This window comes from Lissotriton helveticus, chromosome 10, assembly GCF_964261635.1.
Source record: "Lissotriton helveticus chromosome 10, aLisHel1.1, whole genome shotgun sequence".
NCBI lineage: Eukaryota > Metazoa > Chordata > Amphibia > Caudata > Salamandridae > Lissotriton > Lissotriton helveticus.
The window spans coordinates 1,214,065,857-1,214,354,214 of NC_136071.1; the positions used below are offsets into that span (position 1 = coordinate 1,214,065,857).

The 288,358-nt window shown below is 44.7% G+C and overlaps 1 protein-coding gene across 1 annotated transcript; it reads right to left on the reverse strand.

The window, feature by feature from the left end:
* Positions 1–72,247: 72,247 nt before the first annotated feature.
* Positions 72,248–179,818, reverse strand: LOC144784223 (vomeronasal type-2 receptor 26-like). Its single transcript, XM_078662874.1, has 4 exons — positions 179,510–179,818; positions 179,192–179,419; positions 147,123–147,249; positions 72,248–73,194 (listed from the first exon to the last, which is right to left on the reverse strand). The coding sequence occupies exons 1-4, from the start codon at positions 179,816–179,818 to the stop codon at positions 72,248–72,250; spliced, it is 1,611 nt and encodes a 536-aa protein (XP_078519000.1).
* Positions 179,819–288,358: the final 108,540 nt, after the last annotated feature.

Below are 288,358 nucleotides of genomic sequence, written 5' to 3' on the forward strand. Positions count from 1 at the left end.
CACTGATATTAGGGAAGAGCAGAGCTGGGATTGGTGACCGCACACGCGTTGCTCTTCCTGGAATTCACCGCAGCTCCTCTCTGGGACGAGCCCCTTGTGAGGGCACCAATCCCAGCACGGCTCTTCCCTTATGTCAGCGGTATAGTGCACAGGGTTCCCGAGGCTCTCTAGCTGGCAATGGGGATCCCAGGGGTGATTGGATTGGAATGTCCCTTTAGGGCAGGGCCGCGGCGGTGATCTCGGGGCAAGTTTAAGTGGCGTGAACACAAGCCAGCGGTGGTGATAACACATAGTGCCCTCACAGTTCCCACACAGTCAGAAGCAGAGGCGATCCCGTGGCGGTGATCTCACAATGGGATATGGGGGGAGAGAAGGCTCAGACAGCGGGAACAAAGTAGTGCTCAGCAAACATGCAGTAAAGGGGCCAATAGCCGTGGAAGGAGACATGGTCGTCATAAGGCGGGACTAGCAGACTCTAAACCAATCAGAAGGCAGCATTTAGAAAGCACAAAGCCACAAGCCAATGAAAAAGTGGGCAGGGCTTCCCTCACCTATAGTGTATATTGCATGCCTCGCAAAGCGAGCAACGCATGTGCTGCACCGCTAGGCGACACCGAAAATTTAGCATAGGTGAACTGTTTGTATTGATCACCAGTCTCATCTTTCTAAAAATCGCAATTCATGCACTTTTGTATCTTTCTTGTGTATACCTTGGACATGCAAAGGTAGCAAACAGTATCTATTACCTTGGTCAGCTTAGGGATTTTGGATGCAGTACCATGAGCTAGCCAAACAAATCATCAATTCTCAAAGCAAAACTTAGACCAAGAGTCTAAGTTTACGACTTTTGGTATTCACAATGGTAAGTTACCAGTAGTGTCACCTGGAGTGGAATCTCCACACTTGGGCGGAGAGTGCAGATGTAAAGATACTACTTGTAACTTACATTTGTGAATATCGAAAAATAATACCAAATATCCTGACTAAAACTTTGTGAATCAGGCCCGAGCCTCCAATATTGTGACTTTCTTGTTGACATTTACACAGTCCTAATAAGTTCATAGGAGCCTTCTAACAAGAATTTGGTGAATACATGGGGAGCAAGGATGCATGGTGGGTAAGGGCAGAGGTGCATGGTGACAAATCTATGGAAGGGGATATTGGAGGAAGCTGCGCTGCCCCTGTCGAAGCTTTCCCCTATCAAAAACCTCTGTAAAAAACCTTTCCAGGGTCAATCAATCAATCATTTGTAAAGCGCACTACATACCTGCGAGGATCTCAAGGCGCTGGGGAGGCTGCTACTGATCGAACAGCCAGGTCTTGAGTATCCTCCTGAAGTTCAGCAGGTCTTGGGTCTAATGTAGGCTCAGTGGGAGGGTGTTTCATGTCTTGGCGGCGAGGTGGGAGAAGGATCTCCCACCGGTGGTTGTTCTACGGTTGCGCGGGACGGTGGCGAGTGAGAGGTCGGCGGAGCGTAGCTGGCGGTTGGGGATGTAGAAGGAGAGCCGTCTGTTGAGGTAGGCTGGGCCAGTCTTGTGGAGTGCCTTGTGTGCGTGAGTGAGGAGCTTGAAGGATATCCTCTTGTTGACGGGTAGCCAGTGCAGGTTTCTCAGGTGGGGGGTGATATGGCCGTGGCTTAGTACGTCGAGGATCAGTCGTGGCGAGGCGTTTTGGATGCGTTGTAATCATTTGATGAGCTTGGTTGGGGCTCCCGCGTAGAGGGCGTTTCCGTAGTCGAGTCTGCTGCTGATGAGGGCCTGGGTGACTGTCTTTCTTCTATCTTCGGGATCCATCTGTAGATCTTGCGGAGCATGCAGAGGGTGTTGAAGCAGGAGGAGGAGACGGTGTTGACTTGCTTGGTCATTGAGAGCGTTGAGTTGAGGATGATTCCCAGGTTGTGTGAGTGGTCGGTGGGTGTCGGGGCTGCCCCAGTGCCGTCGGCCACCAGGAGTCGTCCCACGCTGAAGGGTTGGAGCCAAGAATGAGTACCTCCGTCTTGTCTGAGTTCAGCTTTAGACAGCTGGTCTTCATCCAGTCGGCGATGGCCTTCATTCCTTCGTGGAGGTTGGCTTTGGTGGTGATCGGGTCCTTGGTGAGGGAGAGGATCAACTGAGTGTCGTCGGCGTAGGAGATTATGTTGAGGTCATGCTGTCGGGCTACGTGTGTGAGTGGTGCCATGTAAATGTTGAACAGCGTCGGGCTGAGGGGGGATCCCTGGGGTACGCCGCAGATGATCTCAGAGTCTTTGGAACGGAATGGGGAAGGCAGACGCTCTGGGTTCTGCTGGAGAGGAAGGAGGTGGTTCAATCCAGAGCCTTGTCTCGGATACCTGCCGCGTGGGAGTGTGTGCGTAGTGTCCGGTGGCAGACGGTGTCAAAGGCGGCAGAGAGGTCTAGGAGGATGAGTGCTGTGGTCTCGCCGTTGTCCAGCAGGGTCCTGATGTCGTCGGTGGCGGCGATGAGGGCAGTCTCTGTGCTGTGGTTGCCGCTGAACCCTGACTTGGTAGGGTCCAGGATTCTGTTTTCTTTGCGGTATCGGGTTAGCTGTCTGTTGACATTTTTATCGATGACCTTGGCCGGGAAGGGGAGTAGAGAGATGGGCCGGAAGTTCTTGAGGTTTCTTGACTCTGCCTTAGGTTTTTTGAGTAGGGCGTTGATCTCAGCGTGTTTCCAGATCGCTGGGAAGGTCGCGGTCTCGAGGGAGAGATTAATGACATTGCGCAGTTGGGGTTGGATGGAGCTGCTTGCTCTGTTGAAGACGTGGTGCGGGAATGGGTCTGAGGGAGAGCCGGAGTGGATTGAGCGCATGAACTTCATGATGTCATTGATGCTCACGCTGGCCCAGGCTAGCAAGGGATCGTGGTCGATGGTGTACAGAGGGTCTGTTGTTTTGCTGTCAGTTGGGGCTACCTGGGTGTTGAAGCTGTCGTGGATGTCTGCTATCTTGCGGTAGAAGAAGGTGGCGAGGGAGTCGCACAGGGCTTGCGTTTGCGGGATGTCGTTGGTGTTGGAGCTGGGATTGGAGAGTTCCTTGTTTTCAAGGCGGTCTTTGAAGGAGGTCCTCTTGGCCGCCCTGATGAGGTGGTGGTGGTTGCGGATGGGGTCCTTGTGTGCTGCGTGGCTCTCCGGAGTTTGTTCACTGTGCCATTTCTTCTCTAGTTTCCGGCAGGCTGGCTTGGAGGCTAGGAGTTCTAGTGTGAACCAGCTGGCCCTCTTGCTGGTGTCTCTGTGGGGGGTTTTCTTCAGCGGGGAAAGCGTGTTGGCGCAGTCCTCGATCCAGCGTCTGAGGCTGTGGGCAGAATTGTCAGTGTTGGAGGATTCGGTGGGTGGGCTGAGAGCGAGGTTTGCGTGTAGTTGGTCTTTGGTGATTTTGCTCCAGCAGCGGCGGGGGATCTGTTGGGTGCGGTGGTGTGTGGTGGGTTTCTGGAAGGCGAAGTGGATGCAGCCTCGTCGGTCCAGAGGAGTTCGGTGGTGTGGCTGATGGATACATATAGGCTTGAGGAGAAGACGGGGTCGAGCATGTGGCCGGTGGAGTGGGTAAGCGTTGTGACGAGTTGCTTCAGTCTGAAGTTGGCGAGGTTATCGATCAGGGTTGTGGAGCTGTTGTCATTGTTGTTCTCAAGGTGAATGTTCAGGTCTCCGAGGGGGATGTAGTCAGTGGAGGTCAGGGCGTGCGTGTTGATCAAGTCGGCGATGGAGTCGCTGAACTGGGGGCGGGTCACGGGGGGTCGGTAGACGAGGGTGTAGACTGTCCACATATGAAGAATAGAACAGGAGAGGGTCTTGTGAATAAGGATAGCATCTCCACTCCTTATTGAGGGCATCAATGAAGTGCGAGGGCCAGAATGAGTGGGAGTAGGGACATAAGTGCAGCTGTTTCCACCCAGCTCAGCCTAAGTCTTTCGGTCTCTGAAGGAAAGAAGGGTTTCTTGATGGAGGACAATGTAGGTTATAGGGAAGCAAGGAAGGATAGTATCTTTTTGCGTTTTGTGTAATTGGTCATCCTGCTTGGAGTGGTAGAAATGATGTTAAAGGAGCGATACATCATGGTGATGGGGGGACGAGAGAAGAATATGGTGAAGCTGTGAGGTATCAAAGCAAATAGGGAGCGGAGAAATGGGCCCCTTCTGGATGGAAAATAGAAATACAAAGGAGCTGAAATGCAGTTCAATGCAGGAGGCCAAGGAGGGAAGGGAGCCAGGAGGAGATTGAGGGGAGCAGGGGGAGGAGGAGAGAGGAGGGAGGAGGGAAAGGAATTGCAGAGTCTTTAAAGAAAAAGAAGAGAGGGATACAAGGCCCACGCAAGGCAGTCAAGATGAAACCAGGATGAGCAGAGAGGTCTAAACTGTCAGCAGCGAGTCTAGCTTCCTCAAGCAGCTGACAAAGTAAGTGCCCTTGGAGGTCGAGGGTGGGGGTCGATTTGAAGAAATAAAGTCTTTAAGATTGCAGCTTTATCCAGACACCTTTTTCTGATTGTGACTTTTTCCACATTTTCCACTAACACGAGAATGTGCTGCACACACATGTATTCTTGGTAGGCATTGCCACCCTATAGTCTACACACTTGACCCAGGATCAGACAATCAGAATGCAATGCCCCTGTTTTCTCTTTCTGTGCTTGTTAGGAGAGAACTTGTTTATGCTGGACAAAGCAAAGTAACTGTTCTTCAGCTCGGTGACAAAGCTATAAGGACAGTGTTTTATTATATATAAGACATCCATGATACATTTGGTGAGAAGGGCACTCAATGCTGGGATGATCATGGAACCCCTGTGAACTGGGACTGGGAAGCAGCCTAGCTGACTCCTGCCTTCATCTTGCAATGGAAGATAGTCTGCACATTTAGACTGACTTCCTGACACATAAGGCAAAGGTATGGGGGTTAGACTCCCCCTTTGACCTGTCAGTGTAGCATTAGTATCAGATATGAGTGAGGTAACATTAGTAACAAGCATTTGCAATGCAATCGGTCTCACATTTGGGACCTTATATGTATTTAGCTAAGCAGCACATTAGACCGGGTGCTGAAACATCTACTGTTCTTTAACATGGAGGGAAAGTAAGCATCAAACTGCGTGACACGCCAGGTATGGGTACACATGGAGAAAAATGTTGCCTTTCCGCAGGGAATTGTATATTCCAAAGCTCTGTTTTTAATATAAGAGCAGGGCCTTTGATGGTCATATCACTGAAAATGCAAGATTTGAAAAATATATTATTGTCTACGGGTGCTCGTGGAAGACAATTTCTATGGACTGAAATCTAGAGAAGGCTAAAGTGATTCTGGTATTTTACTGACCTCTGCTGGTCGTTTTCTATCAATAAAGATAACTAGAGGCAGTTGGCAGAAAAATTTAAAAAATGAAGTCCCTCAGCATAAAGCAATGCTGGTATTTTATTGAACTCTGCTGGTTGTGTACTATGAAGACAGTCAAATAGATGCAAATGAACAGAAAAAAAGTCCCTCAGCGGAAGCAGACAAGTCTAATGGCTGATCTCCAGAGCCCGCAAAGTGCATACACATATAAGTATATACTAAAGCAGCTTGTGTGTATGTAATAGCATTGCTGACTGAAAGCATTATTTGAATTGGCTTTGTAACTTTTACCTTTCTCATAACTCCTTGCAACGATTTATTGGGCATTGCCCTTCCAGTCTGCAGGCAAGTGTGAAAAGTTTGAGTACAAACAGTGCAGCAAAATAATTGTATTTCCTTTGAAAGCAAGGGTATTTAAGTCTCTGAAATTTGTTAAAATATAAACACCAAGTGTAAGCTCTGCATATACACAAGCATCTTTGGAACAGCTATAGTAAATGTGCTGGTGAATTTAAAAATAAATGGGGTCTGTTGTGTGGTGGACTAGTAATGCCATCAGACCACAGCTATTCTTTTTCAAATAACACCTGAATCAATAATGTTCTATATTACTGATTGCTTAAATATAAATAGCAATAACCTACTCAACACAGTAAAGTGGATTTCATCCACTCCCATTCAACACAGTAATGGGAAAAAGTAAACTTGTAATACAGTTCATACAGTTTGTCTGCCCCAATTGTCACCACCTTACTTATCTCTCACAAGAAATATTATCTTAAGCGCAGTGCAGTGTTATGCCTAGAGGTGGAAAAGCAATGTACTGAGTCAGAGATCATTGGGGGTGGGGGGGGTGGGCATGGGGCAAGCAGGGGCTACCAGACCAAAGCCCTGGGGGTTGTGATTGTTTGTCTCTGGTGTCCCAGTGTCCTGCTATGCCTCTGCAAACTTTGTGAAGTAAAACACCTGTAGCACTTGACTTTGTGTGGTAGCAATGCTGAGCAGTCACAGGTTTTTGTGTGGAGGTTAGTGTGGGGGTCCAATAGGCTCACCACTCAATACACACACAGAGGGCTGGATCTTCCGATGCAGTAAACACATTGATTTTCCTCCTGCATCTAGAGGGAACTTCTATCCAGGGCACCCTCCATTTTAGAAGTTCTATTCTATGATTAAGACCAACGACTAGATAATGGCATCTAGCCTGCAGTGGATGGATGCTTCTTCGATATGCTATCCACAGCGAATTAATTACAGGCTCTAGCTTAGAACATCTGTAGCCATATGGATGTATTGGGGATGAGGCTGGGATTTTCTCTCATGCATACACAAACGCCCAAACCATCAATACAGAAGTATCGATATGTTAGTATGTTCCTGTTATGAGACACTAAGGTCAGTGCCCACAGGTTCATACATGAGATGCCAGGTGAGAGGGACAAATTAAGGGCTACAGATGGCAACAGTGAGCTAGCCAGTTCTCAATTGAGGTATAGTTCTCACTTCTCTCTCTCCTTCTTGTGCCCAGATTCTCTTTAATGGCAGGCCTTTGGTACAAAACTGTCAACTTCAGACAACCTAGACACCCAGAAAGAGTGTGTTTCACGTATTCTGAGCAGCACTGGACAACAGATGCAAGGATGCTCTTTACTTGGGGATGTTCACATTCTATAGACACAAACATCTAGCATAACTATTGTTCCGATAAAGGCCTGGCACCTGCAACTCCAGGCTCATGGAGTTCCTAGTGCCTGTGAAACCCTTCTGGTATTTAAACTATCCCCAAAGGCGACCCTTTTCTCCTGTCCATTTAAAGGCCACCCGTATTCGAGGCCATATAAGTGATCACTCTCTTGGGTCTTCAAGCTCTCACTCGAACTTAACTGAGGTATTTAAATAAATACATACCACTCAACTTTTTATTTTCTCGTGAAGTACTACCTATAAAGCAAAGTTCAGACATCAATGTGCCACTGGGAATGTAAAGAAAATTTGAATTTGAGATGCCAATTTATCTACAGATAAGTTCTCCCCCCAGGGCCATCCCTTACATACATGACAAAACTCCTTGACAAATTTAAATATGCTGTACCCCTTTTTTAAATTATACTAAAGTTCTGCAAACCGTTTTTGATTTTTTTTATATATTCGAATATTCACGACACACATTTCAGCAGACGCCGAACATATACATTCGATCCGCAGTGTGATCTTCACAAGAGCTCTGTAAATAACTGAAATGTTGCAAGGAGTCAATTGTAACTTAAGAATAAGTTACATTTGATTGAGTGACAGTACTCAAAATTGCTCTGACCGAGTGCAGAAGCCAGTCAGTCAGTCAAATACACTTTATTCGATTTGTTAAAAATCATAAAAGGCATTAAACATTTATATACAAAAATAAAACACATAATTCATAGATTACAAGCTCCATGCAAGAGCAATTAAGCAAGAAGCGATACAAATACAAATAGCCAATTTATGTACAGTGTAAATGAAACAGTTGATTGGGGGATTTAGATCCACTGGATGGCACATTTCTTGTTTTTATTCTACATGCTGCCACTAGAAAGCTAGCCACGCAAAATATGATGCGGGTGCTATTCAAGGACTGTAAATATGCTATGGCAGGCCTGACTTGAACAAAGCCGGCCTCTCTCAAGATTGGTACCAATTATTTTTGCCTTTTGTCCGAATATAGCCCGCAAAACATAATAAAATGCATGGTGTCCTGTGAGGAGAATTTATCACAGATACAACGTGGACCCCCTTCTAGTTTACACCATGATTGGTAGCTGCCTAAGGAAAAGTGAATCAAGTTAAATCTAAATTTGATTAATAAAAGTCTATGAAAAGGCTTGGTTACAATCCTAAGGTATGGCTCCAGTGAGGGAGAAATTTGTAATGTATAGTGCGATCTTACAGTAAGTTTTGACAATTCCTGCTCTTCCCGAGCCAGTCTAGCTCTATCCATAAAATGCTTTTTAATCCAATTGACGTCCTCCCCCCTGATACTGGATGGCAATAAGAAGAGGTCCGGACGACCTAGCTGTGCGAAGGTGTATCTCACATATTCCAGCCAGGGTATAATCTTCGCATTGTCCAGTGACATGACATCGGTCATAATAGCATGATTAAGGGTTAATTCACGATTAAGCCATGTCTTAACCCAGAATAGTAAAGGGGCCATTTTGAGCTTGTCGGTAACATAGTCCAGACCCACCTCACAGTGAATCGAGAAGGTGGGGGTGGACTGGGGAATGGACAAGAGGGGTCTCAAAAACCTGTTTTTTACTCTTTGTATCGTATCTTGAGACACATAACCCCATAGGGGTGCTCCATACATAGCAATTGTAATACATTTGGTATTGTAGACTTTTAAAATAGCCTCCATGGGCCTAGCCCCCAACCTTTTTGAGAACCCCATAAGGGCAGACGTGGCTCTAGCCACAGATATACTCTTGGCCTTAATTTGTGGGCCCCACGAGCCCTTGTCATCAAAAACAACCCCCAAATAGGGAAAAGCTGTAACCCTGGAGACCACCTCACCCTTGCACACAAAAGATTTAGACTTACACTTATTTCTATGGGAACCTACAACCATCGTGTGGGATTTTTTTGCGTTAATTTGTAGATCTAACCGTCCCATAAAGGCGCCGAATAGATCCAATAACCGCTGGAGACCCACCCCAGTACGGGCTCTCAGGACTGCATCGTCCGCGTATAGGAGGGCCGGTATCTTTGTCCCCCTCCACTGCCTCTAGGTGGTTTCCCAGGCCGTTAATATAGATGGTAAAAAGGAGGGGGCCAGGATGCAGCCCTGGCGCACTCCTCGCTCCGATTTAAAACGGCTCGTGCACCTTCCCTCCTTGGTGACCCTTACTGTTGCAAACAGCTCCTGGTGTAGGGACGCCATGAAATTCACCAGCGGCTTATCAATCCCGAACTCCAGTAAGATATCCCACAATTTGGCCCTGTTTACCAAATCGAAAGCCGAGGAGAGGTCCATGAAGGCCAGGAACAGAGACCCCTTCTTGGCTACCGTATACTTTGAGATTAACAAATGCAGATTAGAACACTGGTCCAAGGTGTCTCTCTTCGCTCTAAATCCAAACTGGATGTTTGATAGACCTCCCCTACTCTCGATGTTGTCCCTTAATTTAAACAATAAGACTCTGCCTAGTATCTTAATCGCAGAGTCTAGGAGAGAAATGGGTCTATAACATCCCCCGGGTCATCACGCCGCCCCTTTTTGAAAATTGGCACAATAATTGAAGTAAACCATGTTTTAGGAAAAACTTTACCATTTGCAGCAGAAAAAACATGCGTTAGGACCCTGGCCCATAGTTTTGGAGAGTGTCTATACAAATCAGCGGGGACGCCGTCCGGCCCCGGAGCCTTATTCTTGGAGGTCTCCAAAGTTGCTCTCTCCACCTCGACTTGATCAAAGAGTAGGGGAGCAGACTCTGGTGCCACCCAAGCGCCGCCTTGGACTCTGGGATTTGTGTCACCATACACCTCTCCGAAATGGCTGAGCCATTTGTCATCTGGGATGACGCAGTCCATGTCTGCGTTATCTAGCTCTGAAAAAAAGGGTTGATTAATTGTGGGCCAAAACTGGGTACTATCACGCAGAACGTCAATGGAGAGTAGTTTCTCCCAAGCTGCATTTTTTATTTCCTTTTTCCTCTCATTTATTATCTGCTTGTACTCCTTCCTTAAAAAGGCGACACCTGCCTTATCTCTCGGGGTAGTTTTTAGTGCTAACATTAGTGCCCTATGGGCTCTTGAACACTTGGAGTCAAACCATCTGTAGTGATTATTACCACCCTGAGCTGATTTGACCATCAGAGCGTCAGAGATTTGTACACAAATAGACTCGAAAGCCCCCATGATATCAGGGTTTGTAGCATTATGGTCCTGGTATGGTTGCAATCTTAGGGAGTAATTCTTCGATGAGTTGTCCAGGGACTACCTTTGCCCATTTCAACCTTCTTCCCTGGTCCACAGGGCGTAGAGCTGGCCCTGGTGGGGCCGGGGGAAACTTTGTGCCCATGGAATCACCCCAATACTCCTCAAGCAACACCGGGTTGTTATCACTATATATCGAGACAGATGCTTTATGGGACACAATCCTATGTAAAATACCCGGGGTCAAAAAGATGTAATCTATCACCGAGCCGGGGTCAGTACCCTTGTAGGTAATTGTTCTTACCCCCACCCCCCCCCCCTCGGTGTTACAGGGTTCAAAAAGATTAAAGTTTGACATCAACTCTTCAAGAGCCTCCCCTGACTTGGAATGCTCAAAATGGGGTGCCGCCGAACCTGACGGGCCCTCATGTTCACCAATGGTGCACAGGTCTCTACAAAGGTGTATATTAAAATCACCCAATAGAATAAACTCGAAATGAGTGTAATTATTTTGACTGAAGGTAGAAAGAAAATTTCCCAGGGCATCAATGTGATCGGTTCCATTGTCCCTAGTCCAAGAATTGTAAAAATTAATTAACATTATTTTATGAGTGGGGGAGACTGCCCATTCCACAATGAAGAGGTTCGGTGAGCTAGTTTTAATCATATTTAGGGTCCCCTTAAGTTTAAGTGAGAAAAGGGAGATGAGGCCACCCTTCGCTCTTCCAGCAGTACTTGGGACCGCCGGAACGGCAAAGCTAGTGAAGCCATCTAGCCAAAAATTGGAAATAATATCCCATGATTCTTGTAAAGCTATGATGTCGTGACCAATTACAAAATCCACCCATGTCACATCTGCCCTTTTAGCTCTAATTCCGGCTAATGATTTTGCAGACCGCTGGCTCGTCAGGGGCAGGGGCCCTGGGCGTGACAGGCTGCAATGGGACTGGCTGTCAATCGTTTTCCTCTAGTGCCAAGAGGGGGGCAAAACGATTGCTCAATAATGGCCCGCCACCCACCAGGGGTGTGTATACTGGCTGCGGATGTGAGACTGCCTGCGTTCCTCGCCCCCTACTTGGGTAGTGTATTTGTGTGAACCCATCTAGTCTTGCCCCTCTCACTACTGGGGTCATGCTCCTCCCTACCCGGGCTGGGCACCGGTCCATGGGTCGGAAGCCTGAGGAGGGATAGAAAAAGCCCAATGGCACCGGTCTCATGTGGCTTGCCTCTGATATATCTGAACCATCCCAGAACAAACAATCAGCCAGGTCGGAGCTGTCGGAGTTTAATATGACGCAGTCTCCCTGAACAATCTTATGGCGTCTCCCGATCCAACCCACCTTGCTAGCAAATATAATCCTATTTGAAATGTTAATCCCGCCACTGCTAGCTTCCACACACCACGTTCTAGCCTTATTGATTAGATCCTGTGCAGATTCACGCTAACCCTCGACTAATGGGGGTACGCCGATAAATACTGCAGTTAATGGGGCAGCCGCTGGGAGCAGATCTAGTCTTACTTTGCAGCCCCTTGCTCGCTGATTTAAAGCTGTGTTGGGCGGGTGAGCAAGGCTATCAGTGCAGACTTGAGTTGGATGAGCTACCTCTGAGGTGGTACAAGCTGTGCGGGAGTCCCGGGACCTAACTGTTTCTGAGGCCCGCTCATTATTAGGCGGCATAGAGCCAGCAACTCTAGTCATCTCATTAGGGCTTATACTATGCAAGTCCATGCCCCCTCTACGCGATGCAGGGACTAGGGTCAGATCGTTAACAATTTTATCAATTAAAGTACATTTTTTTAATAGTTCAGCCAGGCAGGTATTCAAGGTTTCCACGATGTCTTTAGCGATGGACACCAACAAAGGCTCAATACAGGCAGCAAACAAGGAAAGAAAAGTTAAGATCAGTCCCAGTGTCAATAGGTGGGGTGCCGGCCGCTTTTTTCTGTCTTTTTGGGTTCCGCTTTGGTACTTGACCAGTAACCTGTATGACCTGTGGCGAGGGCAGAGCTGGGGAGTTGCCAGGGGGGGACAAGCAGTTGGAACCATAATTGTGTTGGGGTTTAACACGACCACCTCAGGCTCTAGGGGAATGTGGGGCACATGGGCGGGGTCGTGTGAATGAATCAAAGGTGGGGGAGGGGACATGCCCAGCTCATGTTTGGCGTTAGCAATTTCTTTTGTAAGTGCCCCCACAGCTGAGGTAAGGTAGGAAATAATAGATTCGGAATTTCTCGGCACCTTGGCCTTTCCCCCCTCCGTAGTTACAATGTACTTGCGCTTACCCATGGTTAGATGTCAGAGGGTAGGCCCAGCCCTGCCTCGTCCTGCCCCGGACGGCCACAGACGGCCCGCCCTTTGCCCGGGCTTAGTCCGGCGCCGCCAGCGCGTGTCCCGCTATGTGTGGGGGTGAGAGCTCTATGAGGGCTGGCGCCAGCGTGCGTCTGACGTTGCTCCCCCGTGGGCCACTGGGAGTTGTAGGCGGTTGCTTGGAGTTACCACGAAGCCGTTTCCCTCACGGCGCAGTGATGACTAATGAGGCCGTTCCCCTCACGGCACGGTTAACAGGTGAGGAAGGCGTTCCCCTCTCACGGCAGGTCACAGAGCAAAGTGTAGACAGCCGTTCCCCTCACGGCAAGCTGGTGGTTTGATTAGCGCGTCCCGTATTCACGGCGGGGTCTGTCTTCTGCATGAATGAGCAGAGAAGACCAGTCCTTGTCACACGCCACACGAACTCGGACTCCGCTAATTTCAATGATGGCATTTGTGGTTGCCATATTAGAAGTAGAAATGCCCGATCTTCGTTGTAGGCTAGTATGCTAAACAAGCATTGACAAACACAGCTAATCAAGCGTGCACCTGCTAAAATATTAAGTATGGCGCCCCTGTTGCTAATGTTGACAGTTTAGCCTTGCCCCTACCTAGGCCATCACACACTGCCGCTCCCTGGATCACTGCCACTGCCTTGGGAACCGTGCGCTGCACCACTGATATTAGGGAGGAGCAGGGCTGGGATTGGTGCCCGCACAGGCGTTGCTCTTCCTGGAATTCACCGCAGCTCCTCTCCGGGACGAGCCCCTTGTGCGGGCACCAATCCCAGCACGGCTCTTCCCTTATGTCAGCGGTATAGTAGACAGGGTTCCCGAGGCTCCCTAGCTGGCAATGGGGATCCCAGGGGTGATTGGATTGGAATGTCCCTTTAGGGCAGGGCCGCGGCGGTGATCTCGGGCAAGTTTAAGTGGCGTGAACACAAGCCAGCGGTGGTGATAACACATAGTACCCTCACAGTTCCCACACAGTCAGAAGCAGAGGCGATCCCGTGGCGGTGATCCCACAATGGGATGTGGGGGGAGAGAAGGCTCAGACAGCGGGAACAAAGTAGTGCTCAGCAAACATGCAGTAAAGGGGCCAATAGCCGTGGAAGGAGACATGGTCGTCATTAGGCGGGACTAGCAGACTCTAAACCAATCAGAAGGCAGCATTTAGAAAGCACAAAGCCACAAGCCAATGAAAAAGTGGGCAGGGCTTCCCTCACCTATAGTGTATATTGCATGCCTCGCAAAGCGAGCAACGCATGTGCTGCACCGCTAGGCGAGACCGAAAATGTAGCATAGGTGAACTGTTTGTATTGATCACCAGTCTCATCTTTCTAAAAATCGCAGCTCATGCACTTTTGTATCTTTCTTGTGTATACCGTGGACATGCAAAGGTAGCAAACAGTATCTATTACCTTGGTCAGCTTAGGGATTTTGGATGCAGTACCATGAGCTAGCCAAACAAATCATCAATTCTCAAAGCAAAACTTAGACCAAGAGTCTAAGTTTACGACTTTTGGTATTCACAATGGTAAGTTACCAGTAGTGTCACCTGGAGTGGAATCTCCACACTTGGGCGGAGAGTGCAGATGCAAAGATACTACTTGTAACTTACATTTGTGAATATCGAAAAATAATACCAAATATCCTGACTCAAACTTTGTGAATCAGGCCCGAGCCTCCAATATTGTGACTTTCTTGTTGACATTTACACAGTCCTAATAAATTCATAGGAGCCTTCTAACAAGAATTTGGTGAATACATGGGGAGCAAGGATGCATGGTGGGTAAGGGCAGAGCTGCATGGTGACAAATCTATGGAAGGGGATATTGGAGGAAGCTGAGCTGCCCCTATCGCAGCTTTCCCCCTATCAAAAACCTCTGTAAAAAACCTTTCCAGGGTCAATCAATCAATCATTTGTAAAGCGCACTACATACCTGCGAGGGTCTCAAGGCGCTGGGGAGGCTGCTACTGATCGAACAGCCAGGTCTTGAGTATACTCCTGAAGGTCAGCAGGTCTTGGGTCTAATGTAGGCTCAGTGGGAGGGTGTTTCATGTCTTGGCGGCGAGGTGGGAGAAGGATCTCCCACCGGTGGTTGTTCTTCGGTTGCGCGGGACGGTGGCGAGTGAGAGGTCGGCGGAGCGTAGCTGGCGGTTGGGGATATAGAAGGAGAGCCGTCTGTTGAGGTAGGCTGGGCCAGTCTTATGGAGTGCCTTGTGTGCGTGAGTGAGGAGCTTGAAGGATATCCTCTTGTTGACGGGGAGCCAGTGCAGGTTTCTCAGGTGGGGGGTGATATGGCCGTGGCTTAGTACGTCGAGGATCAGTCGTGGCGAGGCGTTTTGGATGCGTTGTAGTCATTTGATGAGCTTGGTTGGGGCTCCCGCGTAGAGGGCATTTCCGTAGTCGAGTCTGCTGCTGATGAGGGCCTGGGTGACTGTCTTTCTTCAATCTTCGGGATCCATCTGTAGATCTTGCGGAGCATACAGAGGGTGTTGAAGCAGGAGGAGGAGACGGCGTTGACTTGCTTGGTCATTGAGAGCGTTGAGTCGAGGATGATTCCCAGGTTGCGTGCGTGGTCGGTGGGTGTCGGGGCTGCCCCAGTGCCGTCGGCCACCAGGAGTCGTCCCAGGCTGAAGGGTTGGAGCCGAGAATGAGTACCTCCGTCTTGTCTGAGTTCAGCTTTAGACAGCTGGTCTTCATCCGGTCGGCGATGGCCTTCATTGCTTCGTGGAGGTTGGCTTTGGTGGTGATGGGGTCCTTGGTGAGGGAGAGGATCAACTGAGTGTCGTCGGCGTAGGAGATTATGTTGAGGTCATGCTGTCGGGCTACGTGTGTGAGTGGGGCCATGTAAATGTTGAACAGCGTCGGGGTGAGGGGGGATCCCTGGGGTACGCCGCAGATGATCTCGGAGTCTTTGGAACGGAATGGGGAAGGCAGACACTCTGGGTTCTGCTGGAGAGGAAGGAGGTGGTTCAATCCAGAGCCTCGTCTCGGATACCTGCCGCGTGTGGGTGTGTGCGTAGTGTCCGGTGGCAGACGGTTTTTTGAGTAGGGCGTTGATCTCAGCGTGTTTCCAGATCTCTGGGAAGGTCGCGGTCTCGAGGGAGAGATTAATGACATTGTGCAGGTGGGGTTAGATGGAGCTGCTTGCTCTGTTGAAGACGTGGTGCGGGAATGGGTCTGAGGGAGAGCCGGAGTGGATTGAGCTCATGAACTTCATGGTGTCATTGATGCTCACGCTGGCCCAGGCTAGCAAGGGGTCGTGGTCGATGGTGTACAGAGGGTCTGTTGTTTTGCTGTCAGTTGGGGCTATCTGGGTGTTCAAGCTGTCGTGGATGTCTGCTATCTTGCGGTAGAAGAAGGTGGCGAGGGAGTCGCACAGGGCTTGCATTTGCGGGATGTCGTTGGTGTTGGAGCTGGGATTGGAGATTTCCTTGTTTTCAAGGCGGTCTTTGAAGGAGGTCCTCTTGGCCGCCCTGATGAGGTGGTGGTGGTTGCGGATGGGGTCCTTGTGTGCTGCGTGGCTCTCCGGAGTTTGTTCACTGTGCCATTTCTTCTCTAGTTTCCGGCAGGCTTGCTTGGAGGCTAGGAGTTCTGGTGTGAACCAGCTGGCTGGTGTCTCTGTGGGGGGGTTTCTTCAGCGGGGAAAGCGTATTGGCGCAGTCCTCGATCCAGCGTCTGAGGCTGTGGGCAGAATTGTCAGTGTTGGAGGATTCGGTGGGTGGGCTGAGAGCGAGGTTTGCCTGTAGTTGGTCTTCAGTGATTTTGCTCCAGCAGCGGCGGGGGATCTGTTGGGTGCGGTGGTGTGTGGTGGGTTTCTGGAAGGCAAAGTGGAGGCAGCCTCGGTCGGTCCAGAGGAGTTCGGTGGTGTGGCTGATGGATACATATAGGCTTGAGGAGAAGACGGGGTCGAGCATGTGGCCGGTGGAGTGGGTGGGCGTTGTGACGAGTTGCTTCAGTTTGAAGTTGGCGAGGTTATCGATCAGGGTTGTGGAGCTGTTGTCATTGTTGTTCTCAAGGTGAATGTTCAGGTCTCTGAGGGTGATGTAGTCAGTGGAGGTCAGGGCGTGCGTGTTGATCAAGTCGGCGATGGAGTCGCTGAACTGGGGGCGGGTCACGGGGGGTCGGTAGACGAAGGTGCCTCTGAGGGTGGAATTAGGGTCTATGTGGATCTGGAAATGCATGTGTTCAGGGGTGCTGAGCACGTCGTCGGTGCTAGTTAAGACCCTAATGCTGTTCTTGTGGACGATGGCGATTCCTCCTCTAACTCCGTCGGTGAGGTCTCTGCGGGTAATCTTGTAGTCGTCTGGGATGGCTATGGTGATGTTGGGTGCGGAGGAGTCATTAAACCAGGTCTCTGTCAGGAAGGCGACGTCCGGGGATGTTGTGTCGAGCAGGTCCCAGAGCTCGACGGCATGCTTGCGTGCGGAGTGGGTGTTCAGTAGTAGGCATCGGAAGTGGTTGGGGTCTTACTTGGCGGGTGGTTCGTCGGCTCTGAGGCTGGTGTAGCTGCAGTTCCAGCAGGTGAAGTGGCCGTGTGAGAATTTCGGGCGCCCTTGAAGCAGGTGTAGCTCCGTTCGGATTTGAGAGCATGCAGAGTGCTGGCGTTATAGTGGCGGCGGTCGTCGTGGCGGGTGCGGGGGCCAGGAGTTCTGGTGCTGTGTGTAGTCCAGGCACGGACGGGCGCAGACGGGCTTGCCTTAGGCGCGCCTTCGGCGTGCCAGCGGCGTGGCCATGCAGCGGCTGGCATATATAGGGAGGTGTGAGGGAGGAGCAGCTGGGAGGTGGGGGCAGCGAATGGGCAGTGGGCAGTCAGGGGGGCGGGGCCGCAGGGAACACAGTAGTGAGGGCGGTGAGGGACAACGAAGGTAACATAACTAAAAGGGGCACAAAATCGAGGGTAAAACAAGTGACACAGAAGGCAAAAGGGCACCAAAAATGAGTGGAACAGAAGGCAAGGGCACAGAAATACCAGAAAAATAAGTGGCACAGAGGCAAACTACAGAATACAAAAATACAGGGACAGCTAAGAACAGAAGGAAGAATGGGCAGAGAGGCACAGGGACAGCGAGGGGAACAGAAGGGAAAACTGGGCAGAGACACGGGGGCAGCGAGCGGTACAGAAGGAAGGACCAGGCATAGAGAGCACGGGGACAGTGAGGGGAACAGAGGGAAGAAAAAGAGGCATGGACCACGTACAGGCAGCGGGGCAAGACAGACAACAGCAATCACAGACACAACAATGAAAATACAGGCAATACAATAAAAAAAATATAGCGGAGGATGAACAAACCTACCTACGGCCTACCACTGTCCACCAGGGATGAGGCACAAGTGGTAGCCTGCGGGTGGTGGAGGGCCTCAAACTTCTTCAGCAGTGGCAGCTGGGGCAGGGAGGCACAGGCGGTGCCGTGCAGAGGGGCAGCGACCTACCTGGTGGGGTCAAGGGTCGCTCTTCTTTTCTTAGAGGGGGGTGTAGCCGACAAAGCAAAGGTACCAGAGAGGAGATAGGGCCATTGACCACAGTGAGTTAATTACAATCAAGAGAATTATCGGAAGACCACACAGGCACTGGTTAGCAGGGTTAGCCTTGGGCCCTACCTCTGTCAAACAGTGGCCGGCAAGCCTGGGCCAGTGGTTAGTATGCAGGCTGTGTGCTTTAAAGCTTCCAATAATGCCTAGCACAGGCCCAAGTACCTTGAGATCTCCAGTCCATGATCCCCTGTGGGCACCCACAGGATGCCCATGGGGAGCGTGGGCCACTCAGCCGGTTGTCAGCCGGGCATCCTCAAATCAATCGGCACAGCCCCAGGATTTGGTTAGGGCAGTGGAGGTAGCAGCAAGGCTCTTCACGTGGGAAGCAGTGGTCCTGGCAGGGAACAGAGATCTTTCAGTTCAGGCTGTTTGTAGCTGCAAAGTAACACAAAGCACAGGTTGGAAGGAAAAAAGTCAAAGTGGGGAGAGGAGTTGCCCTAACGGCTAAGGCGCTTGACCTCGGACCTGGGGATCTGGGTTTGAGTCTCGGTAACGACGCCAAAACCTCCTGTGATTCTGGGCAAATCACTTCATCTCCCCGTGCCCTAAAATGAAAGTGTGTGTCCTCATTTAAAAAAAACAAAAAAAAACGTAACTTGTGCTATGTAAAGCGCTCTGATACCTGATTCGGTTCGGGTCTAGTTTGTGCTATATAAAACTCCACAAAAAAAACCAAAAAAACTGGTGGTCTTGTTGCACTGGGATATCCCCAAATCGGTGGTGTTCGGTCATGAAGGCCACAGAGGGAAAAGAGGGGTGTTCTATAGTCCAGGCAGGTATAGAGGGCACAGTGTCTGTGTGCTGCCTCAAGGTCTCTGGTTCAGAAGGATGGGACAGCAGCCCTGGCCTAGCAAGATCCCAGGGACTGGTGGGTCCATCATGAACAGTGCAGGCCACTGGAATGAAATATCAGTGGTCACGCAGGAGATGTCAGCCCCACCTCTAGGTGGCAGCTCCCAGGAAGAGAGTTGGAGTTGACCTCTTGGGCAGGGAGGATGGAATGATGCCAGCAAGAGGGCCCTATAGCTCTGCACTGTCCGAGTGTTGTGCGGGCCCTGCATAGAGCCTATTGCATAGAGCCACTGAATGTTGAAAAGGAAGCCCCTAGCCAGGGGCATAGTGCACTCAGCGTGGGCCATCAACGGCAAGGCAGCGTTGAGACTCTATGGTACAGCAAGGGCGGGAGAGCAGGACCCCCAAACTGGGTCAGTGCATGCTCCAGGGGATGAAAATGGGGCTTCCATCCATCTGAAAGGGCAGAAACATCAGGTAAGGTAATTGAGGTTGTGAGGTATCCCCAGTGGCAGAGTAGCTATAGGGAGATGGACTCTCCAATGCAGTGGAGGCTCTCTACCCCACTGTATGCATCAACTTAAGCAATCATCCCCTCTCCTCTTTACTACAGGAAGCTTCCGCCACTGACAGCTGTCCACCTGTGTAAAGCCCTTCCAAACTCAGCATCAGTTTCCTTTCCCAAGATGCAAGGGGGGAGTTGGAATGGTGGTATTTCCAGAGCGAGCCATGGAATGGAACGTCCATTTATGGCCACATTTCAGACTTTACATTAGAGTCAGATACCAAAACTGTGACATGTGATGATATACTCAGCAAAAATGTGGCTCATACATGCTTAAAACCCTTTGCAGAGTCCAGTTCAAACCAGAGTCAGTGCTGTGTGGTGTTAGGCCAGGACTGTGTGTCTGTCACAGTGCAGTGTATTACCAAATTGTGAAGAGCCTTTTTCAAAGGTTTTACCATCCTATCAGGAGCCTGTGTTATTTCTGCATCAAAAACTTTTTTGTTCAGGTAGAATACATTCTAGGTTTGGCCAAAGAGATAGCAAGTTGGGGTTCGAGGTTTCCTTAAGACAGGTGCAATAGGGCATTCTGTCAGGTCTACGTGGATATTTTTGCATCACATCTGATTGGGAACCTTCCTTGGTCCTTCAGTTGGAGACCGGATCCAGAAGCAGAAACTGACCATTGCTCCATGCTTCAAGAGCACAAATATATCCTGTCCCCAATGATTCTCAGACCTTGAGTACATCTCAGGAGAGAGATGAACCTTACATTAATAAACACATTTCGGCCCATTGAAGTGCCGTATGGTCACTCGCTAGAGCTTACTGTATATTCACCAAACTCATTCCAACACAATAACTAAAATCCCATAATACTGACTCTGTTTGATGGGTGCGTTTGTGGGGGTGCTGCTGACTGGCGCTGGCAAGTGCCTAGCCACAGGTGGTACACATAGGAACACTTCCACAAAGTGGTCTAATAGAAACACTTGCTCCTTTCCTTGGAAAGAGACCGTGCACTCAGCAGGTAGGACATTTAGGCTTCATTTGGCACCATCAAGAGAACCATTTGGGCACTTGCTGCCTTTATCACTATTGCTCAGTTCTTAAAATCGCCATTTTAAATGCACCTTATATTCTCATCCCTTTCGATAAACATAGAAAAAATACTCGTAGTTCGTAGTAACAAACCATGTCCATCGTAATACACGTAATTCATCATTGAATACCCATGGTTCTACTGCAAGTATTTAATTGATTTTTTAAATATTAATTGAGCTGCAAATAACACAGATAGTTCCCAGTGAAAAAATATATTGTACTTCTGTTTTTTATACTGTCCTTTTCAGAACATAACTCTCTCAGGGCCATTGCAGAGCACGCTACAAGTGATGTCACTGACCATGTCACGAGTGATGTAATAAGTGACATCATAATCAGTGCATTGTGGGGGCGTAAGTTATAGCTATATAACTGCCAAATTTCACTGGTTTTGTACGAGTGAAATCTGACCATAACTATACGTTCCTTTAACCTTTGTTATTTTTTAAGTGAAATGCTAATGTTTTTTAAATTCTATATGTTAACTGTAATGTCCTGTGACCTTTTTTTCCAGTGATTTTCAGTGTTTTTTAACTAGTAGTCACATTTGCAGGGTCGAGGAGAAAGGGGGCTGGGCCTCCGACTGGCTTTCAGGAATCCTGCTGTGTAGGATTTACAGGAGGAAGCAAGAGGTCTTCTTGGCCCCCAAGGTCCCTCAGGAGTACGGTTGACTTCATACCCAAACACAGGACATGGCCCACCAGGGGTCGATTTCTAACGAAGCACAAGGCCACACTTAATTTTTTATTTCAAATTTTGGCAGAAGTCATGGATCCAGCGTGACCCACTGATTTTTTTTTAATGCTTGTTTGGCCATGGAGGTTTCTGTGGGACACCCCCTCCTCGCACCAAGAGGCCTAGATGGTCAGGGTGTTTCTACCCTGCCCCCTTTTTTATTGTTTTTTCTTCTGACTCCGTTCTACTAACTCACAAGATGGCTGCCAACACTTCCTGGTTCAAAGTGCTGGCAGCCAATCAGATCTCATCACAGGATCGTGAGTGGTCCCAGATCCACGGTGTCCCTGTATATACAAGCGGGATATTTTTTTTTATTTCTCAGCAATTACTGAACGGATTTACACCAATTCACAAAAAGGCACTTTCTTGAACCAACATCTACTTTCCGGCCAAATTTGCTGTAATTCCGTTCAGCAGTTTGGGTTGTAGCTGTGTCTAAAGGTTCTATGGGAATTAACATGGGAAAGCACACTTCTAAGCGCCCCCCTATTCTTGGCCCCACAAAACGTTTGAAAATCAGCAGAAGTGAGCGTTGTATTTGTTTGAAAAGTTTGTGAAATTTCATCAAATGTCGCCAAAGTTATTGGCAAAACAATATGCTGTTTTCCTGTGGAAACTAGGTCCTAAGTATACCTACAAACCTCTATGTGCACAAGAAGGTTTGACCTCAGTCGAAGGCGCACTCCCAAACAGAGTCCAGTCCTTTATTCTGGAATGCAGCAAAGCCAGCAACATACAGAGAATTCTTATTTTCAGAGGCCTAAGGTGTTTCAGACTTCCCCAGTCCTTGCTAACAGGCCACCTGCAGGACAGTTCAGGAGATTATTGCAGGCACCTGCTCACCAGGTTCCACCCTGAAGTGGGCCTCATGAGTATCACAACAAGTGGATGTCAGTATAAGTAGCCCTGTGTGACTTTATATTTTGTAACATTAGGAACAACAGGTGCAGGAGATTTCCAGCAAAAGGGGTAATGTTACTTTGAATTTGCCCACTGGAGGGTGACGAACTGTGTTTTAATTGCATGTTTGGCTTCAGCAAGCCCACTTGGCTTAAAATGAAATGTGTGGCACTACTTATATTGAAATTCTCTTGATGCCTTTAAATTGCCTGTATACACAAATTATAGATCATCTGCTTTCAGTCACCATGAGCTGTTACACTAATAGCACACACTGTGCCTGTTTTCGCTGAGGTTGTTTTTTAAAACTTTTAAAACTTGTGTGATACTTTGCTTTTTAAATACTTACCTGCCAATCGCCCAGTGCACTCCCCGCGCAGCGGACCTTAGCGCTGACGGGGGAAACTATCCATAGGTGCCGCCTGCCGCCATTAGAGTGGAACACTGCGGCCACGCCCACCACCCTCAGGCCACGCCCCTTCACATTATAAAAATGTGCATCCCCCGGAAGCGCAGCGGACGAGCGCAGCGGGTGCGCCGTTTGCACGCCGAAGGAGCGCCTAAGGCAAGCCCGTCTGACCCCGTCCGCGACCAGAGCACGCCCAGTGCCAGCTATGCTGCCGGTGAGTCGCCACCACAGGACAGTTCAGGTGATTGAGTGCGGGCACCTGCTCACCAAGTTCCACCCTGACGTGGGCCTCTTGAGCATCACAGCACCTGGATGTTGGTATAAGTAGTCCTGTGTGACTTTATATATTTTGTCACAGTAGGATCTACAGGTGCAGGAGATTTCCAGCAAAAGGGTTAATGTTACTTTGAATTTGCCCACTGGAGGGTGATGAGCTGTGTTTTAATTTCATGTTTCACTTCAGCAAACCCACCTGGGATCAAATGAAATGTGTGGCACTACTTACACTGACCTGCTCTTGTTGTCTCTGCCTCCTTCAAATTGCCTCTATACACAAATGATAGATAATCTGCTTTCAGTCACCATGAGCGTTACACCAATAGGACACTGACAGCCTGATTCATGTACGGGCCGTTTTGCGTGGCCCTAATAGCGAATCATAGCGACTTGCTATTGAGGATACGCAAAACGGTATTCATGTAGGAATTGCTAAATAAATAGCGATTCCTACATGTTCTCTATTTGCGAGTAGCAATTTGCTACTCGCAAAAAAGGGAATAACTCCCCATTCATTCCTATGGGCCAAAAGGCCCATAGGAATGAATGGGGAGTATTCCTTATTTGCGAGTAGCAATTTGCTACTCGCAAATCAGATAGCGATTTTAAGGGTGCCAGGGGTGTCCAAAGGACACCCTGTAGCACCCCTAAAATGCACATTTGAACAGGTGTTGCGCACACACATGTCCAAAAGGACATGTGTGTGTGCAACATGCAACTTAGAAAAATGCTTTTAAAAGCATTTTTCTATGTTTTTGCTATTTACCGAGAGGTCTGACCTCTCGGTAAATAGCGGCCCAATTTTGCTAAATCGCAATTTTTGCAAGTGTCATGAATAGCATTTAAGGAATCTCTAATAGAGATTCCTTAAATGCTAATCCTCGCATATTTGCTAATTCCTCATTAGCGATTTTTGCATTTGGGATTGTGAATCCCAAATGCCAAAATTGCACTCGCAAATGGCAAGATTCTGAGAATCTTGCCCTTTGCGAGTGCAATTTAGCTTCATGAATCAGGCTGTGAGTTCCTGTTTGCGCCTTGGTGCACCTGCAACTTGGCGCACAGGGTGCAAACAGGAACAGTGCCCTCTATGACTGATATCTCACTGCTCCCAGGGCAGGAGCAATCCACCTCTTGCCTGGGGGCAGGGATTGGTGATGTACCGGGTAATAGGAGCAGCCGGGCACCTCTCACAGTAGAAGCGGCACCTGCCTGAACTTCTAAGGGGGACAGAGATGTCCAAAGAAACAATTCTCTTGGGTTCGCTCAATGTCTCAATCGCATTCATTCATCCACATCCAATTATCAATAATCATACCATGCCCAGGAAAAATACAATGGTCATCCATGCAAGCACCCCTCCATCACAGAAGAACCTGAAATGTCTATTATCACAACCTATACATTTATTATTAGATCAAATATCCATTAAAAACATTAAAAACAATCCAATGTATACATGAACACATATGTTTGAAAATGATACACAGTATACAAAAAGGGGAAGAGACTAAAACCTGTGATGTTAAAGCTAACGCATCAGACTGTTCATTCATAGGATCTTTACACATAGGTCAGAGTCACGTGGACCAGTCCTGACACGTCGTTCCTTGAATGTAACTTGAAAGATTGGCGTTGAGGCGTTTCAGTGAATTGCTCTACGTGCACCACCTTTGTCAAGACTAGTATTGCTCTATGTCTCTTTCTCGCCCAATATTTGCCTTATATTGATCTAAGCAAAACACATGAAATACAAACAATATTACACATTGATTTCTATGCAATATTCAGGCTATTTTTCTTCATTATATTACATTACATTACGTCCCATCATCCATTCAGTGTCTTCTTTCTACCCCCAGGTTAGGAATGACACATAACAAGATGACAGAGTTAAAGCCAGCTCAATCTGTCTGCATTATGCACGGCGTTCTTTGCCCCTCATCCTGCGAGCCAAGGACCCCGTGGATCCACTCCAGCATCTCGTTATTCGTGGGATTCTGGTGGTTGTTTTTATAACCATTGTAAACCCAATCACCTATACGAACTCCACCCAGACATCAACCCACGCGCCATCAAACGTGGATAGAGCCGGGGGTTTCCAAATGCGTTCTTGCAGGACAGCAACCATCTATGAGACAATGATAGGTTTGCATTATATCCGATCCAATCAACTCTCGGGGTCTTCTTGGGTCCTAGTTCTGTGATCTGATGGGGTATTACCGCTCCTGGCGTCCTTTCACGGCGTCCCTACCATGAACCGGTCGCTTCTTGTGAGGGATACGCAAGTCTTCGATCCATACAGGGCTGGTCACAAATATATATATAAAGAATTACAATCTCAAACTTCTTGCAAGCTCGCTCTCTTCTTGCAGGGAAATGACGGTCATTCATATACCTGAAATAATTCCCAAAGGTGCGCGCGTGTGAATATGTCTGCAGAGGACATATAAAAGCAAGATGACTCCTTAAATAAGGAATGGGGGTGATTTATCTTGGGGTCTGGTTCAGGAAAGAGTGCTGACTGAAAAGAGCGGGGTCATGGCCGTGGTGGATCTGAAAGCAGGTTTGTGTTCTTCTCTGTTTACCTCATTTCAGATTGCATCAAAACACTGAATTGCTTTGCCGGTTCTGCATTTGGGGGGGTTGGGGGGGGGGGGGGGCTGGAAGTAGATGGAGAGGAATAGGCTTTTGCTGCTGTCGCTTTTAATGGTATTTTTGGTCACTAAAGCAAAATAATGATTTTAATTTTGCCCAGCAGCCATCTTAAACCTGCATACTGAACCTGGGGCCAGATGTATGACCGCAAGATTTAGCAACTTGCAATCGCAAATTACGAGTCGCTAAATTCCATGGGCCTCATTTATGAGAAATGACGCATCGCTGCGTGAAAGCAGCGATGTGTCACTTCTCAGTGCGCACTCCTTGCGACATTCCTGATGCGTCATATTTAATGTATGACGCATCATGTCGCAAGGAGTTACAGATACGTCAGTATTTCTGACGTATCTGTATGGCGCAAAAGTGACGCATTGCTGGAGTGTGTCACAAAAGGGACGCAACTCCAGCAATGGGTCATTACACATGGGGCAAGCCCCATGTGAAAGGGCCTGCGTCAGTCTTACGCCTGCTGTGAGGCAGGCGCAAGATTTTGACGCAACAGCGTCCTAAAAGTGACGCAGTGAAATCTCATAGATTTCACTGCGTCACTTCTACGACCCTTCCTTGCGTCAGTACGCCCCCCTTGCATACATTACACCTGGCGCAGGTATAATGTGACGCAGGGGTTAACAAATTGATGCATCTACCTAGATGCGTCACTTTGTAAATATGGTGCATCAGGGTGTATTTTTTACGCCACTGGTGCATCACAAAAAGTGACGCACCGGCGGCGTAAAAGTGACGCACGGCCTCATAAATGAGGCCCCATGTACAAACACAACCATTCCCCAAATAGCGATTCGCAAATGACTCACAACAATAAATTGCGATGATGCTAATTAGGACACGCTAAACCCTCGCAGGTAGCGTATGCGGCTGAAAGCATGCATTTTGTATGCACAATTAGTCTTCGTGGCTGAAAGCATGCATTGTGCATGCGCAAATAGCGAGTGTGAATAAAAATTGAAAGAAACACTTCTTGGTAGAGCAGAAGGACCCCAAACCAGGAAGTGGTGTCCCTGAAGATTCCTGAACAACATTGAAAGCACATGGCAAGGTTCAGCAGCTCATTACAACACTGATAGCCAATGAGAGAACAGCACAGCAAGATGGCCAGCCAGACAAGTGAGAAAGAAGGGAAAAAGAGGCTGCACATACCAAAGTCCTCTGAAGGAGAACTGGACATTATTATCTAAGAGTGCTGCAACAACCATCAGCAGCTTTTTGGTTGGAGTTTGCATACTGTCCCAGAATATGACAGAAGAAAATATGGCATGACATGCACCTGCATGTGGATGCCCCTGGTGTGGCTAACTGGTCACTTGAGGACATTAAGAAGAGGAGGAATGACCTGCGTTCGAGCGCAAAGGAGAGGTTGGCTGCACGGCTGTGTCATGCACACTGAATAGGAGGTGGCTCATCCAGCTTCCCGGAAGCCTCAGCAGCAGAGGCAATGGTGGACGCCACCCTTGAGACCGAGGCAGTAGTGGAAATTGGAAGCCTAGACACATCCCAACCTCCACCACCCCCAGGTAAGTGAGAAATTCATGCCATATTATGTCACACTCAAGCCAGCATTCCACATGCATGCACTACACACAAGCCCAACTGCATCTACATGCTCCGTCTACATGCTTAAACAATAAATCACAGTTGGTTCATCATGGGAAATGTAGTACGTGACACAGACCTTGCAGTTAGGGACTGACATGAGTTGTGAACATAGTACCACCACAGAAATAGTGACTTAGATCATTTGCAATATTTTCCCTTTTGCAACATAGAAAAACCTTTGGCAGGAGAGCCAAGGGGAGATCACACAGATTCTGAGCAGCAGCAGGGTCAGGTGGATGAAGGGTAGGATGATCCAAGTTGTTCCTTGTCATTGGGGAGTGCTCCAGCGCTTGACACAATAGCCACACAGCAGCAAGCAACATCCCATCACACTCTTGGCACAAGGGTCAGGGTATCCCGTCCAACCCAGTGATCAGGAAGCCGACTACAAGCTTGTAGGCAGGCTCCCACTTACACCAGAGCAGTCAATCAGTCTGCGTTTGCTGGCCTGGAAGATTCTATGTTAAAGGTTCAGCACCTGCAACAGAAACAGATCAGGATGATCAATATGAAGTGAAGCGGGGGATTTGCCAACATAACACAACAATTGGCTGACAATCTGGCACGTATTGGGTAACACTGGGCATAGTTTGCGTAGTAGCGCTACGCATAGCTACGCGAAGTGCACTTCGCACTACGCAAGCTACGTGTAGCTAGGTGAAATGCATAGTGCTGTAGGGAAAATGCTGTTCAATCATTTCAAACGTCATCTTGCACAGTGCAAGCGGTAGTTTTCTGCCGCTCAAGTACATTTGTACTCGAGCGGCAGCTTTCACAATGCAGACTTGTAGTTTCTCATCGTGAGCGGTCGCGAGAATATGCGACTACTCTCAATGAGAAACCTGACCTCCCCACATTGAGAATCTCGCCGGAAGGTTTATTTTCCACGCTCGCGATCGGCAACTAGATGTTGCTGATCGCGAATGAGGAAAAAGTCTCGCCGGGTTGTTGACTTTGCTCACTCGCGGTTGCCAACTTGACGTTGAGGACCGCGAGCAAGCAAAAAATGCCCGCTACGCTGCGCGTTTTTGCACTGTGCTATGTGCAATTTGTGTAGCGCTTTCTAGCACAAACTACCCATGCTCCACGAGCGTAGAATAGTCCTATGCCCAGGGTTAGTATTGAGGCCAAATTTGATGCCATGACTGGAGCAATTGTGCAGCTGTGCACAGAGCTGAATGAGGACAGAGTTCAGCACAGGAGGATAGAGCGCAGTAGGGCACATGAAATGCAGTCCATGACCAGGGCAATTGGTCGGCTGCCAAAGGCCACAACTCAACACAGTAAGCGCACCCTGGCCCTGCAGGTCAAAATGTGCCACTACTGTGGCGAAGTAGCACGGGGCCTGCAATAAATCACTGCTACAGTTGAGGCTGTACAGACCAACATGGTAGCTACCGGAGGAGCCACAGACACAACTGACAGCGAAGTTTCCAGCCGCAGCAGTGTTTCTCTTGCAGATGCACTGATGCAGCGGCGAAGCAGCAGTTGGCATTCTATGATCTAAAGTGCCAGATCCCCACATGCTGGATGTAGGGGCAAAAATTATTTGATTTTCTGGGACGTTCATTGACTTTTTTTGTGTGGTGAAGTAACCACATTACATTTACAGTTAGAGATGTTTATGTTATCTGAGATGGATAGGTTGTCCAATCATCTAAATTGATATGCCCCTCAAATAAAGGGTAATACAAATACACAGATTGACTGTTTCTTGTGTAGTTTCTTGTGCATATACTGTGAATTTTAATTACATACCTTGAAAAGTAAGGCCTGGCTATGTGGCCCTTGTGCCTTCTCCCCTCTGCTGCTGAACCTCCCTCGCATAGGGCAAACAAATGGTGCACGGAATGCTGACAATGCAAACATTCTCCCCAGTCAAAAGAACTGGGTTCAATCCATCCTTCTGTTTCCCACTAGCTTCCCTCGCTTGGCTGGTGGGCCAGGCTCTTCATCCCCGAGTCTGAATCTGACACCTCCATGGGCAAGCCACAGCTGCATAGATGTTGTGGAGCATGGCACAGCTTGCCTCAATTTTGCAGATTGTCTTAGGCATAAACAGGAAGGCCCGCGACTCTTGAGAAGACACCTGAATCTTGATTTTAATATGCCAAATGTGCGCTCGATGACTGACCTGGTGGGTCTATGTCCCCTGTTGTATCGCCTCTCAGGTGCATTGGAGGGAGACCGGTGAGGATCCATGTTCGCAGGGGATATGCACTGTCACCCGTGAGGAGATGTAAGAAGTTGAGACAACATGCAGACAGGCATTTATGTGCAAATACATCTCATTGTGGGTGTGGGGATTCAAAACCTAGCAGGTATCCTTCATCAAAATCACCTCTTTCTAATATCCGGTATATGCCACTGTTTCTGAAGATGTATGAGTCATGGGTGCTTACTGGAAATTTGTCAACAATGTCTGTGATGATGTGGTTTGTGTCACAGACAACTTGGATGTTGAGCGAATGTGTGCTTTTCCTATTACAGAATATATATTCTATGAGTAATGGTGGACAATGGGTTCCATCTATGCACCCTATGACCTGTGGTAACCTTGCTATTCTATACAAAACGAAATTTGGTATTTTCAAGTTTCTCATTATTCCTTGGCAGATAGACGTGTTAATGAATGTGGTGTTGCAAGGCATCTAGGAAATTGTGGATAAAACACAAAAGCACACTTTGTGACACTCCTCCAGCCATTGTAATTACATGTTGATATCTGCCAGTGGCCAATAGGTGGAGGGAGCACTACACCTGCACATGTGTTGGGATTGCATTGCTGCCCAGGGTTCTGCTTTCCAATTGTGGCTTCAGGGTGCCTATGAGGTCTAGGATGACATTGCTACTCAGCCTTTATTGTTCATATATCTCAGTCTCCGTCTTCTCGAACAATGTCAGCCTGACTCTTAAAATCCTCTCCTGTCGCTGCCTCCTCTGCAGAGCAGCAAGTATCTGCATCCTCCTCACTATTAGGACTGGGCGGTAAATTCTGTTCCGCTCACGGAATTTGCGGAATTTGGATAATTTCGCATTCTGCGGAAAACGGGAAATTGGCAAAAATTCCACGATCCACAGCTTCACGGAATTCTTTGCTTCTTTGCGCTTTCAAAATGAGTGTTCGCAAGGTATTTTCCCCCAAGCAAGCAAACAGCATTCGCGAACAGGAGAAAAAATCATGAACGGACGGAATAAGCAATTCTGCATGTTCACAGAGATTTTGCATGCTTGTGGGGATTTTTTACTGTTTTGTAGAGTTTTCCGAAGCGCAACTATGCAAGTACCACCCACCCCTACTCGCTATCACATACAGGGCAGCCATTTTGGAATGGTTATTGTGCATTCTGGGGCTGATTTTGTAGTTGGCGACTGGTTACCACCTGTTTCAGGTTAGTGGTAAATTGCTCGTTTTGTGCATAGTGGCAATTTCCGCATTTTATTTTGCGAGTCGCTATTTGTGAGTCGCAATTTGGTATATGCAAAAAGCGGTTGCATTTTCTATGACTCGGTATTCAGTTACAGCGCAAATTTACGTTTTGCAAATGCACTTTGCGTACAGCCATATTGGCATGCACAAATCAAATTGTGACTGATTTAGCACGTGCAAAAGGGTCCTACATCTGGCCTCTAATTTGCCTTGAGCCAAAATGTGTGTGCTTTCCCAGGCTAGCGTAGTGCATGATGCAATTGGGATGGAGGTGAAGGCTTGGTCTTTAGAATCGATAATATTAACCTCATGTAAAAACTTACGTGCAACCTAATTCGCTGCTAAATAAATGTAAAGCATTTACATTTTAATTTAAATCGTGAGGAAGCAAAAATGTTAAAGCATTGCTGGTCTTTCTTGAAGAGGTAGGCCGATGAGTTTGAAAAGCACATCCATTTATGGTTTGCTTATTTTTGTGCAATGTTTGATATCTTATAACATTGCACTACGAACAGATGCTGCAAAACGGGACAGGAACAGCAAGTTTACTAAGCAAACTAATTTCTACTAGTGGGCAGAGAGGTATCTGCTGTACATGGTCTGATGGTTTAAATATCTAAGATCCAATTTCACAGAATTTGCATCAAATGGAAACTCAAAACAGCCCCCACCCCACGCTGTTAAATGACAATTGCAAGCAATTGCTAAAAAGCTAAACAAAAGCAATACCACAATGTATAAATCTCTATAATATACGGTCAAGTCTCCAATCATAAGTCCATCAAAAAAATTGATGGTAAGCAAGATCTAAGGAATGAATGTGGTGTTTACCAACCAATTCATCAGAATCCCAAGACAACAGTGCCAGGAATGCAGCCTCTGAAGAGGACGCGGACACCAGGGAATCTGAACTAGAAGGATTACCTGGCATTGGTGATGCTGGCTCATAATTTAGTGTGGGTGAAGAATTCTGCTGTGCCGGGAGAGTTTTGCCCACTGTGCTCTCCATTCAGACTACTGAAAAACTCAGTGAATTGATGTGAAACTTAGTTTTTTCTCTCAAGCGGCGCACCATCAGTAAGTTGGCGGGCGCTCGTGAGAAAAAAATCACACAACACACTTCCTCCCAGCGATATTTCTCATTGTGGGTGGTCGTGCAAGGTCGCACCACTCACGTTGAGAAATCTGCCATTCGCATTGAGGAAGCTGCCTCTCAAGTAGAATGTCTACTTGAGCAGCAGGAAGCAGCAGCGTCCTCTGGCGCGATGCGCAATGATGCTTGCAACGGTTTTGTGATGTATTCCCGACACTAAATGAGCAGCGCAACTTAAAAGACTCCGCCACTGGTGGAACTCCGCAGAGTGCTGCATAGTTTTCTGGCACTTTGCAAAGTTCCATTAAGGCACACTCCACAAATTCTGCCAAGGTTTACTCATAGTAAGCATCTTGCAGCAACTGAAGCATCATCACAGAACAACACAAACGATGCAACCACAAAGGACGCACAAGCAGATTCATATTCATGGACTACGGAAATTGCAAAGCAAAGCAAAATTTGTAGAAACACTCAAAATATTATCATAGACAGCAAAATACAGGCTGTACTCTCTGAAACTACATAGGCTGGAAGGACAGAGACAAGTTGTTGTTCAGTTCCAAAACCAAAGACAAACCAAAATACTGTATCACAGAAGGGCGTGTGGTTGTTCCATCACAATTAGGCCTCGTTGTGGGGTATCCATTTGGGAGCAAGAAAAATAAAACCAAAATAGCAACAAGGAACAACAACTCAATCAGAATGCCTCAAAAAGTGCTTGAAAACAAGGATTGAAGAAAGGAAGTAAATGCTGGAAAATAAAGAGAGATGTGCATAATGATGGTAGGAAAACATTGCACCATATTTTCCAGAATTCAAATACGAATCCCCATTTTCAAATACTGAGTAGAATTCTAATACAAATAGTATATTGGAAACATTTCCAAGATCCTATTCATCAAATAATGTCATCCATAGATATTTTACCACATAGGAAATTTGTAATGTCTCCGTTGGATCAAAAATGTCATATGGGGACTTTATCCCAAATTATACCATCATAGGAAAGACATGAAGTAATGTTCATAAGGGACAAGTCTCTTTGCTCCATGTGAAGAAGAATGGGGCAAAAGCACTTCAGCTACTAGTTCTGGAGAAGATCGATCTGAGAAATTATGTCCATTCTATAGCAGGAAGAAAACTGTAATAAATTGAAAGTAAATGACAGAGTAACCAGAGCAGTATGAGTAAAAACAGGGATCTCCTCAGGCAAAGGAGAACAGGTAGGCACCTCTAAAGGCAGTAGATGGTGTATATCCTATATAAGCATCGGACGTCCCTAGCCATGGAGAAGAAAGGACAGGTCTACCTAGTGCATGTAGATGGATTTTCTGCAGGTTAGGAAGAGGAGATAAGGAACTACCCAAATACCCTTTTGGCGTACTGTGGAGAACTGGACACATGATGCAATGTGATTGAATCAATGAAAAGTTATTGTTTCTGTTTACTACCAGCAAGCGGTGGCAAAATCACAGTTTGAGTATCTTGGACTGCAAGGACAGGCACCTGCGCATGATAGAATGGGCCACATTTTTGTGTCTCCAATCGTCTCTTGGACTAGTTTACAACTTTAGGAATCCAGTCAGAAACCACTGGTTGCTCCTTCACTTTGTCAGTGGCAGAACGTTTAATAGTTAAATTTTAGTGCTCTTCTCGGAAGTCCTAGAATTTCTGTAGGGCCGCAAAACGGTCATTGATCCCAAAGGGTACATCTGCTGCCACTCTGCCAGAGTTATCAAGATATGTTGAAGACATTTGGATCCCAAATAACAGCTCCAAGGGAGTCCGACCACCCAATGACTGTCTAGACAGAATGTTTAATGTTTTGTGGATTCCATATATGTGATGGATCCAATTACGACTTTAATCTAAAACTCTAGCTGTTAAGGACTGCTTTAAGTCACGGTTCTTCTGTTTCACTATCAGATTTCCCTCAGGATGATAGTGGGTGGACTAATGCACGTCAACACCCAAGGTGTCCATAGTATGCCAGTAATCCTTAGAGGTGAAAGCCTGCCCCTAGTCTGATTGGAATGCTGCCACTGCATATATACTGATAACAACTTGAGAATCTTTAATAACAGTTTGAGCATCAGCTGAACTCTGTGGCCACACCCATAGAATTTGAGAACAAGAATCAACAGCCAAATATAAAGTCACCATTCATATGAAGTGGCCTGCAATAACCTAAATAGGTACAGTAAAATAGCGAATTTGAAAATAATAGTAGTGTCAGCGGTGTCTGTGCAATGAAGGAACTTTTAGTTTGTTGACAAACGTCATAGCAAAGGACATATTTCTTAGTCTCTTTTTAAAGGCTCTGCCACCGGTATTGTTTCTGTAACAAAGAAACTGCCACACCAGTATGGACAGACACCAATCCTTCATGAGAAGCTATTATTAAGTCTAACCTACAGTTTTAGTGGGGTTTGATCACCCTCCCTAGTAATGCAGTACAAAGAGAATATTTTGAGCACTCAATAAATAGATGTGATTTGCTGTATACCCTTTAGGTAGAGGTTTGCCACTAGCCAAAGCTGTGAACCCAGCCATTATGTCAACATCTGTATTTGTTTGTGAAAGAGTAAACAAAGGTACTAACACAGTCTGAGCAGCTGCCTTGGCAGCATCATGAGTCAACAAATTAGCTGTAACATGTACACCAACACGCTGATGCCTAAATATGTGAATCGTGTGAGCCTGTGGCAAAGCATATTTTAGTGCTGCCACTTCCCCTCAGAGAAGCTGATGATAATAGATTTCCTTTGGAATCTCTAAAACCCTTTAGAAAAAAATGGTGATTCCCACATAAGCACTACCTCTGCTTCCCGACAAGTATCATAACATATCCCCAACCTTAACTACAACACACTTTAAAACAAACTCAAATTAATTTCTGTGCATACCTGTTTTGAAATCCTAATCTGCAGGATGTCAAAACAGGTATGCACAGGAAGGAATTTGAGCTTGTTTTAAAGTGTATTGTAGTTAAGGTTGGGGATATGTTAGGATACTTGTCGGGAAGCAGAGGTAGTGTTTATGTGGGATTCACTAGTTTTTTCAAAAGGGTTTCAGCGCGATGTTTACCAGGAGGGTGCATTGAGCTATGCATCGTGAGAACTGGGGCACTTACAGCAGGGAGTTTAAAACTGAAGGATGGGGTAGTGAATATCGTGTTTAAAGGCCTTAAGCACAATATGTTTATATTATCGGCAGGGATACAAGGGAGAAGGGATGAAATGTTACGTTGTAAATTGAATTGGTACATGAACTGTGAGTTGCAATATATATTGATTTATATGTTTTCTGAATATTATAGATGCCCCTGAAGAAGGTTGTAAATACCGAAATGCATTGGGCAAAAGTACACACTTGAGAATCATGAAGTTTCGGCTCTTGCCTGTTAAGATGCACAAAGCATAAAAACTTTTTTGCCTTTGACGTGATGGTTAAAAATTAAAGAAACCTAGGAAAAAATTGGATGAACTTGGACTAACTACGGAGTACGTGTTAATATTGCCGATTGATGTGTACATTGCTATGCAACTCTTTTGTTCAAATCTTCTTTTAACATTCGACACAACCCATTCAGTGACCACAATCCCCTGATTCTGGTGCTCAAAGGGGTGGGTAACCAGACAGCTCCCCGTTGTACAAATGTGGGCACATTATCCTTAACCGATCAGGGGAAGCGTTTACAGTGGTCACAGTTAGATACCAAGGTTTTAATCATTCTCTGTTTAAAACCCAACCAGTAGAGATTTTAAGGTGCTTAGGTCCTTTAGCCCCTGGAGAAGAAACCATACAGTCCCAACAGTTCCTATAGTCAGTTCCCCCTCTGAAAACGCAAAATGGTTTGAGCGAGAGTGTTCCTGGGCTCTACTGCTCCTTAAGCAGGCCCTGAATCAGACCCCATGTGATAGAACTTGGGTGGCAAGTTGTTGTGGTAATTATAATGGGGCCCTTAAGGAATGGAGGCGCTTGCTATAAAAACAAGCATAGGGGAGGTATTAGATGCAAGTGAACAGAGGGACTGTTCTCTTTTCTGGCATGTCATAAACAGCCCCTGCTTCTCAGAGCCTTGAAGACCAACCGTACGTCACCATATTACCCCGAACAATGGAATGCCCATTTTGAGGGAGATTACAACTTCGGACAAAGTGAGGGATCTACGAACGACTTAGAGCCCTGCCCTAGTTATGCTCCTATTACCTTTCTTCTGGATGAAGTGAGGCCGGGCATTGAGGGATTGTCCTGGAACAATGCCCCAGGAGCCGATGGGATTCCACCTGACCTTTTCTTGGACAACATTGATGTATGGGCTCCGTTTATGACACGGGAGCTAAACACTGCAGTAAAGAATGTGATGCCAACCTCATGTTCTACCGCTGCCATTGTCCTGAATTTTAGGATGGGTGACAGGGACAACCCTCACTGTTACCGCTCTATAGGCCAGGTGCACAACTCTATTTTGCATGCTCAAATGGGTTCGCGACCTGTTTGCGCATGCAACATGTGAAAGGGATACGTACAATTCCTAAATAGAGAGTTGCAATTTATTTGTGACTTACTATTTAGAAATTGCGAGTTGCTATTAGGAAGTGGTGTTCCCTTCCTAATAGTGACGGCAACCCCATGTGTGAATATTTTGCAACCGCAATTGCGCTTGCAAAACACTCGCAAATTACCACCCTCATCAAGAGGGTGGTAATGCAGTCGCAAACTTTTGACTGTCTTTAAAAATATTTTTTAAGGGCAGGTAGTGGTCCCAGGCACCATTACTGCCCTTAAAAAATGAAACAAAAATGTTTCATTTTTATTTTTTAAATGCATCCCATTCTCCATTAAGGAAAACGGGCTGCATTTAAAAAAAAATACTGTATTGAAAGGCAATCCCAGACATGGAGGTCTGCTGAGCCCAGCAGGCCACCATCCCTGGGAGGGCCAGCCATTTCCAATGGAGTCACAAATTGCAACAGGCTTATTAATATTCATGAGCCTTGCAATTTGCGACCCCATTGGGAATCGTAAGCAGTGTTAAATGGCAATGGCAAATAGCAACTCGCAAATTGCGAATCTCAAATGCGACTCAATTTGCGAGGCATTATTTGTCAGGTGGTACATCTGGCCCAAAATCTCTTATTGACTCCACAGTCAAGGTTCTGGGCCGGGTTTTATTAAATAGGCTCTCCGCCTGGGCTGACTCCATTCAAATTATCTCGGAGAGGTGCAATATAGATTTCGAACAGGAAAATCAACTATAGAACAGTGCTTACATCTTCATCTTTTAAATTCTAAATATACGTTCATTTTGGGCTTCATGGATCTCACATCCGCATTCGACCGGGTAACCAGTAAGAGATTGTGGATTTTACTTGGTGAATTAGGGGTTGTGCAGTCGATTATAAATGCATCAATGACTCCTTATGCCCATACCACTGCTGCAGTCAGTCACACTCAAGAAGGGATCTTGCTGATCATTTTAATTGTACCAGGGGGGTTCGTCAAGGGTGCATATTAGTCCCTTTTTTATTGATGTTAATAATTAATTTTTTAGAATCCTCCTTGATATCATCACAGACTGCCACCCCTAGGATAGGCAGGAGAGCGGTGCCAGTCCTACTGTACACAGGTGACATGGTATCGATGGTATGCACACCAATGGCCTAGAGGCCCTAATAGATGGGTTTGTTTCTTTTATGAATGGATTGGACGCGTCTCCTAAGTTAAAAAAGTATGTCATGGAAATAGTAACTCAAGCAATTAGATCAAAAAACTTTGAGGCAGGAACTCACAGTTTAGCCGAGGTCCCGGCATTTTCATACCTGGAAATCCTCTTTGATGCAAAACTAAACTGGAAACTCATGCAGGAGGGGAAGCTAATGGACATTTAAAAATCAATGGGAGTTATTGCAAACTACACCCACAGATTAGGCACTTGGCCAGTCACCGGGGGTGATTTTAAAATTATATCAGTCTTTCTGCATCTTTAAGGTCTTGTATGGCAGTGAGGTCTGGGGGTACATTGTGGACAACAAACTACAGACTGCACAAAACAAATATATGAGACACATTTTGAAAGTCCCCCAGGGAACCCCCTCATTTTCCATACACAAAAATTAGGTATTGAGGGGCAGATTTACAAGCCCCTTGCGCCACTTTTGCGCCACTCTTAACATGTTAAAAATGACGCAAAAGTGGCGCACGTGGCTTGTAAGTCTGCCCCTGAGTATATAAATGACCTGGTGACAGTTAAGCCTTTGTTGTGTTGAGTAAAGATCTGGTCTAGTGATGAGACAGCTTTCAATCAATCAGTTATTCGGGTCTGCCTCTCACTAGACCATGCATTAAAAATCCCATGGTTACATTATGTCAAGGAGACCCTCAGGGCCTTAGGAAGAGCAGCCCTTTTCTTGAAAGCAATACAGTGTAGCCCTGGGACATGAAAATACTAAAAGAGTTGTTTTATAAAAATGGCATGGCCTTCTGTGAGGAGAACGTGTTTAGCAAACCCATGGTAGTAGGGCATGTTTTAGTTAAATCTGTTCAGAGTATGGATCAATATCTCTCTATTTTAAGTGCTACCTCTGATAGATTTTTAATAACTCGTTTTAGATCAAATTTGCTCCACCATCTATTGGCATCTCCGGCTGCTTTTGTTTTACATGCAGAGGATAGAGGATGATAGGTCTCCACAGGATACTTTACACTTTTATGCAAATATTTTACTCATCCTAGGAGACTGTTTCTCAAACCTGCTTTTGAAAGACTTGAGATTTAGGACAGCTTGTGTTGCTTTACTCTTTCTGCAGCTTCTGCCTAATGTTTACACATTTGTTTATAGTAATGAACTTTCTAAGACCAGCATTAGGCCCCAGAAACTCCAGAAGTGACTGATGGTTACTAGGACTTCTGTGATTTTGCTCAAATATTGACATGCTTTTTTTGAATGATTTTTTATTTTTATTTTGTATTTCTGTGTTTTATCTTGTATGGCTGATACTACTGCCAAATAAAGAATATTTAAATCACAATTCAGCCAGCTGAGTGGTACAGTTTCGCAAAGTTTCTGTAAGTAATTTCCGTGTCTGAAATACACCATTCTTTCATGACACCTTTTACTGGTTTGCATGCAGCTGATTACTTATACTTAGTACCAACCGCAGTTTGGGCTGAATGACCAATATATTCTATGTAAGCATAGTGACATAGAGGTAAAATTTCACCAGGCTTAGAGTATTATTGTTCATACTAAAGGTGTTTTAAATGTTCTCAAAATAGGGTAAAAAAAACCTAATATACATCAGTAGCTGTTAAGGAAGTGGTCCATTGGATCCATCTTGTCTATAGCTTTCATGTTAGGACCACTGTCCTTGGTTACAGTTTCTAAGACTACAATTATGTGTTTCCTCTGAGCCAATTGATGTTCCTTCGGAACAGTTGTTTGAACTGCAGTCTTAAAACCTGTCGTTGTTGCAAAACGCATTTACGCACCGGAATATAAATGCAATTTTTAAGCAATCAGCACTGTTTCACCTTCATTGACTGAAACATATGTGTAACTACTGGAATCACAAATATGATGATCATTAAATTAGTAGTGTTAATACAAGTTTGCAAGTATTTAGACTCAAACGTGTCTGTTTGTGATTTGCTGAGAATAGCAGAATGTTCAGTTGTCCAATTTAGAAAAATCAGGATGCATTAAATTGTACAACTGTTTTACCCATTGATGCTTAATGTAGTATGTATCGTCTGTAACAATTTGGAAAGCCCAAAAGTGATTGTAGCATTTTCAAGGTATTTGGTGATAGCAAAAGAGATTGTTCTATGTTCAAAGAAATGTGGTGTTAGGCTTCTGCCTTCATTTGATAATTCATATCTCAAAAAAAGACACTGTGAAAAGCAATTTTAGATTTTGAAAAATTAGATTTATATCCATGATCAACGAATCGCAGAGTTATGGGATCTCCTCTGGCCAAACGTGAGTTTAAATCATTGCGAGGTAAATGTCATCAGCATAAGACAATGCGTCTGAGTCAATTTCTTGTAAAATGGACGTCACTTGGGTTGCGAACAGGCCTGGACTGTTGTTATATCCTTGTGGAAGCCTTTATAATCTTTTTTGGGTTCCTAGTGTTGTGAACACCATTGAATTGATGGAAAAACCATTGGAATCATCCAATATAGTTTTGTATTTTTTATAAACAATATTATTTATTAAGGCTGTGCAAATGATATACAACAAAAGCCAGTGTGTGACTGTTTAAAGGTTTATAGTTTAAGATAATATGATAGGAATGATCAAGTTTAATCACAGGAAATATTGGATTATTCCTAGGTACGACACAAGACTCAATCACACATTGTTATTCTAATAGTGACAGAATCTCCCTTGCAGGGTATTTAGCTTCATGTTTAATAAGATATTCTGGTTTCACCTGCTGGCTGGACCTTAAAGGTATAACATGATAAGGTGAGTCTTTATCCCAACCTGCCTAATTGTGATGTAATTCTCGGGCCTGCTCAAGAGCCCATTCTGCAGCATATGTTTCTTTAACTTCCTCTGAAACAAGAACAGAAAAGGAAGGTAGTATCACATCTTCCCTTGTGGGACTTTTCAAGCAAGCTCAGGGAGCCAATCTATCTCAACAAAGAGAATGTCATATTCCTTAGCTAATTTCAGCCAGACTAGGACTTTAATTGTCTGTGGAACTTCACCCTCAATGTGTATGTCTGATTCATATCAGGAGGGCGTAAATCTCTTGAAGAGTCTGGCTATGTATTGCTGCTTCTGCTGCGCTGTTGAGAAGAGTGCACGTCTATGTCTTGTTCGGAAAAATAGTTCTGAGTATTTGTGGAATATTTAGTGAAAAATAGGCCTGGGCAGAACTCGCAGAGTTCTGCCATGCAGAACCCATGGAGCGACTAAAAAATGCCACAAGAACTCCGCCTTACACCGTGAATGGGCTGGGGTGTGCTTGGCTGCTCATGCGTGCTGATTGATGCAAGTATCATGCTGTGTTACAAAGTGAGAACAAACAACATCACACAGTCACCTGCATACACAGCCATTTTGTTTTACCTGTCCTATGCATGGTACTGGGCTTAATTTTTCATCTACCCTTAATGTCTGTAATCCTCACCCCATCGCACTTATCCACCACTGTTTTACCTTTACTATATTAGTGTGTGTATTTGTGTTTGTGTATTTTACATTTTTCCCTTTTCTTCCCTCTATTTCCTATTTCTTTTGTACTCCCACCTAGTGCCATGACAGAGCATGGGAAAGGGGAAGCCAGTTCAGGTGCTACCAGTGCCACCTTGCAGTTGTCGGTGCTGACAAGGTGTGCAGTCCTGTGCCATTTTTTCTCAGTTGGAGGGGGCTGCACTAGTTTGTTTTGTGCAGCACCATGCTCCCCTCAATGTTGAAAGCAGGCAGCAGGCAGCAGGTCTGAGAGCGAGTACAACAAGGAGGAGTGTTGGCTGCTGTGGCGGAGGGTGCACCCATGTGTGTGGAGGTGATCTGGAGTTCTGCACACCCAGCTGCTTTTGGCGTACCACTGGGCCGACATCCTTGACCGGGATTAAAATCTGCTGTGTCTGTTGGGCATCCAGGTTGTGGGGCATGGTGAGTAATTATGTATGTGTTTTGTCCTATAATGCTAATTTTCTGTTTTAAAAAAAGCATGCTGCTCACACTCAGAGGTAAGTTAAGTCCACGTAACATTACAACATTTATGTGATCCAATTTGAGCGAGCCAGGTGCTTAGTGTGCCTCGCTGTACTCAAAGTTGTAGGCGCTCGCTTGGAAAGATTGTTTAAGAAGTCATGCAGACCTTCTGTCCTGTTAATAAGATAGTGGTACTGTGGTAGTAGTAATATCAGTTAGCGTGCTCAGTGTCTTTCTTTTTACATAGCTCGTACAGTCCCAAGCAATATCCCAATTATGAGTAGTTTGCATCTGTGCATTGAAAAGGGAAACTGCCTGAGTTGGCCCATCAACGTGGGATGCGGTGCAAAGACCAATTGTTGCAATGCACTACAGCTCCAAATTTGGAGGAGGGCTGGGGAAGGTTTAGGAAATTACGAATAGGTCAACTCGATACTAATAACATAGGCGATCTGATTTTGAAAAGTGCAATGTCAATAAATTACTGTGTTTGTCTTTGCCTGTTAAACAATTTTCCAGGAGATTAACTACTAATCTATTTTTGTTATCTTCTTTATTTCTTACATCAGTACCGAAGGACAAGAAGAAGAGGGCATCGGAGGGTCAGACGGAGGCTACCACCAGCACCACAGCTGATGGCTCTGCTGGTCCCAGAAATGTCTTAATATTATTTATTTCCCAACTTTTACCTTTCCCCATTAGAATCATTTGTCCTTGTTTCTCTTATTCTGTGAATTAAAAAAAAAAATCCTCTTCATTCTATTTAATGTTTGTAATTCTTGTTATCCCTTCTTGCATTATCTTTTTTCCATATTTCCTGTTTCTGTAGTTGACTTTCTCCTGTCTGTACTCCTCAGTATCTTTCTACTGCTTGGTTGTTAAGTTTTATCCATCCCCTACCTTATATACCATAGGGATTGGTGCTTTAAGACTGAGCGAATATATTAGTTACTCTACTATGAAGATTGCAGAGTTGCAGAACCAAGCAAGCAATTCTATGCTTGTTTGTTGAGAAAGCTTTCTTTTCCTTGCTCTTCCTCAAACAATAAAAGTACGAGAGTGGCCATTGTTATGGCGACAGCCCCAATGTTGTATGTATTATTCAGTATCCCAGCAGTTTCAGTGACAGTGCGGCATGGCTGGAAAGTAGTAATATGATGGTCTCATTACATATGCCAACCAAAACTCTATGTTGTTCATTGACCAATTTTTCATACCCCTTCATTGCGTTTCAAATGACTCTCAGTCATAATCAAATCTCTGCCCCTTCCTTATGAAAAAGTTTTGGATGGCTTGACTACCTGGCTTTTCTAACATTGTCAACCAACAAAATGCCCAAAGTAATATTTTAGATATAGTAGAAGATACTGAGGACTGTACTGTAGTGATGAATTGTGGTTGTATTTTACTAATAAAAATCAAAAGGGTAGAAATATCTGCTATCTAAAATGTGTAATGCTTTTTTTATAGCTGTATAGACTACCAGTGCTGGGGTCAGCACCATTGCGCAAGATGATGTAGTGGTTAAGGGGGTGTTCCTGTGGCAGCAGGGACAGGCATTGGTAAGTCATATTGCTTGTTTATTGATAATTACTAGTATACCACTCTATTTGTTAAGCAGGGCAGATCCCACCCATCATTATTTATGACCTCCATACCCATAGCATTTTGTGACCCATGGGCCATAACCTAACAGCTGCATGATTCAATTTGGCACTGCAGTGTTGGCTATGAGATGTCTGCTTCAGTTAATGCAACATTTGCAAAGTTTTATATGGATTGCAAATTGAAACAAAAACAAGGTGCCTTTCGTTTCCCTCATAGTCACCTCCTAGTACTTCACTCCTTTATTTGTTCCTAAGTTCCTAAGTTCTGTACCAGCTTACTAAAAACAAAATGTAAGTACACTATTGGCATATGCCACATTTTAGGGGCCTAGTGGTTCATTTCATTATTTAATAACTTACATAATGGATTTACATCTGCTCAAATTTTTCCTTTTTGACACTTGTTAACTTTCAGTTTCAACTACAGTGACTGACTAAGCCAAAGCTTATGCACAACCTCTACCTTCCAGGCCTATTCCCTCTAAATAATCCTGCAGAAGAGTTAGTCAAGTTTCCTTTCCTTTTATCCAAGCAAATGTGTTTGTCTGAAATAATTTGTGTTTGAGGGTGAGACAATGAATTAAATTGTGATTAATTGCCTGTGATTTCGTGTTTTCAGGATGGGGTACTCTGTGATGAACGTGTCCAATAAAATCTACATATCCTGTTCCTTTTCCTGTACTGCAGTGTATTGGTTTTCCCACCGTCTACTCATGGCAGACAGAATATCTGTCATCCGCATGTTATACATGATGTGTGCGACATATATTATTAATGTGCCTCTTTGCAGTCAAAGTAGTATTGAAGGGCATTTAGAGAAGAGCAGGGCCATTAGAGTTACATTACAGCTTCCCCAGCTGCAGACTGTAGAGAGTAGCAAATTAGTAGCCAATGCGCTGGCTAGCATGCCTCCATCCTTAATTTACCACAAGAATAGAATAATTGAACTCCATTGTAGATGATGCCTTACTCATCAATGAGAGTTGTTGTTCTTTTTCCATACAAAGTTTTTTTGTGGTTTTTATCAAATCACTCAGAAAAAAATGTACTTTTTTTTAAATCTGGGGTTACGCTGTCTTAATTCCTTTTAGCTGGTCAGTGAATTTATGTGAGGTATGTGTAGGTCAAATCATTCCCCTAGGACTCTCCTAATCATATCAAAAATTCGGATAGTCTAAAGGGATCAGCAATGTACTGCTACTGGGCTTCTACATGGTTTCGCAGTATTGATTAAAATGATTTTATCTTTTTTTTTCCTTCCTTGATATAGCTATTCCTGCTGGTTCACCACCGGCCTGGCAAGAGATTGCAGCCAGGCTCTGGGGGCAGAGGTTGGAGGCCACTGGGGGGGGGGTATCAATGGCTAGTGGAGGAGGAGGGTGAGACACATGCCCCTGCCCTGGTCACCAGTTGTGCCAGCCAGCCAGCTGCACCTCCAGCCCCCAGACCACATCAATGCCAGCCCTGCCGGCAGCTGCCCATACAACCATTGCTGCCCACACTTCGGACTGCTTACTACATCGCTGCATGCTGTGTGAGCTGGCACACTTGGGTCATTGAAGGGCACGCCTCCCAGGCCAGGCTCGAAGACCTGCAGACCCTCCTGAGAAATGCCCTCTTTTTAGCCCTTTTTAATTTTTGGTTTGGTGGGAGAAAGTTATGTTGTGGATGGTGAGGGAGGGAATTTGGCAGGACAATTTCTTTTGGACTTTGTTTTAGACCTTTATTGACATTTACATTTCAGATATAGGTTGGGGAGATATTGTTTAGGGAGAGGGGTGAACCTCTTTCGGGTGGATAGGGTGGGTTTACTTTGGACATTTTTTAGTAAAGGAAAACATTTCTATTATACTTTATGCCAGAAAAAGTGTTTCTGAATAGATGATGGCTGCTACCTCTCTCATTCTTCCAACACCTTACTGAAAGTTTTCCCAAAGTGCCTTCCTAATGGGAGTGGTAGTGTGTTAACAGGGAAGAAATCACAAGAGAGGTCCCACTCCCAACTTTGTGAGCTCCAACTGTAATGTTAATCAATAGGATTGTCCATCACAGGCAACTAAATGAAAAGAAAAACACAGTTAATAGATGATACATTTAGTTAATAAACTTCGAAGTCTGAAACCAGACTACTACCACCATGACACAGCAAGGATTATCAGATATTAAACAAACTAGCAACAGTACATTTTTTCTGAGCAATTGGGAGCATGGAATTTACTGAAAACAAAGTTATGAAATTCTCAAGTTAGTAAAAGTATACTCAAAGTCTGGAGTGGACAAGATTCAGAATTTACACACGATAAAGGTCTAAATGATGATGTTGAAGTTGACAAATTATGTTTTTTATGTATGGTTGGGAAAGTGATGCTGGTGTGAGTTATTACTCAGGTAAAAAAGATCTCTCAGTAGTTGGTGTCGCATTTGACAACGTCCCTCCACCAAGTGTGTGATGCATTTGGTGTAAGTTAAATCATGCCTCAATAAATCACACAGGCTGGGGGAGAGAGTTAGGGGTTCAATGAATGGATGGGAAAGGGGATTTGGGTAAAGGTATGATAAAGACAAACACTACACAACACAGCACTAATATTCATCACGGCAATGAGCAGCACATCCTCATGAATCTGTTGTGGAAGGAAATGAATGAATGGGTTTGACACAGTTCAGTTAAATGCATCACAAACTGTCCTTCTGCCTCAGAGACCCAGGTTATTATTAGACATGTTCTATCATCTAGGTTTGAAAATGTATTACAGATTATGGGGGAGTGGAGTGAACTCGCCAAGTTCTGAAAAATATGATTGTTAAAATGAAAATGATAATGTTTCGCAAAATTAGGCGGTGCACCAGCATTTTTCTCAGAATGTACGTCACTCTTGGGTGCCTCACTGGACTGTCCCGTAGGTAAGCAGGAGTGTTAAACTCAACTTTCGCCTTTCATTCATGCAGGAGAGGAAAATGCCTGAGTATCGTAAAACAGAACCTAATTGTAGAGTTAAGGAGAAGGACAAAAGGAAGGTGCGCTTTATGAGTAGTGTACCAAAAAGACTTCAAGGCAGAGCAAAAACAAGAGGAGTTTCATGTTTGCCAGCTCTTTTTCCAAATCAAAGCACGTTTTTCCATTCCACAGAGCTAAGTACTAGGTGTCATCATGGTTTCCCTTTGAAGTTGATCATTTCATTTTTCTAGCTGTTGAGGTAGTCCTGCCCTGAGCCCTTCCAACCTCCTCCTGACTTCAAGTAACTCCATACCAGACACGACCAAGCGAGATAGACCTGCAATACTCTGCTGTTGAAGAACAAGTAGAGAAGCAGAATTGTGGTATTTTGTATAGATTTGTGTTTGTTAACTAAATGACTGGATTGGTCTCTGAAGAACAAGAAAAAAGGAGTGGACCCTGCAGGTACATTTTTGCTAGGTTTTAAAAGGCCAATCACCGTCAGGAAAATGATCACCCTTCAGGCCTTAAACATTGCAAATCATCTAAATCAAGTTTACTAATTAGTTGAACACACTCTCTCACTGTCTGCCACCACATAAATCATCAATATTAACTCCCAATCACTCAATAATATATCAACACTTATTGACGAAATAGTTAGTAGTTACTTTTTTCAATCCAAGCATGGTTGTAGGCATGAAATTGTATCTCATCTTTGATGTAAGCAACACATTGGAATGAGTGGAGAAGTGTGGCTCACTGATTAGAAGCGGCAGACCCTGAAGCAGAGGTCAGGCCCGGGACCAGGGTTCAATTCCCGACGCGGCAGGGTCTCGGGCTCAATGTCCGCGGACTCGATAATTCTCGCCTCGGTGCCTACTCTAATCATGGGTCCCACTCTGCAACTCTGGGCAATTGCTTGCTTAATCTCCACAACGGCCCCAACAGCGCTGGGATGCCTGGCTTCACCTTGGGGATGCCCTGGAGGGGGCATCTCAGAGGGAAAGCCAGGAAGGGTTACACAGCGGTATACAGCGCCAGGATGTCCTGAGAGGGGGCGGCAGTGCGCTTTACAAGTATACACACATTTACACATTGACATTTACATTTGGCAGTTTTGTAAATCAATGATCCTCTGGGGGAGCCCTGTTCGGTGATGCAAATAACGGATAGGCATGTGAGGGAGGCAGGCATTGTCTCCAATGGCCTGAAGGTAATGGGGAGGCGTCTTCACTGCACACCGGTCCAACTCTAATCCAGCCATACATGTGACTAAAAATTGTGGGCAGCATAAATCCTGGCACAAAGTACTATGGTGCAATACTCAGTCAAAGAAGTAAAGTTTGTCCTCAGATTCAGGTGGTTCAACCAGAAGTTGGTCAGCTAACACACCGAGTCTGACCAATCATATACCTCCTTTTGAGCTGTTTCTGGAGCATTGCAAGTGTGTGGTATAAAAAATATTGGATCATTTTGATAAAGGCCAGTCACTCCGTGTTTTGAGGCGAGAAACTCGTCCTTCTCTTTGTGACAACTGTGTCAGCTGCACTATGTAAGCATCACTGAAAACATCCTCAGCAGATATACTGGCTACCAGACAAGCCAGATACTATATTGCCAGCCTACTGAGCACTGGCCATTGGTGCATCTTCACATTCCAATACACCAATGGGCTTTGATCCACATGGACGTCTTTTGGGTTATACCGAAACCCTGGATCATCCTCTCAGTGGTCATTAGTGCTGTAACTTGCTCAAACTCATTTGCCTTTGTCTCTGCACTGGACGTAAGACCTGCCACGTATTACTGGTGGTTGAAGACGGCAGCCCAGAACGTATGCCTAGCAGTGGGACTTTAGTAATTTCCAGCCATTCTTCTTCCAAGTCTCAGGGTTGCTCAACAAACCATCTTTTGTTTTTTGACACATTCCCTTCAGAAAAAGGAATGAAAGTTGCCAGAATATGTTTTTGAAGCATGGATCAAGTAGTGTGGCACAAATGTACTCTTTAGTCGAGGGATGTCATTTTGCAGTCTTGCATTAACAGCCAGAGAAAGGATTAAGTTGTCAACCAAAGTATGCACATATGTGTTTTCATTCACACCTGCAAGTGCAAACCTTTCAGACACCTTCTTTACTTGGTCCTGTAGCAGATGCAACAACTGGTAGCTTGGCCCATAATACTGTCCTCCTTGATAACTTCCTGTGTGAAAACCTCAAAAGGGAGTAGTATCTTTGACAGGCATTTGACTAGGCCCCATGTGTCCACATCCTTGATCATACTTTTCCCAATGGAGCCCTCTCCTCTTTGAATGACATAATCATTGATCTGTCTGGACTGCTCAAACAGACATTGAAACATGTGATAGGTTGAGTTCCAATGTGGTAGCACCTCCTGTATGAGGACTTTAACTGGTACTCAATGAATAACACGCAACTGCTTCCAGGTTATAAAAGAATGGCTGAAATTAGTGCAGGTTCTTCTGCAGGGGGTCAGTATGTTGCTGATTATGGGCAAGATTTAGATTTTGGTGGAATTGGTCCAACCATTGTTTTTTCATCAGACAATCTATCTGCCGACTAGGCGATCTACCCACTCTATTTAGATGCTAGTGGGTCATTAGACAAAAAGCTGCCCAAGTTCAGCCTTCTCCACCAGCACTTTACATATGCGTCAAAGGCTCCATAGGAAAAAGTGGCTGCGGCAGGAACGCAGCATGTTTTTCAGCCAGGCCAATAATGATGTGCCTTCCTGCCAAGGCAATTGTAGCTGGGTAACCTCCACAGCCGAGTTGGCAGATTTGAAGGCATATAAGGTAAAAAACTATCTTTTTCCCTTCTACACTTCCGTTTCCTTTGTTAACCTGATCGTACAAGTCCTGCCTTTGTTGCTGCAACTTGATCACCAGAATCGAAGGTGAGCATTCCGTATTACTTGTGTACATTGAATGGTAACTTAACATATGATCCTGACCCATGCGTTGAGTTAAATGTCCTATTAATGTGGATGGAACCCACCCGTCTCTTCACCTAATTTTAAATAAAAACAAAAGTATTTTTATTCATTTCCAAAATTAATGCAAGTACAACATTTTCAAAATCCGTCACAATTGGAAGCACTGACAATCTTTGAACTTTACAATGGGACATGTCAGAGAAATTTTGTATTTCCAGTTATGTATGTGAGTCAGAATATGCACCATAATATTACATGAATTCAGTTCTATTAACTCATTGGATTATACAGAATGGATCAATGCAAGACAACATTTGTGGAAGTTAAGCTCAAGAAATCAATCATGTAATATATCTCTCATGTACATTATTTTGGCAATGTAACACATACGTGGCCGTGACTGATGTTTGGAAAATCCAATTTCTCCTGGCTTTTGTTGCTGTTAACTTGTCTCCTGCATATAGTCCAGGGGTAATCTCCTCTGGAAGGGGCATCTATTGGACACATAGAAGGCACTTCAAGGCTTTTTCTTTGGAGTGGTGGGAGTAGGTGTGGCAGGGGTCTATTCAAGGTAGTTTAAGAATTGGGAAGGAGGAGAAAGGATAGGAGACGTGGGAGAGGATTGGCTGGTTGAGGTGGAAGGAGCTGGAGTAGCTGATGTGGTTGTGTCTGTATGTTTGGCAGTTGCATGTGGGTATGGTATTTGTTGCAAATTTTTGGTTGTGTGTTTTTGTGCTGGTATGTGATATTCAGGTGAGTGTGGTTGTTTGGTTCTGCTTGGTGCTGTCATGTGTGCAGGTGTGCTTTTGAGCCAGTGTGTTGTTTTAGATGATTGTGTTATTGTGGTGGTTGCTGTGGCTGTGGTGTATGTAGGTAAATTGTTATTAGTGTGTGTATAATGTGTGTTTCATTGTGTTACTATGAGTGTTTTCTGCAGGAAAATGTTTTGTGGTGGAATAGCAAAGGATCATGGTATAAATGGACTGTGTTGTATGGTGTGGTATGCAGGTGGACAAATGTAGCCACCGTTCATCGGGTAGGTGCTGCTAGAATTCATTCCATGGCCACAGGCACATTGTTGAACGCCTCCAGGGACAGATTTCCTCCATTAGGAATCTGTAGCTTGAACAGCACCAGCACAGCTGTGAAATCTCAAAATGCAAGGCAGTAACCTGCAACCTGGAGGTGATGGATTAATGTTAGCCAGCATAGGAATCCACAGCGCAGTCAGCAGTGTACCTCTTATTCAACGGAAAACACTCTGTCACTGCGGATGGAGGATCAGCCACAATACATTTAAATATGACGGGCGGTAATCCACCAGCTTGTCTCAGTACTTGAAACCTCTACCACAGAGGGATGACAGAAGTCATATCAGGCCCTGTCTTCATTTTACAAAAATCCTACACAACCAGGTTGATGCAATGTGCTATATACAGGACCCTAAAATAGCCACTATCTGACATGCCCTTAACTAGATTACTGCCATTGTCTGTGGCAACAAGTCCAGTCCTGAGACTTCTGGGTCTCAGTCATTCAAACACCTTGCTGTTAAAATGATCCAAGATATTTGCAGCTATACAGGATTTTTCCATGGCGAACATGGTTACTGTTGCATGACATTGAATGCTCTTAAAAGATCCTGTGTGCAGAGATAATCATATTATCAGTTGCTTGACAACTGGTCCTCAAAGCTGTCATCAGGTGGACAGTGTGAACATCAGTTTGCTGCAAAGGTGCAACCAATTGCAGCACATCATGATGAAGCGCTGGAACAGCAACTCTGGCAAAAATAGGTTTCGCTTGAAACCTTCCATTTGAGGCAGATGGCTGCCACAAATTCTTAAAATCCCGCGCCTTCCACAAGTAAAGAGAGGAGATACAACACTGACATTTGTGCAGTTTCCCATTGTAGAAACGCATGGTTGTGGTCATAGGGACCTTCCTGACTAAACAATCCCATAATAGTAGCCTGGATTTTCTTCTTTTGTGGGGCCTCTGATGCAGATGACTTCAGAGAAGTAGGAAGTGTAAGACTCAATGTCTGTCTTGGTGTAGTCAGTGCACGCCATCTTGTCTCCGTCAGAGTCTTGTGCCATTTTGCAGTCACTGAGGCGGGTGATGCTGTCGCACTGCTGGGGACAGGGCTGATTTGTGTAAAATTGTCATCCTCTTCTTCTTCATGACATCCCACAAATATTTGAATTTGCTCCTCTGACTGGATTTTGTGATGTTTATTCATATGGGTAGTTTGCCCTCCAGTACTATGTTATGTAGCAGGCTTACCTCGATGAACACTCACATAGCAAATGTAGCATGTTGCAAAGTACTCCTGCTTGCTAAGTGAACAAAAAGTCACTAACTGGGGAGGAGTACATTCTTAGTTTGCCAGCGCCAATCCCTGAAGAACTGGAGGTAGGTGGGCATGTCCTCAATTGCCTCTCTGCTGTGCATGCTTCTACTAAGGTAGGGGTTGGTGCAGGTCTCAGCAGGTGCTATAGAAATATGGGATCTGTCTGTGGTACCTGTGCCACATCCATTGGAGCACGATGAATAGGAGGGGTAGTGTCGGATTCCTTTGTGCGAGCTTCCATAACAATGACTGGCTTGTCATCAACCTCCTCCTCATCCCCTCCATAATTCTAGGGCTTTTAGAAACTTTTATTTTCCGTAGCTTCTCCTGGTGTCTCTCGGACTCTGCCATACCCATGCCCAGATCATCATCATCAAAAGGGGTGCTTGGAGAAGATGGTGGTGTACCCTTCCTTTTTCTTGCTGGACAACTGGGAGCCAATGATTCTAGAAGAGGAGGTTCTTGCTTGGCCGGAAGCTCAATCTCGTGTTCTGCTCCAACTTCAGGAAGATCTACTATTGCTGGCGGCGGCTGCTGCCCACTTTGCTCTGTTTCCTGCAATGATTGGGTACTACCTTGCTAAAGGGATAAATCCAATTCAACGTCACTGTTCATTGGCATTTCCATAGCTTCCCTGGAGAATGGTGCAGCAAGAATACTTCTCCTAAAAAATGTGTGGTTGCCACACTAGTGGTTGAATGCTGCTTCTTCTCACTTGCCACTTTCTTGGCATTACCTTTCTTTGGGGCCATCTTAAAGCTGCCGGCTGGTAGTGGCACTGACTGCACAGGTTGAAGAGAATGGAGGACTGATGTCACGTGTTGTGAGGTCACATGTTTTGGACAGGCGTTCTGTTTAGCAGTACTGTGGGTGATGTTTCTTCTCTTGTGCACCTAAAAGCATACATGCAAGAAAAACATTTGGAGAAGCATGGTGTTGTTGCATTTTGAATTAGTATACATGAAGACAATGTCATTTAGTGTGGTTGGTTACTTAGATAATAATTAACAATAATATATCCAACCATTTTAAAGTCAAACCACACACCCATAACATAAAATTTAATTTTCAATCAGGATAGCACAGAATATATAGATATAGTTCTTTGCTTTATGTGCATCTATTGTAAAGGAGAAATCCGTGGCAGTCAGGGAGGTACATGGGTAATGAAAGAATCCTTAAACAATAAAGGGTAGTGTGTGAATAGCAAGCCATGTGGTCTGGGGAAAAAGAATAATCATTAAAAAATGAATGATGCTAATGTCTGTGTAGTACACCGTCCCTATGGCAGGTAGGGGGTAATGGGTGCAACAGGGGAAATGGAATAATACCTAAAAATATGAAGGCTGTTATGTGGCTGGATGCCTATGGCAGCCAACAGGTGGCTGGATGATGAATGGAACCAAAATGCAAAAAAAATAAAAACCTGTGAAAAAATTACAAAAATTGAAATGAAATTCAAAAATCCCATAAAAAAACAAAAATAAAAAGTAAGTAAAAATTAAAATACAAAGAATGAAAAATTAATTAGTAATGTTTGTACTAGGGAGTAAGAGAAACGTATTGGGAGGAAACAAGGTGCAGGTGAAAAATGTTAAAAACTGCATATAATATAACGCCCTTCATCATAATCAAATTCATAACATTCATATACTACAATGATCTCAGGCATGCTATTAAACTTATACCACATGCAAGCCAATGTAAAAAAGACACTGGCTACCTGCACAAAATGGCTGCTGGCCACATGATTAAACAACAACAGTGAGCATGGATGCAAGGAGAACAAAGAACACATGCAAGCTTATTGCAAAAGCACAACTGGCTGGGTATACAAAATGGCCTGCGGCCATGTATTCAAACCAACAACAGCAAATAAAGAGGCATGGAGACCAAAAAAAACATGGAAGCCAATGAAAAAATCAAACTGGCTGGCTGCACAAAATGGCCACCAGCCACATGGTCAAAAAACAACAGCAAGTAAGGAGGCATGGAGAACAAAGAACACATGTAGGCTTATCAGAAACACACTGGCTGATTACACAAATTGGCCCCCAGCCACATGGTCAAACAAAAGGGACCAATGAGGCATGGAGAACAAAGAACACCTGCAAGCCTATGAAATAAAGCACACTGGATAGATGTACAAAATGGCTGCCGGCCACTTGGTCAAACAACAACATTGAGCAAAGGGGCATGGAGAAAAGAGAATATATGTAAGCCTATGACAAAAGCACACTGACTGGCTGTAAAAAATGGCTTCAGGCCACATCTTCAAACAAAAACAGTGACCAATGAGTGTCACGTCGCCCATTGGGTCATTGTAGTCTTCACTAAGTTAGAATGAGCACATTTCAGCCTGCCTGCTGCTTTGCACATGTTACTACATGTCTTTATTTTTTGCAATATTTTCTGTGGTTGCTTTCACATGAGAACTTATCGATGTGTTTGCTCTCTGCATGTTACTGGGATTTTGACTGAATATTATGTGCAAGGTCGAACTACAATGCCCCTTGTTATTTTAGTCCAGCCAGACCTAAGCCCTTAGACAAAACATACTGATGCAGCTGTTGTTTGAACAACATACTTTGGTTTATTAGTGGGATGCACTAATAGGCAGCACATGCATGGAGAGGGACCTTTCCAGCGAGAAGAGTGAGACAGCACCTATGATGTGGATATACAATGTATAGGCTGAGGTATGGGGTCTGCTGACAAATCCCAGAGATCTTCTAACATATAATAATATTGTTCCGTGGTAAGGCGAGGGAGGTTGGGCCCTATTGTCTTTCCATGATGACATCTCCCTTCAAGATTAATGGACTACCTGCTATGCTGACTATATTTGTACTACGCATTTTCCTGTTTGTTGTGGCACATGTACTGCATGTTATCGCACGTCAGTTAAAATAAATATTTTAACAGTTTCGTGTCTCTGTCAGATTTTATTGTGGACAAGTACAAGAGTGCGAGCGAAAGGTTGTGTCTTGTTACCACGATTCCTGAGTGATCTGGGAGTGTTGTGTTCCCGGGGTGTCTAATCATTTGTTTCTCTGTGTGTGAGCAGGAGAGCAGAGCAAGTGAGACACTATAGCTAGTTGGTCCTGGGCACTTGGGTAATAAGGTGACAGGAAGACCCAGTCCCTATACACCAATGTCCTATAATCCTGCACATAGTTCTTTATTTGTGCAGAATCCCTGCAACATGAGGCATGGAGAGGAATGAACACATGCAAGCCTATGGAAAAAAACACACTGGCTGGCTGCTCAAAATGGCTGCCTGCCACATTGTCAAACAACAACAGTGAACAAGAGTCTACAGCAAAACCACACTGGCTAGCTACACTCAATGGCCACCAGCCACATGGTCAAACAACAACAGCAAGTAAAAAGGCATAGAGAACATAAAACACATGGAAGCATATGGTAAAATCACAAGTTCTGAAGGGGGCTCCACCCCAATAAACCAGAGGCTTTTACTATATCTATAAAAATAGAAAACAGGGAGGTTGCCAGCAGCCAGGCCCATAGAATGTCACTATTGCCACAGAATATGCAACATGGCCAAAAGATGCAGGCTAAGGGCACATCACAAGCAGCAGTTGATAATCCGGGGTCTGTCCCAGCAGAATTTCCATCCACAAAACCGAGTCCAGGAAAAACCTGAATGCACCTTACATTTAGCTGCATAGAATTCAGTCCCAGTCCACTGCCTCACCACCACAACAAGGATCACTTAATTGGACTAACACATGGCATCAACAGCCACAGACAGGGACACCAGTCCAACAAGGACCCGGACCGCAACTGCAGGAGGGAGGGGTAACTGCTTGGGGAAGCAATGCTTTCTAACTGATGTAGAACCCAAATGTGAAGTAGTTTAATACCCCCATGCAAACATCCATTTTGCATACCCTATAACATTTACTGTACTAAAACTCAAAAGAAATACAAATGAGACAACATTAGAGATTCAAGCCTTTACTTGCATTCAGGAAATTCAGGGCTGCTGTATGTGTTCTGCCGATCGAGTATCCTCACAAAACTTTACCATTCAGGGTGCTTTCTTGAGCCTAGGCCCCACTCTGCTGCTGATCACCCAGGGCAGGGCTAGTTGGCCACACTCCAAGGAGAGGGAAGTCTGATGAGGGGGCAGGACGGCTCCCTGACTACTGTTTAAAAGCAGGCACCAAGATCCCCACATCCACAAGTCAAATGGGATGGCTTCCAATGACCTAGTCAAAAGGTCCCCATTCTCAGATACCTGGCCAGGACTGGAATGCCTTTGTTGTGCAGTCCCAAGAGTAATACTGACCCCAAATGTTAGCGGCCTCCAGCCTAATGGATGCCCCTTTTTATTTCCAAAACAAAGTTGTCCACCAGTGTTAGGAGTCAGGCTTCCCGTACGCTTGTTATAGTGAGGACCCCATAGCCTCCACAGCACATGCTTGAGGTCCGACAGATGGCAAAGCAGAGAATGGCGCGGAGTCAGTAGAGAGGGTTCACTAGAGCATCCAGCCGTCCCAGTTCATACCCATAGTACGGGCAAACTTTGACAAGCTTTTGGCCGTGCTCCAGACTCTCCATGTGGTGATATTTTGACTTCTCCTTTCCCTCAAAGCTTTCCAAGTAACAGCCAGGAACCACAGGTCCAAATAAGAAATGGTCCAACGGAGAGGGGAGTGCCAGGTAAAAATGGAGTCTGACAGATCCATCATAGCTTTAAACAGAATAGAACACAGATGTATGCTCACCCCATCATCATGCCTAGCAATCAGCTAACACTCAAGTCCTCACACACACTGTATGAAGGGAGCAGTAATAACAATTTTGAACACTGCAAAGTAGAGGCACGGGGCTGCAGATCAACTCTCTAACCCGTTCTGGTTCACAAAAATTAGGATAACAGATCATGCAAAGGTCTACGAAAGTGACAAATTAAAAACGCACAAACCTAACCTAAAGGAAGCCTCTATAAACGGGGTTGATCAAGACCCCTGGCACCACCTGGAAGGTTTAGTTGCATGCCAGATGCAGGACCTGAGGGTACACACGTGATCTCAGGGCATGTTGTGATCGCCGATCAACATTCAGTCCAACACGCCCTTCTGTATCCATCCCTGTGCACGTGCAGGTCAAAAACACCACTCAGACCAATGGACCCCTATGCACACACTAGGTAACTGGAGGGCTGGCAACACCAACAGAGCACCAGTTGAAAATGTAAAATCACCCACATGTTCCAAATAATTAAAGTCAGGCATTGAGATGAGGGAGGCCCAGCAACTCATGAAATTAAGTAGGTTCATAAACATTAACCCATGGTAATGTTACATCTGTTCTCTGCTACCAAATACAGTTGGCGCAGATAGGCTTTACTTATCCCTAGAGGTAACCCCTGAAATAGAAAAATGCCTTCTCCATCTTTACCTATGTCAAATTAGGGCCATATTACAGCCTAAGAGATTAGAGCCCAATAGTAGTAAATCTGACCCACTGAAACACCATGCCCAACAACACTTACTGAGCCTAGCGATATCCAAACTGTGCCGGACAGGATGCACAGAAAGGAAGCTATAGGAGAAAATACTGTTTGGCCGGACATTCTCAAGAGAAGAGATTCTTGGAGATAACTATACCACCACCCAGTGCAGAAACATGTCTACTCCCATTTCCATCTGTGGTCCCAAGCTGGCCCTTAGCATATTTAGGCGTGTCTTTGTTAACAGCAAGTGGACTCTGGCCATGGAGTTTCAGTGCAGCACCATCCACCTCGATGATCTCAAGGGAAATGTGTCTCATAGGGGAGGGTTGAATAACAGCATAGATACCCTGTGCCAGGACACTGAGATAGATTGGTACACTTTCAGAGAAGGGGAGGGACAACCCATAATTGAACGGAAACTCGCACTGTTATGCTTATGTTTCAGAGGCAAAGGAATAATTCCACTGGGTACGATCAAAAACAGCACAATCCTGCACATTCCAGACATGCAATGGGGCACTTCAATGCTGATTGAAACTTACTGGCAATGCAGCGTGTTTGCATACACTCAGCTCCTCCCAGGATGGCATGGCCTCTGCTTCTATGTCAGCATCCACTCCCCAATCCTGGTCACCCCTCGAGAAAATGTGTCAGAACTGTACCAACAACTGCTAAGGAAGAAGACAACTCTGTTGCATCAGGCCCTATAAAAATAGCATGCTGATTGTTTTGGCTAGGCACAATACAAGGAGATTGCAGAGGAGTTCAGACTGCTCACTTGTGCACTAGTATCAGTGGTAGGATCCATATCTGTCTTCACCATGCACACAAAATGGAATGACTGCTGGTTGCAAACAACCTGGTCGGAAATGCTCTAAATGATGAACAAAAATGTGCTCGGCCTTGATGCAATCAATTAAACAAGAACTGGGAGCCATTGGACTTGATGCCCGAAATGGAGGGTGGAGTATGTATGAAGATCGGAGCCTCTTCCGTACATTCATACCTGATATAAACAAACAATGGTCCAATTGTGGGAGGCAAACATCACAAAGAGAGGTGATTGTATAATGAACACTTTCACAATGTATGAAAAAAAAATTGTTGGGAAAGGCAGCAAAAACTATTGAATTCAGAAAAGAGATGCACACATATATATGCACATCAACAGTTTTTAGTTGAAATTTCTGGAAAACATTCTCATTTATGCATGGACATTTGAATCAATCACATAAGTGCTCAGGATTATAAGGAATTAGAAATAGGAAGGTGCTCTGGGAAGGTGTACGTGAAAGAAGATCGGAATTGGAGGAATCCTGATCCTTTTATTAATTATATTTCTGCATCTACAAGCCTGTCAAATGCATAGGTAAGGCATTATGTCCATCATATAGGGTGCACAGTTGATTCATTACTTTTGTCAACATGCTGATAGTAAATGTTCAAAAAATCACTTCTGTGGCCAATGGGTTTTTTGGTAACTTCTTGGTGATGCGTGTCCACCTTGTAGGTAAACATGGGTTAGAGCCATTCTCAAGCGTTCCATATGCGGTCTTTATATGATAATTCAATTATCTTATCCAGCATCTTCGCCTCATTTTGCTTTGGCCACAGAAATGATTTGTGTTAGACAGTCTTGGATGATTTTGTTATCCAGGTGGATTGTTAACACCTGACGATATGGAGCCTGGTGGCCTGTTTCAACTCGTGTTTTCGGCATTAGTTACCAAACTTGGTTGACGCCTATAACCAGGTCGCTATATTCTCATCACCCACTTCTCCAGCCCTGATGAAGGCTTGTGTTTGAGGCATTCAGTGGCCCCCTTCATTGTGTCGGGTTAAAACGTCGACGCCTCTTAGAACTAAGGCTGGATGGCAATTTACTGTAAACATGTGACAAAGTAACCCATCCACCACAATCTAAATTAGGCCATTAATCTGTAATATTCCAGACTAACGCTGCTAAGGAAGTATTGTAATTCCAATGTTACAAGAAACAGGGTGATTATCGAAGGGAAACCTCACCCTTGGGTAACCAAACAGCTAATCTCAGAAAGGAAGTCACTTAACAGAGAAAACCCTAAACTAAAAAAGAATACCATTAATACAATGCAGCAGGAGAAATTAAGAACTAGGTACCAGAATTATACAAGTGTGCAGTGTAGAGAGCCAAAAAAGATGTCCCAGGTCCAGCATCCACGCAAGTAGGAAAAAAAAAAGCATTTTGGGAAATCATAAATGATATCAATAAATCATTATCCTGCAACTTTAACGTCACTGAGAAGTTATGGGATCAGTACCTGAGGAACCGCAACCCGATCAGTGAATTATTACAAGACAACAATAAGGCACTGTAAAAATGTAAAACGACATACATGAACATTACCGGTGCCATCTTGCTTGACGAGTGCCTCTGCGTGCGCGTAAGCGGCAACCATTTTAGACACCGCGGCCATTTCATACTCTGCTGGTCACCTGTGTTTCACCCTGACCCCGCTGTCATCCCCAGCGCCCTGTCCACGCCCTGACAAATGAACTGGGATTGTAAAACCTTGTCATCATGACAAGGCCCCGGAGTCACTTTCCGCCCTACACCTATTCGTCTTTTCATCCTCTGTACACGGGCAAGCCCTTCTGATAACCCCCCTCATCCCACCTGGCTGCTCGATCCGGTCTCAGTCACTAACCGACCCTTGCAGACATAGTTTATTGCCCACACACAACAGTGACAAAGAGGCCTGATTTAATCAATGGCGCAAACCCTTAAACCTGACCGATCCCACATGCATTTCCAGATCCAGCTGCGAAATAGCGATCATCTGATTAAATCTGGGTGGGGGACAATTGCTGCTGGGTTTGAGTGGGAGCCTGCTTGGGGCGGCGGGAATTCCGAGGATGTTTTACCTACCAATAAACTGATGTAAATGTGTATAAAAGACGGAGCCACGGAGGGGCAGTTAGAACACCTCCCGAAGACATTCCAGTGTCCGAGTTGAAGTGTTCTCCTCTGGAGAAATAAACCTGTTCCTTGCCTTTCAAGTACCAGCGCCTGCCTTGTTATTTGGATAGAAAAAGATAGTGAATCAAAGGTGTTTTGCGCCGAGCAACATTGGCGGCCTTAGGAGAGTTGTTGCTTTTCACAGCACTAGATTTAAATTGATACAGCACTACAGGAAAAGCAAAGGACTCAAACTTGCAGCTTACCATGAGTTTAAAGAATAAGCATGTAATCAAACAAACATGTTGCCAGCATTGGCCAATGTTGACTCTGGGCCCACAAAACCAACTGAACAAAATGTAAAAGCCGTTGAGGATATAATTAGGAGGAACAAGGAAGACGAGGCTCCTGACCTCAATGGTTTGACCACTGCACTCTTTAAATCCAACATAGAATACTGGGTAAAAACTCTTCATATTTTATATTTTATATAACTCAGTGCTGGTGAACCAGTTGACACCAGAGTCATGGCATGGCATGGACCAATAATGAATCCAATTTATTAGGGTGGAGGGATGAGCAATCTTGATCTTGATCTTATATCTTGAAGCCAAATACTTTGCAAGTCTAGTTTTTCAGGACCTAGCAGTGTGGGCCAACTTCCTCGACTTTATTCTGTGGAATCAAACTGGGTTCCAAACATGGCAGGGCACGTTGTCAAATCTAACTGCCCTCAATATTTATATGAGATCCACCCTTACCACCAAAGCCAAGTTTTTTCAATTGTTTTGTGGACTCAGGTGACTTATTATGGCAGTAATTAGTGCAAGCTGGAATCCCAACCAATATTCTGTAAGCAGTTCAACTTTTGTAAATTGAACCTGGCTCCAGGCCAAGTTGGGAGATGGTACCAAACTTTCACAGAAGATACAGACAACTAAGGACTTGAAGCAGGGTGTGTTCTTACCTCAGTGTTATTCAACATATACATTTCAGACCTACCACATTCTCTAAACACCTTAAAAGCTCACCCCTCCAAAACTTGCTTTTTCACCCTCGATGCACATCCTGCTCACGGACGACTTGCTACTAATGAGTCCAACCCCAGTAGACTTACAGCGCCTTTTAAACATCCTTTTCTCTTACACACAGCAGAAGAAATTAGAAGTGAGCGTCTCAGCAGTTGCGCGAGCGTGCAGATCAAGACGGCCACCTCCCGCTGAGCTGCAGCGTAGGTGCCCGGTATTGATGATTTGATGTGGAAGGTAATGACTGCAGGTTATATTGAGGAAAACCTATTACCTGGTCTTTTACATATACAATTTCCTGAAAAATGTTAGATTGATAAGGTACATAGAATTCTTTCTCATCGTAATGCAAAACAAGATAAGCCTTGTCAAATGATTTTCAAAGTTTTGCATCATCACCATTTAGTTTTGAAATGAAAGACTGCCAGAGAGATTACTTCTTTAAAGGGGGGATAACATTTTTATTCATCAAGATTTTGCTAAGGAAACTGCCACCATTCTCAGGGATTTCATGATCTTCAACTGAGAAATTCTGGTTATAAACATGGTTTATTTGATCTGCCACTATGCAAATATGGAAAGATGGGACTTCTATGTCTTTTCAGCAACCAGATGATCTTCGTTGCTTCTTGGATCAACATTCACAGTCCTCCAGGGAAACAAATGAGATGGATACCTGACCTTAGTGATATTTGAATTTCTGTTTTGCTAGCCTTTTGATTAGAGTATTTTATAAGGGCATGTAAAGTAAGGTTATTCTTGGCATGCGTGTGTGCTATTTATGTTACTATGTTATCTAATGTTTATTTTTTTGTGGCAGTTTGTGTCCTTCTTTTCTTCTCTTTATTGGCGTTAGAGCTACATGTTTCAATCAATCTAACTCATCAATATTTTTATCTATCTTTGTTCTTTTTTCATAATGTCTAGCGTTAACGGTATTAATATTGTTTCATTTAATGTTAAAGGTTTACTGCACCCTGTCAAACACACTAAGGTTTTAGATTATTTAGCTAGGCATAAACCAGTTACATGTTTACTTCAAGAGACTCATGTAGATGATACAGTTTTATCTTACATGAATAAAAAATGGGTGGGTTCTATTATTTACTCTCTGGCTCTCAATAGGAAAAATGAGGTTGTGATTCTTTTTGTAAAAAAATAACATGTTCAGATTTTGCACAAACATTGTGATTCTGATGGTTGTTTCATTACAGCCAATATTAAAATTGACACTAAGGATTTACACCTAATTAATGTATATGGTTCTACAAATGATGATTCTGATTTTTGGTCCAGAATTACTTCAGAAGTTCTAAAATTGGGTAATGATCCTCTGATTATTGGAGGGGATTTTAATCTTATTTCTGAACCATTACTGGATGTAAGCTCCCAAAACAAATTCCATCCTCCAAAAACTGTTTTAAATTTCAAATCCTTCTTTAAAACTACTTAAATGGTAGATGTTTACTTTTTTTCTAATCTACATAATTCCTATTCTCGACTTGAATATTTTTAAATTTTTTGTAGTCTAATATCCTTAAATTTTAATCCCACTGTTCAGAATATAGATATTTCTGACCATGTACTAATATCATCCATTTTATCCATCAACATGTTCAAGGTTGTTGGTGCATGAATACCAATATTGTTCTTATTGGCAAAAATAAGCCAAAATCTGCAATTGATGAGTATTTTTCATTCAACCCTGAACGTTCTACATCTATCACTAATCAATAGGATTCTTTTAAACACATTTCAGAGGAGAAACTACTTCCATTATGGCACATGAAAATAAATTATTTAATACTAAAATTAAAGACTTGGATAAACAAATTAGCCAAATATGAACGTCTATATATTACCTCTAAAAACATCAAATATAAGGTACAATTGCAGAAATGTCGTTATGAATTGAACTCTGTTTTAAGCAATAGAGCAGGCATACAAATCTCTAATAACAAAGGTAAATTTTGCTTTAGTGCCAATAGATCTGATAGAGCTCTTGCAAACTATGACTGTATAAAAAAAAGAAATAAGGCTATTCACCCTCCAAATGGTTCATTTTATTTATCTCACAATTAAATAATTAAGGAATTTATGCAATATTATTCAAATGTATATAAAAAACCATCTTTTAATGATATAGTGCATATTGATAATTTTTTGAAAGTTTGTGGTTTACCTAAGATTTCTCAAGCAAATGTAACTAAATTGGATCTTCATATTACTTTAGATGAAATATTTTCAGCAATTACATTTCTGAAGACAAACAAATCTCCAGGTCCAGATGGTATTTCCTGCGAATTTTATAAGGAATTTTCACCTCAGCTTTCATCGCATCTGCTTTCTTTGTTTTCTTAGTTTAGTAATACCGGGTCTACTTTGAGGTTGTTCACTGATGCGATAATTAAAGTCTTCTCCAAACCGGATAAAGACCCTTCTCTGGTTACAAATTATTGCTCTATTTATTTAATAAATCAAGATTGTAAACTCTATGCAAAAATGATTGTGACTAGATTAGCTATTGTACTTCCTCATCTGGCTTTATGAAAAATAGACATTCAACAAATAATGCTAAATTATTACCGTATGCAATTGATGGTGGATCATTATTGCCGTTTACAGCAGGAGCTTTAAATAAATAAATAAATAAAGGTTTGTTAAGACATATGTTATATGAGTGTCATAGTGTTAAGAAGCTCTGAGATGAAGTTTGGCAGATAATTACTCATAATATTGCATGTTATAGATACTTTATCATATAGAATAGTTATTTGTAAACCCTTTTCTCTCTGCACTCAAATGTCTCTGCTGAACAATAAACTTTTTGATTTCCTCATTTCCACAGCTTTAAAGTAAACTACTACTAACTGGAAGGATACCTTATTAATATCAGTTCATAGGTGGTGGGATTGGATAATTTTTACTAGAAGTGGTGCTAATTTGACATTATCTGATATCTTTCATAATACTCTGAATTATCAAAATGTTCAATCAATCAGGGAGGAAATTGTAAGTGCGCTACTCACCCATGAGTACTGTGAAAATCTATTGATGATTATTTGAATTTGAATTGTTAGTAAGTGTTAGTATAGTATAAATTTCTATGGTTAGGCTTAACACTTAACTTAGTAGCTCTAATAAGCTGCAGATACAGAATTATAATGTTGTCCTTTTCATTTCTTTTACAGTGATATGATTTTTGTGTTATAGGTACTTTTTAAAAATATTCCTGATGTTTACTTATAAATTATAATGTTTATCTACTTACATATTGTTTTATTGGATTAACGTGTGTACTTTTTCACAATTCTTTTTGGTATGTTTTCTGTTATCAAAAACTGAATAAAAAATATTTTGAACACAGAAGTGACCTTCTCTAAAGCTAAAGTAGTAAATTTCACGATGAAATGTCGACCTCCAGAGCCTAGTCCAAGGCTGATCTCTCCTTGAGTGCCCCTCACAATATAAAAATCTTGGAGGGATTTGATTCTGGAGGGTCCTCCATCCCACACAGGGAGAGCATGGAGCTAAAGTCTGCCTCTTTAACATCAGGATTTTGGCAGCTCGCAAATCCTTGCATGATCCCATCCTTGGTCCTCTGCAGAAGGTGATGGTAGCCAAACTTCTGTATACCTTAGCTATATGGATTCAAAATTGTGGGAGAACTTTTTTTGTTTTTTTTTTGGATTTACTAACAGTTAAGACCTGCTGCTCAGTTGTTAAATTGCCTAACCACACATCACAGGCCCAGGTGTTCCTTGAATGTGGCCTCACAAAGCATTGCTCGTCTTTTTAAAAAAAGCCTTCTTGAAAATCTGTCACTCCTTCCACCAGGCTGATAACAACACTGTGACATCTCGGGTGATGCAAGCAGAAAATACATTCAGGCATCTCAAAAGAGGTGCTCTAAATGATAGAATATAATTTTGCCTTGAAAATATCATTTGAAACTTGAAAAGCTTGTCTAAATAATTTAAGTTAAGTATCAATTTTAACACCAATGCACTTTCCTTGTAGGACAACACAGCACTCTGGCCATGAAGCAGCACACCTGACAAGTTTTTAACTCCTACAAACTTGTAAAACCTTAGTCTTAAAACAGCCAAGGATACCCTTTTCATTTGAAGTTGGGGGAGTACAGAGCTGATTGTTCACCTGTTAACAGTTTGCCTGGCATTACCTGCCTAAAGGAAAAAAAAATATTAAGATGTTCTTTAACCAAGTCGGAGGTAGAACAAGACAAGCACTCATACAGGCCCTCAACCCAGAAATTATCGCTTTGAACATAAGGGTTGTTAAGTTTGCATATTTGTCTCTGGTGACGGCAAAGGAACAGTTGGTGAGTGTAAAACAATTACAGGTAAAAGAGACACAGGAAATTAAGCAGCTACCCCATTGGAAACACTTTCCTTACTGATATAATATGAAAAATTGTTGTTCTGAAAGCATTTATCCTTTTTTGCATGGACATATCTTACTGTGATGTTTTTAAAATACATTTTGGTGTTATGGTTTTAATTAACTATGCACTTTACCGATACATCTAAATCTGGGTAGAGAGGGTTCCTTTGCAAGGGATAATTTCACTTGTTTATGATCCATTCAATGCCAGGAGAGAGGTGGAGAGATAGAGCGGGAAAGAGAGAGGGAGAGAAAGAGAGTTAGAGATAGGGAGAGAAAAAAAAGAGAGAGATGAAGAGAGACAGAAAAGAAAAATGGAGAGAGAGAATAAAAAGATATATGGAGAGAGAGAATGAAAAGAGGGATGGAGACAGAGGGGGGCTGAAAGTGCTAATCTCTTTTTTGTGTGGCTCTTGACACGAGCAGTGCCACTGTGTCAATTACCGCTGGTGGTCGCCAGGCTGGGAGTCTGCTGGTCCAACCATTGTAAGTCCAAAACTCAGTGACTTCTCATGTATAGTGCGTATAATCTGCGCTGTGAGTATGCACTGCAGGATATGTCGCTTACAGGTCTTGGTTGAGTGTGGCATGTGGACAGCATTGTGCAGTGCTTACCAGGTTGCTCTTTGGATAGACCATGAGCTGCAGTACAGTTAGCAGGTGCTGTGACAGTGAAGCACAAGAATACACAATACCTGGACAATAGTTGTCACACTCTGCAGCCACAATGAGTTGACTTGTCATCAGTTTTGATGTTCACCCTAATGTCATCAGGAAAGAGCAGAGGAGGCAGGTATTTCAATGTCCTCGTGGGTCTACAGTATCATCACCCAGTAACCGTGCTTCCCTAAGGCTGGCCAACTCAGCACCTCACTAAGGGGGTCATTACGATGGCGGAAGGACCACCACTACCGGGCCAGCAGTGGCGGTCCTTCCGCCATCGCACAGGACTTTCTCACCATCCAATTAGGATGGCTGTGGGTGCCGCGGCAGACTCAAAGTCTGTCGGCCACTTCACTGCCAAAGGCAATCGGTCCGATTGCCTCCCGGAAGGTGGAGGATGGCTAAAATGGTGACGGTGCCTAGCAGGCACCGTCCACCAAATTAGTATGCGTGTTTAAAAATGCCTTTCCATGGCGGCTGTGTCAACGTGGAAAGGCTGGCGGGGATTGTGTTTGGGGGTCCATTGCTGGCCCCTCTGTGTGGGAGGAGGGTGGTTGTGCACTGACCCCCTGCATTTCCCTGCACAGAGTGGTAGGCACCGCAGGGAAATGCACTACGTGGCACTTTCTCACTGCAAACGGTGCTGCAGCCAGCAACACTGTCTGCAATGTTCAGGGCCCAGGATGTTCCCCCGTAATGGGGGGCACATCGTAATTCACTTAGCGGGACCACTGCCTTACCGGCACCTGCTCCCCAGCATGCACTGATGGCGGGCTGGCTGATGTCTGCCCGCCATCCTAATGAGTCCCTAAGACAGTCTCAGATGAAGGTGCTTCTATTGGGTTTATAAAACTCAACTTCCAGATACAACCCATGCAATCAGCCTTCAACAATATGCAGTTCAGGTGGCCTCTAATGGACCTCACGTTTGAGAAAGTGCTGACGCCATCTTATCAGATAATCTAAGACTCAGCACCTGTGCAGGATTGGAGATGGTGTTAACCCCAAGAACATATGAGTCAATGTCCCCAACAGATGACAGTGTGGCAGTAAATAAATCAGCATTGTTGATTGAATAAACCTGCAACAAGCCTTTGAACCCATGAAGGTTTATCTAATAATAAAGTGTGATACAGAAGCCACATGTAATAGTTAGACCAAATGCATGATACATCAATACAGGCAATTTGTATGAGTCAAATGCAGCAAAGAGAAGGACATGAAGTCAAATCTCAGAGTAAACTACTCTACATCATAATCAGTGCAAATCAAGTTCCACTGCAGGAGTACAGGCAGTAGGAGCCTTGAAATGAAGTAAATTCTTCTTTCAACATTCTTAAATAACAGCATGTCAACGCATGATGCACATTTTGTCACATGTGATGAGAGAAGAAATGAAAACACACGTCATGGCTGCTTTAGAATTCAAGATGGAGTTTAGGCCTAGTTTGCACCTAGTTCTGACAAGTACAGCAAAATATAGTTTTGCCAAGTGCAGTGTATTTCTTTTAGCACAGAAATATAATGTTAGGCACACATTTACTTAAATCAAAATCATTGCTCTCAACAGTAAAGCTTTGATCACTAGAACAACAAGCTGATAACGTATTCAATAAGGATCACATGTTCGAGACCGTAAAACTTTGCTGTGTACAATACAAAGCTAATTGTGTGTAAATTATCAACTGTGACAATACACCAGAACAACATGACACCTATTTGCTTTTTATACGTTGGGCTCTGGTGGATTTTCTACCACAAAACTGAGTGCAGAATATTGGCCTGCAAAAATATCAAGTCAGGACAGCGTCTGCAGCTGTAATGTCAAGGTAAGTATATTGGTAATTCAAGATATCAGTGCTGCACTGTGTGATGGAGTAAGGGCATGAATGTGGCACACTTAACAATATATGGTAATAGTGTATGTCTTACCCCTGAGGCGGAAGCCGGTGGCTTAGCTTGGCAATAGAAAATTTTAAAAAGTGTGCATTTTATTGTGTTGTGGGAATCATTTAGCGTTTTTGACTACATTTTAAATAAGATAACCCATACCTCTTGCTTCACGTCGCATTACTACCTTGCTCCCAGTGCAGCCGATCAGGTTGCTGACGCTTGAGGAGAGAGGGTTCTCAGCCGCCATATTGGAGGGAGAAAAGGGCTGCGGTCCAGCTGCTGGCCACATCCCGCCCTCCTCTACACCGGATATAATGATGATGACATCCCGTCCGCGAAGCGGGCGCACCGAAGGCGCGCCAAAGGCGTGCCCGTCTGCGCCTGTCCGTGCCATGTCCGGGCCCAGGGCCATACCCCCTGTGCAAATTGTAGAAAACAAGATGAAATATACATACTCTAGCTCTGAACTTCATTTATTGAGACCTAGAGCTGGTTGCCCTGTTATTATGCCACATCAAGAACCTACAAACTGTCCGGTATGTATGCAGGACTTTGCATTCTCACATATTGACATGGTGACTGAACCTAACGTCAAGACCAAGGACCAGGACTGTAAAATTACACTCATTAAGGCTGGTCTAATAAACGCGAGGTTGTTGGTTAAACACAACACTCATACGGCTGAACTTATTGAAAGCCAAGACTTGGATCTACTATTTATTACGGAGACTTGGGCGGATGTAGCTTCAGACTCTGATCTGGCTTTAGCCATTCCAGAGGGGTTTGCTATGTATAGAGCGGATAGAGAGAGGAAACGCGGGGGCGTTTAGCAATTATAACCAAGCACAGTTTAGGGTAAAGAGCTCGGAGAATGGCAGCAATTCAAACTGTGAAACGCTTTTGTTTCAAATTATGCTCACAAATAATTTCACTTTCAATGGTCTACTAATCTATAGGCCCCCCAGTGCAAAGAGCCCACTGATTGACTCACTCAGTCCTTTCCTAGAATCAAGTCTAGCTGGCACTGACTACACTATTATGGGTGACTTCAATTTGCACTTGGAGAAAGATGGTGACCCTAAGGTAGCATCTCTTAAGGATGCGCTAGCCAATTTCTCCTTGGAACAAAAGGTTTTTGTAGACACTCACTGTGCTGGCCACTCATTGGATGGTATTTTCTCCTCCTGTCAGTGGTTAAGTAATATTGACACTCTTTTGGTCCCCTGGTCTGACCACAAGGTAATTATGTTCTCATTAGAAATCAAGGAAAGCACGGGAAGGCCGGTGGAAATGCTTAGGCAGGCCACGTACCCTGACTGGGCAAAGACGAACTTTCAGGTTCTTATAGACAATCTACAGGGATCCTATCCCGACCTTGGTGTAGAGAGCAATATAGCCTGTGAGCAATTTAATGATTGGATAAAGGCAGCAGTGCAGGTGGATGTCTCACTAGGGAAAGTGACCTTCAAAAGGAAAACTCCATCACAGCCTTGGTTCTCGGAAGCACTTAAGGCTCAAAGACAGAGTTGTAGAAGGGGAGAGAAAAAATGGAGTTCAAACTACAATGTCACGCATAAAGAAGATTATAAAGTGGCTTTAGGCACGTACAAAAAATTGATTATAATTGAAAAAAGCAACTACTTTGTGCAAAAAAATAATGACTCAAAAGGATCTAGCAAAGCCCTTTTTTCTACTGTCAAGAAACTAGCAAAAATTGATAACATCAGCTCAGAGACAATTACATAGGACTTTTGTAACACATTGGGTGAATTCTTTGTGAATAAGGTTTCCTTGGTTTTTAACTCTTTTAAGACTCACCTTTTAAACAATGTAGATCTGGTTATCTCCGGCCCAACAAAAGCTGCGGAGGAGTTGCCGCAGACTCCAATGTTTCAATTTTCCCCACCTACTTTAGAGCAAATTATAAAGGAAGTGAACTCTACCAGCTCAGGCAGTCCAATGGACCCCTGTCCGCCTAAAGTAATGCAGCTCTTCCCAGAACTACTCAGCTCCCTTCTGGTGAAACTCTTCACACAAATTATAACGTCTGGGATTTCCCCTGATGTTTGGAAAAATATATCAATAAGACCGCTCCTGAAAAAATTGAATTTGGATAATGAGGAGCCCAGCAGCTACAGACCCACAGCCAGGATCCCATTTGTGGCGAAAATCCTAGAGAAATTATTAAACAAACAGTTGTCCTGGTATTTAGCAGAGGGTAGCTGGCTAGATCATTCTCAATATGGATTCTGGGAGGGACATGGCACGGAAACAGCTCTGCTGACGGCAGTTGAAGAACTCAGGAGGCTGCTAGATGATGGAGGGAAGGCCGCCTTAGTGTTATTAGACCTATCGGTGGCCTTCGGCACAGTCAGCCATGAGACACTCCTGGCCCGCCTAGCAGAAGTAAGGGTCCATGACTCTGCAATATCTTTCTTTGCCTCATACCTTCGGAATAGAACCGTCTCAGTTGAGTTGGCAGAGGCAAAGTCCAAATCATTTAGTTCACCTTGTGGGGTACCCCAGGGGACTGCCTTAAGCCATACCCTTTTTAATCTATATGTAGCACCTCTGGCAAAAATCATAAGGGAATGTGGCTTCACCCCAGTGTCTCATGCCGACGACACCCAGATAGTGGTGTCTATCAGTAAGGAGGTGAATGAGACAGCAGCCAAATTCAAACATTGTATGTCACAGGTCAGTCAGTGGATGACGGACAACTGTTTGAAGTTGAACGGGGACAAGAGTGAAGTGCTGGTGCTGGGAGGAAATGCTAATATTTGGTCTCCAGCCTGGTGGCTGGACAAACTGGGGAGTTGCCCGGACCCGGTAGACAAAGTAAGGAATCTGGGCATGACCCTTGACATTAAGCTTTCTTTTGATGCTCAAGCAGGTAAACTTGTATCCTCAGTTTGGTTTATCTTAAAGATGATAAAGAAACTACTGCCTTATATACCAGACGATACCCGAGAAACAGTGGTGACGGCATTGGCAGTGTCTAGGTTAGATTATGGAAATGCTTTATACGCTGGGGCCAGAAAACAAATTTTATCCAAGTTGCAACGCCTGCAGAATGCAGCTGCGAGGTTAGTGCTTGGTATCCCCAAACATGAGTCAATTACATCTAAATTAAAACTCTTGCATTGGCTTCTAGTGGAAAAAAGAGTATGTTTCAAATCACTTTGCCTGGCATACAAGGCTGTTCAGGGCTCAGGCTCACAGTTTCTGCGAACTAACTTGAAATTGTATGAACCAGTCAGGATGCTTAGATCAAGGCAACTGAAATTAATTAGTATCCCGAAATTCAGACGAACCAACTGAGGCGGGAGAAGTTTCCTGGTACATACAGCTCAGGCATGGAAACGGCTGCCACTTAGCATAAAAGAAAGTCCATCACTGGCCATGTTTAGAAAGGCAGTGAAAACTTGGCGTTTCATGGCTGACTGTTAAGGGAGTTTTTCCATCTTTGAGGCTTGCTATCTGTCTTAGCGCCAAGACGCCTTCGGGCAATCGCGCGCTTTATAAGTGGATAAATCAAATCAAATCAAATCAAATCATATGGTGTATTCCTGTCATTTCTCTGCATTGGCGCACAATGTCCTGGCTGGCACCAATGAAGTCGCCCTTGCCCCATGGTGCAAGGGTGCCTGTGTGTAGAGCAGGGACTCTCCCTGCACAAAAACATTCCCCTGAGGATTTCCCCTCTTTTTGTGTGTGCTGCCGAGTACAGCACACATTAAAGTTGAAGCCACGGGGGGATACACAGATATTTCTCCTTTTTTCGCCTCACCTGGGAAGGCGTGGCAGTTCTGGTGTATTACCAGGTCTACTAGTATTGGTAAATCTGGGAATGCTTCAGAATCCATGGGTGGATACTTGGAAACAACTACACATCCACCCACGGAACCCCTCACATGGGCTCAGTAATGCAACGCATCGATTTGAGTTGCATCGCTTTGGATTTATCGTGCCACTCGGGGCCACGTAAGGTGGCCTGGCATGGCTTGATGAATCCCTCCTATAATTTACATGGCCATTGCTCCAACTTGAGTGGCGCAAGGGTGATTTAAAACCCATATAAATCTCCCCTTAGTATTTTTACCTCCACACTGATGTGCCCTGATGATATAAATGTCGTCAAGATACTTAGGGGCTGATTAGGATGGTGGAGACATTGCCACTGACAGGCTGTTGGTGGCAGTCTCCCCGCCATCCAGTGCAGCTTTTCCGCCCGCCATATTTTGATGGCGGGTGGGGTGCAGGCGGGTGGAAATCCCAACTACCATGCATCCGACGGTCTCCTTGAGCCCACAGATGCGGTGGAGGCCTCCCAATCCCTAAAATGGTGGCGTTGTACACCAGGCACAGCCGTTTGGATTAGGATGGTCCCACCCTGCCAGCCTTTCCATGGCGGTTCACTAACCTGTAACAAGCCCCCATACACCCCAGGCCCCTTTCATTTGGTGTGGGGGGCACCTAGGGTGCCCCCAAATAGATCCCTGTACCAAATGACTGTCACTGCATGGTGCCTGTCACGTAGTACAGGGATGCGTTGCACATGAGTCTGTCCACCATCCAAATAAGGTCCATATATGTATAGTTAAGAATAGTAAATCTAAATACACACTTATATATGCCTAACTTGACGATACAGTGCTATCCAATATTCTGCACTTGATATTGTTGCAGAACGATAATTTGTCACTCAGTATTGTGAGATACAACTATCCCAGTCCTGTAAGTCTCGGAGGGTCCCTTGTCTCCCCATTAGATATTCCTTGGTGTTGAGCTCACGCCTAAGGAGGATGATGTAGACTTTGGGGATGAAGATACAGCCCAGTAATCCAGCACTGGAAGTCAGGATGGCAAAGATCTCCACGGCCACCATGTACCTGCCCTTGGTGCTCAGGTATGCTGGGATGAAGGAGACCCAGACGCTGCAGAACACCAGCATGCTGAAGGTAATAAACTGGGCCTCATTGAAAGTAGCTGGTAACTTTCTTGCTATGGAGGCGACAACAAAACTCAGGAGAGCCAAGAAACCCATATAACCAACCGCAGCGTAGAAGGCAACAGCAGAGCCCTCGTTGCACTGTAAGATCAGCTTCCCAGTTTCTGATGTGGTGTCAATGTCTGGGAATGGGGCAGAGCTGAGGAGCCACACAACACAGATCACCACCTCTCCAAGTGAGCAGAAGAGCACCAAAAGTCTGGACACTCGTGGGTCCACCCACTTTCTGAGCTTGCTGCCCGGCTTTGTGGCGTTGAAGGCAATGATCACTGTGATAGTTTTTGCTAAAACTGAAGAAACAGCAATAGTGAAAATGATCCCAAAGGCAGTTTGCCGGAGGAGACACGAAGTCTTTGAAGGGCGTCCAATGAACAGAAGACAGCAGAGGAAGGACAGCAGGAGGGAGAGGAGGAGGATGTAGCTGAGATCCCTGTTATTGGCTTTAACCAGAGGTGTGTTCCTGTATTTAATAAAGACTCCCAGCACTCCAGCAGTGAGGAGGGAGAAGAAACTTGTAACGGAGGATAAGGCAACTCCCAGCTGATCCTCATAGGCTAAGAACTCTATCACACGTGGAATACAGGCATCTCTCTTCTGATTGGACCACTGATCTTCAGGGCATGCTAAGCAGTTTGCCATATCTGCAGGAAAAGAAAATTGTTCAGTATTACAGAATATACTTTATAGTAGGGAGAGATGAGTGGAATGTGACACATTATAGTTATTCAGACCTTTCCTATGGCTAGATGTGTACCTGTGTGCGGGTGTACTGTCTGTGGAACATGCACACTGGGCCTTGCAAGTCATTACTAAAAACGTATATTGACCCGGCATCTCCATTGAGGTGTCCAGAAGGACAGACATGGGCACAACTGACAGCTTGCAGGAGTCACCATACTGCGCTTGACTGCCATCACAAACTTAAGAGTAGTACCAACATATTTTTGAAGTGACTTGCTGTAGGGTGTGGATACACTCATCCTGTCTACATACATGTATGTATTAGTCTGCAATGGGTCCTGCACATAGGCAACAGGAAGATGCTCCTATTCACAGAAGCATGTCCTCAGCTAATAAAAGTGTATCCTTAGAGAAGGGCTCATCTAGCAGCACCTGTAATGTAAGGGGCTGGCCCCTGCTTGGAAAGAGTTTCTAATTGTATTTACCCTGGTGCTGCTGGGTTGGAAATGCAGCCCCTTATGCTACATGATGTGAATTTATCAATGTTTTAATCTAATCACCTGAAGTTACATAAGCTCCATTAACTTCAAGACCCCTCCTCTGCAGTATAGACACAATCTTGAAATGTCTCCTCTCTCTGTGCTTGCATCCCAATACCTCCAAGCACAGCTCTTTGTTCTCTAATTAAGGTTTCCAAAGTCAAATAAATAGATAAATATCATACTGTAAACAACAAAACAGTATTTAGACTGTGAGGAAATGTACACATGCAATCCATAGATTTTTTGCCAGAATGTTGTCTTCTCAAACACAAGTTGCCTTTCTAAACCATATCAGCATTGTAATTTGACTGACTTGTGCTATTCTTATTGTTCTTCTGTTGCTGTCAGACCTCCTCAGGTCGGGGGACGCCTTCGGTGAGTGTTACAGAGAGGAAGGAATCTTGCTCAGCTGGGCTGCTTTGACCTCAGATTCGAGAGTCCACGACTCTCATTTAGAGTCTGATTGCATGTGTAGGTCTGAACTCCAATCCCTGTGCAAGCACATTGTGGTATATAAATAAATAATACCGGATCTATTTTTGTCTAGGCATAGCAATAACAGATAGCTCAATAAATAAGAGTCAAGATTCGAGGTAGTAGGAGTTTGCAGGTTTATTATAGCATAAGGACAGGAACAGGACAACCTGCACAGGATTAGGATGGCAGGGCCCGGCAGCTGCCGGGGCTGGATCTGGGATGAGCGCGCTCTGGGGAAAGGACTGGCGTAACATTTAATAACAATACACAGGCATATATATAGTAAAACAGTTGCATTACAGTACATAAGATAGGCGGAGCAGTGGGTGGAGCAAAGGGTGTGACGCGTAGTAGTCGCGAAAGATAAGGGTGAAAGTAGGTGTAACAGGGCGTATACATAGACATGTGATGCAAACGTAACAGAATATGTCATGAATGGGGCGGAAACATAGAGGGGGCTACCTAAGGAGCCGGGACCTCTAACCTAATGGTGCGGGCAAACTGGCAATGACGTGTTACTAGGAGAAGCTGGGGGCTATGAACTCTGTGCTAGGAGCAGAGACTGAAGTCTGGAGAGTCAGGGCGACATGTACCTAAACAGTATCTAGTATCCGATGTTTAGAGAACATGTTGATATAAACTAGAAGTCAGGAGGGGAAAGGCTAACAGACTCTAAGACTGGTGCATGCATTATTCTACATGTAGTGCGTGATGAAGAATATTAAATGACCATTAATACAGTATTTCTCTTACATGGAGACGTAAAGGCTAGACTATGACGGTAACTATTGATGCGATTCAGTAGCTTTAGGAATGCAGAGAAGGGGGGCTGGACTGATAACTAGAATCATAACATACTCTTGGCAGGCTCAGAGGCAGAGCCAGGCTGAACCGGGCACTGTGAGGCAGGAAGTAAGTGAAGGGTCAGGGATACAGGTGGGGGCTGTATCGCTCCTCAGCGAGGGCTTCAGGAGACAGGAGCTGAATCTGGTGTCCGGGCCCTTTTGAGGCCTAGGAACGGGGACTTTACAATGAAATAACGTGCACACTGAGAAACGTGGCAACGTAACTTCACATAGGCCTGATATTCGTATCATTCACGAGAACTGGAAACTGGCATACTAATGATGGACACAACTGTAATTGCGTCATTAATCGAACATGGGGAATACATATGCATATTAATCATGCACACATAACATATGATGGAGGACGCGTAGGGACACAGAACATGGCAGAATTTACTTTTCCACATTCCCTCCTTGTCACTACGTTTCCATCAGGAAACATCAATATTCATGATACCATCTATCATTTCATACAGTATCATTTGCTCGTCTCGAATTTTCTGGGAACGGGTTTTAGAACGGGACTTGGGACTAGGAATACAAGAGGTAGCACAAATGCCGCAAATCGCAGGGCCACATTGTATACAGAGGCAGCAACTGAATATGATCGCTACTGCAATACCTAGAAAGGACAATACTTTCCATCCCCAGGCGGAAATTATATTCCAGAACCAACCGGACCATGTCCAGGTGCCTGGGTCTTGGTGTAACAGATGGGCAATCTTATGGAGTCTAGTTATAGCTGAATAAACAGACGGTGTGTTATTTGGAATGAAAATGCAGCAACTAGATCCGATGACTCTACAGGCCCCGCCCCTATCGGCCAGTATGACGTCAAGGACGAGACGATTTTGCAAAACGACAAATCTCATAGCAGATTGCTCTTCGGTTAAGTTACCTAGAGCAGAGGCAGTCTCATTTACTACAGCTTCAAGGGTTCTGGTTAACCTACGGATTAGCTTACTATTCTGAACAGGTCCTATAAAGAAGAAGAAACCTCTATTGAAATCTGTATACTGTTCTAGAGCAGTTTCAGTATAATCGACAATTGGGGACTCGATCTCCCTTTTATGTCTAATGTGTACTAGATGTGTATTTCTATGATAATCGGATGGGGCTAGGAAAACAGGTGGCAGTAGGAAGGCAATGTAACAGGTTCCCTCCCAATCGAGGGGCAGACGAACATATGCAGTTTGACCACAAATAAAATAAGAATGACGTGAGGCTTTGAAAATAGATTTCCCACTGTCACTATACTTGACAATAGTAGTACAATCACTATGTCCTACATGTACGGAACCATTATTTCGGACACATAATTCGCCTTTGACTGGTAATACTGAAATAGCAGGTAAGTCTGGAGTAGTATCAGACTGAACATTCAGGACCATGAAATTCGAAGAATAATTACCTAAATTGTAAACTTCATTTTCTAGATCTAACCCTGTTCTGTGGGGAAGACCTTGCTTGTCCGGAAAACATGTACTGTTAAGAAAAGACATATCTGTTAAGGATGACGTTAACGTGGACCATGCTCCACACGAACCATTATGTGAAAATGGATAAGGAAAGAGTGGCAGAACTCCCTTCGGTGTCTGGAAAGGGGGGAGTCGACCACACACCCAACAATTAGTGGCATTGCTGGTCTGGTGTGAATAATGTAACATGCGGATAAAAGAATTGTTACGCATAGCGAGGCGGTAAGAGAGTTCATGAGGAGGCAGATCACTAAACGTGTGCTCTACTGTAACATTAGAAGACTTATTTACATGAGAAACTGGAAAATACAGGTAATATGCATAACTGGTGCAGGAAATCATAATGCTGAGAAATAATATGAAACTTAGAAAAACGATACATCGGATTGAGTTTTGACTAACTCTCTCACTATGGGGGTCTATTTTATACATGTCAGAAACCGGTCTAACCGTTTCACCTAGGGGAGGACTTAGACAATCAAACTGGCTGACTTATTTTACTAGACCTTAACTTTTTCTTATACTCCTGTTGCGGAGTTGTCTCTAACAGGGAGGGTGCGGTATCATTGTCTTTTGCGGGACAGTCCTTAAGAATAGTACTTTGGCAGTCCTTGAAATGCTCGGAAATGTTCTTTGAAGCTGGTTTCAATCCATAAAATTTCTTGATGTGCGAAAGATGCACCCAGCCTTTGCGTCCCTCCAACTTCACGGCTGTACGGGTGGCCAGGAGGACCTGTCGGGGCTCCTTCCAGCGAGGCTCCAGCGGACTTGAACGATCGAAATTTCGCACTAGGACCATGGATCCGGGAACGATTTCATGCGGTGCCACCTCGGTATTGTCTGGAAATGCGGCGGCAACCTGTGAACGACAAGAGTTGAGGGCAGACATCAAGGAAGCTAGGTAATCTGTCAGCATATTACTTGAAACATCGGTAATACTTCGAGGTCTAGGTGTACCCCACATGTTAGGGGGGCGGCCGAATACGACCTCATACGGGGACAGACCTGATCTGGAATGTGCGACCATGCGCATATAGAACAGGGCAACTGGCAGAGCTACTAGCCAGTCTACACCTTTCTCTTGACAAACTTTTGCAATTCGAATTTTCAGGGTCTGATTATGTCTCTCTACGAGACCAGCTGCTTCAGGATGGCGTACACAATGGAACTTCCACTGGTACCCTAACAAAAGGGACACGTGTTTCATTAGCTCGGATGAGAATGGCTGGCCGTTATCAGAATACACGACTCTAGGGAGTCCATAACGGGGGAAGAATTCACGAACCAACTGCTTGGCAGTGGTCGTGGCTGTGTAATCAGGGACTGGATATGCCTCCGTCCACCTGGACAAAGCGCATACAACTACGAGGACATACTTGAAACCTCGACATCGCTCCATCTGAATGTAATCCATCTGGAGGACTTCAAAAGGGTGGTCAGGAGGTTGGAATCCCCCTTGTTCCACCGGGACACTTTTACCTGGATTAAACTGACAACATATCATACAGGTACGGACTTTCTGCTTGGCTGCAGCTCGTAAATGCTTGTTGAACCAAATGTTCTGGATACTGTCTAACATTGCTTTTTCTCCTAAATGTGCTGGACTATGTGCGGTATTAACAATGACTTGAACCATAGAGTCGGGGAGAAACCATGTGGCTCTACCCTTCGTCAACCATCCTTGATCTGTCTGGACCCCTCCTTGTTCGGACCATTTCTTGATTTCATCGGGAGTAGCATGTAACTGGATATCTATGACATCTTGAGTAGGGTCCTTAACTGTCATACATGTAGTCGGATCTGGAGTGTGTGTCGGTGTCTTATTAACTGAAATGTCTGGAGTCTGTGCTGTAAGTTTGGCTGTGCGATCTGCCAGATCATTACCCTGAGAAATAATGTCAGTAACTTTCGTATGTGCTTTGCACTTCATGATAGCAATGGATGTCGGTAAGTGTATGGCATCTAACAGAGCTTGAATAAGGAGACCATGCTGAATCTTGGTTCCATGAGAAGTCATGAAACCTCTCTCCTGCCAGAGCACTCCAAAGTCGTGTACAACTCCAAATGCGTAACGTGAATCGGTGTAAACATTAACTTTCAGGTTCTTGGCGTGTATGCAGGCTTGTGTCAGAGCAACTAGCTCTGCTGCTTGAGCAGACAGGGTGTCAATACGATGTGTTTCTATAACTTCGGTGTCAGTAGTCACTGCATACGCGGCTACTAGTTCACCTGTACTTGTTCTCATGCATGAACCATCCACATAAAGTGTCAGGTCGGGATCTGGTAATGGAATATCTGTCAGATCTTGTCTTGGCTTTGTCGTAATGTTAACTACTTCCACACAGTCGTGTGTGGCAGGATTTGGATTAACTGATGGTAACAGTGTAGCAGGATTTAGAACGTTGCAGCGTCTGATTTCTATGTGTGGCTGGAACAGTGTCAATTCATAACCTGTTAAACGTGCAATTGTCAAATGCTGAGTTTGTGTTCGGTTTAAAAGAACTTCCACGGAGTGTGGGACTTGTACTGTCAAGGAATGTCCTAAGACTATGGAATCACTTTGTCTGATAGCTAGTGCTGTGGCTGCAACTGACTTGAGGCACGCAGGCAGAGCCTGGGCTACAGGATCTAATGTGCTCGAAAAATAAGCACAGGGCTTGTATTGTCCGGCTTGATCTTGTGTGAGAACAGATAATGCTGTACCTTCACGTTCAGTGACAAAAAGTGTAAAAGGCTTACTGTAGTTCGGTGTAGCTAGGACTGGAGCTTGGCATAAAGCTTTCTTTAACTCATTGAAACTAAGTGTATGTTCAGATGTCCAAGGGGGGACAGTCGATACGGCTGCCTCCTGTGTCGTTAACTGTATCAGTGGTTTAGCTAGAAATGCATACTGAGGAATCCATTGTCTGCAATAAGAAGTGAGGCCAATAAAAGCACGTACCTCCTTCTGGGTCTTGGGCTGAGGAAGACTCGCTATTAACTGGATACGGTCTGGTGTCAACTGCCTACCCCACTTGGACAGCAAGTGGCCTAAATAGATCACTTGCTGGACACAGAATTGAAGCTTAGAAGGGGACACCTTGTGCCCCATCTCGGCAAGGAAATACAAGACTGTAAGTGATGCTTGCTCGCAAGCACGTTCAGAACGGGCTGTGATCAGTAGATCATCGACATACTGGAGCAGGGCAGTGTCAGTTGGCATGTGAATGTTGTCTAGTTGTCTCTTGAGTGCTTGACTGTAAATACTAGGACTTTCTGTGAAACCTTGAGGAGCTCGTGTGAACATATAGCTCCTTCCATTTAAACAAAATCCGAAAAGAAACTGGCTGTCTGGATGAATGGGGACACTGAAAAATGCGTTCTTGAGGTCTATGACAGTGAAAAATGAGGCTTCGGAATCAATGGCTGTCAATAGGGAAGAGATATCTGGGACAACTGGGTACTGGGGAATAATGCATTTATTAAGTTCTCGAAGGTCAATCACTAATCGATATATTGGAGGTGCATTTGGATCAGTACGTTTCATGACTGGAATGATCGGAGAATTACATATGTTGGAGTCAGTTTCTACCACTACTCCTTGAGCCATGAGCTCGTCAATAATTTTGGATAAGGCTGCTACAGCCTCAGGTGGCAATCTGTACTGCCTGATTCGTGGTAACACTACACCTAGCTTGAGAGTCACACGATGGGGTGTGATTTGCATATAACCAACATCAGTTGGACCTCGCGCCCATAGATGCTGCGGAACATTAGACAATCTCGGATCAAAATCTCGTAATACATAGTGACCCTTGAAGTCACGTAGGAACAATCGTATTCCCTCTGGGGAACAGCATATAACTGCACCTAACTCTTTCAGTGTCTTAATGCCTAATAGATTTTCTGGACATGACTTCGTAAGTAACAGATCAGTAGTGCGGGACAGTGGACCTACTTCTAGAGTAACTGGCTTTGAAATTTCATTTACAATAGGTTTTCCTGAAAATCCAAGGGAAACATTTCTAGAGCCTGAGAGCGGAGCCCCTGGAACTTCGGCGTGACTGATGGTGGTCCTACTTGCCCCTGTATCAATCAGAAACTTTCTGTCTTTCCCTAGTACTTGACTGTGAACATAGGGACCTTCTTGATCTACAGGTATCTCGATGAGAGGCAAGCCTACCTCCCTCTCTAGGCTGTTTCATGAATATGGCTGATACTCTGGATACTCGGACTGTGCATACTGGTACATCTGCTGTGTAACATGCTGTGTTGCAGCGATGGGCTGTGGTACTGGAACTGTCTGTTGTGCATTCTGTGGCTGAGGAGTCTGTGAAACTTGCTCTTGTCTAGGCGGACGTGGTCTTTCTTTAGTCTTACCGGTAGCTATATTGTGTTTCAGAACTGCACACTCGTTTATAAAATGACCTGGCTGTTTACAATAATTGCAGTTCCCTTTAACGGGAGCTGTAGGATGACTGGCTTGATTCGGACCCCTCTTCTGACTGTCTTGTGGAACAGATTGTGCAACTAGTACTTTCATTTTCGTGTCTTTCATACGTTTTCTCTCGTGTTCTTGCTCTTCTCTGATTCTATTCTGGTGATATTGAAGCATCTGTAACATCTGGGACGGGGTATTAGCTTGCCAGGTACTTTCGACTTTCAAAACTCGTTTTTTAATTGGTGGACTTGAATTCTCGACTAATTTAGTAACAAAAAGGTGAGGGTATGACTCGCTACTTGTCTTGAGGCCACTGTTGATGCTAAAACATTTCTCAAATCTAGAATAAAAATCACTAGTGTCTTCGTCTTGTTTCTGTTTACAGGCTGAGATTGCATCCCAGTCTTCTTTTCTAGTTGTCAATAATCTAGGCAAAACTTGTATTAATAATTCTGGTAATTCTTTACATTTGTCTCCAAGACCGGTACCTGGTACTCGTATCTTGTCTTCAGCTTCTAGAACTGCCCAATCGATCTTTTTCTCTCCCACCTCCCAATCTTTTTCCTTGAGTTTCTCATATACCCCTGCGGGCAACAGGACTTTTAACATTTTAATAATGTCTGGATACGTGTATTCTCCCATACGGAGCATGTCCTTTAATTCTCGGTGGAACCCTGCTGGATCTTTATCATGACAGGGAATTAACTTTTTCATCTCTAAGAGTTCCATCTTTGTGATCGGGGTGTAAACAAACACTCGTTGCATTTCACCATCTGTTGTCCTAACTGGGTGTACTTCTCGTAACGGATTCTGTCTGTCTATGTAAAAGGGTTTACTTTCTGGAGGTGAGACATGAACAAAATGCGGGTTCAAAAACGTTCTATATTTGTGGCGCTGTTCTAGAATGACACTAATCAAATCGGTACCTAAACCTTTCCATCTATACTGGAGTAACTCGTTCAGGACATCATGTAACGGACCTGGATCAGAATGTTGACCCTCATACAATGTAATGAGGTGCTGGATCATATACATACCCACCAGTCGTTGCTCGGCTGGGGGCAATTTCAGAAACATTTGTGCCACTATTTCGTCTGGAAAAGTGGTAGAATCAGTAATCCATCGGACTGCTGATCGGACTAGTTCTTGCTCATGCATAGTACTTAACTCGCTATAACCGATTCGTGATTTCAGAATATGGTCGGTAGCTTGAAATACTTGTTCTAGAGAACCTTGTTCTGGTGCTGGATGGTGAAAAACTGGCTTGTGTTCTAGACGTAAATGGCGGTCTGGAAATCTAGATTTTCCTACATACGCTATTCTGGCGGGATTCTCGTCCTCTACCTCTTCCGCAGAGTCATTTTCTTTCTCGCTTACTTGTGCTGCTTTACGTTGATCATGTAACCTTATTATTTCCTTACGAATTTTCTTGTACATACTCTCTATACTGCTGATGGTCTTATGCTTACCCTCGGCTATATTATCACTCCATTTTGTCAGGACTTTCATTTCGGCTTGATTTTTGGTCGGATAATCTTGTTCTCTTATTAGACAATTAATCAGAAACTTTAATATCATGAGCTGAATTTCAGCTTTCCTTTGAGACATGGCGTCACTAATACTTTCTGGATCATTCCCTGTACGGATGAAACGGTATATTCTGTCTAGATCCTCCTTCGTATTCGGTAAAGTGACTAGATACTCGGTCACCTTTCTTACGCGTAATGAATATAAAACCATACTATCCTCGCCTGGGACTGGATCATAGCCACATTCGGTAAAGGCTTTTCTTATGTCTGCAACAGACTGATATCTGGGCGTACGCTGTGACGCTTGTGCATGTAATTCGACTAACGTTAAACGTTGGTGTGGTGGCGGGGTACCAGGAGGACCTCCTCCTGCGGCCCCTAAACCAGAATCATCGACTGATGCTCTTCGTACTAGCGCGGCGGGAAATTGAAATGCGGGTTGAACTTGTATGGCGGGCTGAACCTGGGGGACCGTAGCAGGTACTGCAAGGGGTGCCCCGGTGTCTGGAGGAGCAGGAAGTGCCTGATTTACAGGGACTGGCGGAGCGGGAACAGGATTTGCATATTCCGGGACTGTGTCGTCCAAATAGGACGAAATGAAAATATCAGCTGCGGTCGGTTTGTGACGTAGCTTGGTCGGAACTAGTGGTGGCGGAAAGTTACTGGATGCCTCCGGGGTCGCTTTTGGCAAGCCCTCGGCAAGAAGAGGGTACATACCCTTGATGAGGGCATGCCTCTGTCTGTCTGACTGTTCGGTTTTAACTCGTTCACCTATCTCGATTAATTCCTTTTCCTGGGCACGTTCTAAGGATTCTCTACTTAATTCTGACTTTCTGATTTCTTTTTCGGTTCTTTTATGAGATTCTTTGCGCCATAACTCGATGGCATCTTTCTGTGACTGTCTGGCTTTCTTTTTCCATAATGCTTCTTCTACTCTCATGATGCACTCGGCATCCCACGTACCTGATACGGGCCATCTATACTTTTCCTCTAACTGTTTGGTATACTCTACCCATAAATCTAGATACAATATGGCGCTTATGCCATGCTTCTGATACATAAAATGACCTGGACTGTCCCTAGGCGGGACAGGAACTGCTGCTTCTAGCAGACCTTTTCTGGTTTTCAACTGACGTAATTTAGAGAATAAGGGCATGACTGAACTATAATCTGGACACAATACAATACACAATAAACACGATAATTACTTCACACACATACCACGACATTAAAATACATGAAGAACATTTAAAATAATAGTTCGAACAGAATACTACCTGGAATACGGAAAACAGAATACATGAATTTTCTCGAGAACAGACCTGACTAGAACAGAAACTAGATGCACTGCTGAAACAGTACTAAACTTACCGGTCTCATAAAGAGACACGTCAGGACCCGCATCCACCAAAGTGGACACTTCGTTTTGTGGGTCTGGGTACCACCAACCCACGGACCAGAGACAATTAGATTGACCCTGTCTAGATACTACCCCAGTAATGGTACTCACCGGGCAGCAAGAACGGAAGGCCTCAGACTGGACGGGACTGCTTCGACGCCGGACGGACGAACTTCGGACTTCTGTTACGGGTGGGCCTCCGGATACCTCGGACCTTGGACTCTCGGCTTGGGCTCTGGTCGGGACTCGCCGCGTTCCTCCACCGCCTCGTCTGGATGCTGGACCGCCACCTCCGTCTCCTCCGTGGGCCTGAGGGATACTTGAAGCAGAAATATCTGCCGGTGCACGGTATGGTTCCGTCATGGCTGCAGAGGGTCAGGGGGCCGGCGTGGCTTCACCGGCGCGTGGGGAAAGGGCAAGTCCCTGTTCGGGCGCCATTATGTGGTATATAAATAAATAATACCGGATCTATTTTTGTCTAGGCATAGCAATAACAGATAGCTCAATAAATAAGAGTCAAGATTCGAGGTAGTAGGAGTTTGCAGGTTTATTACAGCATAAGGACAGGAACAGGACAACCTGCACAGGATTAGGATGGCAGGGCCCGGCAGCTGCCGGGGCTGGATCTGGGATGAGCGCGCTCTGGGGAAAGGACTGGCGTAACATTTAATAACAATACACAGGCATATATATAGTAAAACAGTTGCATTACAGTACATATGATAGGCGGAGCAGTGGGTGGAGCAAAGGGTGTGACGCGTAGTAGTCGCGAAAGATAAGGGTGAAAGTAGGTGTAACAGGGCGTATACATAGACATGTGATGCAAACGTAACAGAATATGTCATGAATGGGGCGGAAACATAGAGGGGGCTACCTAAGGAGCCGGGACCTCTAACCTAATGGTGCGCGCAAACTGGCAATGACGTGTTACTAGGAGAAGCTGGGGGCTATGAACTCTGTGCTAGGAGCAGAGACTGAAGTCTGGAGAGTCAGGGCGACATGTACCTAAACAGTATCTAGTATCCGATGTTTAGAGAACATGTTGATATAAACTAGAAGTCAGGAGGGGAAAGGCTAACAGACTCTAAGACTGGTGCATGCATTATTCTACATGTAGTGCGTGATGAAGAATATTAAATGACCATTAATACAGTATTTCTCTTACATGGAGACGTAAAGGCTAGACTATGACGGTAACTATTGATGCGATTCAGTAGCTTTAGGAATGCAGAGAAGGGGGGCTGGACTGATAACTAGAATCATAACATACTCTTGGCAGGCTCAGAGGCAGAGCCAGGCTGAACCGGGCACTGTGAGGCAGGAAGTAAGTGAAGGGTCAGGGATACAGGTGGGGGCTGTATCGCTCCTCAGCGAGGGCTTCAGGAGACAGGAGCTGAATCTGGTGTCCGGGCCCTTTTGAGGCCTAGGAACGGGGACTTTACAATGAAATAACGTGCACACTGAGAAACGTGGCAACGTAACTTCACATAGGCCTGATATTCGTATCATTCACGAGAACTGGAAACTGGCATACTAATGATGGACACAACTGTAATTGCGTCATTAATCGAACATGGGGAATACATATGCATATTAATCATGCACACATAACATATGATGGAGGACGCGTAGGGACACAGAACATGGCAGAATTTACTTTTCCACAACATGTCTGTGGGATAATTATCACACCCTCAAAGTTTTCCTCTGATAAATTTTGACATAAACAATCAAAAATGCCATTTTGTTCTTTCTATGTGTGCGCTCCTCGTTTCGCAATTTTAATGCCTGCTCCTGCATGGCACTGCCTCCATGTAAATCTGGGGCAGCATCAAAAAAAGATGGGTGTTGCAGTGAATCACCCACAGCAACACCCACTGCACACTCCTTTCATGAAGATACCTGCATAAACGGGTACCACATGTACAAAGTGGCATTAAGCCACAAAAAGAGGCTTAACACCATTTTATAGATCTGATGCAGGGCAATGCGCCACTGGAACATTGGTAAAAGTGATGTTCCAGTGGCGCAATCCCCTTGTAAATATTCCCCATGGTTGCTTGATCAATTCTAATTTGAATCAAGCCTATAATGTATTTTCCAAAATAAAGAGTGTTGCTTTTTTGAGGAAACAAATCTTATTCAAGTCGATTTAGAACAAATTCCTCGTTTAAGGTTTGAATGTCGTAGTGCAGAAGATCGTGGATTGACACATGTTGTGTGCTGCCTGTCCCGTAGCCACACAGGTGGGATACTCTTTTCTGACTGGTGCCCCTGAACGCTTTTCTTCAGAAGGTGGTGTTGAAGGACTGGGACTATTTAAGGCCCAGCGGTGCCAGGGAACAACACCTAAAACCTTCGTGGGATACCTGTTCTGGCGCACTAAAGACAGAGACACGGGAGACTTCCTTCGGCGTCAAAGATCAGCGTTTATTACTGCAGGGATGCAAAAGTCATGGGAAGTACAACAGAGTGTAGGTTCCAAGAGTCTGCTTCAAATTGTGTTTGTGGTTCGCTCTCTTTTATACAAGATCTTGTCATTGCACAATATGTAAGCAAAAGGTTACAGCTCAGTTCCCACACTAAAATTCAAAAGGATCGCTTTCATGTATTCAGAACCCCGGAACATAATTACATTAACATCACCAGTTCCAACTGTAAAAGCACATCTTCCCATCATTAGGTACATTCCACTTGAGTTGTAAATGAGCAAGAGTAAAGAGACAAGAACAGCTGCTAGGAAGTCAGGCACACCTAAAGAAAAAAGTGTGGGGGTAATATTGGAAACATGATCATAGGATCAAAGAGCTTGATCTCAGCACGTGCATGGCTGAAACAATAGGCCGGTACGACAAGATTACCCTCAAGCTGAGCCATTTGCCTCTGCAGTGTCATTCATCCGGTCATAAAGACGCATGAAAGGAATATGCGTCTTCCGTATGGCTTGGGAACTAACAGGTCACGATGCGGACAGTTGCCTGTTCACTGACTACGTGAGGGCAAGAAACAAAATGGATGCCGTATCCGAAATGGAACCCAAGGGTTCAGATGTAGAAACACGTAAATGAGGCGAACCATGCCAGGTAGTGTAGTGAAAACGCGTACACTTACCGAACTCGCCATTTACGGTTCATAGATACCAAACTCGTCCATATTCGGCAATGCCCAAAACACCGTAACGATTTTCACGGAACCTCAGACGCTCCTTTTGCCCTCATGTAGGCAAGCACTAGTCGAAATCAGAGTCGATCTCGATATTCATCAGATCATTCAGGTGTTGCTGGAACATTATTCTATCCATCAATGCCTCTCTGGAAACAGATGGCCTTCTCATACACGTTGTAGCACAAAGGCCACATAAGGCAGGACCACACTGTACACAAAGACAACACGTGAACAGAAATGTCATGACAACCCCTATAATCATCAGAATCTTCCAACCCCAAGTTGACATTAGACCCCAAAACCATCCTAGAAGCGTCCAATCTCCCTCGTCCACGTGTATGGACTCCGAGATTTTGTGCAACTGGGAGATGGCTTGATAAACCGTTGGAGCGTTATCAGGTATGAATATGCAGCAGCTTGAATGGATGACCTTACACACACCACCTCTATCCGCTAGAACAACGTCTAGAACCATACGGTTCTGTAATGTCATGAGCCTGTCCGCTTGAAGCTCCGCTGTCAGATTACCAAGGGCACTTGCAGTTATGTTAGCAGTTGACTCTACTACACGAGTTAACTGTCTCAGATTCCTGCTATTGACCATAGGGCTCCAAAACGGTAGGAAACCCTTGAAGAAGTCTCCTGCTTCTTGACCGGAAGTATCCTCTTTACTAATGACACCTCTCACAACTCTGGTTTTGTGATAGTCGGCGGCAACAGTGAAAGTCGGGGGCAAGAGATTTGCAATATAGCAGGTACCTGAGAAGTCATGTGGTAACCACGCATATGCTCGGTCATAACATACAAAATAGGTACCCTTGGCAGTCAGAAGGACAGGGGAAGAAAGCATCGGTAGAACGTAAGTATCCACACAAGCACTCTTCCCAAGCTGGGCTCTTGGATTTCGGCCACGACCTTGCAGACAAAAGTGGCCTAGGTGAGGTACAATCCATATTGGAGGTGAGCTTTTAAGCTGTCTATCACCCACTGATATACTATACTCAGCCTCACTAAGGTACTTGTAGGCCTGCACTTCCTCCTTTAGGATGAGCGTAGCATCAAAAATGTCTCTATCTAGATCAGCAATCGCTGTCGCCAGAGACTTATGATACGGGCCAGGACCAAAGCTTGCTGAGCGTGGCTCTCGATGGGGGTAGGAATCTAGTGCACTACGGAACATGATTTGGAATGCCCGAACTGACCCTTGGGGGCTGTACGGGAGAACCAAATATGGAATACCCCTGTCCATGGTATGCGGCATTAGCCCACACACCCAACAATTTGTAGTATTTACCACCAACTGATGCTGATGCAAAAGTTGCACAAAGGAATTGTTTCTAAATTCCGCACGTCTGACTTGCTCATGTTGGGGCAGTAAGTGAAAAGAATGTGGAGAAACGGTGGAAGCGAAATTCAGGTTGTAGAAAGGAGGAGTAGGTGAAATGGAAGGTAATAATATTTGAATCCCAAAATATACTCCACCCACCAGTAGCATTGAAATGGTTAGGAACAACATAAAGATCTGAAATAGAAAACACTTTGTACGAAACACTTCTGATCCTTGCGCCAACATTCTCTCTTTTTCCGACAGCTTCGAGAAGTCCATCCTCTAAACGAAACCGTCCGTGACGTTCTTGACGCACTTCGTTCTGAGTAGCGATTGCCAATTCCCAGGAGTTCCCAGAAATCGACAAAAGAAACCGACCTAGTGTCGATAGCTGCTAAACAGGAGGAAGTACCCGCACGGCCCTACGGTCAACCCAGATGATAGGTTAAATGAATTAGAATCAAAGTCAATAATAGTCTCTTTGCTGCATGAAAAGAAAAGGTATATACACTATATAATGTCCACAGTGTTCATGACAACGGTAAGGGGTACTGTAAATTTCAAAAAGGGAATAAAAACAGAACTCTTTTATTTGTCCTTAACGCGCGGTCGAAGAAAGTATCGACTTCTCCCGGGTTGAGTCTGATCTTCAAACAGTGGATTGGATGGCGAACAAGTGTTCGATGGTCCAGGCAATTGTTCAGTACTTGTATTTCCCAGTGTTGAAGGAAGGGAAATTGTTTGAGGGGAGTCAACAAGGGTGTCAGATATGGGCTGAGCTTCGCTGAATGGGACAAAGCGTAGTGGAGCGTCGGTCTCGGACGAGGAAAAGCCCTTTTTTATCCAAGTATCCGCCGGCAAAGGAAACGGGACTTTCTTGGTGTGGGTGGCATGTACCCAATGCTTCCGTCCCTCCAGCCGAACCGCCGTCCTTGTTGCCAGTAGCACCTGGAAGGGTCCCACAAACCTCGGCTCAAGGTTTCGTTTTCATCCGAAGTTACGGGTGAGGACCCAGTCCCCTGGTTGCAGCCGATGACCAGGACCCTCTGTTTGTGACGGCAGAACCGCAAAGACCTGTTGATGAATCAAACTCAATTTAGCAGTCAGATCATATAGATAGTCGATTAACATTGGATATTCAAGTCTGTTCAATTCTTTAGGCCTTGGAACCCCCCAAATGTTCGCAGGACGGCCGAACACAATCTCATATGGGCTGAGCCCTACTCGAGAGTGTACAGTAGCCCTGGTCGATAAGAGAGCTAGAGGCAGAGCGTCGGGCCATGATAAACCAGTTGTTGCCTGAACTTTAGCAAGTTTTAGTTTCAGGGTGCCATTGTATCCTTCCACCAAACCCGCTGACTGAGGATGATTAGCACTATGGAATTTCTGTACTATACCCAAACCACGACACACACTCTTCATCACACTTCCCACAAACTCACTTCCGTTGTCCGACCATACAATCTGAGGCATGCCGTACCTGGGGAAATACTCTTTGAGCAGAATTTTAGCTGTGGATAGAGCAGTATTATCCTTAAGAGGGTAAGCTTCAATCCATCTGGAGAACGCACATACTACAACCAACACATACTTCAAATTGTTGCATCTCTCCATATGGATGAAGTCCAATTGGATAACTTCGAAAGGACATGTAGGAGGGGCAAAATGACCAGGTGGAGTGGGGGTGCCCTTGCCGGGATGATGCATCAAACATACCATGCAATTCTTAACCACTCTCTCTGCACATTTAGTAATCCCATCATTCTTCCATACAGGAGACAACAACTTGCATATGCCCTTCGAGCTAATATGTGCTGTGCCATGGGCCATTGTAACAACAGCAAGCACGTATGCATCCGGTAACATCCATCTCTGTTTCTCTGACAAGTCAACCCAACATCCATTCTCGTCTAACTTTCCCGTGCTTTCTTTCCACTTAGTCTTTTCCATTTCAGTGGCCTCATTCTGTATTTCCTTCACACTCTCCACTGTGTCCTCACACATGCTAGTTTCTGCTGGCCATCTTACTGAATTCGCAACGTACATTCGATTTGTCAGATTTCTAGCTGTCTCTTTAGCAGTTTCGTCTGCAAACGCATTACCACGACCAACATCATCCGTCACTTTTCGATGCGCACTACATTTAATTATGGCCACCTGCTTAGGCAATGTGAGTGCACCTAAAAGGTCATTCACAAGCTGTCCATGCTGAATCTTCGTGCCATGCGACGTTAAGAATCCTCTTTCTTTCCACAATCGCCCAAAACTGTGTGCCACACCAAAAGCATACTGGCTGTCTGTAAACACATTCACCCGCTTTCCTCTGGACAACACAAACGCTCTTGTCAAGGCGACCAACTCAGCTGCCTGGGCCGAGTTCTGACTCAATCTCGCAGTTTCCACAATCGTACTCAACGTCACTACAGCATACGCAGTCGTCACATCACCATTCGGTAACTTAAAACAGGAACCGTCAACATACAAAGTACCATCGGGATCTACCAATGGAGTATCTTTTAGGTCGATACGACCCTTCGTTTCTTCCTCAGTTCTTAGATAACAGTCATGTGATGCTATATCACTTGACTCTGTGTTGATCGGCAATAATGTTGCTGGATTCAACACATTACACCTTTTTATCCGTATATGACTAGCCAGTAACGTCAGCTCATACCCAGACAACCTTGCGCTCGTCAAATGTTGAGTTTTCATTCGGTTTAAGAGAGTGTCAACTGCATGCGGAACCATCACCGTAAGCATATTATCCATGACCAGACCTGCGGACTGTCGAATGGACGCCGCAGCTGCCGCTGTTGCTCTTAAACAACTCGGCAAAGCTCTAGCTACTGGGTCTAAGGTCGAAGAAAAATATGCGCAGGGACGCTGTTTGTCACCAAATTGTTGCGCCAGAACACTCAACGCACAACCATCCCTCTCGTGAACGTACAATGCAAACGGCTTACTGTAATCAGGAGTACCTAACACAGGAGCCGAACACAACGCATCACGTAATTCAGAAAAACCTTTTTGACACTCTTCAGTCCATGGCAAAGGAGTCGGAACATCCTTGCAGGTGAGAGCTAACAATGGTTTCGCCAAGAGTGAAAAATTTGGGATCCATTGTCTGCAGTATGACGTAATACCTAGAAAGGCACATACATCTCTCTGAGTTTTAGGCACAGTCATTCGAGAAATCTCTGCAATTCTCTCTGGGGTCAACCTTCTCCCTTCTTTTGACAATAAGTGACCTAAGTAGGTTACTTCTTGGCAACAATATTGCAGCTTGGAAGGTGACACCTTGTGATGTAAGTCACATAAATGCCGCAACAACGATACTGTAGTAGTTCTACAAATATCTTCGGTATCAGCAGCTACCAACAGGTCGTCAACGTACTGAATCAAGGCTGCGCCTGCCGGTAACACAAATGAATCAAGTTGACTTTTGAGGGCTTGACTGTAGATAGACGGACTCTCACAATAGCCCTGTGGTGCACGTTTCAGTCTAAAACTGCGACCACCTAATGAGAATCCGAATAGGTCTCTGCTTTCCTCAGCAATCGGGATACTAAAGAAAGCATTCTTTAGGTCGATCACCGTGAACCAGGAGGCAGAAGCTGGAATCAGTGTTAGCAAAGTGGTGATATCAGGGACCACGGGAAATTGTGGAATCACGATTTTATTCACCTCTCTCAAATCGATTATGAAACGGTACACAGGAGGTTTAGATGGATCAGTGCGTTTTAAAATTGGTAGTACAGGACTATTACACACATTTCCTCGAGTTTCTTCAACTACATCCTTTTTGATCAGGTCGTGTACAATCGCTAATAGCGCCCGTTCTCCCTCAATGGAGATACGATACTGTGGTATACGTGGCAGTCGCACATTTGGTTTCAGCTTGATCATATAGGGTGGGATGTCCAAGAGACCCACGTCATTGGGACCTGTGGCCCATAGAGACGCAGGAAGGGAGCTCAATTCCGGTGGGAGTTTATCGATCGACAAGTACATAGGAGAGATTACTCTTCGACCTAATGTAAGCTCCACTCCTTCAGGGGAGCAGTACAATGTCGCATATAACCGTTTTAACAAATCCAAGCCCAAAAGATTCTCACCACAACCAGTAGATAGAATCAATGGAGCCTCCAACTCACGAGGACCGATAGTGAGGGGCAAAGGGCTGGAGACAGGATTTCTAACCGGGGCGCCAGAGAATCCAACGGAAACATTTGTTAAGCCAGACAAAGGTGCGCCAGGGAGTTTCGAATGCATGATGGAACTTTTCGTTGCACCAGTGTCTAACAGAAAAGGCTCGACTACACCAGATGTAGCAACTGCGACGTAAGGCCCGCTCTGATCAACCGGAACTGATACTACTCCCTCTCTTTGTCGGTGGCTGTCCTAGTAATGATCGTTTGCAACAGTCTCATGTTCAACGTAGTAATCGTCCACATGATATTGTGTAGATCTAACTGACCCCGCATTTCGCTGGTCAAAACAATTATTCGTATCTGATGAATTCTGAGGGCGATCGTTCTGATTGTGAATGGTACCGCGGCCTCTACCTCGAGATGCCTGCTGAGGACCACCACGGCTTCCTCGTGATGACACACCATTCAGACGGTCACGCAAAGCGGGACAGTCGTATTTTATATGTCCCTCTCTTCTACAATATGCACATTGGTTATACCCAAGCATAGATCTAAAGTCAGAGGAGTCAGGACGTGACTGTATTCTGGAGGATTGTGATTGTGGTCTATATTGCTGTTGTAAATCAGTGTGATTTGAACGCGGAGGATACGCTTGCTGCAACAAAACCTTCGTTTTCAGCTCCTTCGTTTTCTTATCTACACGATCACTTTCTTCTTTTTCCCTATTCTCATAATATTGAGCCGTCGCTAATATCTGTGCCGTGGTTGAAACAGCCCATGCACTTTCTGAATTTTTCAATTTGTTGCATAGTTCTGGCAACAAATTCAACACGAATTTGTCAACAAACAACCGTTGGCCTCCCTCAGTGCCCATATCCTGACCACTATGATCGACAAATGCCTCTTCGAATCTAGTAAAGTAATCGGAGACACTCTCGTCCTTCTTCTGCTTACAAGCTGCTAATTTATCCCAGTTTACCCTCATCGCCGGCATAGGCGTTTTCATGAACGTAATTATTCTCTGGGGCAGATCCGAAATTACCTGCTCTGGCTTAGCCCCACCAACTTGTCGGCCATCAGCCGCTATTATTGCAGCCCAATCGCCGCCTAACTCATTCGCATGATTTTCCTGATGAATTTTCGCCCAAACGGGCTGTGGTACAACATTTCCGAACAGCATGTCGATGTCGGCAAGGTTCATAATAGTAGCATCTACTAATTGAGACAACTCCTTGTAGTAACCCGCCGGATTCTTGCGTGGATCAGGTAAGGACTGTTTGACTTGTAAGACTTCTGATCGCTTCCATGGGAGGTGTATCCAAACTCTTTGGAAATGCGGAGGGATCGGGGGGCAGCACCAGGATCACCTGGCATCCATACTGGCGGAACCTCTCTCATAGGGTACTGACCAGGAGCCGCTTTCCAATTCTCAGAGTCGTCATCAAACGCCACTCGAGAATGCACTGTCGACCTATGGGCTAACAGTCGCTCTAAGGCACGTCGTACATCTCTACCTACAATCATACCGCTCGAAAATTGACTCTGAAGTTCAATCATATCGGGCGGTACGTTATCTAAATTGTTATTATACCATTCTTCCCTCAAAAAGTTACACATTTCTTCGAACACGAATCTCTGTGTAGGCTCATTAAACTGAGAAAACGTCTCGAAAACCATGCGTGGAGGGTAGTTTGCAGGATGTCTTATCCACCTATGTGCCATTGTCACTAGCGTCTCTTTTTCCCTCCCACTAGGGATCTGACTCCGTCTTTGGGGAGTTTCAGAAGTATCGGATGGAAATAACTGACCAGAGAGCGGTGAATAAAGGGTAGCAACAGTGTTAGGGATATGATTACGAACAGAAGGAGAAAGGAGAGCAGGAGCCACAACGTTTGAAGTGAAGGCAGACACAGCAGAAGCAGGCAAGGTAGTCGGGGTGGCAGGGACAAGAGGCAGAGAGGGTACAGTCAAAGGAGCAGTAGGAATAGAGACAGGTGGTTCGACAAACGTGGGACCAACAACGGGCTGACCCGCAGCCGCCGGAACAACAGGAGGGACAACCGGAGGAACAACAGGCGGAACTATAGGAGGAACTACAGGGGCCGTAGCACCCTGTGCATAAGGAGGTGGCGATTTCATCAAATACGCTAACAGGGGATCCTCCTTCGAATCCTCTTCTTTCTTATCCTGACTAGTTGGAAAAACCGGATAACATTTGTCTATCCTCATATGCTGTAGTCTAGTGGAAACTTCTATTTCTTTTTCTTCTTTATCTCGCTGACATTGTTGTACAACTTGCATTATCGGAACGAAACCTTCCCTTCGATCCTTTTTAAGCTGTTTGATTTCTTTCTGCTTGGCCTCTTTACGCCACAACCGAAAAGAATCAAACATAGCTGGTCCAGCTTTCCTTTTGAATAATTTAGCTTCAAGATTATCTAAAATCGTAAGTTCAAAACTTCCATGCGGTGGCCAACTAAGAACACCATCTTTTTTCGTGTAACGGACCCAATATTTATTATAAATAATAGGACCCACACCATGTCGACTATAGAGCTCATATATCGGAGTTCCAACTGGAGGTATCGGACACGAGTCCTCCAACCGGGAATCCTTGTTGCAACATTTAAAGAGACCAAGAAATCCACTATGGCTAGGCATCGTGCACACTAACCTAGTATCAAACTTCAAGGGTTACCGAAGCACTAATCCTTCGTGGAACACAAAACCCTCGGTTTTTGGCAATTGCAATTGTCAAATAAAAACTAAGGACCAACAACTAAGAACCACAAATGCAATGGAACCATGCAAACAACAAAGCTTCAACAAGCTGAAACAACAACTAAGGACTGGGAGCGACCCACAAATACTTAACTGAGAGCTTCAATGGCGTCACCAGGAAGGCCCGTCTATCGTCTCGCTGTACGAAAGGTCTACGCCAGGCGTCGAAAACAGGTCGACAGTCAGGGCATCGGTCCGTCACAGCCGTCAGGAGGCGGGAATCTTCGCGGGAAAAATCTTCGGACCACTTATTTCGACAACAGGATCGATGAAGCGGGGTGCACCTTTTCCTCGGAGATTTCACACGAAGTTCCTCACAATCGTCAGGCTTTGGACCGGTACCGCCGATGTCGCCCCGCGTTGGGCGCCAACTGAAGGACTGGGACTATTTAAGGCCCAGCGGTGCCAGGGAACAACACCTAAAACCTTCGTGGGATACCTGTTCTGGCGCACTAAAGACAGAGACACGGGAGACTTCCTTCGGCGTCAAAGATCAGCGTTTATTACTGCAGGGATGCAAAAGTCATGGGAAGTACAACAGAGTGTAGGTTCCAAGAGTCTGCTTCAAATTGTGTTTGTGGTTCGCTCTCTTTTATACAAGATCTTGTCATTGCACAATATGTAAGCAAAAGGTTACAGCTCAGTTCCCACACTAAAATTCAAAAGGATCGCTTTCATGTATTCAGAACCCCGGAACATAATTACATTAACATCACCAGTTCCAACTGTAAAAGCACATCTTCCCATCATTAGGTACATTCCACTTGAGTTGTAAATGAGCAAGAGTAAAGAGACAAGAACAGCTGCTAGGAAGTCAGGCACACCTAAAGAAAAGAGTGTGGGGGTAATATTGGAAACATGATCATAGGATCAAAGAGCTTGATCTCAGCACGTGCATGGCTGAAACAATAGGCCGGTACGACAAGATTACCCTCAAGCTGAGCCATTTGCCTCTGCAGTGTCATTCCTCCGGTCATAAAGACGCATGAAAGGAATATGCGTCTTCCGTATTGCTTGGGAACTAACAGGTCACGATGCGGACAGTTGCCTGTTCACTGACTACGTGAGGGCAAGAAACAAAATGGATGCCGTATCCGAAATGGAACCCAAGGGTTCAGATGTAGAAACACGTAAATGAGGCGAACCATGCCAGGTAGTGTAGTGAAAACGCGTACACTTACCGAACTCGCCATTTACGGTTCATAGATACCAAACTCGTCCATATTCGGCAATGCCCAAAACACCGTAACGATTTTCACGGAACCTCAGTGTTTGAGGCATTTTCTGAATTTCTTCTACTAATTGATGTATGGTTTACCTAAGTAGCATGGACCAAGTCACATCTGTAAACTAAAGAGGAAGGGGGCCAGATTCACAACGTTTAACTTAGACCCCTTAGACCCCTAGTACAGCGGCTCAACAACGCCGGAATCCAGGGGAAGGCACTGGAATGGATCATCTCCTTCCTCGACGGAAGAACACAGAGAGTTCGCCTACCACCGTACAAGTCAGAGGCCTCCGAAGTCATCTGCGGCGTCCCCCAAGGTTCATCTCTGAGCCCCACCCTCTTCAACGTCTACATGAGCCCCCTCGCGGCCATCGTACTGTGGAAAAGTAAATTTTGCCATGTTCTGTGTCCCTACGCCCCATCCATCATATGTTATGTATGCATGACCAATATGCGTATGTTATTCCCCATTTCTGATTGAAGACGCAATTACAGTTGTGTCCACCTCTAATATGTTAGTTTCCAGTCCTCGTGAATACTACGAATATCAGGCCTATGTAAGTAATGTTGCCACGTTTCTCAGTGTGCACGTTATTCAATTATAAAATCCCCGTTTCTAGGCCTCAAAAGGGCCCGGACCCTGGATTCAGCTCCTGTCTCCTGAAAGCCTCGCTGAGGAGCGATACAGCCCCCACCTGTATCCTCGACCTTTCACTTACTTCCTGCCTTGCAGTGCCCGGTGCACCCCGGCTCTGCCTCTGAGTCTGCCAAAAGTATGTTATAGTTCCTGCTATCAGTTCAGTCCTCCTCCTCTGCATTCCTAAGCTACTGAACTGCATCAATAGTTTCCGTCATTGTCTAGCCTACTCGTCTCCATGTTAGAGAAATACTGTATTTAATAGTCATTTAATATTCTTCACGCACTACATGAAGAATAATGCATGGTCCAGTCTTAGAATCAGGTTAGCTTTTCCCCTCATGACTTCTAGTTTATATCAACATGTTCCCTAAACATTAGATACCAGATAGGGTTTAGGTACATGTCGCTCCGACCCTCCAGACTCTAGTCTCTGCTCCTAGCACAGAGTTCGTAGCCCCCAGCTTCTCCTAGTAACACGTCATTGCCAGTTTTCGCGCACCATTAGGTTAGAGGTCCCGGCTCCTTAGGTAGCCCCCTCCTATGTGTCCGCCCATTCATGACATATTCTGTTACGTTCTACATCACATGTCTAAGTAAACTCCCAGTTACACCTCTTATTACTGTTATCTCTCGCGACTGTTACACGTCACGCCTTCTGCTCCACCTACTGTTACGCCTACTGCAATGTAATGCTATGTGTTTGCGCTATGTATATAAATCAATGTTATGTTATTAAATGTTAGCGCGCTCATCCCAGACCAAGCCCCGGCAGCTGCTGGGCCTCTTTTCCCCTGCTGGGATCCTTTTGTTCTGCTGGGTCACCCTATGCAGGTTGTCCTGATCCTGTCCTTATGCTGTAATAAACCTGCAGAAACTCCTACTACCTCGAATCTTGACTCTTATTTATTGAGCTATCTGTTATGCTATAAGTCTAGTCAAAAATAGGGTATTATTTATTTATTTACCACATAATGGCGCCCGAATAGGGACTTGCCCTTTCCCCACGCGTCGGTGAAGCCACGCCGACCCCCTGACCCTCTGCAGTCGTGACGGAACCATACTGGCCAGTGCAGATATTTCTGCTTCAAGTATCCCTCAGGCCCACGGAGGAGACGGAGGAGGCGGTCCAGCATCCGAACGAGACGGTGGAGGAACGCGGCGAGTCCCGACCAGAGCCCAAGCCGAGAGTCCAAGGTCCGAGGTATCCGGAGGTCCACCCGTAACTGAAGTCCGAAGTCCGAAGTTCGTCGTCGTAGTCCAGTCCCGTCCGAGGCCTTCCGTTCCGTGCTGCCCGGTGAGTACCATTGCTGGGGTAGTGTCTAGACAGGGTCAGTCTAAATTGACTCCTGGTCCGTGGGTTGGTGGTACCCAAGCCCACAAACGAAGTATTCACCTAGGTGGATACGGGTCTTGATGTGTTCCTTTATGGGACCGGTATGTTCCGTACTGTTATAGCAGTGCATCCAGTAATTCTAGTCTGTTCCGTTCTCGAGAATTCTGTTCTGTTTCTGTTTTCAGTATTTTCAGGTAGTATTCTGTTCGAACTGTTATTTATAATGTTGTTTAATGTATTTCCAATGTCGTGGTATGCCTGAATTGTTTTCCCAATTGTTATTGTTTTTCGTGTATTGTATTGTGTTCCGATTCAAGTTTAGAATGCCGCTCTTTTCCAAGTTACGTCAGTTAAAAACTAGAAAGGGTCTGCTGGAAGCAGCAGTTCCTGTTCCGCCTAGGGACAGTCCAGGTCACTTTATGTATCAGAAACATGGTATAAGCGCCATATTGTATCTAGATTTATGGGTAGAATATACCAAACAGTTAGAAGAAAAGTATAGATGGCCCGTATCGGGTACATGGGATGCCGAATGTATCATGCGAGTAGAAGAAGCATTATGGAAAAAGAAAGCCAGACAGTCACAGAAAGATGCCATCGAGTTATGGCGTAAGGAAGCTCATAAAAGAACGGAAAAGGAAGTCAGAAAGTCAGAGTTAAGTAGAGAATCCCAAGAACGAGCCCAAGAAAGAGAATTAATCGAGATAGGTGAACAAGTCAAAGCCGAACAGTCAGACAGACAGAGGCATGCCCTTATTAAGGGTATGTATCCTCTCCTTGCCGAAGGCTTGCTAAAAGCGACCCCAGAGGCACCCAGTAATTTCCCGCCACCATTGGTTCCGACCAAGCTACGTCACAAACCGACCGCAGCTGATATTTTTATTTCGTCCTATTTGGACGACACAGTTCCAGAATATGCAAATCCTGTTCGTGCTCCGCCCGTCCCTGTAAATCAGGCACTTCCCGTTCCTCCAGACACCGGAGTACCTGTTGCGGTACCCCCGGGTCAGCCTGCCATACAAGTTCAACCCACGTTACAATTACCGACCCTGCAAGCACGAAGAATGTCAGTCGACGATTCTAGTCTAGGGGCCGCAGGAGGAGGGCCTCCTCAAACCCCGCCGCCATACAAGCGTTTATCAGCACTCGAATTACATGCTCAAGCATCACAGCGTACTCCTAAAAGTAATAAGTCTGTTACAGAAATCAGACAAGCCCTTGCCGAATGTGTCTATGACGCAGTCCCAGGCGAGTATAATATGGTTTTATATTCCGTACGCGTAAGAAGGGTGACCGAGTATCTAGTTACCTTGCCGAATATGAAAGAAGATCTAGACAGAATATATCGTTTCATCCGTACAGGGGATGATCCAGAAAGTATTGGCGAGATTATGTCTCAAAGGAAAGCCGAGATTCAGCTCATGATATTAAAGTTCCTGATCAATTGTCTAATAAGAGAACAAGATTACCCGTCTAAAGATCCCGCCGAAATGAGAATCCTAACAAGGTGGAGTGATAATATAGCCGAGGGTAATCACAAGACCATTAGTGCTATGGAAAGTATGTACAAGAAAATTCGTAAAGAAATAATAAGGTTACACGAACAGCGTAAAGCAGCACAAGTAAGCGAGAAAGAAAGTATCTCTGATCCTGAAGAGGAAGACGAGAATCCCGCCAGAATAGCGTATGTAGGAAAATCCAGATTTCCAGATCGCCATTTACGCCTAGAACCCAAGTCTGTTTTTCATCATCCAACACCAGAACAAGGTTCTCTAGAACAAGTATTTCAAGCTACCGATCACATTCTGAAATCACGAGTCGGTTATAGTGAGTTAAGCACCATGCATGAACAAGAACTAGCCCGATCAGCAGTCCGATGGATTACTGATTCTACCACTTTTCCAGACGAAATAGTGGCACAAATGTTTCTGAAACTGCCCCCAGCCGAGCAACGACTGGTGGGTATGTATATGATCCAGCACCTCATTACTCTGTATGAGGGTCAACACTCTGATCCAGGCCCGTTACACGATATCCTGAACGAGTTACTCCAGTACAGATGGAGAGGTCTAGGTACCGATTTAATTATTGTTATTCTAGAACAGCGCCACAAGTATAGAACGTTCCTGAACCCGCATTTTGTTCATGTCTCACCCCCAGAAAGTAAACCATTCTACATAGACAGACAGAATCCGTTACGAGAAGTCCACCCAGTCCAAGGGGCGGGTGGCGTAATGCAACGAGTGTTTGTATACACTCCAATTTCAAAGATGGAACTTCTCGAAATGAAAAAATTAATTCCCTGTCATGACAAAGATCCAGCAGGGTTCCATAGAGAATTAAAAGACATGCTCCGTATGGGAGAATACACTTACCCAGATATCATTAAAATGTTAAAGGTTCTGCTACCCGCAGGGGTGTATGAAAAGTTAAAAGAAAAAGAATGGGAGGTGGGAGAGAAAAAGATCGATTGGGCAGCTCTAGGAGCTGAAGACAAGGCACGAGTACCAGGTACCGGTCTTGGAGATAAATGTAAAGAGTTACCAGAATTATTGATTCAAGTTCTACCCAGATTATTGACAACTAGGAAAGAAGACTGGGATGCAATCTCAGCCTGTAAACAGAAACAAGATGAAGACATTAGTGATTTTTATTCTAGATTTGAGAAATGTTTCAGCATTAATAGTGGTCTCAAGACAAGTAGTGAGTCATACCCTCATCTTTTCGTTACCAAATTAGTCGAGAATTCAAGTCCACAAATTAAAAACCGAGTTTTGAAAGTCGAAAGCACCTGGCAAGCAAATACTCCGTCCCAGATGCTCCAGATGCTTCAGTATCACCAGAATAGAATCAGAGAAGAGCAAGAACACGAAAGAAAACGTATGAAAGACACGAAAATGAAAGTGCTAGTTGCACAATCTATTCCTCAAGACAGTCAGAAGAGGGGTCCGATTCAAGCCAGTCATCCTGCAGCTCCCGTTAAAGGGAACTGCAATTATTGTAAACAGCCAGGTCATTTTATAAACGAGTGTGCAGTTCTGAAACACAACATAGCTACTGGTAAGACTAAAGAAAGACCACGTCCGCCGAGACAAGAACAAGTTTCACAGATTCCTCAGCCACAGAATGCACAACAGACAGTTACAGTACCGCAGCCTATTGCTGCAACACAGCACGTTACTTCGCAGATGTACCAGTATGCACAGTCCGAGTATCCAGAGTACCAGTCATATTCATGAAACAGCCTAGAGAGGGAGGTAGGCTTGCCTCTCATCGAGATACCTGTAGACCAAGAAGGTCCCTATGTTCATAGTCAAGTATTAGGGAAAGACAGAAAGTTTTTGATCGATACAGGGGCAAGTAGGACCACAATTAGTCACGCCGAAGTTCCAGGGGCTCCGCTCTCAGGCTCAAGAAATGTTTCCCTTGGATTTTCAGGAAAACCCATCGTTAATGAGATTTCAAAGCCAGTTACTCTAGAAATAGGTCCATTGTCCCGTACTACTGATCTGTTACTTACTAAGTCATGTCCAGAAAATCTGTTAGGTATTAAGACACTGAAAGAGTTAGGTGCAGTTATTTGCTGTTCCCCAGAGGGAATACGTCTGTTCCTACGTGACTTTAAGGGTCACTATGTATTGCGAGATTTTGATTCAAGATTGTCTAATGTTCCGCAGCATTTATGGGCGCAAGGTCCAACTGATGTAGGTTACATGCAAATCACACCCTATCGTGTGACTCTCAAACCAGGTGTAGTGTTACCACGAATCAGACAGTACAGATTGCCACCTGAGGCTGTAGCAGCCTTATCCAAAATTATTGACGAGCTCATGGCTCAGGGAGTAGTTGTAGAAACTGACTCCAATGTATGCAATTCTCCGATCATTCCAGTCATGAAACGTACTGATCCAAATGCACCCCCAGTATATCGATTAGTGATTGATTTACGAGAGCTTAACAAATGTATAATTCCTCAGTACCCAGTTGTTCCAGACATTTCTTCCCTGTTAACAGCCATTGATTCCGAAGCCATGTTTTTCACTGTTATTGACCTCAAGAATGCATTTTTTAGTGTTCCAATTCATCCAGACAGCCAGTTTCTTTTCGGATTTTGTTTAAATGGAAGGAGCTATATGTTTACACGCGCTCCTCAAGGTTTCACAGAAAGCCCTAGTATTTACAATCAAGCACTCAAGAGACAACTAGACAATATTCACATGCCAACTGACACTGCCCTGCTCCAGTATGTCGATGATCTACTGATCACAGCCCGTTCTGAACGTGCTTGCGAGCGAGCATCACTTACAGTTCTGTATTTTCTAGCCGAGATGGGGCACAAGGTGTCACCTTCAAAGCTTCAATTCTGTGTCCAGCAAGTGGTATACTTAGGACACTTGCTGTCCAAGAGGGGTAGGCAGTTGACACCCGACCGTATCCAGCTAATAGCGAGTCTTCCCCAGCCCAGAACCCAGAAGGAGGTACGTGCCTTTATCGGCCTTACTTCTTATTGTAGACAATGGATTCCCCAGTATGCATTTCTAGCCAAGCCACTGATACAGTTAACGACACAGGAGGCAGCCGTATCGACTGTCCTCCCTTGGACATCTGACCATACACTTAGTTTCAACGAGTTAAAGAAAGCCCTATGTCAAGCTCCAGTTCTAGCTACACCGAACTACAGTAAGCCTTTTACACTTTTCGTTACAGAACGCGAAGGTACAGCATTATCTGTTCTCACACAAGATCAAGCAGGTCAATACAAGCCCTGTGCTTATTTTTCGAGCACATTAGATCCAGTCGCCCAGGCGTTGCCTGCGTGCCTCAAGTCAGTTGCAGCCACAGCACTAGCTATCAGACAAAGTGATTCCATAGTTTTAGGACATTCCCTGACAGTACAGGTCCCACATTCAGTAGAAGTTCTTTTAAACCGAACACAAACTCAACACTTGACAATTGCACGTTTAACAGGTTATGAATTGACACTGTTCCAGCCACACATAGAAATTAGACGCTGCAACGTCCTGAATCCTGCTACACTGTTACCATCAGTTAATTCAAATCCAGACCCACATGATTGTGTGGAAGTAGTTAACATTACGACAAAGCCAAGACAAGATCTGACAGACATTCCGTTACCAGATCCTGACCTGACACTTTATGTGGACGGTTCATGTATGAGAACTAGTACAGGAGAACTAGTCGCCGCGTATGCAGTGACTACTGACACTGAAGTTATTGAAACACATCGTATTGATACTCTGTCCGCTCAAGCAGCAGAGCTAGTTGCTCTGACACAAGCCTGTATACATGCCAAGAACCTGAAAGTTAATGTTTACACAGATTCACGTTACGCATTCGGAGTTGTACACGACTTCGGAGTGCTCTGGCAAGAGAGAGGTTTTATGACTTCTCATGGAACCAAGATTCAGCATGGTCTCCTTATTCAAGCCCTGTTAGATGCCATACATTTACCGACATCTATTGCTATCATGAAGTGCAAAGCACATACGAAAGTTACTGACATTATTTCCCAAGGTAATGATTTAGCAGACCGCACAGCCAAGCTTACAGCACAGACTCCAGACATTCCAGTTAATCAGACACATATTCCAGATCTGACTACATGCATGACAGTTAAGGACCCTACACAAGATGTCATAGATATTCAGTCACATGCTACTCCCGATGAAATCAAGAAATGGTCTGTACAAGGAGGGGTCCAGACAGATCAAGGATGGTTAACGAAGGGTAGAGCCACATGGTTTCTCCCCGATTCTATGGTTCAAGTCATTATCAACACCGCACATAGCCCAGCACATTTAGGAGAAAAAGCTATGTTAGACAGTATCCAGAACATTTGGTTTAACAAGCATTTACGAGCTGCAGCCAAGCAGAAAGTCCGTACTTGTATGATATGTTGTCAGTTTAATCCAGGTAAAAGTGTCCCGGTGGAACAAGGTGGTTTCCAGCCCCCTGACCACCCTTTTGAGGTCCTCCAGATGGATTATATTCAAATGGAGCGATGTTGAGGTTTCAAGTATGTCCTCGTAGTTGTATGCGCTTTGTCCAGGTGGACAGAAGCATATCCAGTCCCAGATTACACAGCCGCGACCACTGCCAAGCAGTTGGTTCGTGAATTTTTCCCTAGATACGGACTCCCTAGAGTCGTATATTCTGATAACGGTCAGCCATTCTCATCCGAACTCATGAGACACGTTTCCCTGTTGTTAGGGTACCAGTGGAAGTTCCATTGTGTACGCCATCCAGAAGCAGCTGGACTAGTCGAAAGACATAATCAGACTCTGAAAATCCGTATAGCAAAAGTCTGTAAAGACAAGGGTGTAGACTGGTTAGTAGCTTTGCCAGTCGCTCTGTTTTACATGCGTATGGTCGCACATTCCAGATCAGGTCTGTCCCCGTATGAGGTCGTTTTCGGCCGCCCCCCTAACATGTGGGGTACTCCTAGACCCCGAAGTATTACCGATGTTTCATGTAATATGCTGACAGATTACCTAGCTTCCTTGATGTCTGCCCTCAACTCATGTCGTTCACAGGTTGCCGCCGCATTTCCAGACAATACCGAGGTGGCACCGCACGAGATCGTTCCAGGTTCCTTGGTGATGATCAGAAATTTTGACAGATCAAGTCCGCTGGAACCACGTTGGAAGGAGCCACGTCAGGTCCTCTTGACCACCCGAACTGCCGTCAAGTTGGAAGGCAGGAAGGGGTGGGTCCACCTTTCTCATGTAAAACTTTTCAAAGGATCGGAACCAGACATTGCCAAGAACATTTCCCAGGATTCGAAGGATTGCCAGAACATTGTTTTAAAGGACTGTCCCGCACCAGACTTTATTACAACCCCTCCCTTGTTAGAGAAAACTCCGCAACAGGAGTATAAGTTAAAGCTCAGGTCTAATAAGTCAGCCAGTTTGATTGTATAAGTCCTCCCCTAGGTGAAACGGTTAGACTGTTTCTGACATGTATAAAATAGACCCCCATAGTGAGAGAGTCAGTCGAAGTTCACTTCAATGCATCGTTTTTCTAAGTTTCATATTATTTCTTAGCATAATGATTTCCTGCACCAGTTATGCTTTCTATCTGTGTTTTCCAGTTCCTCATGTAAATATGTCTGCTCATACTACAGTAGAGCACACGTTTAGTGATCTGCCTCCTCACGAATATTCATACCGCCTCGCCATGCGTAATAACACATTCATCCGTATGTTACATTATTCACACCAGACCAGCAATGCCACTAATTGTTGGGTGTGTGGTCGACTCCCCCCTTTCCAGACACCGAAGGGAGTTCTGCCACTTTTTCCTTATCCATTCTCACACAATGGTTCGTGTGGAGCATGGTCCACGCTAACGTCATCCTCAACAGATATGTCTTTTCTTAATAGTACATGTTTCCCAGACAAGCAAGGTTTCCCCCACAGAACAGGTTTAGATCTAGAAAATGAAGTATATAATTTAGGAAATTATTCGTCGAATTTCATGGTTCTGAATGTTCAGTCTGATACTACTCCAGACTCACCCGCTATTTCAGTACTACCAGTCAAAGGCGAATTATGTGTCCGTAGTTATGGTTCTGTACATATAGGTCATAGTGAATGTACTACTGTTATCCAGTATAGTGACAGTAGGAAATCTATTTTTATAGCTTCACGTCATTCTTATTTTGTTTGTGGTCAAACTGCATATGTCCGCCTGCCCCTCGATTGGGAGGGAACCTGTTACATTGCTTTCCTACTGCCACCTGTTTTTCTAGCCCCACCTGATTATCATAGGAATTCTTTCTTAGTACACACTAGACACAAGAGAAATCTCCCGATTGTCGATTATACTGAAACCGCCGCAGAGCAATTCATGGATATAGATAAAGGTGTTTTCCCTTATTTAGGTACAGTTGTAAATAGTAAGCTAATCCGTAGGTTAACAAGAACCCTTGAAGCAGTAGTAGATGAGACTGCCTCCGCTCTAGGTAACTTAACTGAAGAGCAATCCTTTATGAGAATTGTCGTTTTACAGAATCGTCTCGTCCTTGACGTCATACTGGCCGATAGGGGCGGGGCCTGTAGAATTCTCGGATCCAGCTGTTGCATTTTCATTCCAAATAACGCGCCGTCTGTTTATTCAGCTATAACCAGACTCCATAAAATTGCCCATCTGTTACACCAAGATCCAGGCACCTGGACATGGTCCGGTTGGTTCTGGAATATAATTTCCGCCTGGGGATGGAAAGTCCTGTCCTTTCTAGGTATTGCAGTAGCGATCATATTTAGCTGCTGCCTCTGTATACAATGTGGCCCTGCGATTTGCAGCATGTGTGCTACCTCTTGTATTCCTAGTCCCAAGCCCCGTTCTAAATCCCGTTCCAAGACAATTCGAGACGAGCAAATGGTACTGTATGAAGTGATAGATGGTATCATGAATATTGATGTTTCCTGATGGAAACGTAGTGACAAGGAGGGAATGTGGAAAAGTAAATTTTGCCATGTTCTGTGTCCCTACGCCCCATCCATCATATGTTATGTATGCATGACCAATATGCGTATGTTATTCCCCATTTCTGATTGAAGACGCAATTACAGTTGTGTCCACCTCTAATATGTTAGTTTCCAGTCCTCGTGAATACTACGAATATCAGGCCTATGTAAGTAATGTTGCCACGTTTCTCAGTGTGCACGTTATTCAATTATAAAATCCCCGTTTCTAGGCCTCAAAAGGGCCCGGACCCTGGATTCAGCTCCTGTCTCCTGAAAGCCTCGCTGAGGAGCGATACAGCCCCCACCTGTATCCTCGACCTTTCACTTACTTCCTGCCTTGCAGTGCCCGGTGCACCCCGGCTCTGCCTCTGAGTCTGCCAAAAGTATGTTATAGTTCCTGCTATCAGTTCAGTCCTCCTCCTCTGCATTCCTAAGCTACTGAACTGCATCAATAGTTTCCGTCATTGTCTAGCCTACTCGTCTCCATGTTAGAGAAATACTGTATTTAATAGTCATTTAATATTCTTCACGCACTACATGAAGAATAATGCATGGTCCAGTCTTAGAATCAGGTTAGCTTTTCCCCTCATGACTTCTAGTTTATATCAACATGTTCCCTAAACATTAGATACCAGATAGGGTTTAGGTACATGTCGCTCCGACCCTCCAGACTCTAGTCTCTGCTCCTAGCACAGAGTTCGTAGCCCCCAGCTTCTCCTAGTAACACGTCATTGCCAGTTTTCGCGCACCATTAGGTTAGAGGTCCCGGCTCCTTAGGTAGCCCCCTCCTATGTGTCCGCCCATTCATGACATATTCTGTTACGTTCTACATCACATGTCTAAGTAAACTCCCAGTTACACCTCTTATTACTGTTATCTCTCGCGACTGTTACACGTCACGCCTTCTGCTCCACCTACTGTTACGCCTACTGCAATGTAATGCTATGTGTTTGCGCTATGTATATAAATCAATGTTATGTTATTAAATGTTAGCGCGCTCATCCCAGACCAAGCCCCGGCAGCTGCTGGGCCTCTTTTCCCCTGCTGGGATCCTTTTGTTCTGCTGGGTCACCCTATGCAGGTTGTCCTGATCCTGTCCTTATGCTGTAATAAACCTGCAGAAACTCCTACTACCTCGAATCTTGACTCTTATTTATTGAGCTATCTGTTATGCTATAAGTCTAGTCAAAAATAGGGTATTATTTATTTATTTACCACAGTACGCAAACACAACCTCAGCATAATCTCCTACGCCGACGATACCCAGCTGATCCTCTCCCTGACCAACGACCCCGCCGCCGCCAGAACCAACCTGCACGAAGGGATGAAAGAGGTAGCCGAGTGGATGACGACCAGCCGCCTGAAACTGAACTCGGACAAGACGGAGGTCCTCATCCTGGGCTCCTCGCCCTCCGCCTGGGACAACTCCTGGTGGCCCCCCGCCCTGGGCACCGCACCCAAACCGACAGACCATGCGCGCAACCTGGGCTTCATCCTGGACACCTCCCTCTCCATGACCAGGCAAGTCAACAGCGTCTCCTCGGCGTGCTTCAACATCCTACGCATGCTACGGAAGATCTTCTGGTGGATCCCCACCGAGACCAGGAAGACCGTCACCCAGGCCCTCGTCACCAGCCGCCTGGACTACGGCAACGCCCTCTACGCCGGTACCACCGCCAAGCTCCAGAAGAGACTCCAGCGGATCCAGAACGCCTCAGCCAGACTCATCCTCGACATCCCACGAACCAGCCACATCTCCGGACACCTGAGAGACCTTCACTGGCTTCCCGTCAACAAAAGAATCACCTTCCGCCTCCTCACCCACGCACACAAAGCCCTACACGACCAAGGCCCGAGCTACCTCAACAGCCGAGTCAACTTCTACGCTCCCAATCGCCACCTCCGATCAGCCAACCACGCCCTCGCCGCCGTCCCCCGCATCCGAAGAGCGACTACAGGAGGAAGGTCCTTCTCCTACCTGGCCGCCAAGACCTGGAACTCCCTCCCGACCGACCTGCGCCTGACCCAAGACCACCTCTCCTTCAGGAAGAAGCTGAAGACCTGGCTGTTCGAGCAGTAGCGGCACCCCCCCCCCCCAGCGCCTTGAGACCCTACGGGTAGGTAGCGCGCTTTACAAGTGGCAATGATTGATTGATTGATTGATTGTTTACGTTTAGATCTAAAATCTATCTTTAGACCTGACATCAACGTGTATACCTCAATTCTACATGTAGACCTGAAGTCTTACTCTACAGCTGAATTCTAACTTAAGACCTTAAGTCTGAGGCACATATTTAAAAGATTTTTGCTTTGGGAAGCGCTGCAAGCCTTCTGGCTGTGCTGCTCTACAGCAAAAGATAAGGGGAGGAATGCACAGTATCTACAAGATATAGCACATTCCTGTCCTTTCTGTCGGTGCCGGCACACAAACTGCAGCCGAGCGTCAATGCATGCACCCTTTCACAATGGTGTAAGGGAGTCTGTGTGTAAGGGAGAATGTCTCAGACAGTTGGGGGATAGACGGTATTACATGCCGATCCCAAGCAACCCGACCGAACGCCTGAAATGCACCATTTCAGGAATGGTTGAGTCAGTTGAATGCCAGGACTGGATCAGCAAGAAGGAAGCTGAATTCCTAATAAAGAAAGATCCTAGGGTCCCATACTTCTATGTCCTCCCTAAAATTCACAAGGAGACTACACCTGTCCCTGGTCGTCCGATTGTGTCAGGGAGTGACTCAGTGCTTGTACCTCCATCACAATTCTGTGATCATTTTTTACAACCTTTGGTCAAGCACATTCCATCTTACGTTCAGGATACCACTGACGTCCTACAATTGTTGGACGACTTAGAGGACTGTGCCCAGTTAGACTTCCTCATCATGCTGGACATAGAGGCCCTCTACACCAACATCCCACAGAGGGCCACACTAGGGGTGATTGAGGAGGTTCTTAATGCTGGCCAATGGACTTCACCTACTCCATCAGCATTTATCATGGAATGTGCAACAATGGCTCTCACAGAGAACTACTTCGAATTCAAGGGGCAACATTATCACCAGTCACAGGGTACCTCGATGGGGAGCACATTTGCCCCCAGCGTGGCTTGCCTCTACATGGCTGACTTTGAGGGGAAACACATCCATCAGCAGACCAACCCCTACTATACCAACATTAAATTGTGGAAGATATTCATAGATGATATACTGATCTTCTGGGTCGGAAATAGGGATTCCTATGAGGAGTTCTTCATGTGGATCAACTCACTCAACCCTTACCTCAACTTCACCATGACTGCCTCCTCCACCCAGATTTCATTACTTGACCTTACGACTAAGATCGAGGATGGACGACTGAGCACCACCATGTTCAGAAAAGCCACTGACCGGAACAGTCTTCTCCATTTCACGAGTCACCACCCCAAAGCACTGCAGGTAAATCTACCATTTGGGTAGTTCTTGAGGGTCAGGCGCAATTGTAGCTGTCTGACCGACTACAAAACACAAGGCCCGTAAGAAAGCGCAGAACAACCACAGGTGCGCACTCCCCCAGAGGATGAACCCATGACATGTGTCACCATATTGACACCAGCCTCCAATGAAGTCAAGAAAATCCTCTAACGCCACTGGCAGATCCTCAACACAGGGAGTCTCGCCCTAGACCCGCCCCGATTCGCATTCAAGAGGTCTAAGAACATTAAAGACATCCTGATCCAGACTAGACCCAAGCAAAAAACATCTAGGTCACAAATTAGTCTCTGGCATCTACCACCAGTCAAGGGGTATTACCCGTGCGGAAGGTGCAGTGTGTGCCCCTTTACAGCCATAAACAAAACAATCCATATGACTAAGAATTTCCATTGGGAACTAAGGGGTCACACTAACTGCAATACCTCCAACTGCATCTACCTCCTGATATGCCCCTGCGGATTGTATTATGTGGGGATGACAACTCGTCCTATGAAGACACAACTTTCTCAGCACCGGAGTAACTTCCGGTGCAGGAAAAACAACACTAAGATGTGCCGGCACTTCATAGAACGGGGTCACACGGCTGATTCTTTGACGTGGTTAATCTTGGAAGCTAACAACAGCTCCTCTATGCAAAACCTGTTCTTCAAGGAACAAAGGTGGATACACCGCTTGGCCACTGGTTCAACAGGGCTTAATGAGGACATTCCGTGGAGCTCCCTCTAGGGGATCCATAACCGGCATCTGCAACCTAACTCAGGTCTCTCCTAGTCTATGGCACCCTGGCTAGAGGAGTATCAGGCCCCACAACTCTGACATCGTGTTTTACATCTGAGGAGTCTCACACTTGAACCACTGCCCCTAGTTTCACCCTAAGGGCAAGTACGCTGTTAATTTAACCAGACTAGTTATATGTGTACATGCAGACAATACACCTAGGGAGATTGACCGATTTTTAACCCGCACCCCCCTTTCCATGACCTTGGTTACCTAGAGACGGTCAACGCTACCTTCAGGCCATGCACCCAGGCAAGAAGGACACAACCTAGAGGCCTTACACGACTACATGGTCTCCTCCTGGAGGTCTACATGTTCACTCCCACCACCACATCACTGGGACATGGCCGCCTGCTTTACCACGCACACCACATGACGCGCTTCAACATCTAACCTGATGATAAGGTGCTACACTGAATTCCTGGTACGGATAGGCTATGCAATTGGGCAGGTTATATTTTCCATTTTCTGAGTTCATTGCCTTGACCTCTATCCACGTGGGCATGCAGTTGGGCAATGGACTACAACACATTAGGGGTACCTACTCTTGAACCATTACTGTTTTACCGAGGCATAGTCACACCTCTCCCTCCTATTCAACTCCTTAGTGCATTAAGGTACTACATTCCGAGAGTGCAGACCTCATGATCCCCAACGGACGTGGTTATACCCTTTATTTGCAGTTGGGCCGTTCTTCTTTTTACCACACAGTAATGGCCGCCAGCTTTACCACCCTTATCACGTGACACTCGCGCTGAACATTGACACCGCATCACCTCCCACTTAGTCACGTGATTGTTTAGACGCATTAAAATGGCGTACCACCTGGTAACCGATCACCACCCGGACCCGGCGGAAGAGGGGTAGGTTGTTCGGAGAAGACACGGGACTCCGCAAGTAAGTGCACGGGAGGGGATAGGACCCATAGGAATTATGGGCGCAATTATTAGCTGTTACCGCTACTCCGACTTAGCCTGTCACTGTTAGGAACGTTAGAGAGGGGGTAAATTGTAGCCACAACTGACCCCTTCAGATTCTTCCCTTACGGTCCTTAACATGGATCTTGGCCAGGGCATCAGCGCGTTAGACACTGGCTGCCTATTTCTGTATAACTGACGCGTAAAGTTGTTTGTAAAGCCTTAAGCTCAAGGTACACACAATATTTAGCAGCGTTAGGCCTGAGTAATATCCGGCGATATTACAGAGATTTATTAGCCAGCGCTCATCCACCATGCGGGCTAGTCCCCCCCAGGCCAGCGCATTTTAGGTTCCCTACAAACTACTTGACGGACTCACTACACTTGAAATCTGGTTTCCGCTAAGAAGGGGACTCGTACTCCCACTGTATACACAGGGAGGGACCTAGCCCAGGGTCCTCTCACGCTGGGTCCTCACGCTCACACCCATACCAACACAGGATTTGCTAGTCAGCACCCATGCAGCTCGAGTACTTGAGTGACATCGGTAGGCACCTTTCAGCCCCGCCACGGGAGGTTGGAGCGACTGTAGCAGGTAGCTGTTCCTGCGAGACCACACATAATCGAGTGCAGTCTAGATAATAGGTCACGCTATATCTTGCGGCCTCTATATAGAGGCCACCCCTTGCATAATGCAGCTGGCATCTGTGGCCACATGGGTTCCCCATCAGCAGGACATTTGACATTGGGTGGCCTGGCAACCCGTTACTAAGCGGGGTGGCGACATCCACTGCCCTAAATGAGCCAGACCCCCCACCCCTTTGGTTTGGTTTGTTTTTTCATCAGATGCACGTTCCGTACCCACTAACAAACCACCATGGTTCAGGAGAAGTTGCTTGACTCCCAGACATACAGCAAAGTCTGTGTAGACCACCGTCTCACATGAGCCGGACTTGCTCCCACTGGTGGCTATTTTTTACATGAGGGCATTTGACGCTGGTTCAAGACACCTATGCCCAGCCCAAAACCCCTAGCAGTTAATGCATGACCAGAAGAAGGGACATGAGGCCCACGGTTCAACGTGTCTATTGTCACTCTCTTGTTATCTTGGTGACCTATTCTTAGGACACCCCCGCAACGCACGGCCACCAGCTGTTGCGTGTGCTCCCCGCCTGCCGCTTCCCTCAGCCTCGCTGAGTCTGCCTGCTGACCACGCCCCCGCCATCGCTCGGTGTAGCCGCCTGCGCCACCTGTGTATTTTCTGTAATTATTTGTTTCCCTGTTGCCTATTTTAGACACTCTGCCCCTTTTGTTTTGTCTTTCTCTGCCCCCCTGTGCTGTGTTTGCCTGTAGTGCCCCCAGCGCCTACCCGCCCCGCTTCCCGGCTCCGTGAGAGCGGACACGCCCACTTTTCCTTCTGTGCCCTCCCCGCTCCCGCCTCCCAGCTGCTCCTCCCTCCCTCGCACTTCGCCATGAATGGCGACCGTGCACACGCGCAGCGTTGACGCGCAGCGGGCGCGCCGATTGTGCGCCAAAGGTAAGCCCGTCTGCGCCCGTCCGCGCCTGGACCGCGCCCAGTGCCAGGACCCCGGGACCCCGCAGACACCGGCCCACCCGCCGGACCTATGACGCCACCGAACTCAACGCTCTCAACACTGGCCGATCCCCGGGATGCTACCGAGCCACTCCGAGATGCACCCACGGACCCTTCAGCTGCCACTCCTGCAAGTTCACCTGCTACCGGACCTGCACTACACCAGCACCCAACAAACCGAACTCCAGCAGCAACCACCTGAAGTGCATCCTGCTCAACACCCGCTCCGTCCACAGACACACCATCGAACTCTGGAACATCCTCGACACCACATCGCCAGACGTTGCCTTCCTCACGGAAACCTGGATGAACGCCTCTTCAGCGCCCGACATCGCCATCCCGGACAAATACAAGATCACCCGGAGGGACCGCAACAACCAGACGGGAGAAGGCATCGCCATAATCCACAGGAACACCATCCGCATCACGACCAACACCAACGACACCCTCATAACCACCGAACACCTGCACTTCCAGATCCACACCGACCCCAAGACCACCCTCAGAGGCACCCTCATCTACAGACCCCCGGGACCTCGCACACAATTCAGCGAAGACATCGCCGACTTCATCAGCCCGCACGCCCTCCCCTCCGCCGACTACATCCTCCTCGGGGACCGCAACTTCCACTTGGAGAACAACAACGACCGCAACACCGCTACCCTGCTGGACAACCTCGCCAACCTCGGTCTCAAGCAGCTGGTGACCACCCCCACCCACTACGCCGGACACACACTTGACGCCGTCTTCTCATCCACCATGGACATCGTCTTCAGCCACGCCACCGGACTCCACTGGACGGACCACAGTTGCGTCCACTTCACATGCAGAAGAACAATGATCCGCCACCACCAGCAACAGGTTGCACGCAGAAGCTGGAACAAGATCACAGCCGACCAGCTCGCCGCATCCCTGAGCCAGCACCCACCCACCAGCTCAGCAAACCCCAGCCAAGCCGCCAACAACCTCACAAACTGGATCAGCAACTGCGCAGACGACCTCGGCCCACTGAGGACCCCTCCCAGCAGACCCGGCAGCAAGAAAGCACCCTGGTTCACCGACGAACTCAAGAGCTCCAAGAAGAACTGCCGAGCCCTCGAGAAAGCATGGCGCAAAGACCCGACACCAGACAACATGACCACCCTCAAGCTCGCCACCCGAAAACACCACCAACTGATCCACACCACCAAGAAAACCGCATTCAAGGCATGACTGGACAACAACGCACACAACAGCAAGGAACTCTTCAACATCGTCAAAGAGCTCTCCAACCCCAACGCCGGAAACAACGACATCACCCCATTTCAAGACCTCTGCAACTCCCTCGCCTCCTACTTCCACAACAAGATTGCAGACATACACAACAGCTTCAGCACACAACCGATGCACCCCACGACCGCACCAACGCCCTCCACCACCACCATCTGCGCCTGGACCCCGATCAGCACCGAAGACACCATCCGGACGATGAACTCCATCCACTCCGGATCTCCAACCGACCCCTGCCCTCACCACATCTTCAACAAAGCCGACGCTATCATCGCACCCCATCTGCGGGACATCATCAACACCTCCTTTGACACCGCCACCTTCCCAAAGAGCTGGAAGCACGCCGAACTCAGCGCTCTACTGAAGAAACCATCAGCGGACCCCACCGAACTCAAAAACTACCGCCCCATCTCGCTCCTCCAGTTTCCGGCCAAAGTCATCGAGAAGACCGTCAACAAGCAGCTGGCCGCCTTTCTCGAGATGAACGGATCCCTCGACCTCTCGCAGTCTGGCTTCCGGGCCAACCAGAGCACCGATACCACCCTCATCGCAGCCACGGACGACATCCGAGCACTGCTGGACAATGGGGAAACAGCGGCCCTCATCCTCCTGGACCTCTCCGCGGCGTTCGACACTGTCTGCCACCGCACCCTAGTGCAGCGCCTCAACAACGTCAGAATCCAAGAGAAGGCACTAGAATGGATCATCTCCTTCCTCGCCGGAAGGACACAGAGAGTCCGCCTACCCCCGTTCAGATCAGAAGCCAACGAAGTCATCTGCGGCGTTCCTCAAGGCTCCTCGCTCAGCCCCACCCTCTTCAATGTCTACATGAGCCCCCTGGCGGCCATCGCACGCCAACGCAACCTCAACATCATCTCCTACGCCGACGACACCCAGCTGATCCTCTCCCTCACCAACGACCCCGCCACCGCCAGAACCAACCTACACGAAGGGATGAAAGACGTAGCCGAGTGGATGATGAACAGCCGCCTGACACTGAACTCAGACAAGACGGAAGTTCTCATCCTGGGCTCCTCGCCCTCCGCCTGGGATGACTCCTGGTGGCTCCCCGCCCTGGGCAGCGCACCCAAACCAACAGACCACGCACGCAACCTGGGCTTCATCCTGGACTCCTCCCTCTCCATGACCAGACAAGTTAACGCCGTCTCCTCGTCTTGCTTCAACATCCTACGCATGCTACGCAAGATCTTCCGGTGGATCCCCACCGAGACCAGGAAGACGGTCACCCAGGCCCTCCTAACCAGCCGACTGGACTACGGCAACGCCCTCTATGCCGGAACCACCGCCAAGCTCCAGAAGAGACTCCAGCTGATCCAGAACGCCTCAGCAAGACTCATCCTCGACATCCCCCGACACAGCCACATCTCCGGACACCTGAGAGACCTGCACTGGCTCCCGGTCAACAAGAGAATCACCTTCCGTTTCCTCGCCCACGCACACAAAGCCCTACACAACCAAGGCCCAGGATACCTCAACAGCCGCCTCAACTTCTACACCCCCACTCGCCAGCTTCGATCGACCAGCCACGCCCTAGCCGCCGTCCCCCGCATCCGAAGAGCCACCACAGGAGGAAGGGCCTTCTCCTTCCTGGCCGCCAATACCTGGAACTCCCTCCCCACCCACCTCCGCCTGACCCAAGACCACCTCGCCTTCAGGAAGCAGCTCAAGACCTGGCTGTTCGAGCAGTAGCGCACCCCCCTCCCCCAAGCGCCTTGAGACCCTCCGGGTGAGTAGTGCGCTATATAAATGTTTTGATTGATTGATTGATTGATTGATTGATTGATCCTTATACTACAGAGGTCGTTACCCGATGTACTACCCGCCGGGTACTATTGTTGTACTTATTCCTGACCATTTAGGTGAGTGAGGTGCTCCCTGTAACATTCTATGAGAACGCTGCTGTGTATATAATTTTAAACTGTATTTTTCCACAGGGGCATGTTCACCACCGTGCTCACTGAGGATTATACTCCTCCATGTTTTTAACTCATATGCTAGTTACACTCTCACTAGCATGTCACATTGAGTGTACAAGGTCACCGTTGTTTGTTTGTTTATTGAACCTGTTGTGATTTGCTTCCTTTGTCTCCCCACTCAGGCAGATACAGCGCGACACAGGTACCACATTGTTTTCACTTTATAGTTAGTCATATATACTTAATGTAGGAGAACATTTAATGTAGACAGTTTCCCTATGAAGATTAACTTCTGATACAAGTCCTGATGAATCGCTAGTCACTATACGTTTGCGAGAAACATGTCGACCAATGCCTGCACACACTAGCCTAGTCTCAAAAAAAGGAACATAATATTCAATCGAGTACTGGCTAGTAATTCATTTTAATTGAAGTAGTGGACCCCCAGAATAAACCTGATCCTGGTACTCCTAGCCTCATTTTAATTCACTTATAACGTCTACACCTTCCTGGCCCCACACCCGCACTTCACGCATACAGCAGTTGGATTGAAGATCTCCGCCAAAGAGCCCCTCTTTGAGGTGTTGCCCGTTGGGTATTGCACCGCCGACCCAACGAGGAGCATTGCCTATGATGAAGCATGACACCTGCAAGGGTGTGTGAGGCCATTATATCCAACCAAATGGATGCCCAACAATAGGACTCCACTGAGACCCTATGGCTTCGAAATAACTGTTTGACCCTGACACTCACCTTATTAGGAACAGCTCAGTACTTTGTTGTTCATACTGTGCCCCCAGGCGAACACTGCAGCTGGACCTTCCGCTCCTGACGAGTGGTAAAAATTGCCTATTCCTATCACTCCTTACCCCTTTTTTGTAGACAAGTCTGTGTTGTTGGCATGAATATTTTTGAGCAGGAAGGGATATCAAAGGGGACATTGTTCTCATTCTGTGTATGCTTCAGAATGCACCACACATGGAAAGAGGGAAAAATGAGGAATGAACACATTTCTCCTTGTTACGTCTGCATTGGGAAGGCATTGACTATGACACAGACCCAGATTTAAGCTATGTTGTAAATCTGACGCAGTGTCAAAGCCCATGGTTGTTGCGTGGGAACACCCACAACAACACCCATGGAACGTGCCTTTCAGACAGAGTAAGTCATTGCCTTTAAGCATATTTACAAGGCCTTAAAAAGCCACACAGGGTGATTTTGCTTGACCTTGTAGCTATAGGCCAGCACACTGCGCCTCCGTAGTATCACTAAACTTGCGCTCAGTAAAAGTGCCACAGGGGCATTGTAAATATGCCCCTAAGTTTAGATCTAAAGTCTATCGTTAGACCTGAAGTTTAATGCATCCGGGCCATATATGCCCGTCTTTGATTGCCATTTAAGATGTTCCGTAAATGACTTTCCAGTTACATGTCAGCAACGTAGGAGCTCTCATCTTTGATCTGTAAACTGAATACCTGTGTCCTGAGTGTGCACGGTAAAGCGCTGTGCTGCAGAAAGTGAGATCTCTGAGATCTGTCCCTGAGTTTGCACAGTACCATACTGTGCTGCAGCCACTAACATCTGTGCAATCAGTGTACAATGTACTGTACTGTTCTATGCCTGAGTGTCTACAGTAGTGTAGAGTAGTGCATAAACTGAGATCTGTGGCCTGAGTGAGTAAGATATTTTACTCTACTGAAAAAAATGATGTATGAGTCCTGAGTGTGCAAGGTACAGTAGAAGTGGGGGTAATGTGGAAATATTTGACACAACTGAATCCAAATATTCTCTCCAAGAGATGCATTTCACAGGAAATGCTAGTTGAATACTTCACCATGGCAGGACACCCCACTAGTATATGACAGATACTCACCAAGATCAAGAGTGGTATACATTCTGGTTCACGGATCGCTACCCCTCAGGGTAACACACACATGGACAGACAAGTTGGGATGCCAAGCAACAGTGAGTGGTCAGTGGAATGAGCTCTCCCTCACACTTGCCACTTGGTTTTTCCTGCGAGTTTACAAACAATGGGACTAGACAAAATGTGAATGTGACTAGCGGAAGTGGCGGACTCAGTCCTGCTGATTGGGATGACCTAAATTGAATACATCATTGAGAAAGAGATAGAACAAATAAGGAGATCTACCAAGACCAAGCCACAACCCACTCCTAGAGATTTCCCTGAAGACCATGGGATTGGTACACCTGTGCTGAGAGGAACATCCAGAAACCCACCAAGACACTAATAACTCCAATTAGACTCATTCTACTATTTCCTTGCCACTAAACACCAAGTAGGATGATTTGGACACCCAAAGCTACACTCACAGGACATATCTAACCATTCACCACTGACAGAACTTCAGCAGAAAAGCATGAAGAGTTCAAGGGAGGGGTGGAAATTGGACCCCTGGGACATATTAGCCTGGTAGAATAAGAAACCCAGGATGGAGACTTGCCCCCAATACTTCCAGGAGAACTTGTAGACAGCAGCCTCTAGGTCACCCTGTCAGAGACATACAAGACAGTTTTGAGAGGAATCCTGTTTGCACACATTAGGGGCATTCACAAAGAGAGAGATAAAGAGGTGGCAGCTCAAGAGGCACAGATGGCTCAGCAGGAGGGTCATGAAGGGTCAGCTAGAGACAGGGAGTAATGAATTGAGGCACCTGCTCTATCAAGAGGAAGCGAAAAATTACAGGGCAAAGAAAGGCAAACTGTATGAGAAGGAAAGCAGACATTTGGGGGGATTCTGGGTCCAGGGCAGATATCCTGGGTTTACATAGCAGAAGCATTTGTGATACATTTGGAGACGCTTTATTACCAGGCTAGAGGGAGTTGACCAAAGGGCCCTTGCTGACTTTGTGGGAGAGGTGCTGGCACCTACGTTAAGGGGAGATTTGAGTGATTCCCTGGATGTAGACATCTCTGGTGAAGAGTTAGCTGAGGCAATCAGCAAAATGAAAATCAGAAAGAGTCCGGGGCCAAACACATTTCCCCCAGAAGTCTTCAAGTGGGCAAAAAAGCTTCTAATAGGCTGACTCCAATCAATGTACATCAGATCCCGGGGAGGGGACTTTGCCTAGGGACACCCACGGAGCAGCGCTCAGACATAAACAGTGAGGATTTATGCCTTATATGGGCACCAGACGCAATCTCCACAGATTGGTGGGCTGCCTGGTACATTGGAATCATATTGCTGAGCTGAGTCTCCTCCTCTCTTTGGACGCCAGGAATAGGGTTTGACTCTGCGTAATGATAATCCTTCAAAAAAGGGACTCAATGGAAGGGCTTGTCATGGGTGAGGTTGCTATACAAAGACCCCTTGGCCAGGGTGAAACTAAATGTTGCCTTTTCCAGAGAATAGGGCAGGGGCACCAGACAGGGACGTCTACTCTCCCTCCTGCTGTTTGAGATGGCGATCAAACCCCTGTCATGTTGGTTGTGAACAAATTTGCTAATAAACGGGTTAGGGAGGGACACTGATTGGGAGGAGTTCATATCCCTATTTTCGGATAATATCCTGCTTCATATCTCTGACCCAGATCGATCGGTTCCAAGGGTTTTTGAAACCCTTGAGGTGTTTGACTTGTTTTCATGGCTATTCATTAACTGTAATAAAACAATTGCATTTATGTTGTTTGGGAAGCTGATGGAAGCAGAATGGTGGAAATCCCTTCCATGGAAGCCATTGGGGTTCAAGCACCTGGGTATATTCATACCATGAGATTGCAGTTCATTCCAAGCAGAAAACGTGGAGACAAAATATAAAACAGCAGCTGACCATAGGAGGAAGCTACCCCACTGCCTCATGGGTAAATGGGCACTTTACCAGACTATATATACCTTCCAGAGCTCCTGAATGTCCTACAGAACACTCTGTTCCCAATGTCCAAAGGCTTTTTTAGATCAGCAAATGTTTTCAGAAGAGGTTGGTTCCCAATAATAGGTTGTATGACATAGGCATGCATGGCTAAACCACGCGTGCCTCTACCATGAGGCCCCAACAATGTATGCATCTAAACAAAACATTTCTTTACGATGCATGCCTTTACCACGCATGCCGTTACCACACCATTTTGTGGTAAAGACATGACTGGTAAAGGGATGTGTGGTAAATATCACACTCTTACCCCCTGCCCCAAGCCCTGAACACTACCCTGAACCTCCTGAGCCCTTAACCCTGCCCTGCCTGAGCCCCTAACACTACCCTGACCCCAGGTCCTAAACACTACCATTACACCCCCCTGATCAGTAAACACTACATAAACCCCCAAGCCCTGAACACTACCTTCTCCCGAGAACTAAACACTGCCCTGACTCCCCCTGAGTGCTAAAACAACCCCAAACCCCCTGAAACTAACCACTACCTCAACCCAATGAGCCTTAGACACTACCAGCCCCCCTCCCCCGAGCCCAAAAAACGAACCGGACTGCCTGAGCCCTAAAAACTACCCCAACCCTTAAAAACTACCCCAGCCCCCAAAACCCAGCCCCAGCCCCACTTACCTCACCACGTCCTCTCCCGATCCTTCCTGCTCCTGGGCCCGCCCATCCCAGCTAGACCTCACACTGCTTTAATCACACATATGCGTTCTTAAGGTATATGCGTGGTTAAGGCATGCATGGTTGAGCTTGTGGGGAAACGGCATGCGTGGCTCAGCCTGCATTGTTAAGGCTGTTTCCCCCGTAGCATAGCATAGGCATCCCTTACGAGGGAAGTGTTAGATGGGGCATAGCTCTCCCGTGGAGGGATTCTGCTCAGGTACGGAACTATGCTGGGGGCCATAGAACATCGGTATGTCGGGACTGAGTCACCATACAGCCTCAGTGTCTAAGAGCTTGAGTCTGCTTAGAGATAGTGCATCACCTGCCCTCCTAAGCTTACCAGAGGAACAAGCAAATAGGCATCCCACAACTGAGCACTCTCGACCATCTCAGGGATCACAGTAACAGGACACACCTTTTCACTCTCTCACTCACACTTTTCCACAAAAGATAAACAAGAGATGCAAAGGAAGTTTAGAATATTTATTTAAACTATTGTGCTCTGAAATGCAGTACTCGTGCCACAATTAGAAAATAAATGCAAAGTAAAAATACTGTTAGCATGGTCAATAACCCATTTACCATGAAAAGCCCTGTTGTGTTATATATAGACTGTCCGGTTTTAGGTTTAAACCTATAATAACTGATAAAACCCCACTGAAAGAGAAATAGCCCTCACCAGTGAAAACAGATAAACACTGAAAAAACACCTGCACAACCACAAACTAAATGCCTTTCAAAGAATGGAAAAAGGGAGTGAAAGAGTCTTTTTTTTCTTCCTGGAGGAGCCAATACAATGTCACTTTGTTATACAAGCTAGCAATAAGAAAGTCTGGGCTAACATTATTCTGCTTGAGTTTTGTGTGGGATGCCACTAAAATATTGTTTCTTCTTCCTTTTGTTTTTTGTCAGTTCTGTGGTCTTTGGTCTAAAGATGCAGAGTTTAGAAGCATGTTTTAGGTCTTGTTTAATTATTTTATAATCTGTAGATAATCAGGAAATATGAAAATCATATTTGATTGTTTCCTGATAAGTAAAATGGCTGGTTTCATAAGAATCTTTCCTAATATGTGTCATCACTTTTACCCACAGAGAATGGGTAAAACCCCTTAATATATCAGCCCCCAGTTTCTAGTGAGTCAGTACTGATAGTAGGTGAATTGCCAACACCTCAGGCTTTAAAAATTCAATGCAAGGTATGGTGACAAGTATATGTGAAAAGAGCACTGCAAAAAAAGGTTATTTCCAAGTTTAACAAAGAATGGAGTTATTTTGTATTTGCAGTGATTCAGCTATGTATAGGAAAAAGTTGTGTGAAGACCTGTCAAAATTGATACCTGAGCTGAAGTGCTTCCCTGTAAGAGATCCTTTCCACTTGTTAGATGGTATGCTGAAAGCATCTTTACAATCTTGAGAGTTAACAAGGAATGCTATTGGCTTTTTAGGCCATTCTGGTGCACTGTTTTCTTATGCACAGGAACTAAAGCGCAAAAATGTATCATTTTGTGCGTTGGGTGGCATCAAAGAAAGAGTCATCCCAACTGTGTCCCTTAGCTGATGGTTCTCAGCCCAAGGGGCTATGAATGCTATATTATTTATGTGGCAACTGTTTACATATTGTTTGCTGAGCAATGATACCAAAGGCAAGAAATATGAGGATCTTTGGTCACATATTGAAGTGATGTGAAAAAAGTACCCTCTGCTGCATTCTTAGATTTTTTACGGGAAAACATACCCGCTGTAGTGGGCATAATAAAAAAAAACTAGAGTTTGAAAACACCCTTGTCTGCCAAGTGTTCAGCATTATTGGTGTAAGTGTGAAAAATCTCCTTGAGAGTAGGCTGGGCGACACCTTTAGTGACTTTGGCACTGCAAAGCAATGATGAAGAGCAATTCAGGAAATTTTATTTTAAAATGTATGAGAAATGGCTTGCAATGATGCATATAAATGTCCCTTGACCACCAATGGCATTTCAAGTCAATGAAACCTCACTGTGGTACTCTGTTCTAGATCCTGTCCGTAAAGGGGAATTTCCTCGCTAGTTTCAAAAGCGCTGCTTCATTTTTGACCGCTTCAATAACTCTGAGGGCATAAGTGCCCAGATCAGCGCAAATGCTGCAGAACCTGTCCTGAGAATTGCAATCTTCAAATGAACCAGTATTGGCATGGAAAGCTATGTCAGTGGCCGGAGTTAACAAATTGTGTACTGGCTGGTTTGGCGTTGCCCATTTCAAGTGACAATGTGGAGAGGGCCTTTACACAGATATAAGTTTATATTGGAAGGAAAGAGCGAGCATGCATGAACAAAGACTCACTGAAGAAGTATTGTATGGGCTACTACAATAAGTTACATTTGCAAAAATCTATTTGGACCTCATATACACTATACGTACACTGTCTATATACCATGCATTATCAGAGCAGAAAGCAAGCAATAATAAAAGCGAAATGTTCCATAAACACCGGAAAAACACTTTTTCTGTAGTTTTTAATAGCGTGGAAATGTGTAACCACTGATAACCACTGTTTTTTAAGGTATTGAAATCACTTTAAAACCCTGAAAAAAACCCACCAGAATTAATTAAAAATAGAAACTGAATACAGGAAAGCCTAGTTATATTACAGAGTAACCTAAACCCCTACCCTTCAACAGAAGATAAATGATTATAAATCAAAGATCTCTGGGATTAGTGGCAGACCCCGTACCTCAGCATACACACATGAACGTTCTGGTTTACTGTCAGAATATCGATGAAAACAATAGTGATGAAAAAATATAGAGTAGCAAAATATCGACTGCCTATACTTAAAAAAGGTAAGTGCAAAAACATTGAAAAAATATATAATTTACAATAATTTAGTTGTGTTATATATCGATTTTTAAATATGTATTTAATTTAAAATATAAAAAAATCATATATTAAATATTAACATTAATGTATAAAAATTACATATCTATAAATATATATTTTAACAAATAAATAAGTTTACTTTTAAAATACATATATTAATATTTTAAATAATAATACAATTAAAGAAAATGTAAATAATATAATATTATCAAAAATATATGTATACATATTTAAATATACCATAAACGTAAAATATTAAATAAGAAAACCAATTTAAGGAAAAAAACAAGACTTTTGTTTTACAATTTAATTATAAACAATTTACAAACAAAAGTTTTTAACATTTTAAATATTATCATCATGATAAACCAAACTCATAATTATATAAATCATAACAAAATAAAATACATTATTAAAAATAAAATAAAATAAACTCAAATTTTCCACCTGAACAAAACAAAAATATACAAATATTTTGTACCACACAAAAATAGGATGTTCTACACTAACTAAATAAATATAAAATGCATTAAAATATAACATTTGAAAATACTACATTTTACCAGTCAGTACAACAGTAGGGAAAGTGTTGCATTGCAAGGGGGAACATGTACTATACAAACTCCAGTGAGTGCAATAGTAGGGACAGTGTTGGATTACGGAGGGCTAACATTTTCTATTCCCACTCCAGTCATTGCAATGGTAGCGACAGTGTTGGATTGCGGAGTGGTAAAATATATTATCTCCACTCCAGTCAATCTAACAGTGGGAAAAGTGTGAGATTATGGAGAGGTAAAATGTTCTACTCCCACTCCTGTCCTTGCACCATTGAAAACAAGTAAAATATCTTGAAAAAAATGAAAATGATAAAAAAGTAAATAAATTAAAAAACATGTTAATACAAACCCAGCCCAATATTGTTTTATAAAGTTGCACAATAATTATCAATTATTTATTATTAATTAGCAGTTCATTATTACATACAAAAAATTACTTCCCACTCTGTATGCCTAAAATACCACATCCTACACCTAAAACAATTAATTGCACAATTACCTTAATTCATTATCAGTTAATTAATGTTTCTTAATTAATCACTAATTATTAACAAATTAAAAAACAATTACTTCCTACCCTTTACCTCAATAGTCCCACAACCAGCCCCTAAAAAACAAAATAATACACAATTAACATAATTATTTATCAATTAATGGAATAATATTAATTTACAACTAATTATTAATGTATTCAAAATAAATTACTTTGCTCCCTTAACCCCTATAAATGTCACACCTGCAAAAACATTTACATAAAAAACTAACAAACCAACCAACAAACTTAAATATCAATTAATATATAATATTAATAAAAACATTACTTTTATTATAATTAAATTACTTCCCACCCTCTACCCTTATTCCCCTATAAAGCCACAACATGCTACAGAACTAAAATAAAATTTCATAGCTACTAAAAATGTAACTAATATAGTAAGAAACATAAACAACAGATAAACAAAACTTTATGTCATATAAATTTAAAATATACTATAAAACATAACTAATTAAAAAACAATAATTTATGGATACAATATTAATGACTTCTACATTTTAATAATGTATATTACTTACCTTTAAATCCATATTCTTGACAATTTTATTCTTGCACTTGATATTTCCATTCCATGATATTTTTCACTCAATATTATGGGGAGTCGAAATTTGCTCCTCAATATTCTGTCTGATCAGTTCTACATCTCAACTGATGCAATGCTCTTGCCTTAGAACTCTTGCTTCATGTATGTTTTTGAACTCCTGTGCTCATCTAAATGACTAGACATGCTTACTCACAAACAACAACAGCATTCTCATGTTATATCTAGATATTAGTGTCTGGCCTGATACAATAACTAGGGACATTGTTGTTTGCCCTTGTAAGTGGTGTTCAAACTGAATCCCAAGAAAAGAAGAGAAAATAAAAACGTCTGCAGGTTCTTTGTGAAAATAAATGTGGAACAAAAGCAAGCGTGTTAATATAGTAACATGTGCAAAAGAAATTAGGCCCATTACGTGCACAGTTAGACAGACCTAAGGAAAACTACAAAGGGCCAAGCAGAAACCACACAAAACTCCCTGACCCCCATATATACTACTGGGAGACCCAAATTCAGACAATCAATGACTGGGTTTATGTATCTCAAAAGGAGCTATTGGTGATGGCAGACAGGAGAGCAATAGAGCCAAAAAGGTATGCTGGTGTCTGTACGACAACAAGGGACTACCTCTGGTGCCTGTGCTTACAGATGTAGTGGTAGAGACATAGAAAAGAAGCCACTAGTGTCCTGTGCGTGGATAATTTCATACCAGGCGCTTCAAGACCAATATGAACTCTCCAATTTGGCAATACCTCAGACACCAACAACTAAAGGCCTCCTTGTGGTGTCGGAAAGGTACCGAATAGCATTCAGATTTTCCTAACTGTAGTCGGAACCCATGTTTCCGACAGACTTGGAAAAATTTCCGACTTACCAATTACGATAGAAGGTACCCGTTTAGTCTAGCTCTTTCCGACTTGGTTCCGACCGGCATTCAGACTAACCGAGTCGGTTGGAGCCGAATTGGACAGGTCTATGGACTGCGTTTCTGACCAATGTATTACGATATCTGATTCGGGCAGCCTTTCCAACTCGGTTTGTCTGACACAGAACTGCTGTCGGAAGCTGACTATGGAGGCCTGTAGCTGGCCCCCCTTCACCCAAAGGCCTCCGATTGGGGCCCATGGGGGTACCCATGAGACCCCGCTTCACAACCATGCACAGTGTGGCGGGCACCATGGTCTGCCCGCCACAGAGTGCAAGGTTTTCTGCAACCACCCCTTTCTTCAATGGGAGCCTGTGTTGTTGGTCAGAACACAGGCTCCCATTGAAGACAATGGGAGTTCGACTGAACGGTATTTTGAACCATCGTAATCGATCAGTCGGATTCCCCGAAACTGAGTCAGTCAGCAATAATTCCGATAAGGCATTGGCCTGATTGCTTTCTTACTGACATTGTAATGAGGCCCTAAGTTACTTCCCTGATGCAGGCCCCAGCTACCAGCTGTGCAGTGAATCAACTATATTCCACCCTTCTTCAAAATACCAACCACTTCCCCCACCGGATAGTCACAGGGAGAGTGTAAGATGGTCCTGGATAATGTGGTAAATAAATAAATAATACCCTATTTTTGACTAGACTTATAGCATAACAGATAGCTCAATAAATAAGAGTCAAGATTCGAGGTAGTAGGAGTTTCTGCAGGTTTATTACAGCATAAGGACAGGATCAGGACAACCTGCATAGGAACAGAATGACAGGGCCCAGCAGGACAACTGGGGCCCAGCAGGGGAAAAGAGGCCCAGCAGCTGCTGGGGCTAGGTCTGGGATGAGCGCGCTAACATTTAATAACATAACATTGATTTATATACATAGCGCAAACACATAGCATTACATTGCAGTAGGCGTAACAGTGGGTGGAGCAGAAGGCGTGACGTGTAACAGTCGCGAGAGATAACAGTAATAAGAGGTGTAACTGGGGGTTTACTTAGACATGTGATGTAGAACGTAACAGAATATGTCATGAATGGGCGGACACATAGGAGGGGGCTACCTAAGGAGCCGGGACCTCTAACCTAATGGTGCGCGAAAACTGGCAATGACGTGTTACTAGGAGAAGCTGGGGGCTACGAACTCTGTGCTAGGAGCAGAGACTAAAGTCTGGAGGGTCGGAGCGACATGTACCTAAACCCTATCTGGTATCTAATGTTTAGGGAACATGTTGATATAAACTAGAAGTCATGAGGGGAAAAGCTAACCTGATTCTAAGACTGGACCATGCATTATTCTACATGTGGTGCGTGAAGAATATTAAATGACCATTAAATACAGTATTTCTCTAACATGGAGACGAGAAGGCTAGACAATGACGGAAATTATTGATGCAGTTCAGTAGCTTAGGAATGCAGAGGAGGAGGACTGAACTGATAGCAGGAACTATAACATACTTTTGGCAGACTCAGAGGCAGAGCCGGGGTGCACCGGGCACTGCGAGGCAGGAAGTAAGTGAAGGGTCGAGGATACAGGTGGGGGCTGTATCGCTCCTCAGCGAGGCTTTCAGGAGACAGGAGCTGAAAACTGTGGTCCGGGCCCTTTGAGGCCTGGAAACGGGGACTTTATAATTGAATAACGTGCACACTGGGAAACGTGGCAACATTACTTACATAGGCCTGATATTCGTAGTATTCACGAGGACTGGAAACTAACATACTAGAGGTGGACACAACTGTAATTGCGTCTTCAATCAGAATGGGGAATAACATATGCATATTGATCATGCACACATAACACATGATGGATGAGGCGTAGGGACACAGAACATGGCAAAATTTACTTTTCCACATTCCCTCCTTGTCACTACGTTTCCATCAGGAAACATCAATATTCATGATACCGTCTATCATTTCATACAGTACCATTTGCTCGTCTCGAATTGTCTTGGAACGGGATTTAGAACGGGGCTTGGGACTAGGAATACAAGAGGTAGCACACATGCTGCAAATCGCAGGGCCACATTGTATACAGAGGCAGCAGCTGAATATAATCGCTACTGCAATACCTAGGAAGGACAGGACTTTCCATCCCCATGCGGAAATTATATTCCAGAACCAACCGGACCATGTCCAGGTGCCTGGATCTTGGTGTAACAGATGGGCAATTTTATGGAGTCTGGTTATAGCTGAATAAACAGACGGCGCGTTATTTGGAATGAAAATGCAACAGCTGGATCCGAGAATTCTACAGGCCCCGCCCCTATCGGCCAGTATGACGTCAAGGACGAGACGATTCTGTAAAACGACAATTCTCATAAAGGATTGCTCTTCAGTTAAGTTACCTAGAGCAGAGGCAGTCTCATCTACTACTGCTTCAAGGGTTCTTGTTAACCTACGGATTAGCTTACTATTTACAACTGTACCTAAATAAGGGAAAACACCTTTATCTATATCAATGAATTGCTCGGCGGCGGTTTCAGTATAATCGACAATCGGGAGATTTCTCTTGTGTCTAGTGTGTACTAAGAAAGAATTCCTATGATAATCAGGTGGGGCTAGAAAAACAGGTGGCAGTAGGAAAGCAATGTAACAGGTTCCCTCCCAATCGAGGGGCAGACGGACATATGCAGTTTGACCACAAACAAAATAAGAATGACGTGAAGCTATAAAAATAGATTTCCCACTGTCACTATACTGGATAACAGTAGTACATTCACTATGACCTATATGTACAGAACCATAACTACGGACACATAATTCGCCTTTGACTGGTAGTACTGAAATAGCGGGTGAGTCTGGAGTAGTATCAGACTGAACATTCAGAACCATGAAATTCGACGAATAATTTCCTAAATTATATACTTCATTTTCTAGATCTAAACCTGTTCTATGGGGGAAACCTTGCTTGTCTGGGAAACATGTACTATTAAGAAAAGACATATCTGTTGAGGATGACGTTAGCGTGGACCATGCTCCACACGAACCATTGTGTGAGAATGGATAAGGAAAAAGTGGCAGAACTCCCTTCGGTGTCTGGAAAGGGGGGAGTCGACCACACACCCAACAATTAGTGGCATTGCTGGTCTGGTGTGAATAATGTAACATACGGATAAATGTGTTATTACGCATAGCGAGGCGGTATGAATATTCGTGAGGAGGCAGATCACTAAACGTGTGCTCTACTGTAGTATGAGCAGACATGTTTACATGAGGAACTGGAAAACACAGATAGAAAGCATAACTGGTGCAGGAAATCATTATGCTAAGAAATAATATGAAACTTAGAAAAACGATGCATTGAAGTGAACTTCGACTGACTCTCTCACTATGGGGGTCTATTTTATACATGTCAGAAACAGTCTAACCGTTTCACCTAGGGGAGGACTTATACAATCAAACTGGCTGACTTATTAGACCTGAGCTTTAACTTATACTCCTGTTGCGGAGTTTTCTCTAACAAGGGAGGGGTTGTAATAAAGTCTGGTGCGGGACAGTCCTTTAAAACAATGTTCTGGCAATCCTTCGAATCCTGGGAAATGTTCTTGGCAATGTCTGGTTCCGATCCTTTGAAAAGTTTTACATGAGAAAGGTGGACCCACCCCTTCCTGCCTTCCAACTTGACGGCAGTTCGGGTGGTCAAGAGGACCTGACGTGGCTCCTTCCAACGTGGTTCCAGCGGACTTGATCTGTCAAAATTTCTGATCATCACTAGGGACCCTGGAACGATCTCGTGCGGTGCCACCTCGGTATTGTCTGGAAATGCGGCGGCAACCTGTGAACGACATGAGTTGAGGGCAGACATCAAGGAAGCTAGGTAATCTGTGAGCATATTACATGAAACATCGGTAATACTTCGGGGTCTAGGAGTACCCCACATGTTAGGGGGGCGGCCGAAAACGACCTCATACGGGGACAGACCTGATCTGGAATGTGCGACCATACGCATATAAAACAGAGCGACTGGCAAAGCTACTAACCAGTCTACACCCTTGTCTTTACAGACTTTTGCTATACGGATTTTCAGAGTCTGATTATGTCTTTCGACTAGTCCAGCTGCTTCTGGATGGCGTACACAATGGAACTTCCACTGGTACCCTAACAACAGGGAAACGTGTCTCATGAGTTCGGATGAGAATGGCTGGCCGTTATCAGAATATACGACTCTAGGGAGTCCATATCTAGGGAAGAATTCACGAACCAACTGCTTGGCAGTGGTCGTGGCTGTGTAATCTGGGACTGGATATGCTTCTGTCCACCTGGACAAAGCGCATACAACTACAAGGACATACTTGAAACCTCGACATCGCTCCATTTGAATATAATCCATCTGGAGGACCTCAAAAGGGTGGTCAGGGGGCTGGAAACCACCTTGTTCCACCGGGACACTTTTACCTGGATTAAACTGACAACATATCATACAGGTACGGACTTTCTGCTTGGCTGCAGCTCGTAAATGCTTGTTAAACCAAATGTTCTGGATACTGTCTAACATAGCTTTTTCTCCTAAATGTGCTGGGCTATGTGCGGTGTTGATAATGACTTGAACCATAGAATCGGGGAGAAACCATGTGGCTCTACCCTTCGTTAACCATCCTTGATCTGTCTGGACCCCTCCTTGTACAGACCATTTCTTGATTTCATCGGGAGTAGCATGTGACTGAATATCTATGACATCTTGTGTAGGGTCCTTAACTGTCATGCATGTGGTCAGATCTGGAATATGTGTTTGATTAACTGGAATGTCTGGAGTCTGTGCTGTAAGCTTGGCTGTGCGGTCTGCTAGATCATTACCTTGGGAAATAATGTCAGTGACTTTCGTATGTGCTTTGCATTTCATGATAGCAATAGATGTCGGTAAATGTATGGCATCTAACAGGGCTTGAATAAGGAGACCATGCTGAATCTTGGTTCCATGAGAAGTCATAAAACCTCTCTCCTGCCAGAGCACTCCGAAGTCGTGTACAACTCCGAATGCGTAACGTGAATCTGTGTAAACATTAACCTTCAGGTTCTTGGCGTGTATACAGGCTTGTGTCAGAGCAACTAGCTCTGCTGCTTGAGCGGACAGAGTATCAATACGGTGTGTTTCAATAACTTCAGTGTCAGTAGTCACTGCATACGCGGCGACTAGTTCTCCTGTACTAGTTCTCATACATGAACCGTCCACATAAAGTGTCAGGTCAGGATCTAGTAACGGAATATCTGTCAGGTCTTGTCTTGGCTTTGTCGTAATGTTAACTACTTCCACACAATCATGTGGGTCTGGATTTGAATTAACTGATGGTAACAGTGTAGCAGGATTCAGGACGTTGCAGCGTCTAATTTCTATGTGTGGCTGGAACAGTGTCAATTCATAACCTGTTAAACGTGCAATTGTCAAGTGTTGAGTTTGTGTTCGGTTTAAAAGAACTTCTACTGAATGTGGAACTTGTACTGTCAGGGAATGTCCTAAAACTATGGAATCACTTTGTCTGATAGCTAGTGCTGTGGCTGCAACTGACTTGAGGCACGCAGGCAACGCCTGGGCGACTGGATCTAATGTGCTCGAAAAATAAGCACAGGGCTTGTATTGACTTGCTTGATCTTGTGTGAGAACAGATAATGCTGTACCTTCGCGTTCTGTAACGAAAAGTATAAAAGGCTTACTGTAGTTCGGTGTAGCTAGAACTGGAGCTTGGCATAGGGCTTTCTTTAACTCGTTGAAACTAAGTGTATGTTCAGATGTCCAAGGGAGGACAGTCGATACGGCTGCCTCCTGTGTCGTTAACTGTATCAGTGGCTTGGCTAGAAATGCATACTGGGGAATCCATTGTCTACAATAAGAAGTAAGGCCGATAAAGGCACGTACCTCCTTCTGGGTTCTGGGCTGGGGAAGACTCGCTATTAGCTGGATACGGTCGGGTGTCAACTGCCTACCCCTCTTGGACAGCAAGTGTCCTAAGTATACCACTTGCTGGACACAGAATTGAAGCTTCGAAGGTGACACCTTGTGCCCCATCTCGGCTAGAAAATACAGAACTGTAAGTGATGCACGCTCGCAGTCACGTTCAGAACGGGCTGTGATCAGTAGATCATCGACATACTGGAGCAGGGCAGTGTCAGTTGGCATGTGAATGTTGTCTAGTTGTCTCTTGAGTGCTTGACTGTAAATGCTAGGGCTTTCTGTGAAACCTTGAGGAGCGCGTGTAAACATATAGCTCCTTCCATTTAAACAAAATCCGAAAAGAAACTGACTGTCTGGATGAATTGGAACACTAAAAAATGCATTCTTGAGGTCAATAACAGTGAAAAACATGGCTTCGGAATCAATGGCTGTTAACAGGGAAGAAATATCTGGGACAACTGGGTACTGAGGAATAATACATTTGTTAAGCTCTCGTAAATCAATCACTAATCGATATACTGGGGGTGCATTTGGATCAGTACGTTTCATGACTGGAATGATCGGAGAATTACATACATTGGAGTCAGTTTCTACAACTACTCCTTGAGCCATGAGCTCGTCAATAATTTTGGATAAGGCTGCTACAGCCTCAGGCGGCAATCTGTACTGCCTGATTCGTGGTAACACTACACCTGGTTTGAGAGTCACACGATAGGGTGTGATTTGCATGTAACCTACATCAGTTGGACCTTGCGCCCATAAATGCTGCGGAACATTAGACAATCTTGAATCAAAATCTCGCAATACATAGTGACCCTTAAAGTCACGTAGGAACAGACGTATTCCCTCTGGGGAACAGCAAATAACTGCACCTAACTCTTTCAGTGTCTTAATACCTAACAGATTTTCTGGACATGACTTAGTAAGTAACAGATCAGTAGTACGGGACAATGGACCTACTTCTAGAGTAACTGGCTTTGAAATCTCATTAACGATGGGTTTTCCTGAAAATCCAAGGGAAACATTTCTTGAGCCTGAGAGCGGAGCCCCTGGAACTTCGGCGTGACTAATTGTGGTCCTACTTGCCCCTGTATCGATCAAAAACTTTCTGTCTTTCCCTAATACTTGACTATGAACATAGGGACCTTCTTGGTCTACAGGTATCTCGATGAGAGGCAAGCCTACCTCCCTCTCTAGGCTGTTTCATGAATATGACTGGTACTCTGGATACTCGGACTGTGCATACTGGTACATCTGTGAAGTAACGTGCTGTGTTGCAGCAATAGGCTGCGGTACGGTAACTGTCTGTGGTGCATTCTGTGACTGAGGAGTCTGTGAAACTTGTTCTTGTCTCGGCGGACGTGGTCTTTCTTTAGTCTTACCAGTAGCTATGTTGTGTTTCAGAACTGCACACTCGTTTATAAAATGACCTGGCTGTTTACAATAATTGCAGTTCCCTTTAACGGGAGCTGCAGGATGACTGGCTTGAATCGGACCCCTCTTCTGACTGTCTTGAGGAATAGATTGTGCAACTAGCACTTTCATTTTCGTGTCTTTCATACGTTTTCTTTCGTGTTCTTGCTCTTCTCTGATTCTATTCTGGTGATACTGAAGCATCTGGAGCATCTGGGACGGAGTATTTGCTTGCCAGGTGCTTTCGACTTTCAAAACTCGGTTTTTAATTTGTGGACTTGAATTCTCGACTAATTTGGTAACGAAAAGATGAGGGTATGACTCACTACTTGTCTTGAGACCACTATTAATACTGAAACATTTCTCGAATCTAGAATAAAAATCACTAATGTCTTCATCTTGTTTCTGTTTACAGGCTGAGATTGCATCCCAGTCTTCTTTCCTAGTTGTCAATAATCTGGGTAAAACTTGAATCAATAATTCTGGTAACTCTTTACATTTATCTCCAAGACCGGTACCTGGTACTCGTGCCTTGTCTTCAGCTTCTAGAGCTGCCCAATCGATCTTTTTCTCTCCCACCTCCCATTCTTTTTCTTTTAACTTTTCATACACCCCTGCGGGTAGCAGAACCTTTAACATTTTAATGATATCTGGGTAAGTGTATTCTCCCATACGGAGCATGTCTTTTAATTCTCTATGGAACCCTGCTGGATCTTTGTCATGACAGGGAATTAATTTCTTCATTTCAAGGAGTTCCATCTTTGAAATTGGAGTGTATACAAACACTCGTTGCATTACGCCACCCGCCCCTTGGACTGGGTGGACTTCTCGTAACGGATTCTGTCTGTCTATGTAGAATGGTTTACTTTCTGGGGGTGAGACATGAACAAAATGCGGGTTCAGGAACGTTCTATACTTGTGGCGCTGTTCTAGAATAACAATAATTAAATCGGTACCTAGACCTCTCCATCTGTACTGGAGTAACTCGTTCAGGATATCGTGTAACGGGCCTGGATCAGAGTGTTGACCCTCATACAGAGTAATGAGGTGCTGGATCATATACATACCCACCAGTCGTTGCTCGGCTGGGGGCAGTTTCAGAAACATTTGTGCCACTATTTCGTCTGGAAAAGTGGTAGAATCAGTAATCCATCGGACTGCTGATCGGGCTAGTTCTTGTTCATGCATGGTGCTTAACTCACTATAACCGACTCGTGATTTCAGAATGTGATCGGTAGCTTGAAATACTTGTTCTAGAGAACCTTGTTCTGGTGTTGGATGATGAAAAACAGACTTGGGTTCTAGGCGTAAATGGCGATCTGGAAATCTGGATTTTCCTACATACGCTATTCTGGCGGGATTCTCGTCTTCCTCTTCAGGATCAGAGATACTTTCTTTCTCGCTTACTTGTGCTGCTTTACGCTGTTCGTGTAACCTTATTATTTCTTTACGAATTTTCTTGTACATACTTTCCATGGCACTAATGGTCTTGTGCTTACCCTCGGCTATATTATCACTCCACCTTGTTAGGATTCTCATTTCGGCGGGATCTTTAGACGGGTAATCTTGTTCTCTTATTAGACAATTGATCAGGAACTTTAATATCATGAGCTGAATCTCGGCTTTCCTTTGGGACATAATCTCGCCAATACTTTCTGGATCATCCCCTGTACGGATGAAACGATATATTCTGTCTAGATCTTCTTTCATATTTGGTAAGGTAACTAGATACTCGGTCACCCTTCTTATGCGTACGGAATATAAAACCATATTATACTCGCCTGGGACTGCGTCATAGACACATTCGGCAAGGGCTTGTCTGATTTCTGTAACAGACTTATTACTTTTAGGAGTACGCTGTGATGCTTGAGCATGTAATTCGAGTGCTGATAAACGCTTGTGTGGCGGCGGGGTTTGAGGAGGACCCCCTCCTGCGGCCCCTAGACTAGAATCGTCGACTGACATTCTTCGTGCTTGCAGGGTCGGTAATTGTAACGTGGGCTGAACTTGTATAGCAGGCTGACCCGGGGGTACCGTAACAGGTACTCCGGTGTCTGGAGGAACTGGAAGTGCCTGATTTACAGGGACAGGTGGAGCGCGAACTGGATTTGCATATTCTGGAACTGTGTCGTCCAAATAGGACGAAATAAAAATATCAGCTGCGGTCGGTTTGTGACGTAGCTTGGTCGGAACCAATGGTGGCGGGAAATTACTGGGTGCCTCTGGGGTCGCTTTTAGCAAGCCTTCGGCAAGGAGAGGATACATACCCTTAATAAGGGCATGCCTCTGTCTATCTGACTGTTCGGCTTTGACTTGTTCACCTATCTCGATTAATTCTCTTTCTTGGGCTCGTTCTTGGGATTCTCTACTTAACTCTGACTTTCTGACTTCCTTTTCCGTTCTTTTATGAGCTTCCTTACGCCATAACTCGATGGCATCTTTCTGTGACTGTCTGGCTTTCTTTTTCCATAATGCTTCTTCTACTCGCATGATACATTCGGCATCCCATGTACCCGATACGGGCCATCTATACTTTTCTTCTAACTGTTTGGTATATTCTACCCATAAATCTAGATACAATATGGCGCTTATGCCATGTTTCTGATACATAAAGTGACCTGGACTGTCCCTAGGCGGAACAGGAACTGCTGCTTCCAGCAGACCCTTTCTAGTTTTTAACTGACGTAACTTGGAAAAGAGCGGCATTCTAAACTTGAATCGGAACACAATACAATACACGAAAAACAATAACAATTGGGAAAACAATTCAGGCATACCACGACATTGGAAATACATTAAACAATATTATAAATAACAGTTCGAACAGAATACTACCTGAAAATACTGAAAACAGAAACAGAACAGAATTCTCGAGAACGGAACAGACTAGAATTACTGGATGCACTGCTATAACAGTACGGAACATACCGGTCCCATAAAGGAACACATCAAGACCCGTATCCACCTAGGTGAATACTTCGTTTGTGGGCTTGGGTACCACCAACCCACGGACCAGGAGTCAATTTAGACTGACCCTGTCTAGACACTACCCCAGCAATGGTACTCCCCGGGCAGCACGGAACGGAAGGCCTCGGACGGGACTGGACTACGACGACGAACTTCGGACTTCGGACTTCAGTTACGGGTGGACCTCCGGATACCTCGGACCTTGGACTCTCGGCTTGGGCTCTGGTCGGGACTCGCCGCGTTCCTCCACCGTCTCGTTCGGATGCTGGACCGCCTCCTCCGTCTCCTCCGTGGGCCTGAGGGATACTTGAAGCAGAAATATCTGCACTGGCCAGTATGGTTCCGTCACGACTGCAGAGGGTCAGGGGGTCGGCGTGGCTTCACCGACGCGTGGGGAAAGGGCAAGTCCCTATTCGGGCGCCATTATGTGGTAAATAAATAAATAATACCCTATTTTTGACTAGACTTATAGCATAACAGATAGCTCAATAAATAAGAGTCAAGATTCGAGGTAGTAGGAGTTTCTGCAGGTTTATTACAGCATAAGGACAGGATCAGGACAACCTGCATAGGAACAGAATGACAGGGCCCAGCAGGACAACTGGGGCCCAGCAGGGGAAAAGAGGCCCAGCAGCTGCTGGGGCTAGGTCTGGGATGAGCGCGCTAACATTTAATAACATAACATTGATTTATATACATAGCGCAAACACATAGCATTACATTGCAGTAGGCGTAACAGTGGGTGGAGCAGAAGGCGTGACGTGTAACAGTCGCGAGAGATAACAGTAATAAGAGGTGTAACTGGGGGTTTACTTAGACATGTGATGTAGAACGTAACAGAATATGTCATGAATGGGCGGACACATAGGAGGGGGCTACCTAAGGAGCCGGGACCTCTAACCTAATGGTGCGCGAAAACTGGCAATGACGTGTTACTAGGAGAAGCTGGGGGCTACGAACTCTGTGCTAGGAGCAGAGACTAAAGTCTGGAGGGTCGGAGCGACATGTACCTAAACCCTATCTGGTATCTAATGTTTAGGGAACATGTTGATATAAACTAGAAGTCATGAGGGGAAAAGCTAACCTGATTCTAAGACTGGACCATGCATTATTCTACATGTAGTGCGTGAAGAATATTAAATGACCATTAAATACAGTATTTCTCTAACATGGAGACGAGAAGGCTAGACAATGACGGAAATTATTGATGCAGTTCAGTAGCTTAGGAATGCAGAGGAGGAGGACTGAACTGATAGCAGGAACTATAACATACTTTTGGCAGACTCAGAGGCAGAGCCGGGGTGCACCGGGCACTGCGAGGCAGGAAGTAAGTGAAGGGTCGAGGATACAGGTGGGGGCTGTATCGCTCCTCAGCGAGGCTTTCAGGAGACAGGAGCTGAAAACTGTGGTCCGGGCCCTTTGAGGCCTGGAAACGGGGACTTTATAATTGAATAACGTGCACACTGGGAAACGTGGCAACATTACTTACATAGGCCTGATATTCGTAGTATTCACGAGGACTGGAAACTAACATACTAGAGGTGGACACAACTGTAATTGCGTCTTCAATCAGAATGGGGAATAACATATGCATATTGATCATGCACACATAACACATGATGGATGAGGCGTAGGGACACAGAACATGGCAAAATTTACTTTTCCACAATAAAATGGAAGATGACAACTGAGGAGGCAACCTGCAGATACCCACGAAAAGTAGTCATTAGGGATCGTTTCAGCTGATACATCTTAGGCTGTCCCACCAGGCTTATTATATCCATTTCAGACTGTTCTGAATGGTGAAGATTTGATCATACAGCTGTACGAGAGACTGTGGACAGAGAGGAACCACATCTTCTGGGACTGTCCATTCCTCTGGAAATACTGGGGGTGTATTTGAAGTTGACTCTCAGAGTTTTAGGGGCCCATTAGGATGGCGGACGGATTGACCCCGCCATCCGCACCTAAATTCCCCCCACCATATTAGGATGAAGGGGGGACCGTGGCGGACAGAAAGACCATCCACCGCTTTTCCGCCCCGGTTGCCTTGCGGGCCGGGCGGAAAAGGTTTAATGTGGTGGCGATGACATCAGTTTTTTCAAACTGATGCGCAAATTAAGGTTGCGTTATTTCTTTGATCACATAGTCGATAAACCTATCACAACCGAACAAGATCAACTTAAAGGGTTACGAGCAAGAAGCACTTATATGGCTCCCACAAGCCACAAGACCTTAGACCTTTTTGAAACTCTGGTCAGGCAAGATCTCAGTAGGCTAAGATTCTATAAAAAGCCCAGGAGAAACCTCACGAACAAGGATTTGGACATTCTAAAAAAACTGGCGCACAACAAGGATATCGTTTGCACTAAAGCAGATAAAGGCGGAGGCCTAGTTATAATGGATGCCAACATGTATCAACAGAAACTAGAAGAACATTTAGCTGACTCCAATACCTACGCAGAACTAAACCTGAATCCTACTCATGAATATGCCAAAAAATTGACAGAACTGGTCGTCTGAGCAAGGGAGAATGGTACCATCAATGATAAAACAAAACATTTTTTGCTCAAGGAGAATCCCAGTAGCCCGATTTTTTATATGATACCGAAGGTGCACAAGAACTTATGGGATCCTCCACTGCGTCCCATCGTATCAACGAGGAATAGCATTCATGAAACCACCGGTGAATTTATCGACAAATATATGCAACCTACAGTACAAAACATGGTCACATTTATCGAAGATTCCACAGATTTTTTAACGAGATTAAGCCTCTTGGAAATAGGTGTGAATGAGGAATTACTACTATGCACAGCAGACGTCAAGTCTTTGTATACCTCAATACCTCACGGAGCTGGAATAGAAGCGATGGAGCAAGCAATCTTAACCACTGATTACAACGAACAAATGCAAGTCTTTTTGATGGAGTTGATAATTTTTACGCTTTATCACAGCTATTTCAAGGTCAACAACAAGTGGTACCAACAATTGGTTGGAACCTCAATGGGCAATTGCGCTGCCCCGGTATATGCTAACCTATACATGAAGGCATATGAGGAACATTTCATCTTGAACAACCCCACTTGGACTAGCAACCTGAAAATGCTAGTCCGTTATATTGATGATGTCTTCATCATTTGGAAGAACACTGAAGAATCACTCCAACGGGCACTAACTGAACTGAACTCGAAAAATGAGAGAGTAGAACTTACCTGGGAAATGTCTAAATCCTCCATTACTTTCTTGGATGTTCCAGTGAAGTTGCACCAAGGTAAGATAGAAACGGAGATGTACAGGAAACCTACTGACAGAAACAACACTGTTCACTTTCAAAGTTTTCACCAGGATTCGCTGAAAACTCACTTACCGACATCTCAGATGATGAGAGCAAAAAGAATTACCTCTGAAACCGACAAAGTGAAAAGCACATTAGAAACTATGGGCGAAAGATTTCGTAAGAGAGGATACCCAGCGACCCTGATTAACAAATCCATTGACAAGGTTCAAAGTATCCCTAGAGCAGAACTTTTGAAGACTCGCGTCAAAGCAAAGCAAGAAAGGATGACCATAGTGTCTAAATACTCAACAATGAGCCACAAATACAAGAGCATCATACGAACTCATTGGAATATCCTACGAGCCGAAAGTGACTTTGACAAAAGTTTCGAACAACAGCCCATTTTTGCCTTCACCAGGGGAAAAAATCTTGGAGAATTGCTAAAACAAAAAAACGAAAGTAGAAACATACCGAGGCACTAGACCTTGCCTACAATGTGGACACTGCAACAACATCATTAGAGGCAGCGCAATAACACATCCAATGAAAGGACACAACATCAAGCTTCGTGTGAATGCGACCTGTGACACGGCGAATGCCATCTACATGCTGAAATGTCCTTGCGGGAAGGTTTACGTAGGAAAAACCACCCGCAAGATAAAAACAAGACTAAATGAACACAAGTCGAACATCAGGACAGGTAACATCAAGTCAGCCGTAGCAGCCCATTTCAAGGAAGAGAAACACAACGTGTCTCAACTACAGTTCACAGTTTTAGAAGTGATTGAGAAAATAGAAGGACGGGACAATAACAGATTCCTTCTCCAACGAGAAAATAGTTGGATGTATATGTTGAACTCACATAAGCCTTTTGGGCTCAATGACCGCGTTGAATTTACATGTTACCTCTAAACATTGCTAACAATTGTATATATGTGCGTTTTGCCTTTCCTACAGGGTTGGGTGGACGAGTCATCGGCTATAACAATACACAGTAGGGCCTGTGTAATCACAAAGTCACACATTGCATTTTCACATTTTTTATTTTTTTATTTTTAAGAAGCACTTCTTTTAGATACGACATAGTTTATTTTGTTCCCATGAGAGTTCTTTTTTGCACACGGCTGTCAACATGACACTTTATTGACAACATTTCGTTACACATACTTTCCCCGCGCATGTTCGAAGACTATTAGAGAGGACTACGTCGCTCCCATTGGCTGCGGTCCCGATCACGTGATCGGGGGCGCGACCAATGAGAGCGAGGTACACTGAAGGTTTGTGTAAGGAGTTTGTTAAAGGTCAGGAAAGAGGACCGGCATCGCGCTAATGCCGGCACCTTTATTGCGGAAGAGAGAACAGCACAGATAAGACGTGTTTTTTCACGTGTACAAAGTGAGTAACTCATACATATGAACGGGTTGATTCAGCAGCAGGTGTGAAACCTCTAGTTTTAAGCGGTTTCCTATAATGATTTCGTTCTTGTTTTCATCAGATAGCGTTTTGATTTTATAACGAGTAGTACAAAGAGAAGAATAAGTGAGTACCTTATTGGCGTTTTTCTTGGTACTATTTAGCACACAGCATGTTTACACTTGGGTGTTATCACAGTTGATCACAACGTTTGCATTTTGTTTGATTTGTATTATGAACATGCATGAATGTTTTTGTGTTGTTATGTTATGAATTTATTATTGATACACAGTACTGTTACGCCTTGTTTTCAGCTCATATGGTCCCAGATGAAGGTCATAGCGACCGAAATGCATTGGACTGACCTAATGAATAGAAATGTACATGCAGGATGTTTAAACAAAGAGTAAAAGAAAGAACCATAAGAAGAAAAAATAAAGAATATGAACAGTTAAGCTTTTGTGTGTAACTTTTGAGGAACGCTGGGCAGTCCCCAGCAGGATTGTATAGCAGTGCATCAAGGGATGCTTTCACCTTTTCAGAGGAAGGCACAACTTTGGATTATATAGGGCACCTAAGGCAAGAGGTGCCGCTTTGATTGCACGCTCAGCTAACAAGAGGCGCTATTGAACAGAGAATTGAGCTTTATTTTCAAAAATAGCAGTGCGCTCAGAGCCCCTAGCCGTCACAGTTCGGCGATGTCTATTAGACACCGCCAGCCATATTAGCATTGCCCAAAACAGATGCCGCCACGAAAGGCATGCGGGCTTCACTTTGGGGGCCCCCTGCGGGCCCCCAGAGTAAAGGACAGGTGGGGGGGTGCAGACTGCGGGTACCTGTGGTACCCCCCTGCATTTTCATTAACAAAGCGGCAGGCACCGCACAGTGCCTGCCGCTTTGGTAATGCAAATGCATATATGCATTTTTAGCATTGTGGCGGGCGGTGCTGAACATGCAGGATGTGCCCGCCAGAGTGGCGGGCACATCCTAATCCCCCCATGGGACCCCCTGCCCTTATAGCAGGTGGTCCCAAACACCGATAGGATGGCAGGCGGACTAAGTCCGCCCGCCATCCTAATGACCCCCCAAGACTGTACGATCCAACACACCCCCCCAGATGGTAGCCCTGGGCATATAGAGCAACAAGTCCCTAGACAGATAAGCCCTGCTCTTTTGCAGTAAAGCTCTTATGGTAGCCAAGCAGGATATCATTAGAATGTGGGGGGTAGTAGATTTAGGGTGAGCGGAACTCACAGAGTTTTTATGTAATGATGCAGAGTTTGTGAGAAGTCAGAATTTGGCACGCTGTGCTGCTTATGCGGATTTTTAGCACTGGAAGCTTATTCAACATTATAAATTCATTGTGAGTGGCACCATACGGTGCGCCAGAGGGTGCTGCTTCTTTCTGCAGCTCCAGTAGATTTTCCACTTGAATGGCACTTTTCTCAATGTGAACCTTTTACCACCGTCCATGTTGACAAAATTGTACTACGGGATGCAAATTCCTGCATGCTCTTGCCAACTTAAAGTTGAGAAGCCGCAGTTGAGAAAAAACTCCACCACACTGCAGTTAACAGAGTTTTGTCTGAACTCCACATTCCAAGTTGAATGCACAGTGAGCAAAACTCTGCAAATTCTCCAGCGTAGCAGAATTTATCACCCACCGTAGTAGTGAGGTCCTAAAGCAGGGAAGTCGGGAGACCAACGTGGATTGGTGTATGGGCCATGAAAAAATAATTGTGTACAAACTATAGGGATGTCCTAAGAAATTCAAGAAAGTGTGGGGAGTCTGGAGATAAGTCATGGATGACATTCTCTGATGAGGAACTTGCTCAGGTGCGCAGGGCGAGTCTGAGCTGCCTCTAAATTGTGTTGATAATGCTGTGTACTGTTACTCTCTGGAGTGTCTGTTTCTCTTTAACATTGGACTCTTTATGACTAACTTAGCGCTATTAGGGAGTGATACTGCATCAAGTGATGTAATAAAGCCTCAAGTTCATGCTGCATTTGTTGTGGTAGGCTGTCTGCTTTCCACCGAGATGAAGAAAAAAAGATACTTTCAAAAGTACAAAATGCATAAACAACAGTAGCAAACGATCACCAGTCAAGCCTTGTAGTGAGTTCAGCTCCACACAAAACCACTCACAGTTTCTGCAAAACACTCCCATAGAAAATAATGGAGGCAGAAACACAATAAATCAACCTGTAGAGAAAGAAAAGGTTAAAATAATTAAATAGTGTTTACTTTTAAATTATGTGCATATGTGTGTATGTGTTTTTGTGTGTGTGCCTTAAAAAGTATACAGAATTAATAATTACATATTTAATTAGTTTAACAATTAACCATGTTTTTATATATTCAAAATTTTTAAAAATCCATTAATTAAACACAATTTTTGATTAAGTTTAATAAATAGTAACTGAAAATAAAATTGCTAGGTTGTTTCTTTTCTTTAATGCTATTTGAAAAAAAGTATGTATTACGATTACATTTGGAAATGGTGAATAACCAAATGTAGGAAATTCATTAATTAGAAAATCCACACATTTAAATTTACTCTTACACTTTGTAGTAAATGTATTCATTTTGACTTGTCACTATTTCGGGGTGTACATTTATTATGTAGGGCCTTATTTTGATGTCGGGAGGAATTCCTTCCGCCCGACACTGACTCGGTCCTGGGACTGCAAAACACACAAGATGATGGACGGAATGTTGCACAATGGCAAAACATTCACCCCCAGTCACAGATCTGGGTTTAATCCATCGAGACTTTGCTCGCCGGGTTGTAATTCAAAGTCTCTGGCTTGATTCCCGTCGATGGGTGGGCCACCATCATGGTGATTTTTACCAAAAATTCTCTAATCTTCCCCAAATTTCTGGACATTTTTCAGAATGAACTTACGGGGTACTGACGTGTAGAAACACCAATCCAAGGTTCCAGAAGCTCTGAGTTGCTCCATGGGATGTTGTTACTATGTGTCTTGCAATGAACTTGGCCTAATCCTCAAAGGTCCAGCTGAAGGTTGTCAGCTGGTTTCTTCTTGGTGGAGATGATGCATGTGGAGCTCTTTTAACATGTTGGTTTCAGGGAGTCCACTCCTTCTCTTTTTAAGGCAGGGCAAAACCTTAAATCTGTAGATCCAAAAGAGTGCATGGCTAAGTTTCCTTAACACTTCCCTTCAAGCTCCTCTGCTAATTCAATTACTGGGGCTCCTGTCTGGCTTGGGGTGCAGGAAGTGAGTGTGAGCTTGTGCCCTGTCCTAACTCTCATCCCCACTTTAAAGACCAGTTTAGCTACTCCGCACCTTCCCTGCCTTTTGCTCTGCAGCTTGCAGATCTCCTCCTACCGGATGCCCTTTGTCACAGCTCAGGTTGCTTCACACCTCATCAGAGCAATGTGGACCAGCCTGTCAAAGGCTGGCCAATCAGGAGAGACTGCTGGAAGGCTGGCCAAACAGGAGAGACGGCTGAAAAATTGTTCTATAGCTTAATGTGCTGTGAAAGTTATATTGAATCTAACCCTGGCAAGTTGTTGGATTTATTCTAATAATCATTTTAATATTTGAAGTACATTATTAGCTGGCTTCTATCAATGGTTATCATTTATTAAAGTATTCCTATGTTAGCCTTTGGAGCCCATGTGCTAAAATGGGAAAATATGCAGTTTTTCTTACAGCTGGGCATAGAAAACATCTCTTATATAATGTTCCTATTTATAGTTGCAAGGCACCCTACCCCTGGGGCACCTGGGGGTGACACATGCAACTGGCCCTGGCTCTGATTATCATGGCCCAGGGCACAATCAGAGTGAGTTACCACTAGTGTCAATCAAACAATGGGGCTGATCGGGCTAAAAAGGATGACTTTCTCACAGGTAGGCATTACACTTTACAGTGCTGGCCATGGAGAAACGAAGAGGCACTAAGATATGATGCTGTTGATCTCTCCTCCAGTGTTTGCATACAATGGTGCAAGGGAGTTCAGGTGATTTCAAGCTTAGGTTTTATACTGGACATATGACCTTCCAGCACAAAATTCTATATTTGACAAAGTGCAACCCTTTACCACTTTGTATGTGAGTTGTACTGTGCAGAACGTATGTAAAGTTTGAAAGGTTTGGAGAAAATAAATCCTTCTTTAAACTTTATGTCTGTCTCATGGATGCATAATTTGTTTATGTCAATCCCTTAATACCAACGTTAGTAAATGGAAATCAAAATCTATGGGTGAGTGCAGGGGAAGGTCAATGTGCCACCCATGGTAAGCCCCAAAACAACACTTTGCACCAGGTTTGCATCACTTTTCTGAAGCAAACCAGGCACAAAGTCTTTGTAAACCTGGCCATAAATGTAACACATGATCGAGGATTCAAGCTAATAAAATTGCATTGCTCCCCAAAGGATGCCTTTTCAGCAATCATGGAATAACAAAAGATTGAGAAGAAAAACAATAATGATCTAAACCTCTGCCTTTTTATTTGCATGCAAGATGTTGAGGCCAGTTCATAGCTCAATGGGTTATATCTGAAGGATTGTCACTTTTGAACTCCAAGTACAGAAGGATCTATGTGATAAAAGCGATAACCCAGTAAGCTATCGACATAAAATACTAATCTGTGATCTGCATGTCACATGTTGTGCATTGCAGCAGGAACATTAACCCTCTATGCTACTATATCATGAGTCAAAACTGTGATAGACAAATCTAAGATCCTCCCTCACCTCAAGTGCATTTACCACCTCAGTTGTCATTCTGTTGTAAATACCCCCTGAAAATGCTGCCCACACAAAGATCTCTGCAGGATCCTCTTATCTCAGTTCAGTCTGCCATGCAGAGGGCACTTCCTTGACATTGGCACCTGGTGCCACTGTACCAGTGGCCGCACCTCAAAGCCATCATTGGGGAGGGAGAGGGAATAAAAGAAAGAAAGGTGTGGTTTAGTTGATGACCATGGAATAATTCTAGCTTTGGCGGATCCTTAAATTATATTATCATTCTGTTCAAATAACTTTATTTCCATGTGACTGACATGGTGAACATTTGTAAAGTAAATATTTAAAATGAAGAGGGTTATTTGTCAAGGTAACTAACACTCATGAGGAAATTGAACATCTTCTCATTTGAAAAGGATCATTGGTTGTCACGCAATGCTTTATCACCTACCACTCGTGTTGGTAATCTCTCCTTCTGAGCAGAGGGCGCAGGCATAGCAACAGACAGGTTTCTCTTCTAGGGGGATCTTCCTGTATCCAGGAGGACAACTCTCACTGCACACAGAGGTAGGGATGATCTGGAGAGGAAGATATGGAGATGTGTGAGACATCAACAGGGGAAGAAACAAAGGGTAGAGGAAACATTATCACACATCCTGCCGACTGAGAAAGAATTTGTATAGTTTGTCATGTGAGAGAACAGAATAAAAAGAAATAAGGGGCTGATGTCATAGGTTCAGTGGGAGCGTGTAATTGCATCAGTGTGAGGGATCCAGGGAGGAGGAGATTCAGGGCAGATGTGATAATATTAGTGAGTGGATTCCAGAGAAGACGAGATGCATGTCATCTGTGGTGGTATCAGTGCAAGGGTTTATGGAAGGAAGAGATGCAGAGCAGATGTGATAGCATCAGTGTGAGGGATCCAGGTAGAGAGAGATGCAGGGCAGATGTGATAGCATCAGTGTGAGGGATCCAGGTAGAGAGAGATACAGGGCAGATGTGATAACTCAGTGTGAGGTATCCGATGGCCAGAGAGCCAGAGGATATCTGATAATGTTAGTGTGAGAGATCCAGAAAGGAAGCGGTGTGAGGCAGATGAGATAACATCAGTGAAACAGAGAGGAAATAATAAAGGGTACTTGATATAACAGAGTCAGGGTCTTCATGGGGAATAACACAGGGTACATGCCATAGTATTAAATAGCCAGGAGGTCAGAGGGCAACAGGTTAAAAGACACTACTAAGAGGCCTAGCATCCAAAAGAGGAGGAAAAGGTCTGTCAATCCACAGACCTATTTGCATGTGTAGGTGTAGTTTACATATACAATCCCTTATGAAGTGCAAACATACTTTAGAAATTAGAGTTTCTGAAGAGTAAACATTCTTGTTTGAAGGGGTTGACAAGATTTTGCTGATCCATAACCACCTGGTAAATGGTGGAGATACACATCTGTCAAGGGCAGGTGGAAATCCATTTGCAAAGTGTGAATCTGCACGCAAAAACCCCAAAATTGGCAAAAATGCAAAGAAAGTGTTTTTGCCCTAGGAAAAATCTTGTTTGCATAGAGAAAATGAAAAGATGAGCAAGTAAGCTTCCACTTCCTCAGGATTTTTCTGACAAATGTATATGCACAATTTCTCATTCAAAGATGGGATTTCTACATTGATATTAGCAATAGTGCGACAATCACTTTCTGGATTACTCTGAAAGTATTTGTGAATTCCAAAAATAATTAAAATCTTAATTAAATGTTGGATGAACCTGTAGAAGTAGTTTTACAATTTAATTTGTGTATGTTACAGTCACCTAACAAGTCCTTGGAGGGAGAGAGAGATGAAGGGGATCTCCCAAAGGTCTGGAGCCATCCGCTGCCACAGTGCATGTGTGCTGAGGAGAAATCCAGGCTGTCCTGGCACCCACCCATATGGAGAACACTGGGGGTACCCCCACGCCACCCCATGACATGCCCACATTGGGGGTGTAAGCGGCACTCACGTCGCCCTTCAGCATTCTGATGACGTCAGTGCGTGCATGGAGCACCAACATCATCAGATGGTGTCGGGGACATGCTGGAAGTGATGTTCTTTCAGTGCATTTTAGAGAGAGGACTCCTTTTAGGTAAGTCCTTCTCGGGAGAGAGGAGTTTATTAGGCAGACCTACATAGGTGGAAAGAAGCAAGTTTTTCCGTTCCCACTGTGTCTGTCTCTAGAGGATTTCTGCTCTATGGTTGCGGGTGGGGCTGCGATTGTGGAGCAAGAAATTGAATCTACCAGACCAATGGGAGTTTATTTTTTGTTGGGGTAGTGGCCCCTTGGGCAAGAGTCACTCTACTTATGGGCTAATGTTATGAGTATGTTTCAGCTCCCCCACAGGATAGTTAGGCCTTTCTTTTTCAGCTGATTTTGCCCCCCACCCGGGGGAATCAATGCCAATTAGACCCCAGGGGTGTCATTTTTGCAATTATTGTAGGGAGCGACTCCGTGGGCAAGAGTCGGTCCACTTTGGGGCTTTTTCTTTGTATTCTATACCTCCCCCCATAAGGGAAACTCAATCATTTTTTGGCCGTTCTTCCATCATGGTTGGCGGAAGCCCACCATACATCATAGAATTTTGTTTAAAATGCGATGAACCCTTTTATTAAGAAGCCCACAAGACACTAGCGATAATGTCCACGAGTAACAATAGTACAAGTAAGAATATATTATAAACATATGCCACAACCAGTAACTACTGGCAGACACTATACTCAGCATCATCCTGTAACATAGATCATATTATGCACAGTATCACATCAGGCGAGAAATCTGTTCTGCGCCACCCTCATAAGCCTAAACACATAGACTCCGGATTGTCATAAATCTACTGGATTTCCTTTAGTGTTGAGACTCCACCCCCAGCTTTAGATAATCTAAAGCTTCAGAGCAGTTCCAGGGTCCTCTCTTGTTTACAAAGTGTAGCCTAAATGTAAGGTTCTTATCTTGTGTCACTTTTAAGCACTCCACACCTAGTAATGTAGAACTATCTAGAATGAGTTCCCATAAGTCCTAGGCCTCAGAGAGAACACAATGACCTCGGTGCTGACATGAGGACTAGGCAAGGCAGATGCAGAATTTCAACCAGGCTGAGGGCGGGAGCCCGACTGTGCTAGTAACAGTTTGTGTTATCTAGGCGCCCAAAGATCATTCAGCGTCTTATATAAAGTTATTATTATGTATTTGAATTTTATGTAGCATGAGCTCGACCCAAAGATCAGAGCACTTTACATGAGCACCAGTTGCGTTACAGATGGACACATTCATTTCTAGGCACAGGGAGATTACGTGATTTGCCAAGAATCACGGGATGTTGAGTGTCCCTGCCGAGACTCCTAGTTCCCAGCTGGAATGTCGATCGCTCAAGACCTTATGCCACATCCTCATTGTTGTTTATATCATCCACAACAATTGATTGCACAAAAAGCAGTAGAACTAACATTAACAATAGAGCTGACAATTATAAAAAATAATGTTATTGTTATCAATAGTGTGAGTGTAGTAGTATTATGATATGCACACTGTGAGTGTAATAACCTCATGATATGCATACTTGTCAAACTTTTGAGCATCTTCTCGGTATTTGACCAGTTACTAGACAGAAAATCCAGATATTTGCGATTCATGTGTTTCTTTGCCCCTGTTATCCCAGACGAGGCCTCTTCTGCTGACAATGTAGAGTGGAGGCGGGTGTGTGACATCCTACCCCGTGCTGTGTATATATATGCAGAACTGTTTCTGTATTTTTAAAAGCTAATTTATGTCAGATAAGTGTATATGTGCAAAATAGATTGATAAATTGTGCACCCTAACATCTGCACACCAGAATAGCTATTGACTAAGAGGTGAGCACAGCCCCCGCTTGAAGAAAGCGGTATATCCTCCCTCCCTTAACTCACCACACATTTGTGTACGATTGTATTGGTGTTACACCCATTTGTGTACACCAATATTCAATGCATTATCTTGTTATATTTTGTTTCCACTCTTCTGTTGCCTAGGCTGTTGCTGACACAAACTGATGTCTAGCATAGGTACTCCAGACTCAATTCCATTTCTCAAATTTACCTAACTTTTCTGTGCTGTTCTGATCTAAATGCTCTGTTTCTGCCACAATAGGAGCCATAACTGTGTGAAGCTTTTGGTGGCGGCAAGCAGAAGTGGAAGTGGAACCTTGTATCTGTGAGCCTCGCACTCTGGCAGTTGGTGCAATAAAAACTTACAGTGGAGGCAGGGAGTGCCTGCCTCAATGTCACCTCCATTGTTCTGCTTGTCTGAGACAGGGATGCACTTTAGAGTAAGCAGAAGGCATTTAACACATTTATGTTTCTAAAATAAACAACAGAACAAGAAAGTTCTGATTGCTGCTTGAACCTCATCATACGAGCACTGCAATAAATTCACTTATTTCACTGTTTTTGGCACAGGCAAGTGTAGTTTTTCACTTAATTGCGTGCAAGCTTTGGGTCAGCCACCACCAGACTACGGTAACAAAGGGTGCAGCACTTTGTTAACTGATGGGTTGGGGAACTTACTTTTGCTTTTCCTTAGAACAACGAGTGAGAAAAGTGGAAAAGTGAAGAGATAAGCAGGCCGGGAATGAGGCCAGGGAGGGCGGGTAACTAATAGAGCAAGAGGTTAAAACAAGGGTGTGGGGCACTGAATGTAAGCAAAGCACGTCATGCCTGCAGGAAGAGAAAACAATCAAGAAAATATTGCCTACAAGACTGAATAACACGTACTGTGTAACAACCCAAGTAAAGGGGCCAGTAGCCATGGGAGGATAGAAATGAAGAAAAGGCGGCACTAAGGAGGGACTAACAAACCGATTACTTAATCAAAAGCCTGCATTTACGAAGGACAAATACAGAAGCCAATGACAAATATGGGCCGAGAGTGGGCGGGGCTTCTCTTCCATACTCTACAACAGCAGATCGCCGGAGAAGCGCATGCGCGCTGCCTCAGGCTCGGCCTAAAAAAGAAAGAGTAAGTCAGCACCTCGAGATTATATTTAACAGAGATTTTAAACACTTTTAAGTCCCCGCCATTTGAACATGGAAATGAAACAGACTTTAAATCAATCTACTAAAATGTTATCATTTTTATTAGACCAGGAGGCGATCGCACATAAAAAGCATGCCTGGTCAAATATTAACTTGTATAATAAAATAGAGTCCCAACAACATCTAACCACTTATTTTAAACCAGTTGTGAGGGATAAACTTCTCATGTTAAGGTTTGGTCGCTACCCAAGATGGGTGAAAAACTGGCAATCACAACACTGAAGACTATGTAGCTATGTCAATGAAACATTACTGCATATTGTATGTATATGCCCTAGATTGCGGCAAGAGAGGCATACACTGTTAAAATCAGCTTTTAAGGACAAAGGATTGAGAATGTTCCACCAATAAATTATAGCGTGCCTTTTAGAGCATGACATTAACCTAGCAGTGCATTACGCCTATGCTCCTGTTCCTTGTAAAGTGACAAGTTCCGAAGCACAGGGAAAGGCGTCCACTGCCGCTGGAGGTGACATGGCTTCGACTTCGACTATCTGGTACCCTCTAGAGATATACCTGGGCACGCACATAGAGAATGGAGGTGATGCAACTGTTACCAACCCAGAAGAGGGGGCTTTGTTGGAAATATCCCCTCTGGAGCCTTTGGCCACTCTGAGCTGTTGGCCTTGGGTGCAAATGATGTCTGCAAAAGTGATCCTGAGGCAACAACTAGAGACTACTAGGGACTTTTATAAGTCATTATACACTTAGTTATTATTGACTGAGTGGCTCCCCCTCCCCCTTCCACCCTTCCGTCTCCTTCCTTTCCTTCACTTCATCCTCTCCTCCCCACTTCCCCCTCTCTCTCCCTGTTCCTTCTCAGTTCAACAGAATAAGGTACCACAAACTGTAACAGCATTGTTATGAATATTAATGTGATTCAATGCACAATGTATACTGCAGTATCGTAATCTTTTATGTCTTGTTTTTTAGAATAAATTCAATGCATATATTTATGAGGATTTGTGCGTAAGAAAACCTGATGGGAGTCAAACAAGTCACCCACAATGAATTCTTCTAGGGGTACAGTTTGCAAAAATGTACTGTACTGCTGTTTCCCTTTGTGCTGGTTGAGCTAGTGCCCGACATCCGTGGCTAGGCAGATTGCAAAAGAAATGAGTGGAAAAATGTGATATATCCATGTTGTGTTTTGTGGCCTATTTTGTCACAGATAACTAGCCCTAGCAAAAAAAAAGTGAGGTACCATTTTTATCAGGATTTGTCAGCATTTTTGCAAAATGTACGGGTTTGCTAGGTTACCTTAGGTGTTGGCTGAGCTAGGGCCTAAAATCCACAGCCAGCCACTTTGCAAAATAAAAAAAGGATCAGTTTTTAGTGGAAAAATGTGGTGTGCTTGTTGCATTTTGGGGCTTTTTCCTGTCCCAGGTACTAGCTCTACCCACATGAGGTACCATTTTTTTGGGAGATGTAGGGGAATGGTTGATGGTAGGAAGTTAGTTGCTTCCGGACGATTTGAGAACATTTAATCACAAAAGTTTTAGTCAAAGTTTGAGGTTTGCAAGGTAAGAGTGAGTAAGAAAACCTGGTGAGAGGTATGCAAGTCACCCCACACAGGATTTCCCCAAGTGTTTAGTTTTCAAAAATGTGCAGGTTGCCACTTGCAAAAATATGTTTGTTTTCAGTGGAAAAATGTGATGTGTCTATGTTATGTTTTGGCACCTTTCCACCAGCCCTATCCACACATGTGGGGCGCCATTTTAATAGGGAGACTTGGGCGAGTGGTAGGTGGTGGGACATTTGTTTCTGCCTATACATGCCATAACTTTCAATCACAGAAATGTCATGAAAATGTTTTTTTAGTTAAAGTTTGAGGTTTGCGGGGACTTCTGGGTAAGAAACCCTTGTAAGAGACATGCAAGTCACCCCACTGTACATTTTTCCAATTATCTGCTTTTGAAAAATGCACAGATTTGCTAGGTTTACTTAGGTGCCTGGTAATGTTATGTTCCAAACCCCACAGCTAGCCATATTGAAAAAAAAGGGTCCGTTTTCAGTGGAAATATGTGATGTGCCCATGTTGTGTTTTGGGGCCTTTCTTATTGCAGAAACGAGGTCTACCCACACAAGTGTGGTAACATTTGTGTTAGAAGACTTAGGGGAACATCGAATAGTAGAACAAGTGCTATTACAAATTATGTTTCTCTGCATTTGTGCCTTCCAAATGTAACCCAGTGTGTAAGAAAGAAGATGTTTTGAGAATTGCCTTCTAATTCACCTGTTATTATATAGGTTTCCTTGATACCTATTTTCACTCTTTATAATTTTACCATGTGAATTGCTCTATACTCATTAAACAATGAAAACACATTGCAAGATGCAGCTAAGATATTGGCCGCCTCAACTTCTACGTTCCCAAACGCCAGCTTCGATCGACCAACCACGCCCTCGCCGCCGTCCCCCGCATCCGAAGAGCCACCACAGGAGGAAGGTCCTTCTCCCACCTGGCCGCCAAGACTTGGAACTCCCTTCCGACCCACCTCCGCCTGACCCAGGACCACCTCGCCTTCAGGAAGCAGCTCAAGACCTTGGAAAGCCACAAACCCTAATTATCCCCACAAACAGAAGTCTCTAGCAGATTTAATCACATATTGATTTTGTAAATCGGCCATCATGAGGATAAATAAATGTCGTCACAATTATAAAAAAAATTCCTACCAATTTTCATTTTCTTTTATTTTACTGTTAGCTACTATGAGAAAAACATTGAGGCATCTACACAAAGGCTGTATGTCAGAACAACAAAGGCCATGACAACGAAGGTCTTTTATTTCAAACAGATATGCCTTTACTACACATACCTTTTCCACCCAAAAAATGATAAAGATACATATATATATAAAACTACTCTGCTCCTTTAAAATTCCTACTCCATGGACAAAACAGACACGGACCTCAATCGTTGATGGCTCTGCCCCCCTGTGGTGTGTCTAGAGCCAGGGCTCACACTGAAAATGGAGGTTGTTGTGCAATTGCAAAGTGCCCCCAGAACTGGTTTGGACTGAGCTCAGAGCCCTGAGCCCAAAAGAGAACAAATACATTTACTGTGTAAAAAGAGGGTCTCAGACCCCAGACTTTTAGATCACTTCTGGGAATCAAGAGGAACCGTTGCCAAGGAAAAGAGCTGGAGAAGCTGAGGAGGAATACTGCCCCTGTGCTGTTTGCTCTCCGGGGTTGGCCTGCCGTGGCTAGTTGCTGCCAAGGAAAGGAGAAAGGACTTTGCTGTGTCCCTTGCCTGAGGAAGATCTCCAAGGGCTTGACCCTGAGCTTGATTCCTTCTGAAGTCTCATGGACACAAAGACTACACCACCAGTTCCCCTGAAGTTCCTTGCTGGGATTTCAGTCTTGCTAAGAGGTGCTGGCTAATGTTTTGGACCTCTGCAGGCTGCTTGCCACTAGAACCGGGGAAAAGTAACGCTACTTTGAGAAGCACGACGCACCCGCACCTGTTTCCCATGCATCACCAAAGAAATTGTTGCAGCGCCTTCCCACGGCTCGAGAAATTACCACACGGTGCATCAAGTGCACCGATCTCCGAAGTCCGAGATCACAGCACCAATTTTGACGCAAGGCCTGCTGTGCGGCTGCAAGAACCCATGCATCATCACAGATCATTGCATCCCATCGAGGCGCCAAGTCTGTCACATCATCGGGGAACGCAGTAAGAAACTGATGCATCACCTCCTCTCCAGTAAGAAACTGACCCATCATCTCCTCTGGGCAGCAATAGGGAACTGGTGCATCACCTCCCCCGGAGCAAAAAACTGAGTGTTAGGAACCAACACATCACCTTCCCTGTGACCCTTTTTGTTTTTGTGTGTGACACATTCAAGGTACTTTGTGTGAAAAGTGTTGCATCTGCAATTTGCTTTGAACTGAAATATTTTTACCATTTGAAAGTCATATTTTTTATACTGTATTGTGGATTTTTTACATTTTGGTCTTCTTTGGTTTAGAAAAAGACTACACATTTTTCTAAACTGTTGTGGTGTCCTTTTGTAGTGTGTTCATTGTATTACGGTATGTGTTCACAAATGCTTTACACACTGCCTATGAGATACCCCTGTCTACTCGTGCAAGCTACCAAGGGTGTGAGTGGGGGTTATTTTAGAAGTGTATCTCCCTTACCCTGATAGAAGCAAGGGTCCCTACTTGAATAAATGTACCTGCCTATGCCAAATAGAGATGCCCATTTCTAACATTGGTGGTTAGCGGTGAATTTGCATTGAATATGGTGGAATTTGGTTGTTGGAACTCTGGTTAATTGTTGCACCTGTGGGGCCTTGTCAAAATGGAAGTCAACTTTTGGCACCTGCCCATCTACAAGATGATGGAACTAAAAGTATTTTGTAAGGAGAGGGGGCTAACTGTGAAGAGGTGATCCACAAGGCTGGATCTTGAGGCAGCACTGCATAGCTATGAGGTACTACGCAGGAAAGCAACACTAGCAGATGACTCTGAGGAGGAATCTGAGGGGGAGGATACCCAGCCAGAATACCAAAGGGGCAGTGGCCCTGAGGAGGAAACATGTTGGGAAAAATTGGGTCATGAAGTGAGGAATCTGATTCGTGCTTGTGACCAGAGGCTGAGGCAGCTGGACCGGGAGTACGAGGAGACAGATCAATCAATCAATCAATCAATCAGGGATTTCTAAAGCACTCTACTTACCATTGAGGGTCTCAAGGTGCTGGTGGGGAGGGGGCAGCTCCGGTTCAGTCAAAGAACCAGGTCTTGAGGTTCCTCCTGAAGGAGTGCCAGGTGGGGGAGCGTCTGATGTTGACTGGGAGCTCCTTCCAGGTTTTGGCTGTGACGTAGGCGAAGGCTCTTCTGCCTGCTCTGGTTCTGCAGATGTGGGGCATCTCTGCGAGGGCGAGGGAGGCGGAGCGTAGGTTTCTTTTGGGTACGTGGAAGGAGACGCTCTCATTGAGGTATTTGGGTCCGATGTTGTGGAGGGATTTGTAGCTGTGGGTGAGCAGTTTGAAGGTTACTCTCTTCTCGATGGGGAGCCAGTGGAGGTCTCGTAGGTGTTGGGTCATGTGTTTGTGTCGTGGGTTTCTGAGGACGAGTCTGACTGAGGTGTTCTGGATGGTTTGGAGTCTGCGTAGGAAAGTTCTGTTTATTCCGGCGTAGAGGGTGTTGCCATAGTCCAGGTGACAGTTTTTCTGCATTCGGGTTGAATCCATTTGAAGGTCTTTTGGAGGATCCGAAGGCAGTTGAAGCTGGTGGAGGCAATGCAGTTGATCTGGCGGGTCATGTGAGGGAGGAGTCAAGGATGATATTGAGGTTCTGTGTGTGGTCTGTAGGGATGGGCGAGCTCCCGAGGGCAGAAGGCCACCCGGAGTTGTCCCAGGTAGAGGGTCCGAGGATGAGGATTTCAGTCTTCCCAGAGTTGAGCTTCAGGCAGCTGTTTGTCATCCATAGAGCGAGCCTTTGCTGAAAAAAAAATGTGTGTAGCTCTGGAAGTGAGCTTTGCTGGGCTGGAGGTGAAGTCCAGCACAGATGGTGGCAGCAAAAAGGTGTTATGTAGTGCTGTGGGAGTAGTACACACACCCAGAGATGAGGCACCTGACTTGAAGGAGGTGGTTGACAAACACAAGGGGGTTCAGGTTGATGAGGTAGCTCCAGTGATGTGCAGTGTCCCCGAAGTGAATTGGAGAACTGGCACAGGGGATCATATTCCTAGTATTGGGAGGGGCACTCTACTGACTCTAGATGAGAGGTGCAGGGAGAAGGGTTCCCCCTTGCTAGAAATAATGGTCTGTGAGTGTGGAGACCACGCAGAATAGTATAGGTTGAGTGACAGAGACAGTCAGACACTGTCATACCAATCTCAGGAGAGTTATGTGTGGTACTTTTGCGAGGCACTGGATGGTGAGGCAAAGGGTATCTTGGTTAACACCTGTGTTGGGGCTCTGTGATTTAATTGGTGGAGAGCATATTTTAAGTCCCTGTTTTCCAGAGCTATGCCAATACCTGGTGGAGTGTGAGTTCTCTGACCCCTGGGAGCTCACACTGGGGGCAGACCTTTTGGTGGATTCTATAGGGTCTCAAGAGGCATCTGGGGTTGATCCTGAAGGAGGGGGCTCAGGTTTGCCCCAACCAAGTGTGGTAGGGGAGGGTCGTGATGGCACAGATAGGTCCCAGAGTAGAGGGAGGGTGTGATGGGTCCCATGTCTTGACTCAGAGGAGAAGGAGTTGGAGTGGGCTGTGTCCTGAGGTGCCTGAAACCCAGTCTCAAGGTGTGGTTGGTTCCATGAGGGAACACCAGGAGGGGGGCCTAGTCTGTACAGGGAGGCCATTCCCTGAGGCTGCTCCAAAGGTGTAAGTTGAGCTATGGGATACTGCTGTGACTAGCATTCTACCAGCTCTGTTGACTGGCAGCCCCTCTGCATTTGGGGGGGGGGGTGCATGAGTCCAGAGATAGGGGAGAGGGGGGATGCAGTCCCCAGTGGAAGGAACAGTGGGTCAGGGGTTGCCAGCTCTGATGTCAGAGCCCCCAGGTCAAACCCTGGTGAGGCCACTTCTGGCCTGGGGAGTCTTCATGCTCTGTCAGGTGGACAAGAGGCAGGAGGACTATACCAGGCAGACTTTTACACAGATGAGGATGTTTCCCTTAGGGGGTGTTGGTGTACTCCCCCAGAAGTCCTAGGTTGCCAGGCAAAGGTCCAGCCTAAGGGTACAAACCCTGGGTTGGAGGGCCAGTTTCAGGGTGTCCCCCCTGACTTGAAGGAAGAGGAGACTGCTAACAGTACCCCTACTGGGTTGTCTTCTCTGGGCACCGGCCTAGGTGGGAGGTGCAAGGCCCCAGTATAGGTTCGGGGAGAGAGCACCATCACACCTGACCTCTGCCCAGTCTAGGGGAACAGACCCTAGGCTGGGATCCAAGTTACAGGATTGAACCCCTGAACTGGGGGGCGAATTGTGCAGGACACCTGCCACAGCTGCCCTGACAATTTTGCAACGGAGTTCCACTCCATGGGTCTGGACAAAGGTACCTATCTCTGCCAACTAAAGACTCACATTTCTAGCAGAGTCCAACCTATGGGCCTCAAACTGGTGGTCACAAGAAGTTGGTATTGCTCCAACCACAAAGATGATTGTAAACATCTTAGAGTGTTCCTGGGCCAATCCCTGTCTATGGAAGCTCAGGTCTGCAAAACTGGGGGACCTTGTTTTTAAATGTTACGCTTGTGAAGAAGTGCCATCCTGCTTCTTCCTTTGTCCAAGCCTTAGTGGTGAGTCACTTGGATTATGGCAATGCTTTACTCTCTTCTATCAATGAGTCCTAGTTACAGCAGCCCTCCTTATCTGCAAAGCTCCTGCAAGGTCCTCATCTGCTTCTCTTTTACGGTCTTTACATTTTACATTTTTGAGCCCACTGCAAAGATTTCAGTAATGGGTTTATTGTCTGATGTGGTACCTATCACTCGGGGTACACGGCAGGGTTGTTATGTTATGTTATGTTATATAGCTTTTATATAGCGTACGGCTACTCGATTTGAGTGTCCCGACGCTTTCCACCAGCAGCTCAGGGTAAAAATAACACAACACAGCTAAAAATAAAACAAAAGACATCAAAGAAAACAGTGCAAGCAATAAGCATTAAAACAGACTAAGGATTAAAAAGCCAGGTCTTCAGGCCCTTCCTGAACTGGAGCAAATTGGCAGTGCTGCGGAGCGAAAGAGGAAGCAGATTCCAAAGCTGGGGAGCTCTGCAGCTGAAAGACCGCCCTCCCACGCGGGCCTTCCTCACCCGCGGGACTACAGCTTTAAAGAGGGATTCCGAACGGAGGGAGCGGACTGGACGATAAAAAGTCAGTCTCCGCCGCAGATAACCCGCCCCTGATCCATACAGGGCTTTATGCATCCGAGTCAGGGATTTGAACTGGATCCGCTTCCTGATAGGGAGCCAGTGAAGCGTCTGAAGCAACCCAGACGCTCGAGCTCGTCTGCGTAGGCCAAAGATAGCCCGGGCGGCAGAATTCTGCACCACCTGAAGGCGCTGGACCAGGTAATCAGGGAGGCCAAGAAAGAGGGCATTGGCATAGTCAAGCCTTGAGCCGACAAGAGCCTGCACAGTAATCCTCCTGTGCTCCTCAGACAGCAGAGGCAGGAATTTGCGGAGCATTTTCAGGATTCCGTAGCAGGTGCCAGCCAGGCCGAGAATATGCCTTCGCAGCGACAGCTGATTGTCTAACTTGACGTCCAAATTTTTGTCCCTATTCGCCCTTATTATTTGCTCTCTATATAAACCCGTTTTTGGAACAGCTGCTACATAATACTCTAATTCTCCCCTTTTTGGTTCATGATTATGAATTTTCTGTTTTTCTGTGGATCCTGCTGTTGCAAGGTTAGAAATTGAGAGGCGGAGTTTGGGGCAAAGTCAGGCTATAAATTAAATGTCTCTAAAATACAAATTCTGTGCTCAAACACCATCCAGTATAGAGATAACCGAGTAATTAATGAAGTAACATATCTGGGTATACAAATACGATCTGATATTAATGAGCTGATGGAGGTAAACTGGAATTATTTGATTGGAAATATTAAAACCTCTTTGGATAGATGGGGTCGGCTTGACTTCACAATAATAGGACGGTGTAATATTATTAAAATGAAGATTTTGCCCAAGGTTCTTTATTTATTCTGCTCCATTCCCCTGGAAGTGACAAAAGTTAGGCTACAAAACGTACAGTCAATTTGTGGTAAATTTATTTGACGTCCAGGGAAGCCTAGGCAGGCGATGCGATACATGACTTTACCTTTAAAGAGAGGGGGTCTAGCAGTCCCGGATTTTGTTTTGTATTACTATGTTTGTTTTCTGTTGAAAATGCGTTGGATGCTTACGGGGGAAGCGCCCAGCAGTATTGCGAACTCGCCATCTATTTTTTAAATTTTAATGGGTTCTACTGCTAGGCAATGCTTATTCAGTGAAGTGGATGGAAGTTATTATAAGCGCACACGGTTTAAGGTCTTCAGTGCCTTTAATGTATGGAGACGAATCTGAGTATTTATTAAATTGGGGAAAATTTCGTATTATACACCCTTGCATGCAGTGAAGTTGCTACCAGGAGTATGTCTGGACAATATTGCTTCCGCATGGAGGAAGAAGGGTATTACAATTTTAGGTAACTTCTATTCGGAGGTAGGGGCATGTAAATCTTTCGATGAGTTGGTTCTACAGTACGGTATTCCCAGGACAATTTTTTTTAAATATCTGCAGATAAGGGATTTTTTACAGCGGGTTATTTTCATTAGGTTACCCCATCTCTTAGTGGAAAAAATTAGGCGTCAACGCAGAATAGGAGAAGTTTATCAATTATTACTTGCTGAGGATTTGGACGACCTGGAAAAGTATAGGGTTAAATGGAATAGGGATCTGGGGGAGTGTGAAATCAACCTTGAGAAACTTATCGCATTATCTAGGGATGTATTGATGTCTGCAAACCTGAGGGCTCAATTTTTAAAATCTCTCTTTGATTTATACTATACTCCCGCACGTATGGCTAAGTGGGGGACCAAATCTGAAGGTAAATGTTTCCATTGTCAAGAGGATAATGCAGACAGTGTACATATTTTTTTTAAATGTGAAAAGCTGTTTAGATTTATAGCAGATATAGAGAATTTCTTATCTTTAGTTATTAAAGCAAGGATTACTATTACTCCCGCAGTGATGGTTATTGGGATGGGACCTGAGAGTAATAGGGATAACCCTTTATATGAATATAGACAATTTGTTTTCTTTTCCATGACGGTTGCACGTTTATGCATCACCTCTGAATGTCTACAGAAAGATCCACCTGTTTTTGAAGTGTGGCGGGCAAAAATGTACAATTATTGTAAAATAGAATGGGGCTTGTTTTCTGTGAAAGGGTTGAGGAAGCGTAACATTGGGTGGAGTATATGGGGAGTCTTTAGGGAATACCTTGGTGATTGAGATTGTATTGGACTTATGTTTATATATTGGATTGATGCTTTTTTTCTTTATTATAAATGTAATGGCAATGGAAGTGTATAACTCGTGCTCTGTCTTTATGGTTTTTTTTGTACCAAACCTGCTGCTCTGAATGAATGAATAAAAAAAATTAAAAAATACAATCTTTACATTGATTGCCAGTTCATAAGAAGATTGTCTTTAAGATCTGTTGTATGACTCACAAAGTCCAAATAGGGAATGTCCCAAAATGCTTAACCTCGAGGCACACTCTGTAAAGTCCTACAAAGGCTCTTTGCTCCCATGGAAAAAGACTGCGTGTAATCCCTTGGATTAAAAAGTATTGCTTAAAGGGCAGAGCTTTTTCCTCTCTAGCTCCTCTCTACTGGAATGCTCTCCCTTTTCATTTATGTTTCTGCACAGATCATCGCAATTGTATTAAATCACTTAAAACGGTACTGTTTTTGGGATAGTTTTTGTGGTGACAGCGGTATGGTGTCAGGAGGCTCCTTGTGCCGAGATAAACCACTGGGGGTGATTTGTGTGCAATATAAATTATTGTAACATAATATGTAGAATTTCAAAATGATACCATCAGGGCCAGGGCATTCCCTACTAGGCTGTGTTTAATAGTAGAAACAACCTTGTCTACACTGAATTCTGTCTCTGAAATGACTTTATCAGTACATTAAATTGTTTGATTGGTTGTGTCCAGAGCAGTATTTGATAACCGTGTCACCCAAAAATGTGGACAAGCGGGAGAGAGAGCCTTCTAATTAAAAATGTAAACTGAACCGAAAGGAACACATGCCAGAATTTGGATCGTTTTTCTACATCACAAGCCTGATTCTCTCCTACCAGAGATAAAATATATTGTTATCTGATTTTCTGTCTTTTCTTCCTTGTCCAGATGAATTGGTCCCAGTGTCTGTACCTGAGCCAGCCAAGCCAAACAGGCTATGTAACCGGAACAGCTTCCAAAGACAGAGAAAATTGATGCAACTGTCAAGCATAGTTTCTGTATGTGGCTGTGTCTTGCTGCAAAAGAAAGCCATCAACAAGCAATTCTCAACTCACCTCACGCATCACCACTTGCTAGACAATCCCCAATCAGGACTCAGTAAGAACCACCGTACAGAAACACCACTCATGGCAGCCACCGATGACATCCAGGCCATCCTGGACAGAGGAAGCACAGGTGTTCTCATTCTCCTTGACCTCTCCATTGCTTTGGGCACTGTCTCTCACAACACGCTCATCAGAAAACTCCATAACATTGTCATCCACGGATCCACGCTTACCTGAATCTGCTCCTTCCTCACAAGAAAAACACAATGGGTCAGACTGCCACTTTCAACTCAGAAACCAAGCACCTGATCTGCACAGTCCCTCAGGGATCGTCCCCCGGCCCTATCCAGTTCAACATCTGCATGACACTGCTAACCAACATCATCCAATCACAAGACATCACCTTCATCCCCTGTGCCAATGACACCCAACTCATCCTCTCCCTGATGGGCAATACAACTGCCACTAGAACCAACTTCACCAAAAGCATGACCATGGTAGCAGAATGGATGCAAACCATCTGTCTTAAGCTCAACTCTAACAAGACAGAGGTTCTGATCTTTGCAACCAGGACCTTTTCATAGGGCTACAACTATCGCCCATTAGAGCTAGGACCAACATCTACCAACCATGCTGTGGAAAAGTAAATTTTGCCATGTTCTGTGTCCCTACGTGTCATCCATCATATGTTATGTGTGCATGATTAAATATGCATATGCATTCCCCATGTTCGATTAATGACGCAATTACAGTTGTGTCCACCTCTAGTATGCCAGTTTCCAGTTCTCGTGAATACTACGAATATCAGGCCTATGTAAAGCTACGTAGCCACGTTTCTCAGTATGCACGTTATTCCATTATAAAGTCCCCGTTTCTAGGCCTCAAAAGGGCCTGGACACCAGATTCAGCTCCTGTCTCCTGAAACTTCGCTGAGGAGCGATACAGCCCCCACCTGTATCCTCGACCCTTCACTTACTTCCTGCCTCGCAGTGCCCGGCTCACCCTGGCTCAGCCTCTGAGTCTGCCAAGACTATGTTATGATTCCAGTTATCAGTTCAGTCCTCCTTCTCTGCATTCCTAAAGCTACTGAATCGCATCGATAGTTTCCGTCATTGTCTAGCCTTCACGTCTCCACGTTAGAGAAATACTGCATTTAATGGTCATTTAATATTCTTCATCACGCACTACATGTAGAATAATGCATGGTCCAGTCTTAGAATCAAGTTAGCCTTTCCCCTCCTGACTTATAGTTTATATCAACATGTTCTTTAAACATCAGATACTAGATACTGTTTAGGTACATGTCGCCCTGACTCTCCAGACTTCAGTCTCTGCTCCTAGCACAGAGTTCATAGCCCCCAGCTTCTCCTAGTAACACGTCATTGCTAGTTTGCGCGCACCATCAGGTTAGAGGTCCCGGCTCCTCAGGTAGCCCCCTCCATGGTTTCCGCCCCATTCATGACATATTCTGTTACGTTTGCATCACATGTCTATGTATACGCCCCGTTACACCTCTTTTCACCCTTATCCTTCGCGACTGCTACGCGTCACACCCTTTTGCTCCACCCACTGCTCCGCCTATCATATGTACTGTAATGCAACTGTTTTACTATATATGCTTGTGTATTGTTATTAAATGCTAGCGCGCTCATCCCAGATCCAGCCCCGGCAGCTGCTGGGCCCTGCCATCCTATTCCTATGCAGGTTGTCCTGTTCCTGTCCTTTATGCTGTAATAAACCTGCGAAACTCCTACTAACTCGAATCTTGACTCTTATTTATTGAGCTATCTGTTATTCATTTATACATTCAAAAATAGGGTATTATTTATTTATTTACCACATAATGGCGCCCGAATAGGGACTTGCCCTTTCCCCACGCGTCGGTGAAGCCACGCCGACCCCCTGACCCTCTGCAGTCGTGACGGAACTCTTCTGCGCACCGGCAGATATTTCTGCTTCAAGTATCCCTCAGGCCCACGGAGGAGACGGAGGAGGCGGTCCAGCATCCAAACGAGACGGTGGAGGAACGCGGCGAGTCCCGACCAGAGCCCAAGCCGAGAGTCCAAGGTCCGAGGTATCCGGAGGTCCACCCGTAACTGAAGTCCGAAGTTCGCCCGTCCGGCGTCCAAGCAGTCCCGTCCAGTCTGAGGCCTTCCGTTCTTGCTGCCCGGTGAGTACCGTTACTGGGGTAGTATCTAGACAGGGTCAATTTAATTGACTCTGGTCCGTGGGTTGGTGGTACACAGACCCACAAACGAAGTGTCCACTTCGGTGGATGCGGGTCCTGACGTGTCTCTTTATGAGACCGGTAAGTTTCGTACTGTTTCAGCAGTGCATCTAGTTCCTGTTCTAGTCAGTTCTGTTCTCGAGAAAATTCATGTATTCTGTGTTCCGTATTCCAGGTAGTATTCTGTTCGAACTGTTATTTTTAAATGTTCTTCATGTATTTTAATGTCGTGGTATGAATGGGGAATAAGTATCGTGTTTATTGTGTATTGTATTGTGTCTAGATTATAGTTCAGTCATGCCGCTCTTTTCGAAATTACGTCAGTTAAAAACCAGAAAGGGTCTGCTGGAAGCAGCAGTTCCAGTTCCGCCTAGGGACAGTCCAGGTCATTTTATGTATCAGAAGCATGGCATAAGCGCCATACTGTATCTAGATTTATGGGTAGAGTATACCAAACAGTTAGAAGAAAAGTATAGATGGCCCGTATCGGGTACATGGGATGCCGAGTGCATCATGCGAGTAGAAGAGGCATTATGGAAAAAGAAAGCCAGACAGTCACAGAAAGATGCCATCGAGTTATGGCGCAAAGAAGCTCATAAAAGAACTGAAAAGGAAATCAGAAAGTCAGAATTAAGTAGAGAATCCTTAGAACGAGCACATAAAAAGAACTAATCGAGATAGGTGAACAAGTCAAAGCAGAACAGTCAGACAGACAGAGGCATGCCCTTATTAGGGGTATGTATCCTCTCCTTGCCGAGGGCTTGCCAAAAACGACCCCAGAGGCATCCAGTAATTTCCCGCCACCATTAGTTCCGACCAAACTACGTCACAAACAGACCGCAGCTGATATTTTTATTTCGTCCTATTTGGACGACACAGTCCCAGAATATGCAAATCCTGTTCGCGCTCCGCCAGTCCCTGTAAATCAGGCACTTCCCGCTCCTCCAGACACCGGAGTACCTGTTACGGTACCCCCGGTCCAGCCCGCCATACAAGTCCAGCCTACATTTCCATTTCCCACTCTGCCAGGACGAAGAGCCTCAGTAGACGACTCTAGTTTAGGGGCCGCAGGGGGAGGTACTCCTCAAACCCCGCCGCCACACAAGCGTTTAACGACAGCCGAATTACATGCACAAGCGTCACAGCGTACGCCCAGACATCAGACTGTAGCAGAAATAAGAAAATCCCTTGCCGAATGCGGCTATGATCCAGTCCCAGGCGAGGATAATATGGTTTTATATTCATTCCGCGTAAGAAAGGTGGCCGAGTATCTAGTCACCTTACCGAATATGAAAGAAGATCTAGACAGAATATATCGTTTCATCCGTACAGGGGATGATCCAGAAAGCATTAGCGAGGCCATGTCTCAAAGGAAAGCCGAGATCCAGCTCATGATATTAAAGTTTCTGATTAACTGTCTAATAAGAGAACAAGATTACCCGTCTAAAGATCCGGCCGAAATGAAAATCCTGACAAGGTGGAGTGATAATATAGCCGAGGGTAAGCACAAGACCGTCGGTGCTATGGAGAGTATGTACAAGAAAATCCGTAAAGAAATAATAAAGTTACACGAACAGCGTAAAGCAGTACAAGTAAGCGAGAAAGAAAGTAACTCTGATACTGAAGAGGTAGAGGACGAGAATCCCGCCAGAATAGCGTATGTAGGAAAATCTAGATTTCCAGATCGCCATTTACGCCTAGAACACAAGTCTACTTTCCATCATCCAGCACCAGAACAAGGTTCTCTAGAACAAGTATTCCAAGCTACCGATCACATTCTGAAATCACGAATCGGTTACAGTGAGTTGAGTACCATGCATGAACAAGAACTAGTCCGATCAGCAGTCCGATGGATTACTGATTCTACCACTTTTCCAGACGAAATAGTGGCACAAATGTTTCTGAAACTGCCCCCAGCCGAGCAACGACTGGTGGGTATGTATATGATCCAGCACCTCATTACATTGTATGAGGGTCAGCACTCTGATCCAGGCCCGTTACATGATGTCCTGAACGAGTTACTCCAGTATAGATGGAAAGGTCTAGGTACCGATTTAATTAGTGTCATTCTAGAACAGCGTCACAAATACAGAACGTTTTTGAACCCGCATTTTGTTCATGTCTCACCCCCAGAAAGTAAACCATTTTACATGGAGAGACAGAATCCGTTACGAGAAGTCCACCCAGTTAGAGGAACGGGTGGCGAACTAGAACGAGTGTTTTGTTTACACTCCGATTACAAAGATGGAACTCCTCGAGATGAAGAAATTAATTCCCTGTCATGACAAAGATCCAGCAGGGTTCCATAGAGAATTAAAAGACATGCTCCGTATGGGAGAATACACGTATCCAGATATAATTAAAATGTTAAAAGTTCTGCTGCCCGCAGGGGTGTATGAAAAGCTCAAGGAAAAAGAATGGGAGGTGGGAGAGAAAAAGATCGATTGGGCAGTTCTAGAAGCTGAAGACAAGGTACGAGTACCAGGTACCGGTCTTGGAGATAAATGTAAAGAATTACCAGAATTATTAATACAAGTTTTACCCAGATTATTGACAACTAGAAAAGAAGACTGGGATGCAATCTCAGCCTGTAAACAGAAACAAGACGAAGATATTAGTGATTTTTATTCTAGATTTGAGAAATGTTTTAGCATCAACAGTGGCCTCAAGACAAGTAGTGAGTCATACCCTCACCTTTTTGTTACTAAATTAGTCGAGAATTCAAGCCCACAAATTAAAAATCGAGTTTTGAAAGTCGAAAGTACCTGGCAAGCTAATACCCCGTCCCAGATGTTGCAGATGCTCCAATACCACCAGAATAGAATCAGGGAAGAGCAAGAACACGAGAGAAAACGTATGAAAGACACGAAAATGAAAGTACTAGTTGCACAATCTGTTCCTCAAGACAGTCAGAAGAGGGGTCCAAATCAAGCCAGTCATCCTGCAGCTCCCGTTAAAGGGAACTGCAATTATTGTAAACAACCAGGTCATTTTATAAATGAGTGTGCAGTTCTGAAACACAACATAGCTACCGGTAAGACTAAAGAAAGACCACGTCCGCCTAGACAAGAACAAGTTGCACAGATTCCTCAGCCACAGAATGCACCACAGACAGTTACAGCACCGCAGCCTATTGCTGCAACACAGCACGTCACACAGCAGATGTACCAGTATGCACAGTCTGAGTATCCAGAGTACCAAAAGTATTCATGAAACAGCCTAGAGAGGGAGGTAGGCTTGCCTCTCATCGAGATACCTGTAGATCAAGAAGGTCCCTATGTTCATAGTCAAGTATTAGGGAAAGACAGAAAGTTTTTGATCGATACAGGGGCAAGTAGGACCACAATTAGTCACGCCGAAGTTCCAGGGGCTCCGCTCTCAGGCTCAAGAAATGTTTCCCTTGGATTTTCAGGAAAACCCATTGTAAATGAAATATCAAAGCCAGTTACTCTAGAAGTAGGTCCATTGTCCCGCACTACTGATCTGTTACTTACTAAGTCATGTCCAGAAAATCTATTAGGCATTAAGACACTGAAAGAGTTAGGTGCAGTTATATGCTGTTCCCCAGAGGGAATACGATTGTTCCTACGTGACTTTAAGGGTCACTATGTATTACGAGATTTTGATTCAAGACTGTCTAATGTTCCGCAGCACTTATGGGCGCAAGGTCCAACTGATGTAGGTTACATGCAAATCACACCCTATCGTGTGACTCTCAAGCCAGGTGTAGTGTTACCACGAATCAGACAGTACAGATTGCCACCTGAGGCTGTAGCAGCCTTATCCAAAATTATTGACGAGCTCATGGCTCAAGGAGTGGTTGTAGAAACTGACTCCAATGTATGTAATTCTCCGATCATTCCAGTCATGAAACGTACTGATCCAAATGCACCCCCAGTATATCGATTAGTGATTGACCTACGAGAGCTTAATAAGTGTATTATTCCTCAGTACCCAGTTGTCCCAGACATCTCTTCCCTATTAACGGCCATTGATTCCGAAGCCACGTTCTTCACTGTCATAGACCTCAAGAACGCATTTTTCAGTGTCCCTATTCATCCAGACAGCCAGTTCCTTTTCGGATTTTGTTTAAATGGAAGGAGCTATATGTTTACACGAGCTCCTCAAGGTTTCACAGAAAGTCCTAGTATTTACAGTCAAGCACTCAAGAGACAACTAGACAACATTCACATGCCAACTGACACTGCCCTGCTCCAGTATGTCGATGATCTACTGATCACAGCCCGTTCTGAACGTGCATGCGAGCAAGCATCCCTTACAGTCTTGTATTTCCTAGCCGAGATGGGGCACAAGGTGTCCCCTTCTAAGCTTCAATTCTGTGTCCAGCAAGTGGTCTACTTAGGACACTTACTGTCCAAGAGGGGTAGGCAGTTGACACCAGACCGTATCCAGTTAATAGCGAGTCTTCCTCAGCCCAAGACCCAGAAGGAGGTACGTGCTTTTATCGGCCTCACTTCTTACTGCAGACAATGGATTCCTCAGTATGCATTTCTAGCCAAGCCACTGATACAGTTAACGACACAGGAGGCAGCCGTATCGACTGTCCTCCCTTGGACATCTGAACATACACTTAGTTTCAATGAGTTAAAGAAAGCCCTATGCCAAGCTCCAGTTCTAGCGACACCGAACTACAGTAAGCCTTTTACACTTTTCGTCACTGAACGTGAAGGTACAGCATTATCTGTTCTCACACAAGATCAAGCAGGACAATACAAGCCCTGTGCTTATTTTTCGAGCACATTAGATCCTGTAGCCCAGGCTCTGCCTGCGTGCCTCAAGTCAGTTGCAGCCGCAGCCCTAGCTATCAGACAAAGTGATTCCATAGTCTTAGGACATACCTTGACAGTACAAGTTCCACACTCTGTGGAAGTTCTTTTAAACCGAACACAAACTCAGCACTTGACAATTGCACGTTTAACAGGTTATGAATTGACACTGTTCCAGCCACACATAGAAATCAGACGCTGCAACATTTTAAATCCTGCTACATTGTTACCATCAGTTACTTCGAATTCTGCCACACATGACTGTGTGGAAATAGTTAACATTACGACAAAGCCAAAACAAGATCTGACAGACACTCCGTTACCAGACCCCGACCTGACACTTTATGTGGATGGTTCATGTATGAGAACAAGTACAGGAGAACTAGTCGCCGCGTATGCAGTGACTACTGACACCGAAGTTATTGAAACACACCGTATTGACACCCTGTCCGCTCAAGCAGCAGAGCTAGTTGCTCTGACACAAGCCTGCATACACGCCAAGAACTTGAAAGTTAATGTTTACACAGATTCACGCTACGCATTTGGAGTTGTACACGACTTCGGAGTGCTCTGGCAGGAGAGAGGTTTCATGACTTCTCATGGAACCAAGATTCAGCATGGTCTCCTTATTCAAGCTCTGTTAGATGCCATACATTTACCGACATCTATCGCTATGATGAAGTGCAAAGCACATACGAAAGTTACTGACACCATTTCTCAAGGTAACGATCTAGCAGATCGCACAGCCAAGCTTACAGCACAGACTCCAGACATTCCAGTTAACATGACACACACTCCAGATCCGATTACATGTATGACAGTTAAAGACCCTACACAAGATGTCATAGACATACAGTTACACGCTACTCCCGAAGAAATCAAGAAATGGTCCGAACAAGGAGGGGTCCAGACAGATCAAGGATGGTTAACGAAGGGTAGAGCAACATGGTTTCTCCCCGACTCTATGGTTCAAGTCATTATTAATACCGCACATAGTCCAGCACATTTAGGAGAAAAAGCTATGTTAGACAGTATCCAGAATATTTGGTTCAACAAACATTTACGAGCTGCAGCCAAGCAGAAAGTCCGTACCTGTATGATATGTTGTCAGTTTAATCCAGGTAAAAGTGTCCCGGTGGAACAAGGTGGATTCCAGCCCCCTGACCACCCTTTTGAAGTCCTCCAGATGGATTATATTCAGATGGAGCGATGTCGAGGTTTCAAGTATGTCCTTGTAGTTGTATGCGCTTTGTCCAGGTGGACAGAAGCATATCCAGTCCCAGATTACACAGCCGCGACCACTGCCAAGCAGTTGGTTCGTGAGTTCTTCCCCCGTTATGGACTCCCTAGAGTCGTATATTCTGACAACGGTCAGCCATTCTCATCTGAACTCATGAAGCATGTTTCCCTGTTGTTAGGGTACCAGTGGAAGTTTCATTGTGTACGCCATCCTGAAGCAGCCGGTCTCGTAGAGAGACATAACCAGACTCTGAAAATCCGAATCGCCAAAGTATGTAAAGAGAAAGGTGTGGACTGGCTGGTAGCTCTACCAGTCGCTTTATTTTATATGCGCATGGTCGCACATTCCAGATCAGGTCTGTCCCCGTATGAGGTCGTTTTCGGCCACCCCCCTAACATGTGGGGTACTCCTAGACCCCGAAGTATTACCGATGTTTCAAGTAATATGCTGACAGATTACCTAGCTTCCTTGATGTCTGCCCTCAACTCATGTCGTTCACAGGTTGCCGCCGCATTTCCAGACAATACCGAGGTGGCACCGCATGAAATCGTTCCAGGATCCATGGTGATGGTGAGGAATTTTGACAGATCAAGTCCGCTGGAGCCTCGCTGGAAGGAGCCCCGACAGGTCCTCCTCACCACCCGTACAGCCGTGAAGTTGGAAGGTCGCAAAGGCTGGGTGCACCTTTCTCATGTAAAACAGTTTAATGGACTGAAACCCGTCTTAAAGAACATTTCCCAGGATTTGAAGGATTGCCAAAGCATTGTTCTCAAGGACTGTCCCGCAAAAGACATTGCTACAAACCCTCCCCTGTTAGAGAAAACTCCGCAACAGGAGTATAAACTCAAGTTAAGGTCTAGTAAAATAAGTCAGTCAGTTTGATTGTCTAAGTCCTCCCCTAGGTGAAACGGTTAGACTGTTTCTGACATGTATAAAATAGACCCCCATAGTGAGAGAGTTAGTCAAAACTCAATTCGATGTATCGTTTTTCTATGTTTCATATTGTTTCTCAGCATTATGATTTCCTGCACCAGTTATGCATTTTTCTTGTATTTCCCAGTTCTTCATGTAAATAAGTCTGCTAAAGCTACAGTAGAGCACACGTTTAGTGATCTACCTCCCCATGAACTCTCTTACCGCCTCGCTATGCGAAATAATTCCTTTATCCGCATGTTACATTACTCACATCAGACCAGCAATGCCACTAATTGTTGGGTGTGTGGTCGACTCCCCCCTTTCCAGATACCGAAGGGAGTTCTGCCACTTTTTCCTTATCCATTTTCACATAATGGTTCGTGTGGAGCATGGTCCACGTTAACGTCATCCTCAACAGATATGTCTTTTCTTAACAGTACATGTTTTCCAGACAAGCAAGGTCTTCCCCACAGAACAGGCTTAGATCTAGAAAACGAAGTGTATAATTTAGGTAATTATTCTTCGAATTTCATGGTCTTGAATGTTCAGTCTGATACTACTCCAGACTTACCTGCTATTTCAGTACTACCAGTCAAAGGCGAATTATGTGTCCGAAATAATGGTTCCGTACATGTAGGACACAGTGATTGTACTACTATTGTCAAGTATAGTGACAGTGGGAAATCTATTTTTAAAGCTTCACGTCATTCTTATTTTATTTGTGGTCAAACTGCATATGTTCGTCTGCCCCTCGATTGGGAGGGAACCTGTTACATTGCCTTCCTACTGCCACCAGTTTTCCTAGCCCCACCTGATTATCATAGAAATACACATCTAGTACACATTAGACATAGAAGGGAGTCCCCAATTGTCGATTATACTGAAACTGCTCTAGAACAGTATACAGATTTCAATAGAGGTTTCTTCTTCTTTATAGGACCTATCCAGAATAGTAAGCTAATCCGTAGGTTAACAAGAACTCTTGAAGCTGTGGTAAATGAGACTGCCTCTGCTCTAGGTAACTTAACCAAAGAGCAATCTGCTATGAGATTTGTCGTTTTACAGAATCGTCTCGTCCTTGACGTCATACTGGCCGATAGGGGCGGGGCCTGTAGAGTCATCGGATCTAGTTGCTGCATTTTCATTCCAAATAACGCGCCGTCTGTTTATTCAGCTATAACCAGACTCCATAAAATTGCCCATCTGATACACCAAGATCCAGGCACCTGGACATGGTCCGGTTGGTTCTGGAATATAATTTCCGCATGGGGATGGAAAATATTGTCCTTCCTAAGTATTGCAGTAGCGATCATATTCAGCTGCTGCCTCTGTATACAATGTGGCCCTGCGATTTGCGGCATTTTTGCTACCTCTTGTATTCCTAGTCCCAAGCCCCGTTCTAAATCCCGTTCCAGGATAATTCGAGACGAGCAAATGATACTGTATGAAATGATAGATGGTATCATGAATATTGATGTTTCCTGATGGAAACGTAGTGACAAGGAGGGAATGTGGAAAAGTAAATTTTGCCATGTTCTGTGTCCCTACGTGTCATCCATCATATGTTATGTGTGCATGATTAAATATGCATATGCATTCCCCATGTTCGATTAATGACGCAATTACAGTTGTGTCCACCTCTAGTATGCCAGTTTCCAGTTCTCGTGAATACTACGAATATCAGGCCTATGTAAAGCTACGTTGCCACGTTTCTCAGTATGCACGTTATTCCATTATAAAGTCCCCGTTTCTAGGCCTCAAAAGGGCCTGGACACCAGATTCAGCTCCTGTCTCCTGAAACTTCGCTGAGGAGCGATACAGCCCCCACCTGTATCCTCGACCCTTCACTTACTTCCTGCCTCGCAGTGCCCGGCTCACCCTGGCTCAGCCTCTGAGTCTGCCAAGACTATGTTATGATTCCAGTTATCAGTTCAGTCCTCCTTCTCTGCATTCCTAAAGCTACTGAATCGCATCGATAGTTTCCGTCATTGTCTAGCCTTCACGTCTCCACGTTAGAGAAATACTGCATTTAATGGTCATTTAATATTCTTCATCACGCACTACATGTAGAATAATGCATGGTCCAGTCTTAGAATCAAGTTAGCCTTTCCCCTCCTGACTTATAGTTTATATCAACATGTTCTCTAAACATCAGATACTAGATACTGTTTAGGTACATGTCGCCCTGACTCTCCAGACTTCAGTCTCTGCTCCTAGCACAGAGTTCATAGCCCCCAGCTTCTCCTAGTAACACGTCATTGCTAGTTTGCGCGCACCATCAGGTTAGAGGTCCCGGCTCCTCAGGTAGCCCCCTCCATGGTTTCCGCCCCATTCATGACATATTCTGTTACGTTTGCATCACATGTCTATGTATACGCCCCGTTACACCTCTTTTCACCCTTATCCTTCGCGACTGCTACGCGTCACACCCTTTTGCTCCACCCACTGCTCCGCCTATCATATGTACTGTAATGCAACTGTTTTACTATATATGCTTGTGTATTGTTATTAAATGCTAGCGCGCTCATCCCAGATCCAGCCCCGGCAGCTGCTGGGCCCTGCCATCCTATTCCTATGCAGGTTGTCCTGTTCCTGTCCTTTATGCTGTAATAAACCTGCGAAACTCCTACTACCTCGAATCTTGACTCTTATTTATTGAGCTATCTGTTATTCATTTATACATTCAAAAATAGGGTATTATTTATTTATTTACCACAATGCAGAAAACCTGCGGGTCTTTCTAGAGGATCCAATGATGGCACAGGTCAATGCAGAGAGTGCCTCCTGTTTCCACATCCTACATATACTATGAAAGACTTCAAGGCGATGCCCCAGAACACCAGAAGGACAGTTATGCAAGAATACTTTGCTAGCTGGCTTTACTAGCTGTCTAGACTACGACAACGCATTATACGTTAGAATCTCCAAATAACTTATTCACAGATGTCAGATCCTCCAGAACGCTACTATAATACTGAAATGTAAGCTCTCACACCGCACCCACATCACATTTCACCTCAAAGAGCTTCACTGGCTCCTCATGCACAAGCACATCTAATTCCAGCTTCTCATGCACACGTACATTTTAAACAATACTGGACCAACCTACTTCAAAAGTAACATACACTTGCACCATCCTGCCAAACAACTCTGCTTTACTTCACTCTTACCTGCACGCACCCCGCATATCTGTAAAAGCATAGCAGAAGGTCCCTCATTCTCTTACATCCCACAAAAACATGGAACAACCTCCCCCATCACATGAGAGCCTCCTCCTCACTGCTTGAGTTCCGCAAGAGGATAAGACTTGGCTCTTTGAAGTCCTTCCTTGATTTCCTTAGGTAGTTGTAATCACAGTTCTCTCCACATACTCTCAACCCTAGATTCACAGACCTCCCCTAACCTATACGTCTTAAACAGAAGATTACTTCCAAGTAGCCCTCTAGTCATGCCCGTGCGTAATTGCAGCCCTGGCCCCATGAGGAACAAAGCCCCACGATGAATCATGATACCCCTCGGGGTGTTTGAGGACTCAATCTTCCATCTAGGAAGACCCTCTCCTTAATTGAATCATTTCCACATACAAATATATTTGACATTGTTTCTTCCTATAGGAACACGTACCGCCTGTTTTGTATTTATTCCTTGAATAACACTACAGGGACTACATGCCTACATGTCTGCTCAAGCGCCTCAGTACCCTCATGGGTGATTAGTGCACTATACAAATGAGCATAACATAACGTAACATAACATAGCATAACAAAACCTTATCATATCATAACATGCATCTCTATTCCAAACTGCAGTAGTGATTGTTTGTATTTGGTATCACCAAACAGCTAGCAACCCTGTTTTATTTGGACAAAACTGCTGCCTGGCATCCAACCCAGATGCTGAGCTCAAGTTTGTGTTTTAATAAGGATTTGCTGATTGGTCTTTGAGGCATGGAGCCACATTGTCTCAGTCCACTCAGATCTTGTGAGAAGTCAACCAGACTACTGCACCTCAGTATTTAATCTTTAAGACTTCTACCCTGATGTGAAGTGAGCAGTCCCATCAACACCTACTATTCTAAAGAATGCACAGAAAATAAAGCTGCTACTCCCAGTCACATAGCGCATAGGATCGTTGCTGGACCTTCTCCTCGTGCCCTCGGAGAGGAATCACCACTTTACATCACCTAAACGTAACCTTCTTAGGAAACAAGAAGAGTATGATTCTGATGCACTCTCAAATTCTAACCCCCCAAATCTCCGACTGCAAGAATTTGTTGTTTCCAAAATATTTGAGGATCTGGTTCCTTGGGTGAATCTCTGCAAAAGAACTGAGCAGACCCACCCTGGTCCGGACTCTCGCTGCACCTATAAAATCTTTGGATCTTTGGTATAAAACAAAAGATTGACAGCTAAAGATATAGCCCAGGAATTGTTTCTCAAATATTAGCTAAGCATTATAAATCATAGTTGAAGCTTAAAATTGAGTAATTAAGTTTATTTGGATCCAGTTAAAAATGGCTGATTGAAAGAGAAATTTACAAGGACTAGAATTTGTTACATATACGACCATTTCTAACTGTTGCAAATGGAGATTCAGCCCATTTGCCACCGCTGAAATGGCTTTTGCCATGTACCAACCCTCAGTAACCTATTTCTGACTTGGTAAATAGGGTTTGCTAGTTGCTATTAGGAAGGAGCGTGCCAAGGGTGTCCCTTCTTAACAGCGGGTCACAGGGGTATGTACACTATTTTGCGACCGCAAAATATTTTCAATTTACTGTCTACTTCAAGTAGGTGGTTAGCCAGTTGCAAACAGTAAGGGGAATCCCTTCCCGCTAGTGAATGGTAGCAAATGTTTCTTCTTAAGAGCAGACAGTGGTCCCACGGACCACTGCCTACTCTAAAATGAAAAGGACACTGTTTGTTTTTCTTTTTAAAATGCATCCTGTTTTCCTTAAAGGAAAATGGGCTGTATTTAACTATAAAGAATATTGCTTTATTTATAAAGCAACCACACTCATGGTGGTCGGTTGACCCTAGTGGTCCACCATCCCTGTGATCACAGGCCATACCCAATAGGTCACAAATTGCAACCTACCTCATGAAAATGAATGAGTAAGGTCATTTGCAATCCCATTGCTAGGTGTGTCTGATCCACAGTACTTTTCATTGAGCAACGTGCAAATTGTGATTTGAGAGTCACAACATGAATTGGTTGTACTTGTGGCACTATGGGGGTCATTAGGATGGCGGACAGACTTGCGTCCGTCCGCCACCCCTGAGTTTGAGGGACCGTCCGCATGGGCAGCGGCGGTCCCTCCATAGCAATTAGGATGTGACCGCCACCCTGGCGGTCACATCCTGTATGTTTTACATTGCGGCGGATGCTGCTTGAAGCAGCATCTGCCGCAATGCAAAAAACGAAAGGTGTGCATTTGCATGCACAAAGCAGCAGGCACCACGCGGTGCCTGCCGCTTCGTGCACGCAAGGGCAGGGGGGTACCATAGGTACCCCCCATGTGCACCCCCCACGCAACCTTCACCCAGGGGGCCCGCAACGGGCCCCCAAAGTGACTGTCCGTATGCTTTTCCACGGCGGAAAAGCCGCCGCGGAAAAGCATGACTCACCCTGCATCCTAATATGGCTGGCGGTGTCTGATAGACACCGCCAGCCATGTTATTGCTTTTCCGCCGTGGTCGCCTTCCGACCACGGCGGAAAAGCGGCGGACGGATTGGGAGACCCACCAGCCATCCTGATTTGGCGGTGGGTCTTTCAGGCCCCCTCGGCGGATTTCCCGCATACTCCGGGCCGGCGGTGGCTTCCGCCGGCCCGGAGTATGCGGGAAATCCGCCATCCTAATGACCCCCTTAGTGTATTATTTTGTTAACAACAACCATTGTACATGGTTAGTAAACTTGATTATATTAGCAGCGTCATCAGCATGTGGTCAATCCTGCACACATGACAACTGGCATTTAGACTGTGGTGGAAAATGTGCTTACCCATGAGGTCAGCAAAGGCTACACTCTCTGCTTCTCTGATAGAGTGCTGCCACTTGCTTTTAGAGACCCCGCATTCCTGCAGTGGTGTTTGCTTTGAAGGCATGAGAACTTAAAAGATACAAACTTTTGTGTTTTATAATATAGTTCATGAGTTTTTTCATGAAAAACAATAAAGTAAATGGTCCCGGAATTTGAGGAATTTTGTCCTTGAGTGTGGGCATCATTTGACAATTTCCCTGCCATGGGTCGCCAAGCCTGACATGGTAAGCCAGGGCTGGGAAACATTGTGACCTTCATTCTGCCCAATACAGCCCAGGCATTTGCTACTGTAAGCTGGCGGTCAAGTGGAAGACAAGCTATCAGGTTAAAGGTTTCTGCCACTTGAGAACATTTAGGCTCTACCGGTAGAAAACTCACATTGTTTGACCTCTTTCTATGATCCTCATTTACTATAGATTTGCACACTGCAGCACAGCAAGCCTTCCTGCTGCACTGCCATGCATCAAAAGAAGAGGGTAAGAATGCGCAATATCTACAAGATGTGGTGCATTCCTGTCCTTCTCCCCTGCACTGGAGCACAATGGGATGCCATGCGTCAACGCAGGCGCCCTCATAGATACTGCACATTCCTACCCTTTTATTTTGATGCACAGTAGCGCAGCAGGAAGGCTTGCTGGGCTGCAGTGCATCAAAATATTATATAGTAAATGAGGCCCATAGAAAGAGCAACAATTAGGAGAAATTAAAATATTTCTACTCATTACACCACATTAAGTCCTCCTTTTGAAAGGCACATTGTTGGTGCTGCTCAGATTTACAGATCCTTGTACATCTGGGGCAGTGTCAAAAAGCCCTGGGTGTTGCAGGGAACGCCCACATCAACACCCATTGCACGTCCCTTTGCTGCAGAAAACAGTGTTGGGGAGGGCCAGATTAGCAAGTCACTGTTAAGCCATGCAAAATGGCTTACCGCAGCCTTCTAAATATGGGGTTGCAGAGAGCACCACCGGAGCATGAAAGAAAGTTACATTCCTGTGGCGCTAGGGGCTTGTAAATATGTCCCTGAGAGTTAAGTGGGGCAACTGAACCGTGATAGATTGTGGTTCACCTGCTGATACAAACTCAAAATGAGGCAACAATTGCATCTCTGTTGATTATTCTTATTCTTGCACATCCATATGGTTTTCACCTTTTTTCCAAGTCTGTTCCCAATTCAGACAGGAGACATTACCTGGTTAAAGTCGGGGTGCCAAAGAATGGCTCGGTCATCAATGGTGAGCTGTTCCTCCCCGGAAGGGCTTCGATGGTAGCTTCCCACTTTGATTCTTGTAGAATTACCCCAATCAAGGTAATGCCAGTTAAAAATGTGAAAGTTTGTGGGCGGGTCCCCCAGATCATCGAAGTAGATTTCATCACCAGAGGTAGTTTTAAAATGAAGATCCCTCATGTAATGATGTAACTGGAAGAAGACAGAGAAATGGAAAGAGGACACAGCAAATATAACCACACATTGCAATAATATCTACATGAGAATGAATGGGGTCCTGACTAAGCTGCTACTTTCATTGTTGCACTGAAGGTTGAGATTAAAGCCTGTTTGGTGGGTCACAGGTAATAAAAGTTCCAAGTCAATGTACCACATGGTAACTATATTGTCCAGTTTAGTCATGTAGACAGAGCATGCAGGGAAAGAGCTGCTGCACTGGGTTTGAGGCAATGAATGTGATATTGATACAAGATGAACATCCGTGGTAGAGACCACACCGCCGCTGTTGAAGCGCGTTGGATGCTGGCACTGGGCAGACCGGTCAGAGTGAAGTGAGAGGTGTTGCAGGAGTTGGTCATCATGGCAGGCCATGAAGGCAATAACTGGAGCTATTCAGTGGACAGTGCCTATTAATGCATTTTCAGCAACATATTAAAATTGAATGGATTCTATATTTTCAGAGCATTTTTGTTCTAATGCTTTTATATGATTATTCGCCTGCATGAGGAGGCATGTTGAGTTGTTTATCAATCAAGGGATCCTCGTACATACTGGGCTCCCGGCTCCGAGCTTCAGTATCATCACCGGTCAATCTCTGATAATTTTATCTTTTGAAAATACACCCATATGATGACGGTTCACAGCAAGTGAAAAGAGTTTTAACCCTTTCGCTGCTCGGCCTTTCCCCCCCCCCCCCCCGTGCCAAGCATTTTTTAGCTATTTGGGGTAGTTTGCGCTTAAGCCCCTGTAACTTTTTAACCACATAAGTTATCCACGATGGAGGCAAGATGGCGTCCGTGGCGTGGGCTGTGTGAGCAGCTCCGTCCCTCTCTCCCACTACGGGGGTCGAAATTAGTAGTGCTGACGGTTTTTTGGTCAGTACTAAAGGAAAGGACGAAGCGAGGACATGGAAGTGATTTACTGGTCTGCAGGACGAGCAGAATCCGGTGCTGGGTCGCCGTGAATGAGAGCTCCGAGCTGGCTGCATCAGATCAGCTGTGGTGAGACGGGAATCGGCCGGGAGGCTGTTCAGAGGAGTGGTGCGGCTGCGGCTGGGGAAAGTGCTGGTTTTTGGAGCTCTGAGCTCTGAGTCAGGAAACGCTGCTGGTGGTGAAGACGCCGGTCTCGAGGCTCAGAGAAAGTATAAAGCACTACAGAATTGTGGCTGCGGGCGGGACAGGGAGCGAGCCTTGGAGACAGCCTGGATATTTCTCCCCCCGAGATAGCGTCTGAGCAAGGTGCAGGAGCTGGCTCAATCAAGGGGGCTCGGGAGACGGCTCAAACTGGCCAGAGGGAGCCGAGCTGACACGTAGAGTGGTAGAGAGGTGGTCCGATTGGGACAGGATAGGAGGTGGAGACCCAACCCACCCTCACCTTTGTGATTGTGAAGACTACAAAAAGTGAAGAAAAGGGTGAGTCACAAGCACCGATAATTTTGATTTAGACTGACATTGCTATAAAAAAGAAAAAAAAAAAACACAGTGAAAGTATCATTATAAAACGGAAGCAGGGGATGCTGAGTGATTTAATAACATTTAGGTGCAGTCCACTCTGGAGGTCTACCTTCCTATTCCTGCTTGGTGGGTTGCAAAGCCAGGTTGTTCGAGGCAAAGGAGGCGCTCTGAGTAGAAAGAAGATGCCAACAAAAAACGTAGTGAATGTAGAAAGAGAAAAAGAGACTATAAAGGTAACTACACGAAGTGGCAAGAATAAGGAACCAGATACAGGGGGAAGTGCTGAAGGCATTGAAGGCCCTAGCAGTGGGAGCGTAAGGGAGTTGGAGAGTACCCCACCGTCGGTCAGTGAACTAACTTACAGTAGTACTGTCAATACCGTGGGATTGAATGTAACCAATACTCTTGGAGCCAGGAGAAAAGATTGTGACAAAGGCGACAAAGGTGATAAAGGAAGGAGCTCCGCAGCTCCGCGACCCCCGAAGAAAGGAATACAGAATTTGACTCTTCCGGCCATGTTTGAGCGGCAGAGCTCCAGAAGTAATGATGCCCTAATGGGGCTGATAGAAAACCTTAACACTAACCTAACCTCAAAAACCCTGGGGGTACCAGCTGAGCATATAGATAATCCTGAAATACAGGATAAAACTGACAAAGCGCAGACTACGAGACATACTGAATCTCGAGATTCCCAAGAATTTCTGGAACAAGAGTTGGGTAATCCTGGAAATAGCGTTTTGAGAGATGGGCTAAGGAGTGGCGCTGATGATACAACCATGCATTCTAACTTATCGCAGAAGGAGGTTGGCTCACAGGGCGCCTTGTCAGTACCAGAATCTGGAGAGAATTACTTCTCATTGTCTGAAAAGTCGTCAGATGAAGACTGGTTAGACGATGAAAGCAAAGTTAGTAGTGGTGACGCATCAATTGGGGAAAGCAGATTTTCGCCTAATTCTAGTGCCTCCACTATAAAGAAGATAACAAAGAAGGCAAAGAGGAGAAAAGAAAATCCAGAGGGCATGCAAGATAATTTTTAGATATCTGGCCTTTCTACGGGAGAAACAGTAGAGGAGAGACAAAGGATGAGTGAGATGAGAAAGGTAGATCCAGGACTCTCTGAGACCCTACTCCCGCAGGAAATCACTCTTGCTACCATCTATGAAACTATAATGGGACATAGGGCCGAGAGCAAAGCCGAAATAACACGGGTCCAGGTTACATGCAGCAAGGTGAAAAATGCTGTAAGGCGGGCGATAAAGTTAGGTGCAGAAACTGCCGACAGAGTAACTGATGCAGAAGCAAGGATATCCGCATTAGACGACTGTGCTGTGGGGCAGAAAGAGGAGCTGGAGAGCATCAAGGCGCATCATGACGACCTGAGTAACAAGCTGTCTGAATTAGAAAACCATGCTCGGAGACAAAATCTAATCTTCCTCGGGGTTCCCGAGGGGCTGGAAGGGGGGAATCCTCGTAAATTTATTGCTGAACTTCTAAAGGAAGCCTTTCCGGATGTTACTACTTGGGACTGGACAAAAGAAGTTCAGAGGGCTCATAGGTTCCCTTTCAATGTGAGGAAACCTCGTCAAGGTCAAGAGAACTTGCCAAGGGCGATATTAGTATGCTTTAATAACTTTCTAGCACGAGAAGATATCTTTGATCGTGCTAGACCAGATAAGAAAGCGACGGGCAAGGGATGTAACTTTTTCATCAGGCCGGCCTTCTGCCAGGCAACAGTCTCTAAAAGGTGGCATTTAAGACAACTAATCCCAGACTTTCAAAAGAAAGGGGCCACTGTTTATCTGCAGAACCCGGCAAAACTCAAGATTATGTTTAAAGGCCAGACTAAATATTTCCAGTCAGAGATTCAGGCGAAAGAGTTTCTGGAATCTTTGTAGATAGCAGATTGTAGATTGTGGACCGGGACTGTTAGTAATAACGGGACGAAGAGGGGGGGGAGAAATGGAGAGGAGAGGGAGGGGAAGGAAGGGGATAAAGTAAAGTAAAGTCCACATTTGTAAAGCGCACAATCACCCGTAAGGGTCTCTAGGCGCTGGGGGCCGTCGGGAAGATTAAGCGAGCTATTGCCCAGAGTCACATGGTGCTGGGCTAACCTGCCGCCGGAGCCGGGGATCGAACCGTGGTCCCCAGATTCCAGCGTCAGTCGCCCTGGCCGCGGCGCATAAGGTTGATGTAATTTAATCATCTATGCAAACGGCTTTAGAAAGAGGCTAACCTGTCGCTTTCTCTCGGTCTTCTCTCTTTGCTGTCTTTCTTTTTTTTTTTTCTCTCGCTTTCGTTCTTTTCTTCCTTAGATAAGTGTATGTTTTTTTTTTCTCTCTCCTTTGATCTAGGCAGGATAAGCTTTTGGTCTTTGGACTGTGGGGGGGGGGGGGGCACGGTACTCCATCATTGCAGGGACTGATGGTCCTTGGGCCTCATTTTGTGGGGAGGTGGGGAGGGGGGAGGGGAGGGTTGTTTCATAGGGGTGGGGGTTGGAAGGAGGGGCACGAGGTTTGGGTATTGGGGGGTGAAAATGGCAGCAGTACGGTATCTAAATATTTTTTTTGTTTGTTAAAGCTTCTGTTAAGATATATAATTCATATGGAGATGCACCAAAAACACCCACGGATAAGAGGTTTAAAAGAGATGTCTGGAGTTAAAGCTTTAATAAAACTGTAAATCTTAATGGCAAGAAAGATTAAGATCTGTACATTCAATGTGTGTGGCCTAAATGACCCTCAGAAAAGACAAATGTTAGCTAAAATAATACAGATATTAGGTATAGACATACTCTGTTTGCAGGAGACTCATATCGACTGGACCAATAGAGAACATTTAAAGAGCATGGGGATGGATATGGAAGTGTGCTCTAAGCAATCTGGAATCAAGAGAGGAGTTGCTATACTTAAAAAAAGGGGGTTGGCGGTGTGTGTAAAGTCTGCTGCAGATAAATGGGGTAGATGGGTAATTGCGGAATTGAAAGTTGGGCAGCAAGGGTTTACACTATGTAATCTATATGGCCCAAATTTGGACGATGCAGGAATGTTCAATTTTATTAATGTAGAATTGGCACAATGGAGCACCCCAGTTTTACTGTGTGGAGATTGTAACATCAATGTGGAGGCAGGGGTAGATATTAGATCTAATTTAGGTTATATCGGGAGGAAAAAACTTGGGTATGCTGCCCTGTGGGGGCTACTTCTGGAGCAAGGCCTTTATGATGTTTGGCATTAGAAGAACCCGAAAGACCCTAGGTTTACTTTTTTTTCTGCCCCACATCTAATATTTGCCCGCTTGGACTATTTCTTCATCCCACATGCTCTCTTGATACAGGCTAGAATCCAGATCCATCCGAAACTAATATCGGATCACAATCCTGTTGTTTTGGAATTGAGTATTGACACGGGGGGTAAATTAGAATTATCAAGAAGGTCTTTTGAACGCAAATTATGATTAGATACACAATATTGCCTACATATGTCTAATGTATTAGGCAAATTTTTTCCCATTAATAAAGGTACGGCATCTCAGGAAATAGTCTGGGATACGTTCAAAGCGGTGGTCCGTGGCGAGACACTCAGCTATTCTGGGTCTAAGCGTAAGCAATTTTTAAGCAAGCAACAAGAAGAATTTGATGAAATAACAAGAGTCAAGGAAAAACTAGCAGCAGTGCTAAGCCAAGGTGGTGATTCTGATTTGAGCAAATTGGCTCAAAACGATCTTTCAATCAAAAGAGCTAATGTTTATTCTAAGATAGCTGATATAATAGCAACTAATTATGCTCAACATAAGGAATCAGCATACGAGTACGGGGAGAAAACAGGAAGAATATTGGCAAAGAGAGCAAGGGAGAAGCAGGTATTTATTGATATTACAAAAAATAGGGATCTGAATGGGGTCATACAGGAAACAAAAGAAGGGATTTTGTTAGCCTTTCAAGAGTTTTATCAGCGACTTTATAGTGAGGAAGGGGAACCCGCTGATCCAAATGAATATTTAAAGGACGTAAGTCCATTAACTCTATCAGAAGTTGAGCAAAGGACCCTCTTGGCACCCCCAGAATGGGGAGAGGTTGAGACAGCGATATTAGGGTTAGCCTTGGGTAAGGCCACAGGGCCAGATAATATTCCGTTGGAATTCTACAGAACATTTAGAAACCAACTAAAAAAAGAATTGTTGGATGTTTGCTGTCAGGCCTTCGCTGGGTCGGCTCCGCGATCATGGGCAGAAGCAACAATTGTTATCTTTAAAAAGAAGGGAAAAAACCCAGAAGAGATGGGGTCTTATAGGCCAATCTCTTTGTTGAATACTGACAGTAAAATTTACTCGAAATTGATCGCAAATCGGTTAAATGATTTAACGGCAGGGCTTGTTTCCATAAGACAACACGGTTTCATACATGGTAGAGGCACTACTGACCACGTTAGGCGAATAATATCTCTGCTGGCTTGGGCACAGGGGACTGGCTCTTCGGTTGGGGTGGCCCTGTTGGACGCTGAAAAGGTGTTCGACAGGGTCAATTGGCCCTTCTTGTGGTCTGTGCTGGTAAAGATGGGGATTCCCGCAGGAATCATCAAAGCAACGCAAACACTTTATGTTCACCCGACAGCGGTCATTCGGATTTCTGGCTCTCTGTCAGGGCCGGTGCGAATAGCAAGAGGAACGAGACAGGGTTGCCCCTGTTCCCCCTTGCTATTCGCTCTGTATATTGACCCGTTTATCAGAAATCTGGAAGGGAATATGGTAATAAAACCAGTACAGCTAAATAGTTGGGAGGTAAAAGTCTGCGCTTATGCCGACGATATTGCCGTGGTATCAGCTGAACTCAATACGGCATTACCTATTATTGTAAAGTCGGCAGAAGAATTTGGCCGTCTATCAGGATATAGGCTGAATATTGATAAAACTCAGCTTATACACTCGATGGCAGGGCGCCCTGAGAATATTAAAATAGACAAAGAGGCCACGTATTTTGGGATTAAAATCACAGCTACCATTGAGGATATTATTCCCACTAATTTGGATCCTGTAATTATATCCTCAAATAGAACTTTGGAAATAATTAATAATCTGAAGCTGTCTTTACTTGGCCGCAGTAATGTGATCAAAATGTTGATCTTTCCAAAGTTCTTATACATTTTTCGTGCTATACCTCTGTTAGTATCTTCAGGGTACTTTGCTCGTATAGAGAGAATTTGCTCCAGATTTTTATGGGGGTATCGCCGTGCTAGGAGAGCACTTAAAAGCTGCGAACTACCTCGTGATAGAGGGGGCTGGGGCATTCCAAACCTTCAATTATATCACTGGATGGCAATAATGCAAGACATGGGTGCTTTTTTATTACCGGATGTCTTCATAGAGGAATTTTTATCTCCGTCAATTTATGAAATGCTTCTGGGTACAGAGGCTAAGCAGTGTCTAAATCGGATCATAGAGCCGAGCTACTATAAAAAAAACTAAATTTAAGACCGTAGAAACAGCCTTTTTGATTTGGCGATCTATTAAAAAGAAACTTCGGCTCAGCATCAACTTAAATCGGTATACTCCTTTACAGAACTGCTCTATTCTCCCAGAGATATTTAATGATGGGGTAATGCATAACTGGAACACTCTAGGTATTAGGAAACTGGGAGATTTATTCATAGATAACACTTTTGTCTCATTTGATAATCTATTGAATACATATCATATACCTCGTGCTGATTTTTTTAAATATCTTCAGGTACGCAGTTTCTGTTTACAGAAAATTTCAAAATCTTTAATCTTCTTGGGGAGTATTGATATTCTTGAAGCAATTAAAATGCGACAAAGAATAGGACCTTTATATCAATTAATCTTGGAACAAAGGGAGGATGATTTGGAGGCCATAGCGATTAAATGGCAGAGCAAAATGAATACCCAAAATGTAAATATAGAGAGAAGTTTAGCAATTGCAAAAAGTGTCTTACTGAATGGGTCACTCATCAGCCAGCATTATATGTCTGTTTTTGGGCTGTATTATACACCAGGGAAGTTAGCAAAATGGAGTGCTGGGCGAGGGACAAATTGCAGCCGCTGTAATTTACACGGGGCTGATGCTGTGCATATGTTTTTTGACTGCCTGAAACTGGCGCGATTTATCGCAGAGATAGAAAACTTTCTGGCGGCAGAACTGTCTATTCAAGTTAAACTAACAGCACCAATGGTAATTTTTGGATGTGATGAAAATGTGGCAAATATGACTTCTGATACGGACATAGGATTTATGTTTGTTTGTATGTCTGCATATCGTTTTTGTATAACATCAGTCTGGCTTGATATAGAACCACCCAACTTTACTATGTGGCGAACTAAGTTATTATCAATGTATTATTTGGAAGGAGCATTATATAAAATGAAAGGTATTACTAAGAAAACATTTGGTCGAAAACTATTGTCTCCAATTGCAAAATGGACTGGAACGTGAGAGGTCCTAGTACTTAATCTCTGACTTTGTAGGAATAAGCACTGAGTAGAGTAGCACTTTGCCTGTTTGCTCTGTTTTTGCTCTGTTTTGTGTTATATTGTTACTTTATGTACTGCTGCCAAATGAAAACTTAATAAATATAAAAAAAATATATATAAGTTATCCACGCCACGTTTGTGTCCTTTTCTTCCAACATCATGGGAATTCTAAAGGTACCCAGGGTTTGTGGATTGCCATGGAAGGGACCGAGAAATTAGTCAAAATACAGCAACATTTTTTTGGGGGGAAAAATGGGAATAAAAAGTGCTGCAAATGAAAGCGTCTGTTTTTCCCCCTGCAAATTGTATCAACAAAGGGTTTGTGGGGCTGAAATTAAAATGTTTCCAGATTTCAGGGACTGAGAGACGTTTGTCTGAAAACCAAAAATATTTACAGAGTTTGGGCATTTTACTGGGCCATAACCTATTTTTTAAGCATGGGCGTAAAATCCGCTCCGCTCGCGGATTTTTCGGATTTTCGGCAAATCCGCAATCCGCGAACGCTCGCGAATTTGTCGAAAATCCGTGAATCCGCTCGCGGCGGATTTTTTGCTTGGTTGCGGCGCGCGGCGTGGTGCACGGCGTTCACTTTCCGTCATTTTAGCGTTTGCCGAGTTGTTTTTCTTTGCGAGTGACGCGCCATTTTAGATCTTGCTGCGTGTTCCCGCGGGAGTTTGTCGCCCGCGAATACGTACTCGCGGCTTGCCACCTTGCACAGCACACCTCGCGAGAGTTCGCAATTGCGAACACGTAGTTGCGGCGGAAAGGAACAATCTCGCACTTGCGAAATAGAGATTTTGCAATTTCGCACAAGAAAATCACCAGCAAACAGGATAAACCTTCAGAAAATTATGATTTTTATCAGAATCACTCCTCAGGTTGACATTTGCATTGGTTTTTTTTTTTGTAAGGAGTCCATTTTGGGGGGGGGGGAGGAAGGAAGTGCCCCACAGTCTCCAACTTCCTGTTCCTGTCCAGCAGGCTCCTCCCAGTGCTTTGTCCATCTCCTGGTCACTTTCATTTGGATCTGGAGCTGGAAGGATTACTTTTTGTGGGTGCTGCTGGATATTTGGATTTGAGGCCTTTTTGACTGTCTTTGGATCACTTTTGGATTAGAAATCAACTTTCACAAGTAAGTTTGTTTGGGGCATTACAGTTGCTGCAAGTACAATTTTGGAACTTTTTCAGAAAATTAAATAAATTATATTGTGGGTAGCCACAGTATCCAGTAGGGCCAGGGTTGGTTATGGGTGCATTATACAACTGTTTTGTTGAATTTAAACACCATTGAGGCCATGGATGGGCTGGGATTGTGCAGATTTTATTGTTTTTTGTCGTTTTTTTGGGCCTGCTGGTGTGGCCCTTTGCCCAGGGGTGGTGAGTGTTGCATGGGCCTAGTCTTTCTGTGGGGTGTCTTCTTGAATTTAAACATAATTGAGGCCATGGATGGGCTGGGATTGTGCTTATTTTATTGTTTTTTGTCGTTTTTGGGGGGCTGCTGGTGTGGCCTTTTGCTTGCCCAGGGGTGGTGGTGGTGCATGGACTGAGTGTGCCTGTGGTGTTGTCTCACTCTCTTTGATGTAAACATCATGGATGGCATTGGATTGTGGTGATTTCTGGCTGTTTTTCTGTTTTTTGGGGGTGTACTGTTGATGTGGTCTGGCCATGTGGGTGGTGGTGGTGGCCATCTTGAGTGCTGGCTGGTACAGGCAACATGTGCTTGGGGTGTAAGGGGGCCATTTTGAGGAGAGGCAGTGTCTGAGGCCTGCACTTATTTTGCCTACTTTTCATCCCTTATGCCCAGGGGTACTGAGTGTTGCATGGGCCTAGTGTTTCTGAGGGGTGTCTTCTTGAATTTAAACACCATTGAGGCCATGGATGGGCTGGGATTGTGCAGATTTTATTGTTTTTTGTCGTTTTTTTGGGCCTGCTGGTGTGGCCCTTTGCCCAGGGGTGGTGAGTGTTGCATGGGCCTAGTCTTTCTGTGGGGTGTCTTCTTGAATTTAAACACCATTGAGGCCATGGATGGGCTGGGATTGTGCAGATTTTATTGGTTTTTGTCGTTTTTTTGGGCCTGCTGGTGTGGCCCTTTGCCCAGGGGTGGTGAGTGTTGCATGGGCCTAGTCTTTCTGTGGGGTGTCTTCTTGAATTTAAACATAATTGAGGCCATGGATGGGCTGGGATTGTGCTTATTTTATTGTTTTTTGTCGTTTTTGGGGGGCTGCTGGTGTGGCCTTTTGCTTGCCCAGGGGTGGTGGTGGTGCATGGACTGAGTGTGCCTGTGGTGTGGTCTCACTCTCTTTGATGTAAACATCATGGATGGCATTGGATTGTGGTGATTTCTGGCTGTTTTTCTGTTTTTTGGGGGTGTACTGTTGATGTGGACTGGCCATGTGGGTGGTGGTGGTGGCCATCTTGAGTGCTGGCTGGTACAGGCAACATGTGCTTGGGGTGTAAGGGGGCCATTTTGAGGAGAGGCAGTGTCTGAGGCCTGCACTTATTTTGCCTACTTTTCATCCCTTATGCCCAGGGGTAGTGAGTGTTGCATGGGCCTAGTGTTTCTGAGGGGTGTCTTCTTGAATTTAAACACCATTGAGGCCATGGATGGGCTGGGATTGTGCAGATTTTATTGTTTTTTGTCGTTTTTTTGGGCCTGCTGGTGTGGCCCTTTGCCCAGGGGTGGTGAGTGTTGCATGGGCCTAGTCTTTCTGTGGGGTGTCTTCTTGAATTTAAACACCATTGAGGCCATGGATGGGCTGGGATTGTGCAGATTTTATTGGTTTTTGTCGTTTTTTTGGGCCTGCTGGTGTGGCCCTTTGCCCAGGGGTGGTGAGTGTTGCATGGGCCTAGTCTTTCTGTGGGGTGTCTTCTTGAATTTAAACATAATTGAGGCCATGGATGGGCTGGGATTGTGCTTATTTTATTGTTTTTTGTCGTTTTTGGGGGGCTGCTGGTGTGGCCTTTTGCTTGCCCAGGGGTGGGGTGCATGGACTGAGTGTGCCTGTGGTGTGGTCTCACTCTCTTTGATGTAAACATCATGGATGGCATTGGATTGTGGTGATTTCTGGCTGTTTTTCTGTTTTTTGGGGGTGTACTGTTGATGTGGACTGGCCATGTGGGTGGTGGTGGTGGCCATCTTGAGTGCTGGCTGGTACAGGCAACATGTGCTTGGGGTGTAAGGGGGCCATTTTGAGGAGAGGCAGTGTCTGAGGCCTGCACTTATTTTGCCTACTTTTCATCCCTTATGCCCAGGGGTAGTGAGTGTTGCATGGGCCTAGTGTTTCTGAGGGGTGTCTTCTTGAATTTAAACACCATTGAGGCCATGGATGGGCTGGGATTGTGCAGATTTTATTGTTTTTTGTCGTTTTTTTGGGCCTGCTGGTGTGGCCCTTTGCCCAGGGGTGGTGAGTGTTGCATGGGCCTAGTCTTTCTGTGGGGTGTCTTCTTGAATTTAAACACCATTGAGGCCATGGATGGGCTGGGATTGTGCAGATTTTATTGGTTTTTGTCGTTTTTTTGGGCCTGCTGGTGTGGCCCTTTGCCCAGGGGTGGTGAGTGTTGCATGGGCCTAGTCTTTCTGTGGGATGTCTTCTTGAATTTAAACATAATTGAGGCCATGGATGGGCTGGGATTGTGCTTATTTTATTGTTTTTTGTCGTTTTTGGGGGGCTGCTGGTGTGGCCTTTTGCTTGCCCAGGGGTGGTGGTGGTGCATGGACTGAGTGTGCCTGTGGTGTTGTCTCACTCTCTTTGATGTAAACATCATGGATGGCATTGGATTGTGGTGATTTCTGGCTGTTTTTCTGTTTTTTGGGGGTGTACTGTTGATGTGGACTGGCCATGTGGGTGGTGGTGGTGGCCATCTTGAGTGCTGGCTGGTACAGGCAACATGTGCTTGGGGTGTAAGGGGGCCATTTTGAGGAGAGGCAGTGTCTGAGGCCTGCACTTATTTTGCCTACTTTTCATCCCTTATGCCCAGGGGTAGTGAGTGTTGCATACTTGCATGTCCCTAGTCTTTCTGTGGGGTGTCTTCAATGTAAACATCATGGATGGCATGGGATTGTGCTCATTTTTCTGTGTTTTGTCGATTTTTTGGGGTGTATAACTGAACTGATGTTCCTCTGTCTTCCATTGCTTTTAGGTGCACAAGAAGACTCAATAGAACCACCAGTGCCAGGAAGAAGTCCTGCAGCGGTGTGTGCAGCATAACGTCACGCGACGTCACGTCTGGACACAGAACCCTCTGCAACTCGTGCAACTGCTGCCTGCTGACCTGCTCTGAAGAAGATGGCCCCAAAAAAAGTAACCCGTAGCTCCTCTAGCAAGAAAGGTGCCAGTAAGGAGCAGAAGAAGCAAGTTACCAAGGACACTGGTGTGCCGCCCGCCCCTTTTTTTGTGAGTAAAAAAAAAAGTATGCCGGCAGCAGCTGCAGTGGGATCTGCTGGGGACCAAGCTGGCAGCAGCACCCCCGCTCCATTGGGCTCAGTGCCACCACCACCACCACGCCAACTTAAGTCCAAGCCCTTGAGTGCTGCAGAGGCAGCCAGTATACTTCTTCAATCACCATCGACCAGTGATGTTGGCTCATCGCAAGAAAGCAGCAGCAATGTCCCTCAATCAACACAGGTTGTTGTAGCTCATCTGACGAGTGTTGAACAACCACAGCGGCAACAACAATCACATGTGCAAGTACAAGCCCAAGTACATGTGGAAGGAGAGGCAGCGCAAGGAGATGCGCAAGCAGAGGTGCATGGAGGGTCACAACAAGTGCCCACAATAGTTGTTCCTCCCGAAGTAGGGGCACATCAGGAAATCGACAATCAAGGCGAGGTATCATTTGAGGAAGCCACTCCTCCTGATGATCCTTCATTGTCTTCCACACCCCTAGCAAGGAAGAGATCAAGGGTGGTGTCTACATCCTCTTCAAGCACACCTCCTTCTGATGATACGGATCAAACTTGGGAACAAACAAAGGTAGTTAAGCGTAAAAGGAAGCTCGTCCAAAGTCTCAGAGTTATGGAGTGTGATGAGTCTCAACAAGAAGTGGCGGATACTGCTGCTGATGAAGACTCTGCCAACGACGACCCAGTCATCATAAAGGTCACTGCAGCCCCAGCGGGCATGCAGCAAACAGACATTTTGACCCTAGCCCGATGAGCTGCTGAGCGTGATGATGATGTTGTCGATGAGGAGGCAGTGGAAACACCACAATCATTGGAGTTAAGTAGTACACCAACTCGTCCCGCTTCCATATTTCTTTCTGGCAAGAAGAGACCTCCGTCAACCTCGACCTTAATTAGTGGCGGTGAAAGTGCAAAACGTACAAAAGTTGGGCAATCCACATCCTCCACTTCATCTGGCATTAGCTTCATGACCACCACCACCAGTATCGCCGCCTCCTCCATGTCCCACAGACACTTCAAGTCCCCAGTTTGGGACTTCTTTACTGTTTGTCCAAAAAATCCAAAGTTTGCCATTTGTACCCTTTGTAAGCTTGCAGTTAGTCGTGGTAAGTCAGGTACCAACTATGGTACCGGCGGCCAGAGAGGTCATCTTGAGAGAAAGCACACTGTCAAATGGTTTGCGCACCTAGATGCGATCAAGAAAGGCCAAATTCAAGGAAACGTTGATGTTTCATCTGATGATGACGAGCAGGAAGAAGACGTGTCAAACACTTCCCTTACACCCAGTACCCCTGTCAGCAGCACACCCAATGTGAGGCACACTAAGAGTGTTGGAGCGAGTGAGACACCAACGCACAAAAGTTCACCAGCGAGCAAAATTGGGTCAACGAAGTCATTATCAGCCCGTAAATGCTTGGTCCAGGGCAACATTAGAACAATGCTTACTTCAGACGTGCCATATGAACGCAACCACCCACTGACGCGTCTGTATAACACTAAGCTGGCTAAAATGCTAGCTGTGGACCTTCTACCTTTTTCTTTTGTAGAAGCGGTAGGTTTTCTTGAATTAGTGGCAACGCTCTGCCCTAAATGGAAGGTTCCGAGCCGGTTCTATTTTGCCAGAGTTGCGGTTCCAGCACTACATGAAGATGTGCTGCAGGCGATTGGGGCAGCTTTGCAGAAGAGTGCTGTTCACACAATACATCTGACAACAGACATGTGGACCAGTGGCCCAGGCGATGATTACATGTGCATCACTGCACACTGGGTCTCTTTTTCAGGTGTTATAGCAAAGCTAAACGCAGGTGTTGACCCGGACCAAGTTTTCAAAGCTGCTCGGAAACATGCAACACTAGCCATGTTTGGCTTGGAGAAAAGTCACACAGCAGAAAACCTTTTGGAAGAGTTTGACAAAAAGGTCTTGACAATGCTATCCCCCCTAAAACGCAAGATTGGTTATGTTTCCACGGATAATGGCGCCAATGTAGTTAAGGCCATGTCGAAGGGTGACCATGTTAGAGTGCCGTGTTTGGCGCACTGTATCAACCTGGTAGTTCAAAAATTCTTGAGTGATAAAGAGAGTCCAGCGTTCGAGGTAATGGCCACCTGCCGCAAAATGTGCAACCATTTCAGCCATTCTTTTAAGGCCCGGAAGCATCTGCGGAGACTGCTACTTGAACGTGGAATGCCAGTGAAAGCACTCATCCAGGAGGTGGCAACACGTTGGAACTCAACCTTCTACATGCTTGAGCGTCTGTATGAGCAGTATACGGTACTCGATCACTATTTCTTGACAGAGGCTACATCTCAGAAGGAGGACCTGCGGATGAGTAAGGCGCAATGGGCCATAGTTAAAAGCCTGACAGACATGCTTCGTCCTTTTGAGTTCTTCACGCGTGCAGTCAGCCAGGAGGACTGTAATTTGGGAAAAGCTATCCCATTGTTGTGCATACTGGAGCACCAACTGATGGCGGTTTCTTCTGAGTTTCAAAAAGATGAAAAAAAAAAAACCCATTTCATTTTGTCTGAGAAATTATTACATCGCCTACGTGGTGATGAACGTCTTAAAAACATCAACTCAGATCAGCATTACATTTGTGCTACTATTCTGGATCCACGCTACAAAAAGGCGCTGGCAGACAACGCATTCTTTCCTTTCGCTGATGCAGATGTTCAAAAGTACAAACATTGGTTAGCCTGGTCAGCCAAGAGGTTTGAAAAAGAACGGCAGGTTATTGAAGGAGAAGCCAGTACATCAGCATCAGCATCAGCAGGCCATCCGCAGTCACAAGAATCCACTTCTGCACCTGTGGCTGGGGCACAAGTGACCTCTCAGCCGTTAAAGACACCGGCAACTGGATCATCTGCACCACACACAATGACAACACTAACAGTGGCTGGGAAGGAGGATTGGCTAAGTTTGATGGGGTATGGTTCTCGAAAAAATGTCACAGCCAGCACAGCAAAAAGTAAGCAAAGTGGAGGAACAGTTGATGACCTTGAGTCGATGGTGCAGGACTATCTGAATGACTCAACAGTGGTCTTTCTTAATGAGGAGCCATTGCAGTATTGGCATGGCAAAAAACAATTGTGGCCACAGCTCTACAACCTGGCTATAAACTATTTGTCTTGCCCACTCGCAAGTGTGTCTTCTGAACATGTTTTCAGTGCTGCTGGTGGCATTGTAACTCCCAAACGGAGCCGCCTCTCGCCCAAAAATGTGGAGCGGCTGACAATGATCAAGATGAATCAGCACCTCATACCACCAGATTACAAAGTACGAGAAAGCACGCCGCATGAAGACGAGGAGGACAGCAACGTAGATGAGGGGATTTTTTCTCTGTTCGGTGCCACTGACCTCATCCAGCCTGAATTCGCAGAGTATGATGACGAAATCTTGTTCTTATTCCCTGACACCGAGCCCTGAAAATGAGACAATCAATCAAGAACTTTCTTTTTCGTCCTTATTCACTTTTATTCCTGTGTGCTTTGTGTCTCTCTTTCTTTGTTTTGCACAGTTAATTTAATTCAAACTTTAATCACCTAATCCCAAAAACAAGACCATCATCAGAACTGTCTTCACTTGTTTGCTTATTGATTTGAAGGTGCCGCAGTCTACATTCCTCAGGTTCACAAGTTCTGAAGAACATGCTCCTCTATCCTCCTCCTCCAGACTGCGATTTCCCTCCAAGCAGAGTGCTGGATTACGCCCAATGAAGAAAGACTCAGCACTTGTGGGGGTGTTGTACTTCTTTGCGGGTGAGTTGACGGTTTTGGGCCCATTGCTGTGAAGCTCTAATAATGGACAAAAGTGTTTTGGACCAAATATGAGGTGGAAATTTCTTGCCGTTTTTGCTGACTTGCTTGCCTTTGAGGTGCTCTTTGGCGGGGTTCCGGGGGTTTGTGTGTAATTTTTGGTGTCTGTCGAAGCACTGCTGCGACAGTCTAATCTTGATTGCATTTGCTTTTCAGGAAATCCGTGGTGGAAAACAGGAGTTATGATGATTGATGATGATGACGACCTAGCTGCACAGCGCCGCGTTTGGACCGAAGGCCGAGAGACATTGTAAGTATGAGATTTAGCTTTTCCGCTGTTTGGGGGTGTTGTGTCGGGTGTTTTTTTGCGGGTGGGTTGGCGGGTCTTGCCTGGGGCATTCCTGGGAAGGTCTAATACCGGATACAAGTGTTTTGGACAAAATCCATAAGGAACAGCCTTTTTTTTGCCATTTCTTCAGACATCTTGCTCAATGTAGCGTTTTGGGGGGCTTCCTGCTGTTCGTGGGTGGGTTGCGGCCGGGGTCTCTGTCGAAGCACTGCTGCGACAGTCTAATCTTGATTGCATTTGCTTTTCAGGAAATCCGTGGTGGAAAACAGGAGTTATGATGATTGATGATGACCTAGCTGCACAGCGCGTTACTTTGGACCGAAGGCCGAGAGATATTGTAAGTATGAGATTTAGCTTTTTCGCTGTTTGGGGGTGTTGTCGCGTGTTTTTTTGCGGGTGGGTTGGCGGGTCTTGGCTGGGGCATTCCTGGGAAGGTCTCATGCCGGATAGAAGTGTTTTGGACAAAATCCTTAAGGAAAAGCCTTTTTTTTGCCATTTCTTCAGACATCTTGCTCAATGTAGCGTTTTGGGGGGCTTCCTGCTGTTCGTGGGTGGGTTGCGGCCGGGGTCTCTGTCGAAGCACTGCTGCGACAGTCTAATCTTGATTGCATTTGCTTTTCAGGAAATCCGTGGTGGAAAACAGGAGTTATGATGATTGATGATGACCTAGCTGCACAGCGCGTTACTTTGGACCGAAGGCCGAGAGATATTGTAAGTATGAGATTTAGCTTTTTCGCTGTTTGGGGGTGTTGTCGCGTGTTTTTTTGCGGGTGGGTTGGCGGGTCTTGCCTGGGGCATTCCTGGGAAGGTCTAATACCGGCTAGAAGTTTGTTGGACAAAATCCATAAGGAAACACCAGTTTTGGCACTTTTTGTAAGTTAGGGTTCGTTAGGGTTAGCCCTAGCAGCAGGATTGCATGTGTTTAGGGGGGTTCTATTGCAACGCGGTTCTGTTGTTGTAGAGCACTGTTGGAGCGATGCTGGCTATGGATACTTTTGCTTGCAGGCAAGTGGTTTGAATACAATCCACGGTCTGTATTTGGGTCTACTGTTACTTTCAAAGTACGTTTTGTAACCATTTTTCTGCTAGGCATCGTTTTTGGAGATATGATTGGGTTCTTCTACATTTTTGCGACTGGCTTTAGTAAGGGTCTTGGTGGGAGCATTGCTGGGAAGGTCAAATTTTGTTCTAAAACACAGTAGTACACCCACCTTGAGGGGAAAGATCCGCTATAATATTTTGGCCATACTTATTGATCCTTAAAAAGGTGACTCAGACAGAGCACGCAATTTCAAAAATATTGTACTGTCTATTAGGGAAATCAAAGTGTCACTTTTTGAACCACACAGCGTACATACCTTTTATTTATTTATCAGTGGTATTGTAATAGCACTTCCTGTTTTCCGTTCAATAATTACAGGCCGGGTTTCAGTCAACATCCGCCAGGCAGGCAGTGGACAGGGTGTCTCTTCTGTCAGTGGTCACCACCACATTGATGGACGAAGCGTCAGCTGGAATGGAGGAGTGCCGCCAATAAGAGGAATTGTTTGCTGCATGCAACTTACTTACCAATTTCAACAGGACAACTCTAACAACATACGCAATACAGATACAGTATCCATTGTTGTCTTTTATTCTATGAGTGTGACTGCATGTGCTTACCTTTAGTTTGTAACCAAAGATTGTCTGTAAACTCTGTATCTTCAATTATTGTTTGTCCATGCTCTGCTTTTTTTTTCTTCTCTCAACAAAACCTACCCAAAAAGAAACCCCCATTCCCATCCATTTTACAAACCCTAACCCTCTTCCCCCGGGCTGTGTTGTTTTGCTTGATGTCTGACTAAAATGACATCAATAATTCCACACACTTGCTGGGGAGGATAAGGTGATAGCAGCAACAGGCTGGTGAAGGAATACGAGGATATCTTCTAGACTTACTCAGCTTCAGTACTATATCTTCTAGTAGTAGTAGCCAATGTCAAATAAATTCAACGCAAGTACTAGTTATACTTGCAATACTTTACCATTTGTTAGGCTACATTATGGCACTGTTCTAGTGTACTGTCACCTGCTATTTTCTCGATCGTACCGTAACCGTTGTAATGCTACAGTAAGGAGTACAAACAAGGTTTCGTTTTCTTTTTTTCCATAGGCATGCAACTGCCACTGTGTCACACCACTAGTACCACCGCAATGAGGAAATGTCACCCGCCCAGGAATGACAACGTTAATCCCCATTTCACCTGGAGCCAGCCCTGGGCCTAGCCCTAATTTCTAACACAAATTACAGGTAAGATAAGCGTTTGGTGGGAGGTAGTATAATGGAGTATTATTTCGGAGTAGACAAGAGATTGACGGTTGTACTACTAAAGTCCTACGACTGTTCAGGAAAACAAAGTTACTGTTACACCCCCGCCCCCCACCCACCAGACTGAAAAGCAGTAAAAAACAGGTATGGTCAGATAAAGTTGAAAAATATATTTATTTATCCCTAACAAAATAATCTCCCTCACCCACCCTAACCCCAACGATTGTCTCTGAAACGTCCCAAAACGATCCCAACTCCCAAATCCCACCCCCCAAAAGTCTATAAAAAAAGGGCAAGGGACACTCCACTACTGGAGGGTGCTGGTGCTGGTGCATGATGCGGCATGGGCATCATACTCCTTGCGGAGGGTGGCAAGCTCGGAGCGGAGGCCCTTAACCAAGGTCTTATACCTCAGGACCTCCTGCTCCAGGTTGGACATGCGGACTCGTAGGCGGCGTTGGCGTTCCTTGCAGCTCCTGTGGGGGGCAGCTGGTATTTCGGTTGCTTGGCGGTGGCGGTCGGCTTTCTTAGCCCGGCTCGGTCCCGCTGGCTTAGTCACGGAGGAGGATGCAGTGGTCACAGTCGAAGATGTTGCCCCGCTCGACTGCGTGTCCTCCTCCTCCTCCAGGGCCACCAGCCGCCGATACTCGGCGACTGTGGCCTCCAGCCTCCGTTGCCGGGCCAATCTAGCCTGCTCCCTCCTTGTTGTTGATTTGGAAGGAGCAACTATATGAAGAAAGAAAGACATAGTCTGTAACCAATGCTCCTTATTAATAACACAAAGTGATTGAGCCGAAAGTTGGGTCACAGAGTACAAGTAGCAAATTGAAAGCACAGTACATAACTATTGAGGACAGTATCTATGTAACCTCCCACTTCTGCATCCTTGCTCTAACAGTAGTGGTAGTTTAATGAACTAATTCTACGACCACTATGGACTTCCATTACAGTCGACTATGACAGTACACCAGTCTTATTCTTCTTCTTCTCTCTTGTTTAGGGAAATGGGTACGTTATCTTATGCAAGCCGGCAGAATGACATGGACACAGCACAGTGAAGTTGCACCCGAGAAAAAAAGTTGCACACCATGATGATGGAGACAGACTTGCGTTACTGTACCGGTCCAGTACATGCAGGTGGTGAAGCTATTACTTTTCTATTACGGGTGGCACTGAGAATACTCTGTTACAAGGGCTACTGCTTAATTAATTTACCTTTCACCCTACAGTGCAAATGAGTACTAGAAAAGGAAACTGAAGAAGCTAACTAATTTGATTATCTATCACTTCACATGGGACGTATTTAATGACAGATGAGATGACTTTAGGTGCTTTGCTTAATATTGAGTGAACAGTGATACACCCACACATGAATGACGTACTACAAGTAAACTAAAGTTATTAAGAGAGGTACGGAGTGTCCACCGTAATAACCAGATATATGCTGTGAATGCAAACGCAATACAAAGTACTGCTACTATTCATGGTAGTATTGGACACATTTACAATTTCTTTTCCTTGCCTTCCCTGCACTGGGACGGACGTGCGGGTGCGGTGGTACATGCTCTTCAAGGTAACACTTACTTCACCTGGCGACCATCTACTCTCTCTAGATACACATGTGCTATGTAAGAGTCAGAGAATACCATGCTCCAGGCATCCATTCAGTCAAAGTATACGCACACATACAGTTTCTGTTTCACCCACCCAGGCTGCTGTCCTTCCACCTGTGGAAAAGTAAATTTTGCCATGTTCTGTGTCCCTACGTGTCATCCATCATATGTTATGTGTGCATGATTAAATATGCATATGCATTCCCCATGTTCGATAAATGACGCAATTATAGTTGTGTCCACCTCTAGTATGCCAGTTTCCAGTCCTCGTGAATACTACGAATATCAGGCCTATGTAAAGCTACGTTGCCACGTCTCTCAGTGTGCACGTTATTCCATTATAAAGTCCCCGTTTCTAGGCCTCAAAAGGGCCTGGACACCAGATTCAGCTCCTGTCTCCTGAAACCTCGCTGAGGAGCGATACAGCCCCCACCTGTATCCTCGACCCTTCACTTACTTCCTGCCTCGCAGTGCCCGGTTCAGGCTGGCTCTGCCTTTGAGTCTGCCAAAAATATGTTATGATTCCAGTTATCAGTTCAGTCCTCCTTCTCTGCATTCCTAAATTACTGAATCGCATCAATAGTTTCCGTCATTGTCTAGCCTTCACGTCTCCACGTTAGAGAAATACTGTATTAATGGTCATTTAATATTCTTCATCACGCACTACATGTAGAATAATGCATGGTCCAGTCTTAGAATCAAGTTAGCCTTTCCCCTCCTGACTTCTAGTTTATATCAACATGTTCTCTAAACATCAGATACTAGATACTGTTTAGGTACATGTCGCCCTGACTCTCCAGACTTCAGTCTCTGCTCCTAGCACAGAGTTCATAGCCCCCAGCTTCTCCTAGTAACACGTCATTGCTAGTTTGCGCGCACCATCAGGTTAGAGGTCCCGGCTCCTCAGGTAGCCCCCTCCATGGTTTCCGCCCCATTCATGACATATTCTGTTACGTTTGCATCACATGTCTATGAATACGCCCTGTTACACCTCTTTTCACCCTTATCTTTCGCGACTGCTACGCGTCACACCCTTTGCTCCACCCACTGCTCCGCCTATCATATGTACTGTAATGCAACTGTTTTACTATATATGCTTGTGTATTGTTATTAAATGCTGGCGCGCTCATCCCAGATCCAGCCCCGGCAGCTGCTGGGCCCTGCCATCCTATTCCTATGCAGGTTGTCCTGTTCCTGTCCTTTATGCTGTAATAAACCTGCGAAACTCCTACTACCTCGAATCTTGACTCTTATTTATTGAGCTATCTGTTATTCATTTATACATTCAAAAATAGGGTATTTATTTATTTATTTACCACATAATGGCGCCCGAACAGGGACTTGCCCTTTCGCCACGCGTCTGTGAAGCCACGCCGACCCCCTGACCCTCTGCAGTCGTGACGGAACTCTTCTGCGCACCGGCAGATATTTCTGCTTCAAGTATCCCTCAGGCCCACGGAGGAGACGGAGGAGGCGGTCCAGCATCCAAACGAGACGGTGGAGGAACGCGGCGAGTCCCGACCAGAGCCCAAGCCGAGAGTTCAAGGTCCGAGGTATCCGGAGGCCCACCCGTAACAGAAGTCCGAAGTTCGTCCGTCCGACGTCGAGGCAGTCCAGTCCAGTCTGAGGCCTTCCGTTCTTGCTGCCCGGTGAGTACCGTTACTGGGGTGGTATCTAGACAGGGTCAATCTAATTGACTCTGGTCCGTGGGTTGGTGGTACACAGACCCACAAACGAAGTGTCCACTTCGGTGGATGCGGGTCCTGACTTGTCTCTTTATGAGACCGGTAAGTTTCGTACTGTTTCAGCAGTGCATCTAGTTCCTGTTCTAGTCAGTTCTGTTCTCGAGAAAATTCATGTATTCTGTGTTCCGTATTCCAGGTAGTATTCTGTTCGAACTGTTATTTTTAAATGTTCTTCATGTATTTTAATGTCGGGGTATGAATGGGGAATAAGTATCGTGTTTATTGTGTATTGTATTGTGTCTAGATTATAGTTCAGTCATGCCGCTTTTTTCGAAATTACGTCAGTTAAAAACCAGAAAGGGTCTGCTGGAAGCAGCAGTTCCAGTTCCGCCTAGGGACAGTCCAGGTCATTTTATGTATCAGAAGCATGGCATAAGCGCCATACTGTATCTAGATTTATGGGTAGAGTATACCAAACAGTTAGAAGAAAAGTATAGATGGCCCGTATCGGGTACATGGGATGCCGAATGCATCATGCGAGTAGAAGAAGCATTATGGAAAAAGAAAGCCAGACAGTCACAGAAAGATGCCATCGAGTTATGGCGCAAAGAAGCTCATAAAAGAACTGAAAAGGAAATCAGAAAGTCAGAATTAAGTAGAGAATCCTTAGAACGAGCACAAGAAAAAGAACTAATCGAGATAGGTGAACAAGTCAAAGCCGAACAGTCAGACAGACAGAGGCATGCCCTTATTAGGGGTATGTATCCTCTCCTTGCCGAGGGCTTGCCAAAAGCGACCCCAGAGGCATCCAGTAATTTCCCGCCACCATTAGTTCCGACCAAGCTACGTCACAAACAGACCGCAGCTGATATTTTTATTTCGTCCTATTTGGACGACACAGTTCCAGAATATGCAAATCCTGTTCGCGCTCCGTCAGTCCCTGTAAATCAGGCACTTCCCGCTCCTCCAGACACCGGAGTACCTGCTACGGTCCCCCCGGTCCAGCCCGCCATACAAGTCCAGCCTGCATTTCCATTTCCCACTCTGCCAGGACGAAGAGCCTCAGTAGACGACTCTAGTTTAGGGGCCGCAGGGGGAGGTACTCCTCAAACCCCGCCGCCACACAAGCGTTTAACGACAGCCGAATTACATGCACAAGCGTCACAGCGTACGCCCAGACATCAGACTGTAGCAGAAATAAGAAAATCCCTTGCCGAATGCGGCTATGATCCAGTCCCAGGCGAGGATAATATGGTTTTATATTCATTCCGCGTAAGAAAGGTGGCCGAGTATCTAGTCACCTTACCGAATATGAAAGAAGATCTAGACAGAATATATCGTTTCATCCGTACAGGGGATGATCCAGAAAGCATTAGCGAGGCCATGTCTCAAAGGAAAGCCGAGATCCAGCTCATGATATTAAAGTTTCTGATCAATTGTCTAATAAGAGAACAAGATTACCCGTCTAAAGATCCGGCTGAAATGAGAACCCTGACAAGGTGGAGTGATAATATAGCCGAGGGTAAGCACAAGACCGTCGGTGCTATGGAGAGTATGTACAAGAAAATCCGTAAAGAAATAATAAAGTTACACGAACAGCGTAAAGCAGCACAAGTAAGCGAGAAAGAAAGTAACTCTGATCCGGAAGAGGTTGAGGACGAGAATCCCGACAGAATAGCGTATGTAGGAAAATCTAGATTTCCAGATCGCCATTTACGCCTAGAACACAAGTCTATTTTTCATTCTCCAGCACCAGAACAAGGTTCACTAGAACAAGTGTTTCAAGTTACCGATCACATTCTGAAATCACGAATCGGTTACAGTGAGTTAAGTACCATGCATGAACAAGAACTAGCCCGATCAGCAGTCCGATGGATTACTGATTCTACCACTTTTCCAGACGAAATAGTGGCACAAATGTTTCTGAAAATGCCCCCAGCCGAACAACGACTGGTGGGTATGTATATGATTCAGCACCTCATTACTTTGTATGAGGGTCAACACTCTGATCCAGGTCCGTTACATGATATCCTGAACGAGTTACTCCAGTATAGATGGAGAGGTCTAGGTACCGATTTAATTAGTGTCATTCTAGAACAGCGCCACAAATATAGAACGTTTCTGAACCCGCATTTTGTTCATGTCTCACCCCCAGAAAGTAAACCATTTTACATGGAGAGACAGAATCCGTTACGAGAAGTCCACCCAGTTAGACGAACGGGTGGCGAAATGCAGCGAGTGTTTGTATACACTCCGATCACAAAGATGGAACTTCTGGAGATGAAGAAATTAATTCCCTGTCATGATAAAGATCCAGCAGGGTTCCATAGAGAATTAAAAGACATGCTCCGTATGGGAGAATACACGTATCCAGATATAATTAAAATGTTAAAGGTTCTGCTGCCCGCAGGGGTGTATGAAAAGCTCAAGGAAAAAGAATGGGAGGTGGGAGAGAAAAAGATCGATTGGGCAATTCTAGAAGCTGAAGATAAGGCACGAGTACCAGGTACCGGTCTCGGAGATAAATGTAAAGAATTACCTGAATTATTGATTCAAGTTTTACCCAGACTATTGACAACTAGAAAAGAAGACTGGGATGCAATCTCAGCCTGTAAACAGAAGCAAGATGAGGATATTAGTGATTTTTATTCTAGATTTGAGAAATGTTTTAGCATCAACAGTGGCCTCAAGACAAGTAGTGAGTCATACCCTCACCTTTTTGTTACTAAATTAGTCGAGAATTCAAGCCCACAAATTAAAAATCGAGTTTTGAAAGTCGAAAGTACCTGGCAAGCTAACACCCCGTCCCAGATGTTGCAGATGCTCCAATACCACCAGAATAGAATCAGGGAAGAGCAAGAACACGAGAGAAAACGTATGAAAGACACGAAAATGAAAGTACTAGTTGCACAATCTGTTCCTCAAGACAGTCAGAAGAGGGGTCCAAATCAAGTCAGTCATCCTGCAGCTCCCGTTAAAGGGAACTGCAATTATTGTAAACAGCCAGGTCATTTTATAAACGAGTGTGCAGTTCTGAAACACAACATAGCTACTGGTAAGACTAAAGAAAGACCACGTCCGCCTAGACAAGAACAAGTTTCACAGATTCCTCAGCCACAGAATGCACCACAGACAGTTACCGCACCGCAGCCTATCGCTGCAACACAGCACGTCACACAGCAGATGTACCAGTATGCACAGTCTGAGTATCCAGAGTACCAGCAGTATTCATGAAACAGCCTAGAGAGGGAGGTAGGCTTGCCTCTCATCGAGATACCTGTAGATCAAGAAGGTCCCTATGTTCACAGTCAAGTATTAGGGAAAGACAGAAAGTTTTTGATCGATACAGGGGCAAGTAGGACCACAATTAGTCACGCCGAAGTTCCAGGGGCTCCGCTCTCAGGCTCAAGAAATGTTTCCCTTGGATTTTCAGGAAAACCCATTGTAAATGAAATATCAAAGCCAGTTACTCTAGAAGTAGGTCCATTGTCCCGCACTACTGATCTGTTACTTACTAAGTCATGTCCAGAAAATCTATTAGGCATTAAAACACTGAAAGAGTTAGGTGCAGTTATATGCTGTTCCCCAGAGGGAATACGATTGTTCCTACGTGACTTTAAGGGTCACTATGTATTACGAGATTTTGATTCAAGACTGTCTAATGTTCCGCAGCACTTATGGGCGCAAGGTCCAACTGATGTAGGTTACATGCAAATCACACCCTATCGTGTGACTCTCAAGCCAGGTGTAGTGTTACCACGAATCAGACAGTACAGATTGCCACCTGAGGCTGTAGCAGCCTTATCCAAAATTATTGACGAGCTCATGGCTCAAGGAGTGGTTGTAGAAACTGACTCCAATGTATGTAATTCTCCGATCATTCCAGTCATGAAACGTACTGATCCAAATGCACCCCCAGTATATCGATTAGTGATTGACCTACGAGAGCTTAATAAGTGTATTATTCCTCAGTACCCAGTTGTCCCAGACATCTCTTCCCTATTAACGGCCATTGATTCCGAAGCCACGTTCTTCACTGTCATAGACCTCAAGAACGCATTTTTCAGTGTCCCTATTCATCCAGACAGCCAGTTCCTTTTCGGATTTTGTTTAAATGGAAGGAGCTATATGTTTACACGAGCTCCTCAAGGTTTCACAGAAAGTCCTAGTATTTACAGTCAAGCACTTAAGAGACAACTAGACAACATTCACATGCCAACTGACACTGCCCTGCTCCAGTATGTCGATGATCTACTGATCACAGCCCGTTCTGAACGTGCTTGCGAGCAAGCATCCCTTACAGTCTTGTATTTCCTAGCCGAGATGGGGCACAAGGTGTCCCCTTCTAAGCTTCAATTCTGTGTCCAGCAAGTGGTCTACTTAGGACACTTACTGTCCAAGAGGGGTAGGCAGTTGACACCAGACCGTATCCAGTTAATAGCGAGTCTTCCTCAGCCCAAGACCCAGAAGGAGGTACGTGCTTTTATCGGCCTTACTTCTTACTGCAGACAATGGATTCCTCAGTATGCATTTCTAGCCAAGCCACTGATACAGTTAACGACACAGGAGGCAGCCGTATCGACTGGCCTCCCTTGGACATCTGAACATACACTTAGTTTCAATGAGTTAAAGAAAGCCCTATGCCAAGCTCCAGTTGTAGCGACACCGAACTACAGTAAGCCTTTTACACTTTTCGTCACTGAACGCGAAGGTACAGCATTATCTGTTCTCACACAAGATCAAGCAGGACAATACAAGCCCTGTGCTTATTTTTCGAGCACATTAGATCCTGTAGCCCAGGCTCTGCCTGCGTGCCTCAAGTCAGTTGCAGCCGCAGCCCTAGCTATCAGACAAAGTGATTCCATAGTCTTAGGACACTCCTTGACAGTACAAGTTCCACATTCCGTGGAAGTTCTTTTAAACCGAACACAGACTCAGCACTTGACAATTGCACGTTTAACAGGTTATGAATTGACACTGTTCCAGCCACACATAAAAATCAGACGCTGCAACATTTTAAATCCTGCTACACTGTTACCATCAGTTACTCCGAATTCTGCCACACATGACTGTGTGGAAGTAGTTAACATTACGACAAAGCCAAGACAAGATCTGACAGATATTCCATTACCAGACCCCGACCTGACACTTTATGTGGATGGTTCATGTATGAGAACAAGTACAGGAGAACTAGTCGCCGCGTATGCAGTGACTACTGATACTGAAGTTATTGAGACACACCGCATTGACACCCTGTCCGCTCAAGCAGCAGAGCTAGTTGCTCTGACCCAAGCCTGCATACACGCCAAGAACTTGAAAGTTAATGTTTACACAGATTCACGCTACGCATTTGGAGTTGTACACGACTTCGGAATGCTCTGGCAGGAGAGAGGTTTCATGACTTCTCATGGAACCAAGATTCAGCATGGTCTCCTTATTCAAACTCTGTTAGATGCCATACATTTACCGACATCTATTGCTATCATGAAATGTAAAGCACATACGAAAGTTACTGACATTATTTCCCAAGGTAATGATCTAGCAGATCGCACAGCCAAGTTTACAGCACAGACTCCAGACATTCCAGTTAATCAGACACATACTCCAGATCCGACCACATGCATGACAGTTAAGGACCCTACACAAGATGTCATAGATATCCAGTTACATGCTACTCCCGAAGAAATCAAGAAATGGTCCGAACAAGGAGGGGTCCAGACAGATCAAGGATGGTTAACGAAGGGTAGAGCCACATGGTTTCTCCCCGACTCTATGGTTCAAGTCATTATTAATACCGCACATAGTCCAGCACATTTAGGAGAAAAAGCTATGTTAGACAGTATCCAGAACATTTGGTTCAACAAGCATTTACGAGCTGCAGCCAAGCAGAAAGTCTGTACCTGTATGATATGTTGTCAGTTTAATCCAGGTAAAAGTGTCCCGGTGGAACAAGGTGGATTCCAGCCCCCTGACCACCCTTTTGAAGTCCTCCAGATGGATTATATTCAGATGGAGCGATGTCGAGGTTTCAAGTATGTCCTTGTAGTTGTATGCGCTTTGTCCAGGTGGACAGAAGCATATCCAGTCCCAGATTACACAGCCGCGACCACTGCCAAGCAGTTGGTTCGTGAGTTTTTCCCTCGTTATGGACTCCCTAGAGTCGTATATTCTGACAACGGTCAGCCATTCTCATCTGAACTCATGAAGCATGTTTCCCTGTTGTTAGGGTACCAGTGGAAGTTCCATTGTGTACGCCATCCTGAAGCAGCCGGTCTCGTAGAGAGACATAATCAGACTCTGAAAATCCGTATTGCAAAAGTGTGTAAAGAGAAAGGTGTGGACTGGCTAGTAGCTCTACCAGTCGCTTTATTTTATATGCGCATGGTCGCACATTCCAGATCAGGTCTGTCCCCGTATGAGGTCGTTTTCGGCCGCCCCCCTAACATGTGGGGTACTCCTAGACCCCGAAGTATTACCGATGTTTCAAGTAATATGCTGACAGATTACCTAGCTTCCTTGATGTCTGCCCTCAACTCATGTCGTTCACAGGTTGCCGCCGCATTTCCAGACAATACCGAGGTGGCACCGCATGAAATCGTTCCAGGATCCATGGTGATGGTGAGGAATTTTGACAGATCAAGTCCGCTGGAGCCTCGCTGGAAAGAGCCCCGACAGGTCCTCCTCACCACCCGTACAGCCGTGAAGTTGGAAGGTCGCAAAAGCTGGGTGCACCTTTCTCATGTAAAACAGTTTAATGGACTGAAACCCGTCTTAAAGAACATTTCCCAGGATTTGAAGGATTGCCAAAATATTGTTCTCAAGGACTGTCCCGCAAAAGACATTGCTACAAACCCTCCCCTGTTAGAGAAAACTCCGCAACAGGAGTATAAACTCAAACTCCGGTCTAGTAAAATAAGTCAGTCAGTTTGATTGTCTAAGTCCTCCCCTAGGTGAAACGGTTAGACTGTTTCTGACATGTATAAAATAGACCCCCATAGTGAGAGAGTTAGCAAAAACTCAATCCGATGTATCATTTTTCTATGTTTCATATTATTTCTCAGTATTATGATTTCCTGCACCAGTTATGCGTTTTACCTGTACTTTCCAGTTTCTCATGTAAATATGTCTGCTAATGCTACAGTAGAGCACACGTTTAGTGATCTGCCTCCTCATGAACTCTCTTACCGCCTCGCTATGCGAAATAATTCCTTTATCCGCATGTTACATTACTCACACCAGACCAGCAATGCCACTAATTGTTGGGTGTGTGGTCGACTCCCCCCTTTCCAGACACCGAAGGGAGTTCTGCCACTTTTTCCTTATCCATTTTCACATAATGGTTCGTGTGGAGCATGGTCCACGTTAACGTCATCCTCAACAGATATGTTTTTTCTTAACAGTACATGCTTCCCAGACAAGCAAGGTCTCCCCCACAGAACAGGTTTAGATCTAGAAAATGAAGTGTATAATTTAGGTAATTATTCTTCGAATTTCATGGTCTTGAATGTTCAGTCTGATACTACTCCAGACTTACCTGCTATTTCAGTACTACCAGTCAAAGGTGAATTATGTGTCCGAAATAATGGTTCCGTACATGTAGGACATAGTGATTGTACTACTATTGTCAAGTATAGTGACAGTGGGAAATCCATTTTCAAAGCTTCACGTCATTCTTATTTTATTTGTGGTCAAACTGCATATGTTCGTCTGCCCCTCGATTGGGAGGGAACCTGTTACATTGCCTTCCTACTGCCACCTGTTTTCCTAGCCCCATCTGATTATCACAGGAATACACATCTAGTACACATTAGACATAGAAGGGAGTCCCCCATTGTCGATTATACTGAAACTGCTCTAGAACAGTATACAGATTTCAACAGAGGTTTCTTTTTCTTTATAGGACCTATCCAGAATAGTAAGCTAATCCGCAGGTTAACCAGAACCCTCGAAGCTGTAGTAAATGAGACTGCCTCTGCTCTAGGTAACTTAACCGAAGAGCAATCTGCTATGAGATTTGTCGTTTTACAGAATCGTCTCGTCCTTGACGTCATACTGGCCGATAGGGGCGGGGCCTGTAGAGTCATCGGATCTAGTTGCTGCATTTTCATTCCAAATAACGCGCCGTCTGTTTATTCAGCTATAACCAGACTCCATAAAATTGCCCATCTGATACACCAAGATCCAGGCACCTGGACATGGTCCGGTTGGTTCTGGAATATAATTTCCGCCTGGGGATGGAAAGTCTTGTCCTTTCTAGGTATTGCAGTAGCGATCATATTCAGCTGCTGTCTCTGTATACAATGTGGCCCTGCGATTTGCGGCATTTGTGCTACCTCTTGTATTCCTAGTCCCAAGCCCCGTTCTAAATCCCGTTCCAGGATAATTCGAGACGAGCAAATGATACTGTATGAAATGATAGATGGTATCATGAATATTGATGTTTCCTGATGGAAACGTAGTGACAAGGAGGGAATGTGGAAAAGTAAATTTTGCCATGTTCTGTGTCCCTACGTGTCATCCATCATATGTTATGTGTGCATGATTAAATATGCATATGCATTCCCCATGTTCGATAAATGACGCAATTATAGTTGTGTCCACCTCTAGTATGCCAGTTTCCAGTCCTCGTGAATACTACGAATATCAGGCCTATGTAAAGCTACGTTGCCACGTCTCTCAGTGTGCACGTTATTCCATTATAAAGTCCCCGTTTCTAGGCCTCAAAAGGGCCTGGACACCAGATTCAGCTCCTGTCTCCTGAAACCTCGCTGAGGAGCGATACAGCCCCCACCTGTATCCTCGACCCTTCACTTACTTCCTGCCTCGCAGTGCCCGGTTCAGGCTGGCTCTGCCTTTGAGTCTGCCAAAAATATGTTATGATTCCAGTTATCAGTTCAGTCCTCCTTCTCTGCATTCCTAAATTACTGAATCGCATCAATAGTTTCCGTCATTGTCTAGCCTTCACGTCTCCACGTTAGAGAAATACTGTATTAATGGTCATTTAATATTCTTCATCACGCACTACATGTAGAATAATGCATGGTCCAGTCTTAGAATCAAGTTAGCCTTTCCCCTCCTGACTTCTAGTTTATATCAACATGTTCTCTAAACATCAGATACTAGATACTGTTTAGGTACATGTCGCCCTGACTCTCCAGACTTCAGTCTCTGCTCCTAGCACAGAGTTCATAGCCCCCAGCTTCTCCTAGTAACACGTCATTGCTAGTTTGCGCGCACCATCAGGTTAGAGGTCCCGGCTCCTCAGGTAGCCCCCTCCATGGTTTCCGCCCCATTCATGACATATTCTGTTACGTTTGCATCACATGTCTATGTATACGCCCTGTTACACCTCTTTTCACCCTTATCTTTCGCGACTGCTACGCGTCACACCCTTTGCTCCACCCACTGCTCCGCCTATCATATGTACTGTAATGCAACTGTTTTACTATATATGCTTGTGTATTGTTATTAAATGCTGGCGCGCTCATCCCAGATCCAGCCCCGGCAGCTGCTGGGCCCTGCCATCCTATTCCTATGCAGGTTGTCCTGTTCCTGTCCTTTATGCTGTAATAAACCTGCGAAACTCCTACTACCTCGAATCTTGACTCTTATTTATTGAGCTATCTGTTATTCATTTATACATTCAAAAATAGGGTATTTATTTATTTATTTACCACACACCCATCCTTGCTTCATCATTGACCCAGCCATGCACCATACCATATTCTTTCCTTCCCAGCCACCTCTGGGTCCAAGCAAACACATATCGTTCTTCTTTGCCAGCCATCATACAAGTTTGCGTCCCACTTACTTACACCCTTCTTTCGCTTTTCGTTCATCCCATCCATCACGTTCGTCTAAGAACTTATTGGGATTCTTCTCACCAAAAACTTCACAGCTAAGTCGAAGTACATTTCGAGGAGGCTACTACCTGGTTGATTTGTAATTGTAATACACCCGTGCAGAAAGCACACTATGCAGTCTTCAATCTCAATAAGTAAGGAATATATAGCTTACCTGTTTCCGCCACCACCGTTTGATCCCCCACAGGAACGGCCACCAGCTCTTCTAACGCCGCCTCCTCCCCAGAGGCCTCCGAGTCCAAGTCCAACACAGCCACCTCCGCGCTGGCCCCGTCACCAGATGTTACACCTACAAAGTACATTTAAGAATGTTAGAATACACCACTCACTACTATATAATATTTGGTCTAGGAGAAATGTTAAAAAAACAGAATACAATGTAATAATTTGTGACTGTCTACTCCATAGTAAAAATGTCCCATTTTCCAGGGAAGGCTGTTGTCTTGCTGCACTTTTATGCACAACTGATGAATGCTTGCTTTTGATTTTTAACACGCACCACTTTTTCTCCTAACAGACAGAAGCTTGACTCCTGAGTCCTAAGAACACGACCAGGATCAAGTTCAAACTAGGTGAGAGTTCGGCTCGACCACAAGAAATGTGTCCAATTAATCGTCAGCACTAACCACTTTTCCGTTTACAGTTAAATAGTTTTATGACAAAGTAGATTTTAATAAATGTGTTTACTTTTAATAAAGCTTTTACACTTAAATAGACTCTGTGGTTTTTGTTCCTCTAGACTAGAGTGGATGAGCTAAAGGTTTTGGAATTTTTGCAAGCATGAGTGCCTCTGACACTTCTTGACTGTGCTGTGACTCCGTACTACTCTCTTGTCCTGCGTACGATAATCTAGAGATTATTGGGGATCTATAATCGGTGACTTCGGGAGCTGAATGACTCTGCCACACTATCTAGTCAGTAAGGAGACAGTGCATAGAGGTATTGCTGAATATAATGGGAGCCCAATGGAATTGCCAAATGTCCAATCTTAGTTAGCTACACAGACAGACTAATAAGAATAGTCTAGTAATACCACAGGGAGTCATATTCGAGGCAGGATAAGAATTTATATCCAGTCTACAAGAAGATCAAAGACGATTTAGAAAAAATCGAATGAGGAACGCTAGGAAAAAATAGGTACTGTTTATTAAAATGTAAACTTACTGGGGCCAGCAAAGGAGCCCTCGCCTGCCCGATCCTGGCCTGCATCCTCAGCACCCTCCTCCTGTGTCCTCTTGCCCTTGGGGGGAGCTGATGTACAACATGAAAGAAAGAAAAACCAGAAAACATGGATGAGATTTTTCAACCAAATCAAACATTTGAAAAGAACAATAACAACATATTTTGGAAAAATAGCAAATAGATAGACAACTATTCCACGGGATCTATCTCATGTGGTATACTACGTTATTCGTATTGCCTGATTTGCGGAACGTTGACTTAGAAAGTTCCTATGTAACTCAAAAAACAGACTACTAAAGAGGTTTGCTTAGGCCTGGCACTGCAGGCAGCAGTGCGCAACACGTGACAGACAAAGTCTATCCTGCTTGCAGATCAGTGAATACTCAAACTATCAATCCACCCGCCACCACCGCCACTATTTCTTCTGATAGCCATGTGACTGTCTAAAGGAAGGACTGGACTTCAGTCTGTTGGGGCTGATTTATAAGTCCCTTGCGGAAGTTGCGGCTGATTTTCCTCCATTGTTGCGTGCCTTTTCTGACGCAGCGGCAGAACAAAAGACTCGCCATGGTGTTGGTGCGGCGTATATATTAAAAAAAAAAACACATATGGGCATATGGGCGATGCATCACGTTGTAAAGCCCTGCGCCATCAGGGGGCGTTCCGGCGCAAGGGAGGGCGTACCTGCGCAGGAACGAATCCTAAAAGTGGCTGAGGGAAATCTACAAGATGTCAATCAGTCACTTTTAGGACAATGATGCATGACTCAAACCCTGCGCGCTTGAAGCCGACGTACGGCTTGATGCAGCATTGGGGAGATAGGGTACCCCAGAGCATTGCTGGAGCTGCGCCATCGTTGGCACGCAACTCCAGCAATGCGCTGCCTTTACGGCACAGATGCGTAAGGCTTCTGTGACGTTTTGGGCCAATGGGTGGTGGTGGCATGGCACACAATTACTGCCGCATCCCTGCTACTTTGCAGGGATGCGCCGGTAATTGAAAATATGACCCTTACTGTCTAGCATTACGCAGTTCTTTTCTTTACAGTACACTCATACATAATTTCTCAGGCCAATGAAATGCTTCTGAACACAACATACAAAACAAAGAAGCATAGTAGCAAGCAAGGCTACTGAGAAGGAGAGCAGTGCACCTGAAAATGAAATGCATAGAAGATTTTGAAATATAATTTACCTCAATGTAATCGGCAGCATTATTGCTCTTGGTAAAGAACAAAGATTTGCAAATAACAGAGCAGGATAAAACAGAGTAGTAAATGTACTACTACTACTACTCACCAAGCCCGGGGACCTCTACGCCGAGCGCGTCCAGCAAGTCCCGCTCCCGGTCCATGACATCGGTCCAGCGGTGGGTGGCCTGGTTATATGTGCGCCGGACCCCAGAGATCTTGTACATGGCCCGGCACACCTTCTCCCACCGCTGGCGGCGCTCCCGGATGCCATAGCCGGTCGCGATCTTGCCGCCTCCCAGGATCGTCTTGGGGAGGTGGCGCTGGACGTGGAAGATCAGTGCCGCCACTTCCTCCGCGCTGAAGATCTCCCTCGGGACCACTTGCTCCCCCCTTAAACGCCCGCACGGGAGCCGGGCACGGGGTGCGGGACCCTTCCCCTTCTCAGGGTGCTTCCCGGCTCCCTTTACCATCGTCTGGGCAGAAATAAACTTAAATGATAAAGAAGAAATAGAATAGTGAAGAAGAAAAGAAAAGAGTTTAAAAAAGTAGTTTAAAAGTAACTAAAAGCTGCAGAAAACACAAAAATATAGAGCTAGAAAAATAGAGGGTTAGATAATAAGTAAAATTAGATCAAAAAAACTTCAAACAAGCAAAGGATGGCAGAGATTGAGAGAGGATAGAGAAAGCATGCCCAGAACCATAGCAATGAATGAGAAACAAGATGGCCGCGCCCGTTCACGACCGCGTGGGTAAGTTCGCGCGAGATTTTCCTTGCGAGTACGCGCGAAATTGTACTAGCGAGCAGCACACTTTGCGAGATTACACATAGCGGGCGGAAACGGAATTACGTCACGCCAACAAGATGGCCGCGCCCGTGTACGACCGATAGGGTAACTTGGCAAACGTATAGCTAGAAGCGCCTCGCGAACACGCGCAAGATCACGCGAACATACACGTCGCAACAAAAACAATTTTGTATTCGCACGTATTCGCGGCTTCCGAAATCGATCTCGCACGGATTCGCGCCCCAAAAAACGCGCGAAATTGCAGAAAAAACGATTTTAGCTAAACTGAAAGCAATGAGCAGGTGCAAAAGTTCAAACTTAACATTAGTAACATTCAAGGTAGTGCTTCCTGATGGGCCCCTCCAGAGTTTGCAACTATTCTATGACCCTGCTATGACCCAAACAGCAGGCTCATAGAATAGCACCATAAAGGTCCTGTGAAAAAAAAAATTCACTGCAACAAAAAGCAAATTACAGATAAGGAAGGAAGCAGGTGCCAGCCAGACTGGAACTTTCAAAATTACTGACACATTAATGAAACACAAATTAATTGATGGCAGTTGAAGAAGGGCAGGTGTGCTTGCTTTTTTCAACCACCATAATCTACAGTGATAAATAAACCTAATAGGTGCCAGTGAGGATGTACTAGAGGGTGGCATGGGTGTCCCAGAGGGTGGCAGTGGTGAAACAGAGGGTGCTGTGAACCTGTGATGATAAACCAGACGTAGAAACAACATAGTCGCGGCCGTTGCAAGCCGAAAAGTAAGTTCGCAATTGCGAACTTGTCCCAAAATCGGCGCGAACACGCGCCAACACAAAAAACGGAAAAATCCGCAAATCCGCTAGAGTTCGCGGATCTTCGCGGATTGCGAATCCGTAAATACGGAAGTTCGCGGATTGCCAATCCGCAAAATCCGCCCATGCTTACTATTTTTGCAATTTTTGTGCTTTCAACCTTCTTCCAATTAATGGTAGAAACGGGTATGAAAGCAATAATGGATCCTGGAAAGCTATACATTTTAGAAAATTTGTAAAAATTTCTGAATTCACAAAGGGGTCATTTGTGTACGTCCTTCAAGGTTTCTTTATAGAAACTAAAAGTTGAAAAAAGGAAAAAATTGAAAATGAGTTGAAAAAACAGCCATTTGTGCCAACGTTTTCACCTGTAACTTCTTCTAATTATGACAGATGTTTGAAACAAATATACAGTTACATTCACTAGACCTTCCTGGACGTGGGGGTATATATGACTTGTAGGTTCACCAAGAACTCGACGTTCTCAAAGCCTGAGCAGCATCTTGCGATGTTTTGTTATATACCGGGTATATAGCAATTGATTTGAGAAAAAGAATACAGTGAAAAATCGGGATGAAAGACACCTCTGTATTTCTGAAATTGTAACAAAATCTAGAGTTTATAAACAGTAGCTATTTGCACATTTCCAAAATTTTAAGTACCCATAGTAGCATGATAATAAGTGACTTATTTTTTACATATTGTCTTTCATTTGAAAGGCAGTAATGCATCAAAAGTCAATAGGTAATAACAGTTGTTTTACAATTCTGTGTTACCCTAAGTCTCCTAACAAAAATGGTACCTCACTTGTGTGGGTAGGCCTAGTAACCCGCAACAGGAATCGGCTCAAAACCCAACGTGGACACACTTCACTTTTACAGTGAAAAGTGCCTAGCTGTCGATTTTTAACCTTAGCTCTGCTGGCACGTATACATTTTTGAAAAATAGACTCCCAGGGAAATACAGGATGGGGTGACTTGTCTGGCTTTCACCAGGTTCTGTTACCCAGAATCCCTTGCAAACCTCAAACTTTGTAAAACAAAACAGATTTTCCTCATATTTTTGTGATGGAAAGTTCTGGAATCTGCATGGATCCACAAAATTCCGCCCACCCCACATTCCACATAGTCTTCACCAAAAAAGTGGTACCTCACTTGTGTGGGTAGGCCGAGTGCCCGCGTCAGGAAACGGCCCAAACTGCCTAGCTGTACGTTTTGAACCCTAGCTCTGCCGGCACCCAAGTAAACCTAGGAAACCTATACATTTTTGAAAATTAGACACCCAGTGGAATCCAGGATGGGGTGACTTGTCTGGCTTTCACCAAGGTCTGTTGCCCAGAATTCGTTGCAAACCTCAAACTTTGTAAAACAAAAAACACATATCCCTCACATTTCTGTGGTGCAAAGTCCTGGAATCTGCGTGGATCCACAAAATTACACCCACCTTGCATTCCCATAAGTCTTCCAAGAAAAATGGTTTCTTACTTGTGTAGGTAGACCTAGTGCCCACAACAGGAAATGGCCCAAAACGCAACGTGGACACACCACAATTTCTCAGTGAAAACTGGCCCTTTTGTTGCAAAGCGCCTAGCGGTAGATTTTGAACACTAGCACTGCTGGCACCTATAAAAACCTAGCAAAACTATGCAATTTTTAAAACTAGACACCCAGGGGAATACAGGATGGGGTGACTTGTCTGGCTCTCACCAAGGTCTGTTACCCAGAATTCCTTGCAAACCTCAAACTTTGTAAAAAAAACACATTTCCCTCACATTGTGTTGAAACGTGGGTAGATTGAAGCAACTAGCAGATTCTAAATACACATTTACTTAATCCTCTTTCCTTATATATTCATTTAATCTATGCGCTCTTATGAAAAAAAGTACTGTCAAGTTGCCTTCAATCATTATCAAAACCTAATATAAGCCTACATTACACACATTCTATGTTTTGTTCCTGTAGTGTTAGGTGAGGTGAATGCATGAGGTCATGAATGATGGGATGTTTGAGTAGTTAGATTACTAATATTTATATGTGCACCTAGGTATTTATACAACACTGATAAGGAATAGTATGTGTTTTTAAAACCTTGTTAAGAATAATTGAAATATTTGTATGATATTCTCTCTGCACTCGTGTTATTGTGAGCCCTTGATATTATACAAAATTTAATGGAAGTATGTCTTTTTAAAAACAATTTTGAGTTGCCTTTGATTCCTTCACATTCATCCAAGGCACCCTACCACATACAATAGAAAATGTCAGACTGGGTCACCTCAGTAATGCGGAGGTAACATGGCCAGTCCTATCCAGCTATAGACCATATCCGCAAATAGGAGTTCTCACAGCAGCAGAAATGTGTAGACTTTATACAGCTACAATAACACTATACAGACATCTAATACAAGTTGTTATGCGAGCCATAACATCAACCCCAGCAAGGGTTATTCAATCTGCACAACCACAAATGGAGATGCCCAAAATTAGACTCCCAGGGAGTTATAGGTAAGGTTCCCCTTAGACGGAGCAGATTCCGTTCTGGATTGCAATAAATAATTCAGTTTGAAGCAGTGTTTCCCCATACAGGACCCCAGGATAAACATAGAATTCTCCCAACTTGCCTTCCTTTGGAGATGGTTCCCCCGGTAGAAAACTGCTCCAAGTGGGGCACAGTAATTGCTGCTATTTATACAACATCAATAGCTGTTGCCCATGCCCTGGATCAGGGAATTAAACTTATTAGCAATTATGCTACAGTCTCCTGAATTATTTCTAGTTTTATTAAAGAGGAAGCAGCAGCATTTGGCGGTATAGCAATGTCTCACCCAGATACCATTAATAAATCAGGAGTGAGAACTGCCAAAAATGATTATTGCTCAAGCCTATACATCTAGAGGTTGAGATAATTTGGGAGCCTTGCCTAACAAACCACAAATTAAGTATAATTCTGAAAAGGATAACCGCAAACAGGCACCACAGTCTTTAAAAGAATGCTGGGATAATAAGAAAAATAAACACAAGATTAAAGTACCAGGTGGATCTCCTCCACAGGAGTCTTCTGAGATGAGATACAATTTGCATAACCATGAAACAATTAAACAGCTTTAAACGTATAAGGCCACTGATACACATCCTTCTCATTCCTTTCAGGAGTCACCGAAAAGAGAGAGAGGAGGTCGATCAGAGCGCAGATTGGAGGAGTACGTGAAACAGATGAAGGAGTCACAATACTCTTCTGACTTGATAATAAAAAAGGAAGAAAAATTTCCACAGTAAAAACCTCAATTTGAAAAGAAGAAGGTGGCCAGTTGTCAGCTTCAAATCACATTAAAACATTCCACAAGCTCAGAATCCTCTAAGCCTGGAACTATCTTACATACCTAACATTCTAATACATCATATTGACTATATAAATAAATATTTAATTCCTAATGAAATATTATGAAATACTACACATCTCCCTTCTTTATCAACAAACAATTTACTAACAAAGAAGAGCAAAAGAAAACAAATAAATTTTCATCATACAAAATCTTTATAACGAATAGGAGCTTTGATGCTTCTTGATGACCGTCTTATATTCAGAGAAAGATCATTATCTTTAATCAAAGTATTACGAGCATCCACCATGACATTGTCATCCTTGATAATATCATCAAATTTACCTTTGACAATTGCAACTCTGTTTAAGTTCCATATTTGATGGTCCTGTGTCTGAATAGCGTTATTAAATACTTTAATAACTTTAATAGGTTTCATAAATTTAGGAAAAGATCCCCCTTACACAACCGGACGCTTTATCACCACCCAGTCACCAATCTTTACAATGGTTTTCTTAACACCCTTTTTCGCATCAAAATATCTTTTCCTACGCTTCACTTCTTCTTCATCTTTCATTTGTACAACCTCACCATCACATAAACTCTCTTTCCCTTTAAATAATTCATACTTGTTCACCCAAGTAGGTTTAACCACAGTGTTGGGTACCCTTCCTCTAAACAAGAGAAAAGGTGTTTTGCCAGTGGTAGAATGAGGAGACAACCTGTATTCCTCAATTTTCCTCTGAACTTCATCTTTCCAGTTTAATGATTGAGATTTAGCAAACATAATAGACTCTTTTACAACCCTATTGAATCTCTCAATCATACCGTTTGCCCCGGGATGATATAACGAATACGTTTTATGAACAATACCCCTTGAAGCCAAATAATCTTCAATTTTTTTTAGAGATTAATTGTACCCCATTATCGCTCAACAAACCCTTCTTCTGCAAAAGCCTTATCCAAGCAGCTAATTATACAACTAGTATCAATACTAGATAAGAAGAAAATAATGGGCCATCTCGAAACATATCAATAATCGTCAGAGCATAAGAAACAGATGCTTTGCCATGTATAGGACCAATTATATCCAATGCAATGTCTTACCAGGGCTTACAAGGACGCTTTCTTAACCTCATTGGTTGTTCATATGTGCACTTGGATTTGTCACTAAGCAAACATGGAACACAATCTCTAATGACCCTCTCAACCATTTTGTCCATTCCTGGCCACCAATAGGACATAAGCAAATGCTCTTTGCACTTTGAAATTCCAGTATGAGCAGAGTGAACTAAATCAATGAGTTCCTTTCTAAGATTACAAGGAGGAACTAATTTACATCCTCTAAACAACAAACCTTTATCTATGAATAACTCATTTCTCAAAACCCAAAAAGGTTTAGAGTCTTGGGAACCACATTTATTAGTAGTCCAACCTTTTTGAATCCAAGACATAACTTCAACCAAAGTGGGATCCTGGTCCACCTCTTCAAGCCATTTTTCTTCCGAAATGATTTCATGATCAAGACAACAAACCCACTCATCATCATCGTCTGCATCTTCTTCACAAGAAACCTCAGAAGAAACGAGACAAGATAAAACATCAGCGACCCCATTATTAACACCAGGCAAGTACTTCAACTCAAAATTATACTCCTGTAAACTTATAATCCACTTTGATATCCTACCTGAGATGGAATCTAAGCCCTTTTTGTTAAAAATCTCAACCAAAGGTTTATGGTCAGAATGAACCTCAAATTCAATGCCCTACAAACACTTCTTCAATTTCTTTATAGCCCATGTTACAGCAAGAGATTCCCTTTCCACTACTGAATAACGTTTTTCAGGATCTCTCAAGCATCTGGACAAAAACATAACTGTTCGAATTCCCGAAGCATCTGTTTGTTGTATTACCGCTCCTAGTCCCTATTCACTCGCATCAGTGATCACAATGGACTTGGCAGAGGGATCAAAACTTTTCAAAGATGTAGCATCATTAAGTGTCTTTTTAATGTCAACAAATTCCTCCTCACATTGTGAAGACCACACAAAGTCCACACCTTTACATAATTCATTTCTCATGTTAACGGTCGAAGAAGCAAAACCCTTCACAAATTTAGCATAATATTCTATCATGCCTAGAAACTTCATCAACTCATTCTTATTAACAGGAGCACACAAATTGTTAATTGTGTTGACTAATTCCATTTTAGGTTTAATGCCAACACCAGTTATATTATGACCAAGATAGTTAATGGAATCTGACCGAAATTTGCACTTTTCAACTTTAACCATAATATTGTGTACACTCAAGCTATTTAACACACTCCTCAATCTTGAGTCATGTTTAAACATGTCTTTAGCAAATATCAAGATGTCATCCTGATATACACATACACCAGGAAGATCCTTTAAAACTTTTTCCATCACTCGCTGAAACACTGAGGACGCTGACACCAATCCAAAAGGCATACGTTTAAATCTGTATGTACCAAATGGAGTGATGAAAGACGTGTAATCTCTAGAGGACTCATGCAACTCAATCTGGTGATATGCAGATGTTAAATCGATTGTGCTGAAAATGTTTGCACCACCGAGGAGAACTAAAAGCTCATTGATATTGGGCAAGGGATACCTACCAACAACTACATTTTTATTTAGACTTCTCAAATCTATGCAGAGACGAAGGTCCCCATTGGCTTTACGTGCTGCGACGACCGGAGTCAACCATTCTGTGCCCTCAACTTCCTCTATAATTCCACCTTCCAATAACTTTTGAATTTCTTTTTTCATGTTGTCCCTTACAGAAATAGGAACATTTCTTACTTTAGAGCATGTATGAAATTAGTTTTTCAAATTTAATCTTGTGACAGTACCCTTTTAAACACCCTAATTCTTCTTTAAAAACATTTTTGAACTCAGATTTCAATGAGTGTATACAATCCTCAACAGATTATTTAGAAACAGAACAAATATCCTATCTGAGACAAATAGGAGGATTGGAATTTGGATCAAGATAAACCCTTAAATATCCTTGATGTAGCCAACTTATAAGACTATCACCACTCTTTGACACATACATTTTCCCAGAGGTTAATCTATTTTTATATTCAATTAAACCCATGAAATATCCATGCAATTTAATTGGTTCACCACTGTATGCAAGTGGGATTGTGTCAGGTTTCAACAATTGAACTTTTCCCTTCAGTTTTTTAACATAAAAGTCATTTGACACTACGGTAATCTTTGCCCTTGAATCAAACAAAACTTTCCCGGACTCACCATCAATTAAGATCTCATCATGGGGACTCTGTTTACCTTTTGAATTGCTAACAACTTGTACTAAAACTTGACCACAGTCAGCATCCTCAGAACTCTCTTCACCTTAACACTCGTTGTACACTTCAACCTTCTTTATCTTGCTCTTTGGCTTAGTTCTGCAAAATGATGAGAAATGCCCTTTTTTCTTGCATTTGCTACTCGTTTGATTAATAACTGGACATTTCTTATCATTAGCAAGATGATAAGATTTTCCACATCTAAAACATTTTCTTTCAATATCAGATTTACTGGTTTCATTCTTATTACCAACAAACACTTTACCTTTTCTTTCAGGCTTTTGTTTGACCACTTGAACCTTTAAATCTTTATTGCTGTCCTTCTTGATGACCGCCACACACTTCAATTCTTTTAGCCACCGTTAAAACTTCCTCTAAAGAGGGCTCATCACGCAGCCAAAGTTCTTCCCTGACCTTTTCTATGTTGCAACCAAACATGAATTGATCACCTATTCTTTCATCGGTAAGATTATCAAATTTATACGAGGAAGCAAGCTTCCTTAGATGAGTGATATAAGTTTCAATAGATTCTTCTTCTGCCTGCATACGTTTAGCGAATTGGTTTCTCTCTAAAATCGTGCTAACCTTGGGAAGATAATGATTATCCAATTTTTGTATACGGATTTCATAATCATTTAAACCTCTAGCATCAGTCGCTGAGAGATCAGGAAGATGATGGAACTCATCCTGTCGCTCGGATCCTAAACAGTGTAAAAGAAGAGCAGATTTCCTTTCTGCACTGAGTGATGGACCACACACTCTGGCATATCTCTCAAAGACTACTTTCCACTTTTCCACCTAATAGGAGGATCTCCTGGATCTGTTTAAAAAATGGAGCAGCAGTGACGTTCTGCATTTTCACTAAATTAAACCGTCAGTACGTGGAAAAGACCAACTGTGTATGCCACTGAAATAAAAAATACAATGTCATTACACCTATTTACTTAAATGTCAACTTGAATATGCAGATAAGAGTATGCGTACCACTGATAAATTCCTTACAGTAAACACGCTGATAATATAATGTGCATGTCACTGCAATATCAACCTCATAGTGCACGCTGAAATAATCACAAAAATATCAATGTGATACACTGAAAGATACCCTAAAATGTAGAAAACGCTAAATCTAATGTGCGTGTCACTGAAAAATACCTGCAATATAAAGCAATAAAATAACATAAGCAGAAAATTTGTCTCATTAAAAACAAAACATAAGCTTCATGCTGAAATAGTGTACATGTCACTATACGCTGAAAGTAGTGTGCGTTTCACTGCAGTATCATCCTTGTAGGGCAAGCTGTAATAATCACAAAAATGTAAGGAGACACAAATCACATCAACTTATTACACAGTACTATCTGTTGGTGCATGCTATTTGTTGGTGCACGCTGAAAAATAGTGTGCATGCCACTGCAGCATCATCCTTGTAGTGCACGCTGAAATAATCACCAAAATATAAAAGTATCACAAATCACACCAAGGTATAAAACAGTACCGTTTTTTCCCTTTTCTTTTAAACGAAGACCGATTCCAGTTTAACTAAGTAAAACTTATTTTTATCATTCTTCCGCTGCAGTCTGGTAACTGTAAAAATTGCTTCACGAACTTACGATAGTTTCTAATCAGTGCATGATGATGTCACAGATGGTATTAGAGAAAAGAATCTGAGGTAACATTAAAAAAAATCACAATGTTCCATGCAATGCGTGATGACGCTGGCCGCGATTAGAGGCAATAACCTGACCTTCAGTGAGACGCTAGCAGAGAGAACGTAGCCAATGTTTGAAGAGGAATGACTCACACAGCGAAGAACCATGGATGACGAAAGAAAAATAAATAAATAAGAACACGAGGAGATCAGCACGAGGTGAGTAGTGTACATTCAAATCTTAAGAGATCCCAGACGGTTGAATCAGTTGCTGTGTCCACAGCTCAATTTTAAGCATGGGCGAAATCTGTGAAATCGCAGTCCACAAAATCGTGCGAAAGCGAATTTGTGATCCGCATAATTCGCGAATTCATGCGAAATTGCGAATTTTTGTTTTTTTGCATGTTCGTGGGGCTTTTTGCGTGTTCGCAGGGCTTTTTGAGTGTTCGCGAGCCGCTTACATGGCGCAGTTACCCATGCGGTCATGTATGGGCACAGCACCCTCTGGTTCACCACTGCCACCCTCTGGTTCACCACTGCCACCCTCTGGTTCATTACTGCCACCCTCTGGTTTGCCACTGCCAACCTCAGGATCATCACTGCCACCCTCTGGTTCATTACTGCCACCCTCTGGTTCATCACAGCACCCTCTGGTTCACCAGTGTTACCCTCTGGTTCATCACTGCCACCCTCTGGTTCACCACTGCCACCCTCTGGTTCATCACTGCCACCCTCTGGTTCACCACTGACACCCTCTGGCTCACCACTGACACCCTCTGGTTCACCCCTGCCACCCTCAGGTTCAGCACTCACCACTGCCACCCTCTGGTTCATCACAGCACCCTCTGGTTCACCCCTGCTGCCAGCCTCTTGTTCAGCACTCACCACTGCCACCCTCTGGTTCATCACAGAACCCTCTGGTTCATCACTGTCCCCCTCTGGTTCATCACTGCCACCCTCTGGTTCATCACAGCACCCTCTGGTTCACCAGTGCCACCCTTTGGATCATCACTGTACCCCTCTGGTTCATCACTGCCACCCTCTGGTTCATCACAGCACCCTCTGGTTCACCACTGACACCCTCTGGTTCACCCCTGCTGCCACTCTCTGGTTCATCACAGCACCCTCTGGTTCACCACTGTCACCCTCTGGTTCATCACTGCAACCCTCTGGTTTGCCACTGCCACCCTCTGGATCATCACTGTCCCCTCTGGTTCATCACTGCCACCCTCTGGTTCATCACAGCACCCTCTGGTTCACCAGTGCCACCCTCTGGATCATCACTGTCCCCCCCTGGTTCATCACTGCCACCCTCTGGTTTATCACAGCACCCTCTGGTTCACCAGTGCCACCCTCTGGTTCATCACTGCCACCCTCTGGTTCACCACTGCCACTCTCTGGTTCATCACTGCCACCCTCTGTTTCATCACAGCACCCTCTGGTTCACCCCCGCTACCCTCAGGTTCAGCACTCACCACTGCCACCCTCTGGTTCATCACAGCACCCTCTGGTTCACCCCTGCTGCCACCCTCTGGTTCAGCACTCACCACTGCCACCCTCTGGTTCATCACAGCACCCTCTGGTTTACCACTGTCACCCTCTGGTTCATCACTGCCAGCATCTGGTTTGCCACTGCCACCCTCTGGATCATCATTGTCCCTCTCTGGTTCATCACTGCCACCCTCTGGTTCATCACAGCACCCTCTGGTTCACCAGTGCCACCCTCTGGATTATCACTGTCCCCCTCTGGTTCATCACAGCCACCCTCTGGTTCATCACAGCACCCTCTGGTTCACCAGTGCCACCCTCTGGTTCATCACAGCACCCTCTGGTTCACCACTGACACCCTCTGGTTCACGCCTGCCACCCTCAGGTTCAGCACTCACCACTGCCACCCTCTGGTTCATCACAGCACCCTCTGGTTCACCCCTGCTGCCACCCTCTGATTCAGCACTCACCACTGGAACCCACTGGTTCATCACAGGACCTTCTGGTTCACCACTGTCACCCTCTGTTTCACCACTACCAGCCTCTGGTTCACCACTACCACCCTCTTGTTCACCACTGTCACCCTCTGGTTCATCACTGCCACCCTCTGGTTCATAACTGCCACCATCTGATAAGCCACTGCCACCCTCAGGATCATCACTGCCACCCTCTGGTTCATTACTGCCACCCTCTGGTTCATCACAGCACCCTCTGGTTCACCCGTGCCACCCTCTGGTTCATCACTGCCACACTCTGGTTCACCACTGCCACCCTCTGGTTCATCACTGCCACCCTCTGGTTTACCACTGACACCCTCTGGTTCACCCCTGACACCCTCTGGTTCACCCCTGCCACCCTCAGGTTCAGCACTCACCACTGCCACCCTCTCGTTCATCACAGCACCCTCTGGTTCACCCCTGCTGCCACCCTCTGGTTCAGCACTCACCACTGCCACCCTCTGGTTCATCACAACACCCTCTGGTTCACCACTGACACCCTCTGGTTCATCACTGCCACCCTCTGGTTTGCCTCTGCCATCCTCTGGATCATCACTGGCCCCCTCTGGTTCATCACTGCCACCCTCTGGTTCATCACAACACCCTCTGGTTCACCACTGTCACCCTCTGGTTCACCACTGACACCCTCTGGTTCACCCCTGTCACCCTCTGGTTCAGCACTCACCACTGCCACCCTCTGCTTCATCACAGCACCCTTTGGTTTACCACTGTCACCCTCTGGTTCACCACTACCACCCTCTTGTTCACCACTGTAGATTATGGTGGGGAAAGCACACCTTCCCAGCCTCAACTGAGATGAATTAATTTGGGGCTGGTTAATGTGTCACTGAATTTGAGCTTCAAGTCTGGCACCTGCTTCCTTAGCCGTAAGTGCTTCCAGTTGCAGTTTCCTTCCAGTTGTTGCGAAATCGAACTTGCAATCCGCGAATTCGTGCTAATTTGCGGATTTCTTTTTTTTGCGTGTTCGCGCATTTTTTTGCTTATTCGCGGACCGCTTGCAGCGCACCGACCCCGAGGTTGCCCATGCGGTCGTGTATGGGCGCAGCCATCTTGTTTGCATTACGTGTTTCCGTTTTTGGGCGCTAGTTGCATGCTCGCGACGTATGCGGCGTGCGATTACGTGTTCACGGGCGTTTTCGCGTTCTCGCAAGGGAAATATAGCGCAAACTTACCAACGCGGTCCTCAATGGGCGCGGCCATCTTGTTTTTCATTCATTGCTATGGTTCTGTGCATGCTTTCTAATCCTCTTTTCATCTGTACAATCCTTTGTTTCTTTGGACTTTTTGTTAATCGTTTCTACTCTATATCTATCCCTCTTTTTTTCTAGATCTATATTTTGTGTTTTTTACAACTTTTTGTTACTTTTAAAGCTACTTTAAAAAAAAATTACTTTACTTTTTCCCTATTCTTTTCTTTTTCTTTTTCTTTCTGCTGTACAGGACCATGGCAAAGGGAGCTGGGAAGGAGAAGGGGAAGGGTCTCGCACCCCGTACCCGGCTCCCATGTGGGCGATTGCAGGGGGAGAACATCACAGTCTGGGAGATCTTTAGCACGGAGGAGGTGGCCGCATTGGTTTTTTATGTTCAGCGCCGCCTCCCCAAGACCATCGTTTCAGGCGGCAGGATCGCTGGCGAGTACGGGCTCCGGGAGCGTCGGAAGCGGTGGGAGAAGGTGTGCCGGGCCATGTATCAACACTCTCGGGTCCGGCACACCTACAACCAGCCACGCACCGGTGGTCTGACCTCCTGGACTGTGAACGCGACCTGCTCAACCTGCTAGGCGTCGAGATCCCCTGGCTTGGTGAGTAGTAGTAGCTATTTAATCACTACTCTGTTTTCTCCTGCTCTATGTGTTATCATATTGCAAATTTCTTTTTGTTTCCGAAGAGCAATGATGCTGCCGATTACATTGTAGGTAAATTATGTTTCAAAATGTTCTGTGATTGCATTTCAGGTGCACTGCTCTCCTGCTCAGTGGCGGTGCTACTATGCTTATTTGTTTTCGATTTTTTGTGTTCATTTCATTGGCCTGAGTAATTATGTAGGAGTTTACGTTACAGAATTGCGTAATGCTAGACACCAAGGGGCAGATTTACAATTACTCGCGCATCCCTGCAAATTAGCAGGGATGCGCCAGTAATTGTGCGCCAAGCCTCCACCACCCATGGTGCGCCGCATTTACAATGCGGCGCACCATGGGGCAAAAACGACACTGAAGCGTCACGCATCTGTGCCCTTAAGTCAGCTCATTGCTGGAGTTGCGTTGCAACCACGACGCAGCTCCAGCAATGCTCTTGGGTGCCCTATCACCCCAATGCTGCGTCAAGTCATACGTCTGCTTCAAGCAGCCGCAGGGTTTAGCGTGACGCAGCATTGGCCTAAAAGTGACTGGGTGAAATCTTGTAGATTTCACTGAGCCACTTTTAGGATGCGTTCCTGCGCAGCAACGCCCTCCCTTGTGCCGGAACGCCCCCATGATGGCGCAGGGCTTTACAACGTGATGCATCTCCCAGATGCGTCAAGTTGTTAACATACCCCGCACCATGGGGCCTCGTTTGCGCTGCCGCTGCATCACAAAAGTCACGCAACAACGGAGCAAAAGAGCCGCAAGGGACTTGTAAATCTGCCCTTAGAGACTCAAGTCCAGTCCTTCCTGTGTACACCTGCCACTAATAAGAGTGGTGGTGGATTGATAGTTTGAGTATTTTAATGACTGGTTATGTAGTAGGAAACTTACTTTTTAGTGTTCTCACTGGTCTGCAATCACAATGGACTTTGTCTGTCACTTCGCGTGCTGCGGAGTGCTGCCTGCCAGTCCTAGTCGAACCTTTTTGTAGTTGGTTTAGTGAGTTACATAACTTTCCAAGTCGACGGTCCGCGAATCCAGCAATACTAATATCCTAGTAGACCACACCAGATAGGTCAATAAATGTAGTGCAATTGTTGTCTATTTGCTATTTCCCCGAAATAATTTGTTATTGTTCTTTTGAAATGTTTTATTTGGTTGACAACAATTATCCATGTTTGGGTCTTTCTTCATGTTGTACATCAGCTCCCCCCAGGGGCAAGAGGACAGAGGAGGAGAAGGACGTAGCGGCGCCAGCGTACGAGGACCAGGAAGGCCGGATCGGTCCGGCGAGGGCTCCTCTGCTGGCCCCAGTAAGTTTTCATATTAATATTAATATTTATACTTCGCTACCTTTTAGAGTACCTATTTTTTACTAACGTTCCTCGTTCGATTTTTCCTACATCATCTTGTAGACTGTTTCTAAATTCTTATCCTGCCTCTACTATGACTCCCTGTGGTACTACTAGATTATTATTATTAGTCTGTCTGTGTAGCTAGCTAAGCATGCACAGTTGGCAAAAGTGCAGTCCTCTGGGTTGTCCATAATGTCTTTTGAAATCTTCTAAATGTTTATGCTTTGACAATTCCCAACAAGAAACTGTCAATGACCACCAAGAAAGAATAACATACTAGTTTACTTTTTGATTGGATAGGAGGACAATCCATACTACTATTGTTGCAGGGACAATTCTGCACAAACAGAACTATGGACACTAAATAGTGCATTGTTTATCAATTATAATAGGCGCAGTTAGACTTTCCACATACCTCAGTCATAACAGAATTTGAACCCCCCATCTCCTTACTGACTAGCTAGTGTGATAGAGTCATTTAGCTCCCTAATTCATCGATGATTGATCCCCAAAGATGATTATCCAATCCGGGACATAAGACTACGGAGTCAGAGTCCAGAACTGTCAGAGCCACGGACTCATACTTGCAAATTGCTAACCCTTTCGCTCACTCACTCATGACTAAAAACCACAGAGTCTATGTAAGTTTTAAAGCTTTATTAAAAGTAAAAACATTTATTAAAATCAAGTTCATCATACAACATAAACGGTGGATTGAAAATGGAAAAGTGCTTAGTGATTTCACAATTGTGGGCAAGCCCTCACCTGGTTGGAACTTCAAATCTTCTTTGTGGTGCTGAATAATTGCTGACTCTGTCCTAGTGATGATGATCTGATGTTGCTCTTGTTCTTAGAAGGGAAGCTTCTGTCTGTTATGAGAAAAACGGTGCATGTGAAAAAGCAAGCATTCATCAGTTGTGCCAAAAACTGTAGCAAGACAAGCAACACCCTTCCCTGAAAAAAAGTGCAATTTTTTGATTTGACTAAACAGTCAATTTGCTTGTGTAGTCGTAGTGACATTTTCTCATTCCTAGACAATATACTAGGGAGTGGTGTATATGGCATCTAAGAATCTGAAATGTATTTTCTAGGCGGAACATCGGCACAACCATCCACCGGTGCTGAGGCCAGCGCGGAGGTGGGCACTCTTGGGGCGGAGGCGGTGCAACAGCCAGGGGAAGCTACTGTGGGGGATACCACGGTAGTGGCGGACAGGGGTAAGCTATTATATTCCTTACTTATTGAGATAGCATACTGCAGAGTGTGCTCTCTGCACGGATGTATATGTTGTACAGTACAAGTATACTATACTGTAAAGAGGACTTACAAATTTAGAACTAAGTTTTTATTAACCAGGTAGTAGCCTCCTCTAAATTGACTTCAACTCAGCTGTGAAAGTTTTTTCAAAAATCCAAGTCAGATCAGAGATGAACTTAATGATGGGATGAACGAAAAGGGAAAGAAGGGTGTAAGTAAGTGTGGAAGGACGAGCGAGTTAAAAGTAATGATGATTGGCAAAGAATGATACGTGTTTTTCAATGCTGCCAGAGGTGGCTGTGAATATGATGCATGGCGGGTTGAAGGATGAAGCAAGGATGGGTGGAAGGAGAAAGGAAAGAGGACTGCCTGGGTGGGTGAAACAGAAACTGTATGTGTGCGCAATATATCCTTTGGTTGAAATTCAAATGCAAGTCAAGCACGGATGCATGGCTTGCGGTTTCCAAAATAAAATGAAAATGTTGTTTTCCCGTGGCAAAAAGTAAGGTTTGTCCACTTGAGACATTAAGAAGAATGATTGACATTTACTTTGAATGGATGGATGCCTGGATCATGGTACTATCTGACTCATTGATAGCATATGTGTATGTAGAGAGAGTAGACGGTCACTGGATGAACTAAGGGTTACTTTGAAGAGGATGTGACACCGCACCCGCACATCCGTTCCAGTGTAGGAAAGGCAAGGAAAAGAAGTTGTAATTTTTCCGAATACTACCATGAATAGTAGCAGTACTTTGTATTGCAAGCACAGCATATATCCGGCGATTACGGGGGCCACTCACTACCTCTGTTAATAATTTTAGTACAACTCTGTCATTCATGTGTGGCCTATCAGTGTTCACTCAATTAAAAACAAAGCACCTAAAGTCATCCCATATGTAATCAAATACATATCCTGTGAAGGGATAGGTAATCATATTATTTATCTTCTTCATTTTCCTTTTCTAGTAGTCATTGGCACTGTAGGATGAAAGTTAAATTAATTAAGCAGTAGCCCTTTTAACAGAGTATTCTCAGTGCCACCCGTAATTGAAAAGTAAGAGCTTCACCACCTGCATGTACTGGACTGGTACAGTAACGCAAGCCTGTGTCATCATGGCGTGCGTCTGTTTTTCTCGGGTGCAAGTTGACTGCGCTGGCAGAAGTTTACGTACCAATTTCGCTAAACAAGAGAGAAGAAGAAGAATAAGACTGGTGTACTGTCGCAGTCGACTCTAATGTAGTGAGTCCATAGTGCTCATAGAATTGATTCCTGAAACTCCCACTAATGTTAGAGCAAGGCTGAAGAAGTGGGAGGTTAGATAGATACAGGCCACAAATGTTATGTACTGTGCTTGCAAGTTGCTAGTTCTACTGTGACACAACTTTCTGCTGAATTATTTTGTGTTAATCTTAAACAGCATTGGTTACAGACTATGTTTTTCTTTCTTCATATAGATGCTCCTTCCAAACTGTCACGGAAGGAGCTGGCTAGACGGGCCCGGCAACGGAAACTGGAGGCGACTGTCGCCGAATATCGGCGGCTAGTGGCCCAGGAGGAGGAAACGCAGTCGCAGACAACCACAACATCCACAGGGACAGCTGCATCCTCCTCCGTGCTCCTGGGGTCAGCCAGTCAGGGCAGGCATCCAGCGGTATGGAGCCGTGGTACCGCAGCCACCCGCCACCGCCAAGGAGCCAAATAATCAGCTGCCCCCCACAGTAGGTGCAAGGCACGCGTGCACCGCCTAACCCTCAGGGTGAGCAGGAGCAGAAGAAGCTGAGAATCCTGCTAGAGAACCTCCGCAAGGAGCAAGACCACCTGGCCCAAAAAGTACACCGCCGGCAGCATTAGAGAAGGAGAGACTGTCCCTTGCCCCTTTTTTAAAGACTTTTGGGGGTGGGAATTGGGAGTTGGGTTTTTTAACCTTTGGGGACTTTTTATTTCACTGACATTCTTTGGGGTTAGGGAGGGGGGTGGGTCGGGTCTTGCGGGATAGTTTATTTTTGTTAGGGATATAAATAAATATTACTTTCAACTTAAACATAGCATACGTGTTTTTACTGCAGTTGAGGCTGGAGGGGGGGGGGTTAACTGTAAGTTTGTTTTCCTGAAACTTAAGTGGCTTCTTGATTCAAATTGTGTAAGTAATTGCCCAAATGTTTACAAAAGTAAGTGCCTCTCACAGAGTTAGTGAATTCAATTGTCCTAGGACTTTACTAGTACTACCGCCAGTATCTCATCTCTCATACTACTCCATTATTCTTCCTCCCACCAAACGCTTATCTTATCTGTAATTCGTGTTTGAAATTAGGGCTAGGCACAGGGCTGGCTGCATGGCAAATGGCGATTAAGGTTGGCAATCCTTGGCGGTTGAAATTTCATCATTGCGGTGGTACTAGTGGTGGTACACAGTGGCAGTTGCAGCATATGAAAAAAAAGAAATTGAAACCTTGATTGGCCTTAGCGGAGCATTAGAACGGTACGATAGATACTATAGCACGTGACAGTACACTAGAACAGTGCCAAAATGTAGCCTTACAAATGCTAAAGTATTGAAAGTATAACTACTACTTGCGTGGAATTTGAAATTGGCTACTACTACAAGAAATAGTACTGAAGGTGAAGGACACAGCAGCGTAATCATTTGCCACATGTAGGAGGAGGATGTTCTTCATGATCAATCAATTTCATAGCGCCCAGGGAAATCTGCTTTGATTTGCCAATAGTCATGGGTCTGTGTCAAGCTGAGTAAGAATATATCCTTCGATTCCTTCACCAGCCTTGAAATGTAATTCATTTTCAGTTGCTATGACGTTATCCTCCCCAGCAAGTGTTGAATTATTGCTGTCATTTACCCACACAGCCCGGGGGAAGAGGGTTAGGGTTTGGAAATTGGATGAAAATGGGGTTTTTTGGGAAAGTTTTGTTGAGAGAGGAAAAAAAACAGCATGGACAAACAACAAATGAAGATAAACAAATCTTTGGATACGAAGATATCCATAAATATTTTAAGAGGCATAAAGGAAGTGCATGCACTTCTGCCGGCATGAAGTTGATTGCTAAATGGATGGTTAGGTTACTTTAACTAAGTAGTACTTTCTAATGAATGAAAGAATGTGACAGTACAGGGCTGCATTATTTATGCGTTTTCACTTGCCTATCTCTGCACTCGTAGAAACACTTTGTTCATTAAATTAGTTTGAAAAATAGCAAAGTAAAACTATACAATGGCTGGAGGGATGAATTTAGAAGCAGAGAGCAAAGAAATGCAGAGTCACACTCATAGAAGTTCACAGCAATAACATTACTTAAAAGATAAGTAGAAATGAATGGATACTGGTACTGTATGTTGTTGTACTTGTCCTGTTGAATTTGGGAAGTTGCATGCATCAAGCCATTGCTCTTATTTGCGGTACTCCTCCGTTCCATCTGACGCTCCGTCAATCAATGTTGGTGACTAGAAGACACCCTGTCCACTGCCTGCCTGGCGGATGCTGAATTGCGGGTCGCTAATGTGAAGCCTGACTTCATCCTTTGTTCCATTGCACAGGGTGAAAGCCGCCCTGTAAATGTTGATGGAAAAACAGGAAGTGATATTAAAACACCACCGAAAAAAAAATATAAGGTACTTACGCTGTGTAGTGCAAAAAGTCACACTTTCAGTTTCAGAATCGACAGTACAATAGTTTTGAAAGGGCGTACTCTGAGTCTCCTTTTGAAGGATAAATAATTATGGGCGAATTTTGCGGATCTTTCCCCTCAAGCTAGGTGTAGTGTAAACTACGATTTTAGAACAAAATTAGACCTTCCCAGCAGTGCTCCCAGACCCTTAAACACAGACGCTAAAATGTAGAATACCCCCAATCAGACCCCAAAAACGTGCGATACTGCTACCTGTCTGAGGCCTAGTTGAAAATGGTGACAAAACGTACTTTGAAAGTAAAGTAGGCCCAAATCCCCCCTTTCCCACCATGGATGTTCTTCAAACCACTTGCAACCAATATTAGACATTTCTCGACAAGTGTTCCAAGAGTAGACACCAGAACCCAGTTGCCAAAATCTCGAACACCCCCAAACCAATGCAGTACTGCTAACCCTAATGAGCCGTAAGTTAAAAATAGTGTCAAACGCTTTCTTCCACTAGGCCCTAACTCCCTTCTGCCACCATGGATTTTCTCCAAACCACTTGCAATCAAAAGTATCCATACCCAGCCTTGCTCCAAGACGCCCCAAACCCCCCCAACCACCAGGAACCCCCCAAGCAGGCCCCCGAAAACACGAAAGTGAGCGAAAACTCTGAAAAGTTAAAAACTTTTACACCATGTATTTTATCCAAAACCCTTTTATCCAGTATTAGACCCGTCAACCCAGGCGGAAACAAGTTTGTCCCCCCCAAACAGCCAAAAAGCAAAACCTTAAAAAGTGAGACTTAGCAAATTTCAGGCCTACCTGGAATTCAGTCCAAATGCGCTGTGCGCTAGGCCATAACTCCCCTTTTCCACCATGGATTTCCTGAAAAACAAATGCAATCAAACTTAGACTGTGCCAGCAGTGCTCCCAGACCTCAAAACCCACCCCCAAACACCAGGAACCCTCCCAAACAGCACCCCAAAAACAGGCAAGTGAGCAAAAACTGAAAAACTTTTTCACCATGGATTTAGTCCAAATCACTTTTATCCGGTATTAGACCTTCCTAGCAATGCCCCCAGACCCGTCAACCCAGGCGGAAACACGTTTAACACCTCCAAACAGCCAAAAAGCAAAACCGCAAAAAGTGAGACAGAATTATTTAGCCCTCAATCCCAAATCACTCCGTGCGCGCTCTGCAGCTAGGCCCTAACTCCCCTTTGCCACCATGGATTTTCTCCAAACCACTTGCAATCAAAACTACCCATACCCAGCATTTCTCCAAGACCCTCCAACGCCCCCAAACACCAGGAACCCCACCAAGCATGCCCCCAAAAACCCGAAAGTGAGCGAAAACTCTGAAAAGTTAAAAACGTTTTCACCATGTACTTTATCCAAAACACTTTTATCCGGTATTAGACCTTCCTAGCAATGCCCCCAGACCCGTCAACCCAGGCGGAAACAGTTTAACCCCCCCCCCGCAAACAGCCAAAAAGCAAAAATGGAAAAATGGGCACTTTGACAAATTTCTGCATAGTTCACAGATCACTCCGTGCGCGCTCTGCAGCTAGGCCCTAACTCCCCTTTGCCACCATTGATTTGCTTCAAACCTCTTGCAATCAAAAGTATCCATACCCAGCTTTGCTCAAAGACCCCAAAACCCACCCACAAACACCAGGAACCCCCCCAAGCAGGCCCCCGAAAACACGAAAGTGAGCGAAAACTCTGAAAAGTTTAAAACTTTTTCACCATGGATTTTATCCAAAACACTTTTATCCGGTATTAGACATTCAAAGCAATGCCCCCAGACCTGTCAACCCAGGCGGAAACAAGTTTAACCCCCCCAAACAGCCAAAAAGCAAAAATGGAAAAATGGGCACTTTGACAAATTTCTGCATAGTTCCCAGATCACTCCCTGCGCGCTCTGCAGCTAGGCCTTAACATCCCTTTGCCACCATGGATTTGCTTCAAACCTCTTGCAATCAAAATTATCCATACCCAGCGTTGCTCCAAGACCCCAAATCCAACCACAAACACCAGGAACCCCCTCAAGTAGGCCGCCAAAAACACAAAAGTGAGCGAAAACTCTGAAAAGTTAAAAACTTTTTCACCATGAATTTTATCCAAAACACTTTTATCCGGTATTAGACATTCAAAGCAATGCCCCCAGACCCGTAAACCCAGGTGGAAACAAGTTTAACACCCCCAAACAGCCAAAAAGCAAAACCACAAAAAGTGAGACTTAGCAAATTTCGGGCCTACCTGGAATTCAGTCCAAATGCGCTGTGCAGCTAGGCCCTAACTCCCCTTTTCCACCATGGATTACCTGAAAAACAAATGTAATCAACATTAGACTGTGCCAGCAGTGCTCCCAGACCCCAAAACCCACCCACAAAAACCTTGAAGTCCCCCAAACAGCACCCCAAAGACAGGCAAGTGAGCAAAAACGCAAAAACTTTTTCACCATGGATTTTATCCAAGACACTTTTATCCGATATTAGACCTTCCGAGCTATGCCCCCAGACCACTGCAGCCACCCGCCAAAAAGCAGAACACCCCCAAACAGGCAAAAAGCAAAAATGGGCCTACCTTCAATTCAGTCCAAATACGCTCTGCAGCTAGGCCCTAACTCCCCTTTTCCACCATGGATTTCCTGAAAAACAAATGCAATCAACATTAGACTGTGCCAGCAGTGCTCCCAGACCCCAAAACCCACCCACAGAAACCTAGAAGCCCCCCAAACAGCTCCCCAAAAACATGCAATACTGGTATATTCAAAACAGGGCAAATTGCGCTGTTCAGAAAACATTGCTGTTTTCAGCACTTCCACTACGTCGATCCTCTTGAAACTCACCTGGACAGTCACTTGTTCCAGCGATTCACAAGAATCTCAGCAAGGCAGAACAAAATCGAACCACTGCGCTCTTTGAAGAAGAAGAAGAAGGTCTACGACTAGTTTTCACTCAGTTTTCACCCAAACACACGTGCCCGCAAAACACCCAAAAAGGCCATAATTCTGCGAATTCTAGACCAAGAAACACCAACCCCCCCCCTAAAACATTGCCAACATCATTATGAACGAGCCTGCATCGAGCCCGAGCCCTAGAATCAGCGTGAACCATACCAACTTAAACCCAAAAACCCTAGTAAATCGCACTGACTGAACCCTAAACCGTAGATATGCTTTGTCTGTCTGTGTCAAAGAGGCTAAGTATACTACATCAGGAGGATGCTTCACTCAGTGGTGCCTGCCTTGACCGCAAGCATGGCTCAAAAATCCGTTCCGCTCAAGAATTTGCAATTTTTCGATACTTTCTCGAGATTTGCGAAATACCGAAAAGCAGCAAATTTTGCAAACATAGCAGATGTTTGGTCCAAGCTTGAGGTAGTGCCATGCAAAGGGTCAAGGCAGGCACCACTCAGTGAAGCAACCTGATGTAGCATACCTAGGCTCTTTGTCAGACAGACAAAGCATATCTAATTGTATGCAGCAAGCCACATAGCCACAATTTTACATTAACTGCTGTCTGGAGTGGACTCTGCCTGGCATAACAACAACAGTACACTGCCGCGCCCTCGACCAATACATACCACAAATAGACAGACATGTAGTCCTACTGTAGTACTTGTTGTAGACTGGTTTACCTGTTTGCCACTAAAGAATTGGCCATAGTTCTTCCGTAAATCGACGCTGATGATCCATCCATCCCAGTGAGTGACTGTAAAGAAAAAAGATATATTATTTAATCAATCATCATGGTATATTGGCAAGTGAGTCCGCTCCAAGGACATTTTGCATATTTTGTGAAATGCAATATTGTGGCCCCTGAATTTAAAGTACAATTTTAATCAAACAAGGTAAAAAAAAACAGAGTTGTTGACATGAGGTACAATTACTGTGTGAAAGATTAAATAATAACTAAGACAAGACATATGAATAATCATTTCATGCACAAAAAACAAACAGCAATTGGTTTCATCAGAGCCAGACAGCCATTGCTGTCCACTGCATGCCATCTTCTCAATTATTCATTACCTGTTCTACTTTTTGTCCGCATCTTCTTCAGAAAGTGAGGGCCCACAGGGCAGCCTCTCCTGTCAATATCAGAAGTAACTCTGTCAGCAATCAGCAAGCATGATAGTCAGTCAGTAATTTCAGTCCCACTTGAGGGGACTCGTCGTAATCCATCCATCTGCCTTGAGAGAAATGGATAGGGGGAATATGGAGGAGGAGTGTAAAGGAGCTGTCGTGTATTTCTATAGGTTCTGAATCGATCCCCCTATTCCTGACCCTATTCTGGTTAAACTAACTATCAAGTTAACTAACAGTCAGCCCATGAGGCAAGAAATCCCCCATGATGCAGATACCGTTATCTGACGCAGTCACACTACGGCACAGGAACGTGTTATCTGATTAGGTCATAACGCTTGAGATCTAATTAGACAAGCGATATTCCTCCAGCCCCTGATAAGGCATACGACGTTCTCATAACAAATCAAACCTATGACAACCTGGAAAATCCGTGCGGCCATTGTTTTGATTTCACAGAGAACTTTTGCAAAAGAATGTGCTAACGAGCAAGTCGTATGACATCTTTATTGACGTACCTATGTCCATCCTTACGTCAATCTCGGCACCTTTAAGGTATAAATATTGCCGACCTTGCCCTATGCAAACACACGCGTGGTGACAAGACGGAGCAGCCATACTTGCCGAAGCCGAGAGCAGAAGCAGACCCCGCTGGCAGCAGCCCCGCCTTCCTGACGCGCTGAGAGACGCGCTGCTATCTCAAGCCGAGAGACCCAGCACCGGCGCTTCCGGGTAGCCCTCGCAGGCAGCCTGGAATATCGAGAGCAGAGAAAGAGATACCATTCCTCATTCATCCTAAATTCCAGGTACAGAACTGAATAACCCCTCCTAGAGAATTCTTTAGTTATTCACTTGGCAAAAACAAACTTAACTTAAACTGTAACTTTCTATTCCCGCCCACGCATTAGACTTAGGTCAGGTACACGGGGTAGGCGTATTTAGAAACACCAGTTGAGTACGTTTAGTCAAATGTATATGTGTATGTAAATATATTTTAATCATTTTAAACATCATATGGCTCTGAAACCATATCAATGTTTTTACAGTATTATTTTATACTATTGCTTTTAATGTATGCACTTTACTTAACTATAAGTATTGCAATAATATCGATCCATTTCTCTTGTATGAGAAAAGAGACTGATCAATAAATAACATCTTTTATTGAACACGCCCGTCTCTTCCTTTTCTCTACATTCTGATGAGACTAAGAATGCACGTACTGACTGAGTAAAATAATTGCCTTGTGCTCACACGACTCTTGAGATTGACTCTTGATTAGGGGAGAGCAAAGTTGTCATGTTCTATGGTTGTCAGAAACTAAATCCCTTCTTGTCTAATCAGGGGAGGTAATTCTTTCCTGAACATTCGAGAAAGTTTCTAGCGAACTCTGAGCTTAGCTGGCAAACCCAAAAATTAAGTCTAGTATCGACAGTAGTAGACCTAGTTAACGTCTGGCCTAGGCCTTTACTGCTGTAGGTACTATTCCAATGCGCAGAGCCTATTGGGAAGATAGGAACTACAATACATGGCGCCCAACGCGTTTGGAAAGGGCGATAAAACTAACGTAAGACATTTAGAGTAACTCAGTCGTGCTTTCTCACTCAGACCCCTTTTTCCATTATACTCCAAAGACGTCTGGAGTGGGTGAAAGGTAATATCCTCCAAAACCTCGCAGGAGGGAACTCCTATGTATGGTTCTTGGTATAGTCAACGTTGAAGGATAAAAACATTCCCAAAATATTGTGCATCTAATCTCTGTTTCCATAAGAAACCTGATCTGCAAACAAACATAATACCATCCTGTCTGTAAAATGGCAGAGAGTGATGATGAAAGAGAGGCAATTAGATTAGCTACTGAAATAGCAGATGCTGATGCTACCATGCAAACAGCAGACCCGGATATAATACTCATCCAGGTCGCCAAAAGGAGATCTATAACCTTAAAACTTATAGAAAATGGACTGACACCTAGAGGTGGCACAGTCATATTCGTAATTGAGGCACACGAATATCGGCAGACAGAGGTATACTATACATGGATACATTTTCCAGCAGCAAATGCTGTAACAAAGTACTTCCACTATTACAAAGTAGAGGAACCTCCTGAAACGTACACTCCTTTCGAGGAGGTGGAAGTACCACTCAAATTCCAAGAGCATTTGCTCTTATTTGATGGCGCCCTAAAACATAACAATCACATTACAAGGCTCGGTCCTTTAGGAAGACCAGGAGCAACGTGGCCGGTCCTAGCCGGATACACACCACATCCAGACATCGAAAGAATGCCTGCAGCAGAGCTGTTAATACAGCTAAAACAACTACTAAAAATTCACAGACAATTAGTTCAGTATGTTATGCGGACTTCAACAATTCAGCCAGCGATTAAACTTCCACAGCTGACCCCTCACAAGGGGAACACAAATAAAATTACACCACAGAACATCCAATCCTGCCTAGGTAAAGTTCCAGCTAAACGGGAACAGATACCATTCTGGTTGGCACAGAAAATTACCCAAATAGAGGCGGTGTTTCCTGACACCACCCCATTAGAAAAACACAGGATTCTGACTATATGTCTCCCAATGGGAATCGCACCACACATTGAGGACTGTGACACTTGGGGTACAGTCTTTGCTTCCATCTATACAAAAACGCACGGTGTTCCATCCATTTCGGTGATACCAGATGTGCTAAAACAAATTCAAGATGAATACGGTCCAGAACCTGCTTTAACTCTTGGTATGAAATTACTGAAAGACTTCAAGCAGGTTTCGGCTATATTACTAGCCAACATAAAAGGTGAAGCAGCAAACGTGGCGATCCGCCAGAGGTTAAAAGAGACAGATATAGCAGACCAACCAGCTGAAATTGCCAGAATCATAGAAAAATCCTATGAAGAACTAGGCAGAGATAGTCTAGGTGGAATACCAGTAAAACCGCAACTGACTACAAGTCCAGAAAAAATGTTTTTTAATAATAATAATAATTCACCAAAAAAGAACTGGGATGGGAACAAACAATCCAATCCTAAAGAAAAGAAATTCCAGTCCAGAGGAAGGTCTCCTAGGCGAAGAGAGAAATCTCCAAACCCGAGACAAAGGTCACCCCAGAGTGACCCCTCTGGGAATAGATATAACCTTAGAAATAGGGATAATATTAAAAAACCTGATAGATATCAAGACATTGATACACGTCCCTCTCAATCTTTTCAGAATTCCTCGCAGAAATCGGAAAGAAGAGGACGATCAGAAGAGCACGCCAAGTCCAAAGACTAGGAACCTGCTCAACTGAAAAAGAAATTACAATTTCCAAAAAAGAAGGTAGCCAGTATCAAGGTAGTTAACAATGCCGAGAATACTGAGGACACAACTGAAAAACGGAGAGTGGGCTCAGACAATGCTAGACAGCGCAGCAGAGGTGAGCATAGCTCGCAAAGTCCTTATGAATCATCTGGAGACAGTGGACACGAATGAATACCTTCAAGTGGAAACTGCAGATACCAGAGTTAGCAAGCCCCACAAAATATACGAGATAACATTACGTATAGAGGGAGATAAGACTAGGAAAATAAGGGGACTATTTTGGGATAACCTCTCCAAGGGTTATGACATCCTTCTAGCTGAAAAAGACTGGCCACCAGAGTTTGTCAGGGAGTGCCCTCATGGCGAAGAGGTAATTATGCCTGCCTTCTCGAATCAAATACCGATTCATAAAAAATACACACTTGCTAGAAAGTGGGCAGTGGCCTTAGCACCTGCTTTATATAAAAATCATGTAGGATGGGATGAGGATTCTCCTCCTCACAAAATCCAGTTAAAATCACAACCAACTGCACAAAGGCAGTACCCAATTAAGCAAGAAGCTAAAAAACAAGTAAATGAAATACTAGATCAGCTAGAATACCAGGGGGTGATTGAAACTTGCACCTCACAAATGAACAATCCTTTGTTTCCGGTCTCCAAACCAGACAATTCGTACCGTTTTTTTGGGATTACCGACACCTTAACACATGTTGCAAAACCTTTGCAGTGCAAAACTCACACAGTGCTGCACTAATGAATAACATAGTGCGAAAAAAATACAAAACAACCTTGGACATCTCCAATGGATTCTTTTGTCAAAACATAGCACCAGAAAGCAGATATTTAACTGCATTCTCAGTAAATGGCACTCAAAAACAATTCTGTCGGTTAGCCCAGGGGTACAAGAACAGCCCGGGGGTATTCTCAGCGAGAGTAACAGAATTACTACAACTATATGATGATGAAGCATTATCTTATGTCGATGACATTTACTTAACAGATGATGACTTGGAGACTCACTTGAAAAGAGTGAACACCATAATACTTGGTTTCGCTGCAGAGGGTTACAAATTCAACTTAAAAAAATCCAGAATTGCCCATCTGAAAATCCAGTACAGAGGATATGAATTATCAAGTATTGCCTGGTTGACAGTCTTTTAAGAACTAGAAGAATTAAAAAATCTAAAATATGAAAAGACGTATCCTCTGCCAATCGACATTCTGCCTCTACGACATTACGCCTGTGTAATCTATACAGACGGACATGCTCAACCCTCCGTTTGGGGAAAACATGCATACAACCCCACATGTGAGATTACAAAAGAAGTGTGGCGCGGAGGTAAACTAAAACCTCTATTAACAAAATCACACTCAGTAGAAACTAATTCAGAACTACAAACTGAAATAATAGCTTTGAAAATGGCGCTAGATAATGCGGATCGCGAATTCCCGACACTTATAGTGTCAGATTCATATTTCTGCGTCAAAGCATATAACAAGGATTTGCAGACATGGATTCAGAACGGTTACAAAGATGACACAGATGCACCAATAAAGCAGAGACTGCTCTGGGAACAAGTAGCTCTTTTGAAAAAAGAACTACCAAAGACTCACGTGACACACTCACTGAGTCACCAGCGTGATGGCGTTCACGTTGTAGGGAATTCATTGGCTGAAACAGCCGCAGCGGCAGCCAGTAAACCGGCTCCCGTAGATCGAAAAAAGCGTACATTAAAATACATTGACAGCGAAACATTGCTGGCGGTGAAAACGTCATCAAAAGGCGACTGCTCAGCGTTACCGATCAACTATCCACTCAATTATACATACATAATCGATGCAAACTCCGTCCCTTTTGCTCGAATCCCTGGAGTGGGGGATAGAGTGATTCCAAACATGGACAGGAGAAACTTGTTAATCGCAGACGCACACATGGGAGAGGGTCTCAGACACCTTAAATTAAAAGATTCTCTGGAAGAATTACAATCACGGTACTGGTGGCCAGGCATGAGCCTGCACTACACCATGTTTGTAAAAAACTGCCCAAACTGCAACAGAGATCGCAGTGGGGAGAGAAGCAGTTTAATACCTCGTCGTAGCAAGGCAGATAATATTACCAACAAAAAGAATGGCTTGCGATTAACATACACAGGCTAGTTCCACTTATCATGTAGATCCACAGCACTCGGCTGACGTCCGGACTATTATACAAGATTTGCGAGTCTAAATGGCATATACGCTAAGAGCATGCTACGTTCGACCATTTCTTTCACTCAGGCAATCCAGCCTGGGGGGAAACATGGCCAAATGAGCACAGCCCAGCGGGAATCTTCTCACTTCCTTCCTGAGGGTATGGGATGGTGTAAAGAAAAAACCAAGGCAGAAAGCAATCTATAATGGAAAGGACATTAGGTTCGGGAGCTGGGTGGGTCAAACATCTAATAAGTGTCCAACGTAGTCTAAATAACTTGCCAAGAAATTCTCTGAAGGGATTCAGTCCGTACGAATTATTATTCGGAACTAGGATGTTGATCTCTGACCTTGATAGTCAGACTTCAGTGGTAATAGAAAAAACCTTTGATGTCAAAGACCGTTTGGCTATTTTGCAGGACTTAAACAAAACAAGAAAAGACCTGAGCAACATACAGTTGAAACAACAGCCAACAACCACTGAAGAATCACCACCTGTCCCAGCAAGACCTGTCTGGATTCCAAAAGTCGGGGATCTAGTCAGGGAGAAGATCGCGGTAAAGAAGGAATTTGGGCCTTCTTACAGAAAAGCAGTTCCTGTCTTGTCTGTCAACGGGACAAGATCAGTTGTACTACCGCCACTTGCTGGAAAAAAGGAGAACCGAGTTGTATCCATCGACCTGGTAAAACCACAACATGTGGCCAATAACAAACAGTAGGCCAAGTGGACTCCCAATAAGTAGCAGAACACCAAGGTTTGCTACCAGTACAGAGGTCCTATCAAAGAGGCTCATCACATTCGAAACGCCTACAGAAGAACAACAAGGACTATGCAACAATGCAATAGAACTAAGACCTCTGAAAACCCAAATAAAAACATTTAGCAGAGACACACCAATCTATACTGAAGTACCAAGTGACAATGCAAAAAACAAGAATCCTGAACCAATTGGAACAATTGACAGAACTGCATCTGGTTACTTCATCAACTTCGATGATTCCTCTGAAGGTTTCAGCGAACAAAAGACACAGCCATCATCAAAATCCTTTAAAGACAAAGCTAAGGAACTTTTGAAACAACTGAAAGAAACATATCTGGTTTCTCCATGGATTGAATTTTGGGTGGGTTTTGGTGCATTTATCCTCATACTTTGGCTCATCATGGTATTTACCTTGGGACGCTTCATTGAGGGAAAATATGCTAAAATGGACACAGCAAGTCAGAACATCAACTTGGTCCTCAAACCACACACATCTTCACACGTCGAGAAACGAGAACTTTCTTCAGAACTTTCTTCAGCCAACTTCACAGCAATTCCAATACCTGGTGGGGTAGCCTGGGACAACACTGACTTTGAAATTTATGGTCCGGTCGAGATCCTGAAATATCCACACCAAATCAAGATCTCCTTGAGTGACTTTGCAAAACCAAACTCATTTGCTGATGATTGGGACTTTGAAAGTATAAACAATATGATGTCTGACTTAGTAATGTCTGCTAAATTTACAAAACATGATTATTTGCAAGGTTCTACAAATTATGATAGTATGTATTGCTATAACCATTATGGTAACCATTTCTTGCATAAATCTGCACAACCTAGAAATGTTTTAAATTATAATCAATGGGAACATTGTGCTACACCTCCAAAAGGGAGCTCTAGAACCGTTTATGACAAATATTCATATTTTTCAGGTTTTAACATAACTAATGCTGAAACATTTTATTACAAATTGTCAAACAAGACAGGGATGAAAACCACGATAACCAACACGAAATTGATATATTCAGATTCATTCTTTGAAAAAATGAATACTTTTGGATTTGATTATTGGGACAAAAATGTTGATTTGAAAAGTGTTTGGGGTACAAAAGAATGGCAAGTACAGGGTATAGAAGCTTTGTTTAGAGCCTGCATGATCCCAGAACAAATGATATTTTTAAATGACACTGTTCAACAAACCACCTGTCTTGGCTTAGCCAAAATCAAAGATTTAATTAAACCGTCTATTCCAAAGCCAACAATGTTTAGTAATTACTCTGATACAGATGAAGGAATAGACATAAACCATATACTTAACCAAAACAGAACACATCCTGATTGGAAACAATGGTTGATCTGGCCCACAGATACAAATAACTGTCAAGATAGATTCCTGAATAAAACACAGGGTTTCAAAATGACCAGGCCAGACCCTAGATATCCCCAAAGACATCACCCAGGGATAATAACAACCTACAGTGTGGGCAAATTATGCCTTCAATGGCTACAAACTTCCACACTGCCTGAAATTAAGCAACACCTAACTTTACTTACTGATGGTGCTGACTTGCGTGATTTCATACTGGGACCACGCAAACAGCGTCAAAAGCGTTTCATAGCAGCCTCTGTATATGCAGCATACAATGAGGCCTGGAAGGTTACTCAAATTGAAACAGCAGAGAGAATACGTGAAATTGATCGTATTAATTTGGAAAAATCACTTTCTGTAGTGGACAATGGGTTAATGACTCTGTCCTCCAGAATATTTTCATTGGACAGCATTGTGTCTTCAGCAATCGATATATTATCGCAAGACTTACTGTTATTACAACATGGTCAGTCACAATTGCGCTCTATTGTACAGCTTGGCTGGACGTTACAAAATCTGCGTTCAGGCTATGTGCCTTGGCGTTTAATCAACACAACGTCACTATTCCAAATCTTTAACCTTACTGATAGACAAATCGGTATGGCGCAGAAGGGTGCTGATTATACAATCTTGAGCATTGAAAAACTAGAAAGATTACCAATGACAATGTCAGAACGACCTGTCAGTGAATGGATAATACACGGAATCATAAATATTCCAATCTCAACCTTCAGGTTTCAATACTGCCAAAAATATATACAGGCTGGCATGTACGAGAAATTGGGAAAGGGGTACCTTAAAACAACTTGGAACCTGCCCTATTCACATGCATGTGTCAGTAATAAAGGACAGAAAGTGTTTCTTAGTGGCAACAATTGTGCTATGTCACTAAGCGGCACGCTTCTGTGTAACGGTATTAGTTTGCACGGAGCCTGTGAAGGGAATTCATACAACCTTTCATGTCACCAGCAAGGCGCACCTGCAACTGAAATAGAACCATTCTTTCAAAGACTCTATAATGGGAGTTACATTCTTATTGTAGACCGCAGATGTTGCAGTCTTATGCCCGGGACTCCTTATCTAGTCACTACAACGGCGAAGGTCAAGTGCTGTGGACGTTCTTTGTTCCCCAGCTCCTTTCCAGACAGGGAGGCAAGGGCATGGCCCGGTTTGAAAATTACTTCTATTCGAATAGACACTTTAAGCAGAATGAAAACAGTGCTTCTTCAGACGCCTACAAGGCTCACGTCATCTAAAGAAACGTATGATCTACAAGTCGCAAGGACGACTGCAGAGATACAAACATTATTATCAACTAATTCCCCCGTACATTTCGCGGAAATCCTGAGCGAAATCTTAAATATTTCTGATACCACTGGGGTCTCAAAGGTATTTAAGACAGTATTTTCGATGGCATTAACACCATTCAAAGCCATACTGGGTATTTTTCCAGATTTCGTCCATTCGATTTTTGGCGGACTTCCCCTGATCCTGGGACTAATTGCAGGAATCCTATTCCTAGTCCTTATTTTTCGTTATGGCAACCCATGTCACAGATCAAACTCTCGCGACAATGGAAGATACGATCCTAGCCATTGGATACCGGGACCGGATATCAAAAATCCTGGGACTCTCCCGGCTTAGAGACCTAAACATGACTTGGTTTCTATCATTTCGACCAATGTGGCAAAGGTGTGTTTTACCTGTACTAAGGTGTCTGCTATGCGGAGAAGAATGCGTGTTAGACACCTGTCTGACGCTACAATCGGATGCGCCGGTGGATGCAGATACACTGTTGGTTCCTACCAAGGTTCACGCACTGTGCTGCCCTCAAAGGCTGCCAATTCTGATGACGGCATTCCTGGAATCTTCACCACTGCGATTAAAGGGTAGTGAAGTTCAAGATGAAAGCAGCATCGAACAGGTACGACCTTCTGTCAGCAATGCAAATCAGAATGTCAATGCAGACAATCATGCGCATGAATGCATGGTTACACCTATTTCCGACTTAGTGGAACTTTCCCATGAAGCTGTTGACAGTTTTTTCGAAAGCCTGAATGATATGATGTTCTCTCCGGAACAGAAATAGAGACTTTTGAGTAAACTCGCACACGGCGTTCCCTGAATTCGGCCTTCAACTTTTAAAAAATAAAGTCACATGAACAATTACAATCCAGTTCACGGACAGCAACTTTTTTCAGCAAGCCCCTTAAAATATTTTTCTATATATTTTTTTTTTCCGGGACACTGATCTTCTGCTTAAAGTAAGAAACTATTCCTAGAGAACTAAGATTTCTATTTTTAGATACTTTATATAGACTTTAGCTGCCCGCTGGTATGTTCACAAATATTTTATTATGTGATGAAATGGTCTCGAACTTCCTTTCTGTATAGCCATATTAAGAGCCATTTCATGTGTATTTCTCATATACCAATTAGCAATAATGCATAAAAATGCGTGTTTACTTTTGCATTTAATTCATAGCTTAAGTGCATACAATATATATGACTGCAATTTTTCAGTATATTTGAAAATTTCGAAATGCATTTATGTATTTTGGGGTGGTAAGGTATACACTATACTCTATAGTATGTTGTACTATGTTATACTATGCATAGATTAGTAGATATGACCATAGTTAGCGTGGAGTGGGTGTCGTGTATTTCTATAGGTTCTGAATCGATCCCCCTATTCCTGACCCTATTCTGGTTAAACTAACTATCAAGTTAACTAACAGTCAGCCCATGAGGCAAGAAATCCCCCATGATGCAGATACCGTTATCTGACGCAGTCACACTACGGCACAGGAACGTGTTATCTGATTAGGTCATAACGCTTGAGATCTAATTAGACAAGCGACATTCCTCCAGCCCCTGATAAGGCATACGACGTTCTCATAACAAATCAAACCTATGACAACCTGGAAAATCCGTGCGGCCATTGTTTTGATTTCACAGAGAACTTTTGCAAAAGAATGTGCTAACGAGCAAGTCGTATGACATCTTTATTGACGTACCTATGTCCATCCTTACGTCAATCTCGGCACCTTTAAGGTATAAATATTGCCGACCTTGCCCTATGCAAACACACGCGTGGTGACAAGACGGAGCAGCCATACTTGCCGAAGCCGAGAGCAGAAGCAGACCCCGCTGGCAGCAGCCCCGCCTTCCTGACGCGCTGAGAGACACGCTGCTATCTCAAGCCGAGAGACCCAGCACCGGCGCTTCCGGGTAGCCCTCGCAGGCAGCCTGGAATATCGAGAGCAGAGAAAGAGATACCATTCCTCATTCATCCTAAATTCCAGGTACAGAACTGAATAACCCCTCCTAGAGAATTCTTTAGTTATTCACTTGGCAAAAACAAACTTAACTTAAACTGTAACTTTCTATTCCCGCCCATGCATTAGACTTAGGTCAGGTACACGGGGTAGGCGTATTTAGAAACACCAGTTGAGTACGTTTAGTCAAATGTATATGTGTATGTAAATATATTTTAATCATTTTAAACATCATATGGCTCAGAAACCATATCAATGTTTTTACAGTATTATTTTATACTATTGCTTTTAATGTATGCACTTTACTTAACTATAAGTATTGCAATAATATCGATCCATTTCTCTTGTACGAGAAAAGAGACTGATCAATAAATAACATCTTTTATTGAACACGCCCGTCTCTTCCTTTTCTCTACATTCTGATGAGACTAAGAATGCACGTACTGACTGAGTAAAATAATTGCCTTGTGCTCACACGACTCTTGAGATTGACTCTTGATTAGGGGAGAGCAAAGTTGTCATGTTCTATGGTTGTCAGAAACTAAATCCCTTCTTGTCTAATCAGGGGAGGTAATTCTTTCCTGAACATTCGAGAAAGTTTCTAGCGAACTCTGAGCTTAGCTGGCAAACCCAAAAATTAAGTCTAGTATCGACAGTAGTAGACCTAGTTAACGTCTGGCCTAGGCCTTTACTGCTGTAGGTACTATTCCAATGCGCAGAGCCTATTGGGAAGATAGGAACTACACTACAGAGCATGATTGAGTTGTGAACTTGTGAACCTCAGGAATGCAGACTGAGGCACCTTCAAATCAATAAGGAATATAAGATGAAGACAGTGCTTCTGATGGACTTGTTGTGATTAGGTGATTAGAGTTTTGTTATGGTAAAAGTTGCAAAACAAAGAAAGACACACAGGAATAAAAGTGAATGAGGACGAAAAAAAGGAAGTCATTTTCAGGGCTCGGTGTCAGGGAAGAAGAGCTCGTCCTCAAACTCCATGAATTGAGACGGGAGTAGGTCAGGTAACAGAGTGAATGTAAATGTAAATGTAAATGTACAGGAATTTATATAGCGCAAATCACCAAGCGGTTTCTAAGCGCTTGCTTAGGGAACCCATCCTGGTATTCCCCTGTGAGATAACCCCGGCAGGGTATCCACAAGGTGAAAGCCAGGCATCCCGCCGCGAGGGGCCGTTGTGGAGATTAAGCAAGCTATTGCCCAGAGTCGCAGAGTGTGAACCCGTGAATCGAGTAGGCACCGGAGCGGGAATTGTCGAGTCCATGGACATTTTAGGACTCAAGACCCCGCCAAGCCGGGAATTGAACCCTGGTCTCGGGCTGACCTCTGCTTCCAGGTCTGCCTCCTCTAACCAGTGAGCCACACTTCTCCACTACACAGAGAAGAACTTCCATCACCTAAGTCGGTGTCCTCTTCTTCCTGCGTGCATTCACGTACTTTGTAATCTGGTGGTATCAAGTGCTGACTCATCTTGATCAGTGTTAACCTCTCCATATTTTTTGCTGAGAGGCGGGTCCTTTTTGAAGTTACGATGGCACCAGCAGCACTGAAAACACGTTCAGGAGACACGCTTGCGAGTGGGCAAGACAAATAATTTATAGCCAGGTTGGTGATCAGTGGCCATAGATCCATTTTCCTGTACCAATACAGCAATGGGTTCGTATTAACAAAGAACTGTGTTGGCTCATCCAGATAGGCCTGCACCATCAACTCAAGGTTCTCCACGGTAGCTCCACTTTGCGTACCATCTGTGGCCTTCTCAGCACTGGAACAAACAAACCCTTTATGAGTTAGCCAATCCGCTTCCGACAATATTATGGCTGGGCCTGGTGCAGGTGAGGATGATGATACGGGTGCTGCTGGTGTCGTTAACGGCTGTGAGGGAAAGTGACTCCCTTCGCCCACAGATTCAGAAGTGGAGCCTGACGCTGGAAGGCCTACTGATTCAGTTGGACTTCTGACGGATCCTTGAATTTTCTGCCGATCTTTTTCGAACCGACTGGCTCACACAGCTAGCCAATGTTTGTACTTTGAAACATCTGCTTCATCAAAAGGAATGAATGCTTTGCTGGCCACTGCCTTTTTGTACCGTGGATCCAGAATAGTGGCACAAATGTAATGTTGTTCTGTATGTATGTTTTGAAGCCTTTCATTGGCAACTAGGCGGCTTAATAAGTTCTCCGCCAACCGATATGCATCTTGCTTTCCAACATCATCTCTGAACGTTGAAGACACCGCCTTCAGTTGGTGCTCTAGCATGACCAACAATGGGATAGCTTTGCTCAAAGAACAGTCCTCCCTGCTGATTTCACGCGTGAAGACCTCAAAAGGATGAAGCATGTCTGTCAGGCTTTTACCTAGCTTCCCTTCCTCCAACTCTAGCCTCTTGTCTTTATGATCAGAACCTAGTTGAAAGACATAGTCATTGGTTACCATGCACTGCTCAGACAGACACTCAAGCATGTAAAAGGTTGAGTTCCAACGTGTTGCCACCTCCTGGATGAGTCCTTTGACTGGCACTTTACGTTCATGTTGAATGCTCCTCAGCTCCTTCCGGTCCTTAAAAGAATGGCTGACACGTGTGCAGATTCTTCGGCAGGTGGTCAGTAACTTTTTGACTGTGTTTTCAGTTTTCAAGAAATCTTGCACAACCAGGTTTATACAGTGCGCCAAACACGGCACTCTGAAATATTGACCCTCCAGCATTGCCTTAACTATATTACTGCCATTATCCGTGGAAACATAACCAACTATGCGATTTCTTGGTTGCAGCCATTCAGAGACCTTACTGTTAAACTTCTCCAAAATGTTTTTTGCAGTATGAGTTTTCTCCATGGCAAACATGGCTAATGTTGCATGTTTCCGAGTAGCTTGAAAAACTGTGTCCAGGTCAACAACTGCACTTGACTTGTATCTAACCCCTGCAAAAGAGACCCAGTGTGCAGTGATGCACATGTAATCAAGGGCTTGGCAACTGGTCCACATGTCTGTTGTCAAGTGGATAGTGTGAACAGCACTCTTCTGCAAAGCTGCCCCAATCACCTCCAGCACATCTTGATGTAGTGCTGGAACCGCAACTCTGGCAAAATAGGACCGGCTAGGAACCTTCCATTTAGGGCAGACTGTTGCCACAAATTCTAGAAAACCCACCCCTTCCACGAAAGAAAAAGGGAGAAGGTCCAGCGCTAGTATTTTAGCCAGCTTTGCGTTATACAGACGTACCGTTGGGTGGTTGCGTTCGAATGGCGCATCTGACCAAAACATGCTTCTAATGATGGGCTGGACCGTTTTACGTGATGATGATGATGCAGACTTGTTCAAACCAGTTAGGCCCATTGATGTAGTTTTTCGCATAGGTGTCTCTCCCACACTCTTAGTGTGCCTCATAGATGTTGCAGGGGTAGAGGGTGTGGGCGATACCACTGCAGTGCTTCTGCCAGCAGAACTGGGTGTAACAGAAAAAATGTCTGTCACTTCTTCACTTCCACCCTGCACGATCAGCCTCTCGTCATAATCAGATGCAATATCAAGGGATACATTTGGATTTGTTTTTCTTTTGCCTTCCTCGATCTTCCTCATGTGTGCTTCCCAAATGATAGTGTGGTGTTGCTTGAGATGAACTCTCTGGCCTGAAATCAAACAAACGACCATGTTTTCCGCCCTTTGGCTAACAGTAAAGAAGTCCCAAACTGGTGATGTCTGCTGAAGTTGGAGGTGCTACTTTGACTTTCAAATCCAGATGAAGTGGATGATGGGTGTGGCTGAATTCATTTCTGTTATTCACTTACAGCACCACTACTTGAGGTCGAGCTGGATGGAGGTCCATGCCGGCCCTTCTGACTAAAAAAGATGGAAGCTGTAGGTTGTGTTGGTGTTGTAGTTAACGGTGGTGGTACCAGTGCCGCGCCGCGCATATTCCGTTCAGCAGCCATTCGGGATCTGGTCAAAATGTGTGTCTGCTGCATGCCCGCTAGGGCTGGAGTGACGTCAGTGATGACTGGGTCATCGTCAAACCGTTCATCAGCAGCAGAAGACACCACTTCTTGTTCGTCGTCATCACCCATAGGTCGAATCTTCGCTGGAGCCTTCCTTTTAGGCTTAGCTACCTTTGTCGGCTCATGGCGTGACTCACTCTCAGACTGCATGGCTGGGTTCCAATCACAATCAAGGTCATCAGAATGAAGGGGGCTTGAAGAAGAACTTGTAGTAGTAGAAGTATCCCTCCTTGACCTTTTTCTTGCTGGGAATCTGGAAGACAATGTATAATCATCATCAGGATCATCATCAGGAGGAGTGGCTTCCTCGGATGATACCTCCTCTTGAATATCAATTTCCTGATGTGCAACCTACTTCTGGAGGAACAAACGTTGTAGGCAGTTGTGCTACTCCATGAACCTCTAGTTGCACCTCTCCATGCACCTTTCCATGCGCCTCTCCTTGCGGCTCTACTTGCGCCTCTCCTTGCGGCTCTACTTGCGCCTCTCCTTGCGGCTCTACTTCCGCCTCTCCTTGCGGCTCTACTTGCGCCTCTCCTTGCGGCTCTACTTGCGCCTCTCCTTGCGGCTCTACTTGCTCCTCTCCTTGCGGCTCTACTTGCGGCTCTACTTGCGCCTCTCCTTGCCCATGTACTTGCGCTTGTACTAGTTGCACGTGTGGTTGTCGTTGCAGCTGTGGTTGTTGAACACTCATCAGCTGAGTTACACCTGGCGTTGATTAGATGGTACTTTCTTGTGATGAGCCAACATCACTGGTCGATGGTGATTGAACAACCAAAGTGGCTGCCCCAGCAGCACTCATGGTCTTGGACCTAACTTTGCGTGGTGGCACTGAGCCCAATGAAGTGGAGGTGCTGCTTCCAGCTTGGTCCCTGGCGGACACCGCTGCTGCTGCAGGCGTAGTTTTTTTTTCCCAAAAAAGGTGTCGGTGGGAACACCAGTCTCCTTGATAGGTGGTGCCACTTGCTTCTTCTGGCCTTCTTACTGGAAGTGGCACTGGCAACTTTTTTCGCTGAGGCGCTACGGGCAACTTTCTTTGGGGCCATCTTCTTGAGATGTCAGAACAGCAGGCCGCAGTTGCACGAGTTGCAGAGTTGTCTTGTCTGTGGCCACACGTGACGTCACGTGACGTTGTGCTGCACACACCGCTGCAGGACTTCTTCCTGGCACTGGTGGTTCTCTTGTGCACCTAAAAGCAATGGAAGCCAGAGGAACATCAGTTAAACACCCCAAAAAGTCAAAAAACACTCGAAAATCACCACAATCCCATGCCATCCATGCCCTCAATGATATTTAAATTGAAGACACCCCACAGAAAGACTAGGTCCATGCACCACTGAGTAGCCCTGGGCATAATGGATGAAAGCAAGGCAAACTGGGTGCAGGCCTGAGCACACTGCCTGCCTTCAAAATGGGCCCTAGACCCCCAGCCACATGGCCAGGCGCTGCCTGGACCAGCCCTCAAAATGGCCCCCATCCACATGGCCAGGCCCCAACAGTACCCAAAAAGTCAAAACACACATATAAATCACCACAATCCAATGCCATCCATGCCCTCAATGATGTTTAAATTCAAGACACCCCACAGAAAGACTTGGTTCATGCACCAATGAGTACCCCTGGGCATAATGGATGAAAGCAAGGCAAAATGAGTGCAGGCCTGAGCACACTGCCTGGCTTCAAAATTAGCCCCTGACCCCCAGCCACATGGCCAGGCCCTGCCTAGACCAGCCCTCAAAATGGCCCCCACCCACATGGCCAGGCCCGAACAACACCCCCAAAAAAAAAAACACATATAAATCACCACAATCCAATGCCAATCATGCCCTCAATGATGTTTACATTCAAGACACCCCACAGAAAGACTTGGTCCATGCACCACTCACTACCCCTGGGCATAATGTATAAAAGCAAGGCAAAATGGGTGCAGGCCTGAGCACACTGCCTGGCTTCAAAATGAGCCTCTGACCCCCAGCCACCTGGCCAGGCCCTGCCTGTACCAGGCCTCAAAATGGCCCCCACCCACATGGCCAGGCCCCAACAACACCCCCAAAACTCAAAAAACACACAGAAATTACCACAATCCAATGCCTTCCATGCCCTCAATGATGTTTAAATTCAAGACACCCCACAGAAAGACTTGGTCCATGCACCACTCACTACCCCTGGGCCTACTGGCTAGTGAGGCTTTACAGGCACCCCAAAATTTTAAAAAAATCAGCATATAACAGTGAGCTAAAATTCCATGACATAAATGAGAACACCACAGACACCACCTGAACAAAAACACCACCTTGCATGAGCCTTTCTCAACACACACTCACTATGCAAGCACAGTACTGAACTTTGGGACCTCATCTCCACTCTTACTCCCAATGTCCTCTTCTGCACTGAGGCCTGACTAAACCCCACTTCTGCACCCAACAACAACACTGCAATACCCAAAGGATGCAAGCTCACCCACCACCACATCAACAAGCCTGATGGAGATATCAAAATCATACACAAGGAAACCATCAAATGCACCACCGCAAATGACAATATCCTCCCAGCAATAGAACACCTCAACTTCCGACTCCAAACACACAGCAGAAATACCATCAGGGGCACCTTCACACACCTTACTCCAGGACCACATCCAGGCTTCTGCTGATTTCATCTCCTCCCTTGCCATGGACTCTTACAGCTACATTTTCCTCGGAAACCTCAACTTCCATCTTGATGACCACTATGACATAAACGCTACCAACCTCCGCAAGAGCATGAATAAAATCAGACTAACCCAATTCAACCAGGACTCCATGCGCACTGCCGACCCCATGCTAGACCCTATTGTCTCTATCAGAGACTGCATCATGTACAACCACACCATGAAAGTCACTTGGACCGATTACTCCATCATCCACTTCAGCATCACCAGCTCACTGACCTTCGCCCCCAGTCTATCTACCAACCCCCACTACAGCTGGAGCAAAGTCTTAAAGGACACATGGATCAATGGCTTCAATACCACCCACTCGATCTCCTCCAACAACCTAAACCAAAAAGTCAGAAACTTTAACAATTGATCACCAAGTGCTCCAACAGCATCTCTCCCATTAGCAACAACAACCACAGAAGATCCACCAAGCAGGCTATCTGGTACACTGGAACAACTGGAAAGGAGATGGCACACCAGCAAAGGCATGACTGGCAAGACCGCCTTCAAGACAGCCCTTAATCACTACCATAGACATTTGAGAGAACCGAAGAGAAAGGCCAATGCCTCAGACATCGAATCTTGACCGGCTACCAGCTCTCTCGTCTAAAGTAAGTCAAACCATGTCTTCCAGAATGTGCCTTCAGAACTGCTGTTCAAGCCCGCACACTCTCACATATGGATAGTGGTAATGGACTACTCCATGACCTTCTAGACTCCACAGTGACACCCAATAAAGGCATTAAATAGGCTGCATCTTGCCTCATCCATGGTTTTAGAAATATGATAACATCATCCAATCATTATGAAACTCCAGCTGCACCCTTTGGCTGCCCACCTACTCATGAAACCAGCTCCATCATTTACATAGCCATCATAACCAGCACCCGCACTTATTGTGCAGACAAGCTGTCATGGGGACATACACCACCACATATGATGCTAATTTTACTACTACTAAATGGAGAAAAATCCTAATTTTAAGACTTTCGGTATTCATAAAAGGCATTTAGGAGTTCTAAAGTTAGGAGTCCTAACTTTACTACTCCTAAATTGAGAAAAATCATAATTTTAACACTTTCGGTATTCACAGAAGGCGTTTAAGAGTCCTAAAGTTAGGAGTCCTAACTTCTGTGAATACCCAAATGAGTAAGTGCCTTCTGTGAATACCAAAATAAGTAAGTGCTTTCTGTGAATACCAAAATGGTAGTAAGTTTAGGATTTTGTCTTAAGTTAGTTCTGTGAATCGGGCCCCTTTCCTCTGGCCTCCATGGGAAGCATGATGGTCCCAGGTAGGAAATCCATCAACTAACCCCAAAGTGCAGGAAGCATTCTCACTCTTTATCAGTGTTGTTGACTGTTTGTTTTACTCAATCTCCCGCGTGGAAACAAGCAGAGGGGACGGTGCTGATGTGTTGCCTCATGGTTAGCTGGGTGTCTAGGATGATTCCGATGTTGGAGGGGGTGGGTGTGGGGCCGAGTGTGGTGGACTGCCAAGTGTCACTCCACAAGATGGCTTGTTCCTGAAGATGACAACCTATGTCTTGTCTGAGTTGAGCTTGCACCAATGCCCTTCTCCTGTTCCAAAAAAGACTCTAAATGACCAACGTTATAAAAAAAAAAGATTATAAACAATATTGAGGAATAGAATGTTATAGACGTATTCTTAGCAACCAACGTTGCATTGTGCTAAATGTAGGGGGCAGAACTGTATCAAATGTACACATATTTAGTGCTGTTCCTCTCTCCCCATGTGGTACCAAAAATTAGGATGCCTTGTGCCAAAATACACGCTCTTGCACTAGTGAGGGTGTGTGCTTAATGCTAAGCATAGTGTTTATTGGAAGGATATCTTCCTGTAAAAAACACTGTGCTTTTGCCAAGTTGAACACTTTTTGAAGTTTCTATTTGTATAGTTCATCACACATGCTAAGTTGAAAGAGGTCTGAGAAAAGAAACGTTTCCTTAAACTTTATTCCTTCTTCATGCAGGCGAACATTTTAGGTTAAAAGTTTTGTTTATCATTCTCAAAAAATTGTGATTTGCATCCAAATCCATGGATTGGTGGGCTGCCTCATTCAAACAAAGTAGCTCAAAGCACTAGCATTCATTACTTGAGGACTATTTTAAAACACAAATGCAGGTTTGTACTGTACAGTAATCCCAGATCAAGCCTTTGGACTTGTTTGCATCAAAGGCTGGATGAATAGCTGCAAACTGTCTTTAAATTATAAACCTATCCTTACTAGTTGGGACAGGGGCTCAGAAGTGACTTCATACTGACAAACAACACCGTACAAAATGCGTAATTAGGAAATGAGTTTACCTCTTGGGGAATTACATCAAATGTGCTCTATGTGTGTCATATTATATTTGATTGACATATATATTTAGAATTAGAAAGTGACTCTCCTACCTGCCATGGTTGGAAGTCGTTCTCTAGACTTTCACTCCCTGAGGGATGTCCTGATTGGGCCTTGGATGAGATCATGTTGTGTAAGGCGTGAGCCACGGCGTGGACCGCAGTGTGAACACTGTAAGTAATGTAGAAATTGTAAGCATCAAACAGAAGGGGGTGCACATCTCTCATTGTCTCGTTCCCTTTACAACGAGGGAAGTAGGGGTTATAGACAACAGTCCTATCCAGTAAATAAGGATTACAATGGAATTTTAGCACCCAATACCACACAACCATGTAATTGTCTGAGAAATTTAAAGGGTTCACACTGTACAAGAAATCTGTCAGTCCAGGAATCTGTCCCTTAGGAATGGAAAATTCCAGTGCACCACTGAAAATATCCATTCCATAGTAATTTATAAAATCTTTCAGATGTGATGTGACTGCTGAAGTGATCCAAACTATAGTAGGCAGACCTTGCAAGTGACCTAGGAGGCCTGAATACATGTAAGCTTTTGAACAGTGAAGTATCACCACATTGACAGAAGAATTACGGATTATTTTAGAAATCTGTTCCTGCTCAAGGTCCCAGGACATGCGGACTCTTAGTAAGAAGGCCACACAGCCCCCACTGTTGCTGATCTCTCTCTCCAGCTCCTCACCAGCCCTCCTGCCGCTCTCATCATCTGAAATAAGGATTCCAACCCAGGTCCATCCGAAGTGCTGGAGTAGTCGGGCGATGGCACTTGCCTCGTGGATCTCATTGGGGACAGTGCGGTAAAAGGATGGGAAGCGATGTCTGTCATTGAAGATTGGATCCATGGCACCATAGCTGACCTGAGGAAGACATAGACATGAGCTATTAGACATATTGCACCACCCTCCACTAATGAGTATCAGAGGCTGATGGCCCATGCTTCAGAGCTCTCATTCGGGACAGAGCTGTAAATAAAATAGGAAGTGACACCTATCATTGAAGATTGGATCGATGGTACCATAGCTGACCTGAGGATAAGATAATATTAGATATTAGACATATTGCACCACCCTCCACTAAAGAGCATCACTTGCCGATGGATCTGATTGGGGACAGAGCTGTAAAAGGATGAGAACTGATTTTTGTCATTGAAGATTGGATCGATGGTACCACAGCTGACCTGAGGAAACATAGACATGAGCTATGAGACACTTTATATAGCGATGGATGTTTCAAGGTGTTTTTCAAAGAAGTGCTGCAGTTTTTGCGCCTACAGCAAATCCCTTCAGTTCCAAAGTGCTTTCTCATTCCAGTACCAGATGTCTTCTACCTCCTCACGGTGAAATGGACGCCCTGCAGAAACTAATCATGTTTCCGTTTAACATTTTTGTTTGATTGTGCTGCTTGCTGTTTTTACTTGTGTTAAGGATACAGCCTTTAAAATCCCTGCTAAGTGGATTGCTGAAATCTTGCACTCTGCACTAAAAATCTGCACTTGGAAATTACGAGCCAGAACAAGTCCAGTTTTATTTAAAAATCAGTTGCTACTTAGAATAACCAGCTGCTGATAGACCGTTTCACATTTGGCTGAAGCAAGGCATGTTCGAATGGGCAACTATTTTTACCCATGCCAGAAGCACTCCCACTAGAAACTATTGTGGTATGTGTAGTTTATTTTGCACACCGTGTGTCCCACCCTATGTATTGGGAGATGGTTTTGAGCATTCCAGAGAGCTATCGGAGCTTCCACTGAGGTAGGGAGCTCCTGGAGGCGAGTGTGGATCAGCGAGGAAGCGAGGTAGCGAGGCAGCAAGGCTGGAGGCAGAGTCTGGGAACACGATGGAGCAGCGGTGGAGGAGAGCGGCACTGGGGTTACGGAAGGGGTGTTGTGCTGCTGTCAGGGTCCTCTTTCGAGGTAGCAGTCGAGGAGCCAGTGGGCTGAGTGGGGCCAGCGAGGAGCATGCTTGTAGAAGTGGAGTAGAGCATTCATTGCGTGCTAAAAACGCTGAGGTACAGTTTGCCCCTTTTCTTCAAACAGCCCAGAAACAGGGGACTAATGTAAAGAGTGGATGTAAGGTTGGTGAGGTGATTGGGCTACTTACTGGTTCTTCAAGGTATTCACTGAGAAGTGCGGCGAGAGGGGGACAGCGGATTTCCTGGAGTTGATGGATCTTTTGCCTAGGCCTGGAAAAGAGCAGGTGTGAAGAAGGTGGTGGAGGAGGTGAAGGTGGTGAAGCCCATGGGCCGATGGTGCAGTAAGGGGACCAAGCTACCTACCAAACTGGCAAGAGGGAGTTCTTTGGAGCGCAAGATTAAGGTGACACCTTCCCTTAGGACTTGTTTTAAGGCATTTTAATCCCATGTCAGCAGCAGTGGCGGACCTTCAACAAAAACAGAAGTATGGTGATTATTCAGGAGGTGGGGTCAGCACTGAGGAGATAACAAATCTGGAAGACTGGTCTGCACATTTAAGCCCAAACCGAATTCAAGGGTTGTCTGTGGAGATGGGGGAGGTAGTGGGAGCCATAAGGGATGTGTAAGTCTGAATGATCCAGAGGGCTGTTTTAATCCTCATGTGGAGTCTATTTCGGAAGAAGGAGGGAACTGCAGGTATCGGATGAGGTACAAAGCAAGTCAGTGCCCGGGAAGGACTATAAATTGGGGCAAGAGGCTTTAGGAGAAGAGGGAGCAGCCTCAGGGAGTTGAGATCCTTCAATAGGTACATTGCTCAAAACCTTTACCCTTGAGATGCGAGGATGATTCAAGACTTCAGAGCTGAATCAGAAAGTCATCAGGTCTGCATGTGAGGTGTTAGAGAAAAAAATGGTTGACCTGAAAGGAAGAACATTGGTGGTAGAGGGCAATGTTAGGGACATAAAGGAGGAGATAGAGACCAACAGGTACTAGATTGAAGGGCTTAGAGCTAGGGGGAGAGAGCAGGAGAGAAAGAGTGGAAAGATTAAAAAACTTTCAAAGAAGGAACAATTTGAAGGTTTTAAAAGTTCCTAAGGGTAATGAAGGAGAAGATATTAAAAGCTTTGTGGGTCAGTTGCTGAAAAGTGAGCTTCTGACTGAGGAGGAAATTGCCAGAGATATTTAGAGAATTCATAGAGACCCTTTTAGGTTAAATACAAATATATCTAAGCCTAGGAGAATTCTCGTTAATTTCCTAACTTATTCCTTGAAGGAAAAGATCCTAACTAAAGCTCTGAAGAAGAAAGTGTTGGAGGTGGATGGAGATAGAATTGAAGTGAGATCAGATCTGTCAGAAATAATAGCTAATAGGCAGTGGGAGCTGGGGAAAAGAATCGAGCCGCTAAGGAAGTTAGGTGCTTACAGTGATGTTGAATAATAAGATGCACTCCTTTCGGTTTCTTGAGGAGATTGATAGCTTCATTGAAGAGATCGAGGCTGGGAATCATTAAGAGTTCACATTTTTGGAAGCAGTAAGATGGGTCTCTCGGTTATGTGGTTTCAAGTTTCAAGTTTCAAGTTTAATTTATTTGCATAGTTAATTAAAACCAGTGCAATACAAAAAATATACTCATTTAAAAACTGTCATGTACATAATTAAAACTCTTGTATTTAAAAAGAAATATAGTCGGAGTTCCCAAATCATATACTCAGATTGTTCGCACACCTCTTGCACAAATACAAGTGCTATTGCTGGTAAGGTTCCTATTGTCGGTATTTCTGGCATCTTGCTGCCGCACAGTCTCAGATATTTTACTGTTCTACAGTTCATTTGTGGGTCGCTCGGTTCATAACATGCTAGCAGAGCTTGCCTCCTGTTACGGATCCCTCGTTGATTGAAAGGTTGTTTCAGAAATTTCTTTCATTCCATTGTAAGTTCTCTACAGGAGCATAGTAGGTGCAGCATGTCTTCCTGAGCCGATTCACATAGACGGCACGCAGAACCAGCTTGAATCCGAAGCCAAGGGGGGAGATGCTCGGCGCAAGGGAGCAGTCCTAGCCTATATTTCATAAAAGCAATTTTTATGTTTTTGTCATAACCCAGATTGAAGTAGGTTTGTGTGCCCGGCTTCGTATATGTTTTCAGGGTCATCCAGCCGTGGGATCTCTTTGATAGTGCATCCTTATCCTCCAGCCAGGAAAGAAGTTTCACAGTCTTCCACACTAATTTTTTTAAAGAAGGGGTGGTTGTCGGTGTTTCCCAAAGCTGGTTTCGCCCCAAATTATGCAGACTGCTATGTAGAAATTCTGCGGCAGGTAATTTGGGGTACGATTGTAGCTCCTTCTACATCTGTTCATTTAGCGTACCACATTCTGCTCTTTGCACTTTGTCCCAAGTGATAATGAAGGCCCCTTGTCTAGCAGGTGATTGTTTCAGAACGCCAAACTCAAGTCTAATTTGGGCGGGTGAAGTGTATTTCGGCAACCCAAAGATGACCCTGTATGCCGTTTTTACTGTGGCATCATGTGTTTTCGCGTCCGTCCCTTTTTGTGCCTCACTGCCATAGGTGATTGTTGGCAGGAGTGTTGCCCGAACAACCTCGACGAGTGGTAAGATCGATGGGCCTGTTAATTTAGAGTTTAGTATTTTTAGGGAAATTGCTAGTGCTAGACCTTTGTGCCTTATGCTGTTCTTCTGAGCCACAAACCGGCCGCTTGAATCCAACTTCACGCCTAGATATTTATATTCGGTTGTGTCCTCTATTCTGGTATCGCCCCAGAACCAGGCAGCAGTTTGACGCCTTTTTTTCCTGACTATCATTGTTCTTGTTTTACCAAGGTTGATCGTCAGATCATTTGCTTGGGAGAAGTCCTGCGTTGTGTTTAAAAGATGTTGTAGCCCTACTTTTGTTTTGCTGATCAGGACTATGTCATCTGCATAGAGGAGACAAGGTAATGAAATATCTCCTAATTTCGGGGCATGTGAGTTGCAGCTGGTTAGTAGCAGGACTAAATAAGCGATGTACAGATTGAAAAGGGTAAGTGCTAAAACACAGCCCTATTTTAATCCTTTTTCCGTGGGTATGCGCCTTGACAGATGCGTTCCATTTCCCAGCTTCACCTGTAGCCAGGTGTTTGTGTGTAAATTCATTATTAGTTTGAGTAAAGGCTGTGGAAGCCCCCAGCTGTGCAGTTTGGACCAAAGTCTGGTGCGGTTGACATGATCAAAGGCGGCTTTGTAGTCAATGAAGCATAAAAATAAAGACGACCGTTTGGCCTCAGCCTTATCCATAAGTATAGCCATGCTTAGAATATTTGTCGTTGTCCCGACCGATTTTATGAAGCCAGTCTGTTGTAGAGGAATTACGGATTTTTCTTCTGCCCATGCCTGAAGATCCTCCAATAACAAGCCAGCAAAATATTTAGCTTCATTGTCCAGTAGTGCCACTAATCTGTAATTTTGTGGATCCGTCTTCTCGCCGGATTTGTAAATTGGGGAGATGATTGAGCCTCTCCATGAACTAGGCAAAATGTTCAACGTTCTAATTTCTCTGAAGAGTGGATCCAGAGCTTCAGCCCAGAAGATTGCCTCCTGTTTGTATAATGCAGGTGGCAGCCCATTTGGGGTAGGTGCGCCTTCTCTTCTCCCTTTTCCTCTCTGCCGTCTGATGGCACCTATGTAGTTGGTTTGGGAGTCCTCAGTTTGTATGTCTGTTACTGAGTTTTCAGAGTCGGCGGGATGGTTTCCGGCACAGGACTTAGGTGTTGTTTGGCAATATACTTCGTCTTGATCTAGTTTACCATGATCTCTCTGGTCGTTGCCTTGATGGAAATGGGATCTGAGATGTTTTGCCCATGCTTCCTCTGAGATGTAGGAACAGATTCCATCATGATTGTTATTGATAAATTGATTTATGGTCATCCAAAATCGGGAGCTGTTGTGTGTTTAATGTCGGCATGTTGGTTATGTGGTACATTTTATAGATAAAGATTTACTGCTTTGTGTGTATGTAAGTGCGCTGCAAGCTGAAGGGTAACTCATCAGGCTTCTGCCATGGGAAGTTGGTTAGGGTTTTCCAAGGGAGGAGGGGTGCGGTGTGGGCTGCACAGGGAGGAGGGGCTAGGGGTAAAAAAGCCTAATTTGTCTGGTTTTCATCAATAGTTTGTGGGCAGAGAGGGTTTTTAGGAGATGACAGGGAATGGATTTAAGTTGTTTAAAATTCTGTTGTGAAATGTAAATGGTCTTCGGGTGAAGAGTAGGAGAGGTAAAATACTGCAGTGTCTGCAGGACTCTCCTGCACAAATCATTATTCTACAGGAGACACACTTGACAGAGGACGAGAGCAGGGCACTCTTTAAGGCGCAGAGATGGGTTGCACATGTTATGTTATGTTATGTTAATTTATATTTCTAATGTGCACAGCTACCCAACAAGGGTTTCCCAGTGCAGGCCATAAAAGAGACTCTGGAAACTCAAAAATTAGAATTGTTGAGTGAAAAGCCAAGTTTTTAATTGCTTGCGAAAATTGGGGTACACCTTCTCCTTCCGCAGCACATCAGGTAGAGAATTCCACAAAGTTGGCCCAAGAAGAGAGAAGGAGCGTTCTCCCATTCTCATTAATTTGATCCTGGGAATTGCGAATTTCTCTTCTGAGGAGGAGCGAAGCAGGCGAGAAGGATGGTAAGGGCGTACCAGAACTTGTAGGTATTTAGGAGCTGAGCCAATCTTAATTCTAATCATATAGCACAGGGCTTTAAATTTAGTACGCTGTTCCACCCTGAGCCAATTTAATTCTTCCAGGGCATTAGCCATACTGGGCATTCTAGGAAGTCCATACAGCAATCTGTCAGCAGAGTTCTGCACCACCTGAAGCTTACGCAGCACATCCCTGTTTGAACCCAGAAAATGGACGTTGCCATAGTCCAGGCGAGATGTTACAAGTGCCTGGACTACTGTCCTTTGGGTATCAACAGGGAGCATCCAAATGGTTTTTTAACCATTTTAGGATGGTAACACAGGTGGCTGCGGTTCATGCTACCTGATGTTTCATTGACAATTTATTGTCAATAATAAAGCCTAGATTGAGGACCTGAGAGGAAGGCGTGGGTAAAGGCCCCATTTCAGCTGGCCAATGTTGAGGGCCCATACACTTTACACGAGGCAGGCGGCAGTTACCAAAGGGGTTGCAGTACTAGTTAAGTACAGCATGAATATTTTGGAGAAATTATGTTTTTGGGATTTTTCATTCAATTGTGATATGACTTTATGTGACGCTATATGTTTTTGAAATGCGTTGGCTGTTATCTGTTAATTATTGTATAGAAAATGACATTTCTTCTGGAAGCTGACTGACACCTACAAAAGCTTCAAAATAAAGAAAAGGAACTTCAATATTTTTGCCTGAAAGATTACTTTCTGGAATCATTGTAATTTGTTTGTGTAAAGATATTAAGAAATAGGAATTTGACAAATTCTAGTTGTAATTTCTACGCCCCCTCCATGTTGAGGTTTTTTCTAAGTTTATTGGGGGCTTTTAACGGTGTGCCCTTAGAGAGGTTGAGCGCACACTTCAACATTTAATTTTTAAGTTGGTTACTTTGATTGAATAGTCTTTTGGTGCACACACCATTTGCTACACGTTTGTGGTTGAGAGTACAGAGCTTTGAAAGAGCTGACATTTTCTCTTATTGGCTCCATAGACATGGCTATGCTTACAATCTTCCGCTGACAGTAACAGCATTAGATGCTGCCAAAGCATTTGATCATGTGAACTGGGTGTATCTGCAGACCCTGCTCAAACATCTTAATTTGGGGTAAAATTTTTACAGAATGTTAAAAGGTATATATACTGCTCCGGAGGCTGGAGTACTGGTTAACGGGGTACTGACACAGCAGGTGCGGATTATGAAGGGTACATGGCAAGGGTACCCCCTGTCCCCATTTTTGTTTGATCTTTATATTGAGCCACTGGCAAGGAAAATAAGGAGCTGTGAGGGTATACTGCCTTTTAAATTCTATTATTGGAGCAGGAAAATCAGGCTCTATGCTGATATTTTAATTTATACAACCAATTTACAACAAGCCATGAGTTGTCTACTGAAAATAACGAACATGTTTGGAAAAATATCTGCGTAAGATATTAATAGGCAGAACACGGAAGTCATGGCATGGAATATGGAGACAGAGGGCATTGAATGCAAAAAAGAAATGAGGGGCCCGATTCACAGAATTAACTTAAGACAAAATCCTAAACTTACTATTTTTGGTATTCACAGAAGGCATTTAGTAGTAGTAAAGTTAGGATTGTGCTTTAAGTTTGACTTAAGACAAACTTAAGAGAGACTTAAGATAAACTTAAGTCAGACTTAAGACAGACTTAAGACAGACTTAAGACAGACTTAAGACAGACTTAAGTTAGGATTTTGTCTTAAGTTTGTCCTAATTCTGTCTTAAGTTTGTCTTAAGTCTGTCTTAAGTCTGTCTTAAGTTTGCCTTAATATTGTCTTAAGTCAAACTTAAGACAAAATCCTAACTTTACTACTACTAAATGCCTTCTGTGAATACCAAAAGTAGTAAGTTTAGGATTTTGTCTTAAGTTAGTTCTGTGAATCGGCCCCGAGATAATTAGGAGTCAGAATAATCCAGAACATCACAGAACTCACTAAGGCAAATTTTGATAGGGTTAAAAAGGAAATTAGTGCTAGTGTACGAGGTTGGATGGTGGTTCTTCCAAAGCTAACTTTTCAGTTTGAAACAATCCCTTTAACCTTTAAGAAAGAATGGTTGATAAAACTGCAAGGTGAAATTAGTTCTTTTATCTGGGCATCAAAAGGTCCCCAACTAGCCTGAAAAAAGGAAGATGGCGTCTGACTAACGGCGGCGGCTCAGATTGCTCCAGATGCCGAAAGAATGACCGAGGTAAAGGTGTGCTAAAACCGCGAATAGGACGGTATCATTAACGGAAACACCCACCTGCTGACAGACGGTGGTAGGGAAGACTTTTAACAGCGGCAGAGAGGCTGATCTTGGCGATTCTGCTCTCTGTGTCAGTAGCGCTTGTGGAGCTGCGAGAGCACTGCCGGAGAGCCTGCGGAGTTTGCGGACTTGGCGGAGTTGGAGGCGGAGACAGTTACAGCCAGGGCAGCGGAGCCCAGAGTCTCACTAGCAGAGCGCTTCTAGCGATCCACTCGGCGCAGAGAGCTGTGGAAGCCGAATTTGCGGCAAAAATTGCAGAAATGGCCAGGATGGCACCAAAGAGTACCCATGGAAGTCGGGGGAAGATCCTTCAACCTGAACAGGGGGGGGCACCCCAAAAGACAGTAACACAGGTTAAAGACCCGGGAAAAGAGTCGGGAAAAGGCACCAAGAATACCCCAAGTGAGCCGGCTGATACACAAAAGGGAAATTACACGGGGGCATGGAGAAATACAAGGGGGAGAGGACCTAAGCCAGGGGAAGCGAACATTGGTGGCCTAAAGAGAATAACTGGCTTTATTTCTCTAGCTAATCAAACAGGCCAGGTAAAAAAAGGCGCATTGGCGCCAGATAAAGATAACACAGCCCAAGGGGGAAAGAAGGACGCGCAGGTCGGCTCTCAAGACACCCTAACTATAGCAGTCCCCACTGAGCAAGGACAGAAAGTAACCACCCCGGGAGCAGAGTGGGTAGATATAGAAGTGGACACAGTGACCACTGGAGCTAGCACAGAGAAAGGAGCGGGGGGCCGCTGCTCAAACTCCAGAGCGAAGTCACGAATGGCTAGTCCAACAGGAGGCAAAAATGGAACCAGGTTTAAACGCAGCACCTGAATATTCCATAGGCGAGGACCAGAGGTTCACGAAGGCACTAGTACAGGAGGTCACTGCCAGTAGTGGAATCAGTGGGGCCGAGGACACTCATGATCTTGGAGATAACTTTTATTCAGTGAAGGATGGATCAGAACCCATCCCCTCAGAAGCCGAGGCCGAGGACAGTGAAAGTGTTTCACGCGCTAGCTCAGCCATTAGTTCAGAGGTGGGGGTCGGGGCAGGATCAAAGGACAAAGATACGGCAGTAAGGAAAGAAAGGCTGACAAGGAGACAAAGGGACTCTCTCCCAGGAAAAAATAGATCAGCCTCGGGCTAGAAGAGTCCACTCGGATGTAGCTCTAAATTGGGATTATTCAGTCACCAGGAATGTGTATCCAGAGCATACGGTACGGGAAGTGACAAGGACAGATGACAAAGACTCCTCTTTACAGACAATATTGGAATCTATAAAGCAATTCCAGGGGAAGGCAAGGGCAGAGGGAAAAAAGAATAGCAACGGCATGGCCGGGAAGGCTATCACTGGTTGTAGCCGAAGTGGTTTGAAAGCACCCAGCACACCCCCTTGAGGCTAACTTCCGTTTGACTCCCCTTGGAGGTTGGGGGAAGGCCTTCGATGGGTCACGGGCTTTCCTTTTCCTCATGGGTGATTCCCCTCTTTCAACCTGAATTGCTTCCTTGCCCCTTGTTATAACCATTGTTGTGCCTGAATAAGAATCTGGGCTAGATGGAGTGGATGGTGATGGGTCGATAAGACCCGGTGTATGCTGACTTAAGGATTAGGAAGGTATGGCAGAGGGTGTATCTATTTGTGTTAGTACTGTGGGGGGTGCCAAATTACCATTAGTTAGGGGAAGTAGAGGTTCTAAAGATAACCTGCGCTCAGTTAGTTGAATCTGATGAATCCGTGCAGATTTTGACCTGGTCAAAAAGGCACCAAGGGTTCCCTCCAACTCCCTCACGCATCTGCCTTACGTTTGTTCAATGGTCCAGCCCCTACAGGTGGTATAGCAATGAAGCTAAGAGACTAAACAGTACCATGCAATTAAAAAGTCAGATGTACATGAGGTGGCCCAGCCCAGCCTCTTCCAGTCTCGGTCGGGTTCAGACGGGCCTACACTTGGTCCGGGCTTCGTCCATGCTGCATCCCACGCACCGAGGTGAGAGGCAGCGCTTAAATGCGCGTGTTGACTTCAGCGCCTCCCCTCGTTAGCGGCAGCGGGAAGGAGGGCTATGCACCCTGGGCATTGTAGTCCTTTACCAGGGGCACAAACGCAGCAATCCCTGGGACCTTAATCCCACCAGGGAAACTCAGGAGCACAAGGTGAGCTGGAACAGCAGAGGGACAAGAATGCAAGAAGACACACCCGCACCGCGGGGAGAGGGAGTGCTTAAATGTGCGTGTTGACTTCAGCACCTCCCCCTCATTAGCGGCAGCTTAATGGAGTGCTGTGCACCCTGGGAGCTGTAGCCCTTTAGCAGGGGCACAAGCGAAGCAATCCCTGGGACCTCAATCTCACCAGGGAAACTCAGGAGCACAAGGTGAGCTGGAACAGCCGAGGGACAAGAATGCAAGAAGACACACCAATTATTAAATCTTATAAGTGTAATTTCCATTTGCGGCAAGATGGATTTTTAAAGTTTGGTGTCTCTAGACTCACATTTTAGAATCACAAACTTATAGTAACATTTGTTTTTAAATTCTAAGTCTGAAAGTGCCACTTTTAGAAAGGTGGCAATTTCTTATTTTAATCATTCTGTGCCTCTGACTGTCTCTGAAGATATGTCTGGGGTGGGTGACAGCTGGGCTTTGTGCATTACCTCTAAGGAGTCACACACAAAGAGAGCTGAGGTGTGTCACACACATTTTGATGGTCCATTACCAGGCTGATGGGTCTTCCTGAGCAAGATGGCAGGAAGGAGATGATACTTGCACATGAATAGGGTTTTGCCTGTCTTCACACAAAGAGCTGCAAACCCCCCTGTACTGAGTCTGGAACCAGGGCAGGAAGGGAAGGGCCCTAGTGCATTTCAAAGGAGTCTTGTTGAAGTATCACCACTTCAATTGCACAACACAGTATATGTACTAGAACCCTACTAGTAGAACAATATGACCAGCATGACATTGCTAAAATCCTACTAACTTTGAAACTAAATAACCATTACAGTGACCCTCTTCCTTCAAAATGGTGGCCCACATTCAACCACATGGTCATTCCCTATTGGACTAAGTTAATACATGAATCTCTAGCCAATGGATCTGTTCCTGACTGTCTAAAACTGGGCCAGGTCATCAGTCTTTAAAAAAACCTACTGAGTACCTCTCAGACCCAAACAACTTACGGCCGGTAACAACTATTCCCTTACTAGCCAAAGTACTAGAAAATTGTGTTCAACAGCAACTGAGTCAACACATTACCGAATTTAAGCTACTAAACAACTGCCAATCAGGGTTGAGATCAGATCACAGTATGGAAATAGCTATTCTACACATATCAGATTGTGGAAAAGTAAATTTTGCCATGTTCTGTGTCCCTACGTGTTCCCCATCCTATGTTGTATGTGCATGATTAATATGCATATGTATTCCCTTTCATCGATTAAAGACGCAATTACAGTTGTGTCCATCTCTAGTATGCCAGTTTCCAGTTCTTGTGAAAGCTACGAGTATTGAGCCTATGTAAAGCTATGTTGCCACGTTTCACAGTGTGCACGTTATTTCATTGTAATGTCCCCGTTTCTAGGCCTCAAAAGGGCCCGGACTCAGATTCAGCTCCTGTCTTCTGAACCCTCGCTGGGGAGCGATACAGCCCCCACCTATATCCCTGACCCTTCACTTACTTCCTGCCTCACAGTGCCCGGCTCGGCCTGGCTCTGCCTACCAGTCTGCCAAGAGTATGTTATGATTCTAGTTATCAGTCCAGCCCTCCTTCTCTGCATTCCTAAGCTACTGAATCGCATCAATAGTTTCAGTCATCGTCTAGCCTTTACGTCTCCATGTAAGAGAAATACTGTATTAATGGTCATTTAATATTCCTCACCACGCACTACATGTAGAATAATGCATGCACCAGTCTTAGAGTCTGTTAGCCTTTACCCCGATAACTTTTGGATTCTATCAACATGTTCTCTGAACATCAGATACTAGATAGTGTTTAGGTACATGTCGCTCTGACTCTCCAGACTTCAGTCTCTGCTTCTAGCGCAGAAGTCATAGCCCCCAGCTTCTCCCTAGTAACACGTCACTGCCAGCTTGCGCGCACCACTAGGTTAGAGGTCCCGGCTCCTTAGGTAGCCCCCTCCATGTTTCCGCCCCATTTATGACATATTCTGTTACGTTTACATCACATGTCTATGTACACGCCTCTTGTTACACCAACTTTCATCCTTATCTTTCGCGACTGTTACTGACCCCACCCACTGTTACGCCTACTGTATGTACTGTAATGCAATTGTTTTAACTATATATATACTTGTGCATTGTTATTAAAGGCTAGCGCGCTCATTCCAGATCCTGCCCGACAGCTGTCGGGGCCCCCCTGTTGGCTAGCCGTCCCAGATCTTGCCTGTGCAGGTTGTCCTGTTCCTGTCCTTTATGCTGTATTAAACCTGCAAACTCCTACTACCTCGAATCTTGACTCTTATTTATTGAGCTATCTGTTATTGTTATATCCAGTCAAAAATAGAGGTATTATTTATTTTTTTACCACATAATGGCGCCCGAACAGGGACTTGCCCTCTCCCCACGCGCCGGTGAAGCCACGCCAGCCCCCTGATCCTCTGCAGCCGTGACGGAACCATACCGTGCACGTGCAGATATTTCTGCTTCAAGTATCCCTCAGGCCCACGGAGGAGACGGAGGTTGCGGTCCAGCATCCAGACGAGGCGGTGGAGGAACGCGGCGAGTCCCGACCAGAGCCCAAGCCGAGAGTCCAAGGTCCGAGGTATCCGGAGGCCCACCCGTAACAGAAGTCCGAAGTTCGCCCGTCCGGCGTCGAAGCAGTCCAGTCCAGTCCGAGGCCTTCCGTTCTTGCTGCCCGGTGAGTACCGTTGCTGGGGTAGTATCTAGACAGGGTCAATCTAATTGTCTCTGGTCCGTGGGTTTGGGGTACACAGATCCAACACGAAGTGTCCACTTAGGTGGATGCGGGTCCTGACGTGTCTCTTTATGAGACCGGTAAGTTTCGTACTGTTTTAGCAGTGCATCTAGTTTCTGTTCTAGTCCGTTCTGTTCTCGGGAAATTCTGTATTCTGTTTTCAGTATTCCAGGTAGTATTTTGTCAGAACTGTTATTTTAAATGTCATTCATGTATTTCAATGTCGTGGTATGAAAGTGGTGTAATTATCGTGTTCATTGTGTATTGTATTGTGTCTAGACTACAGTTCAGTCATGCCTTTGCTTTCAAAACTACGTCAGTTAAAAACTAGAAAAGGTCTGTTAGAAGAAGCAGTTCCTGTCCCGCCTAGGGACAGTCCAGGTCATTTTATGTATCAAAAGCATGGCATAAGTGCCATATTATATCTAGATTTATGGGTGGAGTACACCAAACAGTTAGAAGAAAAGTATAGATGGCCCGTATCAGGTACGTGGGATGCCGAGTGCATCATGCGAGTAGAAGAAGTATTATGGAAAAAGAAAGCCAGACAGTCACAGAAAGATGCCATCGAGTTATGGCGCAAAGAATCTCATAAAAGAACCGAAAAAGAAATCAGAAAGTCTGAATTAAGTAGAGAATCCTTAGAAAGAGCCCAAGAAAGAGAACTAATCGAAATAGGTGAACGAGTTAAAACCGAACAGTCAGACAGACAGAGGAATGCCCTCATTAAGGGTATGTATCCTCTTCTTGCCGAGGGCTTGCCAAAAGCGACCCCGGAAGCATCCAGTAATTTTCCGCTACCATTAGTTCCGACCAAGCTACGTCACAAACCGACCGCAGCTGATATTTTTATCTCGTCCTATTTGGACGACACAGTCCCAGAGTATGCAAATCCTGTTCCACCAGCTCCTGGAAATCCTCCAGACACCGGGGCACCTTTTGCAGTACCTGCTACGGTACCCCCGGTCCAGCCCGTAGTACAACTTCCCGCCACATCAGTCACTCTGCCAGCACGAAGAGTATCGGTCGACGATTCTAGTATAGGGGCCGCGGGAGGAGGTCCTCCTGGTACCCCGCCGCCAAGTAGACGTCTAGGACCAGAAATATACAATTGTGCTCTCGCTACTACAAAAAGTATCACAAGCAGTACATTGACTGATAAGTATTCAAGGAGACAGAAGCAGATTCTTTGGTGTGTTCAAAATGCAGCAAAACGTTGGTTTATTCTCTCCAGATTCAAGTAATGTAATGCAAAGCCGACACGTGTTTCGTCGTGTACAGTTGAGTCAACACGACTCTTCAGGGCTTGAAAAATGGTATATTCGTGGTGCTTGTTGCTAGGTCTGGGCTACTATCCATGTATTGGACGTTACTTGTCGGAGAGAGACACAAATCTAATGTGACTATATAGAAACGGTCTATTCCTTAACGATAGTCACGTGGAAAAAGCTTACACAATGGCAGTCTGCCTATCGAATGTCACACTTCTCTGTGTTAGTTCACTCTGGCTCCTGGTGTATCAGGAGGTAGCCGGGAGGGGATCCGTCTTTCTAAGGACACGCTAGAGACGGGTACGTCTCTCAACAGGCGGTGCGCTGTTTCTCTGGATCCCTCCTCCTGTGGTTCCCGGTCGCCGTCTCTCAGTACGGACCACTGATCCGTACTGAGAGACGGCGACCGGGAACCACAGGAGGAGGGATCCAGAGAAACAGCGCACCGCCTGTTGAGAGACGTACCCGTCTCTAGCGTGTCCTTAGAAAGACGGATCCCCTCCCGGCTACCTCCTGATACACCAGGAGCCAGAGTGAACTAACACAGAGAAGTGTGACATTCGATAGGCAGACTGCCATTGTGTAAGCTTTTTCCACGTGACTATCGTTAAGGAATAGACCGTTTCTATATAGTCACATTAGATTTGTGTCTCTCTCCGACAAGTAACGTCCAATACATGGATAGTAGCCCAGACCTAGCAACAAGCACCACGAATATACCATTTTTCAAGCCCTGAAGAGTCGTGTTGACTCAACTGTACACGACGAAACACGTGTCGGCTTTGCATTACATTACTTGAATCTGGAGAGAATAAACCAACGTTTTGCTGCATTTTGAACACACCAAAGAATCTGCTTCTGTCTCCTTGAATACTTATCAGTCAATGTACTGTTTGTGATACTTTTTGTAGTAGCGAGAGCACAATTGTATATTTCTGTTTAGTCCCTTGACTATTTAGACGGTTAAGGGTGTTTTTCCGCCTGCTCTTCACGCACTACATGTCTACTTGTCAATCTATACTCTGTAACGTTTAACCGAGGTAGTGCGCCTGAGTGATCTGATTTTCTAAAGACGTCTAGGACCAGTCGAGTTACATGAACGTGCGTTACAGCGTACGCCCAAATATAAGTCCGTTGCAGAAATCAGGCGAGCTCTTACTGAATGCTGTTATGATCCGGTCCCAGGCGAGGATAGTATGGTTCTATATTCCATACGTATAAGACAGGTGTCCGAGTATTTGGTCACCCTACCGAATATGAAAGAAGATCTAGACAGAATGTATCGTTTCATTCGTACAGGACAAGATCCAGAAAGTATTGCTGAAGTCATATCTCACAGGAAATCCGAGATCCAGTTTATGCTATTAAAGTTTCTGATCAATTGTTTAATACGGGAACAAGATTCCCCGGCTAAAGATCCGACCGAAATGAGAATCCTGACAAAGTGGAGTGATAATATAGCCGAGGGTAAGCACAAGACACTCAATAGTATAGAGCATATGTACAAGAAAATTCGTAAAGAAATAATAAGGTTACACGAACAACGCAATGAAGCTCTAGGAAGCGAGAAAGAAAATGACTCTTCTACTGAAGAGGTAGAGGACGAGAATACCGCCAGAATAGCGTATGTAGGTAAATCTAGATTTCCAGACCGACATTTACGCCTAGAACACAAGAAAGTCTTTCATCATCCAGCACCGGAACAAGGCTCTCTAGAACAAGTATTTCAAGCTACCGATCACATTCTGAAATCACGAATCGGTTATAGTGAGTTAAGTACCATGCATGAACAAGAACTAGCCCGATCAGCAGTCCGATGGACTACTGATTCTACCACTTTTCCAGACGAAATAGTGGCACAAATGTTTCTGAAACTGCCCCCAGCCGAGCAACGACTGGTGGGAATGTATATGATCCAGCACCTCATTACACTGTATGAGGGTCAACATTCTGATCCAGGTCCGTTACATGATGTCCTGAACGAGTTACTCCAGTATAGATGGAAAGGTTTAGGTACTGATTTAATTAGTGTCATTCTAGAACAGCGCCACAAATATAGTATGTTTTTGAACCCGCATTTTGTTCATGTCTCACCTCCAGAAAGTAAACCGTTTTACATAGATAGACAGCATCCGCTACGAGAAGTACACCCAGTTAGGACAGCGGGTGGTGAAATGCAACGAGTATTTGTTTACACCCCAGTTACCAAGATGGAACTCTTAGAGATGAAGAAATTAATTCCCTGTCACGACAAAGATCCAGCAGGGTTCCACCGAGAATTAAAGGACATGCTCCGTATGGGAGAATACACGTATCCAGATATTATTAAAATGTTAAAAGTCCTGTTGCCTGCGGGCATATACGAGAAACTCAAGGAAAAAGATTGGGAGGTGGGAGAGAAAAAGATCGATTGGACAGCTCTAGAAGCTGAAGATAAGATACGAGTACCAGGTACCGGTCTTGGAGACAAATGCAAAGAATTACCAGAATTATTAATACAAGTTTTGCCTAGATTATTAGCCACTAAAAAGGAAGACTGGGATGCAATCTCAGCCTGTAAACAGAAACAAGACGAAGACACTAGTGATTTTTATTCTAGATTTGAGAAATGTTTTATCATAAACAGTGGTTTGAAGACGAGTAGCGAGTCATACCCTCATCTTTTTGTTACTAAATTAGTCGAGAATTCAAGTCCACAAGTTAAAAATCGAGTTTTGAAAGTCGAAAGTACATGGCAAGCTAGTACTCCGTCCCAGATGTTACAGATGCTCCAGTATCACCAGAATAGAATCAGAGAAGAGCAAGATCACGAGAGAAGACGTATGAAAGACACGAAAATGAAAGTACTAGTTGCACAATCTGTTCCACAAGACAGTCAGAAGAGGGGTCCGAATCAAGCCAGTCATCCTGCAGCTCCCATTAAAGGGACATGCAATTATTGTAAACAGCCAGGTCATTTTATAAACGAGTGTGCAGTTCTGAAACACATAATAGCCACTGGTAAAACTAAAGAAAGACCACGTCCGCCTAGACAAGAACAAGTTTCACAGACTTCCCAGCCACAGAATGCACAACAGACAGTTACAGCACCGCAGCCCATCGCTGCAACACAGCATGTTACACAGCAGATGTACCAGTATGCTCAGACAGAGTATCCAGAGTATCAAGCGTATTCATGAAACAGCCTAGAGAGGGAGGTAGGCTTGCCTCTCATCGAGATTCCTGTAGATCAAGAAGGTCCCTATGTCCATAGTCAAGTATTAGGGAAAGACAGAAAGTTTCTGATTGATACAGGGGCAAGTAGGACGACTATTAGTCACGACGAGGTTCCAGGGGCTCCGCTCTCAGGCTCTAGAAATGTTTCCCTTGGATTTTCAGGAAAGCCTATTGTAAACGAGATTTCAAAGCCAGTTACTCTAGAAGTAGGTCCATTGTCCCGAACTACTGATCTATTGCTTATGAAGTCATGTCCAGAAAATTTGTTAGGTATTAAGACACTGAAAGAATTAGGTGCAGTTATTTGTTGTTCCCCAGAGGGAATACGTTTGTTCTTACGTGACTTCAAGGGTCACTATGTATTACGAGATTTTGATCCGAGATTGTCTAATGTCCCGCAGCATCTATGGGCGCAAGGTCCAACTGATGTTGGTTTCATGCAAATCACACCTCATCGTGTGACTCTCAAGCAAGGTATAGTCCTGCCACGAATCAGACAGTACAGATTGCCACCTGAGGCTGTAGCAGCCTTATCCAAAATTATTGACGAGCTTATGGCTCAAGGAGTAGTTGTAGAAACTGACTCCAATGTATGTAATTCTCCGATCATTCCAGTCATGAAACGTACTGATCCAAATGCACCCCCAGTATATCGATTAGTGATTGACCTTCGAGAACTCAATAAATGTATTATTCCTCAGTATCCAGTTGTTCCAGATATCTCATCTTTACTGACAGCCATTGATCCTGAGGCAATATTTTTTACCGTAATCAACCTCAAGAATGCATTTTTCAGTGTCCCCATTCATCCAGACAGCCAGTACCTTTTCGGTTTTTGTTTAAATGGAAGGAGCTATAAATTCACACGAGCTCCTCAAGGTTTCACAGAAAGTCCTAGCATTTACAGTCAAGCACTTAAGAGACAACTGGACAACATTCACATGCCAACTGACACTGCCCTGCTCCAGTATGTCGATGATCTACTGATCACAGCCAGTTCTGAACGTGCTTGCGAGCGAGCATCACTTACAGTCCTGTATTTTCTAGCCGAGATGGGGCACAAGGTGTCCCCTTCCAAATTACAATTCTGTGTCCAGCAAGTGATCTACTTGGGCCACTTACTGTCCAAGTGGGGTAGGCAGTTGACACCCGATCGCATCCAGTTAATAGCGAGTCTTCCTCAGACCAAGACACAGAAGGAGGTACGTGCTTTTATCGGCCTTACTTCCTATTGCAGACAATGGATTCCTCAGTATGCATTTCTAGCCAAGCCACTGATACAGTTAACGACACAGGAGGCAGCCGTATCGACTGTTCTCCCTTGGACATCTGAACATACACTTAGTTTCAATGAGTTAAAGAAAGCTTTATGCCAAGCTCCCGTTCTAGCTACACCGAACTACAGTAAGCCTTTTACCCTTTTTGTCACAGAACGTGATGGTACAGCATTATCTGTTCTCACACAAGATCAAGCAGGACAATACAAGCCCTGTGCTTATTTTTCGAGCACACTAGATCCAGTAGCCCAGGCTCTGCCTGCGTGCCTCAAGTCAGTTGCAGCCACAGCACTAGCTATCAGACAAAGTGATTCCATAGTATTAGGACATTCCTTGACAGTACAAGTACCACATTCCGTGGAAGTTCTTTTAAACCGAACACAGACCCAGAACTTGACAATTGCACGTTTGACAGGTTATGAACTGACACTGTTTCAGCCACACATAGAAATCAGACGCTGCAACGTTCTAAATCCTGCTACACTGTTACCGTCAGTTACTTCGAATCCTGCCACACATGACTGTGTGGAAGTTGTTAACACTATGACTAAGCCAAGACAAGATCTGACAGATATTCCATTACCAGATCCCGACCTGACACTTTATGTGGATGGTTCATGTATGAGAACGAGTACAGGAGAACTAGTAGCCGCGTATGCAGTGACTACTGACACTGAAGTTATTGAAACACACCGTATTGACACCCTGTCTGCTCAAGCAGCAGAGCTAGTTGCTCTGACACAAGCCTGCATACACGCCAAGAACCTGAAAGTTAATATTTACACAGATTCACGTTACGCATTCGGAGTTGTACACGACTTTGGAGTGCTCTGGCAGGAGAGAGGTTTCATGACTTCTCATGGAACCAAGATTCAGCATGGTTTCCTCATTCAGGCTCTGTTAGATGCAATACATTTACCGACATCTATCGCTATCATGAAATGCAAAGCACATACGAAAGTTACCGACATTATTTCTCAAGGTAATGATCTAGCAGATCGAACAGCCAAGCTTACAGCTCAGACACCAGACATACCAGTTAACAAGACACCGACATCCATTCCAGAACAGACTACTTGTATGACAGTTAAGGACCCTACTCAAGATGTCATAGATATCCAGTTACATGCTACTCCCGAAGAAATCAAGAAATGGTCCGAACAAGGAGGGGTCCAGACAGATCAGGGATGGTTGACGAAGGGAAGAGCCACATGGTTTCTCCCCGACTCAATGGTTCAAGTCATTATCAATACCGCACATAGTCCAGCACACTTAGGGGAAAAAGCCATGTTAGACAGTATCCAGAACACTTGGTTTAACAAGCACTTACGAGCTGCAGCCATGCAGAAAGTCCGTAACTGTATGATATGTTGCCAGTTCAATCCAGGTAAAAGTGTCCCGGTGGAACAAGGTGGATTCCAGCCCCCTGACCACCCTTTTGAAGTCCTCCAGATGGATTATATTCAGATGGAGCGATGTCGAGGTTTCAAGTATGTCCTTGTAGTTGTATGCGCTTTGTCCAGGTGGACAGAAGCATATCCAGTCCCAGATTACACAGCCGCGACCACTGCCAAGCAGTTGGTTCGTGAATTCTTCCCTCGTTATGGACTCCCTAGGGTCGTATATTCTGATAACGGCCAGCCATTCTCATCTGAACTGATGAAGCACGTTTCCCTTTTGTTAGGGTACCAGTGGAAGTTCCATTGTGTACGCCATCCAGAAGCAGCAGGTCTCGTAGAGAGACATAATCAAACCTTGAAAATCCGTATTGCTAAAATCTGTCAAGAAAAAGGTGTAGACTGGTTAGTTGCCCTGCCAGTTGCTCTATTCTATATGCGCATGGTCGCACATTCCAGATCAGGGCTGTCCCCTTATGAGGTCGTATTCGGCCGCCCCCTGAATATGTGGGGTACACCTAGACCCCAAAGTATTACAGATGTTTCCAGTAATATGCTGACAGATTACCTAGCTTCCTTGATGTCTGCCCTACACTCTTGTCGTTCACAGGTTGCCGCCGCATTTCCAGACAATACCGAGGTGAAACCGCATGAAATCGTTCCAGGAAGCTTGGTTCTCGTCCGGAATTTTGATCGTTCAAGTCCGCTGGAGCCTCGCTGGAAGGAACCGAAGTTAGTCCTCTTAACCACCCGTACTGCCGTCAAGTTGGAAGGCAGGAAGGGGTGGGTCCATCTGTCACACGTCAAGAGATTTCATGGACTCCGACTACAAACTGTTTCCAAGAATAATTCCAAGGAATGTCAAGATTTTAAAGACTGCCAAGATACTATTCTTAAGGACTGTCCCGCAAATGACATTGATTCAAAGCCTCCCCTGTTAGAGGAAACTCCGCAGCAGGAGTATAAAAAGAAGCTACGGTCTAGTAAAATAAGTCAGCCAGTTTAATTGTCTAAGTCCTCCCCTAGTTGAAACGGTTAGACAGGTATCTGACATGTATGAAGTAGACCCCCATAGTGAGAGAGTTAGTCATAACTCAATCCGATGTATCGTTTTTCTAAGTTTCATGTTATTTTTCAGCCTGATGGTTACCTGCACGAGTTATGCATTTCATTTATGTTTTCCAATTTCTCATGTAAATAAGTCGTCTAATGCTACAGTAGAGCACACGTTTAGTGATCTGCCTCCTCATGAACTATCTTATCGTCTTGCTATGCGCAACAATTCATTTATTAGAATGTTACATTATTCACACCAGACCAGCAATGCCACTAATTGTTGGGTGTGTGGTCGACTCCCCCCTTTCCAGACACCGAAGGGAGTTCTGCCACTGTTTCCTTATCCATTTTCACATAACGGTTCATGTGGAGCATGGTCCACGTTAACGTCATCCACAACTGATATGTCCTTTCTGAACAGTACATGTTTTCCAGACAAGCAAGGTCTTCCCCACAGAACAGGGTTAGATCTAGAAAATGAAGTTTATAATTTGGGTAATTATTCTTCGAATTTCATGGTCCTGAATGTTCAGTCTGATCCTACTCCAGACTTACCTGCTATTTCAGTACTACCAGTCAAAGGCGAATTATGTGTCAGAAATAATGGTTCCGTACATGTAGGACACAGTGATTGTACTACTATTGTCGAGTATAGTGACAGTGGGAAATCTATTTTCAAAGCTTCACGTCATTCATATTTTGTTTGTGGTCAGACCGCATATGTTCGTCTGCCCCTCGATTGGGAGGGAACCTGTTACATTGCCTTCCTACTGCCACCTGTTTTCCTAGCCCCATCTGATTATCATAGAAACACACATCTAGTACACATTAGACATAGAAGGGAGATCGAGTCCCCAATTGTCGATCAGACTGAAACTGCTCTAGAACAGTATACAGATTTCAATAGAGGTCTCTTTTTCTTTATAGGACCTATCCAGAATAGTAAGTTAATACGTAGGTTAACCAGAACCCTCGAAGCAGTAGTGAATGAGACTGCCTCTGCTCTAGGTAACTTAACCGAAGAGCAATCTGCTATGAGATTTGTCGTGCTCCAGAATCGTCTCGTTCTTGACGTCATACTGGCCGATAGAGGAGGAGCATGTAGAGTCATCGGATCTAGTTGCTGCATTTTCATTCCTAATAACGCACCGTCTGTTTATTCAGCTATAACCAGACTTCATAAAATTGCCCATCAGTTACACCAAAATCCAGGCACCTGGACATGGTCCGGTTGGTTCTGGAGTATAATTTCTGCCTGGGGATGGAAAGTATTGTCATTTCTAGGTATTGCAGTAGCGATCATATTCAGTTGCTGCCTCTGTATACAATGTGGCCCTGCGATTTGCGGCATTTGTGCTACCTCTTGTATTCCTAGTCCCAAGTCCCGTCCTAAAACCCGTTCCAAGACAATTTGAGACGAGCAAATGATACTGTATGAAATGATAGATGGTATCATGAATATTGATGTTTCCTGATGGAAACGTAGTGACAAGGAGGGAATGTGGAAAAGTAAATTTTGCCATGTTCTGTGTCCCTACGTGTTCCCCATCCTATGTTGTATGTGCATGATTAATATGCATATGTATTCCCTTTCATCGATTAAAGACGCAATTACAGTTGTGTCCATCTCTAGTATGCCATTTTCCAGTTCTTGTGAAAGCTACGAGTATTGAGCCTATGTAAAGCTATGTTGCCACGTTTCACAGTGTGCACGTTATTTCATTGTAAAGTCCCCGTTTCTAGGCCTCAAAAGGGCCCGGACTCAGATTCAGCTCCTGTCTTCTGAACCCTCGCTGGGGAGCGATACAGCCCCCACCTGTATCCCTGACCCTTCACTTACTTCCTGCCTCACAGTGCCCGGCTCGGCCTGGCTCTGCCTACCAGTCTGCCAAGAGTATGTTATGATTCTAGTTATCAGTCCAGCCCTCCTTCTCTGCATTCCTAAGCTACTGAATCGCATCAATAGTTTCAGTCATCGTCTAGCCTTTACGTCTCCATGTAAGAGAAATACTGTATTAATGGTAATTTAATATTCCTCACCACGCACTACATGTAGAATAATGCATGCACCAGTCTTAGAGTCTGTTAGCCTTTACCCCGATAACTTTTGGATTCTATCAACATGTTCTCTAAACATCAGATACTAGATAGTGTTTAGGTACATGTCGCTCTGACTCTCCAGACTTCAGTCTCTGCTTCTAGCGCAGAAGTCATAGCCCCCAGCTTCTCCCTAGTAACACGTCACTGCCAGCTTGCACACACCACTAGGTTAGAGGTCCCGGCTCCTTAGGTAGCCCCCTCCATGTTTTCGCCCCATTTATGACATATTCTGTTACGTTTACATCACATGTCTATGTACACGCCTCTTGTTACACCAACTTTCATCCTTATCTTTCGCGACTGTTACTGACCCCACCCACTGTTACGCCTACTGTATGTACTGTAATGCAATTGTTTTAACTATATATATACTTGTGCATTGTTATTAAAGGCTAGCGCGCTCATTCCAGATCCTGCCCGACAGCTGTCGGGGCCCCCCTGTTGGCTAGCCGTCCCAGATCTTGCCTGTGCAGGTTGTCCTGTTCCTGTCCTTTATGCTGTATTAAACCTGCAAACTCCTACTACCTCGAATCTTGACTCTTATTTATTGAGCTATCTGTTATTGTTATATCCAGTCAAAAATAGAGGTATTATTTATTTATTTACCACAAGATGACGCTCTGCTTGCCCTCGACCAAAACAAAACCTGTCTTCTGGTCCTCCTTGACCTATCATCTGCATGTGACACTGTGAACCATCTCAAATTATTAGACCGCCTGGAGAAGGGGATGAGCTTATCGGGAACAGTCCTGAAATTGTTTTATTCCTTCCTAGAGAACAGATCACAAAGATTCCTGGTGAACAACAAGCTATCCCCACCATCCCTGATTCAAATTTGGGTTCCACAAGGATCAACTCTACCCCCTTCACTATCAAAGCTCTACATTGGAACATTAACAGAAGTATTACAACAGTCTAACATTTCCTTCCACATGTATGCACACAACACTTAGCTGTTTATGAAGATTACATCACCAGGAGAGATCAACATAATGAACCAAACACTACAGAGAACCAGTGAATGGCTTGCTGGCAATCATCTAAAGCTTATCTCACAGACAAAATAATTCCTTCTGATCTCCCCTCCTATAGGTTCCACCAGGATTAAGGAATGGTCCAAAATGATCACTGTGCTAAACGGTATCCCGATTCTAGTGGATTCAAATAGGTCTCTAGGAATAAAGCTGGATAAAGCCACACCAACATAATGGCAAAAAATTCCCATTTCCATCTGAGTTACCTCAGAATATTAAAGCCGTTCATCGATTCACGTGATCCTGAAAAGGCGGTCCAAGAGCTGGTCATATCAAGATTTGAGTATGGATGTGTGCAACTCTATCAGGGCTTCCTAAGAAATTAACAGCTCCCCTTAAAGCTTGTCTCAATGTAGCAGGTATACTTAAAACTAAATCAAAAAAATGTGACCACATCACTCCACATTTGAAAGCGCTTAATTGGCTACCGTACAAGTAATAATACAGCTAAAGATTGCATGTATTACACGCAAGGCAATACGCCACAAAACTTCTTTTGACCTGGCCCAGAAAATTATGCTGTCAGGAGGCAGTAGATCCTCTAGGGGATCAGAAGATTTTTTTTATTGAAAGCAGCATTCTTCTTTAAGAAGAGTACATACGATAGAGCTAACTATGGGTGGAATATCCGTTCTGCTCGCGGAATTTGCGGATATTCAGCAATTTCGCGATCCGCGTACTTGCTAAATTGCTGAAAAATCCGCAAATCCGCTCGCGGGTGGATTTCAGTTAAGGCAGGTGCTCGAGTTGAAGAAAGCTAACTTTGTAACCATTTTAGAATGGCGCCGGCAAGCTGCCAGAGTTGCAACTTGCAAGTAAGCAACTCTGACAGCTTGCCGGCGCCATTCTAAAATGGTTACAAAGTTAGCTTCAACTCGGGCACCTGCCTCAATTAACTCTGTAAGTGCTTCCTGTGGGCCAAAAATTAAACTCAACAGGAAGCACTTACAGATATAAATAAAGCAGGTGCCCGAGTTGAAGCTCAAATTCAGTAACGTTTTAATCAGCCCAAAACATTAGTGAGCACGGTCGAGGCTGGGCAAGTGTGCTTTAACCCCATATCTGCAGTTGAAAATTAGCTGTAATACTCGAGGGAGGTCTTTGAATCCCTGAGTTTCTCGAGCGCAACTCCCGTGTAGTTCCTGTGACCCGGAGGCTGCTTTCTCCTCACCTGCTGCCCTGCTCGCTCTCTGACCCTTTATACACAAGAGGCATGTTGACACTCATAGAAGCCCTGCTCGTTTGGCCCCACACTACAAACTAGCGGTATCAAACGTCTTCCTGCCCTTTCCCAACTATGATGGACAGCTCACTCAAGGGACCTCGGCGCCTTTTGCCTTTTGCCAGCTGCAGTGTAGGAAAAGCACTATACATTTACCCAACGAGGTAGCACTTACTGATTAGCCAGTAGAAAGTACTCAAGTTGAGTAGAGTGCAAGCCGCAAAACAATCCACGATTTTGCGGGAAAATCTGCGAGTTTGCGGATTTGCTTGCGATTTCGCGCAAATTCGCGGACCGCAGAGCCGCAAAATTCGCCCATACATAGATAGAGCATTCACAGGAGCTGCACCAAGGATTTGGAATTTCCTCTCTCTGAACATTAGAAGAATCACCTACACTCCACAATTCAAAAAGGAGACTAAGTCCTTTATGATGAGTACATGTCTCCCATAACAAGCAACAGGGAATACTTAGTCTTTTCTGATAACTGCAGACAACCCATTTTTCCTCTACATTCAGTTGTTCGAGTAGGCTACTGTAAGCAGGATTAAAATCTTGCTATTCGCCGAACAAAGAAACGGATCATTGCACAAACCAGTTTACTTGCTTTGATTGGACTCTACAGGCTATATTCAGCTAGGTTGGATACATTAAGTCCCCTCGATTGTCAACAGGGATTTTGTCTACAGACATGTACCTCAATCAATCCACATGTATATTTAAGTAGACTAGCAATACTCTAACCAGTGTGGATATCTATGATCTTCAGTAGTGGGTCTATTTTGAAATGTAATTATGATATGGCATGTTTTACAGTAATCTAGTGATTACTAGCAATCTTCATTTTGTGTGATGTGTGTAAAAGTGAGCCTGTGCCAATGTTATTAGAATACTTCTACTTTGTACTGGACATTAACCACTTGGATGCTAAGGTATCTGCGACAATTTACTGTAATTTCCATTGAAATGAATAGGCACTCCATGACGAGTTACCCTTGTCATTAGCATCCAAGTGGGGGGTATCTGTTGATTTTGAAGGTGGTTGTTATGTAAAGTGCTCTGACACCCACACTTTCGGTCTTGTTTGTGCTATAGAAAACACTAAATAAATAAATAAACTCTAATACCACCAACTCAGTAAAATCTTGTTGCTCAATTATGAATATACCTTAAATAAATGAAAAGACAAAAACAAGTTGGTTTAAATAAATGCAGTGGCCAGGAGAGGATCAACAGAGGATGACTCTGAAGACAGTCCTAAAGTACATAAGTTTGCCTCTGATGTATACATTTGGTGGGTACAATAAACATTGACATTCTTTGAAAAGCATCATAGTCATAAACTACAAGCACAACAATCTGATAAGAGGGACACAGATGGCTCTCGACTCTGGGGAGAGCTAGCGTGTGTGTGTGGTTCGGTGTGTTGAGTGAGTGATCAACCCACATGGTGTACATGTAATGTCCCAATTGGTTGAGTGTTCCTAACTACATGTGGCACTTAACTTTGTGATATTTTGGGAATACGCACCTTTGGCCAAACGTGTTTTGTTGGAGCCAATCTCCTTGGTCCTGTTTGTGGTGTAACTACCTATCTGTGAAATCGATCAGGGTTTTCCCTGTGTATGCTTTTTTGTCTTTGGACTATGTGTACCCCCAACAGTGATCTGTCAATCAGTAGGCTTGGGTTTGGGTCACAGGGCCTGTCTGACCACGTATTTCTGACTCATAGTTGACGGAGAGGTCCTCTTGGATAAATCTGACATCAATGATACGAATTCATGAGTGTGTGCATGTGTAACATGCCGGTCATTGATAACATATTTAGTGACATTCACACTATTATGCATACAGTTATTACATCGTACATCAACATTGCATACACTGATATTGACTTCAATCCATGTGCATAAGATACAGTGTACATCAGCATGGTATTTACTAGAATTGACATCACTATGCATGCATAGTTTACAGATTACATCAGTATTGCATTTATTGGTACTGCCGCTGCTATGCATTCATGTGGGAAACAGCCTTTACAACAAAATATCTACACCAGAGTACAACTACTATGTGGGGATTCAGGGGGTTCACCGAACAAATTAACGGACAACGGGGTTGTAGGAAGGGTAGGTTTTATTGATTTATACAGCCTCCTTTTCTGCACAGGGACTCTATAGTAGGGTAGAGGATTGGTAGCGTCCTCCGTTGCTTCCCGTATGATTCCCCGCCGTCTCATCTCCCGGTGTCTTCTGGGAGGTGTGGTCCGGGCTTCCACCATTGTTGCACAAGGGCCGGTACGTCAGCAGAAAGAAAAGAAAAATGGAAACCTATATTAATTTTGGCTGTCTTGTAAATCTCGGGTAGGGAAGGGGGGTGAGGAGGCACACGTGCACTTTAATCTACCCCGCTTCTTTGTGAGGTGAAGTGAGGGGAGTGGGGTGTATAATCGTGCACAGTTTCTCCTAAACGGGTCAAGGGGGCTTGTCCCACTTACGTCCCGCCCAACCCAGGAAACGAGACCGTACCTGTCCTAGCCACACTTCCTGGGAAGCGTGGCTGGGGGATGCGCCTTCACGTCGGCCTCCTGGCGTGTCGCTGCAGTCTCGCTCCTCCTCTGGTCTGTCTCCGGTGTTCTTGGCTAGTGGCTCCGCCTGGTCTCTCCCCTGTGGTCTCTGCTCCTTGCTCTTCCTCAGCACCGCTCCGTCCTCGCTCTTCCACCGCTCTGCTCCGTCCTCGCTCTTCCACCGCTCTGCTCCGTCCTCGCTCTTCCTCCACTCCGCTCCGTCCTCGCTCTTCCTCCACTCCGCTCCGTCCTCGCTCTTCCTCCACTCCGCTCGTCGGTGTGCTGTTCAAAGAGAGGGGACACATGAATAGGCAAGCCTGGAGGACCCGAGACCGGGTACATATACTCAACTTCATGATATTGAGTATATGTACATATAAACTGTTTTCCTTGACATGTTGAATGTTATGTAATATATTTTATGTATTGGACCTCACCGTATGTGTGAAATGTATTGTAAATATGTGTTGAGAGTCATGTACAGCACAATGTAATTTGGTTATTATTTATTTTGTTGCATCAACGTGACACTTTGTGCAGTAGATAATGTGTTCTTATGTTGGTTAAAAAGTATCCTTTTCTAAAAATTCAAAAAATAAAAAGGCGAAAGTTGTTGCCAAGGTAAGCATAGTAATTTTTGTTTATCTTCTTCGATCGGAAATCAGATCTAAACTGTTGGAGGTGTGGGTGAATCTTTCTTCTTGATATTAAGGCCCTACCCCCCTCTATCCCTCTGGGCCAAACCCTCCTTTTTCTTGCCTAGTTGTAGTGATAAATGGCTTTTCTCATTTTGCAGTTCGACATGAACAGCACTGTGCTAGTTCTATGCTTAAAGACTTTGCTGTAGAAATGCCAAAATACTTTGTGCCTTTCTATCTCTGTGTGGATGGCACAGTGGTAATACTATGCTTAAAGACTTTGATAGAAAAGCAGACATTTGAGATAAGCAGATCTAGAGTGTCACTGGTGTTGAGAGTGCTCTGTACAGGAGGTTCTTTCCACTTAAACTTGAGAACTACCCAGAATTCTCTGCTTCTTTTTTGCATAATGTATGCATCACTCTGTGCCTTAAAGGGTATTGTTTATGGTCGCCAGTAGGTCGTTATAGTTAGGACCTAATATCCATAGGAAATTTGTAACATTCTTTTCCCAATAACTTTGGTGCCGGTTGACGAATCTTCACCAAATTTTCAAAACTTGAGGGGCGCTTCAGTCTGCTCCTATATAGAAACTTTCAAAGGTGATTCGGCAAGCTGGGGCCCGAGAAAAAAGGCGGTTCCCAAAACTTATTTTCTCCCAGTTAATTCCTATAGGAAACTTTAGAAAGGGCTACAGCCCGAAGTGCTTAACGGAAATACACACATTTTGGCAAAAAGGTAGCGCTTGGTTCAGAAAGGACTTTTTTTGGTAATGGTGTAAATCCGTTCAGTAGTTCATGAAATAAAAAAGTGCTAAAAAATGCATTTCACATAGCAAACTTTAGACACAGCAACAGCTCAAACTGCTGAACGGAATTACACCAAATTTGCCATGAAGGCAGCCCTGCCTCGGAAAGAACTCTTTTTCTTAAATGGTGTAAATCTGTTCAGTAGTTGCTGATAA

What these genes read in the sequence shown, in the direction of transcription:
- LOC144784223 (XM_078662874.1), bottom strand. Translation starts at nt 179,818, where the DNA reads ATGGCCTGCCATGATGACCAACTCCTGCAACACCTCTCACTTCACTCT. An exon ending in ACAATGAAAGTAGCAGCTTA is followed by an intron (nt 179,420 to 179,509) that starts GTCAGGACCCCA and finishes GTCTTCTTCCAG; the next exon opens with TTACATCATTACATGAGGGA. An exon ending in GGCACCCCGACTTTAACCAG is followed by an intron (nt 147,250 to 179,191) that starts GTAATGTCTCCT and finishes CTTCCTCTCCAG; the next exon opens with ATCATCCCTACCTCTGTGTG.